Source organism: Macrotis lagotis, chromosome 2, assembly GCF_037893015.1.
Source record: "Macrotis lagotis isolate mMagLag1 chromosome 2, bilby.v1.9.chrom.fasta, whole genome shotgun sequence".
NCBI lineage: Eukaryota > Metazoa > Chordata > Mammalia > Peramelemorphia > Peramelidae > Macrotis > Macrotis lagotis.
Window position 1 is genome coordinate 10,335,719 of NC_133659.1, and position 288,358 is coordinate 10,624,076.

The 288,358-nt window shown below is 43.7% G+C and overlaps 2 protein-coding genes, 1 long non-coding RNA gene, 1 other non-coding gene and 1 pseudogene across 4 annotated transcripts; 3 read left to right on the plus strand and 2 right to left on the minus strand.

Moving 5' to 3' along the window:
• Positions 1 to 25,105: 25,105 nt before the first annotated feature.
• Positions 25,106 to 38,803, minus strand: LOC141510920 (uncharacterized). The gene is made up of 3 exons (XR_012475191.1): positions 38,094 to 38,803; positions 34,527 to 35,083; positions 25,106 to 25,600 (listed from the first exon to the last, which is right to left on the minus strand). It is a non-coding gene; the product is annotated as an uncharacterized LOC141510920 (long non-coding RNA).
• A 1,752-nt stretch (positions 38,804 to 40,555) lies between these two features.
• WLS (Wnt ligand secretion mediator) lies at positions 40,556 to 173,058 on the plus strand. Its single transcript, XM_074221212.1, is given in 13 exon segments — positions 40,556 to 40,597; positions 40,599 to 40,653; positions 95,863 to 96,135; positions 125,314 to 125,438; positions 135,217 to 135,378; positions 136,125 to 136,261; positions 137,879 to 138,047; positions 139,747 to 139,844; positions 140,878 to 140,941; positions 147,199 to 147,342; positions 150,054 to 150,137; positions 160,820 to 160,973; positions 169,689 to 173,058. Coding segments are annotated over 13 exon segments (1,602 nt in total). The 5' UTR covers positions 40,556 to 40,570; the 3' UTR covers positions 169,799 to 173,058.
• On the minus strand, positions 142,466 to 143,694 carry LOC141512348 (kelch domain-containing protein 3 pseudogene; annotated as a pseudogene).
• Positions 173,059 to 256,227: 83,169 nt separating the features above from the next.
• DIRAS3 (DIRAS family GTPase 3) lies at positions 256,228 to 256,824 on the plus strand. The gene has a single exon (XM_074220308.1). The coding sequence runs from the start codon at positions 256,228 to 256,230 to the stop codon at positions 256,822 to 256,824; it is 597 nt and encodes a 198-aa protein (XP_074076409.1).
• A 20,932-nt stretch (positions 256,825 to 277,756) lies between these two features.
• On the plus strand, positions 277,757 to 277,864 carry LOC141515700 (U6 spliceosomal RNA). The gene has a single exon (XR_012476456.1). It is a non-coding gene; the product is annotated as a U6 spliceosomal RNA (small nuclear RNA).
• Positions 277,865 to 288,358: the final 10,494 nt, after the last annotated feature.

Here is a 288,358-nt window from a genome sequence, read left to right on the forward strand (position 1 = left end):
GAAAAGTGAGCCCCTTTCTTTTTCTAGAGTTGTAATTTGGACATAGGATCCAAAAAGGAGTAGAAAGAGTTTGTCTTATCCAGGACATTTCAGATGCATTCCTTGTAAATTGACTGGGAAGTCATTTTCAAATAGGAAGCTTCATCATAATAATTACAGGTTTCTCCCTAATGAATACTTTACTTCACCAAATAGCACACAGTCCAGGGCCAAGACTGAACAGTGTTTCCCAGGATCTCGGATCTGGTTCACAAGGGCCTGCCAGAAGCTATTAGAAGAGCCAGTACCTTTAATTAGGTTTATCTATTAGTAGCAGTAATCATCATCCTGGCTCCTAGGAGAAACTGTAGAAGGAGGAAGCATAAAGGATGTGCTCAAAGAAATGTGCAACTATGAAAGATAATCAATGAGAAGGATTCTGGATGCCCCAAAATCCAAGATATCTAAAGGACGGCCCTCAGCAGGTTGGGTGGACTTCTTAGGGAAGATCAATGGGAGAAAATGGACAGCAATGAGCCAGTTTCATGACTAGTACCCGGGGGGGAGGGGCATATTCATAATATGCAAAGTATAATATAAATTCAATAAGAATCAATTATTCATCAAAGTATCAGGAAAAATGAGACTAATGCTCTGTTTCTTAAGGAAGGTCCCATTTGATATCACAAGTACATCCTTAAGGATAAATGTGATGAAAAAGACCTGAGAGGTCATTGAGTCCAGACTCCTGCATGTCATAGATGAGAAAATAGAAATCAAGTCGTTTACATAGCTGTACTTAGATTGTATCTGAGGTTAGATCTGAATCCATGTCTTGCTGACTCTAAGCTCAGAGCATTTCAGGCCAGGAAAAAAAGCTATTAAATTGTAAACCAGCTCTATGGAGTGGCTGATAGTGAGGAATCTCCCTTTAGGGTTTGATAGAAAAGTTATTATTTTTAGAGAAAATTACATATAAGAACTCTTTATTAACTTAAAGGGATAAGATTGTTAGATTTATTCTGCTTGGGTCCAGAGGGCAGGACTAGGAGCAAAGGGTGGAAATTACAGGGAACCAACTCTTGGCTCAGAGTAAGGAAAAACTTCCTAACAATTAGAGCTGAAACAGGCTTCCTGGAGAAGGGGGGTGGGGGCAGGGCAGGCCCATGAGCTTGTCTTGTTTCTACCATCACAGAAGACAGAGGCTTCAAAGACCATTTCTCAGATCTCCTGTAGGAGGGCTTCATGCTTCAGGGAGAGGTGGTCCCATGACCTCTGAGTCCCTTCCAGCTCTGAGGTTCCAGAATTCCATTAAGGCCAGAGGCAAGATGGCTAAGCTGCCTATACTTCCATTAAATGGCTGCTAGTTTAAACTTGTAAAGATGTTTGCATATAGTTGATATAATCCATTTTCCACTGTGCTCTCTATTCATACATATGAACTAAGTTCAATGTGGAGGTGGTTTGGAAAATCATTATAATTTATCTCCGCCAGCTCAAGCCCCCACCCAATTTCCCGGTACCTTCTAAAGGTCATCGAAATTCAAGCTGAACCCTTACCAATAGCCAAGGTAGGAGGCCATACATTGAAACAGTGAAATCATTCATTAGAACAGAAAGACAAAGCTACAAGAAAACACATTTCAGAATCCATTCCCAAGTGAGTCCACAATTAGACTTGATTCATAGCCCATTCAATGAAGAGTAGGGAGGGACCTCGGAGGTTGGTTTGTCCAGCCCCTCTGTTTGATGTATCTGGAAACTGAGGTGAAGTGAGTTGTCTCCAGGCATACAAGTAGTAATCATAGAGGTGACTCAGGCTCTGCGCCTCCTAAACTTCTTTCCACAGTGAGAGGTTTTCTTCCTACCAGAATCCGAAAATTACCTCTCTGAGCCTCATGCTGCTAAAACGGACAAAAATCTCTCTGAATCACATGGGATTACAGATCTCAACTGGAAAGGACCAGCTAGTCCAACACCCACATTTTACCATCAGGAAATCCAGGTCTGTACAGGTCAAGTGACTTGTCTAAGGTCATACCAGTAGAAGAGTTGAAATTGAAATTCATTAAACCAAAATGAGATGGGCATCACATGGAACCAGAAGACCCGAGTTTGAATCAGACACAATATATACAAACCTGGACAAATCATTTAATCTCTGCCTCAGCTTCTTCAACTAAAAAATGATGATAATAAAAGCACCTACCTCCCAGGGCTGTTGTGAGGCTGAATGGAGCTGATATTTATAAAGTACAAATCCAATGCCCCGTATCTCTTAGTTCTGGATATTTTCTCTGGCTGCCCCCTATGCCATTCTCCCTCCTCCATTGTGCCTATTGACCTTGCTGGCTTCCTTGACATTCCAGCTAAAATCTCCCCTTCTTCAGGAAACCTGCAGTCCCTCTTAATGCCTGCTTATCCTCACCAGAGCTGATTTGTCCATGTTTGCTTGCATGCTGTCTTCCCCCATTGGTCTGTAAGCTCCTTGAGGGCAGGGACTATTTTTGTGTGTGTCTTTTTGTCTCCCTGGTCCTTAACCCGCCACACAGCAAGTTCTTAATACATGTTACTGATTGATTGATTGTGCGAGAAATGCAAGCCTTCTTGGAAGACCCCAACATCTACCAATATCATCCTGCTTTTGCTTGTCCTTATCCTCCAGAAATGTCCTTCTATGTCCTGGGGGGAAGCTGCCTTTGTGGGTATGGGTCCTCTTTCCTCTGATCCCCCTGTGCCTTATCCTCCCATTCTTCCCTGAGTTCCTGGCCATCCAGTCATGTGAGATCTTCTCTTAATTAGACCGTCCATATATTTGACATAGATGCAATTCTATGAGCCATATCTGTCTCTATCTGAACTCACTAGATTACACAACTGAGATGTGACCTCTTATTAGAGATTATTTCACCCAAACTCTTAGTTTTGAAAGTGAAAAGTGAGGGCATGGACTGAAAGGATTTGTTTAAGGTTACGAGGGATTTGGGGGAGACAGGGAGCTTTAGAAAATAAAGTGACTTTAGGCCTAATAAAGGGGACAACTTCTGAATAAATAGGAATGTTAAAAAGTGAGATGGGCTGCATCCAAAAGAGAGGGGCTCCCCAACATGAAAGGTCCTCAAGGACAATCTATGCTGTGCTGGAGATCGCTTTAGGTATGTCTGGGGCTAAATGGTGACTGTGTCCCCTTTCAACTCTGAGATTCTGTGATTTTCAATAATGATGATGACTATGATGGAGGTAGTAATAATGATGATGATGATGATGATGATGATGATGATGACAATTTACAAAGCTTATTATATTTATTATCCCATTTGATTCTCACAATAGCCCTGTGAGGGAGGTAGTACAACTATTATTATCCTCATTTTACAGATAAGGTAACTGAGGCCCAGAGAAGTTAAATGAGTTATCACAGGAGCATCTTATGTTGAATTTGGAAGGGAACTAAAAAGCAAAATAGCCCAGCCATAGCTAAACACAAGTATCCTCACCCGTGTGCTTAGTCTTTCCTCGAAGAGCTGAGTGGGAGCCCCATGTCTTTTAACTCAGCTTTTCTTTCTTATTTCTTTAGTTGGTTTTTTTTTTTTTTTTGCAAGGCAATGGGGTTAAGTGGCTTTCCCAAGGCCACACAGCTAGGTAATTATTAACTGTCTGAGGCTGGATTTGAACTCAGGTACTCCTGACTCCAGGACCAGTGACTCTATCCGCTGGGCCACCTAGCCACCCCTTAACTCAGCTTTTCTTTTTGTCAAATTGTTCTAATTGTTAGGACCCCTAAGGGCAGCCTCTGGGAAACTTCTGCCAATAGACTTCTGTCCTCATCAGCAGGATAGACCATCAGACCCTTGAGGACAACTCTGGTGCCACCCCTGATGATTTTCTTCTCCCACCTTCAGCTCATGCCACCCACCTTTATCTGACTTTCCATAAAGCACCCTTGCCTACCCTGGCTGATCTTTGGATAGTCTCCACTTTGCCAGTAGACTTGCTAACAACTGATGCCAGACCTGAACAGGAGAATCTAAATATCAACTGAGCAGGGCTGAGAACAGAGCTATGACCTCCCTGAGGCTACAGAACCCTCTCCTCCCTAATTCTCAATCTTTTCTCAATGCAGCAGATGATGATCTCATCATTTTCTTTTCCAAGGTTGTACAGCCAGTATATATCAAGATTAAAAAATGAATCCATGTGCAATAAGTTCAAATTCAGTGAGTTTTTTCTTTCCTCTTTCTCTTTTCCTTCTCTTGTTCTCTTTCTCCTTGTCTCTCACCTTTTCCTCTCCTTTTTCTTTCTCTTTCCTCTCTCCCCTTTCTTTCTCCTACTTTTCTCTCTCTGCTTGTTTCTCTTCTCTTCCTCTCTCCTCTCCTTTTTCTCTTTCTCTATTCTCTCTCTGTCTTTCCTCTCTCCTTTTTGTCTCTCTGTCTCTTCTCTCTTTATCTTTCTTTATGTCTAACTTTCTCTTTGTCTCCTTTTCTCTGTCCTCTCTTTCTCCCTTCTCTCTTTCTCTTTCCTTAAAAATAAAAAAGGTTTTTTAACTGGAATACAAACAATGACAAGGAGCGGCCACCCTGGGTGGGTCCTGCAAATAGTTTCCATTTCTGGGTTCCCATTTCCATTCTCCATTTGCTCGTGACCTCTTTATTCTTTTAAAATGTAAGGCCAGAAGAAAACTGCCTATTCCACTGGTCTACACAGAGCAATGTGCATTTATTCCTTCTCCTCCTAAGATTGTGAAGAGGCAAAGACATTTTTATAAACCTGTTAAGAGGGACACACTCTATGACTTTGCTATAAGAGTCATCTCCACTGGAGAGGGCTCACTTTGTTGACTCTAAAAACATTTCAGGGCATGTGGTGTATGTGCGTGTGTGTGTGTGTGTGTGTGTGTGTGTGTGTGTGTGTGTTGAGCTTGTGTGTATGTGTCCGTGCATGTGTGAAAACTTAAGGGAAAGGATTAGCTAATGGAACGAAGATTTCCCAACCTCTCCAAATAAAAGAACCACCCATTTCCTGGCAGATACTGTCCCCATCCTTTGCACGAGACAGAGTCAGGAGAGATGTGTAGTATGAACAAAAGCTTCAACTTTGGAGGCAGAGGACCTGGGCTGGAATCCTGAACCACTTAGCAACTGTGTGTCTTTGATCATCACTACTACTACTACTGATACCGCCAATACTACTATCATCACCACTACTACTGCTAATCCTATTATTACTACCACCATTATTACTACTACTACCACTACTCCTACCACCACCACAACCACTACTACTACTACTGCTATACTCTCACTACAACTGCAACTTCTGCCCTCACTCCACCGTTGTTACCACGGCTCTTCCTCCTACCGATATTACTACTGCTAAATACAGCTGGTATTTATAGAGTAGCTGAAGGTTTGTCAAGCATTTTACAAGTATTTTATCGTATTTGATCCTCACAGTGCAAGGAGGTGCTATTATTATTATTATTATTATTATTTTGCAATTGAGGAAACTAAGACTGAGGGGACTTGCCCAGGGTCTGTCCACTGAGCCATTTAGCTGCTTATTAAGAGAGAATGTTTGGGGGCAGCTAGGTGGTGCAGTGAATAGAGCACCGGCCTTGGAGTCAGGAGGACCCTGGGTTCAAATCCCACCTCAGACACTTAATAATGACCTCGCTGTGTGGCCTTGGACAAGCCACTTACCCCCATTGCCTTGAAAAAAAAATCTATAAAAGAAAAAGAGAGAATGTTGCATACATGGTGGGTTTGGGGGGTGTTTTTAACTTGACATTTTAAATTTATTTACAATGAAGTGTATAGTCTGGCTTGGAAATTGTAGCTCTTGAAATTAAAAGGTCCACAGATGTCACCTAGTCTAACCATTTCATTTAACAGATGAGGAAACTGAGACCCAAGGCAGTCAAATGATTTGCCCAGATTTATGTAGGCAGTAAATCATCGAGGGGGGGGGGGTCAAGAATGGAACCTAGGACCTCAGGCTTAAGATCCCATGGTCTTTGGACTGTGTCTGTCTGCCTTAGTTGCTAGTTTGCCATTATATTTCTACAATACATTATTAAAACTATGCAAATTTCAGACACTTATAGTTAGGTTAAATGAATGAGGGATGACACCTATATTTTTTCATTCTTACAAACTGGCAGATTTCTCTCAGATTCTTGATATTTGAGGGGGTTTGGAGAAGATGATCAGAAAGCTGGATTCTGCAAAGCCAAAAAAAGGACAAATGTAGAAATTCCTCTGAAATGACTTTATTTTTGTCACTAATATTAAAATGTTATTAATCTTGGGGCTCCTTGAAAAAATATCTTTGTTTGCAAGATGCCTTGAGTCTACATCAGGATCCTTTTTGGAAATTGTATTAAATTTATGACCAAACAAGGGATTGAGAACATTATGAAATATAACATGGACAATTTTGATTACATTAAGTTTGCACAAATAAAACCAATGCTATCAAGATTAGAAGGAAAATAGAAAGTTATGAAAGTTCTGATAAAAAACTCATTTCTCAAATATATAAGGAGCTGAGTTCAATTGATAAGAATACAAGACATTCTGCAATTGGTAAGTAGTCAAAGGCTATGAACAGGCAGTTTTCAGGTGACAAAATTAAAACTATGTATAGTCATATAAAAAAAAGCTCCAAATCATTATTGATTAAAGAAATGCAAATTAAAATGACTCAGAGGTACAACCGCACATTTATCAGATTGACCAACAGAAAAAGGAAAATGATGAATGTTGGAGTAGCTCTGGGAAATTGAAACACTAATGCACTGATGGTGGAGTTGTGAACTGATCCAAACATTCTGGATAACATTTTGGAACTATGCCCAAAGGGCTATAAAACTGTGCCTACTCTTTAATCCAACAATACCACTACTAGACCTGTATCCCAAAGAGGTCATAAAATGGGAGAACAAATATGTACAAAAATATTTCTAATAGCTCTTTTTGTGGGGCCAAAAAAAATTAGAAAATGAGGGATTGCCCATCCATTGGGGAATGACTAAACAAGTTATAGTAAATAAATGTAATGGAATGCTATTTTGCTATAAGAAATGATGAACAGGCAGAGTTCATAAAAATCTTGAAAAACTTGCATGCACTGATGCCATGTGGAGCGAGAAGAATCAGAAGAACATTGTAAACAGTAATAGCAACATTATGATGATCAACTATGGTAGACGTAACTCTTCTCAGCAATAGAATGATCCAAGCCAATTCCAAAAGGCTCATGATGGAAAATGCTTACCCACGTCTTGAGAAAGAACTATAGAATCTGAATGTATATCAAGGGATATTGGTTTCACTTTGTTTTTCTTTCTCATGGTTTTTCTTTTGGTTCTGATTCTTCTTTCAAGTAAGGCAGAAGTGGAAATATGTTTAATGTGATAGTACAAATGTAACCTATATCAGGCTATTTATTGGCTGGGGAAGGGGGAGGTAAGGGAGGGAGGAAGAAAAACTAGGAACTCAAAATTTTAATAAAAATGAATGTTGAACATTATCATTACATGTCATTATTAATTAGGATAAATTAAATAAAAATTTTAAATTAAAAAAGAAAAAGAAATTGGATTAAAGCTGCCCACATGATATCATAACCCAAGATTAGACTTTACCATCTTCTGGGAGAACTCAAGTACTCTTTTCATTGAATTTTCAATAATGCCCACAGTTCAGTGACCTAAAAGAGGCCTGGGCTCACATCACACTTCAAAAATAGAACTAAAAGAGAAATTGAAGATTAATTTGTCAAAATTGGTGGGATTCCTCAAATTCTTGATAAGAAAAATATTATTAAATATAACTGTGTATATGATCACTAAGATCTGAGAACAGGTAGAATACAATTTCAAGTCAGTAGGGACCTTAGAAGCCATCATGTCCAACCCTATCATTTTATAAAAAAGAAAACTGAGACCCCAGTAAAATTAAGAAATGTGTACCTGATCAATCAACTGCTAAACATGTATTAAGAATAATTTATGTTGGGGCAGCCAGGTGGTGCAGTGGATAGAGCACTGGTCCTGGAGTCAGGAGGACATGAGTTCAAATCCAGCCTCAGACACTTAATAATGGCCTGACTGTGTGACCTTGGGCAAGTCACTTAACACCATTGCCTTAAAAAAAATTTTTTAAAGAACAAATTATGTTTCAAGGACTGATTTAAGTGTTGGTAATACATAGACAAAAAAGAAGCAGCATTTCTAGACTCTGAAGCTTACATTCTAGCTGAAGAAACAACATATATATTCATATATGTACCATTTCCTGTATACTTCCTTTTCTCTCCTGGTTCCCTTCCTATCTGTCTCATCACTCCTCATTGTTGGCTTTTCACCCATAGCATGCCTGCTAATAGTGGGGGATCCTCAAGGCTCTATCCGAGGCCCTTTTCTTTTTAGGGACCACATCATCTGCCATGGCTTTTGATTATATCATGTCCGTACAGATGCTCCCAGATCTCCATATCCAATCACAGTCTTTCTCTTGACCTTTAGTACTGCCACACCAATTGCCTAATGGACTTTTCAAACTGGATATCTGAGAGATACTCATTATCTTTCCCCTTAACCCCATGTCCTACAAAATTCACTATTTCTTTGGAAGGCAGATATCACCAAGCTCCCTATCTGCAACCTCAGCATTAGACTTCATCTCCTTATTCTCCTTCATGCTATGTATTGGTTCAACTGTCAACCAGGCATTTTGGTCTCCCTAATATCCATCCCCTTTGACCCTTTCTCACTATGTATGCAACCATCATATTAGTGCAAGCTTCATCACTCCTGATTTAAATTGCACTATCCTCCTCTTTGCTCTCCATCCAACAAGTCTCTCTCCATCTCATTCTTCCACCCAGTGCCCAAAGTTACTTTCCTTAAGTGTATTTCTAACTATGTCATTAACCTACTCAATAAACTTTGTCGTTACTGTTATTCAATTATTCCATTGTGTCTGACTCTGTCAGTTCTTGGCAAAGGCATTAGGGTGGTTTGCCGTTTTTCTTCCAGCCCCATTGTGTTCCCATTTTATAGATGAGGAACTGAGGTATACAGGGGTTAAGTAATTTTCCCAGGGTCACAAAGCTAATGAGTGTCTGAGATCATATTTAACTTAGATCTCCCTGATCGCAAGATCAGTACTCTATCCTTTGTCCCATCTAGCTGCTCTACCAATAAACTCTAACCTCAGAAACATCTCAGCTGTGTGACCTTGGGCAAGTCACTTAACCTCTGATTGCCCTAATCCACTGGAGAAGGAAATGGCAAACCATTTCATTATCCTTGCCAAGAAAACCCCCTAGACAGTTAGGATCCATGGGGTCAAGAAGATTCGGACATGATTAAACACCGCCACCTCCTAGGACAGTTGTGCTGCGAAATGAGATCATAGTTGTAAATTGCTCTGCACATCTGTAAGACCATTACAAATGTGATCCAAACATACATATTAACAGGGATGTGTGGGAATTGTTTCCTATTGGTCCTGAATAGGTGACTGTCAGATTTTTAGTCTGAGCATTTGCTCCTTGGAAATCAACAAAAAATACAACTCTAGGCTTGATTTCTTGTTTTGGTGATTTTTTTTAAAACTCAGTAAAGTAATGGAGAACATATTAGTCAAACAGACTAAACTTAAAAGCATGTCGTCCATGCCTTTTTAGGGGAAGCCAGTTGTTAAACACTTATCAGTGCACACATATTCATCTATCTCTTTATCTTCTTATAAATTTGGGCATTTCACCTCAATTTTTTCAACTGGAAAGTGAGATAGTTGACATGGCCACCCTACAAGTTCCCTTCCAAATCTAGTTTTATGAGCTGCAAAATTGGTCCATAAATATATGACAGTCCAACCACTTTATTTGGTAGTTGAAGAAACCAAAACATAGGATGAATGAAGTGATTGGTTGAGTTCCCCCCAAGTCATAAGCTGAGGCCTTGGCCTCAATAGTCCCTAAGACACCTTCTAGTTCTCTATGTTGTTAGGGATTTTATTTTTAATTTAATTTTTTTCAGTTAATACAATCCCACTTTCATGTCTTTGGTGGAACATAAAAACATTGTAATCGATATACATGGTCAAGAAAAATAAATTCCAGGGGTGGCTGGGTGGCGCAGTGGATAGAGCACTGGCCCTGGAGTCAGGAGTATCTGAGTTCAAATCCGGCCTCAGACACTTCATAATGACCTAGCTCTGTGGCCTTGGGCAAGCCACTTAACCCCATTTGCCTTGCAAAAACCTAAAAAAAAAATTCCCACATTGGCCACATAAAAAATAAAAAGCTATCAAGGTGTCCCATGGCAGTGCATCTCACTGGACCGATGTATGTGTTCTCTGACAATGTTGCCTTCATTCACATTATGACAATCATTATTTATAGTAGGCTCATAAGCTGGGAGGTGAAAGAGACTTCAAAGATTCTCTCTAGACCATTTTTCATATGAGAAGACTGAGAATCATAAAGGTTAGATGATTTTCCCAAGGTCACAATGGTAGCAAGCAGAGTTGGCAGTTCAACATGGATTGGTCCCATCACTCCAGAGTGTCCATATTCTTCTACATACTTCTACATATTTTATACTTGTATTTATGGCCCAATGGTATTCTATTCTGTTTCTGCACCAAATTTTGTTCTCTCATTCCCAGTCATCAGATACTGAGGGTACTTTTAGCTTGCTATGATACCAATACTGGTGTCCATGGTGCTTCTTGGCCACTAAAGGTTTAATGTGCATCTCCTACCAAGGTATCTCCTTTTCCACTGGTACTTCTTAAAGAAAACTCCTTTCAGAAAAATAGAAACACCAAGGCCAGGCATTTCAGACACACACACACACACACACACACACACACACACACACACACACAACACACACACACAGCAGTCTATGTAGACTGAAGCCTCCCATCACCACACAGCTGCCAACCTCCTCCCACCCCACCCCCTAATCTCACTGCAAAGAGCAAAAAAAAAAAATTTATAGGTTTGCAAGTGTGTTAATTAACATCCACATTCATCATTCACTGAATAAAACATGTGAGCATGTATCACACACCAGCAAAGCAGTGGCTTTGCCTCCAATATTATCCTCTAAAAAGAAACAGAATCCGTGGCCCTGATGTAAGCTGATATCTAAGACAGGCGGGTAATTAGGGACTTGGCAAGTTTGCTTTTTCATTGCTTACCCAAGAAATGTATTTCTAAGGCATTTTTCAAAAATGGGGCCCAGGGAGGGTGTTTAAAGCTACACATTGCCCAATGAGCAGGCCTGTCTTCTCTATACTTATCCCTAATCCTGCCAGCCTGGGCTGTAATTAAAAGAGAGGATTATTACAAAGGCCCGGTTCGGACTTGCTTCGAGGAGCAGTTGGAAGGTTGAGGCCTTTTGGGGGAATGAGAGACTCAGAGCTGAGCTTTGTGATTGGAGGGCTTGTTGCTAAATACAGCCAAGAGGGACTGGGGCAAATAAAACCCCAATTTTCCAACTTCTAGGAAGAAGAAATGGTGAGAACCAGACAATCACAGCTTGCCATTAAAATACAGACAAGGAAGGAGAAATAGTTTGACGTCGTACAGAGGTACAGAATGTGTGGGTGGCACATAACACTCCTCAGTGAAACCGAACTAGATTAAAATTTCACTGGAAAAAAACTTGACAAATAAAATAAAATGAGTATCATATTTATTATTGAATGTATTAATAGCAATTAATCAAGAATATGTTGATAAATTATCTAACAGAATGAATGTTTAACATTTATTAGCAAAATTATTGCTAATTAGTGGTATTAAAATGTTAAAATAAATATTTGACATCAATAATATTACGTTTTAAAATAAAGTTGATATGCATCCTTCAGGGACCCCTCAGTACAGATTAGTGGCCACATTCATATTTCCTGGTATAGCCAATAGTGTTTTGAATTTGGAGCTGGAAAGACCAAGATTCAAATTCTCCTTCTGACACATGTTATCTATATGAACCTGAGGGAGTCACTCTATAGACTTCAAAATTCTCATCTGTAAAATGAGAGGGTTGGACTCCATGGACTCCTAGTTTCTTTCAGCTGATGTCCATGTAAGGTTGTGATTCATAGTCTTATTGTCTCTTACCTCCAAGAAATTTGCCAGTGCCTTAAGAGGAGTATATCTTTGTAATCCAGAATCTCAAAGATGGGGGCACACTCAGGGAGAGATTCGCTCTCTAATGGCTCCATACTCTTTGTAAGCTGAAACCCCTTCTACAGCATTCTGACCCAACGACTTGAAGATTGGGGTGGAGTGGGGTGGAAGAAGCCCTCTCTCTTGAGGCCACACGCTGCACATTGGGGAGAGCTCCGTTTTGGTATGAATACTTTTTGTACATCAAGTCCCTATTACTTCTTTCTAATTTTCATCCATTCACCCTAGTTGTATCCCTAAGGGTCAGGAAGAGCATATCTAATTCTGCTTCCCCAGGACATTCCTTCAGATCCTTAAAGCCAGAAACCTCTTTCCTTCCATCCTCCCCAAGCCTTTTTTTCCAGTCTAGATGTTCTCAATTCCTTCCATCAGTCCTCATCTGGCACGATCTCCAGTCTCTTGTTCATCCCTGCTGGCACCTTCTGATTGGGTTCAATTTATCATTGTCTTTCATAAAATGCCATGCTCATTTGTGACCAAGTCAAGGAATCGTCTTTTTAAAAAGTTAAGATTTTTGATGAACTAAAAGCTTTACTGATACAACTGCAACTTGCTAATAAAATCATGTCCAAAGCCAAAGGTTCTTCCTCTTTGGGGACAGACTTCTTGGATGGGTGGGCAGTGCGACTCATTCAGAATCATGTTTGGAAATAGATAAAATGAAATTCATAGGCTTACAAAGGGAAACAATTCTTTCAAAACAACAACCAAAATATTAATTACAAGAACCACAAAAACATGGACCCTATTTTCAGAAGCCCTGCTCTAGAAGGATTGTTTTTCTATAAACACTTAGATTAAAAGGGACAGGAACTGAAGCTGTGTTTTCCTTGAAATCAAGAACTCTTAGGTCAGGAAACTCCCTTTGCTAATGCAGATGAATCTCTGCAACTTAAAATGTTTTTAAAAATATTATTTCTTCAAATGAATATCTGCCTTTTCTCTCTTTCCAGTGAAGGAGAAAGAAAAACAAGACTCCTCTTCCAAGGAGTTTTCAAGCAAAATCAGTTCCCACATTGGCCCTGCCCAAAACATTATGTCTCTGAGGTCCTTTCCTCTCTTATCGGGAAGTGGACAGCATGTTTCATCATAATGAATCTTCTTGATATGCATGGCCACAGTGGTGTTCTCATCCTCTAGCTGGACAGGGATGACAGTGATTAATGCATCAACACTAGCTAATGGGGGAATGTTTACTCCATGGTCCAGCTGAATAAACTCAAGGAAGTTTGGGAGAAAGCCATTATTTCCATACCGATATGCATAACTCCTACTATTCTGATTGTACCATTCTCTCCTTGGGAAAAGACTCCCCACATCTGGTTTCCTCCTATGCCAATTTCTGGCTGCCATGAATCAATTTACAGGGGCCTCCAAGTATTCAGGACTTCCTTATTGTGAGGCTAATTAATAGAAGCTCTCTTGGAGACAGAAGTTCTCCAACTTCATCCATTGGGCACTGGCACAAAGTGAGAAAAGAACTGAATTGTTAAGAAGAGGGACCTGGGTTTGGATCACATCTCTACTATTGCTTCCTTGAATGTCCTGGAGGGGACTCCTAGACATTGATTTGGAAGGGGCACCAGGGGCAATCCAACCCACCCAATTTTCAGATGAAGAATAGTAACTAAGGGAAGGTAAATGAGCTGCCTAGGGTGACCCAGCTGCTAGGTGTCTGGAATGGGATTTGAACTCCAAGGTTCTCTTGCTGTCTCCACCAGGCCTTGCTGCGGCCCCTCCTCTCTGCTTCTCAGTTTTCCTCCTCTACAAAACAAAGAGGTCATGGAATCTTGCCCACGGTCAGCATTCATTCAATCATCCAGGTTAAACATTCAGTTTGTTGGACTGAAGAGCATTCATGAAGAGATAGGAAAGCTAGGAAGCTGAAAAACTCCTCAGTGGCAAAGACAGGATTTGAACTCAGGTCTTCCTGACTCCAGGTCCAGTAATCTAAGCATTACTTTCCCTTAAACTCTTAAGCCTGGAAGTCAACACTGAAAATCCCCAGACAGAATTAGGACTAGGCTCTGGAATTCTGGTCTCTTGGGTTGGGGCTATCTTCATTCTACAATGGAACACTTGGTGAGTCAGCCTGGCATCTTCCTTGTCATCTTTGTATCTCTACTTCCCCCATGGAAAAATGGGGCTAATTATAACTGTCCAAGACCTCCCATATTGTGGTGAAGGTTAGTGAGATAAAGAGGGAGGAAATAAAGAATGGGGCCACTCTAGAAGGAGCGATTATGACCAGACCAATAACAGGCATATCACAGAGGAGAGTTTCCGAGGGTCCTCAGAATCATAAGGAGAGCCTTCCTTCTTCCCCCTGCATGTTTTCTTATCTTAAATGGTCTCAGACCTCTAACATAGACCTCCAAATCACTCAGCTGGAGGCATAAGACCAGTTGAACCACTCACTTATCCCATATCACCATTTGGGAGGGGTAGTGTTACATTCTTCTTAACTCCCTTCCTTTATATAAGTACCATTATGAAGGTCTAATCTTTTTAGAAGAAAGGTGAGTATGAGGGGAGACAGTGTGGTCCAGTGGAAAGAGTTCTGGATTAGGAATCAGACCTTGGGCAACTCACTAAATTTCCTGAGTCTCAGTTTTCTCATCTGAAAAGTGAAAAGGTTGGACTGAATGGTCTATAATGTTCTTTCGGGTTCAAACTCTGTGAGCTAACCTTCTGAGAAAAAATAATATTTTCAGAACTGAAAATATCATTATGATTCACTGATTTAGTTGCTTGGAAAATTCAGATTTTCATATTACCAATCAATGGGAAGGAAAAACATTGATTAATCACTTGCTATTTGCACAGATACTATGTGCTGAGGAATAATAATGTGAGCATTTATTTTTCAGTTTAAAATTTGCAGAAGACATTGCGTGAGTGCTATATGATCTCATTTGATCCTCACCATAATCCCTGGAGATAGGATTATTATCCCCATTTTATACAAGAGAAAATAAGAGGCGGAAAGAAGTGGTTCACACAGCAAGTGTCTCAGGCCAGATTTGATTTTAGGATTTCATAAGTCCAAGTCTAGCTCTCTGGCCATCTTGACCCAGAGCCAGCTAAGCATGGGGAGAAGACTCAAGATTTCAAGGCTATAATGAACCCCCAAATGAGGAAATTTCTAAATTTTCTGAGCACTGTGGACAGGTTCACTTCCCTTGGCAGTGTCCTTTCCAGGGAGGCCCACATGGACAGTGAGGTTGGTACAATGCCAGGGTTAGCTCAAAATTTGGGAGGCTCAGAAAGAAAGTGTAGGAGAAAAGAGATATGAGACTGACTACCAAACTGAAGGTCTACGAGACATTGTGTTGACCTCATGACTGTATGCCTGGGAAACCCGGATAGTCTATCAGCCCCACGCCAGGAACTGAATTGCTTCCATTTGAATTGTCTTATGAAGATTCTGCAGGTCCTCTGGCAGGAGAAGATCCCAGGCACAGAGGCCCTTTCTCGAGTTAAACTGCCTGGCATTCCAACATTTCTCTCTCTCTCTCTCTCGCTCTCTTTTTGCAAGGCAATGGGGTTAAATGGCTTGCCCGAGATCACACAGTTAGGTAATTATTAAGTGTCTGAGGTCAGATTTGAACTCAGGTACTCCTGCCTCCAGGGTTGGTGCTCTATCCACTACACCACCTAGCTGCCCCCCATTCCAATATTTCTTCAGAGAGCCCTAATCTGATGAGTTGTCCTCATTGTTAAAAAGCCAAATATACAACTTGCTAGAAAGACTATTTTATGGAGAAGTTCCACACAGCAAGAGCTCACAAGGGGTCAGAAGAAGAGATACTGAGACCCTCTGAAGGTGTCACTGAAGAATTTTAGAACTGATTGTACAGCATGGGAGACCCTGGCACAGGACCACCCAGCATGGGATGCTCTCATCAGTGAGGGGGCTGCCCTCTATGAGGAAGGCAGAAAGGAAGCAGCCCCACCCAGGTATTTACACGGACTATATGGGTATGGTAGAGCATTCCAAGCTGGTCTTGCTGTGATCAGGCACAGTCAGATCCACTGAAACTTGTCTTTAATATAATAGCAGCTAGATGATACAGTGCATAGAACACTGACCCTGAATTCCAATCTGATCAGACACCTGACACTTACTAGCTGGGTGATCCTGGGCAAGTGACTTAGTCCTGCTTACCCCATATCCAGGGCCATCTCCAGTTGTCCTGATTTTACATGGCCATTGAACCCAGATGACTCTGGAGGAGAAAGTAAGGCTAGTGGCTTAGCGCAGCCCTCCTTCACTCAAATCCAATGCATGCGCATGTCCTGGCATCACCTCCTGATGTCATAGTCTGCTTCAAGAATGAAGGACAACTCTAACATAGTACTGTCGGCCATTTTGGTCTTCTCTGATACCAAAGGACAAGAACTAACCAAGCCACCAGAACTCAATGTTGGCCCATGGGGAAGACACGATAGCTTCCTTTCCATAGATTCTACCCTACGAGTTAGACTGCTATTCGATATAAGGAGAAGAGACAGTATTAAGAATTGTGTTTTACTTAGTTCCTCCATAGATCAACAATGGGAACAAAGGATCATTACCCTCAGCTTCTACTTTGTGGTTCTAATTTGCTATTGTCCCATCATTTCACAGAGGGAAGGATGCAGAGATTAGCAAGAGTTGAGGAAGGCTTTCAATGAAAGAAGGGTCATTAGGTGAAATTTAAAGGAAACCAGAGAGGTCATTAGGTAGAGCTGAGGAGGGAATGCATTCCAGTCATGGAAACAGTCAAAGAAAATGCTAGAGACAGAATGTTTGTGGAACAGCCAGGAGGCCAGTGTCACTTGATCAAAGAGTACATTTTAGGAAGAAAGGTATAAGAAGACTGGAGAAGGAATTAGGTTGCCAAATAGAGCATTGTGTATTTGGCAGTAAGGAGTCACATGAGTTGACTGAATAAGGGCTTTAGGAAAATTACTTTAGGTGCCAAGTGGAAGATACAGTAAGGAGAGACCTGAGGCAGGCAGAACCACCCATGGGTCTTTGCAATAGTCTCTGGACAGTATTAGAGAAGAAGGGATCTATTAGAGAAATGTTTTAAAAGTGAAAGAAGTCCTCTGAAGTACCACCTCACACCTCTCAGACTGGCCAATATGACCAGAAAGGACAATGATCATTGTTGGAAGAACATTGTCCACCCTAACAGCAACATGGGGGTGATGATCAACCTTGATGGACTTGTTCATCATCAGTGCAACAATCAGGGACAGTTTAGGGCTATCTGCAATGCAGAATACCATCTGTATCCAAAGAAAGAACTGTGGAGTTTGAACAAAGACCAAGGACTATTACCTCTAATTTAGGAAAAAAAACTGATATCTTATTGTCTGATCTTGCTATCTCTTATACTTTATGTTTCTTCCTTAAGGATATGGTTTCTCTCTCATCACATTCAATTCGGATCAATTTATAGCATGGAAACAATGTAAAAGACTAACAGACTGCCTTCTCTGGGGGGGTGGGGGAGAAGTAAGATTAGGGGATAAATTGTAAAACTCAAAATAAATAAAATCTTTAAGAGAGGGGGAAAAAGTGAAAGAAGTAGGCACTGGCACCAATTTGTATGGGTGGGATGGAGAGGTAAGAATGACATTTGGGTAGGGAGCCTGAAAACCTGGGAGAATGACAGTGCCTTCTACAGTAATAGCAAAGATAGGAGGGGGGTGGGATTTGGGGGTGGGGGAGAGATGAGTTTTATTATGGTCATAGTGAGTCTACTGGACATCCAATTTGAGATGTCAAATTGGGGGTCAGAGATGGAAGATTGGAAGTCAGTGGACAGGGGTGGCTAGGTGGCACAGTGGATAGAGCACCAGCCCTGGAGTCAGGAGAACCTGAGTTCAAATCCAACCTCAGACACTTCATAATTACCTAGCTATGTGGCCTTGGGAAAGCCACTAAACCCCATTTGCCTTGCAAAAAAAAAAAAAAAAAAAGGAAGTCAGTGGACAGTTTTAAAAGTCTTTAATATAGAGATAGTAATTAAATTCAAGGAAGCAGATGAGATCACCTGGTACTATAAGAGGAAGAAGAGAACAGGAGACAGACCCCTGAGGGACACCTCCAGTCTGAATGAAGATCCAAAAAAGGAGACAGAGAAGGAGTCAGAGAGGTAGGAGGAGAATTTAGATGCCCCTAAAACCTAAAGAGACTGAATAATTAAAGAGGAGAGAGTTATCAACAGAATTGGATAATGCAGAAAGGTGGAGGAAAATGAGGATTAAGAAAGATTTTAGGATGGGGCAACCAAGATCATTGGTAACTTCAGAAGTTTGCTTGGAATGATAAGTTTGGGAAAATATACAGTGTAAATGGACAGTAATATCAGATGTTATACCACCATGAGTCGGGGACCATTGCAGAAGGTAAGATTTGAACTTAGTCTTAAAGGAAGCCAGGGAACATAGTGGTTGGGGTGAGAAGGGGGTCACTCTAATCAGGAAGAGTAGCTGATGCAAACACATGGACTTGGGAGATAGGAGTGTTTCAAATCTAGAATATGAGGGAAGGATAAAGTGTAAGAATGGAAAGCTAGGAGGTGAACAGATATAAAAAGCTTTAAAAACCAAAATGAGGATTTTAAATTGATCCAAGAGTTAATGGGCTTGGAGTTAGTCTGATATCTGTCCCTTTAATTCTAAGAGCTTCACAACTTGGGTAGTGGTGGGAAGAAACAACTGATCAAAGGTCTCCTGCTCTCTGGAGCACTTCCGTGGTGATGCAGCGGGTAGAGCTATGGGCATGGAGTCAGGGAGACTCAACCTCATGAATTCAAATCTAGTCTCAGACACTTCAAGCTGTATAATCCTGAACAAGTACCTTCACCCTATTTGCCTCAGTTTCCTGATTTGTAAAATGAGCCACAGAAAGAAATGGCAAACCACTCCAGTTTTCTTCACAAGAAAACCCCAAATGGGATCAGCAGGAGTCAGACATGACTCAACCTCAATAAATTCCTGATTAAGGCTAACCCTTCTCCCTTGCAGAATCAAAGAAAATCATAGAATCCTAGAGATGAAGGGGTCTCTAAAGCTCAGCTAATCCAAAGCCCTCATTTTACAGCGGAGGAAACCAAGACTCAGGAAGGTTTACAGAATCTCAGAGACCTCTTGCCAAACAGAACCTGAAGAGGAATTCCTGCTTGGCATCTTCAATAAGTGATCTCCAGCCTTCACTGGAAGTCTTCCTGGATGGGAGAATTTCATTATCTCCAAAAGAAGTTAGGCGGTGTCCTGCAGAGCTTGTCGGCTTTGGAATCAGAATGAGCTGAGTTTAAATTCAGCCCCAAACCGGGTGTGTGAGTCTCAGAAAAACTATTTAGCCTCTAAGTGTCTGTTTTCTCATCTGCAAAATGGAGATAATACCGACCTCCCAGGGGTGCTTTGAGGATCAAATGATAACATATTTTTAAATGTTTAGTAAATCATAAAGTGTTATAAAATAATAATTACTGTTGTTATCATTCCAGCTCATTCTCCATTCAGGAGCCCTGGTTGTTAGGGAATTTTTCCTTGCATCAAACCTAGATGGGCTGTGATTTATGTTACATAACTTGCCTACCTTCACCCGGTGACTTGGCAGTAGTTACAACCAGAACCCAGGTTTTTTGGCTCTCAGACCAGTGCTTCATGAGTCCTCTGACAACAAAGCACCTTCATAATTAGGTTGGTCAAGTTAAAGTATAATTCTATGAATTCTAGAAAACACTACTGGCTAAGTTAGCACAGCTCACCCTCCACAGATTTTTGCTTGCTGCCCTATATTAAGAAGTAGGCTTTAAAACTGCTGGGAGCCCACTCTCGTGGCTAATAGATAATCTCCTGCACAGTTAGACAAATTGATTTTCACATCAACTGAATCTTCAAAGGCTGGGGAGTTGGAAAGTAATCCAGTGGGGGAGTACCATGCAGACTGCCTCCTGACTGGAAGCCCAGGGGCCACAGCAAGGCCATTAAGGTATCTGGGTTAGGACCTGGACCAGTTGCCCACATCAGGGCTGCAGTGGGAGTTCCAGGTATGCACACACTGGGCCATCCAGTTCAATATCTGGAATGTGATTTTGTCTGTGTGGGAACAACTTCCACTAATGAACAGTTTCTATAAGAAGAAAGGGGGGGCACAGAGATTTTTTTGGCATAGGAAACTCCCACATGAGGAAACTAACTCCATCAATTCAGGTCTGCAATTTGTTGGTATTTGTCTTAGGAAGTTGCTGGATCACTGAGATGGTGAGTGAGCTGCCTGAGGTCACACAGTATGTGCCAGAGGTGGGGACTTGAACTCAGGTCTTCTTGGTTCTTAGACTAGCTTGCTATCTCCTGTGTTCCACTGCCTGCCCCTCACAGATGATTGATGATGATCAGGATGATGATGATGTTGACTGACTAGACTACTGAGTTTGGAAATCACTTTGCACACATGACCATGTCTGGGTCTACAAAAAAGCCTGTGAGGAAGGCATTATTATCCTCATTTTACAGAAGAAGGAACTAGGAGTCAACTGGGTGAACTGACTTGGCCCTGGACACACAGGTGGCAAGTATTCAAGGCAGATTTGAATTCAGGTCTTTGTGATTCTAGATCCAGTGCCATGCCTCCTTAAATGGATGTGAGGAGCTGCTGTCTCTAAAAAGAGATCACCAAAAAGGGCCAGGTTGTTGAGAAGCCTCTGGGGATGCCCCCACTGTTCCTTTGACTTCACACATTAATTACATCCCAGGACCCATAGAGGCTTCCTTGCTCAATAAAACCTACCAGAGATTTTGCTCAGTGGTCTGGTCCTCAAGAACCCAGGGATACCTCCACTCCAAAGGAAACATTAGACAAAAAAGCTAGTGGAATGTTTGATGATTCAAAAATGACAATAGATATGAAAGTGTACTGCTTTTCTTTTATATCATTTTAATATCATAAATATTATATTGTCGACTGTTACAATAATGTTTATGCTAATGGTGTTATTCGATGCCCTTTTAGTTATAATTGAATGCTTTTTCCTCCCAGAACTTTTCTTTTCTGCCATGTGGCCACACATAAGATGAAATCACCAGGTCTGAACAAACTTGCAAAAGTGGGAACAAAACCATTGTTGGTGATTGGGGAAGAAATCCATCGGAAATGTGCTTCAGGTCTGGAGAAGGTCAACCGGTGTCTCCACTTTGCAGATGAGGAAAATGGAAGGCTATTGAAAGTGTAGACTGCTAAGTTTGTCTTTGATTCCTCACAAAGTTCTGGAACAGATTATTAAATGGGTGGTTTGTGTTAAAAGGTCAGTGCTGAACAAGAGTCAACAGGGCTTCAAATGGAATAAGTCACATCGGACTAATGTTATTACCTTTTGTGACAGAGTTACTAGACTTGATAGATGAGGATATTGCTATAGACTTATTCTTCCAGCAAGGCAAAGTTTATCATAAAGTTGTTAGGGGCCAAACAGAAATATATGTATGTTTGTCTGTGTGTGTGTGTGTGTGTGTGTGTGTGTGTGTGTCTATGTGATTTGTCTCTGATTTCAACTCAGTACCAAATTTGGACATTAAAACCCTCCCTGGTTTGATTCTTGCTGCTCCTCACACTCACACATAAATTCAAACCAAAAATACAAACAGAAATCTGAAAATAAGATCCAATGCCTTCCATTAGGCAGAGCCATGAAAGGAAAGAAGGGTTTTAATGGCAAAATTTGCTACTGAGTTGAAATCACAGACAAATCACTTTAAAAAAAAACAAATTGAAAAAGCATTTGAGGGTCAGTTAGGTGGCGTAGTGGATAAAGCACCAGCCCTGGAGTCAGGAGGACCTGGGTTCAAATCTGGTCTCAGACACTTAATAATTAGCTAGCTGTGTGGCCTTGGGCAAGCCACTTAACTCCATTTGCCTTGCAAACAAAAGAAACCTAAAAAGAAAAGAAGCAATTGAATGACTTCTGTACAAAAGGCCCTGCAGAGTATAGACAAGTAAGTATGGCCAGTGGTAAAATATGACTTGCTATTTTATAGTGTGTATGGCAGAGACCAATACACAGAGAAGCAAAACAAAACCTGGGATGCTCCTTAAGGAAGGGAACAAGAATTTATTGAGCACCTACTGTGTATCAGACAGAACAATTAGGTGGTGCAGTGGAGAGAGGACTGGGCTTGGAGTTAGGAAGACTCATCTTCCGAAGTTCAAATCTAACCTCAGGTACTTCCTAGTGTGTGACTCTTAGTTTGCCTCAGTTTCCTCATCTGTAAAATGATCTAAAGAAGTAAAAGGCAAACCACTTGCACTCTAGTCTCTTTGCCAAGAAAACCCCAGACATCAAGAAAACAAAGAATTGGACACAACTAAAACAACTGAAAAAAACATGTTTCAAGTACTGTGACAAAATCTTAACAAATGTTAGCTAATCTTCATATGTGCACACTTTTCTCAGCACAGCCATGGGAGCAAGGTTTTATTATTTTCTCTATGGTTTGAGGAAAACTGAGGAAACTGAGGCAGAGCATAGTTAAATGATTTCACCAAAGTTAGATAGCTATTAATTATCAGAGGCTGGATTTGTACTCATGCCTTCCTGACATGAGGGTTTTTTTTGGCCTACTGAGATACCTAGCTGGCCTCGACTGTTATCACCATTAATTGATTTTATGGTTTTGTGTCTTTCAATGAAAAATACCTTTTAAAAAAAAAGAAGTCTACCTGCTTATTGAGCCAAATCAATCAAATTAACATTACAATTAATTACTAATAAGCAATTATTGGGGGCAGCTAAGTGATGCTGTGGATGGAGCACTGGCCCTGGAGTCAGGAGGATCCAAGTTCAAATCTGTCCTAAGACACTTAATGATTACCTAGCTGTGTGAGCATGGGCAAGTCGCTTAACACCATTGCCTTGCAACCCCCCCCCATAATAAAAAAAAAATCTAATAAGCAATTATTAGTTCATGTCCGGTCTATTTTCCGGTATATACATAGGGATTTTTTAAAATAATGAATTATAGTCAATCACATTGCTCTCAAGATCATAAAGGATATGTCTGGTATTGCTAAAAAATAAAATTAAATTAGCCTTAAATTATTGTTTACTTCATCTTGATCTAACTCTTTTACAATTGAAAATGCATAAAATATATGACTATAATGTGCATGTATATAACTTATGAATAATATATTGGTGAACATGATCAAAAATGTTTCACTTTGAGGGGCATGAGATCAAACAATTTTTGAGATTCCTGACTTAGATGACACATTCATCCAGTTCTGGTAGAGACCCAAAGCAAGGAGGGCTAGCTAGAGAAGATACTGAATGACAGAATTGGGATTCACAAAAGATCTCCAAAGTCTCAGATGATTGGATGGATCTAATGAGATGTAACTCAACAAGGATAAATATAAAGTCCTTTGCTTGGGTTAAAAATAAATCAAGAGCACACGGCACATTTAGTAAAAGGCAGGGGCGGTTGGATGACAATCAAAGTGAAAACCCAGAAAGCAAAGCTAGAGTTTGGAGGGACTATAGAGTCAAAAGGCATCAACACTATAATATAACATTCCCCCAAATGAATTTGATTTGGGGGGGGGGGGACTGCATGAATAGAAACCAGCAATATAATAAGGCAAGACTGTGGGCAGGGAAAATGGAGCTGAGGAGGAATGGATTGTATGTGCAGTATGCTTTCTTGGAGAAGGGTGAGACAGATTTTTTTCACAGGTTTTTGCAAGGGAATGGGGTTAAATGACTTGCCCAAGGCCACATGGCTAGGAAATTATTGTGTCTGAGGCTGGATTTGAACTCAGGACCTCCTGACTCCAGGGCTATTTTTTTCTATTCACTGTGCCACCTAGTTGCCCCAGTCCCATCCAGATGTAATGATGTCAAAGAGAGAAATCTGGAGGGAGAGGTCAGACTGCATGCATTTGGTGAACTGTGAATGAGGAGAATGAATGAAGTGGGGAAGTGATCTCTTATGGAGCATGCTGCCTTAGAGAGGGTCATTCTGGGCAGAACCTCATTTGCCCCTTGTGGCTTAATACCCCTGATAGAAATCTAACATCAAGATAGAGAAAATGCTTTGGGCTGGTCAGATTAGATATGAGGCTTTGTGTCCATTTTTACCTAGAGACTCTACAGAAAAAGCCAACCAGGATGACTAAAGGGCTCATGTTCATACCATCATATCAGGACTGATTCAAAGAGTAGTGGGACCAGGTAGGTGGTGCCATGGGTAGAGCACCTACCCTGAAGTCAGGAGGACCTGAGATCAAATCTGGCCTCAGACACTTAATACTTACTTAGCTGTGTGACCTTGAGCAATTTACTTAATCCCATCGCCTTACAAATATTTAAAAAAAAATCTTTAACTGGGAAAGGAGACTTCCCTGGATCAAGTGAGTTGGGCAGGTAGTTGAACAATCTGTATTTACTATAAACCTACTCCATTCTCAGAATGATACTGAGTATTTCTGTTAAGTATTTGAAGGAATTATATGGAAGTAGTTTTGCTCTTTACTAGTGGTTGCAAAGGGGTCAGTTTAGGATGGATGTCCAGAAAAACTTCTAACATTTAGAGTGGAAGGATCAGCCTGAAGAGGTGATGGATTCTCCCACACCAAAATTTTTTTATTAATATTTTGTTTTCCAATTATATACCATAATAGTTTCTATCCATCGTTTTTGGTAAGGTTTTTGAATTTTACAGTTTCCTCCCCACCCTCCCTTCCCTCCCCTCATCCCCCCCACAAAAGGCAGTCTGATCATCTTTACATTATTTCCATGCTATGCTTTGATAGAAATTGAATGTGTTGGGAGAGAAATCATCTCCTTAAGGAGAAAATAAAATATTAGAGATAGCAAAAATGTTGTAGTACATAAGACACTTTTACAAAATGGAAGGTAATAGACTTTGGTCTTTGTTTCAACTCCATAGTTCTTTCTCTGGGTACAGATGGGATTCTCCATCACGGGTGCTCTAAAATTGTCCCTGATTTTTGCATCGATGGAGTGAGCAAGTCCCTTCAGGTTGATCATCACCCTCATGTTGCTGTTAGGGTGGACAATGTTCTTCTTTCACCAGAAATCTTAAAACAAAGCCTGTATAGGAACAGAGCTATGGATTTAGAGCTGGCAGAGACCTGGGAAGTCATCTAACATAGCTTTGTCTTTTTACGGAGGAAACTGAAGCCCACATAGATGAAAAGATTTGTCTAGAATCGCACAGGCAGGGGAAAGAGTTAGAACGACCACTTGCCAGGTATTCTGAAGAGGGGATTCTGGTGGAGGCAAAGATTGGGTCTGATAGGTTCTATGTTCTAGTCTACAATTCTGTGAGGGTCTATGAGTTCACAGTTTTGATGCCTCTTGTGGTACTTCAGCCTCCAGAACAGCTGCAATAAAAAAGAGAAAACATTTTGATGTCTTGTTTTTACCCCTTGTGAGGGGTGTGTTGTATGTTTCCAATATAAACTGTGTGAGTCCACACAGTTCTGTGGGATGTGGTTTGGAAGGACATATGAATAGATATCTCTAGCGTTTCTTTTGCCCTGCATTTTCCAAGAGATATTTTGACTTCTACAAGGGGAGGAAGAGGGAATGATCACTGAAGACTGGCCACTTTGCTTTTCTCAGAGAAGGGGCACTAAGGCTAGAATTTTAGTTATCTATTCCACTCCTAAATCTTATTAGATGAGTGAGAAGATTAAAACTTTTAGGTTCAAGCAGAGCTTTTCTGAGAGTTAACCTCTTGTCGGAGTGCCCCGAGCCATATAATCCACTAAATGGAGTTAAAGCAAAGGTTATACGGAACAAATAGCAAATAAACCCATTTACTCAAGTTGATCATAATGCGCACGGAAATCAAAGTTACAGAAAGGGACTAAAACAGACAACACACAGAGTGAGTAAGCTCTCAATGAACATCTCAATTGGAGCAAGAGAGTCCTAGCTCGCACCTAAAGGGATTCCTCCAAAATTTCCTGTTGTAATAAGCTGGCCGTAGGGACATGTCTGAAGTTCTGACTTGTTTTGTCACAGACCTCCCCCTGTATGGAATGTTTTCTCTCTTGAGCTTGGAAACAGAAGACGTAATGTATCTCTTCTCTCAACCACATTATCATCCCATACAGGCCCAGAGCATTGTTAATTAATCTTCACCGAAGAGGAAAGTCTTATCAAAGAGACTTTAAGATCTGGTACACATCACCTCCATTTCCACAAGGGCCTCTTCCTTCCCCTAGCCAGAAGGCCATTCCTTCTGGGACAGACTAAAATAGGAAGAAAGACTTTTATAAAAAGTGGTTCGGCCAAGTTAACCTATCAAACAAGAATGAAACTCTTGCTAACTCAGTTCCCCACTGGTAACAAAGTCTCTGAAATGCATACTCAGGGTAAATTGGTCTGTAACAATTTTGGAGACTTTCAAAGCATCATTAAGCTTTCCTCAGATATTTCCAGGCTTCAGAGGCTTCAAAAAGATCACAATGAAGTTAAGAAAGTGAAACATGCTTGCCCTGAGGGAGGCAGACACTCAATAAAAACATCCTGTCCAGGGATCACAAGAGGGAGTTCTCCTCTAAACAAGGTCTTTCCCTTACTGGAATCAGTAACCCATTGAGTTCAGAGCCTTCCTCTCTCACCCACGGCCACTTACTGCACCCAGGTAACTAAACTAGAAGCCAAGGGGAGGACAGCTAGATGGTCTTGTTTAGGGCTTTTCCAGTTTAAAATCTGATAACCCTATGACCATGACTTTGTCTATGACCCTATAAATATCGACCATGTTGCTTAAAAAATCTGATTTGGCAATCAACTGAGAGATCAAAGAGCTCTGAACAGACTCTGTCCCCTGAAAGACTCTTTTTTAAAAAATGAGGTATAGGATTTTGTCTTTGGAAGAAGTCTCACCATGAAGCCCTTCTCCGCATATAGACAGTTCTGTGCCGACTTTGCAGTTTTGGAGAGTTACCTAAGACACTGAGGGAATCCGTAACTTGCCCAGGATCACACAGAACCAGAAAGGGTCTTGGAGACGCTTCATTTTATAGATGAGGAAACTGAGATATGAAAAAGTTAATGACTTGACCTGGATCATATAGTCATTAAGTCCTGAGTGGGCAGCTAGGTGGTAGAGTGGACAGAGCACTGCTCTTGGACTCATGAATTTGGGAGCTCCAACAGGCTCAAATTCTTGACACTTACTGGCTGTGTGACCTTGGGCAAGTCACTTAATCCTGATGGCCTCGCTTCCAGGGCCATCTCCAGTTGTCCTGATTCACATCTGGCCACTGGACCCAGATGACTCTGGAGGAGAAAGTGAGGCTGGGGACTTAACACAGCACCCCCTCACTCAACTCAGTTCATGTGCTTGTCGTGGCTTCACCTCCCCTGATGTCACGATCTTCTTTGAGAACAAAGGACAAACAACATCATCTGAATTAAGTTTTGAATCCAGGACTTCCTGACACTGAAGCTAATTATTTATTCATTATAGCCCCCAGCTCTTCCCTGAATGCCTTTAAATAACTTATCCAATAAAGACCACTCTGGAAACCTTCCAGAATCCCAGGCATTCCAGCTAGATCCTCCACACTCAGAGGCCCTCTGTAGGGAAGAGCCATGTGTTCCTGAGAAGATGGAGGAGTGTCATCTGAGGAGGAGGGAGGTGCAGATGGAGAAAGCAGGCTGGAGCATGGAGCAGATGAGAAGGCTGACAACCATCCAGACAAGGACAATGAGACATGATGGCCCACAAAGGTTCCTGAAGAGCTGCCAGAAGTCAACAGAAAAGATGGGCATGGCAGGGAGAGGATTGGCAACACAGAAAAGATTGGGTTTTTTCCCCCTTCACTGCTACAGCTGGATCTGATCTCTTAACTTCAAAGAGAGCTCTCTAGATGCAACATAAAAGAGAGATTATGGGGTAGGAAGGACCAAACTGTAGAAATGCTATTGGCAGATTCCCCACTTCCCTCCCATTTGTCATTTTCTTTTATCTTATTTCAGGGAGGAGGGTCCTTAGTGTATGCAGGTGAAAGCTATTTGCTAGAAACTATAAACAAGGGTCCTGATTTTTGGTAGAGCCAAAGAATAATCTCTAAGAAAGACAAATCAGGATCTTTGACAGAAAATTTCTAATTTCTACCCATTTTCTGGGCCTCGGTTTCCATATCAGAAAGAATAGCAAAATTTATGCTATGGAACATCTATGGGAATGGACCTACAGGAAGCAAACAAACAGGAGTATCTGACTATATTCTGTAGCATAGGGTCCAAACATGGGAAACAACAAAGCATATTCCATGTCTTCTAAGTCCCTTGAAGCTCTAAATCTATGAACTTTTGATATTTTCTCTAACAATGTGATTTTTCTTAGGATGGAGATGAAGGCATTATTGGTTAGCTGCTATTGTGGAACCTGATTTTCAGGGAATGAAACTGATGAACAAAAATTCTTCCTCTAAAAAAATTCTAAATTTTTTAAGAAAGATTTTGAGTTTCACAATTTTTCCCCCAATCTTACTTTCCACCCCCCACCCCCACAGAAGGCAGTCTGTCAGTCTTTACATTGATCCAAATTGAATGTGATGAGAGAGAAATCATATCCTTAAGGAAGAAACATAAAGTATAAGAGATAGCAGGATCAGACAATAAGATATCAGTTTTTTTAAATTTAAGGTAAATAGTCTTTGGTCTTTATTTGAACTTCACAGTTCTTTCTCTGGATATAGATGGTATTCTCCATCGCAGACAGCCCAAAATTGTCCCTGGTTGTTGCACTGATGGAATGAGCAAGTCCATCAAGGTTGCTCATCACCCCCATGTTGCTGTTAGGGTGGACAATGTTCTTCTGGTTCTGCTCATCTTGCTCACCATCAGTTCATGCAAATCCTTCCAGGTTTCCCTGAATTCCCGTCCCTCCTGATTTCTAGTAGAATAATAGTGTTCCATGACATACATATACCACAGTTTGTTAAGTCATTCCCCAACTGAAGGACATTCACTTAATTTCTAATTCTTTGCCACCACAAACAGGGCTGCTATGAACATTTTTGTACAGGTGATGTTTTTGCCCTTTTTCATCATCTCTTCAGGGTTTAGACCCAATAGTGGTATTGCTGGATCAAAGGAGGGATGCACATTTTTGTTGCCCTTTGGGCATCATTCCAAATTGCTCTCCAGAAAGGTTGGATGAGTTCACAGTTCTGCCAACAATGCCTTAGTGTCCAGATTTTTGATTAAGTCATGTTTTTACTCTTAAAAAAATTCTAAATTAGCAGTCTTAAAGCCTTTGTTTAAATCCTCCCCACCTTAACTATGAAGGACCCAATTAGACATAGCTCTTCTTGTTTCTAAGACAAATAGAATTTTCTATGATTTCTATGATCTTGTCCCAACAAGGATAATGGAAGAAACATTTCATGAATGTTAGAAAGATTATCAGGGAAGTAGTGTTTTGGAATCTGTGTGTGTAAAGTAAAAGGTGAAATGGGAGCTGGAATGGTATTGGTGTTTACAAGAGATATTAAAACAAGTCTTCAGCATCAGAAACTCCTAAGCTGAAAAGGTGTCCTAAATTGAGGATGTTTCTTAGACTTATATCCATTAAAAAACCATAGTTTATGGACCTCCATTAATATTTTTGTCCTTCATTTTCAAAGACCATGACAACAGGGAGGTGAGGCCTTGACAAGCACATGAATTGGATTTGAGTGGAAGGGGGAGGCTGTGCTAAGTCCCCAGCCTCACTTTCTCTTCCAGAACTATCTGGGTCCAGAGACCAGATATGAATCAGGATGACTGGAGATGACCCTGCATGTGAGGCAAATCAGGTGAAGTGATTCACCCAAGGACACACATAGTGTCAAGTGTCTGAGTCTGGAATAGAACTCTAGTCCTGACTCTGAGAACAGTGCTCTATCCACTTCACCACCTAGCTGCCTTAGAGTCTCAAGGATCTGGATGACTCTGGAGGAGAAAGTGGAGTTGGTGAATCAGCACAGCAACCCCTCACTCAAATTCAGTTCATGTGCTTGTTTGGGGATCGGCGTCCCTGATGTCATGGTCATCTTCAAGAACAAAGAACAAATATCATCAAAGTAGTCTGAGAAGAAAATGACAACTCATTCCAAAGTCTTTTACAAGAAAATGCTAGGGGCGGCTAGGTGGCGCAGTGGACAGAGCACCGGCCTTAGAGTCAGGAGGACCTGGGTTCAAATCCAGTCTCAGACACTTAATAATTCCCTAGCCGTATGGCCTTGGGCAAGCCACTTTACCCAGTTGCCTTGAAAAATCTAAAAAAAAATGCTAGAGGAGATTATGAAGAGTTGAACACAATTTGCATCTCCTTCTGCTAAACTGTCTTTGCTTCAAGTCTTTATTTGACCCAAGATCAGAAAAGCCCTGTAACCTTCCTTGTAGCTGCCATTTAATACCTTAAGGTAATTTCCTGCTCTCCAAATTCATTGAATGGGATTCTGGCAAAGAAATGCTCATAGGACCTATGTGAGGCATGAAGTACATTTGCTTTCCTCAGCACTCCCCCATCCCCAAAATCCTCTAAGTTGAGTGCACAAATAATAAAAGTGAAGCGGGGAGAAAACTGAAAAAAAAAACCTCAGGGAATATGGGAAGGTGATTATCCTTTACTCTCCTTATTTTGATTATACCTCCTTTCCTTGATTTATATACGTCTGTTCATAGACCTCCCAGGCTTTGGACCACTCTTCATAAGAGGCAAACACAGAAGAACTACTGTCCATGAAGTTTTACACAGAGACAACAGAAATGATGATTTCTTTTTGTTTACAAGGCAGTGGGGTTAAGTGACTTGTCAAGGTAACATAACTAGGCAATTATTATGTGTCTGAGATCAGATATGAACTCAGGTCCTCCTGACTCCAGGGCCAGTGCTCTATCCACTGCACCACCTAGCTGCTTGAAGCAACAGAAATGAGAGGGTAACATGGTAGGAAAAAAGGGTGGTATCATCTCAGCCAATATTCTGAAAGCTATGTCCAGAAAGAGGGCGGCAATTGTGATTCTATCCTCTGCCTTTGGAGGAACACACTTCTGGGCCATAAAGTTGAGGGAGGCTGTTGAGAAGCTGAAGAGCATCCGAAGGAACATCACTGCACTAGAGATGGGACTGGAGAGCGTGCTATGTAAGAAGCAGTCGAAGGAACTAGGGATTATTCATATTAAGAAGGCTCAGATTGGACATGACAGTTGTCCTGAAGAAGCAAAAGGAGTAAAAATGTTCCACTAGTTCCCACAGGGTAGAAGTAGGATTCATGGCAGAAAACTTCCAAGAGGAAGATTTATGTGGGACAGTAAGATGGCACCATAATGAACAGGTTTGTCCTGGATCAAATCTGACGTACAACACTTACTAACTGGGTGACCCTGCACAAGTCACTTCTTCCTGTTGTCACAGTGTCTTCATCTGTACAATGAACAGGGGATGGAAATGGCAAACCACTCCAGTATCTTTGCCAAGAAAACCCCACAGAGGTTCATTGAGTCAGCTATGACTGAAAATGACTGAACAACAACTAAAAAGGCTTAGATAAGGAAAAGCATCATAATTACTAGACTTCTTCAACAGTGGAAGTGGGAGGCAGGAAGTCCTCTTTTGCTCAGAGCTCTTCAAGTAAAGGCTGATATTGCTTGCTAAGGATTTTGAGAAGAGAATCCTTCTCTGATACAGATTAAACTAAATGTCCCCAAGGTTGCTTCCAACTGAGATTTTGGAAAGAAGGGCACAAGTGGGTTTGTTTTTACTGTGGATATGATTTATATCTGGTCTTTTGAAGAAAGAAATTAGAGGGGCTTTGAAATGAGGGAATCAGAATGTTGAAAAGGGAAGGAAACTTCTCGATCAATCAGTTAATATTTTTAAAGCAGCTAATATGCGCCAGATCCTGTGCTAAGATTTGGGGAATAGAAATAAAACATGCCTGCCCTCAAGGAGTTTATGATCTAGTGGAGAAGGTAAGATGCAAATAAATATGTACAAAGCAATATCAGAGAGAATTAACATATGGAGCACATGAGAGAAAAGTGAGATGAAACACACTTGTATGTCTCCCTGGGGCAAGTTCATGAGTTATAAACCCAACAAGTATGGGATACCATCAACCAGAACAAAAAGTGTTCACAGAACCCAGGTTACTCCAAGGGTAACAGCAATATTAAGAAAAATAACTCCAAAACATCTTTGGAACTCAGTCAATAAACCAAATTGATAGTAGAACACTTTCACAATCTGAAACCCTTCTACCAGTCTCCCAGATATAGAAGTGATGCACAAAAATTTAAGAATGATACTTCTAACAGATGCTGCTATACCAAATATTTGTAATCCCCAAACTTCAAGGAATAAAAACTTTCAAAACATAGAGATGGAGCAGAAAAATCAAAATCATATGGGAATGAGATGATATACATATAATTCCCATCATCCTATAAATTACTGGAGTTATGTGCCAAGGATGCTTGCAGGAAACCCACAGGGGATGAGCTTATATCTTAATACTTTAACTACAAAAAAGAAATTATTTCATCTACCTGGGCACTAGTCCAAAGAACATTAACTATAACTGAATAACAAAAGCATTGAAACCTCTTCCTAGGGCTATGTCTATCTGAACATTGTTGAACAAAATAAGGAGAACGTGATTTTACTAATAACAATAAAACCATATTTCAATTAATATCACCATAATGATTTTTCATAATCACCAAACTATGTGAAATGAAAAGCCTTCCAAATACATGGACTTAATAGAAAATTCCAATCATGTATAATAACCAGGATGAGGCAGAGTTCATCTCTAGGCTCTTGGAGTTGTCCCAAAGATATGCTCAGTGAGTCAACAGAACTTATATCCCAATATTTTTATTCAGTTATGGAAAAGCAGCCATTTCTGTTTTTCTATGCATGCTGACCTTGAAAACATAAAAGAATAATATCATTATTGACTTGTTGATGGAATGAAAGCTCATAGTGAGTAGATTTCATTTCACTTTTTTTTGTCTTTGCATCACCAGAACTTTGCATAGTATCTGGCAGGTAGTAACAGTTCAGTAAATGTTTGCTGATTGGTAATTTCAGGACCATTTCTATCTGAATTTCACCAAAAACATGAGAAAAATGAAACAAACTACAAGAAGAATAATGATATTAACATAAACTCATAAGGTATTTCAAAGATTGCAAAGTAGCCAAATATGGTGGAACTCCCTACTACAAGGAAGGTTGAGGATGGGATCAATTGAGCTGAGTTCTGAGCAGATGTAAGGCTAAAACCAATTAGTAACAAAATGGTAGCCTTGGAAGTGAGGGCTACCATGTTGGAGGATTGATCTAACCCAGGTTGGAAAAATGCAACTGGCCAGTGTTCCTTCCCTGATCAAGTATAGAATCTGATTCTAAGTGGTTCCTGTACTTCAAGCTTAACACAGAAAACCTCAACTTCAAAAAGTCTCATGAAATATTTTATAAACACTCTCTTATTTTATCCACAATGATCCTGTTGGGTAGTTATAACTGGCATTATTACCATTTCATAGATGGGAAAACTGGGGTTAAAAAGTCTAAGTGACCTGCTTTAGTTATACATCAAGTGTTAGAGGTGGGGTGTGAACCAAGGTCTCTCTCTAATATAAAAGCTGAAGCACGATCTACTCCACTATTTACAAATTAATAACCATTTATGAAGACTACAAGAACTGTGATTAGTTTTATGTGGTTATTCTGTGAGAGAATATTTTATGTTTAGAACAGGCAGAGCTTTAGGCAGTGGGCATAGTAAGTAGAGCATTAGAATTGCAGCCAGGAAATCAGGGGTTTGAATTCTCAGACTCTCACTTTAGTGGGACCCTGAGTAAGACATTTCATTTCTCTAAGATCATTTTTACACCCATAAAAATGGAGACAATCATTCTAATCTCCCCTCCCAGAGTGAGTGGGAAGAGCCAGTGAGGCACTTGATATAAAGGGCTTTGCCAGGATTGAAGGAATATCTATATACATTCATACCTACACACATATGCTTATATATACATGGAATTTTTGTCTTTTTGTGGTGCCGGGAGAAGAATGGAAGATTTAAGGTCTAAGGAACTGGCACCATGTCTCAGCTCTGCCATTTACTGCTCATAGAACTATGGGAAAATTATCTAACGATCATGTGCAACACGGAGGGGGGGGGGGATTCGATTCTATGGTCTCATGTGTGCTGTGCACAAACATGAATGCACACAAACAACAGCAGAAGGTAGATTCAGATCCCAGCTCCCTGCTCCCATACTTACTATCTGGATGACCATGGATATGAGCTCTCTTTCCAGTGGTGATAAGGCTGGTGGGATTAGCTGTCTCCTTCACAGGATGTATTTCTCAAAATCTTACCACGCTATGGGAGCTCAGATTGTTCTTGGTGCTGCTGACCATTTTACCATCCAGGTACATCTCTGGCAATAGGAGTTTTTCCATCCACTTAGTTCAGACAGACAGACAGACAGGTGATTTGTAGGACTATTGATTCCGATTTGGTGAACAGGCAGAGTTCTAGGACCCAGTGCAATTATTACGAGGAGTCATTGGTGGGCCAGTACACAAGAACTCGGAACCCAGTGTCCCGGGACTAGGGTTCAATTTCCAGTCCTCTTATTTATAACCCATGTGGAACTCCCTTCCACTCCTTTGGTGTGTGTTCTGTAAAATGATGACTCCGGGGTCCTTCTGACTCCAGGATTCTTAATTACAATCCAACAGTCTATTCATTGACATACTTAGCAGACTTCACAATCCCAGAAGCTGGAGTTGAATGGCTTAAATCTGACTGCTAAAGAAGACGAGAAACCTACAACTGCAGTCAGAAAAAACTGGGTTCAAATCCTGCTGCTGACATTTTAATCAAGTATTGGCTTTAATTATCTGCTTTATGCTAGGCACTGAGATAAGCCCTGGGCTTACTACTTTCCTTACTATTGTTTTCTTTAATACTACTATCACTACGACTACCGCTACTGCCACTACTGCTTCTGCTCCTGCTACTACTACTACTGCTGCTGCTACTACTACTACTACTGCTGCTGCTACTACTACTACTACTGCTACTACTACTGCTGCTGCTACTACTACTACTACTGCTACTACTACTGCTACTGCTACTGCTGCTGCTACCATTTTAACACAGCTAAATGAAAGAACAGGTAAAGTGTTTGTCATATCAGGTCTCAAACTCTTCCCAGCTGCATGATCCTAGTCAAGTCACTTAACGTCTCTTTGTTTCAATTTCCTTCTCTGGAAAATATGAATAATGATAGCACTTGCCTCTCTGGGCTGTTGTGAGGATCAAATGAGATAAAACTGGTAAAACCTGACACAGAGCCTGGTCTGTAACAGGAGCCATACGAATGCTAACCATTAATGTAATTAGTCGCTACGTTTTACCTATTTCATGATCCACATCCAAAGACCAAAGCTCCCTCAAGGAGCTGACATTCTGAAGAGAGATCAAGCAGACCTAAAGGGCACACACATCTCTGTGCCCATACCCATAGCTATATAGAAGGCATATTTGTAAATGTTATGGTAGATCGAATATGTTTTAATATTTTAATTCAAATAACTTACAATTAAAATTTGAACATGAAATGACATGTAAAATACATTTTAAAATGAAACTAGAAAATATAACATTTTAAATATTTACATATGCATGTATTATAGTACTAGGTAACTGTGGCGAAGGCTTCTGCAGATGTCATTTGATTTGAACCTTGAAGGACCAGAGGAAGGGTTCTGAGGGGGTGGAGTTGAGGCCCCAGAGCATTCTAGGTATGAGGGACAGCCAGAACAAAGGAATGCAGACAGAATCCCAGCTATGCCGCATGGCTGGAGAGGTAAGGAAGGGGTCAGGTGGTGGAAAGGGGAAGGGGCAGGGGAAGGGGAAGGGAAAGGAAGGGAAAGACACTACTAATCTAGTAAGAGTTGATCTTTGGACAATTTTCCAACAGCCTGGCATACATAGCAGAAATAATGAATAGAGTCTGCAAGTCCTGGGTTCAAGTCCAGCTTTAGCTACTTACCTCAGGGGCAAGTGAAGTTACTCTCCCTTTCTGGTCCTCGGGCAGTTCATCTCTAAAATGATGAGGCTGACCTAAATGCTCTCCATGGTTCATTAGAGAAGACCATTTTGTAAGGGTGGATACGGCTCTCCCCATCCACACCCCCCCTTGCCCCCGTCTCACGACCATGAAGAATGACCCCTTTATTGGACAGCTGGAAAAACGAATTCTGCAAATACAAAGTTGTCCAAAGTGATGTAGCTGGTTTGGGGATAGTCAGCCATGCCTCAGCAGCAGAGAGGGGCAGGCGATGGGTGGTGGAGGTTGATGCAAATCTGAATCAAATATTTATGAAGAAACTAATATAACCAGAGAAAGATCCTATGTTTCTCGCCATGACCAGAAGTTGGTGAGGACCCCTTCCCTTCTTGCAGAGTTAAAGCAGAAGGTCAATAGGAGGGCAGTTTTACAACCCAAACCTGTCTGCCTGGATTTGCAAAATCACTGGGTCTTAAAACAAAACTCTAACTCAAAGGCATCATTATTATTCAAAATTCCTTGAATGCCAACAGCTTGCTGGGGCTTCTCTAAGAAACACCGAATTCGGAGTCCGACAGCTGCTGAGCAGAGAAAGAGGGAACTTGTCCTCTTTGTGTCTATGAATGCCAGGAAGGTGGGAGGGAGGCAACCTGGCTGGCCCGGTAGAAAGAGGGAGCTAGAAGACCTAGGTTCAAACCCCAGCTCTCCCAGGTGACCTCGGGCAATCTACTTGGGTCTCAGTTTCCCCATCTGTAAAATGGGGGAGGGAAGAATTAGATTGCTTTTTGAAGCTGCTTCTAGCTCTAGATTTATCACCACCATCTCCAACAGAATGGCATGAAATAGGCCTCTGGGGTCCTCATTACCAAGCTGAAACCAACAGTTAGTCATGAGTAAAGGAGTAATAAATGTAATTCCAATACACTTTCCTGGTGAAATCTGAGAGGCTGCCCACTGTGGTAGAGTGAGTCCTGGACTGGTATTCAACTCCCCCCCACCCCAACTTGCCAAGATAAGTCAAAGGATCTATAGAATTGGAAAGGGTCCCAGAAGCAAACGAGTCTGACCCCTGCCTTTTACAGATGAAGAAACTGAGGAAGAGCGGCCCAACACCTAGGTGAATTCAGAATGCATTTTCCTAGGATGAGGAGGAAGTTGAAGAGGGAGTGAATCCAGATGAAAAGAGGGTGACCTGATCCTTCTACCAGCTAGCAAAACTTTGAAGTGTCTACAGTACCGGGTGAACTTCAGGACACAGAGACCCCAAAACTTTTAAGGCCTTTTCTATCCTCTAGAAATTTACAGTCTACCATGCTTTCCTCGCCAGCAGGTTTTGCTGCAACCACTATGTTGACATTCCAGAATATTGTTTAACTCTAGTTTGTAAATAATTTCCTGGAGGGCTGGAGGTGGAAAGGAAGTGATGACCAGAACATTCCCTTGTCACCCAGAGACTGTCTGGGGGCTAGATGGGTGACCCTTCCAATGCAATACCTCTGGCTTGGAAGGAACCCTGCAGATTGAAGGGAAATTCCAGCTTTGTCCATTACTGCTGGTGTGACTTGTCAAGCTATTTCACCATTCTGTGCCTCAGTTTCCCCACTTTTCAAATAAGAGAATGAAAAACCATCCAAGGTCGATGGAGCTCAGAGTCTAGAAATCAGTGACTATCACTACAGTGCTGGACAAAAGACTACAAATACAAAGGGGAATTAAAAGCAGTCAGTGCCCCCAGGGGTTTGCATGTTCTCAGCCTAGACAACATACCTAACTGTCTGCAAAATACTTTGGTCCTGGGCTAAGGCCAGGTCTGGGGGAGATCCATTCTGAAGGTTTTCTCGGGGTGTCAGGCGGAGTTTGGTTTGGAGGTAGGTGAGGATGGCAGAAGTCTTTAGCTTTGGGAGCTCCTACTGGCTTGAGGAACTGGAGCTGCGGAGAAAGGAGGAGAAAAAGGTCCCCAAATCCAAAGGTTTGAGTGGACAGTGGCCCCTTCAGCCCCCAAAGGGCAAGACGGGGTGATCGGAGGGGACACCCCCACAAGGGGCAATGCTGAACGGCTCTGATCTGAAATAAGGAGATGAGAGTGCAGGGACAGAGGATGGAGAGAGGAGCCGAGGGAGAGGAAGACAGGCGTGGGGGAGGGGGAGAGAGGCAAGAAAGGACAAGACTGAGGGAGGACAGGATTGGAGAAGTGGGGGGGGGGGAGAGGAAAGAGGAAGAAAGGGGGGGAAAGGATGCACCCCAGTCATGAGGCTTGGGGGGATAGTGGTGGCGCCTTGAGTGCTCCCCAAAGGGGAAGGCAGGAGGGAACAGCAGCACCCAAGGGACCATGCTGGACGAGTGACTTGGTCTGGTATGGGGAGAGAAGAGAGGAGTGAGAGCTGAGGATGGAGAGAGGAGCTGCAAGGAGAGGAAGACAGAGGTGGGGAAGGAGAGGCCAGAAAGGACAAAATGGGGGGAAGGGAAGGGGGGAGGAGGGGGAAGAGGAAAGGAAGAAAGGGAGCCAGGGAAGATAAGGAGGGAAAGACAGAAGGAGAAGGAAGGGGGGGGGAGATCAAAGAGAGGGGAGGTCGATGAGCGAGAGAGAAGGAAAGAGAGTCCCTGAGAAAGCGGAGAGGGTGGAAAGGAGGAAAGTGAGATGAGGGGGCAATGGAGACTAGGAGACGGAGAACAGGGAAGAAAGGGCCAAGGGAGACACAGGGAGACACAGGGAGACATAGGGAGACACTCCCTGGAGGAGAAAAAAGGAGACAGTGAGTGAGAAGGAAAGAGACTGGGAGAAAAGAGGAAGAGAGAAGGGGAGAGAGAGAGAGAGAGAGAGAGAGAGAGAGAGAGAGAGAGAGAGAGGGAGAGAGAGAGAGAGAGAGAGAGAGGTGTAGAGGAAAGGGAAGAGAGGAGAGGAGAGAGAGGTAGAGGAAAGGGAAGAGAGGAGAGAAAGAGGGAGAGAGAGAGAGAGGGAGGGAGGGAGGGAGAGAGAGAGAGAGAGAGAGAGAGAGAGAGAGAGAGAGAGAGAGAGAGAGAGAGAGAGAGAGAGGTGTAGAGGAAAGGGAAGAGAGGAGAGAGAGAGAGGTAGAGGAAAGGGAAGAGAGGAGAGAAAGAGGGGGAGAGAGAGAGAGAGAGAGAGAGAGAGAGAGAGAGAGAGAGAGAGAGAGGTGTAGAGGAAAGGGAAGAGAGGAGAGAGAGGTAGAGGAAAGGGAAGAGAGGAGAGAAAGAGGGAGAGAGAGAGAGGGAGAGAGAGAGAGGTGTAGAGGAAAGGGAAGAGAGGAGAGAGAGAGGGAGAGAGAGAGAGAGAGAGGTGTAGAGGAAAGGGAAGAGAGGAGAGAGAGAGGTAGAGGAAAGGGAACAGAGGAGAGAAAGAGGGAGAGAGAGGGAGAGAGAGAGAGAGAGAGAGAGAGAGAGAGAGAGAGAGAGAGAGAGAGAGAGAGAGACAGAGGTGTAGAGGAAAGGGAAGAGAGGAGAGAGAGAGGTAGAGGAAAGGGAAGAGAGGAGAGAAAGAGGGAGAGAGAGAGAGAGAGGTGTAGAGGAAAGGGAAGAGAGGAGGAGAGAGAGAGGGAGAGAGAGAGGGAGAGAGAGAGAGAGAGAGAGAGAGAGAGAGAGAGAGAGAGAGGTGTAGAGGAAAGGGAAGAGAGGAGGAGAGAGAGAGAGAGAGAGAGAGAGAGAGAGAGAGAGAGAGAGAGAGAGAGAGAAAGAGAGAGAGAGAGGGAGAGAGAGAGGTGTAGAGGAAAGGGAAGAGAGAGAGGAGAGAGAGAGAGAGAGAGAGAGAGAGAGAGAGAGAGAGGAGAGAGAGAGAGAACTGAGAGGAGAGAAGAGAGGTGTGGGAGGAAAGGGAAGAAAAGAGGGAGGAGAGAGGTGGGGGAGGGAGTCATGTGATCCCCGCCTGCTCCTTTAAAGCGTCCCCCAGCCCGTGGCGGAGGCAGGCAGCGCGCACAATCGGGGCTCTGGGCGCAGGGGAGCCCGCCCTGGAGCCGGCTGGGCCGGGGAGTCTGCGGCCGCCCGCCCCGCCCGACTCGGGGGAGCCCGCGCCTGCCTCAGTGGGCCGAAGTTTGGCGGCGGCCGCGGAGCCCGGCAGGGGCCCGAGGCGTCCGGAGCGGCGGCCCGAGCGGGCAGGGGGCGGCCCCGCAGCCCCCCACTCCGGCCCCCGGCCGAGCCCTCGAGCCGCGGCGGCGGCGCGGCGGCGGCGGCGGCGGCGGCCGAGGCGAGGCCGCGGCGGGGCGGCGCGATGGCCGGGGGCGATCATCGAGAACATGAGCACCAGGAAGCTGTGCATCGTCGGGGGGGATCCTGCTGCTGTTCCAAGTGCTCGCCTTCCTGGTGGGGGGCTTGATCGGTGAGTGGGAGGCGGGCGGCCCGCGGCCGGGGGGGGGGGGCGGCCGCGGCGCCTCTTGTTTGGCGGCTGGTTACAGTATCAGTGGCTGGCCTCTATGATCTAATTAGGCTGCCCATTGTGGCTCAGAAAGGCCGGCGCGGTGGGGCTCCGCGGGGCACGCTGCAGGCTAGCGGCGCAGAGAAAGGCCGGGGGAAGAAAAGTTTTGGCCTAGTTTCAGGGTCTACTTGAAAGGCAGGCGGGGGGGGGGCGCCCGCGGCTCGCCTGCCCACCCCGGCTTCTCGGGGCTGCGCCCCCCGCCCGGGCCTGCAGATCGGAGGCGGCCGGGGGCCTCCGCGATCGCGGGTGGGGGGGGGGGCGCGGGACGTGTCCGAGAGGGGGTCCCCGGCCCCCCCCCCCCCCTGCCTTCTAGGGAGTCCTCGCCGCTGGCGATCCGGCCCCGAGCGAGCCCCCCCCCCGCCCCCGGCCCGGGTTTGCGTTCTGAACCGGCCGCGGCCGGCCGCGAGTCCGGCGCTTCCCCCGGCCCCCCGGCGCGGCCCGCGAGTCCGGCTTCCTTCCGGGTGCCCGGCTGGGCCCGGGCCTGGCCGCCCCCTCCCCCACCGCGGCCCCAGGGCACCCCCGGCCCGGGCCCTCCCCAAAGTTGGCAGCGGCCGGGCGCCGCTTCCCGCTAGTTTGCTCCGAGTCGGGCCAGCTGCGGGGCTCCCTCTGGGGGAGAGGGGACGGACGGGGGGAAACTCTGGGTCCCCGGGGGGGCAGCTCCCCGCCCGCCGGCGCCTCCCACTCCCCTCCTGGTGCACGCGTGGAAACCGAGGCCGAGAGCGCGGGCGAGGCGCGCCCCGCGGCTGCTCAGCGGCAGGGCTGGGATTCGAACCCAGGGGCCTGGGACCGGAGCGGCCGGGGGCGGCTCGGGCAGGGGCTGCTGCGCCGCGGCGCCGCCTTTGGGGGGAGGCGAACGAGGAGTCCGGCGCGTCCCTGCCAAGCGCCGCGACCTCGGAGCAAATGGTGGGGAACAAAGGAGGGGGGGGTGGGGGGGCCCCGAGGCCGCCTCCCGGCGCCCTCCCGGCCCGCCCCTCGGAGGCCCGCGGCCCCGAGCCTGCCCCGGTGCCAGTGCCGAGCCTCCGGCCTCCCTTGCTGAGCATTGCTCCGAGGTGCCAGCCGAGCGCCCTCAAAGTCGCGCACACCTCGGGAGCTGGCAGTCAGGCTGCCCTCGGATCCCCGGCCGGCCGGGGGTGGGGGGGAGCGGATCCTGCGGAGTTGGGGTGTCTGTGTGTGTGTGTGTGTGTGTGTGTGTGCTTGTGTGTGTCTGCCGGGGGGGGGGGGAAAGCTGATCTCCCTGCCTCAAGGAGCCCATCATCAACTGTTGCAGGTTTGGGGAGGAGTGGGGGGAGGGGGAGGGGCCGGAACAGGGTGAGCATTGCCCCCCCCCCAGGGTGATGAAGGTCAGAGCTAGACACCGAGGAGAGAGAGGAGAGAGAGAGAGAGAGACGAGAGGAGAGAGAGAGGAGAGAGAGAGAGAGAGAGAGAGAGAGAGAAGAAGAAGAAGAAGAAGAAGAAGAAGAAGAAGAAGAAGAAGAAGAAGAAGAAGAAGAAGAAGAAGAAGAAGAAGAAGAAGAAGAAGAAGAAGAAGAAGAAGAAGAAGAAGAAGAAGAAGAAGAAGAAGAAGAAGAAGAAGAAGAAGAAGAAGAAGAAGAAGAAGAAGAAGAAGAAGAAGAAGAAGAAGAGAGAAGGTTGTATTTGCAAAGCGGTCTCATTCTCCCAGAGCAGAATGCCTCGCCTTTCCCAGGCTGATTGTCCACGGGTGACAGTCCCCGGCCTCTAGACTGTACTCTACAGTACCTAACATACATGTCTCTGTGTGTGTGTCATGTGCATCTCTGGCCCTCTTAAGGCTTCCCGTGCACTTTCAATACCTTATCTCACTCTATCCTCATGTATTCCTGGAAGGTTGATGCAATTCTTACACCTCCTTTACCGAGGAAAGAAACTGAGGCAGAGATGTTAAGTGACTTCCCTGGAGTCATGCAGCTAGGAAGGCTGTGAGACTTCGAACTCAAGTCCAAGAGGTGAATTCCAGCCCAATTCCGGTTCCTTGTCCCGAGTAGTATTCATGGGGGCGAAGGGTTTCCTTTTCCAGTGGCCACAAGGAGAGGCTGGCCTTCCTCCTCAGGCAGGAAAGTGTCCAGGCCCCAGACTCAGTTCTCCCAAATGTGAGCTAGAAATGGGTCCTTGGGGATTCTGTAGCTCAAGCCTTCCAGCTGCACTGTCCAGAAGGCTCTCCCCCAAGACAGAGCCCAGGGGCTTCCTCTTAGACTTGCCCAATGTTTTTCCTCCTTCCCTTTAACCTCCTTCTCCCCCTCATTAGCAGTCTTGAAAGAGGCAAAATGCCAGAATGCACAGAAAGCTGGCATCAAAACCAGGAAGACCTCTGCCTGGGACCCTGGGTAATTCCCTTCACCTCTCAGTGTCCTTAGGCTATTGGGAGGAATAAAAATGGCAGAGAAAGTAGTGCTCTGCCTTGGGGAATGGTATCCTCTTTCCTTGGGAGTTCCCCAAGTCGGGGAAATCCTAAACCCAGATCTTTTCTGTTCACGGGGAAGAGAAGACCCATGTGGTAGAGGTTAGAGAGGTGGCCTGCGATCACTCTTATCTGATATGTCCTAGGGGACTGGCCCTGGGCCAGTGCTCTGGGCAGTACATTCTGGAGCAGCTATCTGCACTGCTGGAGGGCCTTTCCTCCTGCCTAGACTTCCCCACGCTAAGGAAATCCAGTCTTGTCCCTCCCCCTCCGGAAATTCTTCAATGGATTTGATAATGGCTTTCTCTGCTATTCTCTCCTGCATTCAATGGTAAGCTTTCTGAGGGCAGGGACTGTTTCATTCTTTTGTGGATTCTAGGTGAAAGAAGTCGCAGATTTGTAAGCAAAGGTCCTGGTTTGGGAACTCCCTTAGTGTCTCTGGGCCTCAGTTTCCTTTTGTGTGAAGTGAGGGAGTCAGGCTACACGGCTTCTCCGATCTCTTGCAGCTGGGATTTGCTTGGGTAGGAAGTAGCAGATTCCAGCTGAGGTGTGCTAAAACCTCAGGTGGCCTGGCTTCTTGGGCATGGATCAGAACGTGCCAGCTCCCCCCAGGGAGCCCTGTCCCTAGGCTGCCCCAAAGTTCCACAGTGCCCCAGCCCTACCCATCTGTCCCTGCGACCCTCCAGAATGCAGTGCCACCTTGGGCTGTGCCATCAAGGCTTTCCAGTTTCCTTGGAGCCTTAGGGAGGTGTGGATGGACCCCTCTCTACCTTGGCATCCAGGAGCAACCCCATTCATTGCCTAAAGCCCAACCTAATCTGTGCTTCTGAGGTGTAAGAATTTATAAGGAAGATGGGGAGCAAAGCAAAAGTTAGTCACCAGATTTGTCCCTCCTGGGGGCATCAGTTCCCCCTCTGTGATCTCAGATTCCCTTTGAAGTCAGTAGGAATCCTGAATGCATGCGAGGGGGAGAGGCACACAGCGGCGTGGGGGTGGGGGTATTTACACTGGAGTGGAGGGGGATGATAACCACGCCCACCTACAGAGGGGGGGGGACACACCTTACCTGCCTGCCTTATGTATGACCTGGCCCTTGGGTCTCTGCTCTCTGGAAAGCAGGAGAGGCAGGACTTGAATCAGGAGGATCTGTGTCAGTTGCAATCCTGCCTCTAACTATAGCTGTGGGATTGGGCTCAAGTCTCCTTGCTTCTCTGACTCAGTTGCCTTATCCGGAATAATAGGTAGGATGCCTACCGATTTCACCATCAGAAGTAAAATACTTTCCAGTCTCTCATTGTCAGTTTTTAAATGAAGTAGAAATGGAAAGACAAAGCAGCTGAGATTATATGGGAAAGACAAGGAAAATGCAATCAGGAGGCATAGTCCCCAGGTTCAATCTTTACCGCTACTTGGGGGAAGTCATCTTTCTGAGTCTCATTCTTCATACAGAAGAGTGAAGAGATAGCAACAGATCTCGAAGGTTCTTTCCTGTTCTCAGTGTCCATAATTCTAACTTCTGGTCCCTCACTACAATAAGTAATTACTTGTGCATTTCGGTGACTTGTTGCTTTGTATTAGATCTAAAACAGTCCCTTTCTGTTTTTAGTGGGTGTCTCTTAGTTTGAATTGAACGTTTTTAAAATACATTTATGGTTCCCTTATCTGTCTTAAAAAATTGAATCATCTCCCTTTGACTTTCTGGATATGAGTCTTATTTTCTCAGTAGTTGTAACTGATTTTGATTTATGGATTTCTTAGCTTATAGGGACCTCGTAGGAAAGCTCCCAATTCAGTTCAATTTGATAAACATTTATTAAGCGCCTACTGTGTGGAAGGCCAAGCTTCAGGGATATGAAAGAGTCAAAAGACAGTCCCTGTCCTCAAGGAACTAAACAGTTCAAGGGGGGACACAACTTGCCAGCAAATAAATTGAAAAACAAGCTATATACTGGACAAATGGGAAGTAATTAAGAGTCAGAATCATCAGGCCTCCAAGGTACTTCCAGTACAGCTTCATGGAGGTTCTCTGCCTTTCCAACTTGGTTTAATTTGTTACTTTCCCTCATTAGAATGGAAAGTTCTCAAGGGCAGGGACTGTTTTCTTGGACCGTAAATGCCCAGGACCTCCCATAATAGACATTTAATAATTGCTTGTTGGTCCTTAGCGATTCCCACAGTAAAAACTACTTTTCCATTCAGTGGGCAAATGAGGGGATTGACTAGGTGGTTTTCCAAGGTCCCTTCTCATTTAAAATCATAAGGATTCTGTGACCCCTGTGTTTTACACAGATTTGACTTTCTTCAAAGGGTTTCACTTCCATTAGTCGACCAGATCCTAAAATCAATCAGGTGAAGTAGGTTGGCAAGCTGTCACCCTCATTGTAGAGTCGAGGTCCAGAGGAATGAAGGTCACACAGAGCTCCAAGTGGCAGAAAACTAATGTTGGGACTGTGGATCCCTCCTCAGTGTAGTCTTATTTCCATGGTGCCTCACACCCATGAAAATGACCCAGAGAAGTCATGCCAAATGCAGAAAAGTTACTTAGAAAAAAGGGAAATCTGATTTCAGTTTCTTCTGGTCCAACAAACCAAACCTGAAAAGCCAAGAGTTGTCAGACAGAACAGCACCCAACTTTGGCTGTTAAAAGGTTTTAAGAAACGGAGAAATTCCGGGAATAGTGGTTGAACTCATCCAGGCAACCAACGTCCATTTCATAGGCACATGCTAAATTGGAGTTATTTGAAAGCTGTTTCCTAGTGGTTTTATTCTCTACAACTTTGAGACACCTGGTGTATGATTATTTGAGGAGAAATTCTGACTAACCAGGAAAATCAGGGCTTCCTGTTGGAGGTGACTTATGAACAGTGCTCAAGGCTGCCAGGAGATTCTTGGGTCTGTAACCGTCTTCTGGGGAAAACCAAGACGTTGGGAAAGTACCTCCAATCCCTCACTTTCTTCTCTTCTCCCTTCAAAGGAAAACAAGACCTGCCCTGATGCTTTTTTTAAAATTCATTCTGTGAACATTTTACAAGACCAGTCATTAGCTATGAAACCTGCTCTCTGCCATATTTTCATTAATCTAGGGGGAGACTTGAACTTTTTTTAAAAATCAGGTTGCAAAATGCTGTGCTTAGTTTATTTCTCCCAGTGGTGAGGTGGAAATAACCGGGATTTGAAGAGAGAAGGTCTGGGTTCAAATCACAGCTCCTGGTGTGTGATAATAGTTATCATTTCCTTTTCTAATCCTGAATTTCCCCTTCTGTATAATGAGGGGGTTGGACTACATCAGGGCTTTTTTGTCTAGGGACAAGAGGTTCCTAAAGGCTTTTACATGGATTTTAGGAGATCTGTGAGCTTGGGTGGGGGAAAAAATACCTCTATTTCCCCTTACCCCTATTTAAATTGGACACTTTTTTTTTCTGAGTGTAAGCAGTGACCTTTCTATTTGGGGTAGGCATCCCTAGGCTTTACCAGGCTGGCAAAGGGCTCTGTGAATCAGAAGGACGTGCAGAACTAAAGAAGCATTCATGTCTCTTACTGATAGGTCAATCCTATGAACCCTACTTAGAGTCATTCATGAGCTTTGTTTCTTTGGGCAATGTCACTGAATTTGCTCATCTATAAAATGGGAATAATTTTTTCCCTGGTTACCCTTAGGGGGATAGTGGTAAAGATCAAATAAGAGCCTGTATGTGAAAAATGCTTTGTACCGTGCTATTAAAAGATAGCTATTTAATTAATGCAGTTTGCAGCTGGGGAAGAGAAAGAGTTAAAAGGGGAAAAGTCTAGGGCTGTCCCTGAGAAACTTCACCTGATCCCAAGGTCACCCAGTCAAAGAATTCTTTTTAAGAAACTTCTGGGCTCCAGTATCTTCTGTTTGGGAAAAAAGTGAGGAAATGTCACCACTAGTTTTTTAGAAATTATAGAATTATTGACCTTTGGAGTTTAAAGAGAGGGGTCTAGTCTAAATTCTAAATTAAAAAAAGTCTTGGAGATTCTTACTTTGATAACACCTTAGCCATATTCCATTTCCTATTCTTCTTCATTCCATTGGTCCCCCTAGGAACATAGATTTGAAAGTAGAGGGAAGGAAGGAAAAAACCCAAACATTTATTAAGTGTCAACTATGTACTAGACACTCACACAACAAGCCTCAGAAGTGGATACTATTGTCCCCATTTTACAAGTGAGACAGCTGAGGCAGACAGTGGTGACGTGACTAACTCAAGGTCATATAACTAGTAAGTGTCTGGGGCTGAATCTGAAGTCAGGTCTTTCTGACTCCAAGGACCTCTTGATTTCTAGGTGATTCCAACATGCCTCTCCACAGGCAACTGACCATTCATTCAGTATTCCACACTTTATGTCTTCTACCTGCCATCAGGTGGCTGGACAGCTGGGCCTGGAGTCAGGAAAACTCATCTTCTGCATTCAAATCTGACCTCAGACACTTACTAGCTATATGACCCTGGGCAAGTCACTTCATCCTCTTTGCCTCCGTTTCCTCCTCTGTAAAATGAGCTGGAGAAGAAAATGGGAAATGGGCCTGGAAGTAAGTGCAGGAAAGGGTTAATAATTTGTCAAAGGTCACATAGACAAAGTTGAGTTTGAAAGTCAATCCTTTGCCTACAGTAAATGAAGAATCTGAGTTCAATCCCATCTCTATCATTTACTGCCAGTAATTTAAGGAAAATCACTTCGTCCTCATCTGTAAAAGGTGAGAACCAGACTAAAATGACCTCCGAAGGGCCCCTCTTGATTCTCATTCCTTATTCCTGTGACTTCTCTGGGCCTCAGTTTCTTCACCTGGCCCTTCAAAGGGGTCAGCTAGATGCCCCAAAGTCCCTTATAGTTTGAAATCCCTGCTTCTATTACCCTTCCTGTTCATTTTCCTATAAAATCAAGGAATTAGAATAAATGAGTCCTAACTCTACATCCAGGTTATGGATGGAGCTTTTCTGCCCAGGACGGACGGGCTCTGCAGGGTAAGAGGCACCAAGATCTGCTCTCTGCTGACTCTCCTGAGTGTGAATTGTTTTGGAGCAGAGTTGTCTGTCCAGTGTCCTGGAGAAGGATCCCTGTTTGGCGGATCATGCTCCCCAAGAAAGGACAAGTTTTACAACAGCTTTTAAAGAGCTCTCTTATAGCTGGCAGTTTTCAGTGTATGTGGACTCCTAGAAGAGACCCCCTATTTATGGGAAACCCCCAGATGTGAGCCATTTCCAAATTGTCCAGGTTTGCCTTGGATCACAGGGGAGCTGTCTATGAAGAAGTAGAAAGTGCTGGAAAAACCTGATCACCTCTTTCTGGTATTGGCCTTCTCCTGGACTGAATCTGGTCTGTCAGTCCAAAACAGAAGTTTCATGGACAGGATCCTCCCCCTTGGTAAAATCTTGCGTATTGCCTCCGTTTGACAGATGAAGAAACTGAGACCCAGAAAGTGAAAAAAAAATGGCCCAGATGACCCAGATAGAGGTATTGAGCCCGATGATGAACTCAAACTTGCTGACACCATTTTCAGTGTCTTCTCTCCATCACACCCACCTGTCTGTCAGGCTGACAATAGGGGAGCTATCAGTTCTCCTTTGCTACCTTGTTGGTATATACCTACCTGCCAGTATAATCAATCCTGACTTCAGATGGGATTGATACCCTTGGACTGTCCCCTCTATATTTTTGGGAGAGTGAATTTTTGTTTTAGGGTTTTTTTGCAAGGCAAATGGGGTTAAGTGGCTTGTCCAAGGCCACACAGCCAGGTAATTAAGTGTCTGAGGCCACATTTGAACTCAGGTCCTCCTGACTCCAGGGCCGGCGCTCTATCCACTGTGCCACCTAGCCGCTCCTGGGAGAGTGAATTTCAACTGTATGGAATCTAAAGAGGAAAAAGATCTTAGCAGATATCCTGTGCATGCTCTCCTTAGCAATCTGGTATTAATGTCTTATTCCTGAGTTCTTGGAAATCCTGGGGGATTCCTCAAAACCATCAATTAATTTGTTTTCTTTTGAAACTGGGCTGGGGGGGGGGAGTAACTCTTGGTTCCTCTGTTTTTGAGAACCTATAAAGGAAGGAGAATTCCTTGGCTCCCTCAAATCTTGTCGTTTTTCTTCTGTGCAGTATTTTGTTTTTTTAAATTGGATGGGAAGGTCTTGCTCTGAAACCTGTTAATCTTGGAAAGTTTCCTGGGATTTGAACCCATCATGCTAGACTGTCTCCCTTGAGAAATCCTGAAGATGGTTTTGAAAGCAGCTTTAAAACCCCTTCAGTTCTTATGAGAAAGGAAAACACAATCTTTCTTTAATCGAGTTTGGATTTTCTTAGTAAAAACATTAAGGCTGATAGCATTGAGTTGGACAGGAAGCCAATATTCTATGGGTCCATAATGATTTCTATGCTGGACTTTGGGGAGGATTGGTCACCTTTCCATTTGGGGTTTAGATTTTTGATTTTTAAAGGAAGCTCTCTGGATATTTCTTTTGTTCCCATTAGAGGCAAAGACTGTTTCCCAGAAATGAATGGAGGGTACATTTGACTTTGAAGTTTTCAAAAGTCTGTCTGAAAGGGAGTTCTGGAGCCAAGCTAACCCTCCCCTTCTCTGCTGCCCAGAGAGTCAGCCCAAGGCCAGGGTTCTCCATGAACTGCTTCTGCAGATCTCCCAGGGGGTGGTAATCATCATCATAATGAGAAGCATCATCATCTTAGTTGACTTTTATATTAGCCTTTAATGTTTGGAAAATGTTTTACACATGTCATCACCTTGGATCCTCAGGACCAAGCTATGAATTATATGTCTTCATTTCCCCCATTTTATAGGTGGGGAAACTTAGGGAGGTTCTCCAAGCCAGAGGACAGCTGAGGACAGACTGGAAGCCAGGCCTTGGCAGCCCCAGGGCAGGCCCTCTGTTCCTTGTGCTATGCTGCCTCACCTAGACACATTAAGCCTAGCTTTGGTTTCCTCAGATCCTAGTGTGTGAGACAGGAAAAGAATCTTAGAGACCTAATGAGACCCAAATGACTGGGGATTAGAGAAAGGGTCTCACAGACCTGTCTAACCTCCTTATTTTATAGATGAGGAAAATAGTGGCTAATCAATCAGTCAGCATTCATTAGGTGTCTACTGTAATGCTAAGCACTGACCTTACAAGAACTGGAAAAAGACCTTCCCTGCCCAATCTAATGGGGAGATGACCTACCTACAAGTGGTATACAAGATAAATAGGAAATAATGACCAGAGAAAAGGCCCTGGAATGAACAGAGATTAGGGAAGGCTTCCTGGAGCAGGGGAATTTGTGTTGGGAAGCCACTAATTTAGTTTAGTAGGAACCATCTATGTGTTTGAGTCCATGTGGGTGTGTATCCATATGGAAATGCAATAGGCACACTTAAATTGTACAGAAGGTGATTTGGGAAGGAGAATTCTATCAGCTGTGTGTTTGGGTAGGGCTCCGTGATGGACGTGATGTGATGATGGAGATGAACTGTGAGGGAGGCTGGAGATTGCAGAAGGAGAGGTGAAGAGGCACCACTCTCCTGGGGGATAGCCAAGACAAGGCGGAACTTGGAGCAAGGTGGTGACTGAGTTGTGGGAGGAGAGAAAGAATGTGCAAGAAGACTGGACAGATAGAAAAGCGCTATCTCACTGTGGGCAAGACAGAACCAGGAGCCCTGGTGAGAAGGGGCAAAAAAGCTGGATGTCTGGAACACTTCCCAGAGTAGAGTGGGGCAGTTGCCCCTCCCTGCCAGGAGTGGTAGGTAATAACGAGGCTCCTTACGTGGCCCCACATATCTCTTCTACTCTAAAATTCTGTGACTTGAAATCAGGGGCTAAATATTGTAAAATGAGATTTTCCATTCTTCCCCTCTGAGATGACCTCAATAGCTGTTTGTATCCCCCATTAGAATGTGACCTCCTTAGGCGCAGGGGTTGTTTCTGCCTAAGAGCTGGGCACAGTATTAATTAAATATATAGTAAACACCCACTAAATGCTTGGCCACTGAGACTGACTGACTTTATGGCACAAGTTCTGCTCCCTCCTCCCCTCAGTTACCCCAGTGGACGTCATAATCATTCCAACCCAGTTACCTTCCTAGACGGAAAATGTCTAATTGCCCTCCTCACCTGCCAGGAATAAGGGGGACGAGGGGAGGGAGCGGCAACCGTGGGAGGGTCAGGCTAAACACAAGTGACATTGAACTTGGGAGCATGAAGAGCCAGTGGAGGGCACAGGTGGGCACGCTGCCCACTCCCCTCCTGGCCTGTCAGAGAAAAGAATGGGGAGAACGCCAAACCCAAACAACTTGTTCTCTCCTGTAACACGTTTTTTAAAAAATCAACCAAAGGGGCGGCTAGGTGGTGCAGTGGATAGAGCACCGGCCCTGGAGTCAGGAGGACCTGAGTTCAAATATGGCCTCAGACACTTCATGATTACTTAGCTGTGTGGTCTTGGGCAAGTCACTTAACCCTATTTGCTTTGCAAAAAAAAACTAAAGAAAAATCAACCAAATCATATATGCCTTTTCTGGTATATGACAGTGTACCAACACGGGATACAGGGACACAGTTACACAGTCACTGGCTTTCTTTAGAAAGAACAATAGAAGTTGGGTTGTTGTCTTTGGGAGGCAGGGCTAACCCAGGGGACAGAAAGACAGATTTGAAGCCAAGGGATCTGAGTTTGAATCCTGTTCTTCACTTTCCTCATCTCTGAAACCAGGGAAGCTGGCCTAGATTTGATGATCTCTGAGGCCCCATCTCAGGATCTAGAGATTCCCCGTACAGACATTTTCCAGTTTAATTAATAGTCACATTACTGCCATCACTGACATCATGGGTTCCAGCGAACCTAAAGGTTCTACTCCTGTCACTCTCTCTTAGCCTGGACTACTTATGATGATGATGATGTTTGTCCTTTGTTCTCAAAGACGACCATGACATTAAGAAGGTGTTTCCATGATAAGCAAGTGAATTGAGTGAGTCGGGGGCTGGGCTTAGTCATCAGCCTCACTTTCTCCCCTGGATCTACCTGGGTCCAATGACCAGAACTGAATCAGGACAAATGGCCCTGGAAGTGAAGCAGTCTGGGTTAAGTGCCTTGCCCAAGGTCACACAGCTAGTAAACCAGATTTAAACTCGAGTCCTCCTGACACTAGGGTTGGTGCTCTAGCCACTGCACCACCTAGCTCCCCTTGTAATCGTAGCCAACATGGCCATAGTTCTCTGGGGTTTGCCAAGTCCTTTGTTTTAGAAAGGTTCTCTCATTTGAGCCTTGCATTAACCCTGGAGGCGGGGCCATTATTATCTCCATTTCCAGATAAAGAACTGTTTTCTATTACCTGCCATATTGAAGATTATTAGTAATTGAGACTGAGGCAGAGGGAGGCACCGTGACCTGTCCAGGGTCACACAGCTAGTAAGGCAGGATCGAGACTTTGGACCAGACTCTACCCAGCTTCTGAGTGTCCCCAGCTTTCCTAAATCCCCGTTTGCTCATTGCTTCCTGGAGCCGCTCTTGCTCCTGTGGCCACGCACCCCACTTTATCTGACAGCTCCCCAGCGGGGAGGACTCACTTTGCTCCAGATCTCTTGTACTACAAAGAATGACCTTCATGGCTTTCAGTGACAGCTGACATGGAGGTAGGAGAACAGAACACACTTGTCTGAAACGAGTGTGACAGAGCTCTTTGGGCCCGGCCTCCCCGAGCCGGAGCCGATGCCGCCTTTATCCTTAGCCGACCTGCTCTGGGCCGCCATTTCCCAATGGGATCCAGCCAGGGGGTGAAGAGAGGCTTTTCAGTGCCCGGATCCAGGCCCTGCTCCCCAGGAAGGCAGCTCTCCTTTGGGCCGGCCCCGGAAGGCCAGTCCTGTGTCCTCTGTAGGGGAGGGGAGAGCTCATTGCAAGTCTGGATTCTTTGCATTCCTAGCTGCTGGAATGGGCAGGCCTCTGGCAAAGCTGCTTGGCTTGATTGACCCAGAGCTGGGAGGACCTGGAAGGAGACCTCAACGGGCAAACAAGCCCAGGAAGGGAAGACGTGACCTTTCCAAGGCTTCACAGCTGGGGGAGTGGGGGGAGAATTTCGATTCTTGGTCCAAGTGGGACATCCCCCTCGAATTTATCAGAGTCTAGAAGGCAGCATAGAGGGCATGATTGGGTCACCCCCATCACTGGGCAGGCCAGAGCCACAACATGGGCTAGTCAAGGGACAGTGGTCTTGGGTTCAAATTCCATCTCAGGTGCATACCAGCTCTGTGACCCCCTCCCCACCTCAGCAAGTCCCTCTGTGCCTCAGTTTCCTCATTTATAAAATGAGGGAGCTTAGACTGATGACTTCTAAGATTTCTTCCCAGCTTTAAATGTTTGATCTTCAGAGGGAGGAAAAGGGAACGAGCCTTCTTAAGTGTCTATCATGTGCTAAGCCCTTGACAAATATCTCTTTTGATCCTAGGAAAGCTCAGAAACATATTGGTGAGAGTAGGATGGGGCAGAGAATAGGACAAGCCAAGCTGAAAGAGTCAGTGTGTTCTGAGTCTGCGCCCACATTCTCACCCCCTGGCACACCCACGCCAAGTTGTTCCATGTTTCCCACCTGGCAGCCCCCACTTACAGATTATTGTCATCTTGAAAAGTTCATCCTGCACTCTGGCAGAGAATGTCAATAGGGTTCCTCTTCTGCAGGAAAGGATTCCTGCCACCCTCAGCCTTGGCAGAAGCCCTGAGAGCTCATGGGAGAAAATTCCCAAACACGAAAAGATTGGGTCCGTTTAGTTCAAGGCCCCCTTTTGCGAATGGTGGCTCCCCAGGGGACAGGGCCAGGAACCCCAGGCTCCCAGCAGACTCCTCTGCTCAGAGTCCTAGGCTGGTCAAAGGTAATCATGCCACTAACCGTCTTTTGATGGGAGAGTTAATGTGAAAGAACTCTATCTAGGTCATGGAAAAGGGGAGCTTGATGCATTGTTCAACTGGAAATCACATATACCTTTCTCCTCTGCCCCCCTCTCCCCAAAAGGCTCACAGGGAGCCGAGAGAGACTCGGAGGAGGTCACTAGCCCTCTCGCCCATGTTTGACTGGCTTGGGCCCAAATTTAGGTGGATCTGACTGCTTATGGCCCTTGAAGTTTGGATGCTTTCTTTTCTTTCTCCTCTCTAAACATCTCCTGGTGAGGAGCCCTACCACTGCAGACAGCCACAATTTACAGACGTTCCGAGATGTTCTGAGCCTTGTTTATGGTCACATTACTAGAATGTGGTAGAGGAGAGACGTAAACCCAGGACCTTGCTGTGCCAAAATGCTAACTTTGGGAAAAATCCAAACTTTTCAGATAGACTTCCAGAGCTCCAGAATTCTTGTAAAGATCTGGGGAATTAAAGAAACAACAAACCATGTTCATCAGGGCGAGCCCGTTCAGTGAGGTGAGATCCTGATTAGCGTGAATGATAAATGAATCCAGAATATTGCTCTTCAGACTTATGATCATGGAGAACAAAGGCTCTGTTCTAACCCCATGGAAATAGACAGTGACCTCACATGTCTGAGCATTCATCATTTGGACAATCTGGACCTACCAAACTGTCCTGGTTTACAGTGAAAGGTCACTCCCGTGGAGCGGTCACAAGTTGTCTGTGAGACTTCAGCTCCCTGGGCCTCAGTTTCTTCATCTGTAAAAAAGAGGACAGGTGGCAGAAATATTAGCTAAGGTAACTCTGACTCTGACATTCTGTGACGTGTAGATTCTTTCACTTGAACTTCAGAAAAATCTTGTAAGGGGACAATAACCAAGGACACCACTTCTTAAGGTTGACAAAGGATTATTTCTCCCCTGAAGGCCATGAGACAAATAGGAGACAGTTCATATCTTTGCTTCACCTGTGAGGAAGGAGTCTTCAAGGAGCCAGGAATCCTGCCCAAGGAAATACATAGCTAAATAGTTGTGGGGGAGCTTGGGATCAAACCTCCAGCTTCTGATCCCTAGACACAGGCTTTTTCCTCTTCTCACATTGCACACGGGAGCCAGCCGTTTCCAAGTTACCCCATAAAGCTCTCTGTGCCTCCATCTCCATCTTGACCTCCTTCATCTAGCGCTCTCGCCAGAAGGCAAAGTAAACACATAGCTCTGTGTGTGTGTGTATGTGTGTGTGTGTGTACATGTGTGTGTGTGCATACATTTTTTAAAGTTTGGGCCAGTCCAGGGATTTCTTTGGGGTGGGGCATGTCCTCTGATGATACAAGTGGGCCCCTGCTTCACAGTGAAGAATTGTCCAAGAGGTGCCAAGGTAGAGTAGTGATAAGATTAATAATAGTTGACATAATACTTTTGGGGGGCAGACTAAGAAGAGGAAGATGATTTGCATAGGGGAAAGTCTGAGTCAGGAAACCTGAGTGTAAATCAGCGCTCTGTCACTGAATTCCTATGTGACTGGGGCAAGTCATTTGACTTCCCTCTACCTCAGTTTCCCGATTTACAGAAACAGAGGCACAGAAGGATTAGATGACCTAAGATCCCTTCCAACTTGATATCCTCTCATCCTAAGAGGTATTTATGCATTTGATCCTCTCAACAGCTTCCATTTGAGGAGGGACCTAGGCCTTCCTTTATCTTCCACCTGGCTTTTCCTCTGGACCTTTTCCCTGTTCCACATCACCCTGAAACTTCCCTCAGGGGTCAGGGTATTTTTATCCTGAATTCTCCTCTAGCCCTTATCTTATTCTGGTGAAACCCACTCCCCATACTTCTATTTTTTTTTTTTTTTAGGTTTTTTGCAAGGCAAACGGGGTTAAGTGGCTTGCCCAAGGCCACACAGCTAGGTCATTATTAAGTGTCTGAGACCGGATCATACTTCTATTTTGAGGAAGGGTTCAGGTTCCCCCAGTCACATCTGAATATTTGGATCTTGACACCAATTCTCTCCCAGCTCAGCCCCCACCTCTCTTCCTTTTTTGATTTCTTTTGGTGCAGTCTCTTCCCTTTGAGGATTGGGTCTCTTTCCTTCTGCTTGGATTTATGTTCCTAAAGCTTAGCATATAGTATATCTGTTTCAGAGTGGGTGTTTAATGAACACTTTGACTTATTTGACAAATGAGGAAACCGAGACTCAGTTTCCAGATCATTTGATGAGAGACATGAAACAAAGCTAACCACAGACATACTTTGGGGCCCCTGAGGAAATCCCCTTCTTTCAAAGGCTAAAACAAAAGACCTGGTGCATTCCAAAGAGAAAAGAAAAAACAGACACCTACCGACAGTGGACTCTGAGCTGAGTCTGAAGAAAGAGAGCTCTAGAAGCAGAGGAATCCTGCCCTTGATGCTTAGCATCTGTGTGACCTTGGGGAAATCATCTCCCCGGGCCTCAGTTTCCTTCTCAGTAAAATGGGAGTTACTGTTTTCATTGCCAACAATGATCCTATGAGGAAATGGGAGTATTATTAAACTCCCTTATAAATGAAAAGACTTCTGAAGTTGTGACTTGCCTGGGATCTTGGTGCATCTTTGGGTAAAAGACCCAATGACCCCGGAAGTTTTCAAAGACACATGGCTACAGCCCGAGAGGTGGCCCAGACTGGGCCATCACAGAGCTCCGGAGACCCGCAGCCCTGGCAGAGGGGAGAGTCATCTGGAGGGGAGATGGCAGGGCAGGGCCGCAGGCTTGGAGCGGATCACGGCATGTGGCTGCCATCTTGCCTCGTAGCATGCAGGGACTGTAGAACAAAATCATCCACGTCCTAGACAGGCTTGACGTTCCTCCAGCTCTATCAACTCTTCTAGAGCTTTTTAAAAGCTAATAATAGCTCTAATTCCCCCCCTTTTGTGTGCTTAATTCCGCTGGGAGTTTTGTAAAGGGATACACCTAGCCAATCTCTGGTGGGGTGACATCATTATACTCGGCCGGGCTATTCGGGTGTGGGTTGCAAAATACAGCCTGGAATAAGAAACAGGATTCCTTCCTGGCTCTGAGGGTGTGGTGCCTTCCCTTCCTCATGCTTGGGGGAATATTGCAATTTCAAATGAATCTCTCTCTCTCTCTCTCTCTCTCTCTCTCTCTCTCCCCCCCCTCTCTCCTCTTCTCTTTTTCCCCTTGCTCTTTTCTTTCTTTCTTTCTTTCTTTCTTTCTTTCTTTCTTTCTTTCTTTCTTTCTTTCTTTCTTTCTTTCTTTCTTTCTTTCCTCCCTCCCTCTTTCTTTCTTTCTCTCTCTCTCTCTCTCTCTCTCTTTCCTTCCTTCCTTCCTTCCTTCCTTCCTTCCTTCCTTCCTTCCTTCCTTCCTTCCTTCCTTCCTTCCTTCCTTCCTTCCTCCCTCCCTCTTTCTTTCTCTCCTTTCCTTCCTCCCTTCCATCCTTCTGACTTTCTCCCTCTCTTTTCTCTCCTCCCTTTTTCTCTCCCCACATCTCCCAAATTCCTTGAAATGATTGCAACCTAAAGCAGCTGCTGTATTTTCAGGGAACAAGATGCAGGAGGATTCCTTAGTCCAGATTGGTTCCACCGAGAAAGGAAGCATAGCGGGATTGTGGGATGGGGGGAGCTAGGACCATTTTTGTTGTCATTGTTGTTGTTTGAAGACTCCTGATTTCTGAAGCTCCCCAGTTTTTCCCCAGGCTGGCTGGCCTCAGCGGGCCCAGGAATGCCTCAGAAGAGAAAAGTTCACGTCCTCACATTCCAACCTTGCCAGAGTCTGCTCAGCTAGTCGTGGCATGTGGGAAATAAGTCCTGGGTTTGCATGCCTGGGCGGAGGAAGGGGTGTGGGGGCCCTTGACTAGGCCATGTCTGGTTCTCGTGTGCACAAAGCTTGGGTGTTGCTTGTGGTTGCTCTCACATCTCCCCCTAGACTGGGGGCTTCTTGAGAGAAGGAAGGTCTTTGCCTTTCTTTGTATCCCCAGTCCTTCCTGTCACATTGAAAACCATCTGTGGCTGCTTCCAAAGAAGAGCCTCTTGAGCTGGGAGTTGGGGAAGTCAGGAAGCCCAACAGTGTTGGGATAGGGCTTGGGGTGCACTCTTATGGCTGGAAGATCTGTGCACCCTGAAAAATCATGTGTCCTCTGTGAATCTCTGAATTCTTACTGTTGAAGGAAAAAACTGGCCTCTTGATCTCCAAGGATTCTGGCCTCTATAAACCCCTGTAGTTAGTGTGTCATCCTCAGAAAGGGATCTCATCCCATTGACTCCAATCCTGCTGACCCTTGGATGAGCTGGTGGAAGCGGATGTCTACTATTGCAGGCTTAGTCCTCTCACCTTTCCTTCCTTGGGGAGTATTGGGTAGAAAACTGGCCCAAGAGAGTGTCAGAACCCTAGAGGGATCCCAAACAAAGACTGAGGTCCCACCACGTTAGCAGTTTGGGATAAAGCTCTGGCCATTCTGCCTTTGTTACATCTTGGCAAATAGTCTATTTAGATCACTTTGTGGAGGTGAGCTTCCACACCAGGAACATAGTTCTTGATACCAAAGGGCAGCCTGTTATGGTGGGAAGACCCCCTGACTCTGACTGTGTGACCTTGGACACCTGCTTGGGTAAAGAGTCCCATGTGAGTGAACACCTGAACACAAACTTGGCTTGGGAGCCCCTAGACTGGAGGCTCCTTTCTTGTATCCCCAGTCCTTGCTACTGGACCTAAGCCTCTCCCAGCATTTAATTTATGTTTATTGATCAACTTCCATTGACTCCATGCCTCTCCCTCCTTTTTTTACATTATGAAGTAGGATATAGGCCGCCTGAGGACAAAGGCAGTTTCATTTTTTTGTCTTCATGTCCCAGATGAGGAAACAGAGGCAGAGTGACAGCCCATCCCCCTACTCTGACACATTCTCTGTTCCAGTCTGTACTCCCTGTTGGGACATTTCCTGTCTCCACTCCTTGGTTCAGGCTGTACCCTCCTTCTGTCCCCTTCTCAATTTTCACTTTGGGGGCTTCCTCCTATAAGATGAGTCTTTTTCAGAGCAGACCAATCAAAAAAGTAAGAAACTGATAAGGATATCTTCTTTAAAACTAATCTGCCTCCTCCCAAAACACGTTCTGTTTGTTATGTCTTATGTCCATATGGTTTGTTCTAACAGGATAGATGCTTTCTTGGGGCAACAGCAGAGGAGCTCCCGAGCCATCTAGTTCAACCCTCAAATTTTACAAATGAGGAAACAGAGGCCAAGGAAGTTAAGTCACTTGTCCAAGCTCACACTGGGCATCCTTGATGGAATTCAAACTCAACTCTAATGACTCTAGAGCAAATAGTTTTTCTCCTGTAACATACTGACTCCTAAAAGACTATTTTGCGTGTCTTGTATCTGAGATTGAGCAGTCCTTAGTATTTGTTGATTAAAATGAATATTAAAAGTACTGATATCTAAAAGGATTCTCCCCCTCAAAAAAAGAACCGTGCTCATGTGACAATATATTTGCACATACTAGACATGATAATAAGATGAAACTGCTTATTTCAAACTAAAATAATCATATCTGCTTTAGTTGTATTTAAAATGCATTTGCACAGATAGGAAAAATGTTAGTCAAATTATAAAAACAAAATCTCAAAATTCTTGTCTCAGCTGCTGCAATCATAACTCTTAGTTGTGAATCTGAGTGACTTTAGGCAGGTCATTTCCTCTCAGACACACCAGCTCTTCTCCCTCTCTCCCTGCCCTTTCTCTGGCAGGAGGGGACTTTGAACTTTGCTTACCTCACTGGATTATTGCATCAATTAATAAAATCCTTCTGAGCATATGCTTGGAGCTCTTAGAAAACTGGCACTTTGTAAATCAATATGGTGGGATTTCAGGGCTAAAGATAAAATTCCTGGCCTGCAATGAATTTACTGACTCGAAGAGATTGAATTTTTAACCAATGGCTCGGGGTGATTTTTTTTTTCTCCCCTTAACAAAATCAAGATGGATATGATTTGGTACTTTAGCTGGTCTGGCTAATCAAAATGCTCTGTTCCACTTGGATGTTGCCTTTTAGTTCTTTTAGAGGCTAATTGAAGATTGAGGGACATGAGAAGTATGTGGGCAGCATCTCCCTGCTTCTTACCTCTCCCCTGGTCAGTCAGCTCCTCTAAGGAGATACTCCTCCCTGACTGGTGTGGTAATAACAGAACCTTGCCTTCTCATCCAGTGGAATTCTTTCTTATTAGCAGCAACCCATCAACCTTTCACCAAGGATCTAACCCATTTGGAGGAGGTAACATCCTGTGATCAACCTTTCGACATTTCATGGCCAACACCAAGGCCATTTAACTGCCAGGTCATACTAACTGGCCACCCGCCCCACATTGTTGACCCACTATATTATTATGAGTTCTCTTTCATACCTGTAGAGCCTCACTGGTATTGTAGCTCAGACCCATCATCTTTGGGTCATTCTTGGCATCATAGATTCAGAACTAGAAACAGGTGTGGCCTGGAGTCAGCTGTCAAAATATTTTGGAAATCCCTTATTTTCCAAACTTTCCAGAGGTGAGGCCCACAAGTAGTCTGTGGCCTGAGGTTGGCAGAACAATAATTCTTTACCCTCTAGAATAATCTCACCCTCTGGCAAAGTGTATCCCACCAATATTCACTGAGGGATTTAACTCCCCTTGTTTCCTAGGGCTGTCCATCAAATGTTCACAATCTCTGGTCCTGACAGTTCCCATCACAGAACTTTAGTTCTATGCCCCACAGGCTAACCAGACCCCACAAGGCTTGAAACAATGACTGTTTCCATGGGACCCAAGAACACCTGTTATTGTCTTAAACAAAACTAAGCATGCCAACTATCTCAAGATCTAAGAATGATTGTGTTTTTGGGCAACCACTTTTATGTATATACTGCAGCTTTAAGCCCCCCTCCTTCTTAGGAAGGGAGGTGGGTTTCTGGACACAAGTCTTATTTTTCTCATTCCAAAATGAATTAAATGTTTGTTTGTGTCCTGAGTCTCCTGTTGCTAGCCTGTTCTGTTTTGGCTCCAGCCAGCCCCAGGTTAGAAGTGGTTCCAGTCCAGTTGAAGTTAATTGGTATCAGAAGTAGGATTAAGTGATTGTTAAATTTTCAGTATAAATATTTACACATTAGTAATCCATAAAGGCTACTAATCAGGACTTGATTTATTGTTCTATTACTTGTCTAGACTAGAGAACATGATGAAGAAAATGTAAATAGTGCCCATTAAACTTAATGGTGACCTGCTTAGAATTTTTTCCCCCCAGAGAGCTGGTTGTTAAATATTTACAAGTATGCCACTAGCTGGAATGAACTTTTGAGGTCATCAGATTCAACTCCCTCTTTGTAGACATGAGGGAACCAAGCCTCAGAGAGATGAAGTAAATTATCATATTCAGGTACAAATGTGAACCTTTGGCTCTCTAGCAAGCACTTTCTTCTTTTTTATTTTTAGTTTTTTTTGCAAGGCAAATGGGGTTAAGTGACTTGCCCAAGGCCACACAGCTAGGTAATTATGAAGTGTCTGAGGCTGGATGTGAACCCAGGTACTCCTGACTCCAGGGCCAGTGTTCTCTATCCACTGTGCCACCTAGCTGCCCCCTAGCAAGCACTTTCCACTATATAATATTGCCATGGCCTTTGCTGTCCCCTCCTGCTTGGAAGGCCACCATTGGTAGCCATATACTTTTATTAGAAGAATTTTGGTTTTGCCAAAGTTCTAGCAAAGTGACCAGAATGGAAGCCAGCTGGGTCTATAACTTAGAGGTCAATGGATTGGGGGCAGCTAGGTGGCGCAGTGGATAGAGCACCAACCCTGGAGTCAGGAGGACCTGAGTTCAAATGCAGACTCAGACACTTAATAATTATCTTAAAAAGAAGAAGTCAATGGATGGAATACACTTTCTGCTAGAGGAAAGCTGTGCGTTATAGAGGGAGGAGTAGGATGTGTGGTCATAGAGATTGGATTCCAGTCCTGTCTCTGGCATTCAACTGCAAGCATGAGAAAGTCTCTTAACATCTCCTCAGTTTCTCCATGTACCTCCTGCCCATGAGTTAGATCCTTGGTGAACGGTTGATGGGTTGCTGCTAAGAAGAAGGAATCCCACTGGATGAGAAGGCAAGGTTCTGTTATTACCCATACCAGTCATTATAAGGAGAATCTCCTTAGAGGAGGAATTTACCAACCAGGGGAGATCTAAGAAGCAGGGAGATGCTGCCCACACACTTCTCATGTCCTTCAAGCTTCAATTAGCCCCTAAAATACTGAACTAAATGGCCTCTGAGCTGCTTTCCAGGTGTAAATCACATGATTTCCTCTTTGTGATCTTGGGCAAGTGACTTGACTTTCCTCTCCCCCCCCCCCCCCCCCCAGTTCCTTCATCTCCAGAATGATGGGGTTGAAACAGAAAGCTTCTGAAGTTCCTTCTGACTCACAGTCTTTGCTCTGATGAATCTCACTGTGCATCTCAAAGCCATCATATCTTAGCCAATATTATTGTGAGTTACTGTGCCTTACTGTAAGCCATCCTCCCCACCCAACTCTCCACCATGTCCAAGCACAGATCTGATCATGTTGCCCCTCCCTTCTTCACCCCACCCCCTTGCCACCCTTTATTGTCTTCCTATCATTTCCAGGATCAAATTGAAAACCAGTTTGGTCTTCAAAGCTCCCCCTTCCAAACTTTTCCCCTCTCCTCAGCTATGTACTCTAATTATGTATGTGACACTGACCTTCTGGCTGTTTCTCCACTATTCCATACCCAACTCTGGACATTCCTCTGGCTGTCTGGAGCTCTCTCTAACTCCTGACTTAACCCTGTTTTTTTTTTTTCCCCAAGTCCTTTTTACAAGAAGTCTTTCCGACCCCCCCCCCCCCCAATACTAGTACCTTTCCTCTGCTGATAAACTCCCATTTACCCTGGAAGACATAGTTGTTCACCTACAGTCTCCCCTATTAGATTGGGAGCTCCTTGAGGGCAGGGCCTGGTCCTTAATAAATGTTTATTAACTGATAAAAGATATCTATGACCTTTAGACCAGTCTTCCCAAGCTGTTCCTCTAGTTTCAGGGGTTCTCAGCGTGGGGACTGGGAATTTTTTGTTTTAAAAAATATCTTGATAATTGCAGCCTAAAAATAGGTGGTTTCTTTGATAATCCCATTTTCTTTTGTCCATTTAAAAACGATATTGTGGAAAAAGGATCCGTGAGCTTCTCCTGACTGCCAAAAGAGGTCAAGTCAAACCCCCCACTCCACCCCAAAGATTAAAGACCCTGGAACTAGCCAGTGAGGAATATTCAGCCAGGCCCAGCTTGGTGGGACCTGTCAGAACCTGTGGTTTTCTTGACAGGCTAGGAGAACCATCTTCATGCTATGGTGAGAAATGAAGAGTTTCTAAATTTGTATTCAGGGCAGTTTTGGAAATTTCTGATCATATATAATTTTACAGAATGCTTTACATTTGCAATAAGGAAGACCTGGGTTCAAATTCTGCCACTTACTGGTTATATGACATCAGATAAATCACCTAAGCTCTCGGGAGCTTGTTTCCTAATTTGTATAATAAAGGAAATATAGCCTCAAGTCAATTAGAAATTCTGATTATTCTCATCCAGCTCCCTGTTGGCCTCTACTTGAGCTCACAACTGTTTTCACTTTCTTAGCACCCTGACTCTTTAGACCTTTGTCTGACTCCCCATTTCCTCCCCCACCCCACCCCATAATGAGGCTTCTCTCTCTTAGGTTGCCTAATGACTAGATAGAAAGATCTTCTCCTGGTCCTCGACCTCTCTGCCTCAATGGGCATCAGTGGTCACTTTCTGTCTCTTGACCTTCAGTCTTCTCTTGGGTCTTCTTGGTCTGGTTCTCAGTATTTTGCTGCTTCTTTGTTCTCTTCCTATCACCCTTATCCCCTCAAGCCTGGATTATCACAGTAGCTGCTGGGGGGAAGGGGGGGATCGATCACCTCTATCTTGTATCTCTTCCTCCAGTCCAGCTTCCACTCAGCCACCAAAGGGATTTTCTGGATGCACAGTTTTCTGATCAAGTCACTTTCCTATTCACTAACTCCATTGGGTCCCTTTCATCTCAGCCCCTCCTCACCCAGCCCCCTGCCCTTTCCAGGCTTCTTATACCCTCCTCCTCACACCACACACTCTCTGATCTAGTAGCCCCTCCAAACCAAACCAAACCAAAACAAGACCCTCCAACCTGTAGCTCAGGGGATTTCCTCTGATCCTCTCATGCCGGAAAGGCTCTGCTCCTCTGCTCCAACCACTGACTTCCCTGGCTTCCTTTCAGTTTCAAATAAAAATTCCTCCTAAAATCCCACAGGAAGCCTTATCCCACACATCTGTGCCTTCCCTCTGTTGGTTATTTCTTACCTCTCCTTATGCTTTCTATATATTTGTTTGCATGTTGAGTCCTCTGATAGAGAGTAAGCTTCTTGAAGGTAGGGACTGTCTTTAATATCTTTTTGCATACTCAGAGCTTCACACAGTGTAGTTAGAAGTAGTCACATAATTGTTTATTGATTCCTATCAAATTTAAAGTAGGGTCTTTTTATCTGGCATTTGCAAACTTTTCAAATTATATATCTAGAGAGATGGATAGACATAGATACAGATAACTATATTTACACACAAATTCCTTTGGAGTCTTATGAATTTTTTCATTATATATTTAAAAACAATTCTGTCTCTCTTACTGACTCTCTCTCTCTCTCTCTTTCCTTCTGCATTCTCCTTTTATTCCCACACTTCAAACTTCCACTCTTCAATGATTTCCAAATCCATGGTACTTTTTAGTTGTACAGGTAGTACCTTGCAGGGCTTTTAATCTCTTGGAAGCCTCAGTTTCCTTTTCTGTTAAATGGGGATTTTAATGACTCTAGCACCCACTTCCCAGCATGGAGATCTGATGCGAGTGTGCTTGCCAAGCACTCTGGCAACATAGAGGCGACAGAAATGTCAGCTGCAGGTAGGATTATGATTACTTGGAAGACACCCTTGCCAGCAATTAGTACCTGCAGCCCAGACCTCTCTTGGCAGCCTTCAAAACTGTAACTCCATAGGTTTATGGAACATATATTGCTAGTGCCTCCAACTCAGCACATTTGGTGGGCCCCCACTGGCTCCTTGTTCTAACTTCTTGTTGGCCTCTCATCCATACAGACTTCCTTCCTGATTTGATCCCTTAGGCTCCCTTCTCTTCTGTAATTATCTTGTATATGCTTATGATCTCTTCTGTTAGAATGTAAGAATCTGGAGGATCAGGCTGATGTGTAGCCCTGGGATTGATGGAGTGACCACCCCCAGATGACTGCCTATGGATGACTCCATCATCATCTTCCTGTTTCTTGGAACCCACAGCCTTTTCATCTCCACCTCTCTGGGAACCCATCTCCTTGGTCCCCCACTATTGCCAGTGCTGTGTCTGGTGATCCCATCCATCCCACTTCCATGAAGTAGGAATGAAAACTCCTCCAGAACAGGCAGATCCTACTTTTACTTTTGTTTGCTTATTTTTAGTGTAGAATGTTCATTCTCTTCAGCAAGCATCAGCTATGTTTAACAAGGTTGGTAAATTGAAATCACTTTCCCTCATTTTCTCCCTTAGTTTTCTCATCCTGTTAAATGACAAAATACCACTGAGGTCCCTTCAGAACTATATCACCTATAAGAAGATGAGTCTGGATAGGTCTGTAGGATCAGGTTTAGAGAAGGAGGGCATTTAGAGGCAGGACATGTCTAATCCCATACCCTCATTTTACAGAGACTGAGGTTTAATGAAGGACTGGGTGAACAGATTATAGGATCACCAATCTAGAGCTGGGCAGAATCTTAGCAGCATCCAGCTTACTCCTTCCCCACTTTTTTCCAAAGAAATGGGGAGTCCATAAAAGTAAAGACTTGTTCAAAGTCACATAGGTAACACATGGTAGATCTGGGATTCCTCAGAAATTTGTTTGGAGGGTCTGTCTCCAGGTGAAAGGGAACTATGGTGGGATTGAAAGGGAGAGTGGATTTTTGTCAACTTTAAATTTATACCAAGAAGGTGCTGGTGTGTTCTCCCATCCTCTCTGGAGGGTGGCAGTCTAGGAAAACACAGGTGAAGTGTCTGCCCAGTTAGACCAGTTCAGATTTCCTTCTGCTGGCTGAGCCAACCTGAAATGTGGGACTGTGGCTCATGGGGGTAGAGGAGATGGTGCCACGAAGGCCAGGAGGATGACGTAGAGCTCTGTTTACTGGTGAGTTTGGGGTGTCGATGGAAAAGGCAGCATTGCCTCAACCTCATTCCCTCAACCCCAGGGGTTCCTTTCCTTCAACTCCAGGAACATATGACAGCTGGGCTATCTAGCAATTGTAGTCAGAGAATTGAAGAAGGTCTGGAAAGCATGGAGAAGGTCACCATCAGGAGTTGTCCAAGGCAGGTTTTGAACCTTGGTCTTTCTGCAAACTTCTCTGCCTTGACTCTGCCTTCTTAATTCTGCCTTTCTCTCTCTCTCTCTGTAAACTTCTCTGACTTGGCTCTGCCATCTTAATTCTGCCTTTCTCTCTCTCTCTCTCTCTCTCTCTCTCTCTCTCTCTCTCTCTCTCTGTAAACTTCTCTATCTTGGCCCTGCCATCTTGATTCTGCAGGATTTGTGGGATTTTTCCTTCAGTCTCCAGCCTCCAGTACAGTGCCTGGCACACAGTAGAAGTTTAATAAGTACATAGTAGAGGAGTTGATTGACTGTTTGATTCTAAGGCTGGCTATCTTCCCACTAGTTCAGGTTGTCTTGTAGCCTCCATTGCCAGTATTTAAAAAAAAAAAACACCACACACACAATCATAAGAAAGGAATGGATCAAGCATTTATTGAGTTCCTAATGTATCCCAGACATTGTGCTGAGTTCTTGGCCCATATTGCCTTTGACCTCCACAACAACCCTGGGAATCCAGTTTTACAGGAACTGAGGTAAATGTGCCCCGGGTAACTGAGTGGTTAAGTGTTGGAGGCAGGATTTGAACTCAGTTCTTCCTGAGACCCAGTGCTCTATCTATTCTGCCACTTAGTTATCTCTAACAAGAAAAATCAGTAGAATATGGAGTAGAGGCTTTGTGAGGGTACATCTGATGAAAATCAGTTTTGTTGGTCATTGTATTCATTGTATCTGAGATATGTCAGACACAGAATTCAGGAATGGGGCTTCTCATGACCGTCTGAGGAATCCCACTCTTAGTAATCCCTGGTATTAGTATCAGGCCTGATGAAGATTGTAGAGAGGGCTTGTCACCTCCCATTCCTAGCAGCTTTGCCCTCTCCATACAGTCCAAGATCACACTGGCACCTCATACCCCACTGACTCATGGCGAGCCTGAAATCCCCAGAGGCCCCTGGATAGTTTTCATAACATCAGCAGACACTTAATAATGATTATGGAATCAGATTGGTCCCTCGGTGACCATTCTGCTCCCTTTTCTGCCTTTCCCTCCTTAGTTGAAAACAAGGCTGGCCTAGAGCCAACTCGAACCAGAACTGGTAGTTAGATGTTCAGTGAGTATTTACATCTCCCAGAACTGAGGGCTTGATTTGTTGTTTTGTCTAAATTGAAGAACATGATGGAGAAAATATTAATAATGCAGAATGGACTTAAAAATGTGCCAGGAACTTTTATTTTTTACAATCTGGTTATTAGACATTTACTGCCACACCTGTGATTCACAACTATTAAGTGTTTCCTCCAAATCACTGAATCTGGAGGCACAAAATATGGGTTCTAGTCCCCAGCTTTGCCCCAGTTTCACTGTGACAGTTTCCTCTTCTCTAAAATGAGAGACTCCGGCTAAAATGGCAGCCTCTCCCTCCCTCGTCTCTGTCCGAGTGCCTTGAAGCTGACTGCCTTCTGGGCCTGGAATGCACCCCTGCCTACCTCCTTTTCTTCCTTTTTGTTAAAGCTTAGCCAAACCAATTTGAATAAATTGGTATTTAGTCCCTTTGAACATGATGTATGTTGGGGTGTGCTTGTTGTCTCCTCTGTGGGGACCTAAGCTCTTTGGTGCTTGTATCCCTAGGCTCCTAATAAATGCTGCTGCATGGGTTGACTGAAGGCAGATACTTAATGCTTAGCCCAGTATCTCTTCGCCTCAGATCATGTGCTCATTCTTGAAATTCATCCAGCTTTTGTTCTTCTTTCCCTCCCTGTCTTCTGCCCAAGGTTTCTGTGCCATGGCTCGCTTAAATAGCAAACTATTCATTTTAGAAATCTCCTTAATTGCCATGAGATTTATAATTTGTCCAGAAAAATGGTGAGAATGAATTGTCAGAATTGGGATAGAAGCCTTCCAAGGTTGTTTATTTAATCAGCAGGCCAAAGTATCTCTGTCCTGACTAATGAAGGAAAGACAGCCAAATCCTTTGGACAAAGAGGCTGGGGTCATTACTAAGCACCTAGTCTGAGCTGAATGACCCAGCCCTGCTTTATAATGAGTTAATAAACCATCAGAAATGGGAGGGGCCTTGGGAATCATCTCAGAAGACTCATTTAATTTTGGAGCTTGAGGTAAGCTAGCAAATGTGTCCCAAAGGCTGTCCAAAGTGAAAAAGGTAAACCCGGGACTATTTTCTGGGGTGGGATGGGACCCTACTATGTACCAGTGGAATCTGTAGAGCCCCCAGGGGTGTTGTGAACCAGTGGATGGAGCAGACCAGTAAGCTCATAAACCTAGTGGGAGAGCCAAGGCTACTTCATTTAACCAACCACTCCAGCTTTCCTGGGAGAGCCTTTGAAAGAAAGAAGGACCTCTGTCCTGATGATAAATTAGCTTGTTTATTTCTCTCCTGCTTATTTCTATCCTGCTGTTGGTTAGTGTAATGAAGTAGAAACCCATTGTGCGTGCTCGTTGGGTGGTGATGGCCTGGGACCAACGGGGGTAATTGAATAGAAAGGCAGAATGCTGTTGGTGCATGGGAGAAGTTAACACCACATGAGGTCACTGGGCTTGAAGCTTCAATCAATGTGGGGACAATGCAGGCCCGCTCTTTCAAAAGGGTTTGTTTATAGTGCGAGAGGAAGGGTCAGTAGTTAATTTGAAATGCTGTAGGTGTGTTTTCCTTCCCCTGAGAAGGTACTGAGCCTGTGTCATAGAGAATTGAAATATCTTCCAGGGAGAAAAGAAATTGGGAGACTGTGAGCTTCAAGAGAATGGGGGTATTGTGGCAGGGACTCCCCAAGGCTTCTAGAAAAAAAATGGAAATGCGCTACTGAAAACATTTGGAAAACTATCTCCACTTCCTTTTCCTCATATCTATCTTGCATGTTGTCTTATATGTATACATACTTACATGTATGTCTATTTTAGATAGGCAAGTATATACTTATGCAAATATATGCATATATACAAACAAATTGAAATCTATTGATTGGGTGATCAGTCTATTGATCTATTGGTTCTTTACTTTTAGTCTATGAGCTTGCTTTTTTTTTTTTTAGGTTTTTGCAAGGCAAATGGGGTTAAGTGACTTGCCCAAGCCACACGGCTAGGTCATTATTAAATGTCTGAGACTGGATTTGAACCCAGGTACTCCTGACTCCAGGGCCGGTGCTCTATTCATTGCACCACCTAGCCACCCCAATGAACTTGCTTTTTAAAAAAATCACTTGATGACTTGATTTGCTATGTAACCCTTTGTATTGCATGTTAGTCAGGACAGGTCAGCAAGTATTGAAAATGTGATGGTAATGATGATGATGATGATGATGTTTGTCCTTTGTTTCCTCAAAGACCATGACATCAGGGAGGTGATGACATGACAAACCTGGGAGTTGGATTTGAGTGAAGGGGGTTGTGCAAAGTCACCAGCCTCATTTTCTCCTCCAGAGCCATCTGGATCCAAATGGCCAGATAGGAATCAGGATGACCAGAGAGGGCCCTGGATGTGAGGCAATCAGGGTGAAGTGACTTGCCCAGGGTCACACAACTAGTGTCAAGTGACAGAGGTTGGATTCAAACTTCAGTCCTTCTGACTCCATGGTCAGTGCTCTATCCACCATAGCACCTAACTACCCTCTGGCCATGTGCTTTGTGCTAGAATTCAGCAGAGGGGCTGATGGGCTTTGGTCATCAGCTGATGAGTCCTGGAGGTCAAGGACTATCTTTGCTGTTTCTCCTTGTCTCATCATTTAGCTGAGTTCTTGGCAGGAAAATAAAGCTTAAACTAAATGTTTGTTGACAGAGCTGAAGGGGTCCTTGGAGACCATCCCATCCAATTCATGAAGAGTAAGGGACTTGCCCAAGATCACACAGAAGTGGGATTCAAACCCCAACCCTTCAGATTGGAGATCTAACCCTCTCTACTGAACCCTGGTCTTTCTCAACCACAATGATTTGATTGTTGATTGCTTTTGTGCCTCCATCCTCCCCTGCCCAAGATGCCATCCCTTATACCCAGGAACAGGCCTCTGGTCACCATCCAAATTCCTAGTTCTTTACCTCAGCCAACAAGACAGGGAGTTGTCATTCCAATTACTTTTATGGGATGACCCAAACTATCCACTTCTGCCATAAAAGAATAAAGGAGGCAACGTAGAAAGTGCACAAGGGTAGAGCCTGGAATTCAAATGAGCAAATGCTAGGTCCAGTCCAAAAACTTGGAGTGACTGTTACTTGAACAAGTCCTGGTAAATGTTTAACAACTGCCTTGGAGTGGGGGTGGAAATGTCCCCTGGACATATTTTTAAGTTTTATCACTGTCACTTTCTTAAATCTAGGTGATAAAAACAATAAACCAATGATTTGAAGTCTTTTATGCTATAAATGCTCACACTAAAAATGTAACTCAACTGAACTGATGACTGGGCCATTACTTTTTTCTCTAAACTCTGGAGATAGTGAAACACCCATCAAGTCACTTCACCTGACCCTCCCCAGTGGTCTCACTCATACAGATGTCATTCCCTTCCTAAGTTCCTAACCCTGTATAGGGCATGCCTGTTCCCTCTAGGAGATGCTGGTTCCTATATTGGCTATTACTCACCTGCTATTTGTTGATGACCATGTAATTACATTATAATTACTAATGAGAGCTTTAAGCAGAGGAGGCCATCCTCTTGGGTTCAGGACAACAGACATCTGACTTTTAGTATCTGCTTCTGGTAGGAATGACATTACGATCATGGATGAGGCAAAAGCTTCCTTCCGTGAACAAAAACATCAGGAGCTAGTCACTTGTGAGGTGCCCTGGGCTTTTCCATATGGATGTCTCACACACACACACACACACACAGACACACAGAGACACACACACACACACACACACACACACACACACACACACACACACACATCAGATGGGGATTTCCCTGGCACTGGTCTCTCTTGAAAGATAAGGGTTCCTCCCCTTGGTTCTGAAGGAGTGCTGGGTGGGAGTTGAGCAAAGTAGAGTTAAGCTTGGAAGAATTTAAAAAAAAATAATAAATTGGGTTAAATAAAAGTTAAGTAGATTTATTAGATGAGAAGTTCCCTGAGGGCAGGGACTGGCTTTTGCCTCTCTGTATTTCCAGCTCCTAGCACAGTGTTAAGTGGAACACAGTAGGTGCTTCACAAATGATTATCCATTGAGTGATTAACTGTCTTGGGAGGTTCTAGATTACCAGACAGAAGAGAGAGTAAGTTGCCCAGGGGCAGGGAAAGTTCCACTCTTGATTTCTCCCTCTCCTGGCTCATACATCTAGAGAAATCATTGATTAAGTGCCAGGTCTTGTGTTATGTCACAAAAATAAACAGAAAGTAAAGCCTAGATCTCTGCTTCATAGGTGCTTGTGGATCCATTGGAAGAAATTCCATGAGAGCTGAATGACTTCTTGTGGACCAAGTCAGACCTTTTAAGTATTTACTGTCTGCCAGATACTCTACAACACTCTGGAAATATAGTAAAATAATTTTCTTAACTAATAATAGTTTGCATTTATTATAGGGCATTACTAATACTGTATTTGATCTTCACAAAAACCCTGAGAGGTGTTATCATTTTCCCTATTTTACAAATGAAGAAATTGAGGCAGACATGGATAAGTGACTTGTCCAGTGACACATAGCTAATAAGTATCTGAGACTGGATTTGAACTCGGGTCTACCCTGATTGCAGGCCTAGTATGCTAACTTGGCTGCTTCAGTTTCCTCTTCTATCAAATGGGGTTAATGCTAGCACGTACCTCCCAGGGTTGTCCTAAGGCTGAAATGAGATCATATTTTTAAACACATTGCAAAACTTAAAACCTTATATAAATCCTAGTCTATTCTTATTCTTCATTAGATGGTCTCTGAGGCCCTTCCTTCTTCTAATGCCACTAATGACAGTCTCTAATTCCCTCATCTCCTTTTATTACTGCAACTTATTAAGTAGCTTCCTAATTAATTCAGAAAATGTCAGAGCTGGAAGAGACTGTGGCTTACTACAGTGCCCCAGAGATATAACAACAACATATTTACAAAGCTCTTACCATGTTCCAGGAATTATTTACAATTATCTCATGTGATCCTGACAGTCACCCTGGGAGGTAGATATTATCATGATTAAATCACTATTTTACAAATGAGGCAACTGAGGTAGATAGAAGTTAAGTGACTTGCCCAGGGTCACATAGCTAGTATGCATCTGAGGTTTTTTAGACCTTCCTGTTTCCACATATTGATGCCCCCTTGCAATTGTCTCTAGATATAAGGTGTGTAGTACGTTCCTTTGAGACAAGGGCCTTTTCCCCCTTTTTTGTCTATATATCTCCAATGATAGTAAATAACAAATACTTAGGAAGTAGAGAAGCTAAGTGAAGTGCTGTCCCCATTTTGTGGTTGAGCCCTTTGCCTCTGAGAGATCAAGCCATCTTGCCCACTTGTGATGCCCAGTGAGTATCAACTTTTGGTTTCATACCAAACCCATATTATGAGTTTCTCCTTGCACCTAAGCCCAACCCTTACTTTGTTATGCATTTACATGAATTTTCAAGGAGGTTTTGGACAAGTCACATTCTGTATATATATATTGAATAGGCACCAGAAAGGTTTGTTTTTATTTGACAAATGTGGAGCACATGGAACATTTCTTTTGGCAAATATAATCCATCTTGAACACAGGTATCTAAATCTATACCTGCTGGTGCTTTCTGGCTGCTGTTGTTTATTTTTTTTTAAAAGATACTGGAGTGGTTTATCATTTCCTTTCTCCAAAAAAGAAAAAAAAATCACTGACCTTCACTGACGTGACCTGAGATATCACTTGGGAAGTTTGTGAACTGTCCCAGGAGGGGCCCTGGCTCCCTGGGAGAACATCAAGTGATTAGAAGAGATCTTTCTTGAAAATCTAGGATTTCCTGACTTGTCCTTGGCTCCTGAATGAGTCTCCTCCCAGCCCTGGAGCTCTGGGGGGGGGGGGGGGAGGGAGTGGATCTGGGGTAAAGACTCACGGCAGTCACAGAGTGGTTGTCTAGGGCAGTGGAGTCAGTTGAAAATGCGAATGTCCTCCCATGACCCTCAGTTTTCTAGGTCAGAAATGGGAAACATGGCTGAGGGTGGGAGTTTGGAAGGAGACTGAAAGGCAAAGTAGGAGACAGAAACAGAGAGAGTTAGGGCCTGACCCATAATAGCTGCTTCTTACGTGTTAATTTGTAGAGTGAGATTGAGGTGCAGCAGAAAGGTCAAGGATAGAGTTGGAAAGAGGCCTTGAAGATCCTCTTGTCTAACCAGCTCATTTTGTAGAGGAAGAAACTGAGACCCAGAAAGAAGTGACTTGCCCAAGGTCTTCTGACTCCAAATATAGTTCTTCCTCTCCCCACCCCATAAATATATTCCTGAAAGTAAGGATCCCCCTAAAGACTGGTGCCTTCCTTCTATGGATTATCTCCAATTTCAATGGTATTTCTCTTTCTTTACATTTGTTTACATGTTATCTTCTCCATTAGATTGGAAGCTCCTTGAGGGCAGGGTCTGGCTTAACTTTTCTTGGTATCCCAGGGTTTAGTGCAGTGCTTGGACACAATAGGTTCTTAATGTTGGTTGATTGCTAAGGAGCTTTAGGTTCTAATCACGGCCCTGCTATCAACTAGCTCAGACCTTGCACAGAAAAGTGCTGAGACTGAGGCATCTCCCTAAACCTCAGTTTCTTCCTCTGTAATAATGGAGGTACACAGAGTGACATAGCAGTGAATTTGGAGTCAGAAGACCAAGGCTCTATTTCCTTCCCATGAACTTCAGACCTGGGTAGGTCGCTTAGCCTGTCAGCCTCAGTTTTCTTGTTTGTAAAATGGGAGAGTCATAATTGGACTTCTTTTACCAGGTTGTTATGAGGATCAAGTGATATAATATCTATATTGTGCTTTGAGATCCTGAAAGCACTCTCTAAATGTCATTACTAATTACTAATCAATAAATATTATTCCTAATGATAATGGATATAGTGTTTTCAGATATACAAAGCACATTTACAAAGATTATCTCTTGAGATCCTCAGCAACAACCCTTTGAGTTAAGAACCAGGCATTATCGTTCCCATTTTACAGATGAATAAACTGAGACTTACAGAGTTAAATGCCGTGCTCATGTATAATATGCCTAGTAAGTAGTAGATGGTATTTGAACCCAGGTCTTCCTGACTCCAGGTCCATTGCTCCATCCACTATACAGCACTACCTATAAAATAAGATTGAACCAGAACATTTCTAGGGTCCTTCTAACTGGAAACCGCTATGAACCAATGAGCAAATAAAGACCAAATATCCCCTGCTTTGCTCAGCACTATGATGAGAGTGAATATATGGAAAATAGACCAGGACTGGACAAATAGAAACTTTTGAGTTAAAGACATGGTTTAAATTGGGTGGAATGGTAGATGAGTGATGTGAAGAGGGTAGAGAACAATGAGATTAGAGAAGGGAGGGAAGAATTGTTATTGTCTGCTTCCTGATGAATGAGTGCAGAACTGAAGATAAGTCATGAAAAGTAGCACTGGAAGGGGGAAGAACCTTCTCATGTGTGGGAGCCAACTAAGTGGGGGCATTAAGGCAGGGGAATCACTTACTAATGTCTATATGCAAGCATATCATGAAAAATAGTGTTGTGCCCAGATGGTCAAACTAGGGTTTTCTCTATTGGGAATATCTCCTGGTCTTTGCTGTCACATTCAGCTATCCCTCTGCACTGGCGCTGGGGTTCAGTAATCTTTTAAAAATGCATAACTGTGCATTCAGTTGTAGACAAGGCTTTGTTCCTAATCTACTTTTTGTCTGTCCTGATTTCAACCCAACTAGTACACTGTGGCTAGATTAATCTTTTTGAAAAAAAACAAACCCAACCCAAAACAAAATACAATAAAACCCCTGTGAACTGGAAGGAACCTCCACGTCATCTGACCCAAGGCATCCCCCATCTTCTCTAGAATGCTCCTGAGATTTCCTGGAAAAAGGGAAATCCATTCTCCTTTGAGTTTGACTTTTCTGACATGTAGCCTAGATTGTCTACCGCTTTCCAGCCCCTTCCAAGCTTTCTAGTTTTCTTAGTCATGGTCCTCCTTTCCACACCCAACAATTCAGCAATGCTTGCCTCCGTGTTGGTGGTCTTCACACCAAGAACTGGTTTTCCTCACTTGTACCTCTTACTTTCTTTCGGCTTTCTTCAAGGCTTTCTCATAATCCAAATTCTGCTAGAGGCCTTTCCTAGTCAAAGCAGCTTCCGGGGCCTTTTCTGGGAATGCTTCCACATATATGGTGTATATACATTGTTATAACTTGAATGTTGTTTCTCTCATTAGACTGTGAGCTTCCTGAGGGCAAGGAGGGATTTTTCTTTCCGTTCCCAATATTTTGCATATAGTAAGTCCTTAGTAAGTGGTTGTTGCATGAATTTTTGGTGCCCAACTGAATAAATTCTACCTGGGGTAGAATACAGTGAGACTCTTGCTTTCCTTCCTACACCTGGTACTAGTCCCTCAATTCAATCCAAGATTACAGTCGTTTTTCTTGCTCATATAACATGCTGTTGGTTCATATTAAGCTTGGAATACAATAAAACCACAGGGTTATTTTCAGACTAAATGATGTCTAGACATGCCTCCCCCAACTTGGGGTTTGTCAGCCGGTCTTTTTGAATTCACCTGAGACTTTGCATTGATCTGATTGTCGTTAGGAAAGTATTTTGTAGATCTTAACATTATATCAATGTGAAAGGCTCTGATGTTGTAGCATGTTCAGTTGGGATTTTCCATCTCCTAAATTGATATGGCAAATGGTCATGCATTGGTGTGTTCCTCTTCAACATTTATCCAAAAAATGCTGTGGCCATCGTGGATCTATGATATGGAGTGCTTTGGGTCAACCGTGGCACCTCCCCCTCCCCCTTTCCCTCCCCCCACCTCTGATTTCAGTTGCTGGCTGCTTTCCTTATTAATCATCCCTCCAGGTCAAAGGCAGTCTAGTTGGTATGCACAGAAATTTTTTTTTCTAATTGGTTCAGCCACAGTTTGGGCATGATCTCTTTTCTTATGGACCAGGGTCCCTGCTTTCAACCTCAAACTGAAAATTTAGGGGTTTAGACAAAACCACTGTTAATGGCCATGTAATTTGTTAGCAGCACTAAGTAACCTGAAATACCTCCAAACATTTAAACAAAGTATGTAGGAAAATGCCTTAGAAGTAGCCCCCTCTTTTTCAAACTGGGAAGGGAAGGACGCTTGGGAATTGCTGAAGAAAAGGATCAAGATTTAATTTCCCAGTGAAAATTTCATCATCACTGACCGACAGGAAAGAAATGAGAGAAAAAAAGCTTTTCTTCTGGGACTTCATTGTTAATGTGGCTTCAAACAGTTCCAGTCTTAGTTTCAGTCATAGCATCTCTGGACAGGAATCCATCTTCTTCTCCTGCTTTGGGGGCGTTTCCTCTTTAGATCTTGCCCCAAGCTCTCAGTCTCCCTGAATAATGTCCTAAAGGATCACTGGAACTTCAAAATAAAGTGAACTCTTTTTAATGCATGTATTATTAGGATTGCTTTCCATCTTGGGAAAGTCACCCTCAATCTTCCCAAGTCTCTGTAACCCAAGACTAGAGTGGGATTTATTAAGTAAGCATACTAAGTACCTTTGCAGAATTCTACAGACAACATTTATTGTCTGACACCTTTGGTGTTGACTCGAAGGCAATGCTAAGTTTGGTCAGTGAGACCTGAATTCAAATCTTGCCTCAGATTCTTACTAGCAGTATGACTTTGGGCAGGACACTTAGTATCTGTAAACTTCAGCTAATTCCCTAGGGTTAATTGCCAAAGTTCCTAGGAACTGAGATCTAAGGTTAGAAGGGCATAGAGAGGCCATTGAATCCAATCCCTTCATTTTACCAAGTAAGAAACAGGCCCAGACAGGTAAAGTGACTTAGCCAAGGTCACACACATCATAAATCTACAGGGAGGACCCCAGGGTACCCTGATGACCATAGATGAGTTGAGATCTGTGATGGTGGAGAGAGTTCTTACCGAGCTGCCAAAGTGGACACATGAGAAGGAAAGAGATGAAGATTCCTTTAATGTAGAAACATAGGCAACATAACTGTCTTCTGTCTTGTGGATTAAGAAGAAAGGCATTTCTAGGGACCTCTGACCTCTAGGGGGCTCTAGGGATTCTGTGTCTCCCTTTTGTGGGCAGATTCATCTAAGGTCAGTGACTCACTCCCTTTTTGCCTTTTTGAACTTACTTCCTTTTTCCGTTATCCTTTGTTGGAATGAAGTCCCACTCTCCCTTTCTGCTTCTACAGCCTAGCGACTAGAAACCCTCCATGCAGGGTCTCAGTAGGCCCTAGTTATTCCAGATAGTGTATAGGAAGGATTAGGTCAGAATCACCCAGAGAAAAAACTCCACCCTAAAACATAAACAAGAAACCCCTGCCAGGATGAATTTCTGACTCACAAAGAACCCCAACAGCTCTTATGTAACTGGAATGTTGGAAGCATCTCCCACCGAGGCTGTTTTAGCCTTCGTCTGTCAAGCCTTGGGGAGCCTGCTTGGCCAAGAGCTCACGGGGTTAGAACTTTCCCAGATGTAGTCAGGCAACAATAATCAACTTTAGCCTGAAGTTGGAGTCACTTGATACTGAGTCTCTCGCCCAAGGTCTGATGGGATTGGGTAGAAGTTTTCTTTCTTCCTTTTTTTTTTTCTCATAAACCTTGCATGGCCTGAAATCAGATGCCCGCTTCCAGGATCCAGCTGCTTTGGCCTTTGGAGAACTCCAATTAGAGGCAGGGGTTCTGAACCTGGAATCCAGAGATTTCAATGGGGGTTGAACTTGGGCAGAAAAAAAAAATATTTTTTGTGCATTTTTTTTTTTACTAACCTGCAATGAGAGAGGAGGCTTTTTTAATTACGAATTTTTTCTTTTGAAAATAATGATTCCAAGAACAGATTCCTGGGTCTCCCCAGACTCCTAGGGAGCCCTCTCATTCCTCCAGTACCCCTGCCCCGTTGCTTGCTGGGGAATTCCTTCCTTTCTCTTTTTTATCTTCCCTAGGTGATCGTTTTTTCCTCTTTTTCCATTGATTCAGTCAATGTGCCGGAAAGTTGTTTCTTGTTGTTGGATGAATGAAAGACCTTTTCAATCCTTTATTATATTATATGGCCAGCGCTGTGCTGACTCCTGGGCTGCAAGGACAAAAGGGCCTGCCGTTTCCTGTCTGCAAGAAGCTTATTTTCTAGTTGTAGCAGGCAGCCCAGATCAGGGAGCAATGGGTGGTAGAAGGATGTCATCGGAGGGGCGGCTAGGTGGCGCAGTGGATAGAGCACTGGCCCTGGAGTCAGGAGTCCCTGGGTTCAAATCCGGCCTCAGACACTTAATAATAATTACCTAGCTGTGTGGCCTTGGGCAAGCCACTTAACCCCATTTGCCTTGCAAAAAAAAAAAAAGAAGTCATCGGGATGATGAGTGAAACCTCAGTAGGACGCCCCCTCTCCAGAAGCAGTGATGGGGTTGATGTCCTGGCTGTTCCTCATGGCTGGCCCATCAAAGTTCAATTTAACAAGCAAAAATTGTGCACCAGCTGCATGCTGCTAGGTGATGGAGTATACCAAGATGAAAATGAAACAGCCCCTGTCCTCAGGGGGCTTAGAGCCTTCTGTACCAAGGCAGAAAAGCCTGATTTGAGTTGCAGACTTGGGGAACTTCCAGAACCCTTCCACAATCATTTTTTAACTGCATAAAATTAAATAAATTCATAGGTTTACAATGGAAAATAAGTATATTGAACTACTTTATGAACATATATATAGATATCTATTTCAGTAAACTATATAAATATGTTATTTACCTATATAGGTTTAATAAATAAACCTTTCTCTCTCTCTCTCTCTCTCTCTCTCTCTCTCTCTCTCTCTCTATATATATATATATATATATATATATATATATCTATTAAAGCTTGGTGCAACAGATAGAGTATTAGCCTTGGAGTCAGGAGAGCCTGAGTTCGAATCCTATCTTAGACACACTTGACACTTAACTAGCTGTGTGACCTTGGGCAGATTCACTTAGCCTCGTTAACTAGCAAAAACCACCACAACAACAGCATGGAGCCCAAATTGAGAACTCCTGGATTAGACTAACTCTAGTAACAAATATGAGGAGGGCAGCTAAGACGGCAAAGAGTCTTTAGTTTATATTGTGTGGGATTCGATGGATGTTTAATTTGTAAAATCAGACTTTTAATGACTTCTAAGATGTCTTCGACTTCAGATTTAAGAACTAGACAAGTGAATTGACCCAGACTCAGGAAGACCTGAGTTCAAATCTAGCCTCAGACACTTAGCTGGGCATTGCAGGGCAAGTCACTTTATCCTGTTTACCTTGGTTTCCTCATCTGTAAAATGAGCTGGAGAAAGAAAAGGCAGCTTACTGTGGCATCTTTATCAAGAAAACCTCAAAGAGAGTCATGGAAGAGTCAGACACAACTGCACAACAACTATTGTGTACCAGGCAACAAGAATCTATTAACTATCTAGTGTGTGTTGGGCAATAAACATTTATGTTCTCATGTACCTGCCAGGCCCTGTGCTAATCACTGGGGATACAAAGAAGGCACACAGCAATCCTTGTCATCAAGAAGCTCACCGTGGATGGGGCTGGCAGGCAAGGTGGCAAGGTCTCTGGACATGGGTGACACATAAAGAGAGTGTGCATCTCATGACTGAAGTCCATCCTGAGCAGCTGGAGAAGCCCAGAAAGGCTGCCCATCTGGAAAGGCCTTGAAACAAGCCAGTAGGCAGAGATGAGGAGGGAGAGCATTCCAGGCCTGGGGACCCAAGCACAGAGGGTAGTAGCAGCTGGTTTCCTCCCATGTCCTACTGTGTAGGGACTCATCAGATGAAAGTTTCCCAAACAGCAGGAGCCTAGCAGCTGAAATCGCAAGCCAGAGAATGCTGGGAGCTGGTTTCTGGTTTTCAGAGTTTGGCAATTATCTCTTGGCAAGAGGGAATTGCTGTCGAGACTTTGACTTAGCCAAGATCCATTTATTCTGAGGCTGTCCTTGTGGAGGGGATTTTTCTCATTCTGGTTTTATCCTATTATAAGCAATGTGGAAGAGGTAGCAGGTGGCTTTCTTTTTTCCCTGAAATGAAATCTCTTTGTTGTAGAGAATCCAAGGAGGTCCTTCGCCAAGATTTGGAATTATTTTCATCATTCAACAAATGTTTATTTAAGTTTTTATTATGTGCAAAGCACTGGGCTAGGTGAGGTGAGGAGAATAAAATGAATTAGGGGCAGTAATTATACATAAGACCTGAGGAAGTAATGAGGGTGGATCATGACTTAAAATAAGCTGGCCCCACTTTCACTATTGCTCCAGCCTCTGTTTCCTCCTTTTTCTTCCAACTCCCTCACTTGGGACTGTGCCTCAGCCCTTCTTTCTACCTCTAGATCTGAGAATAGCAAACAACTACCCCTTCCAGGAAAAGGCTCATGAATCGGTTGTTCAATATTTTTTGCCTTCCTGATCAAAACATCCTTCCCTTGCCAACTTTCTACTATGTATTATGATCTTCTATTTTGATATAAGCTCCTTGAGGGGCAGGAGGCCCTCCCTTTTAGTATTTAAATCCCTAGCCCATAGAAGAATGTTTGGCTCTTGGTAAGTGCCAATAAATATATTTTTTTTCATTTCTTTAAACATTTCTGGACCTGGAAACCTATACAGGTTGCAAATACAGTTACAAATCCAGAAATCTCATGGGAGATCATGAGGTCATTTATTTATGAAAATGGGTGTGTGATGAAAGTCTTTCTCTAATGTATATGCATATCAAGTACTGTAGAAAAGCCGAGAATGCAAATTGAAAAGGAAGACAAAATGGTGGAACGACCCCTATGGAAAGGCAGATGGAAAAGTCCCAAGGTCCAGAATGTTTTCAGTAGTGATCATGAGCTCATCCAGAGGATGAAGAATGTGTGGGACCAGGGAGGAAGGTGGCTTAGGGTTGAGTATTCAAGGTTGGGATGATGGAGGTTTATCCAGAGCATTGGAATAATGTCCATGGAATGTGAAAAAACTGGAGCGAGGTAGTGAGTGATTCCTCTCATGGAAACTTTGTTCAGTGGCAAGATTGAATACCATATAAGAGAAGCATGGACAGGCAGGGGAGAAGACATGGGGGAGGAGAGATATGACGCCTGTCCTCTAGTATTGAGATGGCTGTCTTTTGTTTGAGGGAACAGACATAGCTCTCTCAATCGGTTCCAAGAAGGCAAGAATGAAAGCAGATTTTGGTTCATATAACGAAGGAAATTCCCAATGAAGACTTCAGATCTGCAGCTAGAAAGGGCTTCAGGGGCCATCTAATCTAAGTCTCATTTTACAGAGGGAGAAACTGAGGCACAGGAAAGTTCAGTGATTTGCCCAAGATCATATAAGTTGTCAAGTCAAAGGTGCAATTTGAATCCAGGGCTTCCTAATACAAAACTAGTGTTGTTTCCCTCTGAGTTATCTTGGTTTAGGAGGGAGATAGTGGCCCCCTTTCCAACCTATCCCCTGAAAATTTTTAAGCCAAGGCTAGATTATTTAGATTGAGTTAGACTAGCTGGCCACTGAGATCTTTTTTTTCTACAGATGCTCTGTCTGCTATCTATTCTATTTTGATCTCCACTTTTACAGTGAGTGGCCGTTTCTGGTGGGGTATAAATAGAGTGTATTGTAGACACTTCCATTGATGAAGAAGGTGTTGGGGAGTGGGACCAGTACTGAAGTACCACTGATAGAAGTCATTGAGTTCATTCAGAGAATTGGTTTAGGTACTTCTTGGGGTTCACCCACCAAGACTGCTGTGGGTGTGTTCACAACAGGAGCTGAGGACTTCAGGGAGTTTGCCATCCAATAGCTGATGAGTTCCTCTGGCCTTGCCCAGTTTCTGAGATCATAGGGCAAGGTAATAAAATCTAAGATACCATAATTCACTTTCCATAGGTGGTCTTGGCAGCTTCCCCGGTCATTTGGTTTAAACCGTTTTTGATCCAAGACTTGACATGAAGTCAGAATTTCAATGTGATGAAGACTGGCTTACCCAGTACCAGAGCAACAAGCCAAAGCTTTCCTTTGCTGACTTGAGGTGTTTGGGGGTGGGGGGATTGCGTTGTGTCTTGTTTTTTCATAGATGTAGTCCCCTTTTTACTTTTTAAAAAAAAATCTAAGAGAATAGGAGATAGGTTTACTTGTGGTCACATTTTTAGTGTTAAAAATTGGAATAAATTATTAGATTTTTAGGACTTAGAAAAAAGATCTTATTGATCATCAAATCTGAGTATATTTTTCTAGGTAGGGAAACTGAGATGTAAATAACTTGGGAGTGTTAGCTTTATACTCAGAGCTTCAGAAGATCTGTATTCAAATCTCATGCTGAAACTATTTGTGTGACCTTGGGCAAGTCATAACCCCAAGGGTTTAAGTGTCTTCATCTGTAAAATGAAAGAGATTGGATTAGATGGGTACTCAAGACTCTTCTTACTGCAAGTCTAGGTTTCTCTGAGCCTATTATCTTACACAGGTCACACAGGTCTCTTAGGACAGGCACAAGGGTAGGATAGAAAGAACATTAGCTATGGAGGTAAGAGGACCTGTGTTTAAGTCTTGCTCCAGATATCGACTTGCATGACCTTAACTAAGTCCTCAGTTACCTCCTTAGTAAGATAAGGGATATAAGGCCTCCCCTTCTCTCTCTTCCCTGAGACCCTTTCCGGCTCTAGGCTCCATCCTGTGTCTGAAATGGTAGGTAGGATTTGAACCTGAGCTATCATGCTCCATATCATGTGTTCTTTCTACTGTGATACAATTCTGTTTCTAGCCTATCCTCTTTGCTACTGGTCATTCAATCTAGGAGTCACTTTTTAATAAAATTAATGATGTGTGTTGTATATATTTATATATGTATATATGTATGTATATGTATATATATGTATATGTATATGTATATGTATATATATATATATATATATATATATATATGTATGTATGTATGTATATAAAGCCCAAGTATTAGACTTGGAGCCGGAAAGCCCTGAGTTCTGGTTCTGCCTCTTATACTTGCTAAATGGTATAACTTTGGGAAAATCCCTTAACCCAAGACTCCATTTCCTCCCTTGTAAAATGGGGGTATTAATTAGGATGGCAGCCCCACTCAACCGCTGTTGGGTGAGTTGAGGCTCAAATGAGATCATGTATATAAAGGTCTTCATAAAATCAATACCAAAGAGGTCCCAGGTTATTCCAGGTAGCATGGAGCCATGTTTAGAGAGGCAGGCTTGGAGCCAGGGAGACCCACGTTCAAGTCTTTCCATATATTGACTGAGGACCTTTGGGTGGGTGCCTCAGGCCAACTGTTAAGTTGCTGAAGTTGCAGTTCAGATTGTGACCTATCCTGATAGGAAAGGGAAGGGAAAAGTATTTATTAAACTGGCATTTGCTAAGAGCTTTATAAATACTGTAGTGTTTGAGATGTTGGCCGAGAAGGCAAGGAACTGGACCTAGACCATCAAAGGTCCAGTTTTTATCCCTGCCTGGAGGAGGGTTATTCATAATGATGATGTCATAATAATGAGAAGCAGCTTGGTAGTGTGGAGAGAATTGGCTTCAGCATCAGGAAGAGTCCTGCTTCTGACCCATCCTCCCTGGGTGATCCTGGGCATGTTGCTTCATTTCTCATGTCCTAAGTGATTCTCAGACAGTAAATGGAACTGCTCTGATGAAGGGATTTTTCCTTTGGGTGGTGGTGGGGGGGAAGGAGTCACAATTCTGATAAAACAATTTTAGAAGAGGTCTCTAACTGAGTGTAGGCTAGGAAGAAAAGATGATCTGGCCATGTGGCCAGGGGAAGGGGCAGGTAACAGATGCCTAATGCCATCTTCATCTCAGGAAACATCAAGAAAAGCTTGCCCAGAGAATCAGGGGTATCCCCTTCTCCCCAGGGTGGATGTTGGGGAAGGTTATGGGCAACATGATGAGTAGACATGGATGCACTTCTCTCTAAATCATGAGAGGGAGTAAGATCTCAGATGATGAGCAATCATCTCCATCCAAGAGACCTGATGGGACCTACCACCAAGCATTCGTGGTCCTTGACAAACTTATGTTTTATTATATTTTTACAAAATGGGATGAGAAAAATCAGACCCAGCTTTAAAAACCTTTGTTTAATACAGCATTGCAGAATAGTATGTGAAACTTTGGCTCTGGCTTCAAGAGTGATTGGGCTCCAATACTTCCCTGTTCCCTGGGAGCTAGGCCAGTCTGATACAATAAGCCAAGGAGAGAAGATGCTCCCTCGATGGATGGATGGATGAATAGCTCCCGACAAATGTCGAATGATTCTTCCGTTCTTTGGAGCGATTCATCTTTGGCTGGAGGAGTGGTGACATCACAACCCAAGCGTTTAAAAACATAGGACTTGGTTGAAAGCCAACCTGAGTTTATGCCATTGCTTACTTCCGTTCTTGAAACTTTTGCAGATGAAATTTCACTGGCTTTTCTTCCTGTGGATCCTTAATAATCACAGACAGAAACCATGGCATTAGAAAGGACTTCTCTGTTTTCCTTTCCTCTTTTGATTTCCAGTGGAAGCTTGGGGTTTAGACCCAAGGTCAAAAAGAGAGCTAGATTTCTTGGAGCAAGAAGTTAGTGTAATCAAACACTAGCAATTCCTGGCAAGAATAAGTAAGCTATGTTTTTGTTCCTAGAGTTTGAGATTATTCCATATAGTAGGCAATTCTAATGAGTACTCGGCAAATTACATGTTTCTGTGTCTTGCTAATAATAATGATTAACATTTCTTTATCTCTTTAAATCACTCTCCATGGATTATCTCATTGGATCTTCTCAACAACCTTGGGAGGTGGTTACCATTATTATCTCCATTTTACAGTTGAGGAAACTGAGGCAGCTAGTGTCTGAGGCAAGGTTTTAATTTCTAAAACACCTACTAAGTGCTAGACACAGTATTAAGCATTGGAGATGCAAATAAAGGCAAAAGATGGTTTCCTTAACCCAAGGGAGGTCACTCTTCAATGAGGAGACAACCTGCAAATAATGAAGTTGAAGCAGGTGAAATGAGAAGAATCAACAAGGGGAAGCCCCTGAGATCCAACCCCAGTCTTTTCTATTTATGACCTTTAGGATCTGTGAAAAGTATTAAATTAATGAGTGGAAAAACATACTTCCTTGCTAGGTGTTAGGCACTGTACTAAGGGGTTGTGCTCAGTGAAGCAGATCTTACTTTCAGGGAGCTTACATTCTAATAGTTTATCAGGGAACAAGGAAGAAGCCATTTGACAGGTTCTATCCAAAAGTGTTGGCACTACTGAGGTGATTACTGTGAATGAGCAAATGAATGAAAATTATGAAGATGGTGCAAGTCCTTGTTCTCAAGGAATTCAGAGGGTGGGAATGTCACATATGGGCCCAGAAGCATAGATGGTCTGCAGGTCAATGGCAAGATGACAGGAATGGATGGCAGAATGGAATGTGAAATGTTCACAGGTTAATTTCTGGATCTTCATTTTCTTATCTATAAATTGAAGGGATTGAATAGTCCCTTTTATCACATCTTTTCATAACTTTCCACACCAAAGTGACTCTCCCTGGCCACCATGTCCCCATGTGTATTGTCTAACATGAGAATGTCCTCCTTGGGAACAGAGACCCTTTTTTTTGCTTCTGTAGTTGTATCCTCAGTGCTTGGAAGACAATAATCATTTAATAAAAATGTTTGTTTGATTTTTTTCATTCATTCATTTAACCCAGTACTCTAAACTTATGAGTGGCACGTTTCCTTTGAGCTACTTCCATTCTGCCTTCCTCAGAGGGCAGCCCCCTCACTGAGGAGGGCATGCTATGCTGGGTACTCCTGTGCCAGTGTAAGAAGTCTTTGTAGATTTTTTTGTGTCTTGACCGCACTAGGGGATTCCCCTCCAGGGTTGGGGAAGCAGACAATTTTTAGGGTACCTTTGCTAGCCCCTTTCTCACATCAGAAGGTGAGCAGTATGATCCGTAAAAGGGCTGCTCATTCAGGCAGGGGAGCTGCCAAATCCTACTGTTGCTTTCGGTTGGAAAATAACCTGTGGCCTGGGCCACTTGTGTGTAGGATTGTGATTCCAGTCACATTGTATCCACACCTGCTACTTCTTCGCTTTTCTGTAGCCACAGGACTTTGGGGAATGGTTATAAGTGATGGCTTTTGTTGCATACTTAAATTTGATTTAAGTGGGGAGGAGTTGCCCGAAGTCAGCGGCCTCACTCTCTCTTCCAAAGTGTGGCAAGACAGAGTCAAGACTGGCCCTAGATGCAGTGGATGACCTTGGCATCTTTGATGTCTGCACTCTAAGCATTCCAGAACATCCTCTTCAGATGGCTTCATGACCACTGGAATGAATTGTTCTCCTCTGGCCATTCCATCACATGCTTAGGGTAGACACCCCACATAACTCACCCATGAGCTTAGGACTCCCTCAGTTGCCATCAGTTAGCCCATCTGCCAAAACAGTAACTACCCCAAGCATCTGAAGAATCCCCTCCCCACCCCCACCCCCATTGGAATTGGCAGAGAAGGAAAAATGGTTCCAATTTCCATGAAGGCTGATGAAGTAGGCTCCATGGAAAGCCTAGAGCTTGGTCAGACATAGAAGACACCAAGGTCATTCATGCTGTGCATCCCAGGTAGTCACAAGCCATCTGACTTTTGTGGGCTACTGGACTTAGATGACTCTGGAAGAGAGAGGGAGCTTGACAGCTTTGTGCAGCTCTACCTCACTTCAATACAAGTCATATGCAAGTCAAGACATCACCCTATGATCTCATTGGTCCTCTTCAAAAATGAAGGATGAACAGCAAGTATAAATTACCTTTTAACTAGTCTACCCTCCACATTCCTTTCCCTTGCAGCTGTCAGCTAATCATTCTAGAAAGTTCAGCCCACAACAAAGTTCTTCCATTAATTTTGGGAAAGCCTAGTGTTTGATGATTCAGAGTTCAAATGCAAGGAGGACAGATGGGTTGCATCCTTGGGGTTTTCGGTCCCAGGACTGGGACTATGTCTACTGAACACCTGGGAGAAGTAAAAGATGGTAGCATCAGAACTGCAAGATTTCTCACAAAGAGGAAGGGATGTTTTTCAAGGTCATCCTGATAGGAAGTGACAGAACTAAGCTTCCAACTTGTTTCCTCTAAAAATATCTCACTCTGCTTTCCATTATACAACACTCCTGTCACAAGAATCTTAAGGTGGGAGATGTTACCCTCAAAAATCCAAAAACTTCAAGGGACTTATGAACCTTAGAAAAAGCAAATACTTCAAGAATGGGGATTCTTATCCTGGGCTCCTTGTTTGGGTTTTTTTTTCCTTTTTCAAGGCAAATGGGGTTAAGTGGCTTGCCCAGCACCACACAGGTAATTATTAAGTGTCTGAGGCTAGATTTGAACTCAGGTACTCCTGACTCCAAGGCTGGTGCCTTATCCACTGTACCACCTAGCCACCCCCTTTGATTTTTTTTTTAAATTAGTTGGAGAGCTCCATTTCAGGTTCATTGGATTGCTTTGTTGTTCTCCTTATTTTGTCATGTGGATTTTAAAAACATGGTTCTGAGATGGGATCCAGCTCAATGGTGTCAAACTTAAATAGAAACAGATCACCTATTGACTTAGAAAAACCACGAATTACCATTATCTGCTATATATATTTTTGTTAAATGTTTCCAATTTACATTTTAATTTGATTCTGGATTCACTCCAGTGACACACCTATTGTTCAGAGGATTTACATGACTTCTCAATGGAATTCATAACTACCCAAGGAATCCCTAATTGAGAAGAAATTTCTACTCTATATACTTCCATTCTTTAGTGATTCACCCTCTCATCAATGAGGGTACTTCTTTCACTGGGATAATCAATCCAACAAACATTTATGATGTCCTTGCTATAACCAGTAATGATACAAAGACATAAATGGAGCTTACAGTCTACTGGGAGAAGGAGGGATAGGATATAGCATCTTCACAAAGAAGAAAAGATATAAACAAAATAAGAGTGGATTGCTTGGAGCTGAGGTAACAAAGAGGCAAAGAAATCAGTAAAGAACTCTGGAGGAGATGGTCCTGATGCTGAGGTGTAAAGAGAGTTAGGTGAAAAAACTAAGAAGTGGGGGGGTGGAGAAGTGTTCTAGGCAGAGATAGGACATGGAAGTAAGAGAGGAATGTGGTGCTGTGTGACTGAAGGAAATATCCTCTCCCAAATGCAGGATCTGCTCAAGTCTCAGGATCTCTTCTTCTGGGTGACTTGCTGCTCTGTAGCTACCAGTGTCCTGGTCAAACTCTCCCTAGTTGGCAATACAAAACTGGAAAGAAATGGACATGGCTAATGGGAATGGTCCTAGGTTAAGAGAGTCCCAGTGGGAAGGGACTTCAGAGGGCTTGGAGGTCAGTTCCCTTTATTTTCTAGATGAGGGAGGAAACTTGAGAAGATGGATAATGAAGATGACGTCATTGGAGCAGGTATGCCCTCGCAACCCTTGTCTTCTAGCACAGTAAGGGTGTTTATGGAGTATCTGCTTTCTGTGTGATCTAAAAGGACCAAGACCAGGGGAGTTCAATGGTTCTCCTATTGTTAAAATGAAGAACTAAGCCTAACTGTTCCCTAAGGTACATGTCTGTTGGCGTCCCATGGGAAGAGAAGCCCAACAAGGAAAGCCTTTAGTCAACCTGTTCTCTACCAAAGCAGACTGTTATTATGTAATTAGTACCAGTATGTGTTCTGGGAAGTAGTTCCCTGCAGTGACCTCCTAGGAGGATGAGCCCAGGACAGACAGTCAGGAATCGGTGTCACCTGCAACGAGGAAATGGCAGACCTACTGAGCTGGGGACACCAGGGAGGTTGCCCCACTATTCCTAGACATGCTTCCCTGTCAGAGGCAAGCTGGTTGTGCTCATCACCTAGGCAAACATTCCTAATATTGTTGGCCCAATGTCATTCATCTAGGTCTTAAATACACAAAACTATGACTCCCTAGCAAAAACACATAGAATGAATTCTCAGCACCAGAGACTCAGATTCTGTTGCTTCTCTTACATTTCTGTCCCCAGAGGCTGAGGAGTGTGTGGGAGCACCCTTTCTTCTGTGTTGAGTTTGGATTTTCATCTTTCCTTTTTCAACTTAGCTCCTTTTGTCCCTTGGGGAAGCAGGGCTCCCCTGTCTGACAACCATCAGCATGGTTTCTGTTGGATTCTCCATGGACTTGGTTCCCATTTGCCCTGGATTCTTCCCATTTGGAAACTATGGCAGTTCACTTGCAATCAGAAGGAGGGAACCTCCTATGGGAGGGTGTATAGGGGTTATTTTGGGGGGCTTCTGTATATGTCACCCTTCTCAACAGACAACTACTCCTCTTAACCCACCAAGAAAGAGAGAAATTCTGTCAAAGGGAGCTGGTGTAGAAAAGGAGAAAGAACTGGGCTCCTCCAGGGGACCCCTGATTGACCAAGCAGGAGATGCTTAATTGAATCCCCCAAGCCATTTGGTGAACTGAAAGGATAGAAAGTACAAGAAAGGCAAAAACATCCATTCCTCTTTGTGAGAAGGCCTTCCAGTTTTGAGGCTACCATCTTTCCCTTCTCCCAGGTGTTCAGTAGACATAGTCCCAGTCCTAGGACCAAGAACCCCAAGGATGCGAGAGGGATTGGAACACTAAGACTTTGTCCCTTTGGGACTTTGAACGGGCTCATTCACCACTCAGAACGGAGGTTATATGGTTCAATGGAAAGAGCAATGAATGTAAGGTCAGAGGACTTGGATTCAAATGTCACCTCTAACACTCCTTATGTGCTGGTGGGACTATCCCTTCTTTCTTTGATTCTTCAGTTTCCTCATCTGAAAATTAAAGGACTAGATGGACCCGTAGATTCCTCCCCATTTCTAAATCTATGATTTTATGTATGTGGAGACCCTGGGAGACAAGGAATTTTATAACTTCTAAAGTAAAGGCAGCTGGGGACAAGATAGTGCACAGAACTTGGGGCCTTGTCGCAAAAAGATATCCTCATGAGTTCAAATCTTACCTCAGACACTTACCAGTCATGTGACCCTGGGCAAGTCATTTCATCCTGTTTGCCTCAGTTTCCTCCAGTAAAACAAACTGGAGAAGGAAATGGCAAGCCATTTCAGTGTCTTTGCCAAGAAAACCTCAAATTGAGTCATGAAGCTATGGATGTGATGGAATGCCTGAAAACAGCTACTAAAGCAAAGCAAGTCTACCTTTGGCAAGTTCCTCTTCTTCTCTGGGCCTTTTTCCCCTTTTCTGGAAATAAGAAAGTTGTTTTAAATGATTGATGCAGCCCCTTTCAGCTTTAAATCTTCTAGAATATTTGTAATATTTGATGTATTTTCAAACAAAGGAGAATCATAGTTTTGTGATTGCGAACATCTAAAGCTTCAGCTGAATAGGAATGAGCAATAACAAGACTGAATGATCTCCCTAGCCTCATTTTCATCATCTGTCAATAGGTCTAGATGTCCTCAGCTCCTAATCTACAATCCTCCTTTATGTGAAAATCATCCTTTTCTCTGACTTCAGAAGAACCTCCCAGTTCAAACAAAAGGACCATTTGAGGTTTTGTTTTAAGGAGAAGTTGATTTCCTCATTCTCTCTTCAACATGCCCCACACTCTCCCCTCTACCCCCACTCTGTGTCTTTATTCCTCCCCTTGTACCAGATCTGCTCTTCCCTTTGGCATGGGTTCAGTTAGATTTGTCCCCATGAAGGCCACCTTTGGGTAGGGCCATTGTCTCTAGGAGACTTTGTTCAAATCAAAGATTGTTGAGGAAGAGTGAGCTCCTGGGTCACATTGTGATCATGGATCTAGATTCAGGACTAGGCTGGACCTTAGAAGTCCTAGTGTACATCTCTCAAATGAGAGAATGGAAGCCACCTGCCCAGGGTCAAATATCTGGGAACATTTGAACCAGGACCTCCATAACAATGAGCTTGGTAGTCCATTCAGTTAGCATATCAGTTTATTCACTAGGTTGCTTCTTTCCTCTCCTTCTCCTCCTCATCCCATTGAATTGACAATCTTAGCCATCCTCCTTTTGTGTGTATTTTATTTCTTTTTTTTCAAAGATCTATCTTCTCTGATCCCTCAAAACAAAAGAAACAAAACCCCTAGTATATATGTATAACAAATATGTCAAACATGGGACCCTATGTCAGTCAGATTAAAATATAATTGGGATGGGGCAGCTAGGTGATGCAGTGGATAGAAATCTTGGAATCAGGTAGACCTGAGTTCAAATTCAGTGCCAGACACTTAATAATTACCTATCAGTATGACTTTGGGCAAGTCACTTAACCCCATTGCCTTGACAAAAAAACAAAAACAAAGTAAAATTTAATTAGGAAATATTCAACAAAAGAAATAAAAATACCATAGAATAGATTTTTTAAGTCAACATACAGTCTGCAGGGATCTTTATGTGTGGTTTGGTAACCCAGATTTCTATTTGAGTTTGACACTGTAGATACAAAGTCAAGCACAACAAATGCCTACATTTTGCTGATGTTAGTCAGTTGTTCATTTATGTCTGACTCTACTTGACCCCATTTGGAATTTTCTTGGCACAGATTCTGTATGGGTTCGCCATTTCCTTCTCTAGCTAATTTTACAGCATTGAGACAAACAGAGCTTCAGCCCAGATCACACGACAGTAAATGTCTGAGTTTGGATTTGAACTTTGGCCTTTCTAATTCCTCATCCTATAGAACATCTCAGTATCTTTTTTTTTTTTGCATCTTCCATTTGTCAGTTGGTGTCTTAACTCTATGGGTTGTACCATGTCTGCATTTACTGATAGTAATGTAAGTATAGGCTCAATTGCAGAAGCCTAGAAATGTTTATCTTGAAGTCATTGGATCACATTTACAGTGGAATGGACCCTTAGAGGTCATTGAATCCAAATCTCTCATTTAATGAATGAGGAAATGCACAGGGCAGGATGCAATGTGTGGCCCAGGTTCTTAGACATAGGGTGAGAGTTGGGATTTGCACCCTGGCCTTTGTCTCCAAAGCCTTCTTCCCATTGTGCTACATTCCCATTCTCTTCCCATTGTACTGTATACTGGATCTTTGCTTTCGCATCTGTAAAATGGGAGACTGAGGCTTGCAGGATCATAAACTTGGGTTTTTTTAAATTAATAATTTTATTTTAATATAATTGATCTCCTATAACCCTGATCTCCTATAACCCTATTTGTTTTATTTTATTCACTAAAAATGAGAAATAAAAAAAATATTCTGAGAAAATAGAAATCTGGGTTACCAAACCACACATAAAGATACCTGCAGGCTTCATGTTGACTTAAAAAAAATCTATTCTATGGTATTTTTATTTCTTTTGTTGAATATTTCCTAATTAAATTTTATTTTATTTTATTGTATTTTTGGTTCCAAGAAGCCCTTTGACAGTCTGGTGAAGCCAGAACCAAAATGATGAAGAATATCTAAAGGAGGTGATGATGGATCTTTCTAATTCTAAGATCAAAGATCATCTCATAATAATAGTTTTTTTTTCTTCTAAGGAATGAGATAATAAATGACAGGTTGAAAGGAGGCGGATTTTGTCTCTGGTCTAGTTTTTGAAGCTTAAGACTCATCCCTATTGAGTCAGGTTTCCAAGAATAAGGTAAAAGTCTGCCTTAACAGACCAATGACTTAGGAGAGTGCCCAATGAATCAGAGGGGGTATGTGGGAGAAGGCTGTCCCAAGACAGGAGGTTGTCAGTGGTGATCATTACTGACTGTTGAACTGACTACATAGGATGATCTTATGAAAGACCTTCAAGAAGAATTGAGGAAGGATGAGGTAGAACAGGGGAGGGATCATTTTTAGCCATTTGTGGATTTTGACTTTTTTTCCCTAATAATATAGGGGATCACTGAATGTTAGCACTGGAATGGAACCTTCTAGTCATAGGTCTAGTCAGTACGTTACCTACTGATTTTAGAATGAGGCTCTAGACCTGTTCCCTGCATATTAGCAAGTCATTTGTGGCCGTTTCTGCGTAACAAGAGACTCATTTTTCAAATGGGATGGAGGAGGAGGAGTATAAATAAAAAAAAGGCCAAGGTCATTTTGGAAGAAGTTTTTAGAAATCTGTGTGATTATCTGAGCTATAAATGGGACCTACCCATGACTTGGCTCTTCTTGCTCATTTCCCCAACCACAAGACTCAAGGCCCTCTTTGGATGTTTGTGGCCCAGGTTCTTAGCCCTGGGCTGAGTCAGGATAACTGGAGTCTCCATTGAGTCTCCATTGAGTCAGGTTTCCAAGAATAAGGTATACGTCTGTCTTAACAGGCAAATGACTTAGGAGCAGCCCCAGTGAATCAAAGGGGGTGTGTGGGAGAAGACTGTCCCAGGAAGGGAGGTTGGCAGTGATGACCATCAAGGCATGGTCTAGCTATTGGACTGACTCATAGGATGCTCTTATGAAGGGCCTTCAAGAAGAGTTGAGGAAGGATGACTTAGAATTGGGGGGGGGTCATTTCTAGCCTTTTGTAGACTTTGACTTTTATTCCTAATAATATAGGAGATCATGGAATGTTAGCATCGGAGTGGAACCTTCTAGTCATAGGACCAAAGCCTGTAAGGGATCTTAAGTGCCCATCTAGTCCACATCTCCCTTTTTACAGACTGAGGAAACTGAGGCCAACAGAGATAAAGAGACTTTCCCAAAATGACCCAAGTCATATCTGAGATGGAATTTGAACTGAGGCTTTCTGATCCTGACTCTTCTGATCCTTTTTTCATTTTATGTGTGAGGAAACTAAGTCTCAGAGAAGGGAAATGACTTCCAGGTCTATTTGATAAGCATTTATTAATTGCCTACTGAGTACTAGGTCCCAAGGATACAAAGATATATGTACATGCATGGGGAAAAAAATCAGACCTTACCCTTGAAGACTTTACATTTTTATAACACATCGACAATGCATAGTAATTTAAGAAGGGACAGAACTTGTATCATTAGAGAAATTGACTGTTGCTGCTGTTGCAGTGAGAAAGATCTATTCCTCTCTGGACTTGGCACCCAAGCTCTGTTTTGGAGGTAGAAGGACCTGAATTTGAATCTCTAATATTCCTAGCTGTGTGACCCTGGGTAGATGACTTGCCCTCTCTGAAATGCATGTTTTTCATTTGTAGGATGTGATAGGATAAAAGATGTCTTTCATTTCTAAGTCTGTATTTCTATAATCTGTGAGAAAGTTGCCAGACTGGGTCCATAACCTGCATCTGATATTTATTAGGGAGTCAGAGGTCTTTGCCTATAAGTTCCAGTAGCAGCAGCAGCAGCAGCAGCAGCATTTATATAGCAACCATTTTCCAGTTGAGGAAACTGAAACTGAAAAAGGTTAAGTGACTTGCCCAAGGTCACACAGTTAATAACTCTCTTAAGTCAGGATTGGAATGCACATCTTCCTTACTCCTGGTCACTCTTTACACTTTGAGTCTATTGAATCCATTTCTCTTTTTTTTACAGATGAGGAAACTAAGGCTGAGACAAGTTACCTGACTTGGCCAGGGTCACACAGTTAGTGCTATTTCTGCTTTGTCATTTCTCTAGTGACCATGGGCAAATTCATTTAGGTCTGAACCTCAGTTTCTCAAGAGAGCTAATAAAACCCAGTGCACCTCCCTCACAGGGTAGATATCCAGAAAGCATTAAATGGCAGTCGTATTATCCATGTCGTTAGCAGAGGGGCTGGCCAGCACACCAACAAGTATTGATCTAAGTTGTCCACTGGTGTATTCCAGATCCTGGCTAAGCCCTGAAGCTCACCTACTAATGGGTCCATACCAAACTCTGTCCCTACAAGACGTATTGGGATTGTCTGGAAGGCAAAGTCAGAAGAGAAGATGTGAACAGTGGGTATGGGGCAAGGGGATATTGGAGTTAAGGCTTGAAGGAAGCCAGGAGAGCTGAGAGCTAAAGGGCAGAGGGGAGAATTTTGTAGGTGTGCAGGCCAACTGGGAGGGAGGAGATGGAAGCTGCACACAAGGATTAGGGAATAGGTCCAGATCTTTGAATCCTAGAGGATGATATTACTGGTAGGAAGAAGTGAGGTTGTGAAGGGCTTTGGATTCCAGATGGAGGGTCCTGGAGGTCCTCAGTGGTCACTGATGTTGAGAGTATAGGGAAGTGCATGGTCATCCCTGCACATTAGGAAACCTTGAATCCATTGGTTCTCTTCAACCGAGAAAATGTTTTCCTCCTTTCAGCTCCTGGCCCCACCACAGCCATGTCCTACATGTCAGTGAAATGTGTGGATTCCAAGAAAGTGCATCACAAATCCAAGTGGTTCATGCCTTGGGGCCCCAACCAGTGTGACAAGATCCGGGACTTTGATGAGGCCCCTCCCCGGCAGATTGAAGCCAACGACATTGTCTTTGCTGTCCACGTGCCGCTGCCCAACATGGAGATGAGTCCTTGGTTCCAGTTCATGCTCTTCATCCTCCAGCTGGACATCGCTTTCAAGCTCAACAACCAAATCAGTAAGTTTGGGCCTCCTTCTGCCTGTCCTGTCCCAAGAACCAATGGCAGGGCTGGCCAGGGCAGAAGAGGCGGCCTTCAGAGGTTGGGGGAGACAGACAGAGACAGAGGCAGACAGAGACAAAGAGACAGAGAGAGACAGAGAGAGACAGAGGCAGAGAGACAGAGACAAAGAGAGACAGAGACAGAGAGAGACAGAGAGAGAGAGAGAGAGACAGAGACAGGGAGAGACAGAGAGTGGCAGAGACACAGAGACCTAGAGATAGAGTCAGAGAGAGAGAGAGAGAGAGAGAGAGAGAGAGAGAGAGAGCAAGAGAGAGAGATGGCAAGAGACAGGGTGCAAGGAGGGGAGGGGAAAGGAGAGAGATGAGTAGCGTCAAATGAAAGCTCTAAACATTACCCCATGGGATCCTGGCCCAGTCACTTAGACCACTCTGTGCCTCATTTTTTCCTCACTTGCAAATGAGGGACTAAAATTCTTGCAACCCAGACAGCTTGAATTCAGTGACTTCTTCAGTTTCCTCATAGTGGATCAAGCATCGTGGTAACAGTGGCCTGTGAGTTCTTAAGGCTGGGAATGCTTGGGTTCCAGCCTCCTTTGGGAGGTGAGGCAGGGGACACATGTTTACTCTCTCCAAGCCCCAGGCAGCTGCCCTAAGACTAGACTTTGTACAGGGAAGGCTGACTGCATGGGAGAATGGAGTTTCCTGTGCTAATGAAATCACAAATCTGGTCATCCCCAAACAGCAGATGACCAAAAAGACATTAATGCTTTAATTAGAGTTCCAGACTTGGACAGAAGACCTGATTTCAAATCCTGCCTCAGAACTGAATGTCTCTGGGCAAGTCACTTAACCTTTGTTTGTCTTAATTGTAAAATGAAGAAGTTGGACTCCAGGGCCTCTCAGGTGCTTTCTAGATCTAATTCATGGTCTTCTCTTACTGATCTAGGTTCAAATTCCAACTCTGCCACCAAATACCAGGGCCACTGTGAACAAGGTCACCACATTTCTGTAGGTTTGGAGATTTGGATTAGGTTTTGTTCCTAAGAACCCCTGCCTTTCCCAATAGAGTTGTTTGGTGAAGCTGTTTTAGCATAGTTTCTCTGCTACCATTCTTTTTCTTCTTCTGTTGTTATCATTGCTGACCTGAGCACTCGTAAGACCAGGCAAAGTGGGCGCTATCCAAGTGGAGTCACTCAAATGATCCCAAGAGGTCTCTTGGCTCTAGGTAGTTTCCTTGTTAACCTGCCTAGAGTTACCACCATCAAGGCCTCCCTTTGAGTTTTCAGAAGAATTGGTTTATTTTTTATTTTTTTTAAATTTTAAACTATTTTATGAATTCATTATTTTATTAACATTTGCTTTCTTAAAATTTTGAGATCCAAATTCTCTCCCTCCTTCCTTCCCTTCCTTTCCTCCTCCCTTGTTGAGATGGTGAGCAATTTGATATCATTTTACATGTGCAGTCATGCAAAACATTTCCATATTAGTCCTATTGTGAAAGAAAACACACACACACACACACACACACACACACACACACACACACACACACCACACACACACAGCCATCCCAAGAAAAATAAAGTAAAACAAATGCTTTGATGTGCATTCAGAATCCGTCAGTCCTCTCTCTGGAGGTGGATAGCATTTTTCATCACGTATCCTTTGAAATTGTCTTGGATCACTGTATTGTCGAAAGTAGCTAAATCATTTACAGTTGATCATCGTACAATTCTCCTGTTATTGTCTACGATATCCTCCTGGCTCTAGCATTCCACTTTGCATCAGATCATTTAAGTCTTTCCAGGTTTTCTGAAATCATTCTACTCATCATTCCCTACAGCACAATAATATTCCACCACAATCATGGACCACAACTTATTCAACCTTTCCCAGTTATGGACATTCCCTCAATTTCCACTTTTTTGCCATCATAAAAAAAAATTCCTATAAATATTTTTGTATATTTAGGTCTTTTCTTTAAATTTTTACAATGTCTTTTTGAAATACAGGATTTCTGGTTTAATATGCATAGTTTTATGGCCTTTAGGGCATAGTTCCAAATCACTCTCCAGAATCACTGGATCAGTTCACAACTCCACTAATGGTGCTTCAGTTTCCCTATTTTTTCCATATCCCCTCCAACATTTGTCATTTTTCTTTTCTTTCATGTTAAACAATCTGACAAATGTGAGGTGGAGTTTTTTAATTCATATTTCTCTAATTAATAGAGATTTAGAGAATGTTTTCATATGAGTATAGATAGCTTTGCTTGAAAACTCTTTCCTTTTACTATTATCAATTGAGGAATGGCTTATATTTTTATAAACTTGATCAGTGTTTTATATATTTGAGAAATGAGTTTTTATCATTATTTTCACAGTTATGATTACTAATTCTGTATTTCCCTCCATTCTAATTTATCCTTCTCTCTTACCCTATCCCTTTTCAGTGGCTACTGACTCCCACCTCTCCCAATCTGTCTTCCCTTCTGTCAGCCCCTTTTATTTATTCCTGACTTTTCCTATTTCTCTGTACTCTTTAACTGGGTCTATTATTCTCTCTTCAAGCCATTTCAAATGAAAGTAAGGTTCAGTCATTGCCTGCTACCATCACCCCATCTGCCCCTTCACTGTAAACACTTTTTTGTTTCTCTTTTGCAATTTATCCCATTTTACCTCTTCCTTCTTCCATCTCACAGTTTATTCCTTAATCTTGCTTTATGAAAATATCAGTCAACTCATACCCACATCCTCTCTCAATATATACCTCTACCTTAATAGTGATAAAATTCTTAGGAGTTACAAGTAAAATCTTTCCTTGTAGGAATGCAAACAGTTTAATTTTATCTTATCCCTTATGAAAGTCCTTTCTTGTTTACCTTTTTAGTCTTCTCTTGAGTCTTGCATTTGAAAAATCAAACTTTTGAATTTATTTCTGGTCTTTTCATTAGGAATGTTGAAAGCTTTCAATCTCATTAAATATTCATTTATAATATTAAATATAATTATAATCCGCTTAAAATTTCTGAATTTTCTGGGTAGGTGATTCTTGACTGCAATCCTAGCTCCTTATCCTTCTGGAATATCTTATTCCAAATCTCCTTATCCTTTAATGTGGAAACTACTAAATCTTCTGTGATCCTGACTGTGACTCCATGATATTTGAATTGTTTCCTTCTTTTTTTCTTTTAGTTTTTTTTTTTTGCAAGGCAAATGGGGGTTAAGTGGCTTGCCCAAGGCCACACAGCTAGGTAATTTTTAAGTGTCTGAGACCGGATTTGAACCCAGGTACTCCTGACTCCAAGGCCAGTGCTTTATCCACTATGCCACCTAGCCGCCCCCGAATTGTTTCCTTCTAATTGCTTGCAATATTTTCCCTTTGACCTGGCAGCTCTAAAATTTGACTTTGATATTCCTGGGAGTTTTCATTTGAGATTAAGAGGTAGCCAGTGGATCTTTTTGAGTTCTACTTTGCCCTCTGGTTCTAGGATATCAGGGCAGTTTTCCTTACTAATTTCTTGAAATACAACATCTTAGGCTCTTTTAAGATCCTGGTTTTCAGATAGTCAAATAATTCTTAAATCATCTCATCAATCTATTTTCCAGGTCTGTTGTTTTTTCAGTGAAATATTTCACATTTTTTCCTGTTCCCCCCCCCCCCCCACTCTTCATTTTCTTTTATTGGTTTTTGAGATCTCATTAGCTTTTACAAGCCCAATTATAATAATCAGGAATTATTTTCTTCATTGAGCTTTTGTAACTCCTTTTTCTATATGGTCAGTTCTCTTTTTTTTTTTTTTTTTTTTTAGAATGTTATTTCCTTCAGTATTTTTTGGTCTATCTTTTACCAGAACTGTTGACACTCCTTTCATGATTTTACTGCATCAGTCTCATTTATTTTTCCAGTTTTTGTTTTGCATCTCCTATTTGATTTTTAAAATCCTTTTTTGTACTCTTCTAGGAATTCTTTTTGGGCCTGAAACCCATTTACAATTCAACTTTTCTTTGAGACATTAGATGTAGCTGTTTTGACATTGTCGTCTTCTGAGTTTCTGGTTTGATCTTCCCCATCTGAATACTAACTTTGTCAGGTTTCTTTTTTTGTTGTTTGCTCATTTTTCCATCTATGTGTTGACTTTTAATTTTATGTTAAATTTGTGCTCCGGGGATGGGATGAGGTGGGACACTTTCCCAAGCCTTTTTTTTTTTTTTGTGCTGCTGTTGTACCAATGTAGTATTATATAAGGAGATGTGAGGTCATTGCTCTCTTGACCTGTGCTCTGGTTTCTGAATGACCATAAGCACCCTTTTCTGCCCTGGAGCTATAACCAGGGTCCCTGTCCCTTGAGGTAGCATGTTCTGGTGTGTTAGTGCTCCTCCTTGCCATTGGATCCTGACCCAGCACTATATATAGGTAATGCAACAGGGTACTACACCTGTGCCAACAAAGAGTCCCTTAAAATCTCTTTCTGACCAGTTGTCCCCTATAATCTCCCTTCTCATTTGTGGACTGAGAACTCCAAAGGCCATCACTGCAGATTCATGCACCCCTAAGACCTTCTGCTGGCTTGCCTGGATGTGGTCTGGCTGGATTGTCCTCCCCTTTCACCCCAATGAGTTAGATCATTTTTACTGACATTTTCAGTTATTATTGAGCCTGAAAATTATTTCAGCCTTCTAGGATTCATTTTGTAGTTATTTGGAGAGGAATTTGGAAGAGCTCAATTAAGTTCCTACCTTTACTCTGCCATATTGGCTATAAATATTCAGAAGAATTTGCTAAAAGATCATGTTATTGGGGGAAAGGTAATGTTTGCCCACTGTTTCATTCTCCAGAATGCCATTAACTTATAAGACCCACAAGGAAGGAAGAGATTGTAGAGTCAGGGGACCACAGATTTAAATCTGGAAGGAAACTCAGAAGCACAATGTCCAATCCTAAGAACCTGACAACAAAAGGATAGTTTTCAGAAGATCAAAACACAAACTCAGAAGACAACAATGTCAAAACAGCCACATCCAAAGCTCAAAGAAAATTGGATTGGTAAATGGATTTCAGGCTCAAAAAGAATTCCTAGAAGAACACAAACTGAAGCTGAGACTTGTCGAGGGTCACACAGCTAGTAAATCTCAGAAACTGGATTTGAATTCAGGTCTTCCTGACTTCAGGTCCAGCACTCTCCCCAAGGCACCATTGGGCTGAAATTCAGGAGGCAGTGGTTTGAATTTCTGCCTTGCACTTTGTATATTAAGCTTAATGTGCTTTGTAAATACTAGCTATGATTATCATATTTTCTATTTAGGAGGTTATGTGTCCCCACACTTAAAGTAAAAGTACATGATGCCCATCTATTGACTTTCACAGACTACAACCCTACCATGACTGATAGTCTTAGAAAGGGGTCCAGCAAGATAAAATGACTTGGTCGGGGCATGGGGCACTACAAAGGGTTTATGATAAGATTCTCAGGCAGATCCCCAAGGCCCTTCCATTGGTTATTTTGTTGTCTTTCAAGGCATTCTCTATTGATGCAAAGTGGCATGGCAGTCGGACTCTGATACACAAACCCAGTTAATGCCTGATGCCATCCTATTGTCCAGAAACTGATGAGAGAGGGTTTTCTCCTGCGCAGGAAGGCCAGGCGGGGGGTGCACTGTGTGGGCTGCTGACTTTCATGTGGGCAGGTTGGCGGTTGGGTTTGGGGGAGCTTACCTTCCACAGCTTTGTTTGTAGATGCTCAGGGTGGCTTTGATTTAGGCTGATGCTATCTTTTCCCAGCATTCCTCTCCCCCACTCCACCTTTTTTGCCCAAGACCATAAAAGAATTTTTTATGAAACTCCATGGCTCAGAACTCTATCTCCCAGGGAACCTCAGAGGCAGGAAAACTTGCCTCCCTCCTTAGGGAGACAGAGAACCCTTTCCAGGAGCTGGGGATTTGTTGGGTTTTCTGATTTTACAAGTGATTCTGTGGTTCAGGAACCTTCTCTGTTTGTTTGTTTGTCTTACAATGATACCAAAACAAATTTCATTAGGACAGTAGCTTGGTGGAAAGAACCCTGGCTAAGGAGTCTGCAACCTTCAGTTCCAATCCTACCTCTTTCCCTTACTTTACTCCCTGTTTATACTTGAAGCAATTCACTCAGCTCCTTCCTATCTCAGTTTCCTTACCTGAACACTTTCTACTTCTTATGGCTACTCAGGCGCCAAGGACAACACCAACTGTCAGGGAAAGAAGCTGGAAGGGACAGCAATGGCGCTGCGAGTGTCTTTACTAGTCTAAACAACTGCTCCCACCAGTGTAGGTTGGCACCTTCTCTGCCACTTTGTCTTAGGGCAGGGTTTTCCACCTAGGGAATATGAACTTATTTTAAAAATGTTTTGTTACAATTTTAGTGTAATTGGTTTCCTTTGTAATACTTTGTAATTTATGCATTTAAAAACATAATTTACTACTACTACTACTACTACTACTAATAATAATAATAATAATAGTAGACATTAAAAATATAATCCTGAGAAAAGAGACCCAAGGCTTCACCAGGTCAGCCAAGGGAGTGTGAGGGGGGAGGTGTTCTGTGCTTCTGACCTGGACAGTGGACTGGGATACTTGGGGGATGAGTAGAGGTCATATGGGAGTTGGAGAACTCCCATTCAACAATGCCCAAGTATTTGTTGTGGACCTTCTGTGTTCTAAGTACTGCTGTGCCAGGCCCAAGCCCTACTCCAAAGGAGTTTACATTCTAATGAGGGGAGATAAGAAGTCCACGTGTGGGTCCCTGTCTTTGTCTATAGCTATGTAGATTCATACCTACAGGACCAGATTTATACAAGCTAGTTAGATATAAGATCATTTAGGAGGGAAGGAGAGATGAAGCAGTTGGGGGCCTTAGGAAAAGCTTCCTGTGAGGTATTATAATTTTACAAATATATTTTGCCTCTATTTTACAAATGTGTTTTGCCTCTATTTACCTGTTTTACAAATAGAAAGAAATTGAGGCCCATTGACTTAGCCAGGGTCATACAAATAGTAAGCATCAGAGGCAAGATTTGACTCCAGTGACTGTACAACCGAGATCCACTCTAGGGTTTTTTTGTTTTTTGTTTTTTTGCAAGGCAATGGGATTAAGTGACTTGCCCAAGGCCACACAGCTAGGTCATTATTAAGTGTCTGAGGCTGGATTTGAATTCAGGTCCTCCTGACTCCAGGGCGGGTGCTCTATCCACTGAGCCACCTAGCTGCCCCCAAAATCTACTCTTGAACCCTCTGTCCATCCTTGCCCATTTCCCCATTACCTCCTCTTCGCACAAGTCCTTCTTCCAGTCCCTGGCTTGAGCTAGTAGGAGAGAGTGGACACTAAGGCTCCCAAACTGGACTGCAGATTCCTGCGTGGGCCCGGCCGTGGTTTGGAATCACTTTGACTGAGTTGAGTAAAGGAATCAGTCTGATTGGAGGGCTTCTAAGTCACGCAGTCAGATAGTAAAGATTCTTCACACTTCATCCTAGACATCAGGATTAAAAAAAGAATAATTCCCACCCAAATCAACCAAGGCCTGGAAGGTTTTCTGGGGAGCTGCTCATTGTTTGGGCTGCTCTGGCATTGGTTCTGCCTGCTGCCCTTTTGAAAAAGGAAGGGTGGGAATACCGCCTCTGGCAGGGAGCAGGGAATCATGGGGGGCTGCTGAGCGGTCTGGTAGATCTCTGGAAAGACATAATAAACATAATCCAGATTAAAAAAAAATATTTAGCAGACCTTGGCCTCTTTTCTTTTTTCCTTTTTAGGACAAAAGTTTCCCAAGTCCCCAATTGCCATTCAGGGAAAACTCCTTCCAGCTCCTCCAAAGCCAGGAGGTGGTTTCAGTCTTTCAAAAGGCTGAGGATAATAGATTTACAAGGCTGGGGGGTGTGGGGGTGTGGGGGTGTGGGGAGGATGGGGGCAGTTTCAGCCAAGCAAGGGACTTGCAGATGTTTGGGAACTGAGTCATTGAGCTTCTACTGGAAACCCATTAAAAAAATAGAATCCAGGCCTGGTCCATTGCAAATCTGACTTGTTTGGTCTCCAGACCCTGGCCTGGAAGGAACCTAGACTGAGAGATCAAAGGGAGGGCCTTTCCTGGGAGTCTGCCTGTCTTGTTCTCACTCCTTCAGTGGGCCACTGGCTGGTGACTTAGAGGCTCTGGCAGTGGCATGCATGCATGCATAAATGAATGAACAATGCATGTATGAATGCATGAATAAAAATGCATTTGTTAATCACATATACCTTTCTAATAGCTGTACTAACTGTGAGACACATAAATGCAAGCAAATAAGACTATCATTGGGGGCAGCTAGGTGGCACATGGGGTGGCTTGGCGCAGTGGATAGAGCACTGGCCCTGGAGTCAGGAGTGCCTGAGTTCAAATCCGACTTCAGAGTGTCTGTGTGTGTGGTGTGTGTGTGTGTGTCTGTGTGTGTGTGTGTGTGTGTGTGGTGTGTGTGGTGTGTGTGGTGTGAGTGTGTGTGTGTGTATGTGTGTGTGGTGTGTGTGGTATGTGTGTGTGGAGTGTGTGTGTGTGTGTGTGTGTGTGTGTGTGTGTGTGTGTGTGTGACAGTAGATGGAATGTTAGACTGAGAATCAGGAAGACTCCTCTAAATCTGGTCCCAGACATTTCTTAGCCATGTGCTCCTGGATAATTCACTTCACCCTGTTTGCCTCAGTTTCCCTATCTGTACATTGAGATGGAGAAAGAAATGGCAAACCACTCCAGTATCTTTGCCAGAAAAACTCCTAAAGGGGCTACGAAGAATTGGACATGACTGAATTCACTGCACACCGACATATATATGTCTGTAACTACATGTGAGTGTATCAAGCCCATACTCTAGTGACCAAGACCTGGGATCCATGTTTTCCTGTGTCTAGCCCTCTTAAGTCTGCGCCACAGGCCCCAGGTGCTGGAGATGGGAGGAGGTGGAGACTCATGGAATGCCTCATCTCCTCCAGCTTCATTTCCCTCCCTTACCCCCTCTTCAAAATTCAGTATTTACAAGTCTGTTAGGAGACTGGGGAAATCAGTGTAGCCACTAATTTGAGGAAAGAAAGAGACTAGCAAATGGAGAGCAGATGCTATCTATGAGTTTTTACACAGTGGATGATTAACCCAGACTGGGCCAGGTTGGGGTTGGGATGTTTGCTTGCCCTGATTCCCAGGATTATCTATCTTTGTTTGGGGAGGATCTTTGCTAGGCCTCTGGGACTTTTGAATGAGAATGAACCCTTTGGAAGTTGTTTGTATTGGCTGGAAGTCTGGGAACCTTTTGGTTGTATTTGCTTTGGGATGTAATTATTGATAAGCCGTTTTCATTTCCATAACATCCCTCTAAAAAGCCTTCCCTGATCTGGTCCCCGGTGTCTCAAAAAAAGAAAGCCTTTCTAAGTGAAAGGGACCAACTGGGGCCACATTCAGGAATCTAGCCAAGATTAGCTCTGTGGCTGGTTTAATAATGCTTGGGAACTTCCCCATAAAACGAGGAGCCCCGAGCAGGTCCACAACTCACTCCAGCTCCAGACACTTGTCTGTCTTTCTTTGTCCCTTTCAGCCTTTTTTGAAATTTCATTTTTTAAATCTATTCATTTCACCAGCATTTATTATTCCTTCCTCCCACTGTTTCCCCCCACCCCCCACTGGACAATAAAAAGATAAGTCCTCTTGGGCCTTATAGGAAGGAAGCTGAGTGATAGACCCAAGGTCATCCAGCTAGCTAGTGATAGGCAGCATCAGCCTTCCTGGTTGGCTTGGCCACTTTGAGATTTCAGCCACGATTAGAGACAGCTATAATCTGGTTGGAGCTCTCTGGAGCTCTCTCTCACCACGACTGGAATCTCAAAGGCTGATAGACCCCAGAGGGGGAAGGGACTCTGCAAGTCTTCAAGAAGTAGGACTTCTATATTTTCCAAGTGGGGAAACTGAGGCTAATGATTAAGTGATATGCTCAAGGTAACATGGGACCAGGAACTCTGTGACTTCCAAGAGTTTTTTTTTTTTTTTTTTGTTGCACCAGAGTTCCCCCTTCCCCCTGCTTGTGTTTCCTGGACCTGGGTTCAAATCCTGATTTAGGCAGTTACCCATGGGTTTCTGTCACTGGACTTGGCTTTTTGTCCAATATTTTGTTGAGTGTCTGGATTCAGTGAGATACTGGGGGTTGGTATCTCCATAAGGATGGATTTCAGTATTCAAGTTTCTAGGCATGTTACATTTGTTAGGTGGCTCTCGGGGTGGGGTGGGGATGGGGGGGAATATACCCTGAGATTTTACCCTGATTTCCTGCCTTCTCCCTCCATCCTCCCACATGCCTGCCTTCTATCTTATCTGCTTCTGTCTTGTATATTTAGGATGTGACCCCCACAAGGTCAAGGACCCTCTTTTTGTCTGTCTTTGTAGCCTCACTCAGGAAGCCCTCAGAAATGTGTGTGACCCAACCAATTCATTTGAAGGACCAGGCATGCCCCAGCCCACCTGCTGGGTAGGATTTCAGAGCTGAAAGGTACCTTAACCATCCTTTCTGATCTCATTGGAAAGCAAGGAAACTGAGGCACTCCAGAGAAGACCAATAAGGTCCCAGAGCCCATCAGAGCCAGAGGTGAGAGGAGAAGCCCCACTGCCCTCTCTTTCCTTCCTCCTCAGCTGTGGCTCTTATCTTGACTCCTTCCATGACTGTGTGGCAGCATTAGCCCTAAAGCTCCTGGGACTTCATTAAAACTTAAGTACACACGAGGGCTTACAGACAGGAGGAGGTAGGACAGCCAAGGATTTGAATCAAGGTCAAAGGCTTGCATTAGAATCAGGGAGACTGAGGTTCAAATACTGCCTCAGACACTCACTCAAAGCCTGAAGCTGTATGAGCCTGGATGAATCATTTACTACTTCTGTGACTAAGTTTCATCCTGTGTAAAAAAAGGTGGGGATTGGCTTTGACTTCTGGTTCCCTTCCTGTTCCAAATCTCTGCTCCTCAGAGTTTCTGGAAACTTGAGGAGGGACTCAAGGGGAAGGCTTTGGGGTAGAGAACCCAGTCCCAGGACCTGCAGAAACCAAGACTGAGGGGAAATGGGCTGGAGGCGGGGAGTCTGGAGCAGAGTTCAAATTTGGCCTGATGTTGTGATCTTGGGTGATTGGGTCATGGCCTCATTCAGTTTGGAGGAGAGGCATGGACTAGATGTAGGGTCGACTGCAGGATTTCTCTCTGATACTTGTTATAGTTGGGTCAGTTTTGTCCTCTGCCCCACCCCTTTAACACTAGAGAATAGAGGCATACAATAGGAGCTTAATAAATGTTTGAAGTGGGGAATGAATGTTAGGGGAAAATGTGTAACTATGTTAGCTGGATGCCTATTCACATCAGAGGGACTTCATCAATGTTTGAAGGTATTGATGATGAAGCCAATTCTTTCTTCAAGACCATAAAACCCAAGAGGGACAAAGCCAGAGGGAGGTCCATGTACACCAGGAGGACCATGAGGCAGGAGGGGTCTTTGACCTGACAACTTCAGAGAGGGCTGGGGCCCTGTCCCAAGCATTAAGGGAGAAGAACTCCATTGATCTTACCTTTTTTGGGCCCTTTCTCATGGTTTGGTGGGGCAAGCACAGATTAATCACCGCTCTGAACATATTTAGCTTTGACTACTCAAGGCTGATGCTACAAACTTGGTCTTTGGAGCTTCATTCCTTTGGGAGTAGGAGGAGCTTGGAGGAGAGGCTTGCATCCTAGCATGCCAATTGGCACCTTCTCTCGAACAGAGTCTTGCCATTTGGATGGACTCAAGGCAGCACAACCCCAACACTGACTCTAAAGCCTCTACTGAGCACCAAGTCCGGGGTCAGGAAAACCTGAGATCAAATCCAACCTCAGACACTTATTAGCTGGGTGACTCTGGGTGAGTCATTGAAACTCTGCCTCAGTTTTCTCAACTGTAAAATGGGGAAAACAATAGTATTTACCTCCCAAAGTTGTTGAGAAGATTAAGAGATCATAAATGTAGAAAACTCTTAGCACAATTTACCTGATATATATATATATATATAAATATATATGTATAGATACACACACACACACACACACACACACACACACACTTTATTCCTATTCCCTTCCCTTCTCCTTATTACCTGCAATGATTTTTAAAATTCAGAAGTTTCTCATGATCTAAATGAAGATCTAAAGAAGCAGTAAGAATCATTCCACCGGAATCCAAACCATTCCCTCCCCACCCACTTCCAAGCAGAGCTGTCCTTCCCCCATCCCCCTGAGGCTGAAAAGTCAGGGACCTGAATGTGAGTGATGATGGGAGCCTCTGCAATAAGGGGGATGTCTAATACCAGTCCAAGATAGCTGAAGTGTTTTAAGAGTTCCTCTTACTTTCTGTACTAAGTCTGGACTTTGGATCACAAGACTTTGGGTTCCTCAGATGTATGACTGGGTAAATCATTTAATATCAGGGTCTCAGTTTCTGTAACTGTAAAATTGTGTGTTCTTTAGAATGACTTTCTTAATCATCTAATCTGGAGCTGAGACAGTGGGATTCTTTCCTTGTCTGGTAAGGGGATGGATAAGGCCTTCCCTTCGCTCCTCCTCCTCCTTCCCAGGTGCATCAAATCAAAGTCTTTGCCAGGATCCCCAATCCCCAGCCCCATCTCTAAAGAGGCTGCTACTGCCTCATTTCCTGGTTAGGGTATGTATGAATGCTATTTCCATACCCAGCAGTGTTGGCATAACAAAGACCTGGAGAAATCTGCTTACTTTTGTAGCTGCCTTTGATGTTGGAGTAATCTGGAGGCCTGAATAATGCAAAGAGACCAGTAGCAGTCCTTATCTCGGAATGCATCTGGGTCTTTGTCACCTACACTTTTAAAAGAGAGCCAGGGAGTGGGGAAGGCAGGAGGCACATTCTACCCCCTGCAGATTTCCTCTCCTTTCAACTCCTAAGTAATTTAGAGGATCCCCAAGGTCTTATTTCAAGTTTTAAGCTTTAATAGCTGGCATAACATCTCCAGGTAGAATTTGGAATCAGGAAGAGCTGAGTTCAAATCCTGCCTCAGATACATATTTATGTGAGCCTGGATATTTGCCTTCTCTCAGCCTCCGTTTCCTCATCTCTATAAGGGGAATGATTATAATTGCACAGTGAATAAAAAAATGAAGCCTGGAATCAAGAAGAACTGAGTTCAGATATGGTCTTAGATACATCCTGGCTGTGTGATCCTGGACAAGTCGTTTCATCCTGTTTCCCTCAGTTTCTTCATCTGTAAAATGGGTGAGAGAAGGAAATAGCAAACCTCTCCAGTATCTCTGCCAAGAAAATACCAAATGGAGTCGTGAAGAATGGAGCATGACTGAACAAAAGCCACATATACAACATTTCTAAGGATCCTTTGATTGGTAGGAGATCCCTGGAATAAAACTTGAGGAACGAATGAGGATTTGATTTGATTTAATCCAGCAGAGTTATCAAACACCTACTTTGTGCCAGATGCTGTGATGTGTGAAAATGAAACAGTCGCTGCCTTCAGGGAACTGACAGTTTTCTGGAGTCTAGTTCACTGTAGTCAATGGCATCCAAGGCCATCTCCACTCGTCCTGATTCACAACTGGTCCCTGGACCCAGATGACCCTGGAGGAGAAAGTGGGACAGGCAGAGCTCCCCTCACTCAAATCCAGTTTATGTGCTTGTCATGGCATCACCTCCCTGACATCATGGTCATCTTTGAGAATGAAGGACATAACATTATCGCTTTACTCTAATTATTTCCAGGTGAAAATAAATATAATCCCTATTTTAAGTAAATAAAAAAGATTTTTCTTTTCTTTTTAATTTAGTTTATTTTTTCAGTGGAAAAAATTATTTTTTCTCTCTCTCTCTTGCCTGCCTCCTCTCCACTGGAAAAAAAGAAAAACAAAACCTTTGTAAGAAATAGTGCTTTGCATAGTGCCTGTAATATAGAAGTCAGTTAATACATGTTTGTTGAATTGGATTGGAATAGGTGTGGTCGGGGAAAACTGAAGATGGAGTCGTTGGCAGTTCCTAAAGCATGCCATCTCATTGTGCGGTCTGTGGCATCTCCCCTCAGTCTGGAAGTGGGTAGAACATTTCATCATGAGGTCCCTGCAATTGTAGTTGCTCATTGCTTTGATCTCAGTTCTTGAGTTTGAAAGAAGACTTCTCAAAGGATGCCCACTGAGTCATGCTCCTTTCAGGGATGACGCAGTACCCATGCTCTCTTGTTCCTCTACCCTATCTTTGAGACATTTCCTACCCAGTTAATGATAGCTGGCATTTATCTAGCCCTTTAAAGTTTGCACCGTACTTGTGTCATCTCATTAACTTCTCAAAACAATCCTGGGAAGTAGGTGCTGCTATTATTCTCATAATACAGTTGAGGAAACTAAGGCAGATAGAGGTTAAGTGACTTGCCCAGGGTCATCCAGTTAGCAAGTGTCTGAGGCTAGATTCATGTCTTTCAGGTCTTTTGTTATCTATTCACTGCTTTTAGAAAAAGCTTCACATAGGGAGGTACTGCCATTTTTGAGTCTGAAGAAAGAAAAAAATAAGGGAAATTAGTTAGCAGGAGCCATCAATTTGTAATACATTGGAGGGAGAGAGAGAGAGAGAGAGAGAGAGAGAGAGAGAGAGAGAGAGAGAGAGAGAGAGAGAGAGAGAGATCTAAGAACCTCCCACTGAAGACCTTTGGATGGACATGCCAGGAAGGCAGATTTCAGGTGAATTTTGTCTACCCATCAGAGCCATCTGAAACAGGAATATCCCAATCCTTGGATTGTAGATTTAGAAACAAAAGGGTTGTCTGGGTGAACCCCAACTTTCAGATGAAGATAGTGAAAGTTAGAAAGATGAAATAACTTTTTGACAGTGGCAGTAATGGGGTTCAATTTCTCCAAATTCTGTGCATCACCCACAATTCTCTGGTTTTGAGGAGTGGTGACTTCCTCGGTACAGAAGGGTTTTTTCATCTGTTGAGAAATTGGACTGGATTACCTCTACTGCCCTGCTGAAGGAGGAGGTCCCTTCCACCTTGAAATCTATGATTCCCTCTCATCTCATCTTTCAAAAGAGCTCAAACAAGCTGAGAGACCTCAGCATCCTTAAATTGAATCATGGACCCAGTTGATATGGCCCCCACATCATGTTTTATTTTTTCTATTTTATTTAAGACAATGGAGTTAAGTGACTTGCCCAAGGTCACAGAGCTAGGTCATTATTAAGTGTCTGAGGCCAGATTTGAACTCAAGTCCATCCTAGTTCCAGGGCCAGTGCTCTATTCACTACGCCACCTAGCTGGCCCCACCATGTTTTATTTTAAAGAAAGTAATCGAGTTCTTAAATGAATTGCATTTTATCTTGTTTCATTTTATATTTTTAAATGCTAGCTTCTGTTGCTTCCCAAGTTGTTGGGTGGGCAGAGAGTGGTGGTGTACTGGAAGTGTATTTTTAGTGTGACATTAAAAAAATGTATCACAGACCAGCCCAGGAAGCAGCCACTCTTAGGTGAGGCAGTGTATAAATAGCTCAGCTGAGTTTTTGTCAAATGGTGACTGGCCTTTGCCCTGGCTCTGCTGCCCTCCTCCACCTTGGGGATGGTCTGGCCAGTCTTGGCCTCTAAGAAACTGAGACATAAGAATTGTGTCTCATGGGGATAGAAGCCTCCTGAGGACCTGTTTGGGTTTTAGTTCTGGGACAGAGAAAATACCTCATACATACATACTCATTGGTTGAGTAAATATCAACAGCAGGTTGAATTCCAGAAAGACCCACTGGAACCTGGGTCGACCAGAAAGACCTTTTGGATGGAAGGTTGCTATAGATACTGGTTAGGTCCATCGTCTCCCTCCATAGCTACAGATAACAATGAACTGGCATTTCTATGATGCTATGAGCTTTTCTTGATCATCTCTGGTCCTTATGCCCGAGGGCAGTGATATTACCTATCACATGATTTCCAAAGGTGATCTGGGCTCTTTTGCTCTGAAGTGAAATCCCTTATAGACTCTTCCTCATCACCTTTGCCTCTTAAAGTCCCTGGCTCCTTTTCCAACTCTGCTTAGATGTGATCTGGAGGGGGTCTCATCCAGTCTCCCCAGCTTCTCCTCTGGGGTTAGCTTTCATCTCTGTGTTTTGATATGCCTAATTATTTTCATATTGATTTCCCCTTTGAATAAGCCCCCCGAGGACAGGGACTTTGCCTTTCTTTGAATTAGCAGCACTTAGCCTAGTGTCTAAGGCATAATAAACTCTTCATAAGGCCTTATGGATTGATTGATAGGTCACTGGAAATATGCCACAGGCTACTGGTGCCCGCTTTGGATCTCTCTGTTGCCCTTGGGCTCATTCTGTATCTCTCAGAGACTGTGTTGATCCTACATTTATGGCCATAGAACATGACTGGGCAAATATTTGTGAAAAAGATGGTGCTTTGCTCCATTCTATGAATACCTTCCAACCCTCCTCCCTCCATTTCCTTCTTCCTTCCTTGCTTCTCCTAAATATTTTATTTTATGTATTTAAAACCAGGATTGTGTACAAAAGTCTTTAGCTTCCCCAGACTGCCCAAGGTGACTGTGGACTCTCCATGTCTATACACTATGCCCATGCCAGTCAGCTATTCATGTCTCCATAAAACCTCCTCCAAGTTCCACCAGGGGTCTTTCTGAGGCCTCCTTGGATACCAGTGGGTACAGGGACTGTCCATTTCCCTCTTCTTCCTCAGTCATACATTGGTCTGGTGAGCTGCTGTGACCACCGTATTTCGTATTTATCACTCTATGAGTCTGGGAGAAGAGGGGTGGGGAGGGGGAAGGGTTCCCACCCCACAGCCACCCATCATGGCAGGAAGAATCTCCCAGGGCAGCAGACAAACCATGGGTTGGAGGGGCGAATCCAATAGATGTAGACAGAGAGAACAATTAATAGTAGAAGAAGGCAGTTGGAGGGAGGGTCAGAAAGGAAAGCCGCAGGCTTCACACTGCTTCTCTTTGGGCCAGCACTTGGTGAGCTGTTCTCTGGTTTTGCCAAGGCCATGCCAGAGATGCGGCCTATTCACCCGTCGGCCAGGGCTTCTGAGGCCATGAGGCGGGCACTCTGGTCCCACGCTGTCTGTGGCCTCCCGATCTGTCCTTTGGCCTGGAAGACTGGAGCGGAGCTGAAGCAGAGCCTGCCCTGGGGAGGTCTGATGGCCCACACCTGTGGTGGAGGCTCTTGAGGATGGAGACAGGCAGGTCACTTGGGCAGCTTGGGCCCTGCATCCTTGCCCAGCAAAACAAGGCCAAGGCACAAGCTTAGGAGACAGATTCTCTGTGTGAATCATGCTGGCCCTTCTCCATCAATAACACAGCTGCTGAAGCGGCCTAGTCACTGGGGCGCTGGGGGCAGGCCTCAGAAGGAATGTCGGTGAGCTCTGGGGTGACATTTGCCTCCTGGCAGAGGCCCCCAAAGAGAAGCCAGGTCAGGGACGGGGGGGAGGAGGAGTAGCTGGACACTGGCAACAAATAAACCCTTGTTTCTTTTGAAACCTGAACCTACTGCCCTCCCTGCCAAGGCTGCCTGGGTCCTCACTCTGGGGCTGTTGTGTGTGGTGTGGGGGTGTTGTGTGTGTGTGTGTGTGTGTGTGTGTGTGGGGTGTTTGTGTGTCTGTGTGTGTGTCTGTGTGTCTGTGTGTGTATGTGTGTGTGGAGGGGGGCACTAAAGTCATCTGAAGAACAGGGAGGGGGATTTCAAATTCAAAAGAAAAAGACAACAACTTTTTTTCTGTCTCTGCCCCTTAATGCTAAGTGAGAATTTCTGCAGTGACCCCAATTTTTTCATCCTGAGCTCACCAGGAGTATAATTAGATGAGGTGAGAGGAGGGAGGGAGGGAGGGCTGGCTCATTGAAGCTCCTAGATGCAGAGCTGGAAGTGACCATAGAAGACCATGGAGTCAAACTCCTTTACTTTGAGATGAGGAAACCGAGGCATAGTAAGATGAAAAATATCTGGGACAGGATTCAGACTCATCTTTCTGACTTCAAGTCCCCAGTTTACTATCCACTATACCCAAATGCAATGATTATTTCTAGAATAGACTTTGTCAATCCTGAGTGGAAGGGACCTTCCTCCTCATTTTATAATTGAGGGATGGCTGAGGTCACATAGGTAGTAAGCATCTGAAGGCAGGATTTGAACACAAGGCCTTTGATTTTAGAGCCAGTGTTGTTGGCTGTCATCATTTAATAAATTCTCATCTGTCTGTGCAGCCCAGGCTGGATTGTGTCTAAGCCCAAGCAGGCCCTTCTCCTCCAATTCTCCCCCCCTCCAGCCCAAAGGGCTTTCCCAGAACCCACATGGAGGGATTCAGATCCTTTGACTGGAGGTCTCTTTTGTTCATGAAACTTTTGATTTTGTCTGTGAGCAGCTCTGGGGGTAGAAGTGACTTGTATAAAGCCAGTAACAGCAACCTTCAACAGACAACCACACACCCAGCATGCCTGCATTTGTCACTTTAGGGTTTGTTTGCAAACCTTTATCTCCCACCACCCTTGGGAGATCTGTGCTTTTATTATCCACATGTATAGATGAGGAAACTGAGGCAGGCAGAGATAAAGTGCTTTCTCCTGGATAAATCATCCTTAAAACATTTGGGGTAGGCATTGTTCTAAGCGCCAGTAATACAAAAAGAGGCAAAGGACAGTCCCTGCCCTCTAGGAGCTTCCACTCTAATGGGAGAGACAGCAAAGAAGCTATATAGGGTATAAATATGAACTAAAGAAGAGAAGAAAGACTCAGAAATGAAGAGGGTTTGGCCAAGGCTCCTGGAGGTGGTGAGATGTCCACCTCTGCCTGCCTCAGTTTCCTCATCTATAAAATGCAGATAATAAGAGCATCAACCTCCCAAGGTTGTTGTGAAATAAAGGGAGATAACGAAGAGAGGAAAGGTTCTAGAAGCAAGAGGACTTCTAGAAATGGTGAGATGTTAGTTGGGCCTTGAAAGAAGCCAGGAGACCGAGGGGAGGGAGAACATTCCAGGTGGAGGGGACAGCCAGAGAAAATGCCCAGAACCAAGAGATGGAGGGAGGGGCTTATTCAGATCAAATAGACGAGACAGGATCGGATCTCAGGTCTCTAGGATGTCCGTACCCCCCACCCCACCCCGCCCCTTGCTTTCCTGATTCAGATTCACAACTGCTCTGTCACAGGTGTTCATTGAGGAAGTGAAGTGACCTTCTAGAGCCACAGGATTTCTCACTTGGGTCTCTGTCTCTTGAGCCTGACATCCACAGGACTCCCAGCAGGTACCTTAAAAACCAGGGGGTCTGAGAGATTAGCACCCATTGACTAAGTCGTAAGATCATAGAACTAGAAGTTGAAGGTCCCTAAGGCCCCTCCCCTCCTTTTTTTTAACCCGAGGAAACTGAGGCACAGAAAGGCCTTACCCAGAGGTGAGGGACACAGAGATTCACTTTTGACTCCAATTCTGCCCCCTTTCAATGGTCTTCTCCTGCTCCTGCCCCCAACAGGGCCAGGACCCCCCCCCCCAACTCTGCCATCTCATAGCCCTGCGTTCTCTCCATCCCACCGCCTCCCCTGCTTTGTGGGGTCTGTACTGCTGTAAATGAGCCATGGTTTTCTCTGGGTCCTTGTTTGCGGATGCAGCTGTCAGACTGCGAACGATGCCATCATCTATTTTTAGGGGCTGGGAATGAAAGGAGGTGCTGTAACGGCTTTCATAGAGAGAAGGCACAGGTAGACATGCTCATTGATGAGTCCCGCCAGCTGCTTGGGGAGAAAGCAGAGGGAGACTCCCCTCATTGTTGGGTTCCCTGCCCACCCCCAGCTCCCAAGCTGTTCCTTGTGCCCATTGGGTCATCTAAGGCGGGAGTGGCGAGCCTTTGTTCTGCTAAGGGCCATTTGGAGATTTATAACATTATCTGGTTCTCTTTATCACAAATTTGGTCAAACATTTAATTCATCCCTAAAAAGTTCCTAGATTTATTGAATTTTGAGCCCTGCTTGTGGTTGTCATGGCAGCACCAGACCATGGGCCTGATAGGGCCAGGGGACCTAAGGCAGCACCAGACTTTAGAGCTAGGGGCGCTCTTGGGGTGAATGAGGCCGACTCTTAGTTCCTGGTGGGGGAGGGCTGGCTCATGGGGCTCTGTTCTCCTGGTGGCAGCGGGTCCGAGGCAGAGGGAGCTGAACAGACCAGTTGAGGCTGGGGGCTGCTTCCTGTGTCTTGACCTAGATGACTTCCGTGGTGGATCAGGGAAAACCTTGTTCCAACCATGGTGCCGGCTCCAGAATGAGAGGGCTTGGCTTGGTAGTGCCTTGCTGCTGTCTCCCCCCAGGAGAGGGTAAGGTCCTTGAAAGCAGGGACTGATTTTGCCTTTCTTTTTGTACCCCAAACTTCCCTTATTAAGTGTTTATTGATTTGACTTGATTTCAAACCTCACTTAAGAGGTTGACTTCAGGCTAGAAGGCTTCTGAGATCCCTCCCAACCCCAGGATCCTTCGACCGATTGATGAATTGACCCTCCTAAGCCTCTCCTCCAGTGAGATCCAAACCCTTTGGGGATCGGGAGAAGAGTACAGCCGACGAGGGTGGAGCCTCCAGTTCTTGGGTGCTCCTAGAAAGCCCTGACCACATTAAAACACCCTTTCTCCTCATTGTAAATACGGCAGAGGGTGTTGAAAGAAGACAATTTGAGCTCTCTCTAAACTGTTAGACTGGCTGCAGAAATAATCCTGCTTCTTTCCCACTACCGCTGGTGCCTCCCAGGCCTCAGGGGCATCTTAGGAAAGGCTCTGGAACCAACTGCTCATTAGGGAGGCAGTGAGCACATCCCTGCAGGACCTGACCCGTTCTCTAATGAAATCGCAGGTCAGAGGGTTTTAGACAGGGAGGGCCGTCCGCATTAAGGAGCCCTCTGGCATCCAGATCTCGTGAGAGAAGCTGGGGAGTCTAGACTCTGCCCCTTCCTGAGGTTACCCAAACAAGGGCTGGTGCGTCATGGCAGCCCTCCCATCGAAGCCATCCAGCCTGGAAGGGAGGCTCAGAGACCCAGGGAGCCTGGATGGAGGGCGCCCAGGACGCAGCAGCAGGAGGGCAGGCAGGGGGGTGGTCTGGAGCAAGCGGGGGCAGATAGAGAAAGGTCTTCACTGGCATTGCCCTGGCTGAAGGACTGCTTAAACCCCTCTGGGCCTCTGTTCCCCACATCTACAAGCACAGCCTTGGCCTAGATGTTCTTCCAAAGTCCCTTTTAGCTCTGAATGCTGTGATGCTGGTTCCAGAGATAAAGAGGATCGATCAATAGGCCAGATTAGGGAAGACCAATACACCCAGGAGTAGATGAACATGGGAGCATCTCGTCTGCCTCAGAGCGCTTTAGAAATGTAGTCCAGGCAGTGGTATTCTCGAGATTACTTGCCCCTCTTTATTGGTAGACTTGGTAGATTATAGTCTGAGGGCCTAAGAAGACCCCAGCAAACTTGAACCTGCCATGCCAAAGCCTGGCAGCCAGGGCAGAAAGGCGGATGCTTTTTGTTGTTGCAAGGCAATGGAGTTATGTGACTCCCCCAAGGTCACCCAGGTAGGCAATTATTAAGTCTGAGACTGGATGTGGACTCAGGGCCCCCTGACTCCAGGGCTGGTGCTCTATCCACTGTGCCACCTAGTTGCCCCCTGTCATGTACCTTTTGAAGGACTTTCACTGTTAAGCCAGTTTGGAGGTTTTTCTCTTAAGTTACTTAGACATATCATTTTTATAGCCAGGGACAGATCCTAAAATTGCTTGGGATTTCATAGTCTCTTTCCTGGTGGAAAAAGTTTTCTTCTCTTCCCATTAGGTTGGGAGGATGACCCGTTCCTCTCTTACACTTACTTCCAAAGGGAGAAGGGAGCAAGAAACATCTCTGTGACCAAGAAAAATGGAGTTAAAGTCACCAAGTGGTTTGGACGCAGGCTTAAATTTCATTGGGACGCAAAGATGGAAAGACTCTAGTCTCCATGCCTCCCAGGCCCACTCTGGCAGACTAGATCTGAGCCCTCTGGGCGCTCAGAGCTGAGGGCTGCTCCTGGGAGCTGAGCCACCCCCAGAACCGGATAGAAATAGGGAGCCAAAACCACAGGACCACTGCAGCCACCTCTGGGCTTTGCATCTGAATGAATTTTCCATCCAAGGCATGTGGAAAGCTAACTTGTAGCTAGGAAGCAGCTTGGGAAGCCGGGGGCTTCATTGGAGGGGTCATCGAAGGAATCTGGGCAGACCCACAGGTCCTTGGGCCAACCTTGGGGAGCACAGTGGACCCAAGGGAATCTGGAGAGGTCCCCCGTGGGCTACAGCCTGGCCCAGGGGACTGACCCGCCTCCTGGCAAGTTCCCATTCATGGTGGATGCGTGATCTCCTTCATCTCCCCGGGGAGAGGGCCCTTGCCCACACAGGATCCTGGGAATCATGAAACAGGTGGCTTAGTCATAGTACAGTAATTAAAGCAGAGATGCCAGGCTATGGAAAAGCGAGTGAGTCAAAGGGCCAGGGTTTTTCCTTGATCCTTGGGCTCAAAATGTGGGCCGAGGGAAGAGCAGGGAATGGAACAAGGTGGACACAGTGCGGAGCATGGGGGGGGGCGTGACTAAGACCACAGAGAATCCGAGAGATGGAAGGGATCTCAGCTGTCCCCTTCAGAGCTAGGAATGCACCACCGTTCAGAGTTTAAGGGACGTTCCCAGAACAAATAATAAGCAATTGCGGCAGGAACCTTGAACCCAGGTCTTCCCTGTGTCTCAGGCCAGAACTATTTTCCTTACACCAGTTACTAGACCAATGCTCCAAAAAAAAAGGGAAAGATCTGGGATTTCATAGCACTCCCAGTGTGAACATTCTCTCTGCTGCCTAGCTGGTCTCTGACTTCCTAATTAAGTCACAAAATCATAGATTTGTGGACCTTCTAGTCCCATCTGATTTTATACATGAGGAAGCTGAGGCTCAGGGACTTGACCGGGGTTCCTAGTACGTACAAGAACTGAGGGTGGGCCAAGGTGTGCTTAATTCTAAGTTCTGCACTCTTCTCCACTCACCTCCAAACCTGAGGAGTCTGGGGAAGGAAGAAGGGGAAGTGACCTGGTAGTAATCCACAGTGCAAGTAGGAGGTGAGATTTGAACTCTGTTCCCTGTGATTCCAAGACCAGCCCTTTGTGTGTCTCCTGTGCAGGCTGTGTTCACTCCTGAAGGACAGACTGTGTACAGATGACTTTCCGGGGAGGGCTGAGCTAGAGAGAAGCCAGAGGTGACAGTGGGCATCTCTGTAGGATGGGAAGGAGGGGGAAGAGCCAAAAGGTGTGGGGCACCCACATTGCCAGAGCTCCAGAGCGGGAGCCAGGAGACTTGGCCAGTTGGACCATTGGGATATTTGAGATGGCCAAAGGTGGCATGAGGCATAGAAGCCACTTAATGGCAGAACCAAAGAGCTGAGTAACTGCACCAACTCAAATGTCTGATGTGCCACAGAAAGGCCAGGGAGCTTGGTTTGCACAGGATAGTCCAGGGGAGAAGGTCAGAGCATTAGAGGTGGAGAACATCTAGTCCAAGCCCCCATTTGACAGATGAGGAAGCTGAGGTGAACAAGGTGAGGGGACTTGCGCACAGTCACCCAGCTAGGAAGGGTCTGAGGCTGGATTTGAACTCAGGGTAATGAGTCTTCCAGACTCTAAGCCCTTGCTCTGGCACTATGGCACCACCTGGTGGCCTCGGGCATGAGCTGCAGTGACAAATGAGTTTACTCTCCATGGAGGTAAATGTGCCTTCCTGAGAGGGTCTGGGTGGGGAAGGGTCTGCAGTCAGTCTGTTCAGCTCTTAGGGACCTTAAAGACTGAATGAACAAAATGGTCTGGGAAAGGAGGTGATTTTTGGCTTTCTTGGTAATTAGGTGACTCGGTCATGCTCTGGAACCTCATGCTAAATGAATGGAAGACGGCGGAGAGCCCTCCCATGGTCCAGAATTCCATGGGCTTAGTTGTCTTGTCTCCCCAGCCAGACTGGAAGCATCTAGAGGGCCGGGCCCTTGTATGACATCTAGCACAATGACTTTCCTTTAATGCTCCATGGCAATGCACCCCACAGCTAGCAGGGGTCCTGGGTGGTGAGGATAGTGTGTGGACTTTGGGTCTGATTGGAGGTCCGTTGCCCATGACTTGTATGACCTTGGACCTCCTGCAACATCTCTGGATCGAGTTTCTCATCTGTGGTTCTGCAAGAGAAGCTTAACTCTCCATCCCATCGGCACTCTGTGCCCCTCCCTCCAGTCCTCTCCTCCTACTCTCTGATCCAAGGACACTGGCCTCAAACGGGACCCTCCATCTCCAGCCTCTTGGTACTGGTTGTGCCCCCTTTCTGGAACATGGTGTCTCCCCATCTCCACCTCCTCCTTCCTGGGCTTCCCTTCTCAGTCCAAACCTCTTCTAATCTACCATAAGTCGTTCTGATCCCCTGTCCTAGCACCTTCCTTCAGGTCCTGCTGACCCCTTCCACAGCTTGTTTGTGCACATGTGCCTGTTATTTCCCCATTGGACTGTGAGCTCCTTGAAGGGGGCACTTTTATTTGACCCCTCTTTGTATCTGTAGAACTTCACGATGTCTGGTATACAAAAGGTGTTCGATAATTGCTGAACATTCCTTTTTTCCTGAGACTGCTTTCTTTTTTCTTTTCTTTTTTTTTAACTTTGACTTGTCCTGACTCCCTTCCAGTCCTACCCATATTCCTGACTGGTTGACCTTTGGGCCCCAGCATCCTTGGAAACATCCCACTTTCTCTCAGCACCTGCCCAGGTCCAGGTGACCAGCCCAAGGGCAGGCTGTTGATGCCCCTCGTGGTAGGTGGGTTGCTCCCTCTTTGCTTGGAGAAGCCCCAGCAACATCCCTGACTCCTTTTAGATCCTTCTGGGATACTTCCTTTGGAAGCACTGGGGAGCAAGTTTACCCCAGCCTCTGACTTAGTTTCCCTACAGGTGTTCTCCACTTAGTGACTGATTTTTCTGTGACCTCGAACACCCCAAGGAGAATTGTTGCTTCTGACCTTGGAAAGAGGAAAAGTAGCATCTCAAAGTCTTCGGTTTTGTTTTTCTGTTCATGGGAAGTTCCTTGGGTAGATCACATCACGATGGTGAGGCCCGATGCCCTCCTTGGACAAGACTGTCTCTGTGTTCATCACTCAGCATGATAAAGTTTGGATGTAGAACTGAGACAGGTCAGGGCTGGTGTCCCCTCTCCAATATTTGCCTTCTGTGTGACTATGAACAAATTTTTGCACTTCCGTGCTCCATAAAATGGGATTTGCATGAGCTCCCCCCCCCTTCATTTTCCATATGAGGAGACTGAACACAAAACTCTTTTATCTTCAATAATATTATAAATATTTTATATGTTCATATAATGAATATTAGACTATTTTATATAATTATATATTATAGTCTACATATACCACAATAGGATATATTACTATGACATGGTATTTGCTATATTGAATATGACACCATAGTATCATATAGAATTATACATTTCATATAGTTCTGTATTATAATATATGCCACATTATACTGCATTAACATGCCATGGTACATGCTATAATATATTAGTATATGCTATAGTAGATGCTATATTACATCTTAGAATATTGAATGATGCTATATAACAACTACATTTTTAGAGTTGTATATCATAATATATCACAATATAATATATTCATATAATATATAATAAATGCTAATCTACAGTCTGTCATGATATTAACATATTAAATATCATAATAGGAAATGATAGAAATAGATAAATGTAAGTGCTTCAGATAGTATCTTATCCATGATCTCATGTGCTCTTCCCCACAATCTTAAAGATAAGGACTTTGACAACCCCAATATTATCACCCCTGCCTCTGGAAACTGAGGTAGAAGATGTGAAGTGACTTGTCCAGAGTGACACAGCTGGGAAGCATCTGAGGTCAGATTTTCACTTCCTATTTCCAGACCCCGTGCTCTATCCACTTCACCATCCAGCTGCCCCTGATTATCCCTCCTCCCATTTCCTGAATGAGAAAACTACATGGAGAGATGGTAAATGACTTCCCCGGATCCTAGAGATAGCAAGTGTCTGGGCAGAACTTGAAATCCCAGGCCTTCTGAGTTCAGTTCAGCATTCTAGATGCTCCACTTCTAGCTATCTGAAGCAGGCGTCTTCCTTCACCACAGGTTTCAAATGAGATAATGCGTATAGCGTTAGGGCTGAGGGCTGCACCAGTGACTTCACATATTTAGGGAAGTCTCTTCAGTGTAGGGTCTTCTAGTCACCAAGATCCCTGAGAGGTCAGCATAGGGTCACACCAAAATAACATGAATTGGGTCTCCTTGGTTCTGAGGCCAGTTCTGTGTCCACTTTGATCTGCTGCCTCCAAATGTCTGTTCTTATGACTCTCATCGTGGCCATGAACAGTTTCTGGGCAGAGAAGGGTGCTAGGGATGCAAACATGGAGCTCCTTCCCCTAGAGGCGTTGGACCCATTAGGAGGCTTGAAGCAATATTCCAGGCAAGAAGATATGAAGGCCTGAGGCAAGAGAATGGGACCTTGGGAGCCAGAAGGATGGAATGTAAGCTTTTTTAGATTAAGGACTGTCTCATCTTAGTGTTGGCACCGCCAACATCTAGCAGGGAGTGCCTAGCCCCTTGTAATAATTGCTTATTGATGGGAAGAAGGTGAAGGTTTGAGAGATTTGTGGAAGCAGAGTCAGCAAGACTGGGCTGAGAAAGGGAAAGAAAAGAATGAAGATAGAAACATTTATTATCTGCTGCCGAGAGGCTGAGCTGGGGATACCAAGACTCTGTCCTGCCCACCTAGAGCTTCCGTTCTGTCAGGAAGACTCTGGGGTTAACCACCTGGGTTCCAGATCAGATCTTACCCATCTTTGTCTCCTGCTCAATGTCTCTTGGCAAAAGGCAGTGCAGAAACAGTGGTCCAGCTGACTGGGCCACCTGGCTCTCCCAAGACCTGGAAGAGCTGCTAGGGAAGGACAGCCCCCAATTTGCCCCCCAGCCTTGGTTTTTCAGGGCTGTTCTCCAAGAAGAGCCCATCCAAGTCAGCCCAACCTCTTCTCAACATTCCTTTGGGAAATCTGGTCAGGCTCACATAGGCGGATGGGCCAGTCATCAGCCTGTCTTTGAACTTGGCCAGCAGAGTATAAAACCAACTGAATGGGGAGGGGAAAATTCTCTGAACTGGGGGTTTTCAAGGCATTTTATGGGGGTTATGTAATGAGAGTGAGAGTCCTTTTTAATCTGTTGGGATTTAATGTTTTTTGAAGGACATTCACAGAATCATTTCCCTTAAAATAAATGAGACAAGTTAATGATGGGGGCGGGGTGGAAAGGAGGGGAGGGGAGGGCGCAGCTTGCTTTAGAGAGTGACTTGAGAATGCTACAGAAACCTTTATGGTCAGGGTCTAGTGTAGAGAGAATCAAATGACTACTAGAAGTTGGGGACAACAGGCAGCAAATATGCTTATTAAACGGGTATCATGCGAAGCACTGGAGATGCCAACACATAATACCTGCCCTCAGGGCTCATAGTCTAACAGGAAGATGATATATAAATAACTGAGTCTGAGAAGAGATATCCAGAGTAGATGGACAGTAACTGGGGCGGGGGGGGGGGGGCTGTGGATCAAGTCAGTGACCCAACTTTGTACCTGGTAAAAGGAGACAAAAGATGGCAGCAAAGATTCTGGGGTTGCCCTAGGAAGGCCCTGGGCACTGCCTTCTTTGGGCCAGTATATGGGGTTGCCCTAGGAAGGCCTTGGGCACTGCCTTCTTTGGGCCAGTATAGAATTCCAGGCCCATGGGAGGAAGGAGGTAATCTCCACAAGGATGGGTTTTGTTGATTTGGGGAGAGTGAATTCATCAGTGTGTGGAAGAATTCTAAGAATTCTTTTTTTTAGATTTTTTTTTAGGTTTTTGCAAGGCAATGGGGTTAAGTGACTTGCCCAAGGCCACACAGCTAGGTAATTATTAAGCGTCTGAGGTTGGATTTGAACCCAGGGACTCCTGACTCCAGGGCCGGTGCTCTATCTGCTGTGCCACCTAGCCACCCCAGAATTCTAAGAAATCTAAGCATGGTTATGACCCTTGGGAGTCAGCAAAGTGATTCCCACTTGATCATTCCCTTTGATGAAAGTATCACAGCTCCCTGGGTAACTCTGAGACAAAGCAGAAGCTGAGCTCACTGGTAGAGAAAGACACTTGGGCCAAGAGAATCCCATTCTAGACCAAACTACGTGACATGTATATATATGTGGATATGTTTATGTGTGTCTACACATACATCTGTCTATATATGTCTGTAGAAATAGAAATAGAACGTTTTCCTTGATGTGAGAGTACAAAGACAATTGAATCCAACCACTATTTATTAAAAACTATTTTTCACAAAGCACCAGGGATGCCAAGCAGAAGTAAATCTCTGCCCTTAAGGGGTTTCCCATCTGAGGGAGATGATTTACACAAATACCCAATATTTCTCTATCACTCCAGCTCCAATCTTTTGTTTGAGCCTCACAAGTCTGTGAAGTAGGTCTTATTCCTATTTTACAGGTGAAAAAATTGAGGCTAAGAGCAACTAAATTCCTTGCCTGGCTATTAAGTATAAGATGTAGGATTTTTTGAACCCAGATTTCCCACCTCCCAAGTTCCCTCTTTCTACTCTCTTTTTATCTCTCCCACCCTTCCCCCTTCTGTATCCCCCTCCTCTCCTCTCCTTTTGTCTTCTCCCTTCCTTCCTTTTTCCTTCTGTCTCTAAGCTCCACCAGAATGCCACTCAAATAAGTTACACACCAATAAATGTGAGAATTCTGAAGAGAGTGGAGGTGGGAGAACAAGTGAGAGCCTGTGGCAGAAAGGGCTGATAATGACTGGAGGGTACCAACATTCTATGGATTCCAGGTTCTGTGAAGATCAAGTTTCCTCTGCCTTTATTTGTTCCTTCCATTGGATGCAGGGTCAGATTCCATAACTGCTTGGGTGACTTTTTGTATCTCCCATGCTCCCCACAGTATCTGGTACATAGGCCCTTAATAATACTTATGGAATTCAATGATTCAACTCATTTTTCTTGCAGGAGAGAATGCAGAAGTCTCCCTAGATGTGTCCTTGGGTTATCGTGATGACGCATTCACTGAATGGACAGAAATGACTCATGAGCGGGTGCCCCGGAAGCTCAAGTGCACCTTCACCTCCCCTAAGGTAAGGTCTGGCAGTGGGGGGTGGGTGGGGGTGGGAATCTTTCTCTCAATGCCAGATACAAGGAGTTCTTGTTGGGACCCACAAGTGTGGCTGAGAGAGGCTGATCAGTGGAGCCAGACCGGGTTTCAATCAGCACTCTATTCGGAAACTACCTACTATGTTCTAGTCTATGTGGAAGTGTCAGCTGTTACTGTTCATTTGTTATTCAGTCATGCCCAACTCATCATGACTCTGTATGGAGTTTTCTTGGCAAAGACACTGGAGTGGTTTGTCATATTTTTCATTTTACAGATGAAGAAACTGAAGCAAATGAGATTAATGACAACTAGCGTCTGAAGTCAAATTTGACCTCAAGTCTTCCTAATTCCAGGTTCAGTGCTCTATTCCCTGTACTAGTCTTTATGAGGAAGACCCGAGTTCAAATACTCAGCCACAAAGTATTTATTAATCACCTCACTACATATCGGGTAATTGGGTGTGTAAAATCCATCTCTGCTCCCTGAGATCCCAGTGTGGGGGTTCACAGTGTGGGCCTTCCAAGGTAGATATTGTGATTGGGAGGTCACCTTGGGGGGGGCAGGAGAAGTTAGTCAGGTGGTCTTGAAATGAAGTCTTTCAGGAAGCCAGGGATTCTGAGAGATGACATGGAGGGGTAAGAGCATTCCAGACTGGCCCATGCCCAGTGAAGCAATAGGAGATGTCACCTCATGTGTGAGGATCAGTAAGGAAGCCACGACTTTGTAGGGATGTAGAAAGGAGGGATTTGTGAGAAGATTGAAAAGATGAGAAGGGCTGGACAGTGAAGAGGATTCCCTACCAAAGAAAGGCAGTCTTTGGTCGTAGGGAGCCACAGGAGTTCATAGAGTAGGAGAGGGACTCAGTCAAAATGCTGCTTTTTAGGAAGATCATTTTGGCATCTGAGATGGACCAGTCAGGAGAGACTTGGAATAGTCCAGAATTGGAGTGGTGGAGCTCTGAGCAGGAGGTGGGTGTGAAGAGTTGGGGCCAGAGATGATGGGCTTTAGCCATCAATTGTAGGCATGAGGTATCTCAGATGAAACCAAGGCAAAGAACCTGGGATAGGAGGCTGGTGGCCCCCTGGACAGTCCCAGGAAGATACCAAAGTGGGCACAGCATCTGCCTCACAATTATTGTGAAAGTCACATGAAGTCATTTCAGCAAGAAGTGGGTTTTGTGGATGCCTCCCTAAAGCCCATTGAAAATGTGAGTTTCCATTATCACCCTCAGAACCCCCCATGTGCACCCCAGGAACCCCAAGTGACCTTTGATAGCAGAACCTAGAGCAGACCTAGGCCCCTCAGTCCTCACATTTGGCGTCCTGCCTTCCTAGTCCCCAGAGCCTGGACCAGGCTTGGGAATGATCACCCAGGGATGGGAGTGACCAGGAACAGCCTTGTTTCTGGATCAAAGGGAGGAGGCTCATGACTTCACCTGATCTGCAGAAATGAGGGATAGGCCAGACCCTGCCTCTCTCAGATCTAGGCTTCTGGATCTGAACACAGAGACAGGGAGCCCAAGAAAGTAGAAGGCTCAAGCTTTCATACTTCTGGCCTCACTTATCCACTTCCAAGTCCCAGGCTCATTGGTTGCTCCAGTCCTCCTATTTCTCTCTCTCGCTCTCGCTCTCGCTCTCTTGCTCTCACTCTGTCTCTTTGTCTCTCTTGCTTTCTCTGTCTCTCCGTGTGTGTGTGTGTGTGTGTGTGTGTGTGTGTGTGTGTGTGTGTATCTATGTCTCTGTCTGTCTGTCTCTTTTGCTGTCTCTGTCTCTGGTCCTTCCTCTCTTTGCACCCCAGCTTGCACTGTCCATTCAGTGAGCCAGTTGTTAAATGTTCAATATGAGCACTGCATCTTGGAACTCAACAAACTCTAGAAATCAGAGCTTGAGTTATCATTTTGTTGATGATCTAAACTTTGAGGAGTGAGAGAGCAAACTGGCAGTAGGCAGGTTAAACTGAAGTGTGCCCTGAATCCCTTTTCCCTGGAGAGCTGGTTATTCAACCTTCAGCAGCCCACTCTTCTGCCTCTCTTACTTAGAGTTCTTTCAACAATGGGCTGGACCTACTAAAATACCAGAGGATCTCACTTGAGGACTGAGCCTGGGTGGGTGGTGATGATCACTCAAGAGAATATTGAATGAGCAAGTACACAGAGTTAGGGTTCACTTTCTGCTTGTGCAAGCCATGGAGATCTCCCCAAATGATGTCTCTAAGTTGTGAGTCTGATTCTTATTGGAAATCCCAAGGGCAGAAGACTCCAAAACACCTTCCAACATGAGATTATCTTTGCTCAGATTGCTCGAGCCAACTTGCCCCTTGACCGTGGGGACTTCCTAGTTGTAGGCAGGGTGTTGCAACCACCTGCAGATTTCTCCTCTACCTGACAGGAAGGAGCAAACAACCAGGGACCTCCCAAAGCATCCCAGGGACTTTCTGCAAGGATCCCTGGGGCCACATCATCCCCCCCCCATCAGATGTATTCCAGCTCTGTTTTTTTTTCTTTTGGGGGGCAAGTCAATGGGGTTCAGTGACTTGTACAAGGTCACACAGCTAGGTAATTATTAAATGTTTGAGCTACTGTGCCCCCTAGCTGCCCCTCTGCTTTTTTCTATTCCCTTTGCTGTCACCAAATTTTTGGACCTTTTTACTTTTTCCTGGGACTTTTTCAATAGCTCTTTTCTGACTCATTCACAAACCACCCCAGTCCTCTTACTTCCTGACCAAAAAGCCTTCAGTGACTTCCTATGCCTGAGGCATAAAATTCAGATTCCTGAGATGAGACCTAAAGGACACTGGACATCAAGTCTTTTCTTCCCTTGCTGACTTTATTTCCCCATCATTATGCTGAGCTACACCTGCAGTTCGGTGACATATTGCTTGTAGGGTGGTGTAAAGAACCCCAGTTTTAGAGGAAGACTTGGTTCCCATCCTGGTGGTTCTGCTGTAGGATCTAGGGCAGTGACTTTACCTCTGTGCCTCAGTTTAATCACTTGTAAAATGAGGGATCAAATGGGATGTTCTCTGAAATTCCTCCTACTCCAGGTCCACGAGTGTATGACTTTCAGTTACTAAGCTCATTGAGAAGAGGCTCAAGGTCTCTATGGAGAGGTCCACTTTCTTCTTTTGGAGTCCAAAAGCATGGGAAGAAGCTCTAGTTTCTTCATCTGTAAAATGGGAATAATAAGACCTCTCAGGGCTGGGAGGAGGATTAAATGAGGTCATAATAACACTGCGTTTTTGGGTGCTTTAGACTCGACAGATGGCTGGTCTAAGGCAGAATTTGAACTCAGGTCTTTCTGACTCCCAAGTCAAACCCTGTAACTACTGAACCACAGAGGGGCCTATCTTCTTCTAGTCTTCAGTCCACAGGAATTCATCATCCATAGAGACAGAGAGAGGGAAGGAGATTAGGAAGAGAAAGCTGTGGATCCTGGAGCAGCTGGAAGAGACCTCATTCCCTTCACAGGAGCCTGGACAAGGACTCCTCCCACTTCTGCCTGAAAATAAACCTCCAAGGAAGAGGACTCATGGACTTCTCCTCCTGAGGAGAAGTGCCCATTGTTCAGTTTTCCTGACAGGTCTCTGGTGCCAGTCACTGGGGAACCCTTCCTCTGGACCTACTCCCCCATTTCTCTACACCCCTTTCCATGTGAGAGCTCCTTGGGTAATAGAAGGCAAGTGTCGTCCTACATTAAACAGCACCCTTTACTCCTCTCTAGGCCCTGCAACCTCTTCTCTTCTGGCCAGTTGACTCATGGGCTTCCCCCATTTCCACAGCAGGCATCCCGGGCAGTCAGCCAGACTGGTCCTTCTCTCACTCTGACCTCTTAGGCCCCAAGACCTCATTGTCTCTCTAGCCTGCTGTATAGCCCTCTGGAACTGAGGCTTGGATTCCATTCATTTGAATTCCACAAACATTTTCTCAACAAGAATCTTAATGAATTCACTTTGTTGTTGCATGGTCTCTATTTCCTGCTGTTTGGTTGTGTCCCCGGGAGCATCCCATATAACAAAGAAGAAAACATGGAGGGAGAGGGGGCCAGTTCTACCATCTAAGTCAAAAGACGTCAAGATGGTGACCAGGGGAGGAGCACCTTCTCCTGGTTGGAACCACCCCGGGTGGTTTTCTGCTTGGGCTGCGTCTGTTGCCATCTTGTGTGTTTGCCAGCAAATACTCATCAAAGGGCTCCTGAGCACATGAATCTGAGTTGAGGTTTTCTTTGTCTGTTTGCCATCTCTTGGTCTCTCGCTACCAGGGTAACTCACACCTCCCCTGGGGATGCTGAAAGGTCAGGGGTTTTACCTTGGGTCATCCAATCTGTTTATGTGCCAGAGGCAAGACCTGAACCCAAGTCTTGTTGACAATGAGGGCAACTCTTTCCAGTCACTCTACTATAGTAGTACTTCTTTTTGTGTTTTTGTTTTTGTTTTGTTTTTGTAAGGCAGTGGGGTTAAGTGACTTGCCCAAGGCCACACAGCTAGGCAATTATGACGTGTCTGAGGCCAGATTTGAACTCAGGTCCTCCTGACTCAGGCCAGTGCTCGATCTAATTGCCTCCCTATAGTAATACTTCTCAGGCACTAGGGAGACCAAAACAAAATGGTAGGAGTGGATGCAACCTGGAGAGAATTCACTGAGTCATAGGAACAGAATTTTAGAGCTGGGAGAAAACACTGAGCCTCAACCTTTTCACTTTCTAAGATGAGACACAGAGGTTATATGGTGTTTGAAATTGGTTTGGATGAAAGATACTATAGTTTCCCCATCCCCTTTCTTGTCCTTGCTTTTGGGGGTACAAAGGGTGGTCTGTGTGGACCAGGTGGGCCAGGGAGCCTCAGGAGCCATCACCTTCATGATCTGAAACTGAAAGAGACCCAAGTGACCATGCAGTCCAATTCTCTCACTTAATAGACAAGGAAACCTGAGCAAGGAGAGGTGCAGGAATTTGCTCTTCACCCAGGTGGTCAGGAACAGAGCCAAGGGAAATGGGGGAGAAGAAATGGGAACTTTGGATGAGAGAAGTAGCTGGTTTTTCTGGAGCCTGATTTTTTTGGAGTCTGGCTTTTCTGGAGGCCAGACTCAGGCTTTAGTCAAGGAAGGGAAGAAAATCATTCTCATGAGAACCAAGGAATAGCCAGATAGAGGAGGGGGGGCCTCAATCTGGGCGTTTACAGCAGATCATATGAGTCAACACTTTAATTAGTTAAGCTGAAGGGGCATGTGTTTGGTTTTTTTTAATTATAATTTATAGCTTCAAAAATAGAATAACAATTTGGGCACATGATTTTCAAAAGGTTGTCTCTGTTTCCACAGTGTGTTTGTAGAGGACTGGGGAGGAGGAACACAACTGTTGCCCAAGGCAGCCCCTTAATTATCTGTGGGATCTGGGGCTCCCCTCAGTGAAGCCTTTAGACTGGGAAAGGTGCAAAGAAAATGACTCACTGGATCTGTCCCCCATGATGGCAATTTAAATTTAGTCCTGGATGTCAGAGCTGCAATCAGAGATGACTTCAGAGCTGGGGGCTCCGGTGGAGGGAACCCGCCAAGGAAAGAATCAAAGTCTCTACCACCTGCTGTAGTTTGTCCTAATTAGCTGCTCCATGAGGAGTCTGGGGGAGTGTTCCTTTCCAAATCTGTTAGCAACTCACTTTGGCAAAATCTAGGTTCTGCTTGGAAATCTCCGGTGGATGGTGTGAATTTTCTTGTGTGTTCTCTTGGCCAAGCAGATGGTCAACTCTCTGCCGGAATTCAGGGGGAAAGGATAAGGGGCTGCACCTGTGATTATGGGCTTAGGAAAGTCCCAGGTGAAGGAAATCCCTTTACCAATGTAGGCTACCACATTTTTCTGCAATTTTGGGAATCTGGCAATCTCATTAAAAATATATTTTGATAATGACAATTTAGCATCATTGGTTTCCTTTGAAATCCTGTGTATTTTGTTTATGCCTCCAAAACCATTGTTCTAAAGACTAAAGGTTATTAGTCTTCATTTGAGCCCCCCGCCCCCACCAAGGACTCTAAGCCATACAGAAAAGCAAAAATCCCAGAATGGTTGCCCAAACCTGGTAGTCACAAGGGTGCCTGAACCAGATGAAGATGCAATTGGGATATATTTAACCAAATAAAATTAGAGCAAATCATAGCAAACATTACATTTTGAAGCTAAGTCATTTTGCTGCCTGCATGGATCTCCCTGGATGGATTAGGGGTTCCCATTTTATTGGAGTGAAATCACTGGAGTAGAGGACTGGGAGGTGTGTAAGAAACAGGACTTGAATCCAGGACTCAGTGACTTTTAGGTCAATGTTCTTGATGTTCCTCCAAGAAGATGAATCAACATAGACTCACAGGGCAGAGGCCTTAGTGACCAAGTCCCTCGCCTGTAGTCTTTTCTATTGGACCCTGGAGGCTTTCCACACAGCACTGACTCCTCTCCACTTCAGCCCACCCTCTCCTCTGAGTCTTTATGAAGGTCCTCTCAGTTCTCCTCCCCAACTGATAGTTCCTTCCTAGTCTTCTTTGTTGGCTCCTCCATGATATTGTTCCCAACTGTGTGCTTGCTGTGACTTGTATCTTGATGGCCTTCTCTTCTCCCTCCCTTGTTCTCAGCATCAGCATCAGCATCCAAGAGTTTATAATCATTTCTCTGTGGATTCCAGATCTCTATATTCAGTCCCAGTCTCTTTTTCTGAATTCCAAGTCTAAATCACCAGCTGCCTCACAGATACACAGAGATGTCTCAGCCTCATCATCCAAAGTCATCTTCCAATTACTATGAAGGCACCATTGCTCTATCTCCTCTTTGGGTCATAACCTCACACTCTCTTACCACATCCATCCTCTCTCTCTCACCAGTTCTCACTGTTTCTGTCTTCCCCAAGTCTCCTGTCCAATTTCTTCTTTCCACTGACACAGCCATCCATGCCTTTCAGACCCTCACCACCTCTTGCTGAGATTATTGCCATGCTCGCCTACCTGACCTCCCTGCCTCCAGCCCCCTGCTGTTCTGAAATCAAGGTTGCTCATTGCATTCTTCAGAGTTCTAATGTCTTACTAAGATGCTTGGCTTTGCCAGGTTGTCATTATTGTATAGATATTTCCCTTGCTTCTGCTCACTTCTCTTCGCATCAGTTCATGCAAGTCTTCCCAGATGTCTCTGACCCCATCCCTTTCATTATTGCTTATGGTACTCTTGTATTCCTTCAGATCCTTAATTTATTGAAGTATTCCCCAGTAGATTCCCCACCATCTCCCAGGAAAGCCAGTTCTCCTGACCCAGACTTGAGAACTTTTAGAATGTCTGGGAACCCTTCTTCTGTGGATATGCTCTTCATCCTTGCTTTGCCCACATTTAGATGATCATTTAGCCCTTATCTCATGTAATCACAAAAACTCTATGAAGAAAATGCTATTATCCCTATTTTACAGGCAAGAAAACTAAGGCTGGGAGACTGAGTCCCATACCTAGAATTATACAGCTAGCGTCTGAGTAGGATTTGAACTCAGGTCTTTCTCCTTCCTACCTGTTGCCACCTGCCTCAAAAAAGAAAAGAATCTGTCAGAATTTGAATCTACCATGGAATCAAGGGCAGCTGTCTTTTCCTCCCAGGGAAAATTCCTTGATTAATTCTGATCTGCATAACATGCTCATATAGGAGTGCTAGTACACACACACACACACAACACACACACACACACACACACACACACACACACACACACAAACGATAATTTCCATCTCAGGCAAAGCAAACTTTGTTTTCTGAAAGGAAGCTCTCCCTTGTTCTCTCTTTTCTTCCTGCTCACAACTGCCATCTTGTCCACAGTGTGGTGGTCTAATGTAACTGGCCAGATGAGACTCTAGGGCCCCTCCATGGAATCCCTCAAAACATCTGAGTTCCCAAGCAGAAATTTCACTGGGTGACTTCCTTCCTGTCTGAATGTCCACACCGGCACGTCTCTAAGCCAATCCTCTCATTTGTCCACACACAGCACATTGATATTTCCATCACAAGGAGCTGGGCAGCATCCACGCTTGCAAAGAGAACATTTTGTACTTTCCCATACAGGTCAGAGCCACGACAGTCACTTTGATCAAGCATCATGACCATTTCCAGCAGTAGGTACTGGCTAGAAGATTAAGAGAGATCCACAAATAACCTTCCTAAAGCATATATTTGATGTTACTCTCCTGCTCTATAACCTTTAGCAGCTCCCTGCTATCTCCCAACTAAAATGCACATTCTTCACTCTGGCCTTTATAACCCGGTTGGAGAGGATATACACAGTGCTATCTATATTCACTGGCTCTGACTCAGTCCAAATTTAGGCTCAGTGTAGAGAAAACTTCCTGCCCATTAGAGTTGTTTCGAAATGGAACCACTATTTCAGAGACCCTGGGTTTCCCTTCCTTGGAGGTCTCCAGGCACCGGTTGGATGATGACTTGTTGGATGAGTCAGAATAGGGATTCCTCGGCTTGAGCTTGGTGAAGTCCTTTCGGCACCCAGGTTTTGATATGCTGTGATTCAGTGAGTTGTTATTAAATATCATGGAGTCCAGGGAAAGGCCTGGAGGTTCATCAAGGTTTGGTGGAAGGAACTGGGGAGACTTAGCCAAGTATGTGAAGGCGATCACCTCCAAGTGGGATGAGATGTGGGCTGTTTGAATTAAGAACAGTACAAAGGTGGGGCATGGAGAGAGGGGCAAGAGGGGTAATCAGAGGCAGGATTTCACAGTAACTGGAGCTGCCACCTCAGGAGGTAGGGAGTCTGTCCTCTCTGGGTTGGTCTTCAAGCAGACGTGAGATGACCCATTGTGAGGGTCCAGGTTGAACTAGATGCCCTTAGAGATTCTGTGCCTGCAGGCTGTGTGTGTGTGTGTGTGTGTGTGTGTGTGTGTGTGTGTGTGTGTGTGTGCACGCACGTGCTAACACTCCTATATGAGCATGTTATGCAGATTAGAATTAATCAAGGAATTTTCCCTGGGAGGAAGACACAACTGCACTTGATTCAATGTTGGATTCAAAGTCTGACAGATTCTCCCCCTTTGTTGAGGCAGGTAGGTGGTACAGGTAGGAAGGAGGAAGACCTGAGTTCAAATCCTACTCAGATGCTAGCTGTATAATTCTAAACATGGGACTCAGTCTCTCAGCCTTAGTTTTCTTGCCTGTAAAATGGGGATAATAGACATTTTCCATACTCTTACTTTTCCTTAGAATGTCTGAGGATTTCATTGGACAGCCTTGGTTCCACATTAACCAATAACTGTGGGTTCATCCAGGGCCATTGGGTAGAAGTTTCAGGGATGATTTTCAGCTTAGGATGTTGGGGAGAACTGTCCCACAGTAGAACGAGCTGCCTTAGGAGGTGATGGGTCATCTTGCCTTCGTCCAGAGCATTTCAATCATCAATCACAAGTTGGGTGACCAATAGATGAGGGCACAGATGTAGACTTAGGAGGGTATTTCAGAGGTCATCTCATCTATCCCCTCAATTTTACAGAGAAGGAAGCTGAACCCAGGGTGAGGGGATCATGCAAGATCACGTAGGTGGAAAGTGTTAGAGTTACCATATTGTAGGGGGAACTCTTGGTTAGGTGAGGGCTGAACTGAGTAGCTCCTGGGCTCTCTTCCAGCTCAGGGACTGAGTAAACCTAGGCTGGCTGTGACTTGGGGAGAAGCCTTGATGCTTTAAAGGGGTTTGGAAATGTCTTAGGGGCCTTCTTCCACCACCAAAATCAGCCCTCATACATTTCCTCCAGATTCCAGAACATGAGGGCCGTTACTATGAATGTGACATTCTCCCTTTCATGGAAATTGGGACTGTGGCTCACAAGTATTATCTCTTCAATATACGGCTGCCTGTGAATGAAAAGAAGAAAATCAACGTGGGCATTGGAGAAATCAAGGACATCCGCTTGGTGGTGAGTGAATCAGAGGTCTTGTTGCTGGTAGGCCCTGCCAGTTTCCCACGACATGCCCTGGTATATGTTTCCAGAACACTGGCCAAGTAACTGAACTAGTGTTTCCCACTTGCCTCACTGAACAAAATGGGAATAATAAGAGCTGCCGCTGGCTCCTCAGGGGTGGGGAATGAGGGGGGTGCAGTAGGCAGAGAATGGGGCCTAGCATCAGGAAGACCCGAAGGGGCATTTTTCAGGTAAGACTTTCCTTTCCTGGGACACAAAAAGAAACCCTTGACCTTCTGAGAAACAATTTGCTTCCCAAGTTCAGAGAGGAACAGACCTGCCTTTTTGATGAGAGAAGAGCCCCCCCAAATCATCATCTAGTCTGCTCTCTTAGCCTTGGACAAGTCAATCTCTCTGATCCTCCATCTGCTCAGCTACACAACTGGGGGAGCAGGATCCTAGCTGATTGTGATCAGTGTACCCGAAAAGGAAGTTAAGATTTACTGGACCAGAAACCTGTTTCTCCCACAATTAAATATCAGAAAATCACACTTTGCTTTTCTAGCCTCTGAGTTGATTCTGGCTTTCCTGCTTTCCCCCAGTTTCTATTGCCCTCCATTGCCTTGCATTCATTGTGCATCTTTCCTATAGGTGTATTTTGTGTGAACTCCGTGAAGGTGGGAAGGGTCTCCCTTTTGTCTTTGGAGCCCCTGTGTTTGACACATATTAGGTGCTGCTTGCTTACATGATTTTCTCCCTAGGGAATCCATCAAAATGGAGGCTTCACCAAGGTATGGTTTGCCATGAAAACCTTCCTCACACCCAGCATCTTCATCATCATGGTATGGTACTGGCGACGGATCACCATGATGACACGCCCTCCCGTACTACTGGAGAAGTAAGTCCCGATGTGGAATCCCTCCGGGTGTCAGGATCACCCATAGGCACGGCGGTATCCCTCCATCCCTTAGGCTCCCACCGTGCCCTCTACAAACAGCCTCTGAGGGATTCAACTGGGGCAGTGGGCTACTCCCAGAAGGGAGCCTTCTCCTCTCCCTTGTTCACATGATCACCTGTGGCTGAGGTGAAGGAAGCTGCCCAGAGTTAATCTGGGATGGGGGTGGCCTCCCTTCCTTCCCATTTGAATGTTGTCTTGTCAGGTACTTTGTCTAGGCAATTCCTCTCTGGTATGGGTTGTCTTCTGTGACCTCCTAGGTCCCTTACAGCTCTGGGATTCCGTCATTCTGTAAGAACAGGGACAAGAAAATGAGGGAGATCCAAGAGGGAGAAAGGATCATCAGAAGTCGGTGATCACCTGAGTTGGAAATTGGATAGGCTACGGATGTGGGAATGACCATTCCTCACAGAAAGACTCTAAGTACGGGGATCAGAATTCTCAATCAGATGAATCTTAGGGACTGTTGAGTCCTCATTTTACTGATGAGGAACCAGGTCCACAGAGGTGGTAACTTGGCCAGACTCACATAACTAGTATATATCTGAGGCTGATCTTGATTCCAAATTCGATGTCCACTATACTACACTGTCTCTTAATGTTTAACTGGGGACAGAAAATGACTTGGCTTAAGCCTAGCATGTTTATGCAGTAAGACTGGAAATGATTCAGAGGATCCAGACTGTGGAAGGGCCTTGAATGCCATACTAAGGAATTTGAACTCAGTAGGCACAATGAACAATGCAAGGTGTTTGTTGTTATTTAGCAGAGGAGTGACTGAGATCTGTGCACCTGTAAGAACAAACATCTATTAGACACCTATTGTTTACAGGTCACCGTACTAAGTGCTGAGTAGACAAGCATGGAACAGTGAGATAGTCCTGTTCTTAAGGAATTTATAGCGAAATGAGAAAACTGGGTATATCTACAATAAGCATACCATATCAGGTCAGTCCAGCGAGGGCGAAGGGGTGAGGGAGAGAGGCAAAATATGCTCAGTCTTGAAGAATGAGCTGGGAGGGTCAGGGGAAACTTTATAGAGAAGGGGGCCTCTGAGAAGGGCCTGGATGGGGAGAGCCTGGGGATGCCCAGAGAAGAGATTCATCTTATATGTCTACATTTGATTTTCTGGAGTGGAAAAGCCTTCTAGCATGAGGCCAGTGGTTGACACAGAAATTCCTGCCCAAGCCCTTTAATTCCCACCCCCCACTGCCAGCCCCTGGATAGCACCTGCAGAAAAGGCTGTACTTAGGATCCCCAGCAGATTCTGGGAAGGATGGGGCCCTGGCTCAAGGACCTTCATCACCTTGTCAGTAGTTGGACAGAGTCCAGTGGTGGGGCAACAGAGAGCCAAGACACTGATGTTGGTAATGATGGTGACCAGTGTTTGAATGGACAGGGTTCTCTGTTCCCATCCATGGTCTTATCTGGGCCTGCTCCTGACATTGTGGCTTCATCCATGTCATGAGTGTCCCTCTGGCCTCTAGAAGATCCTGCCTTTCCAAAGCCCTCTTGCTTGGAGAAATGAAAGCATTTCCTCTCTCTTTCTCCTCTCTCTAGAGTCATCTTTGCCCTGGGGATCTCTATGACGTTCATCAACGTCCCTGTGGAGTGGTTTTCTATTGGCTTTGACTGGACCTGGATGTTGCTCTTTGGGGACATCAGACAAGGGATTTTCTATGCAATGCTCCTGTCCTTCTGGATTATCTTCTGTGGTGAGCACATGATGGTAAGAGAGCCAAGCGGAGCAGCTGATGCAGAGGATGTCCTGGTTGGAGGTTGACTTGAACTGGAATTAGCACCTTAATTAGCCCTAAGGACTGCCACATGGAAGCAGAATGTGGCTCACCACCCTGTGGAGCAGTAGGAGGATGCACAAAGCCCCACACTGGGGTCAGAGGAGCCAGAGTCAAAACTGTCGCCCTAGTGGAGTCACGTTGCCATGTATTGATCTGCAAAATGTGGGAGCTGTGGGAGCTGGTTGTCGTTTACCTTGACTTTAAAGTTAGATTGTTTTATTGTTGTTATAGTTATACTAATTTTACACAAAGTAAACTGAGGCAGGTTGAAGTGAAGTGACTTGATATTTACACACCTAGTAAATAGCTGAGGCTATATTTGAACTTGGGTCTTCTTGGATCTATACCAGAGCTAAGCTGCTGTTTCTTTTGATTCCTGAAGCCCCTTTGGGATGGTCTTCATTGACTCCAACTGTTTTGAGACAGTCTGACTAGAAGTCCTAAGCCTTTCCTGGTCTTTTGCCCTTGGAGTCTGGCTAAGTCTTCAAAAAATGGGAAATTGAGGCTCCTGCCCAGTGCTTGGTGTGTTATGCTGATCAGGAGGGTGTACCAAGTCAGCACCAGCATGATGATGATAGCAGTGTGGTCTAATGTCCAGAGATCTGGTCCCAGAGTAAAGAAGGCCCAGCTTCAAATCTGGTCCCTTCCACGTACTGGCTAGTGATCCTGGGAAAGGAACCTTTTGGCCCCCCAAGTAGTCTGAGAGATGCTAACCTGCAGGGAAGGTGCCACCCCTTACCCAGTCATTCCCTCAATGAAATCACTGGTTGGGACAAAAGAAAAAGAATATCTCAGAGGGGTCCTTGACCCCAAGCAGGGGTCAAGGCCTCCTGGAGGATCTATATGGAGGAGTTACACCCTGGTTTCTCTATGTGATGGATGTGTCCCAACTCAGCTATTGCAGAGCTCCATCACCTAGAGACCTGTCTCAGAGGTCCCTTCCAGGCTAAAATCCAAGCAGATGGAGTTGACCCCATGCCTTAGGAAGTGTGAGGTCCCCCTTTTTTCTCTCTCCAATCTCATCCTCTTTTGTTCTCTCTTCTACTTCCTTCCTTTCTTTTTCTTCTGCCTTCACATTTTGCCTTTCCCTTTCCCCCAATCCCTTCTCCTCCTCTGCTCTTCTATTCTCTCTCTCTCTCTCTCTCTCTCTCTCTCTCTCTCTCTCTCTCTCTCTCTCCCCCCCCCCCTCCCTCCCTCCCTCCCTCCTCTTTCCTCTCTGTTTCTCTCTTGGTCTGTCTGACTCTGTCTTTCTCTTCCCCTTCTCTCTTCTTTCTATCTCTCTGTCTCTGTTTTTTCTGTTTCTCTTAATGTCTCTATTTCTCTCTCTATCTCAGTCTCTGTCTTTCTGTCTCAGAGCCCTTCCTTTTTCTATCGCCTGGGTCAGATCTCAAAGCACCAGGGAAGGCAAACTTGGCTAGATTGAAAGAGTATGTGTTTGGTTAAAACGTTACATGGAGTGGCCCAGGTTCTTCCCCTCTGGGCACTGCGCCCACCTTCCTGGACCTAGCCTCCCCCTATGACACCAGGGGACATTCAGAACACCAGCTCCTTCTGTGACAGAATTTGCTGCTGAGCTCCTGGTCCTCTCTGCCCCCTGCCCATCTCACTTCTCCCTCTGGCTCTCACCAGGATCAAAATGAACGGAATCATATTTCTGGCTACTGGAAGCAGGTCGGGCCCATCGCAGTTGGTTCCTTTTGTCTCTTCATATTTGACATGTGTGAGAGGTTAGTAAGTGGCTGTCTATCATTTAGACCTCACCCTAAACTCTACTGTCTGGGGTGGGCAGAGTGGAAAGCTCCCAGACGCTGGGGTCTGAGGAGCTGCATTCAAATCCCACCTTGGGGTGACCATGTACAAGTCACAAGATCCTAGATCCTGGGTCTTAGTAGCCAACAGTCCTCACTTTTTACAGAGAGGAAAACTGAGGCACAGAAAGACACAGTGACTTAGGAACACAGAATGAGGAAGTCACAGATTTGACAGACAAGAAAACTGAGATGCACAGGCACTTAAGTGACTTGTACTGCTTTGTGTAGGAAGTTGGCGGCATGTTGGCACTGAACTCAGATCTGCCTACACCTATTTCTGCATTCATTCTTTCCATTGCATCATGTATGACAGCTCCATCACTTATGAAGCAAGGGGCTTGGACAAGGCAGTTGACTTGGTCCCTTATAGCTCCAATCTCAGACCCTGTGAATCCTTTGTGGTTGCTATTTGTTACCTACTCTGAGCTGGATGCTGTCCTGGGGATTGGGAAGCAACCCCCCCCACTGCCTTCAAGGCACCGCTGTTCTCCTGTGGGTGTTGTCGGGGGCCATCTCCCCAGATAAAGACAATAAATAAGGGTTATTTGTTCTTTGGAGAAGGAGGGGTTTGACTTAATATCAGAGCTTCTTGGAGAGCTCTCCTTCAGCCCATCCTGAGCTTTCCTACATCAGACAGGCCAGACATATGGGTCCACAAGCATGCAGCCAACCCAGTCCTAACCCCAAATGCATTGAGCTTCTGGGGCCTCTCCTCAAAACAACCCCAGTGATATTCATTCTTTGCATTTTGTATATTATTATCTGGTTCTCCTAGGAGGATATAATGTGCATTGAATGAATGTAGGATGGCATATTTGCTTTCTCCTGATTCTCTTAGAGATATTGCCCTTCCTATCTCCACCCCGAGCTTGCCCAAACATGGAGGTATTTTCCCCTTTGATCTCTCAGTAACCTCCTCTTCTCAATTTTGGTTTCTTTTTCTTTGCAGAGGGGTGCAGCTGTCAAACCCTTTCTACAGCATCTGGACCACAGATGTTGGCACCGAGCTGGCCGTATCCTTCCTTGTCTCCCCTGAGATGGTTCACCATCACTTCTGACCCTTCCCCTGTAGGCCAAGGCTGACTTCATTCACCCCAGCCAATTGAAAGGAAGAGATAAAGGAAGGTAATTAGAAAAATGAATGCCAGCTTTGCAGTCAGAACTGGGCAGGCAAATGATGAATTAGTAGTTTTCTCCTGTGCCAGACAAGACCTTGGGATGGTTTCCTTTAGCTCCCAGCTGGCCTGAATGATCTATTAGGCACTGTTCGGCCTCAGCATTCAGCACCACTGGCTCCTCCCTCGTGGGGTGGGGGTGTTGGTGGGGGCCGACTTTGGCTCCTTGTATGACACTTGAGAGTCTCTCTCTGAAACCATTGATGGAAGATGCATCTTGAAGTGACCTTGCAGTGGGCTCCAAGCCAAGCCACCAGTCCCTTTTTAGTCTGAAGAGAAGATAAAATCAAGGTGATTAGTTTAGCTGGAGGGTCCCAGTTTTGGGTGGGTTCCCAGTGAAAGCCATTTTCTATGGAACTTTTAGAATGCTGAATTGGATCATTTTCTCTTCCTCAAGTCCTACAGTGAGAGTTTGTTGAAGAAAAAATAATTGCGAGAAATAGAAGGGGAGCTTTGGTAGCCCTCTTGCATAGGAGGGGAGATGAAGCGCCAGCTCTGATTTTCTTGGTGTGGCCCTGAAAGGGTCAGGGTCAAGGTACCATGGTCAGAAAGGGTCCAAGACTTCCCAGCTTTTCCCCATTTTCTATAGGCAAACTCTGGAATGCTCCTCATTCAACTGCAATTGAGGAATGGCTAACAAAAGAAGTAAAAATATAAGGCAACTTAGATAGTATTTATTTGAGGTTTTCTTAAGTCAAGATGTGACTTCTCCATTTGATTTTCTCTCTCTACCATTCTGGCAAAACAATGTGTCAAAGAATTGTGTGCTTTGGTAGAGATTTTCACTTCCTTTCCCCTGTTATCCTTTATATTTCAGTTCTCTCACACCCTCTTTTTGGGGGGGGGGTTGTACACATTTTTATAAAATCTGCACTGGCTGGTTTCAGGGAACAGTAACAACCTGGAGGGGGTAAGTGGGTCAGGAATGAGGGGAGGAAGGGATCCCTTGATGGACACCCCTGTCCCCCAGGACGGTGAAGACAGGACTTCACTTCAACAGCTCTACTCCTTAGCTCCCAGACACCATTCATGGCTCAGGCAGGATTGAGGAGGTGGGGCTAAGGGTTTCTCCTGAAGGTGGAGGAGGCAGTGAAGCTTTGCCTAGGTACTGATGCTTCCTCAACTTCCCTCCCTCAAACCCCATAAAATATGTGGATGCCCCAAACAAAGGGCACATACTAAGGAACAATCAGTGGGAAAAAAAAGGAGTTGGATGGGAGAGAGCACCAAAGGGAGAGGGCTTGAGCCCTGGGGGACAGGGGATAAGGGGAGGGCCCCAGCATTCCCCCGGCTGCCCCTCCAAAAGTCTACAGCACAGAAAAAATCCCTAGTCCAGCACCTCCAGCTGCAGGGAACAAAGTCCAGGGCCCATGATGGCAGGCTCGCAAATGATGGGAAGGGGTGGTGAGGACAGCAGCAGCGTCAGTAGGGAAGTCGATGAAGGCTTCCCCCTATCCATGGGATGATGCAATAGGGCGGCTGATGTTGCTGTTGGTGGTCATGGCAGTCAGCTCCCACCTGATGTCATGGGGCAAACAGGTCTGGGCCAGGTTATACTGAATCACAGCTAGTTTGCACAAGGTCTTCAGGCTGGGACTAAAGTCTAGAATGTGTAGGTCGGAGTGGTCCATGAGATCAAACTCATCTCCCAGGCCTTCCTCAGGAGAAGGACTGGTACCCCCAAAGAGGACAATCTTGTCTCCCACGATGCAACAGCACTGGCGCCGGCGGGCGCATGGTCCCTTTCCCTTAGGCTCAATCTTCTTCCAAGAGAAGGACACTGGGTTGAACTTCCAGAGATCATGAAAATGCCGATTCAGCCTTGCATTGTAGCCACCAAATATGTATAGCTCCCCATTGTACCCAAAGGCAGAGTGGCTTCTTTGGCCCTCAGGCAATAGTGGGGTAGGGGGACACTCCAACCAAGCCTCAGCCCTCGTGTCAAAGATACATATTCGGTTACAATAGATCTCATTATTGAAGTGAAAGGGTCCAAATCGGTCAGCTCGACCACCAAAAACATACATACGTCACCCAACATTGTAGCTGAATGAAAGTCCCGTCATCGTGCGTGAGTGCCCTTTGCAGAAGTGAGGGTCCATGTCATGCTGCTGGTATCTAGCTTGTGGATATCATTGGAAAAGTAGTCAGCCAGCTGCTCATAACCCCCAAAGACATACATGTTCTTCCCCAGAACGCAGGCTGAATGTCCATCTCTGGCCCCAGGCACTGTGCCAGATACCTTGGGTGTGAACCACTTGTGAGTATTGATATCGAAGCCATAGAGCACATGCAGGCTCCTTCTGTGTCATTGCGTCCACCCCACAGGTAGACCGTGTCATCAATGAGGACGGCTGAATGTCCATAACGCATGTAGGGCACTTCCCCAGCCTGTCCACTGGACCTCATTGAGGGTAGCTTCGTCCACCGCAGAGACACTGCACTGAAGACATGCACATCAATCTGGCGCAATGTCTCGTAATCTTCTCCTGAGCAGTATCCTCCAAATGAATGCACCGGTGCCCCACAGCCACAGCTGCGTGATTCACCCTGCGGGGCCTGCCCTCCAGGTGCACTGTCCACCGTAACATTCCCCTCAGATGCGGCTACCGACACATGCCCGCACAGCTTGGCCAGCCTGCCCTGCTGTCTCTGCTGCCCCGGGCCTTTTCTGGACTCACGATCACCCCTTCCAGGCCAATCTGGTCTCTCCTCCTCTCACACCCTCTTAACAAGTCCCTGAGAACGATGAAATATCACGAAATATCCTGCTCACTTTTCTGATCAGGGGCAGTGGAAGGCCACTCCTTGTCCAAGCTTTAAGGCCATAGGATCAAAGATTTACAGCTAGAAGGGGCCTTTCCAGTCTCTAGCCCAGTCCCTTTATTGAATTCAAGAGGAAACCAAATGCGGAGGGAAGTGACTTGTCTAAGGTCACTTGAAACTTCGGTGCAGTGGAAAAGACCCTGGAGTCAAATCCTGACTCTGCTATTTACCACCCAAATGACATGTGGAAAATTTTTTCCTTTCTTCTGTGCATTATGGCTGATTTATCCTGTCTGTAGCTTGTTCATATATATTTGCTGGCATGTTGTCTCCCCCATTAGATTATAAGCTCCTTGAGGGCAGGGACCATCTTTTGACTCTTTTTTTTGTATCCCCCCCCCCCCAGGCTGGGGACCTAGTAGGAGCTTAATAATTGCTTATTGATTGGTTTCTTTGACCTCTCCATTGCTTTAGTTTCCTCAAAAGTTAGGAAGGAACTAGGGCCTTCTCCAACATTAAATGTTTGATCCTGTCTATGGTCCCCTGTCCCTCGCATGGTAAGGGGAAGAGTCATCATTGCCTTTTGTATTGTAATAGTTCAGAAGAACAGGGTTCTCATCCAACTGTGCCCTTGATGAGTTGAGGAAGAGTATGGAATGGTTCTAAGACTCTCTGAGCCTCGGCTTTCTCATCCATAAAATGCGATGGATTATGTTTTACAACTGTCATTCCCCCCCCCCCCCCCCACTTCCCACCTCCCAGAATACAGTACTCCATCTGTTGGAAGCAATTGAGTTCAGCCCTTTCAGAAGGTAATTTCTTTTGCTTCTGAATGAGTCAAATAAAATTAGTTCCTAATGAAAACCCTGGAATTTTTAATGCCACTGAAGTTCTCAGGAGGTAAAACACATTCCAAGAAATCTGGTTGGATCATGATGCAGGTGGAGGAGTAAGAGAAAAATATAGGTAGAAAAATACTTTGTTACTTTAGAGGCCGGATAGTCATAATAGAATGAGGGGATGGTCTTTAGTTTTTCCATCATCTCCATTCATCCCAGTGTCTCACTCACCCTTTCAGAGAAATGTCATCCCTTAGAACAGAGTTTAAGGAGGGGAGGAGAGAGGGGCTAGGGAGAAATAATTTCATAAAACCACCCAATATATAAAAAAGTCCAACATTATATGCACTCTTGCACTTCCATGGGCCCCACCTCTGCAAAGAAGCAGGGAGAGGCATGAGGAACTTTAAAAATCTTAATGATGAGCTTTAGCAGCAGGACAGAGTTAAAACACAAACAAAAACTCCCAAACCCATTGCATTCAAAGGCAGATAACTTGAGTTCAAACCCCAGACACCTTCCTGCTTGATACCCAAGTTCATCTTCTGTACAAGAGAAAGCTTTGGGCTACATACTCTGAGCTCTTGGCTAATTCCAAGGCCGTGATCTCAAGAACTGAGGCCCACGTGTCCCTTATACTCTCATGGTGGAACACATTAACAGATCGGATTACCTTTCAATTCCTTCATTTGAGGCAGCTAAGTGATTGGAATTAGAGTCGGGGAAACCTGATTTTCAGATTCAGCCTCACACACTTACTACTTTGTGATCCTGGGCAAGTCACTTTACCCCATCTGCCTCAGGTTCAGTATCTGTTGGTAGCTCTCACAGTCTTATGTCCTCAGGCTCCCAGTTGGTTGCCAGCATCTCACACCTCTCTTAAGAACAATATGGGATCATAAATTTGAGCTGAAAAGGGTCTCTGGGGCCATCTAGCTCAACCCCTTGATGGGAGTTGAGAAAACTGAGCCTTAACAGATGAAGTGACTTATTTAGGCCCTATATAGCTGTTGTGTGCCATTGTTTCCTCATCTGTAAAATAAGAATTAAAAAAAATACTCTATCACTCAAGGCTGTTGTAGGGAAAGCTGATAAATCTGAAAAATGCTGTCAAAGCGTCTGTTCCGATCCTCCATCAAGAAGACGATGGGCCCTTTACAATCACTGTTTCCTTACCCAGTTGTTCATTCGCCATCCCTCTTATGTTATGCTCTAGTTTTGTGTTCATATGTTTTGCCAGTAGTCAAGTCTTTTTGGCCTGTAATTACAAATTCCTCCCTTGGTTTTTGATACATCCTTCGATAGTCGGAAATTCAGTAATCAGAAAGCATTTATGCGGCACCTACTATTTGCTCAGGCGCTGTGCCTTCATCCTCTCTCCTGCTCTGTTTCCTCAAGGACTTCCTTATCCAGATCTCCAGTCTCCCTTCTGCATAACCTCTCTCCCACAAACACCTCCGCCCTCAACAGATCATTTGAGGAATAGCTACCCTTCCCTGCAAGATGGGGGCTCTTACCTGAACCCAAGGACAATCTGGGAAGCTAGCCAGAGTGCCTACTTTGCTGTCTTAACCTTGTGATTCCTGAAGCATGGGGGCATGCTGGATAGAATACTCACCTTAGAGTCTATAGGATCTGAGTTCCAATGATGCCACAAGCATTTATTGTCTGCGTGATCTGGAAAATCAGTGAACCTCTCAGAGCTGGACTTTCCTCAACTGAAAAATGGAAATAATAATCATTCCTGAAGTATTTGGTCTTACATCCTCAAAGTGAAATTTGGCTGGCCACAATAAGGACTTTTCAAATTTTAAAACCTTGTGTCGACCCAGTTCATATGATTTTTGTTATTATCTCATTCTTCTCGTTTTGTTTGATGGCATTCAGATAGAACCAGATCTAGGTCAAGTTGTTTCTGCTGCTGCTGCTGCTGCTGCTGCTGACAATAGGCAATAGCAGATAAATAACTTAGCATGGAAGCAGGAAGATCTGAGTTCAAGTCCGACCTTTAATGCACACTCACTATCCAACCCTGGACAAACCATTTAACCTCCCAGGCAACTCTCTTATGATCTGAAGTTACAGAAAGTATGCCAACTTGTACTGGTGGTGGGGGGTTCTTCAAGTGGGGTTTCCTGTACCAATGAAATGACAGCAGTCCTCCTTCTTAGAACCTAGCCTGTATATTTCCCATTTATACTTAGCTGTAGCATATTGCATTCTCCATTAGAATGAGGACTCCTTGAGGGCAGGGAACATCTCTTGTCTTTCTTTGTATCCTAACACAGCACAAAGCCTGGTAAACTGTCTGTCCTAATAATAATAATAATAATAATAATGATGATGATGATGATGATGATGATGATGATCATGATCATGATTGCCACCATCAATCAGTCATTCAACCCCTACTTCCATCCTCCTGGGTGATGCCAAGAAGCCAGCCTCTTTCTTGTCCTGGTTGTCATTTCCTTTACCTGAAGCTATCAGATGGCTTTCATCATCGTTGCTGGGATCTGCCTCTGCCTCTACTTCCTGTTTCTGTGTTTCATGGTCTTCCAAGTGTTCCGGAACATCAGCGGGAAGCAGTCGAGCTTACCCGCCATGAGCAAGGTTCGCCGGCTGCACTATGAGGTAAGCCTTCCTACTCAGGTGGCCCTGGTTAACTTGTACAGACTTCAGAATGGCTTTCCCTTTGGGATCTCTGGTCAAGCTGAGAGACTAATCCTGACTTCAGAAACTGCCGACCCAGTCTGTCTCCACTTGGGAATTTTCTGGGGTTCATATTGCTTGACTTATCTCCATCATCTAAGAGAAATTTCTTGGCTTGGTTTGTTTCTCTGAGATTCAGCTTTTGAGCCCCCCTCACTGACTTTGCAGTCATAGACTGGACCAGGAGAGAGACCTCAGACAAGGGGAATTGACTGAGGTTGATATCCCAGTAGTGGAGGGAACGTTGGGCTTGGAGTTGAGAAGGCCTGAGTTCTAATCTTGTCAAAGATAATTCTTAGAAGTGTGACCTGGGGCATGCCATGTGACCTCTGCCACCCTCAGTTTCTTCATCTACAAAATGGGGGGGGGTAATAATAGCCCCTAACCTCTCAGGGTGATTGAGAGAATTCGATGAGATAATATTTGTATAGCACTTTTCAAGCTTTAGGGCTTCCTATAAATACTAGCTCTTCTTCATTCCCTGAAAATAAGAGCCATCCCTTAAGTAATTCACTGAAGCAAAAGGTTTTCTAATTCTGAGTATCTGTGAGTTGGGAGGAGAGTCTGGGCACAGAAATGGGGAAGGACAGGCTGCCCTGACTCTTCCTGGAGAAGGACCTGGCATCTTTGGAACCTCCTATGAAGGGAGCATGGTACCTTATAGGGTATAATATGCTGGAATCTTCAGGGACTGTGACCCAAATTCCACCACTATCAATTGCTAACTAGCTATGTGACCTTGGGTTGGTCAGTTAGTTAGAGGCTATCTGAGCCTCAGATGCCTCATCTATTGAATGGGTATAAGATGAACAGTAGTGCTTTCCCTGTTAGGGAGCTAGAAGATTATAATATGTGGTAACCAGTCAACCAGTCGTTAAGCAGTTAGGTAATATCCACAACATGCCTTTTCCTGTGGCTAGAAATACATTGAGTAAAACACAAGGAACTGACGTTCTGTTGAACTGAGAGTGGAGAGGGTAACAGATATATGTAAGTTCAGAGTATAAATAATATATAATATTTCCATATATCTATATTTAATTCTCTATAGAATTAAAATATACATTTACAGAACATATTTAAATTATATATAATAAACTTAAATATATAAGATATGTTTGTGTCTCTGTACAGATACATGTATATTTGTAAATGTAAATATATTTATATAGACTATATTCAAATATCTAATATATACTATAATAAATATATGATATATTTAACTTATAAATGATGTATTAATATGCAGAATAAGTATAAAGAGAATATATATGGCCTAGTTAGGTATGAGGTCATTGGGAGAGGGAGAGGGAGAAGTGGTGGTTCAAGGGCTAGTCTTCCATCTGAAGAGAGATGGTGAAAAGAAGGTAAGGTGGGAGTACATGCCAGGCATAGTGACAGGTCAGTACAAAAGTATGGAGATGGTAGATGGCATGCAAAGAGCAGGGAAAGAGAAGGTCAATTTGGCTGAATCACAAAGTGCTGGAGGAGGAATAATAATGTCCATTGATCCTGGAAAGATAGGTTAAGGGCAGGTTGTGAAGAGCTTTTAAAAACCAAATAGAGGAGTTTATTTTATCCCAGAGACATAGAGAGTCACTGAAAATTATGGATTGTTGAATCACATGGTCAGATCTGTGCTTAAAGAAAGTCAATAATTCTCAATCATGATGCTAGCGTGGTTTGTAAAATGGTAAGTAATGGTTGACATTGATGTAATTCTTGAAGGTCTCCAGAAAAAAAAGGTTATTTCATTGGCTAACATTATTTGCCCGATACACTGAGTTTGGTTCTATTTGGGTATTTTTTTTTTTGTTTTAAGTTTTTTATACAAGGCAATGGGGTTAAGTGACTTGCCCAAGGTCACACAGCTAGGTCATTATTAAGTGCCTGAGGCTGGATTTGAACTCAGGTACTCCTGGCTCCCAAGGCCAGTGCTCTCTATCCACTGCACCACCTAGCGGTCCCCGGTCCTAACTCTTTGGATCCCAATGATTCATTGGGAAGAAAACTGAATTTGTTAATTGATCAATCAATAAACATTGATTAAGCACCTACTGTGTACCAGGCAAAGGAATCCAAGTCTTCCTGACTTCATGCCCACAGCTCCCTAATCCTTCAAGCTCATGTCAACAGCTACCGTGACAAGGAGCCATAGGCGTGGTCCATAGGCTCTCTTTTCAGAAGTGAGGAAAATTCCAGTCAGCCCCGGTCTGCTGGCGATCATGTGCATTTCTGTCTGCTCAATGGAGCGGAATCGCATTAGAATGTCAGAGAAGCCCAGGCGTGGTTTCTTGGAGCCCCTGCAGGGAATCATAACCAGCTTAGTGGGGAAATTAGCCATGAGACTTGCTATTAATTTGATTTTCCGGTCTCTGGAATCCCTGTTTCATAGGAGATAAGGGCACAGAAAAAATTGGGTTCTAGGAAATGCCTGCCTTCTATTACTTCACTGAAGAAACTTAGCTGCATGACTTTGGCAGGTCAGACCCTTTGTTTGAAGAGAAGTTTCTGCACATATTGTTTGGGCAAGTTTGGAGGCTCCTCTGATGTTTTCCATAAAAGCAGGATAACCTGCACTTTGGCTACAGCTTTTGGGAGCTGAAAGAGACTTTTGTGCTTCCTCCAAACAGGGCCTGATTTTCCGGTTCAAATTTCTCATGCTCGTCACCTTGGCCTGTGCTGCCATGACGGTCATCTTCTTCATCGTTAGCCAGGTAAGCCTCCACCTGGGACCTCTGTCCTGGTGAGTTTGGTGGGTGTGACGGTGGAAGGAGTTTGTGCCTCAAACCCTACCTCTGCTCCTGAATGACCTGTGACCGCACTGTGTCTTCTGTCAAGGCCTCAATCCTCATCTGGGCAACGAGGGCAGAGGCCCTGATATCTTCTGAGGCCCTCTCTAGGGCTATATCTAGTGCTGTGTCTGATATCCTTTGAGATAAGAGACTCAGGAATATGGAGAAGTCAGAGATCAGCAACTAAACAGGAATGTTGAGTGATATGATGCTGATGATGAGAAGGAATGATAGATTTCCATTTCCATTATTGAAGTTATTGTATATGGTGCTTTCCTGATTCTCCTTCCTTCACTTTGCATCAGTTGAGAGGATCCTTTCCCTTCTTCTTTGCCTGATTTACTTCCAATAATTCAGTAACTGCCCATTTCATCCCAGGCTGCCAACTCTTGTGCCATTGCTCAATGGATGGGCATCTACTTTGTGGTTGATTCTCTGCTACCACAAAAGAAAGGGTGCAGGCAGTCTTTTAATGTATGTGGGGCCTGTGTTCTCAAAAGCAATTGATTTTGATTCTCTCATGTACTTAGGAGCATGGTGGTTATTGATGCAGTGGCCTATCCCCTCCCTGATGATCAATTCTATAAGAGAAAGGACTTTAACTTACCTGAACTTTGTATTCTTTGGGACTCGCCCCTAGTTATGTACAGTCAGTAGACATTTGTTCTTATTTTTTTTTTTGCAAGGCAAATGGGGTTAAGTGGCTTGCCCAAGGCCACACAGCTAGGTAATTGTTAAGTGTCTGAGGCCGGATTTGAACTCAGGGACTCCTGACTCTAGGGCTGGTACTCTATCCACTGTGCCACCTAGCCAACCTCCTCTCATCTTTTAAGAGTCAATTTGTCCATCATCTTCTTCATGACGCTTTACCTGTTCTCCCAAACTACAGGCTCCCTCCATCCAAACCTTTCCCTATATTCAAAGACTTTATGTGTTTTTATTAGCTTAATACTTAATGCTATACATTTTTATATACTTAGTAGTACATTAGAATATTAGATCCCTTAGAGCAGGGATTATTTTATAGGTAGTGCAATGGGCCTGTAGTCAAGGATATTTGAGTTCAAATGGAACCTCAGATAATAACTGTGTACCCCTGGGCAAGTCACTTAACCTCTGACTGCCTCAGCTTTCTCATCTGTAAAATAGGGGGTAATAGCACTTGCTTCCCAGGATTGCAGTAGGGATCAAATGGGGTCATATTTGTAAATGGCTGAGGTGAGGAAATTTTCAAGCCTCTGTAGCTGGGCCCTGGTAGACACTCTGTAAATGTTAGCTATTAGCTCTTCCTAAATCCCCAGGTGCCACATCCACTTTCTGAGGCAGATAGCAGGATCTGGCAGGCACAGATCACATCCCTGAGTCTGGAGAGGTTCCAGATGGGGATTCTGATGCACCATGAAGACATAGGCAGCATCAGTACTGCCCTGTCTCTGTCACTAAAGTTTGTTTATCAAACTTTGGGGGTACCTTGGGACTTTCTCTCATGAGCCAGGGGGCAGGCAAAGGGTCATGCCCTAAATCATGAATGAGTTTTTATGCAGCTAGCTGCGTCAAATATGAGCATGGACACAGTGATCTGAATTTCACCAAATCCCTTACTCCTACATTCCAGAATGTTTCAATCCAGGCCCCAAAGGCTAACTGGACTGCGAGATTTTCACTGCAGGGCCGCTTAAACAGGGCCTACAACTTTTGCTGACTTTGTTCTTTGGATACCATAGTTTGTTTTTTTATGCATTCAGAAACGTAAGTCTGAGGAGTCCATAGACTTCCCAGAATGCTATGACACAGAAGAACATCAAGAAGCCCTAGTCTAGGGGTGGCTAGGTGGCACAGTGGATAAAGCACCGGCCCTGGAGTCAGGAGTACCTGGGTTCAAATCCAGTCTCAGACACTTAATAATGACCTAGCTGTGTGACCTTGGGCAAGTCACTTCACCCCATTTGCCTTGCAAAGTAAAAAAAAACCTTAAAAAAAAGCCCTGGTCTAGAGTCATAGAAGCTCAGAGGTGGAAACCAACTAGACTAACATCTTCATTTTACAGATAGGGAAATTGAGGCCCAGAGAGAAAAAGCATTTTTCCCAAGGTTATCCAGACAGTAGGTGTCTGAGATGGATTTAGACCCAGGTCCAATCTGAAACGCTTTCCAAATCAAGAGAGTAATAATAGTGACTTGGAATGGACCAGGATAAACACCAGCTCTGAGCTCTCTTCCCAAGCCCACCCCTTGAGTTATTTTCTGACAATCCTAGTCTCAGATCATTTGTAGGCTCCTCCAAGGCCAGCTTAATCCACCACCCATCTCATTTCTCTGGAAACAAGACAAGGGAAGATTATGGAGTCTCAGGGCTGTTAGAAAGCATCTCAGGGGCCATTGAGTCAATCTCATATCTCTGTAGTGATCTTAAAATCTGGTCAAATTTTGACCTGAATCCTGCCAAGGCAGCCCAAGATTCCTCTGTAGGTTACTCAAGAGCCCCAGAGGGCAGGAAAAGAATTGGACGGCCTTGGGAAAATAAGGCAATATTTGAACCAGAATGATGGAGAAAAGGTCAGTTTCCACTTGAATAGTTATTTCCGTTGCTTCAGCCAGAAGTCAGTTTTCCCCATGGAGCCCCAACTCCTCATGGGCAGGGATTCCTCTGCTACCAGAGCCAAGTGGCCTTTCTGCTTCTCTTTAAATCAAAGAATTTTTGCTCAGTTTTAACCTTCTAAATGTTTAATTAGTGTGGGCTTTTCAAACAAAAGAGGTCAGCCTTCAAGGGAACTCAGCTCGTAGGTGAAGTTTGGAGAAGATTAATATTACTTCTCCGCAGTGTTTTCTGTCTCACGGCTGTCCCTTGTCTGTCTTTTTATATCTGGTACGAAAATTACCCAGGGTAGATTTTGGCTGAAGGAGGAGAGCGGGAGGCACATTTCAGATTCCATTAGTTCCTTACATTCTTCCTGCTGTTTTTTTAAGGTTTATTTATAGACATCTAAGACATTTTTGGGCATAACGAGATGTCTCCCAGGTAATGTTTTAATAGAGTCATTACAGGATTTTTTTTAATACCGTTTTCGAGTAGTCTCAGTGGTGATCTCAACTAAAAGAAGGACCCGTTGAGTAACTTTTTGAAATGGATCCCAGCCCTAAGGGAAAGGAATGTTTCTAAAAAAACCTCATTGTGTCTCATTGCTTGCTGGGAGAGTTTGCCTGGGTTTTAAGCTGCATGAAATCGAATTCAAGAGGAATCTTCAAGCTAGGTGACCTAGAATGAGGGGCCGAGGGCGGGCTGGAGAATGCGGTGACCTCGAGGCTTTGTAGTTTGGCTTTTAAAGGTCTGCCATTTTAAAAGATTGATAGCATAGCAGCCCCGCTCTTCAGGCAAGAGAGATCAGAGAACATTCAGCATGGACAAGATCACTGACCTTCCTGATGGGCAAGCCCAGCCAGGCTGGCATGATGCTACGGGTCAGATCCCACAGAGGCAGATTCTCAAAGACCTGTGCCAAGCTCCTCTACTCATTTGCTTCATCACACACATGATGTTCCGGCAAGAGACCCATTCTGTAGAAATATTTCATCAGTTTTCTCATCTGTTACTATCCCCGGTAGTAAGAGCCTATTCCTACAAATGAGATAGTGTATTGTTGACTTAAGCTCCTTGAAGGACTAATTCTTTTTAAAATTTTTATTTCTATTCCTAGTGTTAATACATTAAGTTCATGTTTAATGACTGAAAACTTCCTCCTAGACACAGTGCCGGAATTTTTCAAAGTTGTGACCTGGAGGGTGGCTAGGTGGTGCAGTGGATAGAACACGGGCCCTCTAATTCCCTAGCTATGTGACCTTGAGCAAAAGTCACTTAACCCCATTGCCTAGGCAAAAACCAAAAAAAGTTGTTACCTGGGGTAGTAGGAAGGCAGAGCAGGTAAACTGTCCCCAGCCATGAGGCACTTGGACTCATTATGTTTAAAATCATGAGATCTTATAAAAGCTAAAAAGAACCTTGCTGTTTATCTATGATTATTTTCTTCCTCAATTTAAAAATTAAGGAAACTGAATCACATTTTTTCCTTGAAAAAATATACCTTTATCAAAATAACAGGATAAAAGAGTGACCTATTCCCTGTGAGCTAATATAGAAGTACAGTTGGAGGCAAGATTATAAAAGCAACAACCCTTGGGTACATGTTGATAGCTCTATTTTTACTTTCTTCCATTATTTCTCACTGCTTATTCTCATTCTTGTCCTTCACTTTGAGTTCAGAGCTTCTTTGGGAGCTACTGAAGTAGGTTCCAACTTTCCCTACATATGGAGTTATATCTATATTTGTACAGTATGAAGCAATGTCTAAAAGTATCAACTTGAGATACAGATGATGTCAGGGAAGAAGAGCAACATTCAAATAATTCCAGTTTTGAAACATCCAAAAAATGGGGTTGATTTACACGTCTTGGACATAGTGTTTAAAGCTGGGAAGCCCCTCAAAATTCATCTCACCCCACCCCCTTCGGATAAAGAAAGTGAAGAAGTATTAAAAACGTAAAACAAATCACAGCCTCCCATTCCCTACATTAGATCTGTATTGCAAAATTCCCTTTCTCCTTCTCAAAATAGGAGGGGAAATGGTGATTAATGGAAGAGACCCTAAACTTTAGAGTTCCGATCCTGGTTCTCCCATTTCATTGCAGGGTAACCAAGGGAAAGTCATTTGACCTTTCCTTTGTGTGGAAAATGAGGAGGCTGGCCTAGACGATCTCCTTGGTTCATCCCCATCCAGATGAGTCTTTGTACCGAGTGCATACAATATTAATAATGATGATAATAATGATAATAATGATACACATGCAATTACTGAACTTTGATGTTTACAAAGCATTTCCCTTACAGCAAGCCTAAGGATGGATTAGATATTTATTTCCTCATTTTACAGACAAGAAAACTGTGGTTTAGAGGTGAAAAGTGACCTGCTTAAGGTCGTTGGATAAGCAGCAGAGCCAGGAAGCCCTAACCTCCCTGTGTGTGACCTGTGTTCTTGCCACCACACCAGCCTGCCTCTGGCACCTCAGTTCTGTTTACTCAGCATTCACCCATACAAGAAGTCTTCAAAAGGCGCTCCTCAGGCCAGGCACAGTCCCAGGCCCTAAGGAAATTCAAGGAAGTTGCACTGAGGGAAAATAACATAAGTAGGAAATTGCATGTAAAATATATAACCACTTCAGGAAGAAGGACGGGCAGTGGTGACGGGGATGAGCTTTGAGGACTAGAATTCGCATGGCCACTTCCCCAACCCCTCTTGGTCCTGGCGCCTCTCGTCTGTTAATTATTTCCCAGTTATCCTGGATACAACTTGCTGTTGGCCTCCCTCCCTGCCTTGTAGACTGTAAGCTTCTTGTGGGCGGGGACTGATTTTTGCCTTTTTTTATATCCACAATGCTTAGCACAGTGCCTGGCTAAATCCCTAAATAAACGTTTATTCCTCGGCTGATTTCTAAGAGATGGGAGTAAGGAGGGAATGGATTGTAGAAATAGGAAACAGCCGAGCCAAAGGCGCAGCGATGGGAGATGGGTGCCTCATGGGGAGAGGAGGTAACTAGAGCTGGACTGTGCAGGTGGGATTTGTAGCTAATGCTCCAGGTATGAGGGAACCAGCAGAGTTTGTTGAGCCGGGGAATCTGGTCGGAGCTTGCAGTAGGAGATGAAGCAGTTTGCCCCGGGCTACACAGCTGCTATGGAGCAGACCTGGAAATCTGCCAGTCTTCTAAATTCCAAATTCCTAATTCATAGCAACTCTCTCAACCTTTGTTGTCTCATCCCTATAAAATATGGAGATTGGATCCCTTCCAGGGGCTTCAGTTGTAAGATTTTAAAACTGCGTGGAGTTTAAAGTCAACAGAGGGTGAATGACCACTTCTCAGGTATGTGGTAGTGGGTTTTTTATAGACTAAATGGCTGCCAAGGAATATTCCAGGACTTTTAATTGTAGGATTCCGCATCAAGACTTGAGGCGGGTCTTAGAAAAACAGGTAGCATGTGGCAGCCGACAAAGCTGGTGTGTAAAAATGGACAGGGCTTCCAGGAGCGGGGAGTTAACATGCCCTTGCCTAACATCCTCTGCAAGATGGAATTGAGTTCTGGATACCATGACGCCATGATACTATGACTTAAGAAGGGTTTTATGAACTGGTGAGCATTCAAAGGGGCCAACCAGGGTGGAGAAAGGACTAGAGACATGGCATGTGAGTGTTTTTGGTGCAGTTGGGGTTGAATGGCCGAAAAAAGAAGAGCCCCTGGGGAGGACATGATCGCCATACTCGTGTCTAGTGGAGAAAGAGGACTGAGCCAAGAACAATGGTTAGATGGTCGGGGCAATCAATTTGGGTTCATGTTAGGGAAAATGCTGTACTGATAAGCACTGCCCCAAGTGGAAAGTCTTCTTGGAAGCCTTCAGCTGAGACTCAATACCCCATAGTAGGCATTCTGTTCCTGCATGGATGGGACTAACTGGTCTTCTGCTTCTATTAAGCACCTTCTCTGTTGTACTAAGTACTGGGGACTACAGAGACCAAAGTGAAGCCTGCCCTGAGGAAGGGAAGTTTAAAAAACTTAGTATACAGTCAGCACAGATATAGATCCTTCTACATGTGCACAGTGAGTTTGGGGAGGGTAGTCACAAGCATCTGGGAGAATCAGGAAAGCTTCATGGAAAGGGGAGTTACTTGAGCTGAGTCTTTTTCTTTCTTTTTTTTTTTGGCAAGGCAATTAGGGTTAAGTAACTTGCTCAAGATCACACAGCCAGGTTTTTATTGAGTGTCTGAGGCTGGATTTGAACTCAGGTCCTCCTGATTCCAAGGCCGGTGCTCTATCCAGTGGACCCCCTGACTGCCCCCTTGAGCTGAGTCTTATTAAAAAGGAAGAAAGAGATTTTAAAAGATGGAGATGAGAGAGGCATTGGGGAAAGAGAAGGTTTGGCAACAGGTTATGGATAATGGAGTGTCCCAAGCAGCAAGTTGTCCAGATTGGCTGAATCAGGGCACATGGAAGGCAAAAATGGGTAAGGGAACTAGAAGGAAAGAATTCAGCTGACCCAAAAGAATTTAAACAAAGCATCCCCCAAATTTTTGTACAATTTAAAGCTTTAATAGTTTACAAATGCACTGAGACTCATGGTACACTTTGTATCTGATCCTAAAGGTAATAGATTCAGTAAAGTTTGACTGACATGGTCGGAATTTAATGGGTGAAAAGGTCAGTTTCTACCTTGGCAAAACCATTTGGTATTCTGTGGAGACCAAATTGGAGTGGGGAGAATTGCAGGGCAAGAAAACAAGGCAGTGGTTAATGCAATATCCTAGTGAGAGGAGAATGAGAGTCTGGAGTTGGGTATTATTGATGTTGTCTGTGTCAATGGAGAGGTGGAGATGTCACGACAGAGGAATTGGAGAGAGATGACCAGCAAGATTTGGGCGTTGAATTGTCCATGTGAGGTCAGCAAGTGTGAGGAGCCAAGGATGATGTTGGGGGCTCAAAGCTGAATGACTGGAACGGTACATAGGTTCTTTTTTTTTTTTTAGGTTTTTGCAAGGCAAATGGGGTGAAGTGGCTTGCCCAAGGCCACACAGCTAGGTCATTATTAAGTGTCTGAGACCGGATTTGAACACAGGTACTCCTGACTCCAAGGCCTGTGCCTTATCCACTACGCCACCTAGCTGCCTCCACTGCACCACCTAGCCACCCCTACATAGGTTCTTGATAGAAATAGTTTGAAGAAAAATAATGAGTCCTATTTTGAATAGGTTGAGTTTGAGCTGCTTCCAGAACATTAGGTTTAAAATATCCACTAGGCAGTTGATGACATGGGTGTAGAGCTCCCAAAAGACAAGGGCCAGATCTGTCTGTAGTCTGGGAATCATCTGGACAAAGATTATTATTGAATTTATAGAAACCAATGAGGTCACCAAGGGAGAGTATCTAGAGAGAGAAAACCTTGGGATAGTCAGGAGTTAATTGGTGAGATGTGGGTGATGAATAAGCCAAAGGTCTCAAAAGAATCCTTTGATTCTGCCTTTGGAGACATCAGAGAGTAAGGGGTCCCTCAATCCTTCTGATAGCGACTTGTACCTTTCTGTAGCCAGGGTACCTCCTAGAGTGTGGCCACCAGGGTACTCCCAGCTTCTCTACTGAATTCACATCAGAGTAGGTAGCAGGTCATTATTCTTTTTACTGAACCTGGAAATTGTGTTTACCCTTGTTGCTGCATTCCTTGGGATTATTTTCAATCCAACATTTTTTAAAGTAGTTTTGATACAAAAGCCAGAGACAGCTTGGTGAAGGGCATAAAAAGCTGACTCTAGAGTCAGGAAGACCTGGTTCCGATCCTGCTTCTGACATACACCAAGTCATTTAACTCACTCAGTGCCGCCAGGTAACTCTCAAAGACCGACTTAATGATGAGATGCTTTGGTAAAATGGTCTATTAATTTTTAGATACATTTTTGTTGCTATATATGATTTTTTTTACCACTGACATGGCCCCATGTATCCCATCTCCCATCCCATCCTAGAGAATAATCCTTTATAATAAAGAAATCAAGTCAGTCAATATTTATAAGCACTGTGCTTAGCAGTTCCAGGCTAAGGTTGGAAAAACAAAGGCAGAAAACAGTGCCTGCTTCCTTGCAGTTCCTAATCTCATGGGGAGATAACCTACTAACAATTATGCATGAGAGTGAGTGAGAGAGAGAGACAGAGACACAGAAAGAGAGAGAGACAGAGACAGAGAGACAGACAAGAGAGACAGAGAAACTGAGAGAGGAAAACCCAGAAATAATCTCAAAGGGAAGAAACAAGGCTCCAAATTTTTCAATAAAATTAACCAACATTGTCATGTTGGTATGCACTACTCCACCCTCATTGCCCCTCATCTCTGAAAAGGAGAGGAGTGAAGTATATTCTTCTCTTTTTCTTTGGACCAAACTTAATCAATGTAATACCACAGAATCCAGGTTCTCTTTTGTGGTTGATCTTTCCCTTTCCATTGTGATCATCACGCATCTCTTGCCCTTTGCATCAGTTCAGAAAGTCTTCCTGTCTTCTCTGGAGTCATCCTCTTGGCCCTTGTTTACAGTGGCATAGGCCTAACTTGTTGCATATTTTTCTAGGCAGGGTTGCTGGATAGTGGAAGAAGAATCTGGAGGGGGTTTCCTACGAGACCAATGTGCAGGGAATCAAGGAACTATAGATGAAAGCATTCACTATATTCCTAGGTGGTGCAGTGGTCTTGGAGTTAGGAGGATGGGAATTCGAATCCAGCCTCTGACACCTACTAGCTGATCACCTGGTATCCAGGGGCATCTTCAGTTGTCCTGATTCTTATCTGGTCACTGGACCCAGATGGCTCTGGAGGAGAAAGTGAGACTGGTGACTTAGCACAGCCCCCTCACTCAAATCCAAACCATGTGCTTGACATGGCATCGCCTCCCTGAAGTCGTGGTCTTCTTAAAAAATGAAGGACAGGGCATCTAGGTGGCGAAGTGGAAAGAACACCAGTCCTGGAGTCAAGAGTACCTGAGTTCAAATCCAGCCTCAGACACTCAATGATTTCCTAGCTGTGTGGCCTTGGGCAAGTCACTTAACCCCACTTGCCTTGCAAAAAAATTTTTTTTAAAAATGAAGGACAGACATTGTAGTTGCCAGGCAAGATGGATGAGAGCCAGTCCCTGTCCTCAGAGATTTTATGTCCAAGAGTAGAAGGAGATCAGACAGGGAACAAGCCAAAGAACTACAAGTTAAAATATGACAAGACTGATGGTGACTAGTGTGGAAGAGGAATGTGCCCCCCAACAGGGTCACAAATCTGTGTAATTCTCTTAGGAAATGTAAACCATAGTGGTGTCTTAATTCCCATCCAACTGTGAAGGGGAACCTTCATGGAGGAAATGGGCAGGTAGAAATTCAGCACCCAGAAGTGGGAAGGAGGGTTTTCCAAGCAACAGGACAAGACATGAGCAAAGGCCCGGATAGGAAAGCTATAATGGCACCTGGTAGAGTCTGGTAGAAAGGCGAGAGACAAGAAATAGTGTAGAATTTGGAAGACCTGAATTCCAATTCTGCCTCAGATACTTGGATAACTCTGGGTGAGTCACCCTATGGGCCTTGCTTTGCTCACCTATAAGGAAATGGAGTTTGCCAAGCAACAAAAGGTTCTTCAGTGAGAACATGCCATGATTAAAGCAGCGTCATATTGACAATAATAGTCATAATTGGAATCGATGCCACATTCTCAGCAAGAATATCCTCCTTGGGGGAGACGGTCATTTCATTGTTGTTTCTGTCTGCTCAGCTCTTAGCACGAGGCGGCATACCCTTAATAAAAACTTGCATTGTACTGAAGGGCTTCTAGAAGACTTTACATACATTATCTCTGTTGTGCTGCAGTACAGACCTGGAAATTGAAATTCTTTTAGGTATTGTTAGACCTATTTCCTGGATGAGGAAACAGGGATTTAATTATCTTGCTGCTGGTTCCACAGTTTGCAAGATGGCAGCCCCAGGAAATAGCAGTCTTGCTTTTGGTCCATTCTGACCAATTTTGCTTTTCTCTCCCATGACAGGTGACTGAGGGCCACTGGAAATGGGGAGGTGTCACGGTCCAGGTGAACAGTGCCTTTTTCACAGGCATCTATGGCATGTGGAACCTCTACGTCTTTGCATTGATGTTCCTGTATGCACCATCTCACAAAAACTATGGGGAAGACCCATCTAATGGTGAGCTGAGCTCTACTCTGTCCATAGAAGCTCACAATGACAAAGGGTTGGGGTTACAGGATTCCCCTCTATGCTTCCCTATCACAGAAAGTGAGTCTCCTGGTCTCTGATGGTGGCTCACCGGGGGGCTTCTTATGGAGGTCATTGGCCTAATGAATCCTTCTTTGGGTTCATCCAGAGGATACAGAGCCGGGTAATGGGGGAGGTCAAATCCCGCCTAGTCTGGTGACCCTGGGCAAGTCCCTTAACACTCATTCCTCAGTTTCCTCAACTATAAAATTGGAGATTCGAACTAGATGAATTCCAAAGGACCTTTTTTTTGTAAAATTAAATATATGATCCTATAATTCTTCTGACTTTGCTCTTTTTACCAATGTTACCACCTTCCCAGCCCCTCAGACGTAGAATGACTTAATTCTCATAGTCCCATTTATTCTGCCTTTCTCTCTTGAATCTGCTTCCTCCTTTCACTTTCTCCTCCTTGACTTCTGGTCAAGCATTCTCCATCCTGGGTGCTTTCTTGGCTCCAGGTCCTCTCCTCCCCTCCACCTCTCCCCACTTGGAGCACTTACCTCATCCTGTCTTTCTCTGCAGGGTTTAGGTCCAGGCTTCCTGAAGGTAGTGCCATTTTCTATTTTAATTTCTCTATAATGTAATATGTGACCTCATGACTTAGACAGAATAAGCCAGCAATAAATGTGTGTTTTAGATTCAATGGAACTGAATTTATATAGAAAAGATTTATCTAGCTAGATGGCTTTGATATAGATATATGCATCTAGAGATCTGGATAGAAGTATCTTTTGGATTGATAATTAGATCATTCAAATTTTAACTCTATTCAGAGTTCTTTACACCTATTATCTCATTTGATGCTCACATCAATCCCATGAGGTAAGTGTGCTGTTATTATCCCCAATTTACTGTTACGGAAACGGAGGCACAGAGAGGTCCAACAGTTAGTAGATAGAGGATTGGATTCAGGGAAACCTGAGTTCAAATGCCCTCTGCTGAGTGGTGCTTGGGTTACCTTAAGCAAGTCAAAGCCTCCCTGGCCTCAGTTTCCTTGTCTGTCAGATGAAAGGGTTGGACTTTCAGCCACTCAGATGATCCCCACCATCCCCCTTCCAAAATATCAGGATCAGTCAGATCCTGAAACCCTTCCAAGCTCAGCCGGACCTTCTCCACTAGGAAGTTGGCTTTTAAAAAAAAAAAAAAATTTCTCCCCTGACTCAGACAAGCCAGACATGAAATTAGCTGTGCCAGGCAGCCCCAGAACACCACCTCCCAGATACAGCGGCTCGACCTTGGGAGGCTGGGTAGAAAACAAATGGAAGTGAAATGAGATCTATCCCATTTAATAATGAGAAGCTGTGATCATGCCGGCCTCCTTTTCCTGGGTGTGTCTGCCTTCCTCTCCCTCTCTGCCCCCAGCCTCTCCACCCTCCACCCTCCAGCCTCCAGCCTCTGGCTTCTGCACTTTCTCCATTTTGGGTCTTATCGCTCCCTTCCTCCTGCTCACTTTCCTCCTCTCCCACCAGACCATGCAAAGGCAGCCCAGGGATTAGCTGTATTTATGCAAAGCCTTGGAAAGCGCTCTGGCTCAGAGGGGTCATGCAAGGAGATTCATCAGAAACTGGCAGTGGGCACATTGGTCTGGAAATGTTCTGGCCGATGCCCAAGAGTCCCTCCCACCCCTTTTCTTCCTCCTCTTCTCCCCTCCTCCCCCTTTCTTTCCTCTTCACTCTCCCTTCTCCCCTCCTTTTTCTTCCAACCTCCTTCTCTTCCTCCCCTCCTCCTTTTCTTCTCCCTTTTCCTCCCCTTTTCTTCTTCCTCTTCTTCCCCTCTTCCTTTGTTTCTCCCCCTCCTTCTCTCCCTCTCTGCTTCTTTTCTTCTTCTTTTCTCTCTTCCCTTCCTTCTCCTTCCCTTTCTACTCTCTTTTCTTCCTTCTTCCCTCCCTCACTTTCTCTTCCTCCTCTTTCTCTTCCCCCATATTTTCCTTTTGTTTGGTTGGTTTTTTTGCCTTCTTTACTGTTTTTCTTTTACGTTGGCCTGAGTTTTGGGTTGTTTTTGTTTTTTTTCTGAGCCAAGATGAAATTCCTTTCATCCTGATATTGCCTTATGGTTTGCCAGGCGAGGGACAGACACAGTCTCATTGGGTTTTCATAATTCTGCACGTTAGATGCCATTATTATCCCCTTGCTTTACAGACTAGGAAACTGAGGCTCTTACGAGTTAAGTGACTTGTCCAGAGTCCTACAGCCAGTAAGAAACTGTGGTAGGAGTAGACCCCAGCTCTTCTGACCTCCAAATTCCACACTCTCTGACACTAGACTCTCTTGATGAATGTTGCTCCGAATGGGTAATAGTTTCCTATCCAGCGATAGATTTCAGCAGGTCCATGAAGTTGTGGGGTGACATTTTTATTTTCACTAACTCCTTACAGAAAGTTTGCATTTCCTTCAATTATTTAAAAGCACAATTCTGTGAAGGGCTTCCTCTGGAGGCTGGTCCAGCTTCTCTAAAGGATCACTGATAGACCCTCTAAGCCTGTGGGACCCAGACTGTGCTTACCAAAAGCAGAATACTTACTCCAAGGAGACATCTCTGCTATACTTTACCTTTTACATGGTCAAGGAGTCGGTGGCCTTGATGCAGGCCTCAACACATGACTTTTTGTGTGGCCAGAGAGGTCTGGACTTGGAGCATCCAGAGGGCCTGGACCTACCTCTGGCTGATCCCACTGACTGTGGGATCACTTGTCTCTCTGGAACTCATTCACTCCATCTGTACAGTCACTGGTGCACCAGGATGACCTTCAAGGTCCCTTCCAACTCTGCCAGGAAATCTAGGCGATTCAGGGCAAGGAAGCCCTAGATTGGACTGATGTCAGAACAACTAGCGGAAGACTTCAGTTATCTTGGGGAGATTTATTCCTCTTTCCCCAAAGCAAGGCATCCTCATGGAGAAGGGACTCTGGTGGAGGTGGGTCAAACCAACACACACACACACACACACACACACACACACACACACACACACGGGTCCTGCTATTGTTGGAACTAGAGGAAAAGTCACATCAAGTCATGAGCATTCATTAATCACCAAGCACACATGACTGGTTTGTGATGACCCCAAGGTCTTTTCTTACTAACAAAGTAATTCAGAGCCCAAGCCTCCTGACAGTGCAGATCCACACACATATGGGCAGGCAGATTGCGAGCCACAACTAAAAGTTTCAAAACACAGGTTTAGAGCAAAAAAGTTTAGAGATTATTTTTTATCCCCCTTCTTTTATAGATGGGGAAATTGAGATCTAAAGGGGTGAAGAGTCTTGTCCAGGCTCACCGAGGTAAGGGAGCAGAGCAAGATTCTGACTCCTCAATATAGGCCTACATCTGTATCTCCTCTTGGATAAGGGATAATTCTATAAAGAAGGGTTGGAAGTGAGAGCTAAGGATGGACAGGAGAGATGGTCACAGGGCAGTGATGTGGGCTTTACAGCTCTTGCATGTGGAACTTGTGCAAGGTCTGAGTCTCCCTTTCTTCATGTGTAAACTTTAGGAGGAGCCCTGCCAGGAGGGAGAGGGAGAGGGAGAGGGAGAGGGAGAGGGAGAGGGAGAGGGAGAGGGAGAGAGAGAGAGAGAGAGAGAGAGAGGAGAAAGAGACAGAAAAACAGACAGAGAGAGAGACAGAAAGAGATGGAGAGGCAGAGACAGACAGACAGACAGAGGCAGAGGCAGAGGCAGAAAGACATAGAGAGGGAGGGAAAGGAGACAAAAACAGACAGAGAGAAAGACAGAGAAACATAGAGAGGGGAGGGAAAAGAGAGAGAGAGAGAGAGAGAGAGAGAGAGAGAGAGAGAGAGAGAGAGAGAGAGGCAGACAGAGACATAGAGAGAGACATAGAGAGGGAGGGAAAGGAGAAAAACAAAAACAGACAGAGAGACAGAGAGATAGACAGACAGAGAGACAGAAAGACATAGAGAGGGAGGGAAAGGAGACATAAAGACAGAGACAGAGAGAAAGACAGAGAACCATATAGAGAGGGGAGGGAGGGAGAGAGAGAGAGAGAGAGAGAGAGAGAGAGAGAGAGAGAGAGAGAGAGAGAGAGAGGCAGACAGAGAGAGAGGGAGGGAAAGGAGAAAGACAAAAACAGAGAGACAGAGAGATAGAGAGACAGAGAGAGACAGAAAGACATAGGGAGGGAAAGGAGGAGACAGAAAGACAGAGACAGACAGAGACAGAAACATATAGAGAGGAGAGGGGAGGGAAAGGAGGGGGGGCAGGCAGGGAGAGGTGATAGCCTCTTTAATGGGATTCTAGAGGAGATGAGTGGGGGAGACCATCAGGGAAAGGAAGGTCAGCCAACAATCACTTTAGAGTTGCTAGGGGTGGTTGAGGTCATTGAGTCCACTCCTCTTCTTTTTCAGATGAGAAAACTGAACCTTAGATATTCAGGGATGCACTGAAGGTCATGGAGGGAGTTAGTGACTGATCTGCAGTTTGAAACCAAACGTCCTGGAGGGAGGGGGACAGTAGCAAGGTCTCTGAAATCTTTTTTCAAGATAACATCTCTAAGGAAGAGTAGCTCAACGTGATGGAACTCAGTTAGTCCTGTAGTCAGGAAGTCTTCGATTCAAATCTTACCCTGACAGTCTCTAGCCAGAAGATCCGAGAGTCAGATTTACCCCTGAGGAAGGAAACCCTGGCTGCTCTTCAGCTCTCTCCAGGACTGCTCTGACTTGAGAGCGTGGGTTTCCCAACTGAAGATGTCCAGGTGATCACTTCAAGAGTGTCAGAGAGGATTATTCTGCTCCTACATAAATTGAGCCAGATGATCTCTGTTTGAGTTCTCTTCTTTCTCCTAGTTTCTAAGAAAAGTTTTAATTATGTAGACTAGTCTGGTCCAGCAGAGATTAGTTCTCCCCAAACTTAACTTGTTCCATTAGTCTGAGATGATCATTAGAATAGTTAGTACTATCTTTGGCTGTGGAAGAAGGACGATGTCCTGGTCCAAGATGTTGCTTGCTTCACTGTTCTCTGCCCTAAAAACTTAGAGCTTCATCCTGGAGCATCATCATAAACTGAGAGGCAGCTTGGCATGGTAGAGTACTAGCCTGGGATGCAAGAGGACCTGAGTTCAAGTAGTGCCCCTAACACATCCTGGCTATGTGACTTTCAACAAGTCAGTTGTGTTCCTTTGTGCTCACCTCTACTGAGAATGTATTTCTTCATCAGGGAGTTAGTTATTTAAGTTTAAAACTGCTCTAAAACTTTTGGAACATTCTGGATGTCAAAGTTCTAATCTAGAGAATCTAAGTTTATACTGCATTTTTTTCAACAGTGGTATACCATTTTCCAGCATAAGAAAAGACTTAAATAGATCTCATTAGAAATAGTTATTAGAAATAGTAATTAGAAATAGACCCCCATGCCTGGAAATATTCAAGTAATGACTGTCACTCTGTGCCTCAATTTCCCCAGCTGTGGGAATGGAGGAGTTAAGATTGGACTAAATCAACTCTAAAGTTCCTGCTGGTTCTAAATTCTGTGGCATTTCCTAGTTGTGTGATCCTGGGCAAGTCACTTAACCATCTCAGTTTTCGTTTCCTCATCCATGAAATGAACTGGAGAAGAAAATGGCAATGGCAAATCATCCAGTATCTTTGCCAAGAAAACCCCAGAGTCATGAAGAGTCAGATACAACTGAAAAACAACCAAACAACAACCCCCAAATTGCTTACCTCCTAATGGGGGAAGACGATACATAAACTGCAGGATGGGGTAGGCGTGTATGTGATATGCATACTTTATTTATATGTTTTTATTTTCTGTATATACTCCTGGAATCCTTTCTTTGTATCATCAGTTCTTAGCATAGTGGCAGGCTTTTGGCTTGCTCCTTGACTTGCCCCATTGAAGTCCAGTCAGATTAACAAAAACATGTCTCTGGGATAGGTAGGAAATGGGGAGGTGTTTTGCTCAGAGGCAGGAAATTTTAGAAGTCATTCATTATATAGGACTCCATGTATGGGCAAAGTGTTTTAAATAATTCTGTATACTTTCTATAGGAAAATAGAGGGAATCATCTGCCATCATTATCCCCTATCCCATACCCCAACAGGACAATGCCTCCAAGGCCTGGAATTTGGTTGATGCTGGCATTTCCTTTACCAAAACAGGCAACAGTCCCGCCATGCTATGCTAGATTTTCTGAGTTCCTGTGGCTATGGCGATAAGATTGTCCCAACATCTCAGAGTTGCAAGAGACCTCAGTGGCCATCTAGCCAAACTCTTGCTAACATGGGGAAGAGTCAGCTAGAAATATGCCAAACTATGTCTTTGGGGCAACTAACAGAGGAGGAGTGCCCTTCAGCTTTTGCTGCTGTTGAGGGATGATGGCATTAAGTATGATGTTGGCATCTTGAAGTCACTAATCCTACTCACCCAGTCTTTAGCTTTGGTGCCAGGCACCTTGACTTGTGTTCTACCACTGGACTCCGGTGACTCTGGGAGAAAGACTGACAATTTGGCATGACTCTGCCTCACTGAAATCTAATCCATATACAACTCAAGACATCACCCTCATGATGCCATTGGCCTTCAAGATTGAAGAATGACCAACAAATGATCCTATCATTACAGATGCTAGCAATTTTGAAGTTGGTAGTAGATTCAGAATGAGGGGCAGAAAGGAAACAATAGATCCTAATTCTAATCCTAAACTGTGTATTCTTGAATTGTACTTTTTATTTAGGTTTTTGCAAGGCAAATGGGGTTAAGTGGCTTGCCCAAGGCCACACAGCTAAGTAATTAAGTGTCTGAGGCTGGATTTGAGCCCAGGTCCTCCTGACTTCAGGGCCGGTGCTCTATCCACTGCACCACCTAGCCACCCGACCAGTACTTTTAACACACACAAAAAAATGTTTATTGAAAATTTTGGTGCATCAGAAAGTCAGAGAGCTTGTAGTTGTATGATTTGTGATAGCATGGTTTTAGAAGCATCAGTTGGGGAACAGCTGAACAAATTGTGGTACAAACATATAATGGAATATGACTGAATTGTAAGCGATGATGAGTATGATGAACACATGGGCGGCTAGGAAGAACTATATGAACTGGTGCAGAGAGGCGTCACCAGAGCCAAGAAAACAAGACAGTGTAAAAACAAAGCAAACAAAAAGAACAACCCCTCCCCAAAATAAAATCAAAAGTGAATGTTGCAAATTATAAAAAACAAACTTGATCTGAAAGAAAATGAGGAGATATCCCCACGTCACTACTTTGCAGAAGCAGGGAGTCCTCAAGTTTTCTTCACTGCATATCTAGAACATCCCCAAAGTCTAGACTTTGGGGACATTCTGTTTTCAGACTTTTTCATTATTGATCAGGTATGCTGATTTTTCCTCTTTTTAATTTTAAAAATTAAAAAATGAATTAAAAATTCGATTTATTAAATGGGATTGTTTTCCAAGGACATTAGAGGAAATACTAAGAGAAATGGTGATGCTGTTAAATAAATGCATTATAAATATGAAATCATTTTCTTTGGTACAACTCTGTCAACCAATAGAATGATGGGAATAAGATGTACCTCAACTTGTTCACTGATGGTTTTGATTTCTTTCTCTTGGTCTCTATATTTTAAAAGCTTTCCCCCTCCCCCCCATAGCTTGGAGATCATGAGCATTTAATATCTGGATATCTATTAAAACATGTTTAAAAAATTTTAATTTATATGGATCAGAACTATATCTATGCTGTTGTTTAACATGACTTTATCTATGATAATTCTCAAGTTCCAGAAAAAAATATTTTATTAAATTTTCAAGGATATTTTAGAGGCTCTATTTATAATGCAGGGCTATATCCATTTATGGAGAATAGGAAGCTTCTAATGTTTCATTTTGACCTCTAGATTGTCTTTGTAAATATTCAGGAGGTTAAATTTGTTCATTATGAAGTGATGTATTGCCTAGTTTCTACTGTTTCCTTGCAGTAACTCAAAAGAAATATGAGTTGGGCAAATTTAGAGACATCTCTGCTCTAGATGTTCATGCGGACCACTCATGCTTGATTTGGGATAGAATCTTCTGATCTTGGATTGATCTCCTCAGCCACAGTCAGACACTGTGAATCTTGATTCCAAAATAGTGATGTCATTTTGGTCCTCTGAGCCATTTCCTTGTAGAAACCTGTCCAGGCGCCTCAAGGATGACCTCTCTGTAATTTCTGGTAGCACTACCCTTATATTTTCTTGCCATTATAATACCCAAATCTCCATAACTCATTCTTTGTTGACACATGGTTGGTTGAGTGCATATGGATGTCACCCATAGAGCGTCTTTGGTTTGAATCTTAACCACTTCATAGGCTCCATTTGGAGGTAATCCAATATTGGTTGTGTTGGATAAATCCAGTGATGTGTGTATAATGTCAGGCTTAAATATTGCTTAATGAAACGGTGTTCCCAGAGGTCTTTGTGTACTCTTTTAACCTATTGATCTTGTCCTCTGAAAGCATACATTGACCACTTTTTCTTTTTTTAAAAAATGAAGGCATTATTCTTTCTATAGGTGCCTTGGGATGAGGGATATTTCATATATATGTATATATAAAATGAGATTTCCTCTAAGTATTTGAATGACTACGTTGAATAGTTCTTGGGGCGTTTTTCCCTGGCTTCGTTCTAATGCCCAGACTTCTGTTTCAGGTGATCTGGGCATTCATAGTGCAGAAGAACTCCAACTCACAACCACCATAACCCATGTGGATGGACCCACTGAAATCTACAAGTTGACTCGAAAAGAGGCTCAAGAGTAGCGGCTCGGACCCCCAGCTCAGGATAGAGGAGACTATCCCAACATGGGCAGGGAGCACGCTGGAGAGGGACAAAGTTACAAAAGCAGCCTCACGCTTTTCCTCACGCATGGGTCTCTGGGCACGGTGGCATGGACACTTGTAAACTTTCCTTCGTATGGTAGTTGGGGGGGGTGGGGGGGCCAGGAAGGCACGTCATGTATAATGATAAAAGCTCTAGTAGGACACGTGCTGTGGCTGTTGTTGACTCATAACATCTGTAGTGGGTGGTTAGGAAACCTCACGTGTTTGGGGCCATTCTGCCTAGGGAATGGTCTGGGTTAGATGGGAGCTATGCCAAGTGGCTATCTGAACCTTGTTTCTGTTCTAGGTAATAGGATGATGTGAAATCTCCTTGGAACTCCATGCTAGGCTGATTTCATAGGTCTTTTATTCTTAGACCAAGACCATGTCTGTTTTTCTATTTATAGCCTCAGTAGCCAATTCAGTTCATATTTATGTCGTCAATAAATCTGTGTCCCTCATTGGGTATAGCCTAGTGTAATGCAGCGCATTGTGGAGGAAATCTCCTCTCGCCAGAGTGTTGCAGCTTTACAACCAAATCGTGTGTATCCAGCGCTAACCAGTCTTGTATGGTGTAGATATTTTTTATTTTTGCTAAACTACTCAAGTAGAGTTTATGGTATTAAATGACCTGCGGGTCTGAACAAACCGTTGAGCTGCGTTGTTTATTCTTACTTGATTAGGGGCTTTCTCCCCCCAAGTCCATACTTTCAGAATGTTGGTCCTTCCTTCTCAAGGAAGACCATGCCGCCAGGAGGGAGATGCCACGACAAACTCAGGAATCGGATTTGAGGAAGGGGGGGGGGGCTGGGCTAAGTCACCAGCTTCACTTTCTCCTTCAGAGCCATCTGGGTCCAGTGGTCGATATGAATCAGGACGACTGGAGATGGCCCCAGAGTTAGTGGCTTGCCCAAGGTCACACAGCTAGTAAGAATCAGAGAGTTTTAGGCAGGATTTGAACTCCTGCCCTCCTGAATCCAAGGCCAGTGCTCTATCCACTGTGTCACCTATATCATGTAGAATAGTATCATAGACTTACAGATAGAAGGAATTTTAGAGGTCAGAGTTCCAACAGCCTCATTTTACAGCCGAGAAAACTGAAGTTAATAAAGAGCAAGCGACTTGCCTTGTATCTACAAAGTATATGAGGCAGGATTTGAACTCAAGGCTGCTTGTCTCCAAGTCTATCCACTCTAACCACTTTGAGCAGCAAAATGACATAGTAGATAGAATGAGTAGGGCAGAATCAGTGGGACTTGAGTGTGGATTTGGCCTTAGATGCTTACCAACTATGTGAAAAGTCACTTAACCCTGTTTACCTCAGTTTCTTCATCTTTCAAATGAACTGAAGAAGGAAATGACAAACCTCTCCAGCATTTCTCCCCCCCAAAATGCAATCATGAAGAGGTAGACCCAACAGACGACAATTGAACAATATTTCTACTGACTCAGCTGGCCAAAGTCTGCATATATTTATCTGAATTCCTCCTGTTTGTTTTTCACAATGCAGAAATGTATTCTTGTGCCACAATGTATTCAACCATTCTCTAAGCAATGGGCACCCACATTGTTTCTGTTTTTTTGCTTTCACAAAAAAGTACTGCTACAAATAATTTTGGGGAGACAGCCAAGCTACTTTTTAAAGGGCTGAGCGGGCAGATCTGGGAGTCCAGAAGCCCTGTCCAAGGGTTCAAGTCCCACACCAGACACATCCTGGCTATCTGACCATGCTCAAGTGCCCCAGACTATCTCCTTAGGACTGTCTCCCTAGGTTAGGGGTAAACTGTTTTGTTTTTGGTTTTGAATGTTATTTGATTTTTTCAATTCCATGCAAAGATAGTTTTCAACATTCATCTTTCTCTAAGTTTTTGAGCTCCACATTTTTCTACCTTCCTCCATTCCCTTCCCTATCCCATGACAGTGTGTAAACTGATATAGGTTATTATATGCACAATCATGTTCAACACATTTCTGTATTAGTCATGTTGTGAAAGAAGAATTAAAACTAAAGGAGAAAATGTGAGAAAAAAATAAAACAGCAATAATAGCAATAATAATAAATTATTTTTTCCAATTAACAAGCATTTAAATCCACCAAAAAAGAGAGATCTTAAAAAAAAAAGCTCAAACTCTTTAACCCTCACAGCTACAGAAAATCCACAGGCTTGCATTAACAGGGGAATGGCTGTTCCTGTGGCTAGGAATGAAGTCATAGATCTAGTCCTTTGCCTTTCCTTCTTTGTCCCCCTTTATTATGCAGTCATACTCCTCCCCGTGCAATGACCTTCCCTTTCCTCTCTCTATATTTGCTTTTTACCTAGTTACTTGCATGTTGTCTCCTCCATTAGACTGGGAGCTCCCTGAGGGCAAGGGTCATATTTTGCCTTTCTTTATGTCCTCAATAATTAACATGATTCCCCAAAAATAATAAATGTTTAATGTTTTTGAAGATCATGACATCAGGAGGTGAGGCCATGCCATGCACTTGTGAATTGGATTTGAGTGAGAGGAGCTGTGCTAAGTCACCAGCCTTACTTTCTCTTCTGGAACCATCTGGGTTCAATGGCCAGACACGGATCAGGACAACTGAAGGTGGCCCTGGATTCAAAGCAATTAGAGTGAGGTCACAGAGTTAGTGTCTGTGGCTGGATTTGAACTCAGGGTCTCCTGACAGCAGGGTCCGTGCTCTGCCTACGTGCCATTTAAAAAATGTTTGTTGAGTGATTGACCATCCCTGCAGCCAAATCTAGTACCACAAATTCCATAATAGAAATCTCTATTGGAGAGCACCCTTGAGAAATCAAAATGCTAAATGTTCATTTTATTCAGTCATTTTTCAGTCATGTCCAACTCTTAATGGTTCCATTTGGGTTTTCTTGGCAACAATCCTGGAGTGGTGTGCTATTTCCTTCCCCAACTCATTTGAAAGATGAAGAAACTGAGGCAAATGGGGCAAAGTGAGTGGGATTTGAGTTTAGGGAGTTGAGTCTGATTCCAAACCCAAAACCCTACCCAATGTGCCACCTTCTACAGCTATCTGGGTGGCAGCTTGAAGTACCAAATAGAGAGCTGACTTCAAAGGTAGGAAGAGCAGGTTCTTCCTTTGACCCTGTGCAAGTCACTGAATCCTTGGGTTTCCTCAGACTTTTCTCTCAGACCTGGCTTCATAAACTTTGTGCTATTTTCCCATCTGCTGTGAGTCTGATGAAGCATAGGAATCTTCTCAGATTTGTGTTTTTAATGGCAGGAAATTTCATTCACATAATTATAAAGTAAATCTATGCTATTTTTTCCCCCTTCCAAATTCACCGCACCCCACCCCCAAAATCTATTCCTAGACCTCTATGGAACCCAGACCAAGAATCCCTGCTCTAAGACTGTTATAGAACAGTCCCCTACCTGTACTGGTGGAGGAGTGTCCTCACCTGGAGGACTTTACAGTGGTGAAGTCACCCCCCCCCAAGAAAAAAAGCTGTATCTTGGATAAAAACATTTATTCAACTTCAAAGAAATAAACATGTATTTGTCTTTCCCCCCCTTTTGAATAGGGACATTAGAAAAGGTATATTATAAAATAATATTAAATAATTTGCCACCAGAGCAGAGCATAGAGGAGGGCTGGGTGGCCCCTGTCAGTCACTGATTTCTGAGAGATGTGGATATGGCCTTGAATCCTCATGTTGAAGCAAAGAGCTGCCCCATCCAGATGTTGAGCGTATTTCAAAGGGCGCTTCGGTCTTGGCCCAGCAACAAACATCACCACGCTTCTGCAACCCACCTTCCCTCAGTCCTCCTTCTTTCTGAAGTCTGCTAACTGTTCTTTCCGCTGCCTTTGATGTACAATCCAGTGACCAGCTCCCTGGAATCTGCCCCTGGCCTATGTGTGGTCAGCACGTTAGGTCCTGGGGCCCGGGGGGATGAGACCGTTTCATCCGGCCACTAAGCTCAGAGGGGCGGTCAGGGCTGCAGAGGTTAAAAAAGGAAGCAGCTGTGGGAGGGAAGCTTTGGCTTTTTTCTCCTGCCAGTACCCACAGTCCTTTGCCCACTTCTGCCGGATGGATGGCTGAATCCTATTTGCCTTCCTAACTCATAACAGAGCTTAACTACATGTGATAACCCTGTCCCAGGAAGGGTTCTGCAGGGCTGGGAATGTTGTAAGTGTAAATTCCTCCATGTTTCAAAGGAAAGTTTGGGAGGCAAAGGGCTGGTGACTAAGAATCTTATGAGCCCAGCCGTCTCCAACCACAAAGCAAGGCAGTATGGGGCAGTGGATAGGGTGGTGCATTTAAAGTGAGGGTGATCTGAGTTTCAATCCACACTAACTAGATCACCCTGAGTCTCCCTCAGTTTCAGTTTCCCCCTTTATCAAATGAGGGACTTGGAATGACTCCTTAGTCCCTTAAGAGGTCTAATTTTTTGAGCCTATGAATAGGGTCCAGGATAATTTTTTCTTTCAAGAATTAAGAGCAGGGATGAGGGTCTTCCCCCTCCAATTATTAACTATCATAACCTCAGAAGCCAAAAAAAAAAAACCCTAATCATAGGCCCCATGGAAATAAAGTCACTTAATTTAGGTTTGATTTCTTAAGAGCAAAGCTGAAAAGCCAGAGGTAAAAAGAAGCCTGGTCCTTTTCTACTGCTCTTATCAAAGTCCTTTATCTGCCCTACTTTAGGAGGCTAATGTTCAGTTTTGGCCAACCACACCTTAGGAAGGACACGGATAAACCAGAATCCAGCCAGAGGAGGACAACCAGGAAGACAAGCCTGGAGTCCAGGTCACCTGAAGAGCTAGTGGAGGAACTAGGGATGTTTAGATGTTGAAAGAAGAGATTTGGGAAGAAGAATGTCCAGCGAGACTGGAAAGAGAAGAAGGGGGCACCTGGTGAAGAGCTTTAAAAACCAAAGAGAGAAGTTTATACTTTATGCCAGAAGCAAAAAGAAGTCACTAGAGTTCAGGTAGGGTGGCAGGTCAAGGAGACATCGTGAAGGTAAAAACCTCAAGGTCTGGCAAATGATCAGAAACGTGAGATACCAGCGAGGAGAGTCCTCCCAGAAGCTCCAGATCAGAACCAGATCAGCCCATCTCTAGCCCCACACGAGCTCCTGAGGCCGGCGATGGCATGTGGCGGCAGATGGCATGCGCCGGTGGATGGCGTGTGCCAGTTCATCTCTGCAGCCTCTCTCCTAGTTGTCACCTCTGCAGCATCTCTTCTAGATCTCAGCTCTGCACTATATTTTCAAGATGCCCCATTTTCTCCTCTGACGCTGCCCCCCACCCTGGGGCACGTCCTCATAACCTCAGACCTGAGTTATTGCCACAGGTACTGGTGGCTCAGTCCGCTTCAGTGCCTATGCATTTAGTCCATTCTCTCCAATCACTAGTGATTTTCCCTCTTCTCCAAAATAGTCCCAACCACGTCACACTCACACAGAGGCTCAGTAAACTAGATTTTTTTTTTTTATCACCTGCAGGATGAAGAACTCAGGTTTGTTTTTGACTCTAAACTGAATACTACTTGCGCTACACTGAAGCTGGGTTGGATATATGAACAGGGAGAACTGGTCTCAGATTCTGTCTCTTACTACTTTGGGTGCAGCATTTAACTGCAGAATTCCCTTGGTAATTCTCTACTAAAGTCACAGACGCTACCCTTTGTGTTGAAGGAGGGAATGCTCCCACTAGACCTGCCCGCCTCCCCAAAAACCATGCTTCCTTCACTTAGTCCTAGATCCTAGATGCAGAGTAGCAAGAAATTTCACAAGCCATCAAGGCCACAGATCTGGGGTTAATAGGGATTTGAGGCCATGGAATTCAACTATCGCATTTTGCAGTGAGTCAATAAACATTTGTAAAGTGTCTTCTGTGTGTTCAGGTTCTTTGAAAAAGTAATAGAGATGTTGGGGTGGCTAGGTGGTGCAGCAGATAGAGCACCAGCCCTGCAGTCAGGAGTACCTGGGTTGAAATCCGGCCTCAGACACTTAATAATGACCTAGCCGTGTGGCCTTGGGCAAGCCACTTAACCTCATTGTCTTGAAAAAAAATCTAAAACTAAATAATAGAAATACAAAGAAATGCAAAAGAAAAAAATGCAAAAATTAGAGAGTTTAACAGACTTGTCCAAGGGCACACAGTTAGCACATGACTAAGGAAGGATTAAAATGCAGGTACTCTGACATTAAAAGACAGAGCTTTTCCTTTGGATCATTCATTACCAATTCAGCTTAGAAAATGGACACGTTTTCTTTTAAATTCAGTATAAGGAAAATAGCCCTTCATGTGCGAGCTGCAGGCATCCCTAGTCTCAAAGAATAAAGATTATACCATCTAATTACTTCGAGATTCTCGGACACTTTGCCTAGACGTATGTCACAGAGATAATAGAACTGGTAAGGAGGTACCTGGCAAGTACCCCATCTGGCTCCAGCTTGAGGGCATCAGGGCCCAGCTCCCATGGGCCCATCCCAGCTCTACTCACTGCTCATTCTGCCTTATCGTGAGGGATTCTGCCTCCCCCTAGTGGTAGTCCAGAACTCTGCGCTTCCCCGTAGCCTAATCCCTTCCCAGGACAGCCCCACACATAGTCCAACACAGCTCTTCTGTTCTCTCTGGTCTTTTTTTTTTTTTTTCTTTTTAAGATTTAAACACAGGGAATTCCTTTGCATCCCCCAAGACAAATTCTTCACATTTCTGCTTTTGTTCCTCCTGTCACATTCTTATTCCAGGATTCTTTTCAAACCGTGGTAGCCCAATTGGAGTATTCCTGGTTTGGTCTGAGCATTTGGGGGTTGAGTGAGAGTCTTAGTTTCTCTGCTTTGGGTTCTGTGCTTATATCTTGTTAGGAAAAACTGTGCATTCTCTGTCTCTGCCTCACTCTTACTTTTTCTCCTTTTTTTTTCTTTCTCTTCTTTTCTCTTTCTCTTCTTCTTTCTCTATTTTTGTCAAATAATACAGTTGGCCCATACTGAAGCTTAAGCTAAAATGCCAAGTCTCTTTCATGTGATGCAATCTAGACATCTCTCCCTAATAATATACTTTCACAACTGATTCTTTGAACTTTATCGAAGGACTTTTTATTTGTTCTTGTTAAATATTATTTTTCCTCCTATAATTCCCATTCAATGTACAGAATTGACTAGAGATGGCAAAATACACCAAGTATTGGTTATTTAAGTGGTATGTGACCCCTCAAATGATACAGGCCCACCCCTTTCTGCCTTAGTAGGTGATCTTCAAAATATGCCATGGCCAAAGCATGCATATACTCTGCAACCAATATGGTGATAAACGTGTATTCCATGGTCAGTCTTTGAGAATCCACCCTCAAGAAAGAACTCCTATGACTTGTTTTATCAGCCAGGTTTTATCTCATTTTAGTCTCCCTCAGAGGTCATAGATTTAGAGCTAAGAGAAACTTCAAAAACCTAATTCATACCCATTTAACAGATGAAACTGAGACTCATAGACATTGACTTGCTTATGATCACACAGCTAAGAGTTGAAAGGGCAAAATTGCAAGCCATGTCATTGCTGTCTCAGCCAGTCCAGAACTTTTCAGAACTAATAGTCCTCAATATCTTCTTGTGTCAGGGGTCCCCATAGAGGTAATTCTGGTAAAGCCTATGACCTCCTTTCTAATGCTTTAAATATGAATAAAGTATAATACATGGGATTGCAGAAGAAATCAAATGCATTGAAATAATATTTTAGAATATGCATTAGAAGACTTTAAAGGATCCTCTGGCTTTCAATATGTATTCCATTGCAAGAGTTATGTTGGTAAATATTTAGACAAATGGTATGTGAGATGCACTTCTAAGTTTAACCTTCTCACGACTAGAAAATCAGCAAAACAACAAACCAAAGCATAATTTGTACTTTTACCTTCCTGAAGTATGAATGTCCATCCTGAGAACCATTTGGAGTGGATTCTCTTAAATCCTTGCTCCCATGATTCCTTCATTATATTGGTTGCAGGGTATATATGCATTCTTTGAACATGGCATAGTTTGAAGATCACCTACTAAGGCAGAAAGAGGTGGGATTGTATCATTGGAGGGGTCACTCACACCACTAAGTGAATACCTAGATTACCCAAGTGGACATTTTATATGCCATTTCCCCTTTGGGAATCCCTCAGAGTTCTCCTCTCTAATATAGGCAAAGAACACTGGACCTGGAGTCAGGAAAACCTGAGCTGAAAACCAGCATAAGAAACACTTAATAGCTGTGAGATTGTGAATCAGGGCTCAGTTTCCTCTCCTGTAAAATGAGGATAATAATATTACCTACCTTTTAAGGAGGTCTTTTCCCTTATAGATTAGTAGAGACAATATATTTACTGTGTTCTACAATATTTAAGAAGCTATGTAAATTCTAGTGGTTATTATTATTACTTATTATTATCAGAGGGATTAGGTAGAGATTAGTTTGCATGACTATGATTCTATTAGTCCCAGGGATCAGTTTTATCCTAATTACAGATGATATAAAAATCATGTGCTCCTAAGACACAAGAATTAATCAGCAATGGCTTCCGTGCTGCTTGAAATGGAAGGAATCCTCTCTTACTTCATTTTAAGACCCCTTCCTATCCCTCTTTCTTAAATGTCCTTTTTTCCTTCCCTGAACATCTGGAGCATTATCAAGGTCAAGTCATTATTCCTTGGAGACTCTGCTAAGCAGAGAACCCCTCCTCATTGTCCTCTTTCAATTGGACTTTTAGGGGGGTCTCCTCCCTAGCCTCATCCTCCTCTGACACTTGCTGTGAGCATGCTCCCCATCTAGTTTCTGAGAACTGCTTACCAATAACATCCTCCTCTTCTCAAAAAACAACCAATCACAAACATTTATTAATTCTTACTTCAAAACAGGTACTAAATACTGCAGAGATATGGACAAAAGGGAACAGTTCCTACCCCCAAGGAGCTTACATTCCACCCAGAGAAACAAATAAGGCAGGTAAGAATATAAAAAGTGGACACGTGGTAAGTACAAAATGATTTCACTCGTCTGGGAGGATCAGGAGAACCTCGTGTGGAAGGTGGCCCTTGAGCTAAGCTTTGAAGAAAAGTAGGTGGTATCTGAGTTTAAATCCAGCTTCAGACATGGTGACCCTGGGCCAGTCACTTCACCTTGTTTGCTTTGGTTTCTCCATCTATAAAACAGAGAAGAAAATGGCAAAGCTCTTGAGCATCCCTGCCCAGGAAGTTCCCAATGGGACCACAAAGAGGGTTTTCCAGCCAGGGGAATTGGCTGAAGAGTGAGGAGGGAACACCCATCAGACATGGAGTTCAGCCTGCGCAGGGATGATGGGCGAGGGCAACATTACGCAGAGAACAGCCAGGAGAGTGACGTGTCATGCAGGTGGCTTGGCTTTTTGCTTCATCACTTTTTGTCACTAAATAGTGACAGTTCAGTCCTCAAAAGGAGACGTTGGGATGGTGGCGGGCTTCTAAGCTCTTTGCTGCCCTCTGCTGGCAGGAGTGGTCGCTAACAGAGCTGGCGATAGAGTTCAAAGCCCCATTCATTCCCCTGTAGACATTCCAGGTGAGGGCCTGAGAGCTCCTGACCATTGCAGGCAAGTTTCCCCAGGACATTGCTTTGTTATTCTATTGGCTGAGAGTCCAAAGGAGCTCCAAACTTTCTTCATTGATATCGGAGGCAGTGTTCAGTATTTATTATTTTAAGGTTAATGAATTCATTTACATTTATACATCTCTTCATCTAATCTCCACAGTCATCCTGGGGAGTAGGTACTGTAGATATGATCCCAAACGTATACATGAGGAAGCCAAGGCTTAGTGGAAGTGGCTTGTTTGTAGTCGCAGAGAGAACAGAGGTGACGCTCACAACGCTCTTTCCATTACATCATCCTGCACCAAATTTGGAGTTGGGAGACTTGAGTTCCAAGATCTGCCTTCTACTCCCTACTAGCATTGTGATCCTAGATAAGACACACACCCTCCAGACCTCTGCTTCCTCCTCTGTAAAATGAGGGAACTGGACCAGAGGATTAATATTATATTGCACGCTAAGGTTGACAAAACCTCTTCCTTGCAAGCCCACAAGGTGAGCTGATTCGGATCTATAATCTGGAAAGTGACAGTTAGGAGGTGCCCTTGGGGACTAAATTCTAGGACTGAGATCTTCCCTGATTGCAGAACCAGGTCTTGTCTTCTCCCCCCTTTGCCACTCTGCATTGCATCTTTCCTAGCTCCAAGTTCTAGGAACTTCCAATGAACAACCAGTAGCTGATCATCAAAACACCATGCTAGATACTAGGGATGGAGAGATGAATAATGGCAGAGCATTCCTTCTAGAAAGAACCTTCCAATGTGTTGAGAAGGTGAATGGAGATATAAGGTGAAAATGTATGGATGCAAGCATAGGGACATATGTGTACATATCTGTATTGCTATGAGTCTATGTATAGATCATCCATCCATCCATCCATCCATCCATCCATCCATCCATCCATCTGTCAATCTCTATCCATTTGTCCTCCTACCCACCCATCTGTTTATATCTAGATCTATTCTATCCATTCATCTACCTATCCTTTCTCTCTCTCTCTCTCTCTCTCTCTCTCTCTCTCTGTATATATATATGTATCCTTTTACTATCTACTTATTCATCCATCCATCTATTCATCCATTCATTTATCCATCCACCCATCCATCTGTCCATCTGTTTATATCTAGATCTATTGTATCCATTCATCTACCTATCCTTTCTGTCTCTCTCTCTCTCTCTCTATATATATATCTATGTATCCTTTTTCTATCCACCTATTCATTCATCCATCTATTCATCCATTCATTTATCTGTCCATCCACCCATCCATCTGTCCGTCTGTCTATATCTAGTGATCCATTCATTCATCTATCTATCTGTCTGTCTGTCCATGAAAAAAGAACAGGATAAGAACAAGGGCAAGATTTGCCCATCTCATCAGGTTAGTTATTTCAAAGATCCCTGAATTTGGAGTCAGAAGGCCTGGGTTCAGAACCTGTTGGCCATTTATATCATCTGTTTAAGGCTAAATTTTAGAAAAGTTGCTGTCTGCATTGAAAGAGGAATTTTCTTTACCAGAAGCTACTAATGTTCATGAAATCATAGATCTGCATATATATGAGAGAAGGAACAGATAGATTCAATCCTGCCTTTGGCACTGACCATCTTCCTCCCTCATACTAGTCTAGGCACAGTATTCCCATTTTTAAAAGAAGGGAGAGCAATAAGGAACCATCTGAGCTCCTTCCAACTCAAAATCCATTGTAAGTTTAGAGTTCTCCAACCCAACTAGAGCTTAAGCCCCTTGTTTTCATTGGTAATTACAGATTCCCAGATGTTAAACATTTGATGATGATGATGATGATGATGATGATGATGATGATGATGATGATGATGATGTTTGTCTTTCATTCTATGACATCAGGGAAATGATGACTTGCCAAGCATGTGTATTCATTTGAGTGAAGGAGTGCTGTGCTAAGTCAGCAGCCTCACTTTCTCCTCCAGAGTCACCTGGCTTCATCTGAGTCCAATGGACACATATGAATCAGGCCACCTGGAGATGGTTCTGGATGTGAGGTAATCAGGATTAAGTGAATTGCCCAAGGTCACATAGCTAGTAAGGGCCATGCCTTCAGACTTCCTTTAAATTGAAGTTAAACTCCAACCTTCCACAGGAAACCTTTTCTTAAGGCTAGTGTCTCTTCTCTGTAGTTTGGACTTGAGCAGAATTGTTTGCAAATTCTCTCCCTCATATAGACTGTCAGCTCCTTGAGGGCAGGAATTATCTATTGATTTTCTTTGTATTACCAACACTTAATCCAGGCACATAGTAGGGTTTAATATTTATTTGCTAACTGATAAAGGCAAATGTTCCATGAAGGTTTCACTTTTTTTTTTAGTTTTTGCAAGGCAATGGGGTTAAGTGGCTTGCCCAAGGCCACCCAGCTAAGTGTCTGAGCCCGGATTTGAACTCAGGTTCTCCTGACTACAAGACTGGTGCTCTATCCACTGTGCCACCTAGCCACCCCAAGGTTTCACTTTTTTAAGACTCAAATTTGAATAACAGAGCATAGAGAACTGAGAGATTCCAGCAGGATCCAGAGGAAAGAGTTTGCCAAGAAGACTGTTTAGCTCTTGGGCCGCTTCAGGCTCAAGGACCTGACCTTGTCTCTGGATAAGGCAATAACCAACTATGGCATTGTCCCAGGATAAGATTTAGACATTACTAACAGCATGTGGACTTCTTCAGTAGGTTGGAATAACATAGGTTAGGCAGGGAAATAACCAGCAAAGTAATTGGCTAAAATGGGAACCATACCAGACGGTGCCCTGTGATCTCTCCCCACAATGTGTGAAAAAATTGTATGTGAAGGTGCCTTCTGGGCAGTTTTCCCTCACTGCCAGAATGGTCAGTTATGGTTGTTCAAGCCCCGGGCTGGAGAGATTCTAAAGAGTGAGTTGGAAGTGAGTTCAGTGGTGATGGAGTCCAATCTGCATATGATCTACAGGATACCTGAGAGCCCAAATCAGCCTCTGATAGAAAACCTCTAGCTATATATCCCAGCCTTCCCGGCCTCCCCACCCAAGTCTTCAAATCGGTGTCAAACATCCCCAAGTCCATCAAACTAAATCCATATAATGTGAATTTGGACAAATGAGCAAAGTGAATGGATGATTGAGTGAATGAATGAATGAACAAAGGAAGGGAGGGAAAAGGCAAGGAATGAAGTGAAAAAGGGAGAAGAAGGGAGGAAGGAAGGAAGGAAGGAAGGAAGGGAAGGAAGGAAGGAAGGAAGGAAGGAAGGAAGGAAGGAAGGAAGGAAGCATTTGACAGGCCAAGGATGCTGTTATCAGGTACTTTCCTTTCTGAATCTTCAGGAACTGTGATTACAGTCCTGTAGTCTTGGCAGGGTACTTGCAAGATCATTCAGGCTGCCCAGTCAGCTTGTTCATGTCCTTCCAGATCAGGGCTTTTTTTTTTTTTAAATTAGTTAATATTTCCGCTTATGTGGAAAGATAATTTTCAGCAATCATTTTTGTAAACTTTTCTCCTCCCATTCATCTCTCCCACCTCCCCAAGACAGCAAGTGATCTAAGTTATACATGCAAAATCATGTTAAACAAGCTTCTATATCAATCATGCTGTGAAAAGAGAATCAGAACAAAAGGGGGAAACCACAAGATTGAAAAAAGCAGAGACAAATTTTAAAAAGTGAAATTGGGGCAGCTAGGTGACACAGTGGATAGAGCACTGGCCCTGGAGTCAGGAGTACCTGAGTTCAAATCCGACCTCAGACATGCAATAATGACCTAGCTGTGTAGCCTGGGGAAAGCCACTTAACCCCATTTGTCTTGCAAAAACCCCAAAACAAAAAAGTGAAATTATTCCACTCTGATCTGTGTTCAGACTCCATAGACATTCCTTTGGATGTGCATGGCATTTTTCATCACAAGTCCTTTAGAACTGTATTTGATCATTGTATTGGTGAGAGTCTATCATAGTTGATCATCTCATAATATTGCTTTAACCATGTACAATGTTCTCCTGGTTCTGTTCACTTCACTTAGCATCAGTTTATGTGTTTACAGGTTTTTCTGAAAGCTGCCCACTCAACATTTCTTGTAGAAATAATATTAGTAAATGATATTTCATTATATTCATATACCACAACTTGTTCAATCATTCCCCAATTGATGGGCATTTCCTCAGTTTCCAGTTCTTTGCCATCACAAAAAGGGCTGCTGCTAATGTTTTGTTAAATGGGGTCCTTTTTCCTTTTTAGGATATAGACCTAGTAATAGTATTTATTAGATCCAAGGGTCTCCACAGTTTTATTGCTATTTGGGCACCGTTCCAAATTACTCTCCAGAATGGTTGGATCAGTTCACAATACCACCAACAGTGCATTAGTGCCCCAGTGTTCCCACATTCCCTCCATCATTTCACTTTATTGTCATATTAGCCAACCTACCTCTGCTGGCCACCAGGTGGCGATGGACAGTACCAAATCCTTCTTGTTCCATGATAGTCCCATGATACTGGAGAAGGAATAAGGGTTCAGATTGAGAAGGCACCAGTGGTTCTGGGAAGAGACTCTGGGCCTGCAGTCAGAGAACTGGGTTCCACCCAGGTTGGTAGGTATAAGGTGATACTTCAGAGCTGTCTTAATTTATATTTCTCTAATCAATGTGACTCAGGACATTTTTTCATGACTACAGATAGCTTTAATTTCTATATCTGAAAACTGTTCATACTTTTGACCATTTAGCAATCGGGGAATGACTTGCATTCTCATAATTTTGACTCAATTCCTTATATGCTTTAAAAATGAGGCCTTTTTGAGAAACACTGGCTGGGATAATTGCCTCCAATCTTTCTGCTTTCCTTCTTATCTTGGTTGCATTGATTTTATTTATGCAAATTTAATTATAATGCAAATTTTAATTCAATGTATTCAAAATGATCCATTTTGCATTTCATAATGTTCTCTGTCTCTTGTATGGTCATAGATTATTCTCCTCTCCATAGCAGAGTAGAGCTTCTTAACTGTGGTCAAATACCTTTAAAAAAATCTTAAAATTATATTTTAATATTATTGGTTTCCTTTTTAATACTCTGTACATTATGCATTTAAAAACTTCATCTTCAGGAGGGATATATAGACTTTGTTGTTGTTGCTCAGTAGGGTTCATTTAGGGTTTTCTTTGCAAAGATATTGGAACATACAAAGTTACTAGAGAACTCCAGTTCATTGTACAGATAAGGAAACTGAGGTAAACAGAGTAAAGTGACTTGCCCAGGGTCACAGAGTTCATACATGTCTGAGACTGGATTTGAACTGATTCCAGGTCAGACTCTCTATCCATTCACTGCACCAAATTTTCCATGGGGCCAGAGACACAGGAAAGTTTAAAAATGTCTGCTCTAGAATGTAATACATCCTCTAAGGCCATCATGTGTGTGTTTATGTGAGTGTTTATATTGGTGTGTGTGTGGAGAGAGTGTATGAGTGTGTTGTTGTGTGATGTTTGAACAGTACATGGGCATCTATGTGTGTGTGAGCATGTGGGCATGAGTGTATAATGCTTCTGTGTGTGTGTGTGTGTGTGTGTGTGTGTGTGTAGGCAAGTGTGTATGGGGGGTATAGGTGTGTGGGTGTATGGGTGTATGGTATTTGGTGTGTGTCTCTACTGTGTGTAATGTGTATAAGTGTATGGGGAAGTATGCATATGTAGATATGGGTGTGTAGTGTTTGTGTGGTCTGTATAAGTCCGTGTGTGTGTGTGTGTGTGTGTGTGTGTGTGTTTCCCTAATCTCTGAGTCCCCAACAGATCCTGACATTTTGGGATTCTGGGGTCTGGAGTTCAACAGCCTCCCCATCAATACCCCCACCCCATCCCACTCATGTCTTTCCAGTCTCTCAGTTCACAGGGAGCTAAACTAGACCCTAGAGACTGACAGACATAGCCCTACTTCTTCTGGCCACCAGGTGGCGATGGACAGCACCAAATCCTTGCTCCATGATGGTCCCATGATACTGGAGAAGGAATAAGGGAAATCTCTTGACTGAAGGATTGAGATTGAGAAGGCACCAGTGGTTCTGGGAAGAGACTCCTGGCCTGCAGTCAGAGAATTGGGTTCCACCAAGGCCCTGCTAATCTTTTCCTGGGTGATTAGGGACAAAAAATGGCCTCTTACTAAATTTCAGGATCCTTACTGTCAAAAGAAGAGGCATCCAGGAGCATGGGGGCAGTGCCTTGGGAATGCAGGGACCTGAGAGTATGAGATAAGATTATATCCTTGGCTAAGTCACAACTTCTCTAAGCCTCAGTTTCCTCATCTGTAAGCTAAGGGATTGAACTAGCTGGCTTCTGAACATCTGGCTGGAAAAGGATGGTCCTGTGATCTCACTAAGCCAGAGATACAGGAAAGTGGACACTTGACTGACCATGGAGCTAGAGGATCTAGATCCAAGTGTCACCCCTGATGAGCACTGCCTGCTTAACTCAGACATATTGTCGAAGCTCTCTGGGCCTTGGTTGGAGGAGGTTGGATGCGATGACCATGGTGTCTCATCTAGCTTGAAGTCTGGGATACAGGAGCAATAGAGGACTCTAGAATCTCCACAGAGATAAAACCACTGGGCTTCATGTTAAGATTGCAGAACTCCACTGAAACCCACTAACCTGGATTTTGTGAGACCTGATGTCAGTGGTCACCTCTTAGTTCTGTAATCAAGACTGGTTTGTCAAGACTAGGGAAACTCAGAGCCTGAACCAAAGTTGGTCATGTTCTAGAATGGGGCCAGAATCCCCAGCTGACTCAGGTCTAGGCCAGACCTTCTGGTTCAGTAAGGCACTTTCCTAAGGGATTCATCTTTTCTTGGCTTCCAAGCAGAGTTGACTGGGAAATGTTTAATAACCAGTTCTCAGAGCAACAGCAATAACGAATATCCTCAAAATCCCACAAGCCTGCCATTCTTTGAATCTCAATCTGCCCCATTCTCCTTTTCTCCATCACTTTCTTAAGTCTACACTATCAACAAAATAAATCAATCCCCAATTGGTAGCATTTGTATAATGTCCCCATTGAAAATCTGGCCAATGGTTTTCAGTAGGATGGTTCCAGCCCACCCCACCATGATGTGACACAGTTCCCAGTGGAACAGTGTATGGTAATATCAACCTGACACAACCTCACAATATGTTTGGACATCATGGAGTATAGTATTTATGAAATGACTACTTTGTGAACCAAGGATAAATTTAAAATAATGTCTGCCCTCTGGGAACTTACATTCTATCGGGGAAAGCAATGGATAAAGTGGATGATTCTAAATCCACTAAAAATGAAACATGAAAGAAAAGTTCTATCAGGCTAGTCTAGGGAAAAAACCCATGACATTGGATATTGGGATTAGCCAAACCAGCAGAAGTATTAGAGAAAAATGTTGATTAAATTTGACAAAACTGATCACCATGACTTGTGCCCCAAAATAACCAAATTCCTTTAATTCAACCCATATGCATCTATATATCATATATGTATATTGTAAAATAGATATATAATAAATATAAAGTGATTTCACAGGGATAGGGGAGGTGTTAGTATCTGGGGGATCGCGTGGAAGGGGACAGTAGATCTAAGTATGGAAGAAAGTTAGGGATTCCAAGAGATGGAAGGGAGGAAGGTATTTCAGGCTTCAGAAATGGAGATGGGGGATGACCTGAGTCATTTATGAAACCTGCAAGCTAGATGCTCACACTCCAAGGAGGAATCTCACAGAGATCTGTTTTCTTGACCCAGAGGACAGAGCCTGCACCAATGGGTGGAGAAACAGGAGGAACACTTGAGTTGGATGTTAGGAAAATCCTTGAAAGCTGTCCAAAGATGGAGACTCCTCACCCCTAATGGTCTGCCTGCAGAGAGGGGATGATCACTTGCTGGGGAAGATGCAGCACACAGTCTTCATCAGGAATAGATTGGCTTAGATGGCCAATGAGACCCCTTTCAACTCTGAGAGTCTGGGATTCTCTTGGGATCTTGGCTCCCCCGACCTACCTAGAACTTCAGGGTGCTTTAATGGTTAGTATGCTGGACCTGAAAACAAGAAGGTCCCGGGTTTGGATCCTACCCCAGATCCTGGTTACTTGGTATGACCCTGAGCAAGCCATTTAATGCCTCCAGCCTCAGTTTCCTCATCTGCCAACGGGAATAATAATGGATCTTCTCTCTCAGGTTTCTGAGGCTCAGAAGAACTAACATCAATAAAGTGCTTTGGAAACAATAAAGCCCTGTGTAAATGCCAGCTCTTATTATTCTCCCTCTGGTGCGCGGCTTTTGCAAACTTAGAGATTTCAGAAGCCGCGTTGAACGTGTTTCCTTTCTTACTGCCTTCAGCTGACTCACACTTTTACATGTAACTCCCCCACCTAAGGAGACAGGGTGGCTTTTATTGCAGCTGCTGGGTGATTCAGAGTGGGAGCAGCTCAAAGATGTCAGAACCACAAGGAAGGACTTTGATGAACCTTGGGGCCATGAGAATCTCCCCCCACTACTGCCCTGATCCTCAACAGAACCTATTTCTTGAAGCTGTATGCCCCATGCCCAGAACTATATCCAGAACAGCCACCCCACTCTACAAAAAGCTGTTGAATCATAGATCTGGAGTTGGAAAAGACCTCAGAGGTCATTGAGATGGACCACTTCATTTAGAGATGGAGACACCAAGAGTCAGAGAGGCCAGAAAAGACCTCATCTAGCCCAACCCTTTCATTTTACTGATTAGGAAAACGGAAGTCTGGGTCACTTCACCACAAGTGTAAGCCCCACAGCCAGTGAGCATCAGAAGTGAGATTTGTACCCACCTTCTATGACTCAGAATTTAGAGTCATCATGATTGAAATGATTGAGTAATGGCATAAAGGACCAGAGTAATTCAGGCTGTCCAGGTGCTTTTCCCTCTGTACAATAATGAAAAGATGGCATATTGTGATGAAAAGAATGTTGGGCCTCGAGTCCAGAAGCCCTGGATAAAAATCTAACTTTGCTGTGTGACCTCTGGGGCATCTCCATTTCCTTATCGGTATAATGGGCATCATCATATCTACTCCATCTTACTTTTAGGGGTGTTGATGAGGCACAATTGAGATCATCTGGGTAAAGTGGTTTGCTCCCTTTGAACAATCATGGAAATGTCAGTTATCATCCTAAAAAATATTAGACTTCAGTGTATCTGAGCCTGTTTTCAAAAATACCCTCAATGTTTTTGGAGATAAAGACCTAGAATCCCCTGACTCCCCCCCCCCCCCCCCAAGCCAGGAGGAATTGGGAAACATTGCGAACTCCAGGAAGAAGAGAGACTAGGGTGGATGAGGGCTTATCTTATTGAATTATCTTATTTTATTTCATAGTGGTTTAAGTTTTGCCTTACTCTTTCTCTTTCATTATCCTAGGAGGCAGATAGGTCCTAGAGACAGTGGGGTGTAGTGAATAGAAGAGTATTGGAAAACCCGAATTTCAATCACATCAGACCCCCCTGATTAGCTGGGCAACCCTGGGCAAGTCAGTCTTCTCTTCTTGCAAAGTAAGAGAATGGGATTCAGTGGTCTCTGAGCCTCCTTCCACATCTAAATCAATGGCCCTTTGACAAAACACAATGAATCCAATGGGCCCACAGTCCCATAGACTGCTGAGTTCCCTCTTACAAGGGAGCTTCCATTGTGGTCATCCCTTAGCACACATACCTACTCTTGCCCTTGTTCTCCATAAGCCCTCTTCAAGGGGGCCCACTTGAGGGCATGGGGTGGATCTTGATCCAGTTCTCCCAGCATTGTGTGGGTACACGTGAAGGACTCTCCATGTCTCAGCCATCCCTTATTCTTGCTACAGGACTGACCCACCTCCCTTTCCAGTCACTTATATTTTTGATGATATATTTTAGGTCACTATCCCAGGAGTCTCTCTATTTCCTTTTGGGCAACTCAGAATTTTTATTCCTCCAAGATTCTAGTAAGCATTTTATCATGATTTTACACCATACAGCATCTCTGGAAGAGAAGCAATATTGAAAAAAGATCAGTTTTTCTTTTGTTTCCAGAAGAACCTTGGAATCATTGAAAAGGTCACATAATTTCTCAAATGCAAGCTAACCCATTCACTTGCTCCAGTTTAATTCTATTCTCAATTCACCATCTATCAGAAGTATTTATCCAAGATATAGATACTAATCAATGGTATATGCTACTCTATTTTAATATATGTGCTTAGTAGGTGATATGTGTGATGGCAGTCATATAAAAGTGTTAGAAATGTTTGCACACACACACTCTCACTCACTCACTGATACCTGACCAAATGACCCAGAGCAAGTCATTTCTCTTCTCCCTTGTCCACTTTCCTCTTCTGTAAAATGAGGAACAGTTAGAAGACCATGCCAACAGTCAAGCAAAGAGATAGTAGACCAAGTGTTCTAGAAGGTCAGAAGAAAAGAAGAGTTAGAATGGAAAGGAGAACTGTGAAACATTTTAGGTAAGAGTGATGGATTTGAGGTCAAATTCTGCCACCCCTGCTTACTGTCTGGGTGATCCTGGTCCATTATTTCACTTGACTTAGTCATTCTTAAGGAGTTAAGTCCAAATGATGAAGGAAAAGGAAAGATCTCCAAGTCTTCTTTTTTAGGAACTATATTAATTATCCTTATTTAGCAAAAGAATTTATTCCTTTCTTTATTCATTCAATAAATATTCTGCTGTGTGCTCAGTGCTGAAAGAGATTGACAGTATAAATAAGATTCCCTCCTCTCAGCAGCTATGACATGTCTTAAACATCTTATCTTTCCAACAAGGTGGTAAGCCTCTTGTGCAAAGGGAGAGTGAAGTCTTTTGTTTTCTCCTAGCCACTGAGATCAGTGTTTTTACTGAGGTGATTGTATTCAGTTCCTGGGTTTTCCAAAAAAAAGCATAAATCAACTTCCTATATCAACCCAGAAATAATTTTGAAGATAGAATCACAGAACCTCAGCAGTGGAAGGGATCACAGCCCAACTCATGCATTACAGTCCACCCAGTAAATGGGCGTGTAGCCTATGCTTAAAGATGTAAAATCAGAGGAATACAATTGGCTCCCAGGGAAGCAGATTCATCACTGGGATAACAGGAAATGTGAGAAAGATTTTTAACATCAGATTTAATGTTTTCTCTTTTCCGTTCCCTCCTAATTCTCTGGATTCTGACCTCAGGAGTCAAAGGGAATAAACCTAAATCCTTTTCTATATTATAGACTTTAAAATATTTGAAAAAAGTTTTCATATCCCTCTTATAGTTTCTCTCCAAGTTAAAACTTCTTTCTTCTTCCAACTCATCTACAGAAGGCATGAGCTCTTCACTGTGGTTGCTCTCCTCCAAACTCTTTCCAACTTATCACTGTCCTCCCTAAACCATGGCACCCAAAATGATTACCTTACTCCAGAATTGGGCTAATAATTGCTGAGTATAGGAGGTTCATCACTTTGTTTTTCTTGTGAGTTGTGAATTTCTTATCAAAACTGGATTTCCCATACCACAGTGTGGATTGACATTCAGTGAATCCACTGTTTTGTGGATTTTTGTTTGCAATTGACTAAAACCTTAAGATTTGTTCCAGATGAACCACCATCTTGTCATGTCACCATGATGTTCCTTGACTAACTGAACATCCCAATTCTGTCCTTGAAAAATTTACTGTTTGCACCCAAGAAGAAGATTTTACATTTATATCTATTTCATTTCATCTTATATGACTTGGCTCTGGTCTGTTGAACTCTCTTTCAATCCTGCCTCAATCATCCAAAGTGCTAGCTAGTCATCCCCATTTTGTGTTAATTGCAAATGTAAAAAACTGTCTATGCCTTTATCCACCTCATTGATGGAGATGAAAGTCAATGAGATACAGTGAATTTTTTAAAGTTATTTTAGGAAAAGCAGGAAGCTAAAGGATAAAGAAAGGACTTTTGCTTTCATTGGATAGGACAACGACTGGTGAGTGAGAGAGGGAAGAGCTGTTCAATTATGGTTTTATTCCTTTTTCTCTGCCAAGGAGAAAGATGTTTGGAGTAGGAAAAACTGGGAGAAAATGGTGCAAGGAACTTGAAAGAAAAATGAGAAGGAAATCCTAATCAATCAATTCATCAGCAAGTATTTTAAGCACCTACTATGTGCCTTATGACTAAGGAAAACTGCATCCTTTGATATTATAAAGAACCGATAAATGTAATTGCTAAGTCATTATTCATGATCCCTGAAAGGTCCAGGAGAATCAGAGAGAACATGAGGGAGATTCTGCTGAAAAGCAAATGGGCAAATGTCTCAAACTTCAAAAAAAAGGAAGATGGAGTCTGGAAACTATATGACAGTGACCTTGACTTCGATTCCTGGCAACAATGTTCTAGAAAAGAAAGCAGTGGTCCAAAAGAGCCACTATGTCTTTCTCAAGCCTGGGTCATTCCACACTCACCTACTTCCTTTTTTTGGTCACAGTTATTTTTTTTTTAGGTTTTTGCAAGGAAAATGGGGTTAAGTGACTTGCCCAAGGCCACCCAGCTAGGTAATTATTAAGTGTCTGAGGCCGGATTTGAACCCTGGTACTCCTGACTCCAGGGCTGGCGCTTTATACACTACGCCACCTAGCCGCCCCTTGTCACAGTTATTAAACTAGATCAGTGGAATGATCTTTCTCACTGAGAGGTAAACCAATGGAATGAATAGTAGGAATCCTTTGCAATTATAGTAATTGAGTTCTCCTAGGCTTTCCTGCCAGTTTGAAACAAGAGAAGCAAATCACAGAAGAAGAATGGGGAATCCCCAGTCCTAGGGAGCTCTCAGCTGGGGCCAGTAGCTACCTGTTTTGTTGAGATGATGGGAGACAATACAGTGGGAATAATGCTGTAGCTTGCATCAAGGTATATTTCAGTTCAAATCTTACCTTTGATATGTGGAAACTGTGCAGCCACAAGAAAGACATATCATGTCATGGAGCCTCAATGTCCTCATCTGTAAAGTAAGTATGATGATTGTGCCTTTAGAACTTGTCTTTCAGGATTGTTAGGTTCAAATGAGATTAATTGTTTGTTATTTGTTGTAATTAATTGTTAAAACACTATATGAATGTAGGTTATTTTCATTTGAGGGCTTTTTGAAGTGGAAAGGAATTGGAAAGTTGAAAAACCACTGACTTCGGAGCCAGAAGAGCCTTCCAGTGCTTATGTAGGTGATGTAAGTTCTAAAATAGTCTAACCCTACCAAGAGTCAAGTCCCCAGAGCTAGCAATATCACCTGCTTAGAGTTCTAGGGGTTGATTCCCAGAGATCAGGAGTGATTGAATTTCTAATATCATTGACTCCCCAATGTGCCTCCCCTCCTTCAAGGTTTTCAGTTGGAAATCATCTAACCAGCCAATCTTAAGTAACTTTTAGAAAGAACTATTTACTAAGAGGATACAATAAGAATGGTTGGATTTAAAAATGTCCCTTCTTTAAACAATTATGAAACACTTTACTACAAATATGAACAGAATCCAAGGGAAAGTGGGTTCAAGCTTAGAGAGCACACTCATAGTTTCCCCATTCTTGGAATGTTCAAGAATTTCCCCCAAAGCAGAATGAAAGTATCCACTAGTTCTTGGCTCCTGGTGCAAATACTACTAACATCTGCTGGAATGATGGGAGCTGTTGTTGCTTCAAGATTATAGTGTGAGAGCACCAACAGGGAGGTGGAAGGTCCATTTGGACCCTTCAAAGTTTGTAAGGTCCTTCAGTTAAAATGTGTATTAGAAAGGGGAGGGTGGAGAAAGAACTTGGCCAAGATTACATTCAAAGATTCTTCTCCACATCTCTTCTCCTCACACCCTCCCTAAGCAATTTCTCTGAAGGAAGGCATACATACTCTAGTTTCTGGAATTCTCTCATTCCAGTTAACTTAATGCTTTTATTCAGGACCCAAAGGGCAGAACAAAATTCCCCAGCCAACTGGAACAGACTTCTTGCCTGATGTCATCTCACTTTATCAAATGGCTTTCAAAGACTTTTAGAACTTAGTCCAAGAGCCTATGATTGAAATTTATAGATTGGGCATCATTTCAACTACTTTCAATTGAGTGAGGTCAAGTTAATCTCTATGTGTGACTGTCTCTCTGCCTCTCTCCCTCTGTCTCTGTCTCTCTCCCTCTGTCCTTTCCCTCTCTCCATTCCCTCTTGGTCTCTCTCTGTCTCTGTCTCTGTTTCTCTCTCTCCCTGACTCTCTTCCCCTCCCTCTTTTTTCACTCTCTCCTCCCCTCCTTTCCCTCCCTTGTAGAGTCTCACCCACAGGTCTGGGAATTGGTTAAAACATTGATTAATCAATTATTATACTTCCTACTTACACAACATTGGTCGAACCATTTACCCTTCCTGGGCCTCAGCTTCCTCTCCTAATAAAACCAGATTATGGGACTCGATAGACTCTACTGTCCCTTCCAGATCTCACTCTAAGGTGCCATGATCCTCAGTCATCTAGAACAAACTCCCTCCTGTCTCTAGACCAGGAAACTAAGTTCAAAAACCAGAAATGACTTGAACAGGATAACATGGGAAGGAAGTAGCAGAGCTAGGATTAGAAGGAGGAAGGAAGGGGAATAAGCATTTATTAGGTGCCCACTATGTTTTAAACTCTTTACAAATACTTTCCTTCAATCCTTACAACAGCACCAGAGATAGCTACTATTATTATCATCCTCATTTTACAGATGAGGAAATTGAGGCAAATGGAAGCAAAGTGGCCTCCCTAGGATGACACAGCTGGAAAGTGTTTGAGTCCAGATTTGGACTTAAGTCTGCCTGACTCCAAATTCAGCCGTGTCCATTAGGCTGCTTTGCTGTTTCTTAGTCAATTGGAACCCAGGTTCTTAGAAAAGCAGACCAAATGTTATCTAGCTCCATGATGAATCCTTGAATTTTACTCTAGTCTGGAAATTAAATCCAACATCTCTGGAAGCTAACAGTCACTTTTTAGTTTCCCTACATAATATGCTTTGAGGTTTGTAAATACATTTACATCTTTAATTCATTTATCTTCACAACATGTCTATGAGATACTCATTTTAGGTTTCATTTTATAGGTGATTCAACTGAGGCGGAGAGAGGTTCTGTGACAAGAGTTGATAGATTTTAGTACTGAAAGAGCCCAGTGTGGTCATCTAGTGCTCTGTTGACATTTTGCAGATTAGAAAATTGAGATCTGGAAAAATTTTAATCACTTGTGAAAAGTCACATAGATAGAAAATGATGGACCCATGTCTCCTGATTATGTCATTCATTCATTCATGTATTCATTGATTCAACACATTTTTAGAAAGTACCTACTTTGGACAGGTGCTTGACTAGACTCTGAGGAGGAAAGAAAAAAGAACAAAATCTGCCATCAAGGAGGTTCAGGAAGAGCCTCCCATGAGAGGTGCACCTCAGCTGGGCCTGCAAGAGATCAAAAGATTCCCAGAAGCAAAGGTGGGGAAGGCAAGGCCAGGGGCAATGCCAAAGTGCCCAGGTTTTCCTCTAGCTTTGCCTGTGCTGGTCAGTGGCTCCTAAACTTCCTCATTCCATGCCCATTGTCTGCATTTCTCCTACACAATTGTTCCACCAAAGACAAATGGCCTCCATTCTCCTGCAGGGAGAGTCTTAATAGAAAGGTAATGGAGAGAGGTGGGGTGCCCCTCCAGAAAGTCCTGCTGCCTAATTTGGATCAGGGAGGGACAGCTGCCAGGCACTGGGTATGGCTGCCATGGATGGCCAGTGCTATCACTACCAGCCTAGCTTGGGAGGCCTGGCATCGCCTTCCCTCCCTCCACCCTGAGTTTGACTGCACCCACTTCCCACACCCAACTCTCCCAGGCTAAGGTAATGACTCACTCCTTTGTTTCACCTCCTGGAGAATTATTGGTTTGAATGTTTCCTCTCTCCTTCCTGGGTGGCTCTGTTTACCCCAAGGAGGATAAACAGGGCCCTAACGAGTAATTATGAATAATACCTTGGAGTTTCAAAGCAGCTTCCTTAAGAGAAGCTCTGGGCTCTTGGCAGGGACTCCTGATGCTGATCTTCCTGGGGATGGCCAGGAGGGATGGATGCTCAGGAAATGAAGTCCCAGAAGGCCAAGATGTTGGACAGCTACTCAGACACTCAGCCTGGGTTACAGGGGGTCTCAGGGGCTTAACAAGAACCATGTTCAGTTCAGAGGGACAAAGAGCTTCCTAAGGCAACCATCCCTATAACGTGCCTCTGTGGGAGATGATGAGGTCCCTGACACTGGAGATATTCAAATAGGGGCTAGATTACAACATATTATGGATTTTGGAATAATAAAAATGATAATGACTGATATTTTCATGGTGATGACTAAGTCCCATGTACTTTATTAAATGGTTTTAAAGAAATATTATCCCAATGGATCCTCACAACATCCCTGGAAAGTAGGTTCTATCTTTATTATATTATGCAATGATATAATAATAATAATATAAAATAATATTATGTCATAATATAATATTATTATATAATATAGCATTATATTTTGTCATATATAATTATAATATAATCATAGCTACAATTATACATATAATGATATACTACAATTATACTATATATTACATAGTAGCTATAATTATACTATATGCTCTCTATATTTTATGAATAATATATACTATAATTACTATGACATACTATAATCGTGCTGTGAACTATTTATCATACAGAACTGTATTGATTATGTAGCATATATATCGATACTCTATATATTAATAATAATAATTATATGCTATAGTTATTGTATAATTTTATAAGCCTAATAGTGAACACGTAATTAAATATTTTCATATCATTTCTATATTGTAAGAAGGATTCATGTAGCAGATAGAAGTGGAGCAGAGTGCCAGATAATATAATCCCTAAGATTCCTTTCTTCACAGGGAGTTGATGTCCACAGAACCTTTTTTTAAATTTTTTTTTAGCAGTGGGGTTAAAGTGACTTGTCCAAGGTCACACAATTTTTAAGTGTCTGAGGCCATATTTGAACTGAAGTCTGCCTGACTCCAGGGCTGGTGCTTTATGCACTGAGCCATCTAGCTGCCCCTACAGAGCCTTCTTAACCAATTCCCAGAGATTCAGATTTCATCTCCCAAGATCAGAATGAAACAAAGCACACTAGAGTCAACTTTCTGTTAACAAATGTGAAAGCAACAAATGGACTCCCCTACGTCAGTCCCTTAGCCTCCACTCATATGGCAATCACCCTAGCTTAACCCACCATTACTGTTTGTCTTGTCCTTCGTTCTTGATGAAGACCATGACCTGCACAGGGATTGGGTTTAAGTGCTAAGTTACCAGTCTCACTTTCTCCTTGAGAGCCACCTGGTTCAGTGGCCAAATATGATTCAGGATGACTAGACATGGCCCAGGAGTCAAAGCAATCAGGGTGGAATGAATGGATAGATGGATGAATGAAGGAAAAAACATTTATCAGGTGCTTGCTTTGAGTATGGTGATGAAGGCACCTTCCTCCACAAGGTTGGGAGGGAGAATCGTGTTGAAGCCTGGGAAAGTTAAAAGCACAGTAACTAGAGGAATGAGCATTAGCCAGCAGGGACACTCTGTAAAATGGAGAACTCAGGAGGGACCCCCCCCCCCCCACCCGTAGGAGAGGAAACCAGAAGAGAAGTGAGATATTCCAGGGTGAGAAGGTCACACAGAATGATGGATGCTCCAAGATAGGAAGACCACAGGGGGCTATGGATATTCCGAGGTGAGAAGATGACAGGGTATGATGGATATTCCAGGGTGATAAGGCCACAGGGGATGATGGATGTTCAGGATGAGACTGCACAGTGTTGAACTTAAAGGAAAGATTAGTACCCCTGCATCAAGAATACATTTCATCCTCACCTCTACTTGCCTTCTTTCAAAGATCAACCCAATTCCACCTCCTGCATGAGAACTATTTATTTTCCCCACCCCTGTTAGTATGATGTATGAGACTCATCAAAGTCTATGTGAATTATCTAACGAATTGTAATCTGTTTGAGAGCAGGCATGATTTCTTTTTTTGGTTCTTCTACCCTGACTGTCTAGCACAGTTCCTGTGCTTAATAAATGCTTAATGCTTTTGATTTCTATGACTCAAGTACTACAGATTTAGAAAGCATTTGCCACACAAGCCCTCATTTGATCCTCGTGAGGCCTAGTTTACTTCACTGAGTTAAATTCAACATTGATTAAGTGACTTCCAGATACTGGACTCTTTATTAAGCATGGGGGTGATACTGATGCCCATAAAGGCCTTCATTGAGGAAGAGGGTGGGGAGGCAACAGTTAGGCAGAAGAGCAAATGCAAAGTATTTTCAAAGGGGGAGCTGCTAATAACTGGTGGGTGGGATGTCCTTGACTTGTGACTTGAAAGAAGTTTAGTACTTGGATAAGGTAGAAGAGAGGAGAGCAGGAATTCCAGTCAAAAATAAAAAAAAAACCCTTATGGCATGGAGGTGGGAAAGAGAATATTAGGTAGACAAAACAGGAGCAGCTAATGTGACAGGACTAGTGCTTACATGTAGGGACATTGGACAGTTCCTGCCAGAACCTCCATTTTGAGGTAGGATTCAGGACAGTCATCCTTTTTTCTCCCCAACTCTTCTTCTGACTCCATGAACTTTGCCATTATGCCCCATAAATGCCCAATAACCCATGTAATGTATAATAGATGGGAAAACTTTTCTTTTTAGAATTTCTCCTTAAAAATCATATCCCATCTCTGAATACAGATGGCATTTTCTGTCACGGACACCCCAAAATTGTACCTGATTTAAAGACCAAAGACTATTACCTTTAATTTTAAAACATGTTATCTTATTATGTAATTTTGCTATATATCATACTTTATGCTTCTTCCTTTTGGATATGATTTCTCTCTCATCACATTCAACTGAGATCATTGTATACCATGGAAACAATGTAAAGACTAACAGACTGCCTTCTGTGGGGAGTGGGGGAGGAAAGCAAGAGGGGAAAAATTGTAAAATTCAAAATAAATAAAATCTTTCTAAAAAAAATCATATTCCACCACATGGGCAAACTTTACTCATGTTGAATCAAATTTCCCCCAAAACCTTAAGAAATGTATATTTAACCCAATGTCAAAACCATCCCAATGAAGACCCTCCATTTTTAGGTCCCCTTTAATTATTGTCAATCCCTGCTCCTTGAGGGTAGAGACTGCCTTCCCTTTATGTTTCTTTGTATTCCTAGCTCTCAGTATAATTCTATCATAGAGTGAGGGCTTAATAAATACCTCTCAACTTCTCTTAAGTAAAAATGAATTAAGACAGGAAAGGTGCAAATGTCATTCTCTGTTTTATAAGCAAGGAAATTGAATCTTGCAAGGTTGAGTGATTTTTCCTATCGTCAGAAAATTATCAGAAATAAGATTGGAACCCATGTCTTTGCTGACTCCAAATCACAAAATATCAAGCTAGAAGGGACCTCAGAGGCCATCTATAGAATAAATCAATTTGCAACCAAAATGCTAATCCCACAGGTTTATAGATTAAGATATGGAAAAGATCTTAAGTGGTCATCTTTCAATCCTTCATTTTATTCTGAAGCCCAGAATAGAAAGAAAAACAGTTCTAGAGTCAGAGGTCCTGGATTCAAATCTTGTCTTTACCATTTACTACCTAGATCAACTTCAGATAAAACACTTCTTCTGAAATTCCTTATTTATAAAATGAGAGTTGGATTGACAGTGATCTTCCAGCTCTAAATCTACAAACTATAATATATAAATCTAGAATTCTTTGACTTATCCAAAGTCATTCAAGTAATAATTGGAGACAGGATTTGTACTCATTCCAAATCCCTTGTCTTTTTCGTCATCCATACGGCCTCTTCCTATTTCTGAGACACAGTCGGCCAGCCTCCACTTGAGGACTCCCAGAGCCAAGGAACACTTTTCCATTCTGGCATTCTATCCAACTTGTGGACAGTTCTAGGTATTAAGGAACATTTCCTGGCATCAAACTTAACCTACATTGAAATGGTCCCTGATTGTTTCTAGTTCTGATCTCTGGGGACCAAGGAAGTATCCCTTCTCCACATGGATAACCCTACAGATAAGAAAAAAGAATTCTCATTTCTCCCTTGTCTAAGTCTTCTCTTCACCAGCATGAACATGATCATTTCTACCATCAAATTTTCATTTGGAATTATTGAATTCCCTTTGTTCTGTTGGTGTGCCTTTTCTGGATGTGCCACAGTTTATCATTACAAAGAACTCTACCCAATAGCATTGTATTAGCCAGACTAAATTTCTTGATTCTCTGATTGACTTTCTGTTCTTTTTAAATTCAATTTTATATTTTTCTCAGTCTCTCCTCTTCTTTCCCTCCCCCATAAGAAAGTAAGAAAACAAAATTCATTGCAATTAAGTATAGTGAAGCAAAACAAATTCTCACATTAACTTTGTCTAAAAATAGTCTTAATCTTCATTTTAAATCTAAAAACAGACAGCCTGTTTTATTATGAGTTCTGGAATGGTAGTCATTGATCAGAATTCTTAAGTCTTTTAAAGTTGTTTGTCTTGTATTATTGTCACTGTTTAAATTGTTCTCCTGGTTCTGCTCACTTCACTCTGCATCAGTTCATAAGTTTTCTCAGATTCTCCTTTTTATTTCTTACAGTACAATAACATTCTACCATATTTATAATCTATAACTGTTCGTTCATTCCCCAATTGTTGGGCATGTTTGGACCTCAGTTTCCAATTTTTTCTGTCACCATGAAGAGTTACTTCAAATGTTTTTATACATATAGGTCCTTTTCCTCTTTCTTTTTTTCCTTTGGGGTATAGACCTAGTATCAGTATTTCTGGGTGATAGGGTGGTATTCACAGTTTAATAGCTTTCTAGGCATAGTTCCAAACAGCTTTCCATAATAGCTGGACCAGTTAATAGTACATTAACATGCCAGTTTCCCCACAGTGTATCCCTCATTTATCATTTTCTCTTTATGTCGACTTTGAAAATCTGCTAGGTGTGACGTGGTGCTTCAGAATTTTTTTAATTTGCATTTCTCTTATTATTAGTGATTTGGAGCCTTTTTTTCAAATGATAACTGATAGCTTGGATTCCTTCCCTTGAAAATTACCTAGCTCTATCTTTTGATTATTTATCAATCGCTAAATGACTCAACTTTAAGAATTTTGATCGGTTTCTTACATATTGTAGAAATGAGTTCTGCTGCAAAATTTTCTTCCAGTTTCCTGCTCTCCTTTGAGTTTAGCTGCATCAGTTTTGTTTGTATAAAAACTTTTGATTTCATACCATCAAAATGATTGATCTTACTTCCTGTGAACTTCTCTTTCTCTTGTTTAGTTATGAACCATTCATAGTAGGTAATTTCTTTCATGTTCCCCTAGTTTATGATGTCATGCTTTATTTCTATTCATAGACAGATTCAGAACTTGTATTGATATGTGGTCTGAGATGTAACTGGATATTTAATTTTCTGATAGGCTTTTTATGTCATCAACCTATCCTAAGTCCTACCCCAAGTCGGTGGTTCCAGGTGCTAAAGGCTACTAGAAAAGAGTTTAGTATCCACCAATAAAATCACTAGATTACTTATCTTGCCTTTCTTAGTTCCACCATCAATGCCTTTGAACTGACTCATTTTATCTCCCAATCATTCTTTTCTTTTCTTTTCTTTTATTTCAATTTATTTTTATTTTTTCAAGGCAATGGGATTAAGTAACTTGCCCAAGTTACATGGCTAAGTAAGTATTAAGTGTCTGAAGGCTGGATTTGAATTCAAATCCTCCTGTCTCCAGGGCCAGTGCTCTATCCACTGTACTGCCTAATTGGCCCCCAGTCATTATTTCATAAGTACCTCCTTCTGGGGGCGGGGTCTCTGGTCCATGTCCCCCCCCCCCCCCCCCCAACACAATCATTTTCAGGCCAAGGTCTAGCCAGGAGCTGTGGCAACTTGCCTCAGGATTTTACTGGGTAATCTGAAGGGCTGGGCTTTCTAGTGTTGTCACTCATAAACCCCCAAAAATGTACTTAGGATTAACAGTTAACTAATTGACACAATTAGTTTTAATAAAAGAGTATTTCTTTAGATCTGCCTTGTATTATGGATCCCTTTGGCAGCCTGGTGAGGCTAGTGAATCTTTTCTCAGAATAAGTTTTTTAAATACACAAAATACAATCCACTGAATTAGAAAGGAACCAGTTAAATTGGAACACAGTGTCTGACAAAGGGGAAGTACTTCATAACTATTGATTGAGTGAACTAAAGGTATCAAAATATATTGTAAAATTAGTTTATTGACCCCAGATTAAAATACCTGAAGATAATACAGTAAAAAAATAGCACAATAATTTGCTCCCCAATCTGGGGCACCCTCCCCCACAAGTGCACAACTGCATTCTTTCCATGGAAAGAATGGATTTAGAGTAAAATAATAGGGGAATACCCATATAGACACCTCCAGCTCCTAGCTGGAGAGGTCCTTTCTCCCACTCTTTGCTACTTACTCAATATCAGGGATGATTCCCTTTATTGGCTGGGTCCTTGAAGGGTGAGGCAGCTCCATAGACCTTCAGTTTAGTAATCAGTCTAATATCTATTCTCTCCCACCCTTTCTTTTGGAGCCTCTCAAATACTGAACTACCTCTGGCAATGTCAGTAGCAACCTCATTGTCAACAGGTACCTCCTTGGAAAGGGCACTGCCAAGGAAAGTGAATTTGTCCACAGTACTCAAAACTTCTCCATGGCTAATGGAGCACCTGAGTTTTCTTGGTGTTAATTATTAGACCAAAATGAGCACAAGCAACAGAGGATCGATCCATACTTTGTTGTATTTCAACTTCAGAGGCTGCATTAAGGGCACCATCATCTGCAAACAGAAGATTGTGCACCAGCATTCCCTCCACTTTGGTCTTGGCTTGTAGCCTTTTCAAGGTAAAGGATTTGCCATCAGTGCAGTAGCTGACCTTGAGGCTATGTTCAACATCTGTGAAGGTATTTGATAACATGGCTGAAAACATCATGCTAAAAATATGGGAGCAAGGACACATCCTTATTTCACTCCATTGGTGACTCTATTTTCTCCAGGTTTGGGGAACTTTCCTCTCTCCTGGCTGTACTGCTTCCTATATAAATATTCTTTCTCAGTCCTCGTCTCCTTGTCCAAGTTAGAGCCACTAAACATAGTTATCCCACAAGGCTCTGTCTGGCACCTGTTCTCCCTTTATATTACTTCCCTTGGTGACCTTATCAGATCCCATGGATTTAAGGACCATCTCTAAGCTACTGATCCTACTCTAACCTCTCTGCTGCTGCTGAGTCTGATATCTTCAACTGAATTTCAGACAACTCAAACTGGATGTCCAAAAAACATCTTACACTCAAATTGTTCCAAATTGAACTGTTCCCAATCCTGCTGATTCCAGTGCCTTCCCTCTATTATATATTTTCCATTTATCCTGAATTGAACTCAGTATATTTTGTTTGTTTATTGTCTTCCCCTTTGGATTGGAAGCTCCCTGAGGGCAGGGACTGTCTTTTTTGCCTCTTTTTAAATCTAGTACACAGGTTGTCTAGAGGCTTGTTGACGCATTGCAGTGAGGTTATAGGAAAATTCCTGAATACCCAGACTGATTGATTCAAGGGAAATGTATTTGACTTTTGGGACTACATTCACTGTGATGAAAATTTAAATACATTTAATTGATATGGTTAAAAATAAATAAATATGTTCAGTGCCATGTGGAACCTCCAGGTCTGAAGTCAGAAAGACTTGATTTCAAATTCAGCCTTAAGCTTCTTAACTGTGTGACCCTGGGCAAGTCACTTCATCTCTGTCTGCCTTAATTTCCTCAACTGTAAAATGGAAATCACAACATTACCTCTCCTTCAGCATTGTTATGAGGATCCAATGAAATCATTTTTATATACTTAGCATAGTGTCTGTTATATAACAAAAGCTTAATAAATGTTTATTCCCTTCCCTTCCTCTTTAGAGGAGGGACTATCTTTTGCCTTTCTTTGTATCCTCAGTGCTTAGTCCAATGACTGGTACTGATTGACTGACCACTATAACCCTCTGTTTGCCATGACAGAATGTAAACAAACAAAGTGTAAATGCTTTGGAGGGTTAATGCAGGATATTCAAATGTCAAATGCTAATATTTCAACCAATATTATTATTCTCAATGGATTTTTCTGCTAATAAAAATACATCTGATAGCTGGGATTTTCGCTATCACCTCCTGGCTGGGTGTCAAGCGCGCTCCCCCTTCCATGCTACTTCTTTCTTCCTCTATATTTTTCATGAGATAAGGGGGTTGGAGAAGCAGCCGAATGATGGGCACCCAGGAAGGGCTGGGCGATGACCTGTGGTCAGAAGAGCCCCGCCAGCTGTCCAGCAGAGGCGCCAGCTACAGAAGTTGAGGTCAGGGGAGCCAGGGGCAGGCAGAGGGTGATGGCTGCCTCCCACTAGACTCCCCTGCCAACTTGTCTCTAAGTCCTGTCAAGCTCAAGCTGGTAGCCTTGCTCATCTAAAAACAATTACAAGATTTACACATTAAACATCTTCCCCTCCCCTGGTTACCTTAGCGACCATATCTAATGTACAGGATCAGCCAGAAATGACTTTCTATTAAAGGTCTTGCAGAGGGAACTGTGTCAAATTCTCTAGACTGAGAGATTTGGATTTTGGTCTGGGGAATTAGCTATGGGCCTCAGTTCCCATATTTGTAAAATGAGGGGGCTAGATGGCAAAATTTCTCCAGAAAGAAGACACTAAAAAAGATCTAAAATGGCTGTTCTCACAATGACATTTAAAATTTCATTAATGTGCAGACTTAGGGATCTTTCTTGGGGCTTAGAAGTATGTGAAAGGAAGAAGGTGGGATGCTGTCCAAGATAAGATACCCAGGCAGCTAAGATGAGTGTCTGCTGGCATGAAAAAGGAGGATAACCAGGGCCTGAATTCAAATTCTAGTTTGCGATCTAAGGTCAGTCTCTGGGACTCAGTTTCCTCATCCTCTAAAAAGTAGGATTAAGTTATCCACTATTTCTAAATCCTATTTATCAAAGTACAGATGGAAGACTTTGATTCTAATCCTCAGCCACTTTCTCTTGTGACTTTGGAGAAATTACTTTCATTCTCTGAGCTTCAGTTTTCCCAGGTATAAAATTAAGGATATTATCAGTTGGTTGTTGACAAACATTGGTTAAGGGTCTACTATGTGCCAGACACTGTGCTGGAGATACAACAGACAAAGGGCAAAAAAACCCTCGAGGAGTTCCCAATCTGACCAGACAACATGCAAATGCCCATGGAGAAATAAGTTACACATTGAAGAAATTGGAGATGACCAGCAAAGGGCAATAGAATGAATCAGAATTGATGCTAAATGGTCCCTGATTTTTCTTCTGGCTTCAAGTCCAAGTCAAGTCAAAAAGAATTCATTGTGCCTACGTCATAAAGTAGGTACTGTGCTAAGTGTGGGAATATAAAGAAAGACGAAAGACAGTTCCTGCCCTATACGAGCTCACCATCCATTGGTCAAGACAAGATGCAGACAATCAGATACAAAGAGATGGGTGGGAAGAATTGGAGAAAACCAAGCATTTAGGGAAAGGTTCTTGTAGAAGGTGAGATTTTAGCTTGGACATGAAGGAAACTAATAAGTCAGATGAAGAAAATTTCTGACCTGGAAGACAGCTGGTAAAAATCCATGTAGTCAGGAGATGGAGGCTTAAGCAGAAGGAGCTTCAAGGAGGTCACCATCCCTGAGTCATCAAAATGTCAGAAGATTGAGTGCAGAGCATTAGGGTCAACATATAACATGTAGAACATTAAAAAAATCCAAAGAACATGGAAGTCATTTAAAGAGGGAGGAAAGGCTAACTGAGGCTCAAGAACTGAGTGAAACACAGGCAGACATTTCAGCAGCTTTGTGGTACTGGTCGTGTCCTTCAGTGTCATGGATCCCAATCTAACCTTTCCTGTCCCAGATTCACAGATTTTGTCCTTCACGTTTGCCTCCTTGGGTGTTTTCCCAATAGCAGGACCTTCTGAATCTCTTTCATAGTCTTCCTAAGTCTTGTGACAGGGTGATAATGAGCAGGGGGATAAGATGGCAGACTCTATCCAATTTATTTTTTTTAGATTTTTTTTTTCAAGGCAAATGGGGTTAAGTGGCTTGTCCAAGGCCACACAGCTAGGTCATTATTAAGTGTTTGAGGTCAGATTTGAATCCAGGTCCTCCTGACTCCAGGGCCAGTGCTTTATCCACTGCGCCACCTAGCTGCCCCTCTATCCAACTTATACTCTGGAGTAGTCCCTGTGTCCCCTGATTTGGAAGCCTGAATGTAAAGATCATGGATTCATGGTTTCATCATTGGAAAGGACTTCAGAGGGCATCTGGCCACCGTGCACCTTAAAAACAGAGTCCATTTGCAAAGTCTCAGATGTTTTCAGTTTGCAATGATTCTAAAGACCCACAGGGCCCTGAGGGTTCTCGAAGAGGTTTCCCATAAGGTAGAATGTTCTGTCAATCAGTTGACCAGATTTTGCTAATGAAACATTACACTCCAGACACCAATAAATTCTGAAGCTAAAAAAGAAAGCAGTCCCCAACCTAGAGGAGCTAAGTGCCCACCTTCCCCCTTAAAGTACAAAGTTCAGAAATTACAGAGAAATTTTTTATTAAAAGGAAAAAAAAACCAAAGGAAAGAATGAGTAACCTTGAGTGAGTAACCATTAGTTGCAAAGGTCTATGCACCCACCCCCAGAGTCATTTATTTATTTATACACTCATTTGTAATTCAATACTTCAATGGATTCCTGATGTCATTGATGTGGGTCCTCCCCCATCCCACCCCTGCAGATCACAGCTGGCCTTTGTTCTCTTCCCCTGTGGGATTTTTACTCATGACTTCGCATAATTCCTATATAGAGAATTTACACTCTGGAGGTTGTCCCATCATTCTTTTGATATTAGTTATTTAGCACAGCCTCCGAGCTTCCTCTCACTAACCTATTCCAAACTTGGACTAACAGGTTGGGTCCCAGAAGTATGACTTCTACGTCTACCTTCAGAGTCCTAAGAGTAATTCTGAGAGCTTGAGGGTGACTATCGCCATTTCTTCCAAGTCATCATTTAACATTTTCCCTCTAGCATCAAGCAACCAGTTCCCATCTCCCTATTGATGATGTTTGTCCTTCATTCTCAAAGAAGACCATGATAGGTGGTGATAGTATGATATGCCCATGAATTGGATTTGAGTGAGGAGGGGCTGTACTAAGTCACTAGCCTCACTTTCTCCTCTGGAGCCATCTGGGTCCAGTGGTCAGATAGGAGCCAGAATGACTAGAGATAGACCTGGATATGAGGCAATCAGGGTTAAATGATTTGCCCAAGAACACACAGCTAGTAAGTAGCAAGTGTCTGAGGCAAGATTTGAACTCAAGTCCTCCTGACTCCAGACTGATGCACCATCTAGCTGCCTCTAATATCCATTGACAAATGTTTGAATTCCCTTTTGAAGAATGATATTTACAATATCTCTGTTACAAAAATATGGCAAGAATCAAAGTAAAACCTCTCAAGGGGAGAGCCCTCTCTTTTCTACCATCTGGAAAAGAATGGCTTCAAAGGGGTTAATAGAACCATGCACCCTATCAAGCTTTCTCTGGGGGGTTGACCTAGCTGAGAGATGAATTGTTCCTGTGTCTGGAAAACATGTCAGATTGGCTGCTGGGTCCATTCCCTATTGGGTTGAGTCAAGCTGGCTGCTCCTCACCAGACTTGGCTGCTGTGTCTAACACCATTTACTGGACTTTTGGTGACTTTGGTGACAATATTTTGAAACTCACAAAGACGCAACCAAGTCTGTTTCATTTCTGATATTCATACCTAAGATCAGAAAAGGGTAAATACAACAAAGACAAAAGCAACAAGAGATGCTAGGGGTTTATGATCACATGGCAACAGGATCAGAGAGAAGTTCCCAGTTGCCTCCTCCACCCACAGAGTAGCAACAGCTATTACCTTTTTCATCACCAACAGAGAGAGATCAAGTCCTCCTGTTGGAGATGTTTGAATATACCTTCAATAATTGCTCAACATTTCATGAAAAAGACTTTTTATTCCACTGGAAAGCTACCAAATAACAGAACTGCAGGTGGAGAGTGAGGTTCCACCTTCAGACATTTTTGGAGTCATCAAGTCCATAGATTGAATACATGCATTCAATGCTCAGTGAAGATTCCTAGAGCCAACAGGTAAATGACCTCAGATCTTTCCCTGCATCTGCCTTGGTTGTCATCCTATTTGGACAGAAAACTTTGGAATGGTTATTTTCAGCAATCTCTAAAATATGTCAAGGTCTTCTTTTCCTCTCTCTAAAATGTTTGACATGTCTTTTTTTTTTAATTAGTGACTTCTAGAAATATATCCTCCTATACTTGGGGAAATTATATAGACCTAATTATATTTACACACATATACATAATTCATCCAGACATCCATATAAGATGTTATATCATATGTATAGGGTTGTATGTCTGTATATCCCCAAGAAAGGTAGTTAAGCAAAATTATCTGAGTGACCATATATGGGAGCTTAGACTAATCTATCCATCCTCTATCATTTCATCAGGATTTAATATATGCAAACCCCAGGTTCTCTGAGAATGCAAAGATAAAACTAACCTAATCTCTGCCCTTAAGGAACTTCTGCTCTAGCAGGAAAGATGTGGGTAGGTATGGAATGAAATGAGGAATTCGGAGAGGCAGAGGTAAGGAGGAATGGCAGGCTAAGGAGGGAGAACAGCTGGTGCAAAGTCCCAGAGATAGGAGATAGATGCTGCAAGTGTGGAACATCTGGAGTGATGTCCATGGAGAGGGATCAAGTGTAAACAGCCTGAAGGGATAGGAAGAGCTATCCCTACTGCTTAGGATCAAGTGATCCATTGAGAAGTATTTATTAAGCAGCTACAGGAAAGAGACTAGAAGAAGTGCATAAAGCCCAGGAATGAACCCAGCCTTGATGTTAACGGTATGAAGGAGATAATGTGTATCCAGATGTATTCCTGAATGGACTTGCACATACATGCAGTGCAAGGACATGCTTGTCCACATAGAGTGGGTACCTGAACAGCCATGTAGATATGCACATATCTACAACGTCTGGAACATAGTTGTGTTTACATAGATGTACCAACATGTTTATTCACATGCGCATGAACAGGTATGAGAACCTACTTTGCTACACAGTGCATAGGATCATGCTCATATATACAGGCATAAACAGCTGTATCTGCACACATGATAGTACATATTAACATATATGAACATACATTGTGAACCACACTTGTACATGCACATGTCTGGACACACCTGGACACACATGCAAGCATAGAGAAGATGCTTCCTGCAGAAGGTGGGACTTGGCCTGGACACTAAAAGAAATGAGAGGTTCTGAGGCCCAGGGAATATGCAGGCCAGACCTGGGTGACCCCGGGACAGAGTCCTGGAGACAAGAGATGGAACTCCTTGAAGAGTAGAAATCAGGTCTATTGGTAGGGGGAGAGAGAGAGGTGTCCATTAGAGACTGAACTGTGCCCCTGGAGCTCCTGGGGGAGGGTAGGTGACCCACTGAGCCAAGCCCTGCTCGTTCAGATCAGTTTAGGTAGACCAGGATTTCAACTGGAGCTTTTTTAATACAGGAGACAAAGAACTGCAGACAGCAATGGCAGTTGAGTCGTCTTGTGCCCTCCTGGGCCAACAAGCAACCTTGCCCTGCCCCCCCCCTTCCTCTGGGAGGACATATCAAGGCCAGAGGAGCAGCTTGTGTTTGGAAAATAATAAGGTCGATCCTTTGCAACAAGATGCTTTGGAGATTCCTGTGGTTGCTAGCCAGCAGCTCAGGGAAAGACCTTGCCTAGAAACCGAGTTGATGGCAGGATCAAATGAGCTCCGGGCCCAGAGTCTCACGATCTGGACTAATTGCGGGGGAGGCAGTGTTGGGTTGTTCCTCAAAGCCAGGCAGCTTTGGAAACTCACAGAGCTGGAAGCAGCTCTGGGGCTGAGAGGTAAAAACCACAGTTCTCTGGAGGCCCAGAGCCCTGCCACTGCAACAGGAAAACAAGGGCAGCAGGAACCCCTCTAGAACACTGATTGGGAGGGATCAATGAGGATAACAGTTCTATTCCTGGCTCAAAGACTGGCCCCTGGGAGCTTGTAGAATAGGGGAATCTCAAAGGGAGAGCATCTGATTTTCCAAATTAATTTTATTATGATTTTTAGTCTATAAATATATATTTATGATTGATAAATCTCTAGTAGTCAATCAACAAACATTTACAAAGCACCTGCCCTGTGATCCCTCTTACTCTTTGCCCCTACCCATCTGTGCAGATAGACAATAGGAAGTAAAAGAGAAGTGATCCGAAAGAATAGCCAAGGGGAAGTGTCAGGAACAAGGATTCAGAAGGGATGCAATGACTTCCTGGCCTCCAGAAATTTAAATTGAAGAAATCCAGGTCAGAGATAGAATATTTTACCTTGTCAGGGTGTTCCAATCCCCAAATTGGAAGTTTAAGAAAGAATGGGCAAGATCATTACAATAAGTCAGGGCCTAGAGTTAAGTTGCTTGTGTAACTCCTCATCAACCTCCAACTAGATAAAGCATCTACTTTCAGAGAGGTAAAGTTGTAGGGTAGAAGGTCCATCCACTCTGTCAAAGAACCAAAGAGAGCTTATTACTTCCCCTGGCCATTTTCTCAATGGAAAGGAGTCATAACTGCCAAGGTGAATATAGGATTCCCCAAAGCCTGGTTCTTCCTGTGGGTCAGAATTATGATGGCAGCAAGCAGGGTCACATGATAGTTGGAAGGAAGGAAGGGAGGAAGGAAGGAAGGAAGAAAGGAAAAGGGGAAGGGAGGGGAGGAGTTTTATAGTTATCCAAATATTTTTCTTCTTGCAAACAGTGTGCTCTGGAGGAAACCACATTGAACTTCATGTCAGTGTACTTGAATCCTGCCTCTGACCTTTATTAGTTACAGGGTCATGGATGACTAGAAAGAGGATAGTGCCTTCAACAGAAATTAGGAATGAAATTGGAAATTAGGGTAGGCTTTGGAGGAAAATCAATGAAGTTTGCTTGGGAAGAACTGAGCCCTAGATGGTCTATAGGAAACTCAGGAGGTGATGCCTGGGCTGATATAGGATCAGAGTTCAGAAAAGACATGAGAGTTAGATCTTTAGATGTCACGGTCATCTGCAGAGAGAACTCATCAAGTTGATGAGATCACTTAGTGGAGTTTGGAGAATCCATGATGGACAGAGTGAGACATGGATGATGGTCCAGCAAAGGACAATAAAAAGGAGCAACCAGACAGACTGGAGAACAAAAAGAGAGAAAAGTTCAGAAAACACATGGAAATTGTAGCCAAGATAGAGGATGGCTTACAGGTACTCCATGAAGAGACAAATAATATGGGCAGAGTTGGTTTTACAGAGCATCCCAAAGCAATGAGATACATCATTTCATTTGGTCATCTTATACTTCCATGGAGTCAGAATAAATAGTTGCCAAAAGACTACCATGAAAGTAAATGTAGCTTATTAGGAACATCTGTTTCTGAGAATGAAGTGAAGGAATTCTGTAAGGAACTCAGAAACACAGTCCAAATTAATTCAATATACATGTTGATATTTGGCAATGTCAATCAAAGGTGAGAGACTAAACAATAATGTGGAAAATAGATAGAAAAATATGGATCAGAAATAAAAAATTAAAAGCCTTGTGGACTCCTCATCCCATAGAATATTAACCCTTTGAGAGCAGAGATTGCCTCATTTCTTGTATTTGTCTCCTTGGTGATTGCTAGATATTGACTGATTGTTTGGCATGCAGAAAACTTGCTTCTATAGGTGAAAAATATACTTCATGTGCATTGAGTAAAAAGCATAGGGTACTGGTCACGCTAAACACTGAATAACCTCACAAAAAGTCAGATTGCTTCTATGCATTTTAATTGATTAAGTTTTAACAATTCATCACAATTGTTGAAGTCATTACTTAATTAACTCTGTGTACAATCCAACCACTGTCATGTTAAAGTGAAGATTAAGATTGCTACAAAGCTAGGAGAAAAAATACAAATGAAGATATAACATGATGTGTAATTTATTAACTTTGATGTAATCTATGTAAATGAGGTTTTGGTGCCAAAAATGGGATTTGGACATGCAAATGTTGATGTCCTTTATAACAGCTTCATGTAGTAATTTAACATGTACAAATTAATTTCCAGAAGGAGGAGATCAAGGTCAAACACTTGAATGACTTGCCAAATGGAGAGGCACGGTCGCTAGTGGCAAGACCAATCTAAAAGGATATGAAGAAAGATGGCAGAATATTAGGAACCATATCATCTTGTTCAAATGAAACAGTGAAGAGTGAAATCATTTTAAAGAAAACTCAGTGAGAGGCACAAATGAACATCATCCTAGAGTTAAGACAATGAATGGATAAAAGCTGGGAAAGGTCTGCAGAGTTTTATGATAAAACCTTCATCATCAAGAAAAGTGGGCTTAGCTGTGTCTATAGACAAGAAGTTGGATTAGAACAAGGGCAGAGAGAGGAGATAAGTGTTGAAAAAAATAGTCTGAGGATAATGAGGATGCTAAAGGCAGGCCTTATAATCTCCACTTCACACAAAGGTGAATGGGAGAATAAAAAGTCTTATCAATTATTTTCTCTTATAGGTAAGGGTGTGTTCAAATCATTCATATCTGAATAAGGTGAGTGTATGTCCCAAGTCACATGGACAAAGGTGAAAAGTCTATTAAACTATTCTGGAGTGACAATGCACAGGAATCCTCTTTAGATAACAAGGAAACTTGACCACACCCCAAGATGACCCAAGGGCCACCTCTAAAATTAATGTATAAGTGTAGTCATTGATAAGGTTAGAGCAAGCTGAGCATTCAGCTAAACCCCAAACAAGGAATTACTTGGATGGGGGTAGAGAGAAGGACAGACCTTAACCCTAGCTTTGGCTTAGGTGTTTCCTTTGCCCCGTTTCCCCCATACACACTATGACCAGTGTTATACCTTGCTTTCAAGTTTGAAAGGGTCAATAGATTTGGAACTTCCCAACTTCCCATCATGTCCAAGCCATGACCCCAGATCACCTAACAGTGAAGTCTACACAAGGAGCTGAGGACAGATGAACAAAGACTCACAAAGCATGGAGGAATTACTTGAGGACTGTATGCATAAGAGAAAAGTTACCCCTTTATCATAGTTACTCACTGAGTGGCCATTTTCCCCTGAATGATCTATATTTTTGTGGGAGAGTTTGCCTCAGAGGAGGGAGTATGTTTGGTAGCTGTTTTGAATGGATCACTAAGTTAATATCCCTTTCTAAAAGCCTTATAAAACCTGCATGAGGATGGTTGACTAAATCAGGGATGGGGAACTTTTTTTCTGCCTAGGGCCATTTGGATATTTATAACATCATTCGTGGGTTAGATTTGGACAAACATTTAATTAATTCGCCCCCAAAAGCATCTAGATTTCCTGAATTTTGTGTTGTCTCTGGTTGCCTTAGCAACAGTACATCAATTCTGCCGGGGCCAGAGGTGCCCTGCCCCTGGACTAAATGATCCTTCATGAATAATATTTGGGGAAGCATATCAGTGGAGGCTTGAGCATTAAAGAATCATCACCCCTTGGGAATATTCCTAAAACCCAAGGGGAGATAGTCAGGCTTTGGAAAGGGATAATCAGGGGACTACATTGATAAAAATTATTTTTAAAATGATATGAATTATCTAAAGTATTTGGGGAATCTTTAATGTGAGCATTTGATTTGCATAAGTGATATTCTACAATAGGCCCCATATTTGTTATCCTACAATTTGTAATTATTGATTTTTTAACCATAAAATTTCATTTGCTTTGGTCTAGCAAAAGACTACTTTAAACACTCTCTTTCAACAATCTTTCTCCCACACACACACACACACACACACACACACACACACACGTCAAAATTATACAAGATTCTTTGAAAGATACAACAGGGATGACCTTGTTTGACAATGTTCTAATCATTCACACAGCACCACTTACCAGCTGTCACGATGGCCCAGCACTGCCATCACTGCCCCCGCCCACCCGTCCTGTGGGAGCTGGGAGCTGGGATGTCCTGATGGCTCAGAGCTCCCCACATCTAGACCGGTCCCACCCACGGGACCAGGGTTCAGAGGCATCTCTTGCCACGTGTGACTCTTAAACTGTAATTAAATCTAGATCTTCTTGCTCCTAGAAAAGAGGTGTCAATCAGTTATTCTATATCACTACTCCTTATTTCTGTGCCTGCCCTGATCAAAACAGCCTGTTTAGTCACCACTCCCCATATGTGTTAGTAGTCTAGCATCTCTTAGTAGCATGTAAACAACGATGGGAGGATGTGGAGTGTGCGTGTGTGTGTGCGTGTATCTTCCCTAAGCTTACAGGGTCTGGCAAAAACTACATGCTAAGTAAATCATTTCAATTCATTCATTCATTCATTTAGGGTGCAAAACAGGGAGATATATATGTACAGTATATGATACATACACACACACACACATATATATGTATATGGGTGGGTGTATGTGTCTGGAATTTAGGTGTGTGCATATGTGTATTTGTGTAAATTTCAGTGACTATATGTATGTCTATATACAGATACATAGACAGATGGATAGCTAGATAATGAATGGATGGAATGATGGATGGAGGGATGGATAGAGAGATGATAGATGATAGATAGATAGATGGATGGATGGATGGATGGACAAGTGGACAAACAGACAGCTAGATACAGAAAGACAGAGAAAATCTTCACCAAGGTCAAACAGGAGAGCCAATTCAGCATCAGAGTAAAAGAGGAATTCTCTGATAGAGGATGGTGTGTCCCTTTGAGGAAGACATTGTGCTAGTTGCATTAAACCCTGAAATATTGGAGGGCATCTTGGCTGAGATCCATGACCACTTAGAAGAATTTGACTTGATAAAAAAATCAGCAAGGAGCTAAGTGCATGGCTTAAACCCAAGTGAAGACTGAGCTGAAATTTCTGAAGGTGAGATGGCTCTCCTCTGAGCCAGTGAAGGGATAAGCTGTCAGGGCCCGTCTTCAGAGAGGAGAGGGCATTCAAATTGGACTCTGGAAGAAAGGGGGGACTTTGACGAGTAAAGATGGGGAGGAGTAGAATCCAGTCACAGGGATGACATAATCAAAGCCTGGTGCTGAAAGGATGAAATTAGAGAATAGTTCAGTTCATTTTTCTAATTTTTTAAATTTTATTCTGAGCTTAAGAAATACAAGCATTTCCATAAAACAGTGAATAAAAAAAGAGATGCTTGTACATAAAACTGAAAATCTTTTCAAATTTATAATGAAGTTTATATGTAAATGTTTTTCTTTTTTCTTCTCCCCCCTCCCTGCATTAGATATGACTATTATCAGATGCAAAAATATATGTATGTATGTATGTATGTGTATATATATATGTGTGTATATGCACACACACATATAGAAACTATCCTATACCTATTTCTCTGGGTGCATACAGTATTAGAAGGGGAGGGGGAGGGGCATAATCATTTTTCTATAGCACCTATAATGTGGTAAGTGCTTTACAAATATGTCACTTAGTCTACAGATCACCCTAGAAGCTATTATCCCATTTGACAGCTGAGGAAACTGAGGCAAGTGATGGCTAAGTGATAAGCCCTGGAGCACACACTTAGTAAGTGTCTGAGGTCAGATTTGAACTCTGAGCTTCCTGATTCCAGTGTTCTATTCCCTGCACTATTTCTTCTTGTGGTGGTATTATTGTTCCATGGTATCTGCCTCCTGACCTGATTTGGGGTTTTCTTGGCAAAGATACTGAGGTGGTTTGCCATTCCCTTATCTAACTTTACAAAAGATGAAAATGAGGCCAACAGGGGGAAGTGACTTGCCAAGGGTCATACAGCTAGTAAGTGCCTGAGGCTAAACTGGAACTCAGGTTCTCCTGCCTAGGCAGGCCTTGCACTCTAGCCACTAAGGTGCTCCCTGGCTGTTTCAGGACCCCCCAGTTGCCTCTAGAACATAGACTATGTGAGAAAGCTTAGACTAAGATCTGGCTAGATACATAATATGGAGCCAGCTTGTAGAGCGAGGGCTTTGAGTGCCAGTACTATTTAGTTGATTTATGTGTTTGGATCAGGTTTTTGCTTTTGGCAAGGCAATGGGGTTAAGTGACTTGTCCAAGGTCACACAGCTAGGTCATTATTTTGTGCCTGAGGCCGTATTTGAACTCAGATCCCCCTGACTCCAGGGCCAGTGCTCTATCCGGTGCACACCTAGCTGCCCCTGGATCAGTTTTTGACAGAGAAATGAGCCAGTCCTGGCTGGGCCTTAAGGAAATGCTCAGGACAGCAGTAGATTAGAGATGGATTGGGGAGAGGTTGAGACTGAGGCAAAAGAGAGGTCCATCCTCTCCCCTTCAATTTACCTCCTGGAACTGGGGGGCTCACAGCTGACCCAATCTGGGCTCCCTCTTAGCCCCCAGCTGTCTGACTCCATGCTGAAGGGGCTGGAAGGAGGCTGGCCCAGCAGGGAGGTCTGCTCCATGGGATGCTTCAGACAGCTAGCAGTCCTGGGAATCTCATTCCCCAACCAACCACAAATCCCCAGCGCCTGCAATGGGAGGAATTGTGTTTGGTAATAATCAAAGCCGCCTCCTCCTCCTCCTCCCCAGCCCCACCCCCCTCTCCCTCCCTCTCTCCTCCTTTCCCTCCTTTCCCAATTGCTCTCCCTCCTGCTCCTCCTCTCCTCCCCCTCCTTTCTTTCCCTTCCTTTCCTTCTCCTCCCCCTCCTCCTGCCTTTCCTCTCTCTCCTCTCCTCCTCTTCAGCCCCCTCCTTCTCCCTTTCCTCCCCCTCATCTCTCTTCTCCTCCCTCCCCCTCCTCCTCTCCTCCCCCCTCCTCCGCAGTGCGCCTAAAGCTTGGTCGCCTAGGGTGGCATTCCTTGGGGTTCCTATCCTGGGAGATGAGAACAATCTCCCTGTAACATTGTCTAATGAACAGCTGAAGCAGCTGGGGTGGGGGAGAGCAGCCCAGGAAGTCCCCATAGGGCCACAGTACCCCGGGCTGGCCCAGTGGAGGGGCTGCTGTGGACTTGGTTTCCCTTCTAGGGGTTTTACAGGTGATTCTTTTAGCTTTCCCTTTCAATGAAAAAAAAATGATCCTTTTATCCTTGAAAGCCTTGGAATCTGAGCCCCAGGGACCTTTCCTGTCCTTAGAGGTTGTGGACCCTGAGGCCAGGCCCCTGGGCCTCACTGAGACTGCGGAAAAGGGATGTTGGAGTTCGAGATTAGAGAAAAGACACAGCTGGTTTGGATATACTATCTATAGGGATATAAATGAGACAGAGACAGAGAGAGAGAGAGACAGAGAGACAGAGAGAGAGAGAGAGAGATGGAGATGATAATCATTTAGGATGTCTTATGAAACTGAATGGGAAAAACCAGCACACACATATATAAAGATATATAATATAAAAACATGCATGTGTTAGCTAGAATGTATAATATATAAAATATGTATTTGTATAATGTGCAAGATATAATATATTACACAGATAGATAATAGATAGGTAGGCAGATAGACAGGTAGACAGGTAGGTAGGTAGATAGTTGATAGATAGATAATAGATAATAGGTAGCTAGGTAGACAGGTAGATGAGAGAGAGAGAGAGAGAGAGAGAGTAGGTAGATAGGTAGATATAGTTTTTCCTCATTCAGTTTCACAGACATCCTGAAATCTGCCTGACTTCTGGGGAATTCATGGATGAGAGAATAAGAAGTTAGGAACCCAAGAAGGACGTCTATCTACCTACCTATCATCTATCTATCTATCTATCTATCTATCTATCTATCTATCTATCTATCTATCTATCTATCTATCGGCTCAACTCTTGGAGATCTGAGATAAGGCAAACATTGTGGTCCATTTTCCCTTGCCGGCCTCCCCTTCTCCAGGTTGTTTGTAAGGAGAACAGTTAGTCAGCATTAAGGCAGCATGAATACATGAGTTGCTATTATAACTATTGGTGTGGCATTCAAAGCCTCTAGGAGGATAAAAGGGACCTTTCTTTGCCCCCATTTGAAAGGTCTCTCCCATCTGTTCCAGCCTTTCCACAGGAGTCTCCCGCCACCTCCCAATTCTTTGTGTTGAGTTATGCTGTTGTTCTTGGGGTATCTCTGTTCCATTCTCAGCCAGCCTCTCCCACTTGTCTCTCTGGGATCCCTTCCCAGGTTTCCCCACAGTCAGTGCATTCCCTTGCTTGAACTTCTCTTGGTAGGCCTCTCCTTGGGGGTTAGGATGGGTTTGTCTGGTAGAATTCACCAGTCCCTCCATATATTTTGCAAGAATTTTGGTGGCCAGCCCCCAATAGGAAGACACAGCTTCATAGCTCTCCCCTAAAGCACCCTGATTGTGCCCTGAAGTCAGTCATAGAACCTCACAATGGCCCAAATGACTCTAAATAAACATTCTTCCCCTACAATCCATGAACTTGTTTCTAATATATTTTGCTAACTATATTTTAATATTACTAACTTCCTTAGCAAACCTATCCATTTTATTTTATGCACTCATAAATAAATAACGTACATACAAATATACACACAAATAACTTTATTGTGAGACAGGTTTTTCCCAGATTGCCAGAGAGATCTATAACACACACAAAGGCCAAGAGCCCCTGTTTCAGGATAAGGAGGTGCAAAGAAGGTCCTGACTGGCTTTGGTGAAGGGAATGGCCTCACCTGGGAGTTCCCATATCAGGAAAATGCTAGAAATACAATCCCTGTCCTTACAATATTCTAGACTCTTGACTAGACTTTATGAAAATACAACCTAGAATAAACTAGCCCCTGCCCTCATAGAGTTTCCTGTCCTTCAGGAGCGTATAGAGACAAAGACAAAAGAGTTATACATACCCACAGAGAAAGCAAAATACTGGGTGCCCCAAAAGGTTGTGTGAAGTTTGAAGTTTTTAAAGCTCAAGGCAATCTCAAGGGGAAGTGGGGGACACTGGGGGAAAATGCAGAAAGGCTTCATGGAGGTGATCACCCCAAATTGTGAGGAAGCCAAGAATTCTAAAAGACCAGGTAAAGAGAGAGGGCATCATGGGTACTGGGACAGTCTGGTCAAAAGGTCAAAGAAAACAGCCTTCATGATTATTAGTGGAGGTAGAAAGAACACGGAATTCTGAGTGAGGAGGCCTTGAAGTCTGAGTCTAGAGTCCTGGGAGATGGGCTGGGTACATCCCAGATTATGAAGAGCATTGATGCCAGTTGCTTCTTGAAGCAGCAAACACCAGTCTGGCTTGGACTGAAAGCTTAACAAGTCTTGGATAAACTGAATTTTGAAACATTGAGAAGGGTCAGTTATAGGGTGAGGTGTGAGGCTGGACAATACTGATGTTTACAGGAGTGTTTATAGTTTAATAAGCAATGGACTCTGGGTTTTCCTTTATTCTGCAGAGCTGCCCTTCTGGGGGGACTCAGGAAAACATTCTTCTTCCTCCCTTTGGGTTTAACTTTCCCTTATTAGAATGTCAACCTCATGAGGGAAGGGACAGTCTTTGTTGGAGAGCCCACAGTGTTCAGATCAGCTCTGCACTAATCCAATAAGTGATTAATAAAGGTTTTTTCTCTCTCTCTCTCTCTCTCTCTCTCTCTCTCTCTCTCTCTCTCTCTCTCTCTCTGTCTTTTTATTTTTTCTCTCCCCCCTACCCTCCATCTCTCTCTCCTCTCTATCTCTCTTATCTGTCTTTCTCTTTTCTGTTTCTATCAATTCATCTATCAACTTCTATCAATTGTCTAATATCTCTCTATAGCTATCAGCTATCATCTTTTTCAAACTATCAATCAATCATCTCTTACACTTTATATGTGCTCATCCATAGATGCATCTATTAATCCTATTTCTGTTTCATCTATGTATTCATCTGTATCTATCTATCTATCTGGAGCTTTGTATCTTTGTATCTGCATATCTATGTATCTATGTATATCATTGTATCTCTCTATCTCTGTATCTTTGTATCTCTCTTTGTATCTACATATATATCTATGTATCTATGTACCAATGTATGTATAAATGTTTGTATGAATGCATGTATGTATGTATGTATCTATCTCTATCTGTTCCTATATCAGGTATCTATCATCTATCTATCTATCTATCTATCTATCTATCTATCTATCTATCTATCTATCTATCTATCTATCCATCATCTCTATCAGCCTGTCTATAGGTCTGCCTGCCTTTTTGTCTGCTTGTCTGTCTATTTTTCTCTGCCCAGTGTTTCACAGCAAACAAAGAGAAGGCCTGTCCCCCATGTTGCCCAGCTCCAATGCTTGTACTCCATCCATCTCACTGCCTTGTTTTAGGCAGTCTATGTCTGCTTTTCAGTTTGTCCTAGGACTCAAAATCCAGTGTTGCTAGTAGGAATGGCTTCAACCTGAAGCACGTTTCTAGGGAGGTGGGGAGGGACCCTGAAGGTCATTTGGGAGAACCATGAGTGAACAGCCGGCTTCTGAGACATAGAGCTCTGTACCTTAGGGGCAAAGCTCTGAGCCTCAATTTTCTCATCTGTAAAGTGGAGTAAGGGACTGAATCAAGGAAACCAAAGTATCCATGATGGCTATGCCAGTGAGTGATCACCCAAACCATCCAAAGTGAATGTTGCACAATCAGAGGGAACAAACAGGTCTCAAAAGAAGGGATAGAAGTCCTGGCTCCCCCAGCTCATTACAGGAGGTAGGGCCCCGTAAGTGTTCACTACACACACACACACACACACACACACACACACACACACACACATATTCACACTTTGCCAAAGTACTGACCAGTTAAGTTGACAGTTTCCTTTTTTCTGTCTTTAATTATCATCATCATCATTATTATTATTATTTTAATCTGGTCTAACTCTCTGTGAAGAAGGAAGGAAATGGACAAACATATTAAACTCCTACTATGAGCCAGGCCGTGGGTAAAATACTTCCTGAACGCCTCATTTGATTCTCACAACAACCCTATAAGGTGGGGGCTATTATTATGCCCCCTCATTTTAGAGTTGAAGAAACTAATGCATATAGAGGGGAAGTGACTTGGCCAGAGTCACAAAACTAATAAGTATCTGAATCCAGACTTGAACCCAAGTCTTTTGGACTCTAGGCTCTTCATTATGTCACCCAGCTACAGGTGACAGAAGGGATGAGAGAAGAGAGATACTGGGAGGATTTTGGCCATATTAAAAACAATTCAATAAACATTGACACATACACTAACATTATAAAATAAATGTTATCCCCCTCGCCTTTAGAAGCTGCTCTGAGGAAAGCGTTTTGCAAAACTTCCAGCATTTTAGAAATGGGAGCAATTTCACTTGATGGGGCCGCTACAAAGGGAAAATCTGACCATCTGTTCAAGATGGTTGCGCAGTGGATAGACTCATGCGGAAGACGCCTTCCTACTCTGCAAGACATATCCCACTTCTCTTCCTGACCCCAAACTGACTCAGAGGAAAGGAAGCAAGCAACATCAGAACCAGGCAAACAAGGATCACAGTGACAGAAAGGGATTGAGATTAGAATTCAGTGCCATGCAGCCCCCAATTCTGGCTTCAGAGACATGGAGAGCAAGTGTGACTCCTTTCCTCTCTCCAAAGTCCCATGGGTAGGGACTTTTGAAATCACTGAATTCAACCCCATCATTTTACAACTGAGGAAACTAAGGCCCTTGATTCTTCACTATCTCACCCCCCCATAACCAAAGTGTGGCCAAGTCTGGTCAATTCTACCTTTGTAATATCTTTCCAATAGACCTCCTTGTCTCCTCTGCCCCTGCCCTCATCATCTTAGGCATGAGCTATAATTATAATCCTGCAATAACCTGTTGGTGGGTTCAGTCTATTCCCAACTCATTCATCAAATTCAGCTCGCTCAAGCCTAGACCGGGTCAAGAAACTCTATAAGCTTCCTCCTCCCTTTGAAGTCAGATAAAATATTGGGTTTGGCTTCTAAAGCCCTTTCCAGCCTTTCCTTCACGTCTTTCAGTATTCTTTATTTCTCAAACTCTGTGAATGGGAGACATGACCTCCTGGTTCCATCTTCTGACTGACGTTTCTTGCCATGCCTAGAATGGCCTTACTATTTATTCATCTCTGCCAAGTGCCTGCCCTCTGGGATCATTCCAATCTGTCCTGTCTTATTTGTATGTAGTTGTTTACACATTGAGACCTCTATTAGATTGTGAGCTTCTTGAGGGTGGGGACTGCCTTGTCCTTTCTCTCCAAAGCTGAGCACAGTGACTGATACAGAGTAGGCATTTAATAAATGATTATTGATATGATTTGATGTTATTTTGCTTAATAAATTTCTTTGTTCTCAATGGAAATTTGGGGAAGTGATGATGCCATTTCAAAAAAAAGCAATCACATATTCAATTATATGTTTAAAATTAATTATTAATTTTTATTTTTTTGCAAGGCAATGGGGTTAAATGACTTGCCAAAGGTCACACAGCTAAGGAATTATTAAGTGCCTGAGGTTGGATTTGAACTCAGGTCTTCCTGACTCCAGGGTCAGTGCTCTATCCACTGTACCACCTAGCTGCCCCATATTCAATTATATTTTTAAAAGAATCTATCTTCTCATAGAGACTCATTGCACCACAGATCTGGAGCTGGAGACTCAAAAATTGTTAAGCCTAATTTTTTTTCTTTTGTGTATTTTTCACATGTAACTTTATTTTGCTTCTTTTTACTCCTTCCAACATCCCCTTCAATTGGGAAAAAAGCAATAAAACAAACATGCATATTCAAGAAAAGTATATTCCCACATTGGCCGTGTCCAAAATATATGTCTCCTCTTGCATCTCTTTGTCAGGAGGTTTTATCCTTGGTGCTCTGGAATCACAGTTGGTCTTTGAGAGTTATTTGTCTTTATGTTGTCACCATTGTAGAAAATGTGTTCCTGGTTCTGCATGATTCATCTGCATCAGTTCATATAAACACTCTCAAGTTTCTCTAAACCACCCCTTTCCTCATTTCTTATGGCTCAGTAATATTCCATTATACTCAAGTACCATAATTTGCTTAGCCATTCCTCAGTTTCCAGTTTCTTTGCCCCATAAAAAGAACTGCTATAATTGTTTATGTATACAGCTATCCCTTTCTTCTTCTTCCTTCAATCTCTTGAGCGTCAGCAAGTCTTTTGGTTTGCAGATGAAGCATCAAGGCCCAGGGGAGGGAGAAGAATTACCCAAGGTCACATCAGTCATAATCATCAGATGAGCAATTGACTCCAGTCGTGAGTCCAGAGTCTGCCTTTATTTCCCATACTAGAGCATCCATTTGAGTCACCTTCAAAGCTGGCCCAGATCACACCTGCTAAGGTAAATCTGACACCCTTGCCCCTTTTTGAAAGGGAACAGGGAAGCTTCTTGTCTCTGTCTTAACAAGTCTATTTTCCCAGTAGCAGAGCACATTCAGCTCACTCATGAGGGATAGCCCAACTTAAGCACTGAGGTTAAAAATAATACAGGAGAGAAGGGAGAGAGATAATGCATCCCAGCACGATCCGGCAATCTGCAGGGTTCTTTGTAAGAGGCTGGCAAGCTTTCTTCCTACAACTTGTAACGGGCAGACTGCGGCTTCCAACTAGGAATGCTAACTAGAAAGCCGAGGCGGGGGTGAATCTCATTTGGCAGGAGGCCATCCTAATTAAAGCTGGCGAAGGTTAGAGATGGTTCAGCCCCTCTCCCACTGCGGGTGCCCGGAGCCTCGAAGGGCGGGCACAGGGAAGGAGAGGCAATCTGGTGGGGCGGAAAGGACACTCATTGCTTTCAAATCAAGAAGACCCGGGTTTGAAGGTGGGCTCTGTCATTTAATACTATTAATAATAACAATAACAATAATGAAAATGATAATACTTAACATTTATAGTTTATCTCTTACAGGCCAGGCGCTGAGCACTTGATTCTAACAGCAAACCTGGCAGCTAGGAGCTATTATTATTCCCATTTTGCAGATGAGGAAACTGAGGAAACAGAGGTTAAGTGATTTGCCTAAGTTAATATTGAGTATCCAAGAGGGGGACTTGAACTCAGGTCTTCCTAACTCTGGGTTCAGCATTCTGCCTTCCTGATCATTTGACTAGATGACCTTGAGAAAATAATTTCCGGTACAATGAGCATATATTTGCTGATTTGTAAATGAGAAGATTGTTCCAGAGTGGAGAGTCTTAATCTGAAGTTGATGAAGGAATCCAGGATAGATTCTGGGCCATGAACTTGGATGGGGAAAAAATACAGCATTATTTTCATTAATGTTTGGTTAACACTATGAATTTAATCTTATACACTTAAACATATTCTGAGGTGGGTCTATCAGCTTTACAAGACTGTCACAGTGGTTTGGCCACAGAAGGAGCTTATTACCCTTGGCTCAGAGGGTTTTGATGGTTCTATTGAGCCTTAGATGGAGGTTTCTGAGATTCAGTGCTGTCTCTGAAGTCTTTTCTCATCTCTGTCAGCATTCTGGGAGGCAGGACCCCCATGGACCAGTGAAGGATAGCCCTTACCTCTGGGGCTATCAGTTTGCTTACCTTCTCCTTATCACCAAGTTCTGAGTTCAAGGCCCTGACTTCAAACCTTTGCTGATCTTGGACCCACTGGTTTCCTTAGTGTCAGAGATTCATTGCACTTGATCTCTGATACCTCTCCCCTACTTCTCCCATGACTACTGTTTACCTGCTTAGGACATTGACCCATTTTCCTTTATATATTCCTTGTGTGAAACACATTGCAGGGCCCAAGAGCCTTGGTCTAGGGGTGGTTTTTAAAGGATCTCCACTAATGTCCATCTTGAATGTCTTATGGCAGAGAGTAGACTAGCTCCTCTGAAGGATATTCCAGTAGAATGGGGGCTCTGGAACCTGCTCCCACACAGGGCAGGCTTCAGTTATTAGCCTGTATGGACTGTAGGTCATTAGTATGACACAGGGAAGGGAACATTAGACCTGGAGTTTGGAAGATACATTAGAGAGACCTGTGTCCCTAGTCAAGTCAATTAATCTTTATGAGTCTTACTTTTCTCATCTGTTCAATGGGAATGTCAATAATAGTCTCCACCTCTCAGTAGGTACAAATGAGATTTCATGGATAGATAGATAGATAGATAAGAGAGATATATAATTTATAATATAATATAGAAGTATGGATAACACACAATTATAATGCTTTGCAAATCTTAAAGTAGCATTTATTATTACATTATTTATCTGAGCCTTAGTTTTCTCATATGTCAAATGGAGACAATAAAATCTATAGTATCTACCACATAAGACATTTTGAGGATTTAAGTGAAATATAGGGGAGATAAAAGAGTTTTGTAAACCATAAAGCCCAGGCAGCTAAATGGCATGGGGCAGCATGGGATGCAATGGATAGAGTGTCAGTCTTGGAGTCAGGATGACCTGAGTTCAAATCCAGTCTTAGATACTTACTAGACTCTGGGCAAGTCACTTAACCTGTTTAACTCTGTTTTCTCATCTGTAAAATGAGTTGGAAAAGATACTCCAATATCTTTGCCAAGAAAATCCCAAATGAGTTCATAGAGACTTTAACAGGACTAACTGACCAAACAACAGCAATAAATATTTTTATTAGATTGTTTTTCTCGCCATCACATGTCATTCATTAGTCAGTGCCCCAAACTCTTTTTTTTTTACAAAGATCAGCTTCAGTCTTGAGGGTAACTTCTCCTAGCTCAAATCACTCCTTTGTTTATTTTGTTCAAACCTACTTTGCGTCTAAGAAACCTCAAAATAAAGTTTGACTATAGCTCATATCTGATATTTCATATCAGAAATGAGTATAAGAAAGAAGATTCACAGCTATATAAACTTTCAAGATAATACTGTATATGGTGGTATAGGACTTATTTTACCCCACAAAAAAAGGCAGAAAGAAACATATAATGGCATAAATCATTTATTTAATTCTCTTCCCTCTTTGGCACCCCACCAGTTCTCAGCATCCTACAGACATTCACATTCAGAACATCACCCTGGAATTTGGTCTCTCCTTAGAGGAAAACATTCTTGGGTTGCATTTTTTGGTGAGTCCTTTAACAAAGAAGGTGAGTCCTTCATTTTTCATATTCATAAAATGTAATATCATATAAGCCGTGACTCTACCAAAAGGATCGTCTTGGCAATGTTTGATGGGTAAACCCAACATTCTGGGGAGTTGTGCTGCCCAATGGTGAAGCCCATAGAGGGATCCAACCTTAGGATACTATTCTAAAGGATTTTGATTCCTCCCATGTTAGAAAAGAACATGAGGTTGCTAATGGAAAAATCCCCTATTATACAGGGGATCCCCTCTTTCACCCTGGACACCATACTGGCACCCAGCCTTGTCCCTACTATATCTTGAAACACAAATAAGAGGCACTTGAGTGTGGCGGGATTGCAATTATCAGGTACCGTCCATATAAGTCAGGGCACAATTTTCCCTGTTCTTCAGAACTGGAAATTTTCATTTTTGTTTCTTTGAATTATTTGTGGTATTCACATCTCAACCATGAACACCTGTTTACAGCTTTCACAGCCAATTATCACCTCTTCTTAACTAGATGAGCCCATCCCACTTCCTCTCCTGAGTTGGAACAGCTCCATTATATTTTCTCCTCTCCTTCACCTTTTGGATAATATAGGAAGGAAGTTTCCTTGGATTTGCTAAAGAGGCAACCCTCCAACATTGTGGTGAGTTCAACCTTGTTCTAGGGACCCAGTCTGCTGGTGCTACCAAAAGCAAGGCCTTTCTCTTTGGACTGGGAGTTTTGGTTCCCCAATATGCTTCTAAAGAGAGCGGCTCTGAAACATCCCCACATCTGATGGAGATTTCTTTACTCGGATGCCCCAGGTTAAGTATCTCTATCTATCTATAACTCCAGGTTCACCTTCTTACAATAAGAAGCTTCCTGATTATGCAATGAAAGTTGGAGCATCCTTCCCAAACTTGGTTGCTGCCCTACTGACTTTTCCTTTCCCTGATCAAAGAAAATAAAAGAAACATAAACAGATCAAGAATCATAGGGTTTGCATGCAAAGGAACATTAGGGGCATCTGATAGAGTTCTCTCGTTTTATAGATGAGGGAACTGAGACTCAGAGATATGAAGTACTTTGCTCAAAGTTATCCAGGCTAGAAATGAAAAGAGCTTAAACATTTATTTATTTAGTTAGTTTGGTCTGGACCTATGATTTCTTCAGTACAGAAAACAACTAGTGATGAAACTCTTCAGATGAACATTCGTCATGCCTCCCTAATTAGAATGTGAGCTTTTTGAAAGCAGGGATTATTTCGTCTCACTTAGAGTCATTTAGTCATGGGATGTCAGAAGTAAGATTCAAACCCTGGTCTTCCTGCCTCCGTGACTAATCCCTGCCACCATGCTGTCAAGAGCATGGTTCCAAGAAAAGAGTGAATCCAAATTTCATCCTCACTTCTTAATGTCTTTCATGACCTTAACCATTCTGAACCTGTTTTCTCATGTGTAAAATGAGGGGTCTGGACTCAATGACCTCCAAAGTCTCTCTTGCTCTCAATTTATGACCCTAAGTTGCTGTAAATTTCAAATGACATAACACAGATCAAATAATTTGCAAAATATAATCATATGAGTTATTATTAATACCTCAACTCTCTTTTGAATTTAATAACTCATTCCTTCTACAAGCCTATAAAGTTCCTATTTTCAGAGCACCAGGCTAGCTAGACTAGATGACTCCTTTTTGGTCCTTTCCAACATGTCTACTCTCCTCTGCTCTTTCTTCTCACCTTCTCATGACCTGTCCCCCCCCAAAAAACAGAAGAGGGAACTCCGCCCTGTTTGGGACTCACTACACATGATGCATATTGATGCAAAGGTCGCCCAAGGACCTTGTAAATGGTAATCACCCATGGAGATACTACAGATGTTGTGTCATTTTCTCTTTGAGTTATTCTTCTTCTGGCTCATTGACCTTCATTTCATTTCCTAGTGGCTTTTACTCAAACTTCTCTTCCCGTGGATCATCTTCATATAACTCCCAAATGTGTGCCTGGACACATGAGGATGGTTCCTCTTCATTCTGTAAGATCACTTCAGCCCTAGAATGATCCAGTGGTACCCATTCTCAGGGTCCTTCCCTCTAAGTGGGGCTAGGGGACTCTTTCCAAGAACCTCCTTTTAAGAAGCATGTCCAAGTCAGAGTCTACACTGCTCTGGAATTCTCCATCATGCCCTTGGGTAGATATTCTTTTCCTTCCCTCTCTCTTTTCAGCCCCTTCTTATGTACCATCTTCCTCATTAGAATGTAAACTCCCAGAAGGCAGGGACTAGTTGTCTTTTTGTTGATATTTGTATTCAATGGGTTGAACTTGGGTCTGATGCATATATATTTGACTGAGGGACAACCTGTTTCACTATTTGGACAGGGTTCCCTCCAGAATTCACCTCTACAGTCTAAGTAAGTAAAGGGATCAAGGATGTTCTTAGAGGGCTTTCAGGTATGTCATATTTTTATATTTTTATGTATTTTATCTCCTCTGACTCTCACACCAACCATATGAAGAGAGGTTCTAAAACATGTGGCCATCCACCAAAAAAAATCTCCACAATAAACCAGATAATTTATCATTTGGTTTCTGTCTTTAGACTACCTCTCAAGGCAGCTTCTTCCATTCCCAGACAATTCTAAATGAAAGGGCAACTTTCCTGACATCAAGCCTCAATTTACCTGTTTGTTCTATCCTCATCAGCTGGTTCTACTCAACTTCGCAAAGAAAACAGATCAAATCCTCTCCTCCATACATCACCTACAGGTTCCAATATTAAATCCCCTGATGTTCAAAGCCCTTTATCATTTGTCCCATCCTTCCCCTCTGGGTTTTCCATCCCCATCTGCTTCTTTCCAGAGACACTGGTCACCTTGATTCCCTCCCCTGAGCATTTGCTCTGGCCAGCTCCCAGCCTGGAAGGTTCTTCCTCCTCTTCTACACCTCTTGGCCTCCTTTGCCCCCTACAGGAAGCCTTTCCTGATCCTTCCTAATGTTGATGCCTTCCCTCTGTTAATTATCTCCAAATTATCCTGTCTATAGCTTTGCTGCATGGAGCTATTTGCAGGTTCTCTTTTCCTTTAGACGCTGAGCTCCTTGAGAGCAGGGACTTTCTTTTACCTTTCTTTATATTCCCAGAGCTTAATAAATGACTATTGTTTGCCTGGTCCTATGAGGCTAGAAGGCTCCATTCTACCAAACGTTTGGGAATGTGGAGAGGTATCTTTAGGTTTGTTACTTTCTCCTTCAGGAGGGATCATCTACCCACACTTGAAACACAAATAGGCATCATCTGACTGGGACAGAATTGTACAACTTCTCCTTGTCCTTTGGTTGCTAAGTGTCACCTCTTCCTAGCTTGATAAACCCATCTCACTTCTTCTCCTCAGTCTGAACAACTTCATGGGTGCCATCATTCTTGTACCAACATCCCATCTGTTTTGGGCAGTTTGTCCCCCACTCTAATCTCCTCTCCTAATTTTTCTTTACCTTCTACTTTCTTTACCATTTACCTTTTTTATTTCTTACCTGGACTCATCCTGCCCACAGCCTTCTCCTCCTTCAAGAGCTGCCCTCTTCAGGTTCTCCTCCCTAAGTCACAGACAAGATGATGCATACTAAATCTTTAGGATACGAAGGGAAACCATTTTTAAGAATCTGGTTCGTTCTCCTATTAAGTTGAGTTGCTCTTTAGGTTTCCTGGACATCTTACATATTCTGATTTCAGACTAAAACCTAAACTTCCCAGGGCTAAAAGAAGATCCTATTTTTTCACAGATACACATGAAGGACTGATTAAAAAAAAAGATTAGAAAACAGATAATTACTGTCCTCAGTCTTGTTCTCTTAATGTAGAACTTGGGCAGGCATCTTGTTATAAAACAATGTGTTCCTTCAGTTATTCTTCAGTTTTCTCTCAAATTCCACCATCTCTAAGCTATCCTATTAGTCAAAATCCCTTCTGGAGACCTATATGATCTCCTTCTCCATACTGGACTCAGTTCTTTCCTTTTGTGTTTCTTCTTCTACAGGCACCAGAAGTAGAATTCCGGAGATCATAAATAGGGAATCCCATTTCAGAGACTAGGTAACTGTTCATCAAAAAGCATTTAATTCTTCAGTGCTTAATAAATGACAACACTGAGTTAAATTCAAAGAGCTTACATTCCAGTGGCTGAGGACACAGCATAAAGGAGGAGCTGAAGGGTCTGCTTGGGAATGGTACCCAGGTAGTTAGTTATATGATGGCTGAATACTGAGAATGAGGGGGGCTACTCTGAGACCCTTCCCCCAAAAGAAGATTTGGGAAAGAATTCCCCAGTGAAAGAAGGAACTTGTAGGACCTGGGGCTGGGGAAAATTGAGGGATTCTGGTTCAGGTGGCTTGTTGAGTAGAAATGTGAAGATGGTTCCTGATCTGCCCTGTCCAAGGGCAATGATCTCTCCTGACTACCATTCACTGTACTCTAACTGCAGACTAAATAGAATACATCTAATAAGCAGAAAGATTTCAAATTATAAGTCTAGATTATAAATCATTTTAATATTGTGATCTCATCTTTTATCACCTTGGCATTTTCTTCCCAATCCCTCCCCCAAATAAGAATAGTTTGCATTTATACAATGCTTTAAGACTTGGGGAGACATATATTATCTCTTTTGATCCTCATTATTCCCATTTTACAAGTGAAGAAACTGAACATATGGAGATTAAATGACTCCTCCAGGGTGAAATGGATTGTAAGTGACTGAGAAAGGATTTGATCTCCTGCACTCTTGATTAGAAACACAATGATCTCTCCACTGGTTGCCCTGATATTGAAGCAGGGACTTACTATAGATTTAGGGCAATGGAGGGTGCCAGATCAGTAGATTAAGCACAGAAAGATCTATTCTAAACCCCCTCATTTTATAAATGAAGAAACTGAGGACCAGAGAAGGGAAGGGGAAGAGATTTTTGTCTGTAAAATGATGGGGTTGGACTAAAAGACCACCAAAATCTTTTAAATCAATGATGAGATGATGATAACAGCCAGGATGCTCTTGGGCAAGTTATGGAACCTCCCCAGAACTCAGTTTCCTTATTGTAAAAATAGAGGCTCAGATTGTTTGTCCTTAAAGATCCCTTCCAATTTTGTCCCAATGAACCTGTGACTACACCAGTGACCAAGGAGCAGAGATTCCTCAGAATATCACCCAAAGGAAAGGCAGAGTCTAGGGATGACTGGCTGAAAGGGAGGTCTTTGGGATTCCCCAGCCCTTAGCAGCAGCAGGTGGGCAGGGTGCTGGGTGCTGCCAACTGGGGGAGGTGGAAAGTCATGCCTCTCTCCAACTTGGAGCAGTTTCATGGTAACCAGGAGTCTCTCCCTAGCATTAACATCCCCCACTTCCTCCTCCAGAGATTTAGGAAGATTCAGACTTTAGGAAGATCTGGTGATGGAAGGAGCCTCCCCCATTTCTCTGAGGGGTGAGTCACTATTGGATTTCTTTCCTACTTGTGGAGAAAGATCATTTGAGTCAGCCAGGCCCAAGGCCCCATGGAGTTGTTCTATCTTGATATATAAGGTGGTAGAAGTTCCCCAAAGGAATAGATCTCAAAGCCCTAAATATTTAGAGCTGGACCTTCCTACCTTTCTTTGCGGAGGTTAGGAGTTAGGTACAGAACACTGTCCACCTCATCAGACTCAGTTGATGGGTTCATTCTGCTGATTTTTTTTCTTTTTTATTACAAAGGAATGATCGGGAGGAGTTTTATTTGGAAATGATGATGGTATGAAAGCAAAATATGTAAATTTAAAGACTTAGGGTTGGGGAGATATGTCAAGATCAGTTCTAATCATTTTGCAAATGAAAAAGTCAAGACCCAGAGAAATGAAGTGGCCTGTCAGTCAATGGAAAGGCCAGAACTAGAAAAGGCCAGTCTCTATTGGTCTTTGACTTCTTGGTCTTGGATCTTTTCTTTTTGAACTCTGCAGTACACAGAAACCTGGGTCTAGAATTAGGAAGACAAGTTTAAATAAATTCAGATACTAACTGTGTGACTCTGGGCAAGTAATTTAACCTCTGCCTGCCTCAGTTTCCTCATCTGTAAATTGGTGATTAGAACAACAACTACCTCCCAGGGTTATTTTGGAGATCAGAAGAGATAATATTTGTAAAAATGTTTTGTACTTTATATACTAAATGCTAACTATTATGACTATTACTATTTATCCATTAAATCATAGGGAAAAAAGGGATGCTCCTTACAGGTGGATTTTTATATAAACATTCAGAAGCACTCTGCTGTAAATAAATGAAGCATGATTCGTAACTGGAAGCATGCTGTCACTGGAATGATTGATGCCATAGGATGGAAGGCAGAAGGAAATCTTTTTCAAGCATTTGTCTCTTTTGAAGTATGAAGTATGTTTCTTGGTAGCAACACAAGTTATATGTAACTTAGAGACCCCTCAGCTCTCTCTCTCTCCCAATCCCTACTCCATTGAGACATTGGATCCCTCGAGCTAGAAATCCACTCTATCTTTCCCCAGGAGTCTCCTAAGGGATATTCTAATGCCATAAGCTCGAGCCCCCAGCTGCTATATTTCTCCGGTATCAACCAACCAGCTAACAGCTCCTAATTATCTTCTTACTCATGATTAGCACTCAAGATCATTTTGATCAATGAACATCAATCAGTTTTTACATAGGGATTTTTATTGAAAGGATATGGAAAGAAGCACAAACACATGTGCCCCCCACCCCCACCCAAATTAAGACACACTTTCCCCTCTACCACCAAGGTCCCTGGGAAGAATCAACTTAAAAATGTAAAGTGGTACAAAATATTCTCCCTACATGGTTCCCTTATGGGTGCAGGAGAGTTGATGGATAAAGCAATCAATCCTTTGTTTGGAGAATAGAGTGTCTCTGATGCCACTTGAGGTTCAAGGTTGGGCTGGGTCAAGCTTCATTGGTGCCATGTATTGGTTGTTGGTAAACTTTCCTATGGTCTCCAGTTCATGAATCTCAGGTTTTTCTCCAACTCTTTTGAATTTCACAAGATATCATGGCCTAGATTATCCATCTTCTCTACCTGTTTATCCCAGATCAGGAAAGAATGAATCACAAGAACAGAAAAACAGCTGAGGAATGTGTGGTGACTAGGTAGGAAGAGTGGAGTGTTTCTCTCTCTCTCTCTCTCTCTCTCTCTCTCTCTCTCTCTCTCTCTCCCTAATTCAAAGTCCAGTGTCCTATCTACTACTCTATGCTGCTTCATCCAGTATGAAAGACCCTTCTGGACTTGTTTCCTCATCTATAAATGATATCAATGATGTCAAATTCACATAGAAACGGATGGCACCAAATAATATAAAAGAATCCCTGCTAGCTGCATATGGACTTAGAAAACTACATACTAATATTGTCTATGTTTGATTGTATTTTTATCAATTTTATTAATTTCCCAATTGCACTTTAATCTGATTTGGAAGTGTGGGGGCCTAGATGGCCTCTTCAGTCTCTTCCACTTCTAAATCTATAGTCCCATGACCCTGATTCATGCCCCCAAGAAGGCTTTCTCTTATTTGAACCCTCCTCACTCCTCCTCTTGTCCAATGGAAATCCTGACCCAAGATGCTTACCCCAACGCTGCATATTAGAACTCCCTGTAGCTGCTTTGAATGGAGCTCTTCGACTCTGCTTTTTCCCTTTATGCTTTGGCAGTGTGACCACCATGTTTTTTTCACATGACATTTTATTTGTGGAGCATCTTAGGCCCCAGGAGTTGAGATCACAAGAAGTGATGGCCCCTTATACTGGCAAGTCCACAGTGGGAGTCTTGTCTTCAATTCAGGTCTCCACATTTAAAGAAGGAGATTGACAAATTAGCCATTAGGCAGAGAAGGGAACTGGCAGGAGCCAGAGACATGGGAACAAAGGGGGTTTCAAGACTAAAAGAGACACAGTCCCTGTCATCAGACAGTTGGCAGACTGCCAGAGAAAAGGGATCAGACTTGTCCAGTGGGTAGATATGGAGATATTTTGCTACTGAAACTTTTGAACCTCTATAGACACCTCTCTTGGGGAACAACGTACTTAGCCTTTGAACTTCTGGCCCAGAGGCCTTTCTGGTTTGAATAGATGAGTGTGTGAAAGCAGATTCTCCTAGCAACATGGTCCCAGCCAACCTTGATATTTCACCTGAGTCAACTTTTTTCTACTCAATCATCAAGGATTTATTAAGTATCTACTGTGTTGAGGTACCAGTTGGGGAGACAGCTATCCTAACTAACACAATCTTTATTCACAAAGAGCTTTTATTGTAGTGGAGAACACAAGGACAGGCATTTATAGACGTGAGTGTGATGAATAACTGCAAGTTAGTTAAGCACAAGGTAGTTTGGGGGGGAGGGCTGTAATAGTGGAGAGGGTCAGAAAAGGCCAGAGAAGGTAGTACTGGAGATGAATCTTGAGGGAACAGGGGGATCCTGTGATAGAGAGGTGAGGAGAAAATGCATTCCAAGGAGGGGTTACAGCTAGGCAAAGGCAGGGAGGTCGGAAATGGAATATGTAAGGAAGGTCCTGGTGCAGAGCACATAGAGGAGGGGGGGGGTTTGAATTAAGAAAAGAGATTGGGGAAAGGCTGGGAGGGGCTTTAAAAGTTAAACAGGAGTTAGTATTTGATTCCAGAGAGTGCAGGAAGACATTAGGGGAACAACATGATCAGTCTTTCTTGGACATGGAAGAAGCAGGAATAATGGCATTTTTCCCTCATTTAAATAAAAATCAATCATAATTGCTAACATTTACATAGCACCTTCTGTGAGTTAAGAAATACAGTGAGTAATATACAATTATTATCTCCTTGGATCCTCACAACCATCTGTGAAGTTTCTAATTTTAAATTATACAAATGAGGAAACTAAGACTGTTAACAGTTAAATTACTAGCCCAGGGTCATACAGCTAGTAAGTGACTGTTGTTGGATTTGAATTCAGATCTTCCTGACTTTAGGTCCACCACTTAGCTACTCATTTTAAGTAACTGGGAAGCATTTTTGGACTCAACATAATTGTCTTGAAAAAAAATTATTGTTATCTTTTACTATTGCATCATCCCATTTCCAAATATACCCCTCCTCATATCACCTTTCCCTCCTAAGAGATCCATCCCTCAATCCCAGAGAATAAAAAAGAAGGGGAAAAAATTCAACAAAATGAACCAACACACCATAATTTTATATTAGGGGGTAAAATTTACATTATTTTACATAAATAACATTTACATAATTTTGCAACACTCTAATTTTACACAAAAGTGTTTGAGCTTTTAAGAAATTATTTTCTAACAATTAAAGTGGAATAGATTCCTTTGGGAGTTAATGAATTCTCCATTACTAGGGATCAGGTGACCATCTTTCAGGAAAAACATAAATGGTTTATGGGTACTCAGTACCTCCCGCAGTGTCTGATGCACAGTACGTATTTAATAAGTGTAAGCAGAATTGCATTATATTGCATTGGATAGGAGACCGAAGTAAGTGCTTGTAAAGTCCCTTCTAATAATAATAATAATCAGCAATTACATAGAATTTTCAAGTTTGCAAAGCACTTACGTATGCTAATTTATTTGACTCTCCTAATTCTGGGAGGTAGGTGCTATTGTTATCCCCCTTTTATGGATAAGGAAACTGAGGCACAGAGAGGTGATGTGGTAGATACAAAAAGCAGTGGTCTCCAAATGGGTGGGATTAGAGATGGAGACAGGTGTGGGGGGGGCGCTTTCACTCAGAAAGTGAAAGGAAACTCAGGAAACTCACTGTTTCCTGTAGAGAGTCATCAGCTGAGTCTGGGCAAGGCTGGAGTCAGATTCAAGGAAGCTGCAGCTGACTAAAGAGTCTCAGGCTACTGAAACTGGGCATGGTCAGCACTGTCTGAGGTCCCTGGGGGAAAAGTTGCCCTAGGCGATGATCTCAGAAACACCCAATCCAGGTCAAGATCAGTAACAGATACCTGGGAGCTAGGGAAGGGGGACAGGGTAGTCTTGGGAAGCCTTCAAGGAGAGACTGGATGTCCATTGATTGGGATCCCTAAAAGGGGAAGTAGGGGCAGATTGTACTGTGACCCCTGAGGTGACCCCACCTTGGATCGCTGGACTTTCTTGCAGCAACTCATACACCAAACTCCATCTCTGAGTCTTTACATCACCTGTCTGTCCTTAGTAGCTGGAAAGCTCACCCTCTTTGATTCTATTTTTTAGCTTCCTTGGCCATCTACAAAACTCTACTTCAACGCCCTCCATGTAGCCTTTTCTGTGATTATTGCCCTCTCTCCTCTATCCCCTAAGGGAAAGAAATCCATTTTCCCTTGTGTTCTTTGGATAGTATATCTACTTTTATAGGTAGCTTCTACTATCAAAAGAAGGATTTTTTTTTTTTGGTCTTTTATCTCCAATGACTCCTTAATAAATTTTATGGTTTTCATAAAGGAACCAAAAAGCAGGAAAATTTGGTCAGTGTTGTTCAGGTCCCAGTGCCCTCAGAAATAGCTCCTCTACCTAATCCTCAGTATTTCAATGGTTTTAATGAGGGCAAACCTTTTTTCCTCTAATATTGAGATAAAAGAACTATGATTCATGGAGACAACCATGAGAGATGGCAATTCATACTAAAGTGTCAGTGATCAAATTAAGAGTTCTTTTCTGAAAGGTCTAGGTTGATGGAGGAAAAGACACTGGGCCAACTGGAATGTTCTAATTGTTAGAGTTGTCTTTACTACAGGCCTGGTGAAGGCGTAAGGAAGCATTTGAGAAGAGAGAAAGGAAGAGTCAAACCACAAAATCATGCTTTCCTTGACCAATGAAGGAGATCTGGGAGGGAGAATTGGAAGGGTCTTGGATGGCCCTAGAATCTCAGATCTTTACCTTTCCAAGACCCTTAAAGACCACTCATTCAGTCCCTCATTTTACAGATGAGACAACTGAGGCACAGAAAGGTTAACGAACTTGACCAAAGTCACCAGTAATAGTTGTGAGTAGTAGATATGTGGTTCATTCCCAAGGCTTCTGGCCAAAATTCTGGAACTCTTTTGACTGTAATGCATTGGGGACTTGCTGAGGACAGGGACCTCTTGTGTTCTGAACTTTATTGTGCCATTGTCCTCAGTCAAATGAGTTTGATTTTGAATAAACCTTCATATCCAGGTCGTTCCTTGAAGGCAAGGATTGTTTTGTTTGCAGCTTTGAATCCATAGGGCCAGTATAGAACCCACAGTAAGCAGTTAATCTTGCTTTGGGAGGAGTGTAAATTCTTGAAATCAGAATTTATTCTTTCTTATTAAGATTTATGAACTTAATAACCATCAAATCCATCAAATAAATCCCCAAACTTTCCCAACTCACAGCTTTTCAAGAAAGCAGGATCAAATAAATGACCAATAACATGCAATAAGCTCATTACAAAGGAGAAAACCCACTGGCCCTAAAGTTACTGGAATTTAAAATTCTTCTCCTGGTCCTTATTACTTGTATGCCCTTAACATTTCACGTGACTATCTCATTCTTTTCTCTTCATTGTCCTAATTATTGATGGTGCATTTTGTTCAACTAATTGAATGGCAGGATCTATATCAGAGGGTCGTACTCCCCATCAACCTGCCCCCCATGAGGAGGATGGAATTCCAACTACACTGAAATGTAATTGGGGAAAGTTTAGCAAAATAAATAAAAATGCAACACAGATAATGCTAGTTTGTGGCTTTCTGAGTCAATATGAGACCTGTGGGGATCTACTTCTATTTGAATTATAGTCTACATAAAAGGCATTCTTCATCCACTTAGTTTTTCTTAAATGTAACAAACAAGTAAAGAAAACAATTTTTGTTTTTCTTCCTCAATATCTCTCCAAACTGCTGGACAATTTCCTATATTTCCTATATGCCTATTTGTGAAAGTGCCTAGGGTAGGGGCGGCTAGGTGGTGCAGTGGATAAAGCACTGGCCCTGGAGTCAGGAGTACCTAGGTTCAAATCCGGTCTCAGACACTTAACAATTACCTAACTGTGTGACCTTGGGCAAGCCACTTAACCCTATTGCCTTGCAAAAACCTAAAAAAAAAGTACCTAGGGTGTCCCAAAAGTCTTGGTGTAGTTAAAACTTAATATTGCCCTAAGATTTTTGAAACCACTTTTATCTACACACTAGATATACATATGAGCATTTCTTATACCAAATGAGCACAACAAAGTTCAAAGAAGGAGGATGCTAGACACTATAGGAGACTGGCCCAAAAAATATTCTAGATCATTCCATTAATTTATTAAAATCTTCCAACTGTAGCTTTCTTTTTTCTGTTATGAATAGGTATTATGTGAATGGTTTTTGTATAGAGGAATGCTTTTTTTCTTTTTTATGAAGTCTTTGCTGTTGTATTCTAGCAATGGAATCACTAGGTCAAAAGGTCTGATCAATTTGGTGACTCCTGAACTGTTGCATTCACCTCCCAAGTGTTTGCAACGGCCAGTGGTGGATTGATTTTATTTTAAGAACATGAAGGGTGTCTGTGGTGGTCAGGGCTATAGGTTATTTGTGGTCATCCATCATATAGGAAGACTACAGCTCTCTCTGGACCTAGCCCATTAATATCATTGAGTTTCCAAGCTGGCAGGGACTTTAACGGTAGTCAGCTAAGGTGGCATGCTTATCAAATCGAATTTGCTGAAGCTGGGAAAGATGGCTAACTTACTGGATGATAGAATTGGGATCCAAAAAGGTCTTGACAGGCCAGACCAATGGGCTGAATCTAATAAGATAAAAGTTAATAGGGATAAATGTAACATCCTGCACTTAGGTGGGGAAAAAAAATCTTCCATAAAAGGAAAGGATTGGGGAGAGGTAGAAGGCAGGAATTCATGTGACAAAGATTTCAGCGGCCTGCAAGTTCAGTGGGAACTAACAATGGAAACTGGCAGCCCCTAAAGTGGCTGTTTTAGGAGAGGTGAGAGTCTCCATGAATCTCTGCCCTAGTCATTCCATTGCCGTGGTTTAGGAAGGACCTTGAAAAGTTGGATCAGTTCAAAGGAAGTAGTTGGTGGGGGGCACTTGAATCATGAGACAATATACATAGAGTATCAGACTTGGGTTCAAATCCTTCCTCCACACTTTCTAGATATATGATGATAGGTGATTTCTGAATCTCAGTTTTCTGATTTGTAAGATGGAGGCAATACCACCTGGAGTAGTTAGCTACCCAACCAGAAATGTTATGTAAGACTCACTTGAGGTAATGAATGTTAAGAGAGTACTTAGTGGGATGGCTAGGTGGCACAGTGGATAGAGCACTTACCCTGGAATCAGTAGGACCTGAGTTCAAATGTGGCCTCAGACACTTAATAATGACCCAGCTGTGTGACCTTGGGCAAGTCACTTAACCCCATTGCCTTGCAAAAACAAACAAACAAAACGAGAGTACTTGATAAACAACCAAGTGTTAAAGGCTGATGGTTATTTGCATTATCATGACCACCACCTTTATTATCAAACATACTGGATGCATTTATTCTAGAGTTAAGAAGACAGGAGGACAGGATAGCAGTCCTTCAAGTATTTGAATGGTCAATGCGTGGAAAAGGGAACTGATCTAATCTGGCCCTCTGTTATTAGGACCACAAAGGCAAAAGTGAAGAGTCCCTGCCCTCAAGTGGTTTACATTTATTCTCTTGAGTGGAATTGATGTGTATATAGATGAGTAATATAAAACAATGGGGAGTTTGATCAGACCAAGGAAGGAAACTCCATAAAGATTTCTAGGGATTCCAAGAGATGAAGGTGAAGAGTGAAGACGGCCACTTAGGGCAGTAGAGCAGTCCAGAGGGTCCACAGAATCTACCATGGGGAGTAGGCAGTTAAAGCCCTGAAAGGGTAGGTGGGATCCCAACTGGAAAAGGCTTCACATAGCAGGCAGAGGCATATGTATTTTCTATTAGGGCAGGCAATAGGGATGCACCTCTTTGAATTCCATCTTCCTCCTCTAGTCAACAAAGAGGTTGGATTAGATACTTTCTGAAAGCCCAGAACTCTGAAAGGGCCCAAGATTTCTTCCTGGCTTATCCCTGACTCCTTCCTAGCCACAGTTAGGAAAGGGCTCTGTTGTCAACAAAATTAAAGGGACCACAGGAATACAAAATTCTCTTGGAGGTATTGAGGACTAGTATAAGTTAACTAATTATGGCTTTTTAGTAACTGCCAGCTACCAATCTTCCCTTTAATGTAATGAGTTGGAATGTTTCTTTGGAAACTTTCCTAGACTTCCAGGTCAATGCAAGTACTGAGCGTATTCTGTCTCCATTTAGCTGGCTGTGGCATTGACAGATGCCCGCCCACCTCCAGCAAGGGCACCACAGGCAGGATGAGGTGCCGGAAACATCGAAGGAGGCTTATTCTTTTCCTGGAATTTCCATTCTCCGTGAAGAACTGGAAGCCAAGACAGACCTTGAATTAGCCTCTTGAGGAAAATGTAAGGCAGACCCGACTTCATTGATGAAAATACCCCTGGACAATTTGGGAGACGACATCCTGCCTCCACTGCTATGTAGCCAGAATCTTAATTGCTATAATGGGTCCTGAAATAAAAATGCTATTTTTGGCTGAAACAAAAACACACCTGCAAAACTCTGGGACCAGTTCAAACTAAGTAGGGAGCCAAGTTTCAGGGATAAAATTAATTTGCAATTTTTCTTCTCTAAGGTCCAAGTAAAGTAGTATTAAGTAGTATTAGATGGAGCAAAGAGATGAATGAATGTAGTCATTGAGCCCAGATGGAGAGAAGGCCTTTTCTGGGTTCTTTATTTAGTCCTGGCTTGGGACTTCATTTATGTGGGAAGCTCCAAACAGCATCAGAATATCTTCAATTCCCAGTTCAATGGAATGGGTTGAAGGGTCATGGAAATTTGAAGGGCCTTATGTATGGCCATACGACAGCTAGCAAATGCTAGACTGAAATTAGCCCGGTGTCCCCTTGACTCTGAGATCATTTTATTTGCTCTGCAGGCTGCCTCCCTAGGCTAATTATCATCATAAATTTTTTCACTGATGTAGGATCTACAATTAAAAGGTACCTTAGATCACCAGACACAAATTTAGGTAGACAACATAGTAGCAAGAGGGGTAAACCTGGAGTCAGAAGACCTGGGTTCAAATCTACCTCAGACACTTACTAGCTATTTGACCAACTCTAAATGGGAATCATAATGACTCCTATTTCACAGGAGAGTGGAAACCAGACTATTGTCTGGCCCTTGGGTGCTGAATTTCCTAGAAGGGGCCCTTTCCCCTTTAAGTTAGAGCCCTGACTCAGAAAGATTACTGGGAAAGGGGAGGAGAGGGAAGGAGGTATCTCTAGCTACTGATGATAGGGAATGATAGTATAAAGGAGGAACTGGGAGATTGCTTTCCTCCCAAGAATAGGTGGATGGAGAGAAGGCTGTAGAAAAAGAACTAAGCAACATGGAGGAGTGGAGTCTTAGAGTCCTGCTCTTGTAGGAATTTCACTTCAAAAACTAGCTATGTAACCCTGAGCCTTATCTGAGCCTCAGTTTAATCATCTATAAAATGGGGATGATGATAACAGTGTCTACTTCACTGGTTTGTTGTGAGGATCATTTCCATTTTCCAGATGAGGAAACTGAAGCAGACAAAGGTTAAGGAACTTGTCCAAAGTTGCATAGTAAGTTCTGAGGGTGTATTCTATCTATAGTGGAAATCCTTGATTCTAAGTCCATTTCTACCCATGGTGCCACTGTGATGATCATAGAATCTCAGATCTGGAAGAGCTAGACAGAAATCATCTAATCCAGTGTATTCCAGGGAGAGAAGGAAGAAACATCAGGGATGATGGCTGAATTCAGACAAGTGGTACAGTGACTCGGATGCTGGATTGGGAGTCAGGACAACCTCAGTTCAAATCTTACCTCAGACACTTTTTAGTCAGGTGACCTGGGCAAGTCATGTAATACATAAAAACAGCATCTCCCTCACAGGGTTGTTATGAGAATCAACGGAAATAATATATAAAAGAAACTTTTCAAAACTTAAAGTACAAAATAAATGTTTATTGTTGTGATTGTTGTTATTCACATAGCTAGAAAGTCCCCAGAAAGAGCCATTAGACTTGTGTCGCTTGTCCTCGATGGACAGAAGCAAAAGCAATAGAGTTGCAACAAAAGTGCGTAAGAACAAAAACCTATTCACATTTAGACCTGTCTTAACCTAGAACAGGTGAGGGACTTCCAGAACTCCTGGTCTCCATCTCCCTCACTGAAGGTCATCCATTAAAGACTGAATGTCTACCTGTTGGCAATGTCATAGAAAGGATGCCTTTAAGTCTGGGTTGGAGCTGACCCCTGCAGAGCTTTCTTCAAATCTTAACATTCTGTGCTCTTGTGTGGATGGACTGATTCCTTACACCGGCAGCAGGAATACCCACGTTGATGAGATCAAAGATCTATGAAGGATGAAAGTCTTAGTGATCGTGTTCCAGGCTGGGAAATTGACCTGCTGCCTGGTCTTGGGGCCTCTGGGCCACAGCTTCCCCATCTGTAAGATGAGGGGTTTGGATGAGACGTTTTCTGGTCCCTTTCAACTCTGAGACTTCTTTTATAATTCTAAATATATATAGGGCTTGTTACTGTGGCTGCTGTTGTTTGGGGTCACATTTGCCTAGAACTGGTTACACCTCTATCGGAGAAAAGAGATGAATGAGATAGCTGCAGAGCCAAGACACCTTATAGCTTTAACTATATTGATGATTATCATCAGAAATAGATACAAAGATAATTCATAATTTTTGTTCTGCCAGGGTCCCACAGTAGGGAGAAAAGGGAGAGAGGAGGCTCAAGGGGGCCCCCAAATTCAGTTGGGTAGGGTTTTTCAACCTCATACAGTGATTTTCATAGAATCACAGACTTTGAACTGGAAGAGAAATAGAGGGTCTTTGGTTTAACTCCTTTAATGATCAAATCTGAAAAATGAAGACCCAGAGAGAACTGATTCACCCAAAATCATTTGGAGAGGGGGAGAAGCTGAGAATACCATAATCATGGATTAGAGTTGAGAGCACTCAGTAGCATTGACATTTAGGAGCTGGAAGAAGGCTGAAGGCCTTCTTGGGGGTCTTATTTTTATAGGGTTGGGGGAATAGACTAAATCCTATCTGTGCTACTGTAGAGTTATTCATTAACAAATCAAAATCATTTCAAAGTTGTCAGTAAAGCTTCAAAGTCAACATGTCCACATTATTTTAAAAGTATCAGCGCCATTTGGTCTACTGGTTTTCTTGTGTAAGATTGCCGTATCACAGCACTGGTGAAGTATTGTTGAATTCCCATGTCGAAGCAGGTTTCCAGGATGAGAGTTTGGGGTTGATATAAAATATAATTTATAAATGACATTCTTTCCATCCTTGGGAAGGTTTGTAAGGGACTCCCAGATTCCCTTTGCAATCTCCCTTCTTGCTATTTATACTGGCTACTTATAAATTCACCCTGCTCACTGGAAGTAGGAAGCATTGGACAGGGGACCAGAACAAGATGCCATTTCAACACGATCTTGGGATCAGGATTTGAATTTCAGACCTTCTACTGCAAATTTAACCCTTTCCCCTTATACCCAAACTTGGATGGAGATTTGTGAGGGCTTGATCCAGAACTAACCACAGCGTCAGGCAAAAAAATTAATGTTTGGTGAGTGGGAAAGGAGCCTGTATAGGAACATATAAGAAATCTAACAACAGGTCATAGAGATTTCCTTTCCCATCATCCCTTCCTAGCCCATCCCCCAAGGAAAAAAGAAAAACAAAACCCTGTTAAAATATTCATAGTTCAAAACAAAATCCTATCTTGGACATATCCACAAATATATGTCTCCTCCTATACTCTGAGTTCATCTCCTCTCCCTCAGGATTTGGGACCCATTCTAAGTCATGGTGTCTCCAGAATTGGGGGTGATCTTTGCCTTGATCTGATGAGGGTAGCATCCATCATCCCGACTCCTCAGGAACTGTGGTTGGTCATTTTTCAGCAAGCATTTATTGAGCTTTCTACATGCTAGAACCATGCCAAGCATTGTGGGGGAGGGGGCAAAGGCAAAAGCAACCCCTGCCCTCCAGAAGCTTCTAATCCAATGGGAAGTGAGAAAATGGTTTATGCAAGATGCATCCAAGGTAAATGCAAGAGGGTCCAAGTTCTGCCTCTGTATATTGAGTGATGAGCCCTGGGTGTGTTTGTGAGGGGGTTCATTTTAAAGACTACTTATTTTGAGCTCCACCCACATCTGCCTCTTTATCTGATACACTGGCAAATCTGTTGAATGTTTGAATTCCCAAGTTATTCCCAGGTTTGAATTCCTAAGTTATTTTCTACTTTTGTTACTCTGGGAAAGTCAGCTAGCCTTTATTATACCTCAGTTTCTCCATCTGTAAAACAGAGGGAGGTAGGACTCCTTCCCTGTTCCAGATTTAAGATTCCTTCCCTCCCTCCCTCCCTTCCTCCCTTCCTCCCTCCCTTCCTTCCTTCCTTCCTTCCTTCCTTCCTTCCTTCCTTCCTTCCTTCCTTCCTTCCTTCCTTCCTTCCCTCCCTCCCACCTCCACACACAAGAGAGGGCAGAAAATGTCTTGTTGGCTTGGGTTGGTGCATTGTTGGGCACCTGGCCCCTCTGCCTGGGAGGAGAAGAGGGTGAGAGGCAGAACGTTCCTTCCATTTCAGCTCCAGGAATCAGAGCCTGGTGGTGACAGTTCTAATAACTACATCTTAGCTTTCTGCTTTTTATAGCAACAGGCTCTCGAATTGGGTGCAGGGAAACTCCGCACCAGTGGTGGGTAGGTGGCAGGGTTGGGTATTTGCCTAAATCTTATAGGGAGAAAAGAGGGCAGAGGCAGCTCCACTGCCAGGGCAAGGGTGGGGGAGGATAGAAGCCAGGAGCTGTGATCTGGAGGAGGTGCCTGGGCTCTCCTGGGAGATTCTTGTTGGCATTGTGTTTATGTATCTGTCCCAGGGAGCTCCAGGAGTCCTGTTTGCTCGGTGTGGTGCCCGGCCGCCCACGGGGGTTGCGTGGGCACCCCGGCTGGCTGGCTGGCTGTCGGGGGTGGGTTTGTTTTTCTGTGCCAGGGAGAATCCCCACTAGCTGGCTGACTGGCTGTCCCTTTACCACTCTCTCCATGAATGAAACTGTTCTACTGGGTGGAAACCTGAATGGAAAATAGGGAGACTCCGGTCTGCTCTTTTCTGCCAGGAGAGAGTAAAAGAGGAAAGAAGAAGAGAGGAGAGAGAGAAAAATAGAAGAGAGGAGAGGAGACTGAAGAGTAAGCAGCATCCTTTAGCAGCATCCTCCAGCAGCATCCTCCAACAGCATTCTCCAGCAGCATCCTCCAGCAGCATCCTCCAGCAGCATCCTCCAGCAGCATCCTCCAGCAACATCCTTCCAGCAGCATCCTCCAGCAGCAGCCTCAGCTGCTCTTGGTTGACCCTGTGCCCTCCCCCATTCAGGATACTTCAACCAACCCCTCGGACTTCCAGCACTCCCAGGCTACCTGGTGAGAGCCCCCCCAAATAGCTGCAAAAGCTTTTCAAGGCCCTACCTGCCTCAGTTCATCAAGATGTTCTTGCCAGGCTTTCCTGGGCTGAAGGAAAACACAAGATTAGGGATAGGGGGAATGGTCAATTGCTTTGAGAATGTGAATTTGCCCCCAGGAAGTAGTAACTAGGTGTTTGGGGCTTTGTTTCCTGTGGGGTATGGATGCTTCTGAAGGGAGTAAAATCTTTTCTGGGTGTTTTCCCTCTGAAAAGTGATGAGATCTAAGGAGCTAAATGGATTGCTGTTACAGCCCCTATCCAAGAGGTCGGGCTGAGTAATCTCTGAAGCCCCTTGCAGCTCTCCATCCTGAAATGACATGCCATTGGCTGGAGGCAGGGCTGGAGCTCAGTGGTGGGTGAGTGTTGCCTGCTCTCCCCCTTCCCTGCTCAGTTTTGGCTTAGCCTGTGTCTACAGGGTGTCTGTTCTTCTCTTGCCTGCCCCTGTCAAGGATATGTCTGTGTCTGGCCTCAAGAGTGCTTTGAAGACTTGTCTTGGGTGTTCTGGACTGGGCTGGGGGCTGATCCACGAGGTGCTAGGAAACACACCATAGTTAAATACTCTTCCTGCCATCCGCTGCCCCTTCTGACTGAGCCAATAAATATGACCTTTGATACACAGTGGTGGGGGGAGGGTTAGAGGAATGCTCTAAAAGCTACTCATGTTGTCATTTGGGTTGGCTATAAGATTGGGCCAAAGCTCTCAGAGATACAATAATAAATAATTCAGGTTTGTACAGGGTCTTAAATTTTAAGGGAGCATCCTTGCATCCCCCCCTCCCCCATCCCACTAAAAATGTAATATTATTATCCTCACTTAGCACATGAGGAAACTGAGATAAATTGATTTGCATGAGATCACACTGCTACTTTCTGAGGAGAGGAAGGGGGGAAAGGAGCCTTCTTGCCCCATCCAAGTCCAGATCTCTCTTCTAGCCAGTGGATTAGAGACATGAGCTCTGAGTCGGAAGGGACCTCAGTAGCAACCTAGTCTACCCAGTAACCACATGGGAATCTGCTCAATAGAAACTCAGCAACTGATCAACCAGCCTCACTTCAATCAAATTCAGTAAATATGTAGTAAGTTCCTAGCAGGGATGCGAAAAGGCAAAGACATAGTCCCTGCCCTCAAGGAGCTTTCCATCTAAAAACCTTTGAAGCTCTAGGAGAGAGGAAACCTCCAGCTTCCAGGGGCATTGTCTCCATTTGCTCCATCATGAAGGTTTTTTCTGCCATTCTTTGTCTAGCCCTCAAGGGCTAAACAGGTCTGAGCTTCTTCCATGGACTAGCCATTCAAATATTAGAAAACAGTTATTATCAAACAACAAACAGTTACAGAGCTCTAACTATATGCCAAATGTCCTTCTAACCCTGGTCCTCCAGCACTAGGGTAGATAACATATGCCCATCTAAGTCTATGGAGCAGATTTTGGATGAGCCCAGAGATTTCATTGGCACAGGCAACTGATGAGGAGGAACCTCTCTCTACTGTGCACCTAGGCAGCAAAAGTCTTATCTAGTAGCCTCAGACACTGAGAGGCTAAGGGACTAATCCAAGATAATTCAACCAGTTAGTGGTAGAGACAGAGCTTAAATGGGGGGGTGTCTCATAAATGATGATGGTTCCTTGAAAAGATCCCAGGATCTGTGCTCCAGTACTGCCGCTGAGGCCAACTTTGTGACTTCTCGCCATTATATCATCTATGAAACTAGATATTGGGCTGGATAGCATCTGAGCCTCTCTCAATTCCTTGTCTTTGTCCACCATTTGGAGCCTTTCTCTACAAAGCAAAAGGAAAGTCATTTGACAGAGGAGGTTTCAGAAAGGGTTTCACATGAGGGGCTGCTTGAGATACATTTTGGGGAAATCAGGGATTCCAAGAGATAGTTAAGAAAGGGGTGCATTCTAGGAAGGGGGAGCGATACAGCCTTGACAGAAGGATACAGAGAATGTGTATGTGAAGAGTGATCAGTTTGCTTTCAGTGGAGTAGTAATATAATGACATATTATAATAATAGCTAGGATTTCCATAGTGCTTGAAGGCCTCTAGGGTGCTTTACAAATGTGAACTCATTTGATCTTAACCACATTCCCCTGTAGGTGGGCACTATTATTATCACCATTTTTACAGATGAAGAAACTGAGGCAGATAGCGGTTAAGTGATATATCCAGGGTCACATAGCTAGGAAGTATCTAAGTCTGGATTTGAACTTAGTCTTCCTAACTCTAGGTTCAGTACTTTGCCCATTTTATTTTACCACTGCATATTTCCACTGGGCTAGAACCAATGACCATATTTTACAGAATTAAAAGTTCAAATAGTGTGAATTCAAATAAATGCTTCCACTTTGGGGCTTTCATTGTTCTCGCTAAATCAGGACTCAGTTGTATATGACAGGGAGAATTGTGCAATGTGTCTAAAAGGAAGGCAGAAGGCATATTGGGAAAGTCTTTAAATGTCAAATGGAGGCGTTTGTATATGATTCTAGAGGAAATAAAAGTCCCATGACTTTGTGAGCATGGGAGTGACTTGGTCAGACCCAAGTATCATTTTGGCAGCTATGTGGAGAATGGTTTGGAAAGGGGAGCTGCTGGAGGCTGGGAATCGAATTAAAAAGCTACTTCAATGGTCTAAGTGGAAGGGGTAAGAGAGGGCTTTGAAGCCTGGTCAGCAGGACTGAGAATGGAAGGGATCTGGTATCATGAACAAGAGGACAGCTAAAGATGACACTGAGGATGCAAATTTAGGGAATGGGGAGCATGGGGGTATCCTCAGTAGAAACACAGTTGCTCAGAAGACAAAGGAAAAGATAATGAGCTTTGTCCTGGATATGTTGAATTTCAGATCCCCATAGTACATCCAATTGGAACTGTGATGCTCAGGAGACAGCTCTGAACTGGCTATAAAGTCATCAACATTAGGGATAAACATTAAACCTCTGGGAGCTAATGAGAGAGAGAAACAGACAGATGAGAGAGACTATGTGAAGAAAATACCAAAACAAACAATTTTCTAATTCAATAAATATTTATTAAGCACCTATTCTTTGCCTGGCCCTGAGTTATGTGCTTAGGGTGTATATGGGTGTGTACGTGTGTGTGTGTTACATACATACCACAAAAAAGACAAAAATGCAACCTATCCTCAAGAAGATTGCATTTTATCAATGAAATAAGTAAATATGGATTCATGGGGGGGGGGGAGTGTAAGTGAAGCACAAGCCACTGTGTGTCAGACACTGCTAGGAATGAGGAAAACAGACAAAAATCACAGTCCAAAGGAAAATGTAGAGGTATACAAGTGTATATACAGAGAACAGAAGTGAGTATAAAATGGAAGGGGAGTCCAGGAAGCAATAGGTCAGCCTCTCTGGAATGTGGAGTTTAAATTAGAGAATCCTAGGAAATAAGGCTGAAACCAGAAGACCTTAGCTAGCTAGCTAAAAAACGTTTGGATTTTATCCTAGAGACAGTGGGAGCCATTGACGTTTCTTGAGCAGGGAGATGACATGGTCTGACTTGTCGCACTTAAGCAGTCATGGGGAAGATGACTTACCTGCTCATTGAGGTAGGAGGGAGGTCAGGAGAACAATTAGGACACTATGACGATAGTCCAGAAAAGAAACCATAGACTATGCGTATCATCGAAATATTGATAGGTTGATTGATGAGAGCCAGGGCAGTGGTTCTGGGTTTAAAGAGAAAGGGAAGTAAATTTAGGGCGTGCTGCAGTCATCTAGGTGTGGCTCTCTCTTGAGTTAATTGTTATGGGCATATACACCTCAAAATCAGGACTTGACTTAATGTTTTGTTGGCTTAAACTTAAGGTGATGGAGAGAATGTAACTAATGCAGGTTAAACATAACAGTCCAGAGTGCCTTTTTGTTGAGTCAGTTGGTGAACAATTACCAGCTTGAGTTTGGATAAATATGACAACATTTAGGCTAGAGGTGGGGAGGTCTAGCTTGAACAGCCTAAGAGGACCCCAAAGTTACTCATCTCAGTGCATGGACAGATGGCGGCGCTTTCTAGTGAATGGACAGCAAATGTATAGAATGTGAAATGTGAAGTCAAGGGTCATGAATTCCAAGTAGCCCTATGGCCTATCTTCCCCTGTAAAAGAAGGGGGTTGGACTCAATGGTTTCTAAGTTTGTTTTCAACTCTAAGTCTGTGATTCTATATGCTATATTCATACATGAGTATATACAAACTAGAGACAAGTCATTTGGAGGGTTGGGGAGATCCCAGCAGTGGTTGTAGCAGGAAAAACTTCATGAAGCTTGAGCTAAGTCTTGAAGGAGACCAAAGAATCTAAGAGACAGAAGTGAGGAGGGAATGCATTGCTTGGAATGCCATTCTTGGAGAGACAAAGGAAGTCCTGTGTATGAAGAACAGTTCATATGAGGAGGATGCCAAATGGATGAAGGGCATGCACAATTAAGGATGGGACAGTAGGAAGGGTCCAGGTTGGGGAAGACTTTAAAGCATCCAAACAAATGAATCTCTCTTTTAGGGGGTCACTGAATTTAATTGTGGAGGAGAGTGACAGTCAGATCCATCTGCATCATAGGGATCACTTTGGGTGGTATGGCTTGGGGGAGATTTAAGCCAGGGAGGCTACTTAGAAGGCTATTATAATCTGGGTGGCTTTTGTGGCTACAGGTCAAGGGGAGGGGACAATTACTAAAGATTCTGTGGAAATTGTATGATTAAATAACAGTTTGGTTATGAAGAGGAAGGAGAATAAAAGATTGTGAAGCCAGATGATGGAGAGTGGTGCCCTTAACAGCAACAGGACAATTCAAAAGGAAAGACGACCATATAGAGCTAATTCTATTTGAATCTATTGAATGTGAGATGTCTACAGGATATCTGATCTACAATGTTGGGTGGGCAGTTGGTGATGTGAGACTGGGGTTCATAAGAGGAACCTGAGTCCATAGATCTGGGATGAGAAATACATTGAGGAGATATCTGAAAAAGATGATAATGAGACTCATGGGAACTGATGCATTCCCCCAATAAGATAATGTGAGAGAGAAGAGAAGGGACTCTGGCTCTGAGGTATGCTATAGATAATGAAAAGATGATGAACCGATAAAGGAAAGAATAGTCAGATATGGAAGGAGGAATAGAGGGAGGAAGGAGAGGAATGGAGAAAAAGTACAGAGTGGAAGGAGGGAGAAGAGGAGGCAAGATCACAAAAAGTCATAGAGAAGAAAGAGGCCAGGAGTATCAAATACAGTTGAGAAAGCAAGGATGAAGAGGGAGAAAGGACCTTTGGATTGTGTAAGAGATCACTGGGAACTTTGGAAGAGCCCAAGCTGAAATTCAGTTGTGTAATGATGCAAGATAAGTGACTGGTCATGTAAGACAGTCGTACCTTCTGACCCAGCACTGGGCAGACACCCCAAAGAAGCCAAAGACAGAAAGAAACGATGCTTAACGCCAGATCATCCATAGTCCCAACTCTAGGGGGGCAAAGATCTAGGAACAATGACTATTGATTAGGTAAGACCTGGTGGAACCAGTCTAGATCCCGAGAGCTCTGGGAACAGCACCCCTCCTAAGCCCCCAGCCCTGCTTGCAGCCTGTCACCCCAATATAACCCTCCTGGAGAAGAGGGTGGATGTCTCTGTCACCACGAACCTAACTCAACCAGTAGCCTCCAATAAGCAGATAAGCCCAAGAAAATTGGGTACAAAAGCTAGAAGCCCGGGTCCCCTGAGCCTGCTTCAACTCTTGTCCTGCCTCGAATGCCCAAGGAAGCCATGTCCACCAGCAGCCACTCCCTGGGGCAGGCCCTCATCCTCTCACACCCGGACGGCAGCCGCTGAAGGGTCTGCCTGCCTAAGCCTCTCCCCACCGGAGTCCGCCCTCATTCAGCCACCCAAGTGGTCTTCCTAAAGTGAAGAGCCCAGCCCGGAAGCCCGCTTCCTACTCAGTGTATCCCAGGCTCCCTAGGATTCCAAGCAGCGATTAGAGCGCCCGTTGGATGTCAGGCACAAATAGGTGACTTCTGGCACTCCATCCCCCTCCTCTGCCCAGTCTTCCGACCCTCTTACCCCTCCCCCAACAATCCAGCTCCAGGCTCTGGGCATTTGTTTTCCGGCTGTCCACCCCCCCCCCCAGAAGATCTCCCTTCTCATCTTTGACCCAACGAAAATCCCACCTCCTAGGGAAGCCCTGCCTGCCCCCTTTATGCCAGTGTCTCCCTCATTTAGCCTGCCTGCACAGTGAGCTCCCTGAGGGCAGGGGGTACAGGGCAGGGGCTCAACGGAAGTGGGCTGGTCAATGGGGTGCAGGAAAGGACTGCCTGTCCTGAACCCCGGGATTGGGAAAGAGGGGGGGCAGGAAGGAGGTCTCTGGTCCTTGCCCTTTGCCAGGAGAGAAAGGGGGGTTGTGGTTTTGTCCCTAAAAAGAGTGTGTGTGTGTGTGTGTGTGTGTGTGTGTGTGTGTGTGTGGTGTGTGTTTGGAGAGGGAGAGGGGGAGAGAGAGAGAGAGAGAGAGAGAGAGAGAGAGAGAGAGAGAGAGAGATGGATGGATGTGTGAGAGACAGAGACAGAGAGAGAAAGGAGAGATGGAGTGTGTGTGTGTCTGTGTGTCTGTGTGTGTATCTGTGTGTCTGTGTATCTGTGTATATGTGTGTCTGTATGTGTGTGTCTGTGTGTGTCTGTGTGTGTGTGTGTGTGTGTGTGTGTGTGTGTCTGTGTCTGTGTGTGTCTGTGTGTGTGTGTATGTGTGTATGAGAGAGAGGGAGGAGACACGGAGGGGGTCTCGCTCTTTGCCCCACATTGGATGCCTGTGTGTGTCTGTGTGTGTATGTGTGTGTGTGTGTTTGTGTGTGTATGTGTATTTGTCTTTGTGTCTGTGTGTGTGTCTGTGTCTGTGTGTGTCTCTGTGCCTGTGTGTGTCTGTGTGCCTCTATGTCTGTGTGTCTGTGTGTGTGTCTGTGTGTATGTATGTATGTATGTGTGTCTGTGTGTGTGTGTGTGTGTGTGTGTGTATGTATGTGTGTGTGTCTGTGTGTGTCTCTGTGTGTATGTATGTATGTGTGTGTCTGTGTCTGTGTGTGTATGTATGTATGTGTGTCTCTGTGTCTGTGTCTGTGTGTGTCTGTGTGTGTATGTATGTGTGTGTCTGTGTGTCTGTGTGTCTTTGTGTCTGTGTGTCTCTGTGTGTATGTATGTATGTGTGTGTCTCTGTGTGTCTGTGTGTGTGTGTATGTATGTATGTGTGTGTCTCTGTGTCTGTGTGTGTGTCTCTGTGTGTATGTATGTGTGTGTCTCTGTGTCTGTGTGTGTCTGTGTGTGTCTGTGTGTATGTATGTATGTGTGTGTCTGTGTGTGTACGTATGTGTGTGTATGTATGTGTGTATGTATGTGTGTGTCTCTGTGTCTGTGTGTCTGTGTGTGTCTGTGTGTATGTATGTATGTGTGTCTCTGTGTCTGTGTGTGTCTCTGTGTGTGTGTGTGTGTGTCTCTGTGTGTCTCTGTGTGTGTCTGTGTGTGTATGTATGTATGTGTGTGTCTCTGTGTGTCTGTGTGTCTGTGTGTGTCTGTCTGTATGTGTGTCTCTCTGTGTGTCTGTGTGTGTCTGTGTGTGTATGTATGTATGTGCGTGTCTCTGTGTGTCTGTGTGTCTGTGTGTATGTATGTATGTGTGTCTGTGTCTGTGTGTGTATGTGTGTATGTATGTATGTGTGTGTATGTATGTATGTGTGTGTCTCTGTGTCTGTGTCTGTGTGTCTGTGTGTGTATGTATGTATGTGTGTGTCTGTGTGTCGGGGGGGCGGCTCTTGCTCCTCCCCAGGACCGAAGCTCCTGCGAGGGGCTCAGGCGCATGCGCCAGCTCGCTGCCCGGCAGGGCAGGCCACGCATGCGCACTTGCAGCTTAGCCCGGCAGAGCCCTTCCACCGCAAACATTGCCACTAACGGAGGCGCAGGATCCCTCCCGGAGGCCGCGGTGATCTCGCGATATGGGACGTGAAGGCCCGTTGCCGAGCTCGCGGCCCCACTCCCCAAAGAATTATATAATTGTCTGCCGCCAAGCGGGGGAGGGGCGGGCGCGCCGCCCCCCGGCTCCCCGGAAGCCGGAGCCTTCCTATAGGCTGGATTCGGGCGGCCCTAGCAACGGAAGAGGGGGTGGGCGGAACGCGGTAGTCCCCTTCTGCTGATTGGACGGGCCGCCAGCCCTGAAAAGGCGCAACGGGCCCGGATTGGCCAGGTGGCGCGAGGCCCCGTCGGACCGCGCCGTGATTGGCCGGGGCCGGGCGGGGCGTTCGGCCGGGGAGCGGGGTCTGTGCCAGGCTCGCCCCGCGCCCCCGCGCCCCCGCGCCCCCCGCGCCCCCCGTGCCCCCCGCGCCCCCGCGCCCCCCGCGCCCCCTCTCGGCGGCTTCGCCCGGCCATGTCACCATCGCGTTCCCCTCCCCCCGCTGACGGCTCGGTCCCGCCGGCCCCCCTCCCCCCGGGCCCCGGTGCCCCCCGGCCCGGCCAGGCGCGCCCCCTCCTCCCGGGGCTGCTCTGCGGCCGTGTTCTAGAAGCGTCTGTCAGCGCCCCCCCGCCACACCCTGGCGCAGCCCCCCGGGACCCCCGCCCCCCCCCCCCCGCAGAGCCCCCCACTCTCGGGGCTCCGATGGAGCCCGCGCGCCCTCCCTGGGCCCGGCGGGGGCCGCCCGCCCCCCGAGTGCCGGGCAGTGCCCCTCGCCCTCCCCAGCGTGGCTTCCTTCGGGCCCGGGGCGCCCCCCGCTTCCCGCCGGGGCCCTCCCTGGGCTGGCGCCCCCTCGCCCCAGCCGGAGCCCGGCCCCTGGCCAGGAGCGGGCAGCGGCTGGGGGCTCCGCGGAGCTCGGGCACCAGCAGGTGCCCAGCACACGCCGGCGGGCCGCCCTCCCGCCCCGGGCCCCTTCCTCTGCTGGTTCTTCCCGGAAAGTCCACCGGGGCACGGAGATTCCGGCTCGACTGCCCGGGCGCTGCCCCTGGGGACACGCTGCCCCTCTCCTTGAACTCCCTTCTCCGCCGGCATGGCAGTCCTGCGAGGGCAGGGCCCATCGTCCTTTTGGCCTAGACTCCTGTTCCCATTAGTGAGTAGGGGCTTGGTAAGCATCTGTTGACTCGCTTGGCACAATGCTAAGTGCTGGCATTCCAGGTAGGAGCAGGCGCCCTTTCATCCTGACCGGGCCCGTCTTGTCCATTATTTGGTCCTGAAAACAACCCTGGGAGCCAGGTGTTGCTTTGGCCTCCAATGGCACCTGTGCCCAGCAGGCTTTCTGGGGCTCTGTCCCCGGGCCTCCCCTTTTCCCATTGCTCTCCATCTCTCCTGAAAATGTCTCCTAGGAACCTTGTGATTGACATCAGTGGTGTTCAGCCCAAATAGAGACTGGGACCCCTCGCCTTTACATAAAGAGCCTTTTGGCCAGCACATTGCCTCAGGCTCCAAATGGTGGCATTATCTGTGTTGTGCTGGATTTTTATTTCTTTTACTACCTATGTCCCAATTGCATTGGAATTTGATACTGTCTGTACTGTGCAGAGCGGTGGGCCTGCAGGCGGTGTATTTGTTAGCTCTGAAGGATGTCTTGTCTTCTCCAGTCCAATGGAAGCTTCTGGAAGACAGGGACCATGTACTTGACTCCCTTGGCATCCTGGACCTGCCCCCAAGTGTTGCTGCATAAATAAAGGCTTGCTGGCTCTGTGTCCTCCACTTTGACCAGCTCAATGATGCTGCTTTCTAAGGACAGGCTGATACAGGAACCATAGGGATCAAGCTCTTTTCCTGTGTCTGGCAATCTTCATGCTGTGGCAGATCTCAGCTTCAGGGTTTGAGGCATTTGGGATCATGCAAATCCAGAGAGGCAGAGGTGGTGGTTAACCCCCCCCCCCCACCAGAATGCACACTTGTTAAGGGCAGGCATTTTGCATTTTGTATTTATGTGCCCAGTGCTTAGTAGGAGATCTGAGCCGGAGAAGACAGCTAATAAATGCTTGTGGGTTGTCTGAGGCTGCGGGAGGGGGCTGAGACCTTAGAAGTGCGGAGTCCCTTGGTGAAGCTGGGGGGGGGGGCGGCTTGGGAAGAGACGGGCTAAGAGCCTGCTCTGACTCCCAGCTGGGGAAGCAGGGGGAGGGAGAGAGGGCAAAGAAATGGAAACGGGAATTTCTCCTTGTGGATCTGCCATGGGGCCCCTCAGCTGAGTGTGTGGCCGTGGGGATGGAGGCAGGGGGTGATCTCAGGTTGCCTGGAGCCCGGCTAAGCTGCTTATAGGAAATGACCCCCCCCCCCGTTCTACTGGGGAAACTGAGGGTCAGCAAGGGTGGACGTTCTGCCCAAGGTCACACAGCCAGCCCAAGGGCTCAGGTCTGAATCCGGCCCTCTGGCTCCCCCCCCCCCCCCGCTCGTGCCCTCCCTCCCCCCGCCCCCGGGGAGCCGAGGCAGAGCAAGCAGGAGGTGTGGGAGACTGGCAGAGCTGGGGAAGGGGAGGCCGCCCCCCGGCCCGCCCGAGCCCCGAGCTGTGCGTCTGTAGCGTTTGGCATTCTTCGGGGGGGAGGGGGCGCAGAAGGAGCGGCCGGAGGGAGGGGGGCAGCGCGGAGGCCAAGTTTGAGTGAGAAATTGCCTTTCTGTGTTTCTCTCCTCCTCCTCCCTCCCCGTCTCGTCGCTTCCCCCAATGGCCAGGTAAACAGCGAAGCTGAGTGGGCCAGGCTGCCCCCCTCCCCGCCGCGCCCCACCCCCGAGTGGAGATTGCAGCCAGCAGCCTCTGCCTCCCTCCCGGGCTCGCCTGTTCAGCGGGCGGCAGCGGCGCGGCCGGCAGGAGCGGCAGGAGCGGCGGCGGCCGGACCAGCGGGGCCAGCGGGGCCGGCGGGGCCGGCGGCGGCGGGGCCAGCGGGGCCAGCGGGGCCGGCGGCGGCGGCGCCTGTCGGTCCTCCCTCCCTCCCTCCCTCCTTCCCTTCCCTTCCAGCCGCCGACATGCCGGAGCAGAGCAACGACTACCGAGTGGTGGTGTTCGGGGCGGCCGGCGTGGGCAAGAGTTCCCTGGTGCTGCGCTTCGTGCGCGGCACTTTCCGGGAGACCTACGTGCCCACCATCGAGGACACCTACCGCCAAGTCATCTGCTGCGAGAAGAGCGTGTGCACCCTCCAGATCACCGACACAACAGGTAGCCACCAGTTCCCGGCCATGCAGCGCCTCTCCATCTCCAAGGGGCACGCCTTCATCCTCGTCTACTCCGTCACCAGCAAGCAGTCCCTGGAAGACCTGCTGCCCATCTACGAGCAGATCCGCCAGATCAAGGGCGACGTGCAGAAGGTGCCCATCATGCTGGTGGGCAACAAGACCGACGAGGACCAGAGGGAGCTGCAGGCCAGCGAGGGGGAGGCGCTGGCCCACCAGTGGAACTGCTCCTTCATGGAGACCTCGGCCAAGAACAACTCCAACGTGCAGGAGCTCTTCGAGGAGCTGCTCAACCTGGAGAAGAGGAGACCCGTGTGCCTACAGGTGGACGGCAAGAAGGCCAAGCAGCCCACCCGAACCGCGCGCCTGAGAGGCAAGTGCTGTCTTATGTAAGCCGCGGCCGGACCCCCCTTTCGCTTCTCTCTGCATGGTGTGTGTCTTAGAGGCATGGGCTGCTCCCCCCGTCGGAAAGTGGCACCCACAGCATCCCCGATTTTGTCCCTCAAGACTCCCAGCTCGTGCTTCCTGCTCCAAAACGACCAGAAAATCGGGTGGAACACCTGTCCCGGGGGGGGGGGGGAACCACAAATGTGCCCGAGACTCATGACATGTGTACCTGGGGGGGGGGGGGTCACTGACTCCAGTGACGAACCAAAAGCAACGAGAAAACACCACCACACCACGGACCCTGCCGAAGTCTTCTCAACTTCGAAGACGATGTTTGCAAAAAAACCAAAAAGACACCCAAATTGGACTCCCAAAGCCCGGACGTTTCTGGAATAACGTCCTAGCCCCCCCCCCCCCCACACTTGGGCGACCGCCACGGTCCTCTCGTTAGGAGCCACTCCGGATGGTTCGCTCCAGAAAGCCCGACCTGCCCAGGTTGGCAAGCCGGCCTCTCCCAGAACACCATCTCCAGAAGCCACCTTGAATCCACATCTGCTCCTGAGGCTGGACGATCCGAGAAGAGCGCCCGGGCAGCCAGCTCGGGGCTGCTCTACAGGGGGGGAGAGGATTGGCACCCGCTTACCAAAGATGTGCTAGATGTTTCCGAAATAAAAGTTCCAAGTGTCTGTGTGCCCGTGTGTCCGTGTGCCCGTGTGTGTGTCACCCAGCAGCTTCGGAGGCATGTGACAGTGATTTCAGACCTCAGTGTGACTTATTAAAGCTCTCGCATGGAATCAGCCCTGGCCTCTTGTGCTTTTTCTCGACAGCAGCCGGGGCACTTCGGGTGGGGGGGGGCAGGGGAGCCCTCCCCTGGGTCCTGGCTCCCAGCCAAGGGCCACATCTCCCGTCTTGGGAGAGAGAGAGGGAGGGAGGCGGGAGGGAGGAAGCGAACCCCTTTTCCCTCTAGTGATGAGGATCTCAGCAGATCTCTCAGACCCCCTGCAATGCAGGGGTGGCTCAGCTGCCATCTACCCCTCTGGTCCCCGGTCCTCTCTGGAGAGAGCAGAGAGGGAACCAGCAGACCGCTCGGGGAGGGGAAGCTGGGGGACAGCCAGAGGCTTCCCTCCAGAAGCACCCTCCCTTTTGATCCAGAGAAGGAAAGTAAGTCCCAGACAGAGCTGCCCCCCACCCCCCAGAGACAGGCAGATGATGAGTAGCAGAACCCGCTCAGGAGGATGGGGAGCCCAGCTCAGAGCTCCATGGCTACCCATCAATCCCTCTTAAAAATCATTTTAAAAAATGTCTGAGTGAGAGGCTCCACCAACAACTGCAGCAGGAGCAGCAGCAGCAACAGCGGCAATCACCATCATCATCACCATCATCCCCCCATAACTGACATTTATAAAGGAACTGGGGGGGGGGGGCACTGTTTTCTAGAGGTAAATCCTTTGCTGCATCTTGTTGGTTGGCCTCTGGAGCAGGCAGGTGGGAATGGAGCTTGGGACTACCTTAAGGGGGCTACCTTAAGAGAGGCAGCACAGTCTAATGCCTAGAGAACAGACCTCCCTCTGAGACAGGAAGACCTGGATTGAAGTCCCAGCTCTGACACAAACTGGCTACATGACCCTGGGTGAGTCGGGTCACTTCTCAGCTTTTCAACCACTGATAGGCATTGGTGGAGGGAGTGTGCTTCCCGGGAGGCCCCTTAATCAGGGAAATCGTGGCTCTGGTGCCAACAACTAAGTTTTCATTATGGAAGAAGGGGGTGGGTATCTGTCTGCAGGGGGCAAGGGAAGGGGGAGGCTATGTTCCTTTTCATTTGGTGGGCTGATTGGGGAGAAAAAATCAATAAACCCCTTTATGAAATGAATTATCATGCAGTTAATAAATATTTATTAAGTACAGGCACTGTGCTAAGTAATGAGGATACAAAGAAAAGCAAAAGCTAGTCGGGGCTCTCCAGGGGCTGCATGGGGAGAGAGAGAACGTGCAAATAATTATATTTTAACAAAAGATGTATACAGGATAGATTGGAAATCATCAGCAGACGAAGGCTCTAGCATTAAATGCCTTCATTAGCCTTCATTAGCATTAAGGGAGATCAGAAAAGGCTTTCTATATAATGTGGGATTTTAGCTGGGACTAGATGGAAGCCAGAAATGGGGGGGGGAACCAGAGAAAGTGCTGGAGACTGAGAGATGGAATTCTCCTTGGAGACACAGCCAGGAGGGGTGGGGGAGGGAGGGGGAAGAAGGGAGGGAGAAGGGAGAGATGGGAGAGGATAGTGTGAAAGAAGACAGAGAAAGATTGCAAAGATGGGGGGAGAGGGGGGAGGTGATGAAGGGCTTTGGATGCCAAACAGATCATTTATCCTAGAGCAGATGGGAAGCCACTGGACTTTGCTGAATGGGGAAGGGGGTTAGATCTGTGGTCAGATCTGGGCTTTAGGAAAATCACTTTCCTGGTTGAATGGAGGATGGGCCTGGAGTGGGGAGAGACTTGAGGCAGGAAGATCCCTGCCTCCCAGCAGCAGCCATTTCAATAAGCCAGGCAGGGGGAGGTGATCAGGGCCTGTCCCAGAATGGGGGTCAGAGGAAAGAAAGGGGCCTATATGAGCTATGGCAGAGGTGAAGATAACAGATCTTGGCAACAGACTGAATATAGGGGGAAGAAACCATGAACCCAGGAAACACCCCAAAGTACAGAAACCTCAAAGAAGTCATTCCTTTCTGTAGCATTTAAATAAAGGAAAAATTTAGTCCTCAGTCCCTTCTCCCAGATTTCCTCAAGACACCTCTGTTCTAAAGCTTCCTCGTCTCCTCCAATTGGCAAGGAGCTCTAGGTTCCCACAATTATTTATCTCCCCTTTGGCCCCTTCACCTGGTTTTTAATTTTTTTTTGTCCATATTACATCCTCCAGTGAGGATGTAATTTCTCTATTCAGTCTATATCCCAGCTCCTCACACCACATCTTTTTAGCCCCGACTTGTGACAACTTTGAGATGGGAATCTCCTTCTGGGGAAACTCCTTTCACCAGTGGACAACCCATTCGTATCTTCTCAGTGAATCTTAGTGGCCAAGGATTCCTGAGAGACTCAAGGGATTTGTCCAGAATGACCCCCAACGTGAGCATCAGGCTAGACTTGAGCCCAGGGTCTTCTTGATTCAACATGGTTCTCTCACTACTCTATTAAATCACCACTCCGCATATGTGTTTACTTAATGTTTGATGAGTGAATGCAAGACATCACATGGGGATTTTCTTCTCTTGTCTTAGTAGTGTGGAGATTCTTTCCTGAACTGGAAAGGAGGGAAGTGAAAGGAAGAGAAAAAGAGAGAAGAAGTGATGGCTATCTATTATGTGCCAGTCACTAAAGGACTATTTACAAATAAAGTTGCTCTTTGGCACCAGTTGTGCAGCCCAGTTTCCTAGAGAAAAGAATGGTATTCAAATGGATCATGTTTTGACTTTGCTGAGATGGCAGTCTTTATACTCATTGAAATTTGAAAAATACACCATCAACATTTATAGGATAGCTTATCATCATCATCGTTGTTGTTATAAACTGGATTTCCTTATCTTACCTGAACTGGAAATCCACTGATCACTCATGGGCCAATGCCAATATTGACACCAATATTGTTGAAGCCAAACTTTGCAGGCACCCAATGGACTTAAACCCTGCTACAGTCAGAATTTTTGAGCTCAAGTCATCTACCAATCAATAATCTCTCTGGTAGAAAAGATGACAGGACTGTGGTACCTCAAACTTTCACCAAAAAAAAAAATGGTTCACATTCAAAACAATTCCCCTTTTTCCTTTGGAAAATGTGTTAGGCATTTCAACAACTTTGTTGTTGTTGAGTCTGACTCTTTGTGACCCCACTGGAGGTTTTCTTGGCAAAGATACTGAATTGCTTTGTCATTTATTTTCCCAGCTTATTTTATTGATGAGGAAACTGAGGCAAACAGAGCTGGGTAAACTTACCCAAGGTCACAAAATTTGTAAGTGTCTGAGGTCAGATTTGAACTCAGAAAGATGAGTCTTCCTGATTCCACTGCACCACTTAGCAGCCCTGAGCACTTTATCATGTGACTATGGGATATGTTATTTAGATATCATACAGGTACCTGAGAGAAAATACGCTAACCAAAATGGCGAGATGCTTGGATAAATTTATCTCTTATGTGCAAAGCACTGAATATACAAAGGAAATAAAGAACCATCCCTGGCCTGCAAAGAGCTGCATTGAACTTAGCCACAAACAGGAATCATGTGAGTAAAATTGAGGGAGAAAGGTAGGGCCAGGGTGGGGGAAGGCTTTGGAGAGTTGGTAGCACCTGAACTCCCTAGGTGGATGATGAGGATTCTCCCAGATGTTTAGTAGAAGAGATTGAAGGCATAGGAGGGTGGGGGGCAGGAGGAGAAAGGAGGCAGCAATCTGGGGGAAGGAAAAAACAAGAGAAATGGGCTGGGGAGGTGAAGGACCAGGGGATAAAGAGGGCATCTAATTAAAGGGGAGGCCAGACCACTTTGGTGGGAGCACAGAGTACATGAAAGACACTTTTGGAAAAACATTTCTGTTTCAACAAAGCCAGCTTGTTAAGACTACAAATGAGGCTGCCCAGTATGAGATGAGTGGCCAATCTTCACCCTTATAAACATTAGAAAGTGTCACCTATAAATGCCAGCTACTGCTTTTTAAAATAAAAATGATAGCATTTTTATAGCTTTTTTGAGATTGTTCATGATAATTCAGAGTAATTGTAATAAACAAAGCAGTTTATAAAGCATTTTACACATGTTGCCTCATTTGAGTCTCACCAGAAACTTGGCAGGTAGGTAGACTTTATTTTACAGATGGGGAAATTGAGGCAGAGAGCAGCAAAGAGATTTGACTAGAGCCACTAAATGAGGCAGCATTTCCAATGAGGTCTTCTTAATGCTCTTCTGCATCAAACTAATTGCCTATAAAGGAAGAGGCCTATGGATGAGAGATGGGGACCAAAGGAAGGAGGCAATTGATTGTTGAGAATGGCTTTCCTAGGGGTGGCTAGGTGGATGCCCTGGGATCAGGAGGTCCTGAGTTCAAATTTGACCCTAAACACTTAATAATTACCTAGTTGTCTGACCTTGGGCAAGCCACTTAACCCCATTGCCTTGCAAAAAAAAAAACCCCAACTAAAATTTTTTTTAAAAGATTGGCTTTTCCCATGATCTTTCCATGATATCCCAAGGTGGGGAAGGAAGACCTTCTACCAGACCAACCAGCCAGAGTTGGGAACATTCTGTGCCTATCGGGTAAGTAGAAAGCAGACTACATCTAATAAAAAGCCAGCCTTTTGTTACAACCTAATAAAATCGTTATATTTACTGATTGCATTGAGAGAACTTGCCTGCAGCCATTCTTGATCCACCCTGGCTTCCCAAGCCAGGTGAGAAGCAGACGGGCAGCCTCTTGGGGGCCAGAGAGGGGCTGGCTCTTATCTTTGGATGTCCAGCGACATGGCATACCTCGAACACGTGACAGGTCTTGGTTGAATGATGCCTCCCCAAAGATGGAGAAGAGCCCTTATCTCTACATCCAGGAGTTTGCTGGGGAATTGTGGGAAACTGGCAGGATGTGGAGGACAAGCAGTCAGGGAGACCAGGCATCCACCGAGATAGAGGAGGGTGTCTCTGCTGGAACAGCTGAGGGAGGACAGGTAGGAGGGAGTACAACGGGCTTGGAGTCTCAAGACCCAGCTTCGAGGCCTGTAATTTTGTTTCCTGAGGCAAATCATTTTGTCTTTTCATAGCATCATAAATTTAAAACTAGAAAGAATCTTTAAATCCCTTATGTTACAGTTGGGGAAACTGAGACCCAGGGAAGAGAAAGGGAAGAACAGTTCTCTCACATCTACTATGTGGCAGTCATTGTGCTGAGTGATTTTCTTAAAGTAAATGTAACCTAATTTCATCCTTAGAGATGGGGAAACTGAAGCAGAGAGAAGCAAAGCCATTTGGCTAGAGTGACTACCTGGAAGGTAGGTATTATTATTTTACAGATAAGGAAACTGGGGCAGAGAGAGTAAAGTGATTTGCTCAGAGTCACACAAGTAGAGGCCTGCGGTCACATTTGAATCCCGCTCTTCTTGGCTCTAGATAAGGAGCTGCAGAGAGTCCAGAGATATTAAGAGACTTTTGCTAAAGCTATCCTAGGTAATAAGCAGTAAGGCCTTTGAATTTCAAAGCCAGTGATCCCGGATCTCAGTTTTCCCCATCTATAAAATGGGGCCAAAGAAAATGAGAAATATCAAAACTAATGCTGGCTAGAAAATCAGTGGAATAGATTAGGTTCCCAAGACACATTAGTCAATGATCAGTCATCTAATGTTTGACAAAGCCAAAGATCCAAGTTTTGGGGACAGGAACTCACTATCTGACCAAAATTGCTGAAAAAACTGGAAAGGAATATGGCAGCAATAAGGCATAGCCCAAAGTCTCACACCCTGTACCAAGATAAAATCAAAATGGGTACAGGATTTGGCAATAAAGGGTGAAACCTAAGTAAATTAGGAGAACAAAGATCTATCAGATCTATGGAGAAGGAAAGAATTTAGGACCAAATAAGAGATAGCTTTATGAGATGTAACAAAGACAATTTTGATTATATTAAAAAGATTTTTACACAAATGAGCCCTTATCTCTGCATCCAGGGAGTTTGCTGAGGAATTATGGGAAACTGGAAGGATGTGGAAAACACAGTCAAGGAGACCAGTCATCCCCTGAGATATTTTCACTTTGGTTTTTGAACTTCGTAGGGCCTGTTTGGGGGAAAATTCTTTGTAAACTGTGAAGGGTCCAATAATGAGAACTTTGGTTGTATTCATGGCTCATACTAATGGCACTGTAAAGTTTATGAAAAATGAGACAAGGGTGGTTGGATCATGAGTCCCTTTGACAGTCTGGCTGGCCTATGGACCCCCTGCTCAGAATCATGATTGTAAATGCAAAAAATAAAATATATATGATGATAATAAAGAAAACTATTCTCATTGAATTCCAATTGTCAAAAAATATTTTTTTTAACCCACCAACAAACATTAATTGAGCACCTACTTGTGCTTAATTACTGAATTAAATACTGGAAATACAAAAAAAAGAGCAAAAAACCAATCTCTTCTCTAAAACTCGGCAACTGAAAGGGGGAGGAGAGAGAATAACATGAAACAACTCTGTACAATTAAGATATGTTTGTGTACATACTAAAAATATGAAGCATATATATACACACACACATGCATATAGTATATATATATGTATATATATATATACATACACACATGCATATAGTATCTATACACACACACACACATATGCATATAGATGTGATGAGCTGGAGATCTCTGAGGAAGAAAGTCATTAAGATTCAGAAAGAATGAGAGGGGGGACTGTCGCTGAGACTGCTGTGGAGCCAAGACAAAGAAATGAACTCTAGAAACAGATTATGTCATTTGACCCTTGGAACAGAGTCAGTCACTAATCATTTATTAAGTGCCTCCTAGTTGCCAGACCCCGGAGGATACAAAGAGGCCACCAGCAATCCCAGCCCTCGACCAAGAGACCACAAACAAACAGCTGGGTACAAACAAGCTATAGATGGGATAACCAGAAGAAAATAAATAGAGGGGGAGGGACTTTCATGAAGGGGGATTAGAAAAGTCTTCCCATGGAAGGAAGCCAGAGAAGACCAGAGGCAGAGATAAGAAAGGAGAGTATTTTGAGCATGGGGACGGCCAGAGCTGGGGTATTAGGCAGGAATTACAGGTATTACTCCCCATATTACAGATGAGGAAACTGAGACTCAGGGAAATGACTGTGCCCACTTCCACATTCACAAGGTGACAGAGGTGAGATTTCATAGACACGCAGAATCAAGGGCCAATTGAATGCTTCATGTTTGATCATCTGTCACAGAACTTGAGTTAGAATTAATGGGATATTCAGAGGAGAAATGCACCAGAGAGACCACAGAGGAGAAAAGTGCCAGAGAGACCTCAGAGGAGACATGCAGCAGAGAGACCTCAGAGGAGACATGCAGCAGAGAGACCTCAGAGGAGACATGCACCAGAGAGACCTCAGAGGAGACATGCACCAGAGAGACCTCAGAGGAGACATGAAGCAGAGAGACCATAGAGGAGACATGCACCAGAGAGACCTCAGAGGAGACATGCAGCAGAGAGACCTCAGAGGAGACATGCACCAGAGAGACCTCAGAGGAGACATGCAGCAGAGAGACCTCAGAGGAGACATGCACCAGAGAGACCTCAGAGGAGACATGCACCAGAGAGACCCCAGAGGAGAAAAGTGCCAGAGAGACCTCAGAGGAGACATGCACCAGAGAGACCATAGAGGAGACATGCAGCAGAGAGACCATAGAGGAGACATGCACCAGAGAGACCATAGAGGAGACATGCAGCAGAGAGACCTCAGAGGAGACATGCACCAGAGAGACCAGAGAGGAGACATGCAACAGAGAGACCTCAGAGGAGACATGCACCAGAGAGACCAGAGAGGAGAAAAATGCCAGAGAGACCTCAGAGGAGACATGCACCAGAGAGACCACAGAGGAGAAAAGTGCCAGAGAGACCTCAGAGGAGACATGCACCAGAGAGACCATAGAGGAGACATGCACCAGAGAGACCTCAGAGGAGACATGCAGCAGAGAGACCATAGAGGAGACATGCAGCAGAGAGACCTCAGAGGAGACATGCACCAGAGAGACCATAGAGGAGACATGCAGCAGAGAGACCTCAGAGGAGACATGCACTAGAGAGACCTCAGAGGAGACATGCACCAGAGAGACTGCAGAGGAGACATGCACCAGAGAGACCTCAGAGGAGACATACAGCAGAGAGACCATAGAGGAGACATGCAGCAGAGAGACCTCAGAGGAGACATGCAGCAGAGAGACCTCAGAGGAGAAAAGTGCCAGAGAGACCTCAGAGGAGACATGCACTAGAGAGACCATAGAGGAGACATGCAGCAGAGAGACCATAGAGGAGACATGCAGCAGAGAGACCATAGAGGAGACATGCACCAGAGACACCAGAGAGGAGACATGCACCAGAGAGACCATAGAGGAGACATGCACCAGAGAGACCAGAGAGGAGACATGCAGCAGAGAGACCATAGAGGAGACATGCAGCAGAGAGACCTCAGAGGAGACATGCACCAGAGAGACCATAGAGGAGACATGCAGCAGAGAGACCTCAGAGGAGACATGCACCAGAGAGACCTCAGAGGAGACATGCACCAGAGAGACCTCAGAGGAGACATGCACCAGAGAGACCTCAGAGGAGACATACAGCAGAGAGACCATAGAGGAGACATGCAGCAGAGAGACCTCAGAGGAGAAAAGTGCCAGAGAGACCTCAGAGGAGACATGCACCAGAGAGACCATAGAGGAGACATGCACCAGAGAGACCTCAGAGGAGACATGCAGCAGAGAGACCTCAGAGGAGAAAAGTGCCAGAGAGACCTCAGAGGAGACATGCACCAGAGACACCAGAGAGGAGACATGCACCAGAGAGACCATAGAGGAGACATGCACCAGAGAGACCAGAGAGGAGACATGCAGCAGAGAGACCATAGAGGAGACATGCAGCAGAGAGACCTCATAGGAGACATGCAGCAGAGAGACCTCAGAGGAGACATGCACCAGAGAGACCATAGAGGAGACATGCACCAGAGAGACCTCATAGGAGACATGCAGCAGAGAGACCATAGAGGAGACATGCAGCAGAGAGACCTCAGAGGAGACATGCACCAGAGAGACCATAGAGGAGACATGCAGCAGAGAGACCTCATAGGAGACATGCAGCAGAGAGACCTCAGAGGAGACATGCACCAGAGAGACCATAGAGGAGACATGCACCAGAGAGACCTCAGAGGAGACATGCAGCAGAGAGACCATAGAGGAGACATGCAGCAGAGAGACCTCAGAGGAGACATGCACCAGAGAGACCATAGAGGAGACATGCAGCAGAGAGACCTCAGAGGAGACATGCACTAGAGAGACCTCAGAGGAGACATGCACCAGAGAGACTGCAGAGGAGACATGCACCAGAGAGACTGCAGAGGAGACATGCAACAGAGAGGCCACAGAGGAGACATGCACCAGACAGACGCCAGAGAAAAAATGCATCAGAGGAGAAATGCACCGTAAAAATGAGGAGCTTAATAGACATGACCTCTAAGATGCCCCCCAACTTGGAAATTGGGATCCTATGATGTGAGATACGGCCCTCCAAGGTCATCTCCTCCAGTTCTCTTCAACAAGAATGGTCTCTGTGGCATGCTAGAAAAGAAAGTGGTCGTTCAACTTTATTGGGCATGCATATAGGATCATAGCTTTCCCTGTTAGAACAGGGAAGGTCCTGGAGTTCTGTTCTGGAAAGATATGGTGAAGGCACCAGACATGAAGAATGAAAGACTCTGCAATTTAGGGTAGGGCTGCCCTCCACCTTTTTCTGTCTGGAGCCTATTTGTGCACAGCCCTTTGTTATCTCTACTTTGAAGATTTTGATTGGGAGTGTGTTTTTTTGCCTTTTTCTGTATCTCTACAGCATAATTCAGTGTCTTGTACCTAGTAAGTATTCAATAAATGTTTATTGCCTTGAATTGACCACTAGGTCTAAGTCCTATGGAGGAGGGATGAAATTTGCTCTGTTTGGTCCCAGAGGATTGAAAAAAAGAGCAATAGTTAGATGTTGCAAAAGGCAAACTGAGGCTCCTAACTTCTAACTCTCGTACCCCATGGATTCTGGAATTGAAGACATTGTCCAATCTACTCCTCATAATTAACAGATGAGGAAACCGAGTCCTTGGGAAGTTAAATTGCACATGTAATAAAATTAGGACCCAGAGCTTTTCTAATCTCACTTTGCTATATGTCAGAGGACAGCCTCATTAACATTAAAGCCTATTATCTCATTTCAGGATAAAGACTAGGTCTGGAATTTCATTGGTGTAAAGAAATTAGAGATTTACCTCTGGAAATGCAATTGAATATCTTCTCTCTAAGCACTAAGAGATTAAGCGAATGTTCTGGAATCACACAGGTGACATATGACACAGTACATATCAAAGACAGCACTTGAACCCTGGCTTCAAGGCTGGTGCTGCTACCAGATTAAACCACCTTGCCTCTTATTTCAATTCATTTCAATTCAATTCAGCACACACGGATTAAGCTCCTACAGTATGCTAAGAGCTATAATTGTGACATATTTAAAGTTGAATAGCTACAGAGATAAATCAGGTGTGACTCTCTCTCTCTCTCTCTCTCTCTCTCTCTCTCTCTCATAAATCCTTTCATGGATTTAATTATCATCTTGATCTCAGATTTATCTATCCTGCCTCAGCCTCTCTGCTGACCTTCAATTGCCTTTCTGGCATCTTGAGCTGGATGTCCAGTTAGACATCTCAAATGTAATATGTCCAAAACAGAACTCAGGATCTTCCCATGTAATCGCCCTGACCCAATTCCTCCTATTTTTCCTCTTCCTGGAAAGGATACCACCATTCTCCCAGGCTGCCAGACTCACAACCTAGCAGTCATTCTGGATTCCTCACTATCTCTTATCTCTGTTTCCAAAATGGGGCCAAGGCCTGTCAATTTCTCCTCTGAGGTCTTTCTGGTGCATGTCTCCTCTCTGGTGTCTCTGGTGCATGTATCCTCTGTGGTCTCTCTGCTGCATGTCTCCTCTCTGGTGTCTCTGGTGCATGTCTCCTCTATGGTCTCTCTGGTGCATGTCTTCTCTGTGGTCTCTCTGGTGCATGTCTCCTCTATGGTCTCTCTGGTGCATGTCTCCTCTATAGTCTCTCTGGTGCATGTCTCCTCTGAGGTCTCTCTGGTGCATGTCTCCTCTGAGGTCTCTCTGCTGCATGTCTCCTCTATGGTCTCTCTGCTGCATGTCTTCTCTGTGGTCTCTCTGGTGCATGTCTCCTCTCTGGTGTCTCTGGTGCATGTCTCCTCTCTGGTGTCTCTGGTGCATGTCTCCTCTGCAGTCTCTCTGGTGCATGTCTCCTCTGAGGTATCTCTGGTGCATGTCTCCTCTGAGGTCTCTCTGGTATATGTCTCTTCTGCAGTCTCTCTGGTGCACGTCTCCTCTGCAGTGTCTCTGCTGCATGTCTCCTCTGCAGTCTCTGGTGCATGTTTCCTCTGCAGACTCTCTGGTACATGTCTCCTCTGTGGTCTCTCTGTTGCATGTCTCCTCTGTAGTCCCTCTGGTGCATTTCTCCCCTGCAGTCTCTCTGGTGCATGTCTCCCCTGCGGTCTCTCTGCTGCATGTCTCCTCTATGGTCTCTCTGCTGCATGTCTCCTCTGAGGTCTCTCTGGTGCATGTCTCCTCTGAGGTCTCTCTGGCATTTTTCTCCTCTCTTGTCTCTCTGGCATTTTTCTCCTCTCTGGTCTCTCTGGTGCATGTCTCCTCTGAGGTCTCTCTGCTGCATGTCTCCTCTGAGGTCTCTCTGGTGCATGTCTCCTCTGCAGTCTCTCTGGTGCATGTCTCCTCTGAGGTCTCTCTGGTGCATGTCTCCTCTGTGGTCTCTCTGCTGCATGTCTCCTCTGCAGTCTCTCTGGTGCATGTCTCCTCTGAGGTCTCTCTGCTGCATGTCTCCTCTGTGGTCTCTCTGCTGCATGTCTCCTCTGAGGTCTCTCTGGTGCATGTCTCCTCTGCAGTCTCTCTGGTGCACGTCTCCTCTGCAGTGTCTCTGCTGCATGTCTCCTCTGCAATCTCTGGTGCATGTTTCCTCTGCAGACTCTCTGGTACATGTCTCCTCTGTGGTCTCTCTGTTGCATCTCCTCTGAGGTCTCTATGTTGCATGTCTCCTCTGTAGTCCCTCTGGTGCATTTCTCCCCTGCAGTCTCTCTGATGCATGTCTCTCCTGTGGTCTCTCTGGTGCATGTCTCCTCTGCGGTCTCTCTGGTGCATGTCTCCTCTGAGGTCTCTCTGGTGCATGTCTCCTCTGTGGTCTCTCTGCTGCATGTCTCCTCTGAGGTCTCTCTGGTGCATGTCTCCTCTGTGGTCTCTCTGCTGCATGTCTCCTCTGAGGTCTCTCTGGTGCATGTCTCCTCTGCAGTCTCTCTGCTGCATGTCTCCTCTGCAGTGTCTCTGCTGCATGTCTCCTCTGCAATCTCTGGTGCATGTTTCCTCTGCAGACTCTCTGGTACATGTCTCCTCTGTGGTCTCTCTGTTGCATCTCCTCTGAGGTCTCTCTGGTGCATGTCTCCTCTGCGGTCCCTGTGGTGCATTTCTCCTCTGCAGTCTCTCTGGTTCTTGCCTCCTCTTCAATCTCTCTGGTGCATGTCTCCTCTGTGGTCTCTCTGGTGCATGTCACCTCTGTGGTCTCTCCAATGCATGTCACCTCTGCAGTTTCTCTTGTGCATATCTCCTCTACAGCCTCTCCTATGGATTTTGCCTCTGTAATAGCTCTCCTGGATTTCATCTGTGCAACATCTTCTAAATATACTTCCTCTTGGATTCTGTCCCTTATTCCTGGATTATTATAACCTCTGAGGGATGTCTGCCTCAAGCCTCTCCTCACTACAATCCATTTTCATTTTATCCATTATAGTGATTTTCCTAAAGTGCAGTTCTGATCATGTCTTCCCCTTACTCAGTAAACTCCAGTGGTTCCCTGTTGCCTTCCAGCTCAAACACAAAATGCTCTCTTTGACATTCAGATCTTTTCATAGACTAATTTCCTTCCTCCCTTCTGATCCTGGAAAACCTAATTCCCTAACACATACTCTTTGATCCAATGACACTGGCCTCCTATCTATTCCATGAATAAGACATGCCATTCTTTGGCAGTCCCTCATACCTACTCTCCTTCTTCTTCTCCACCTACTGACCTCTCTGGCTTTATTTAAGTCCCAAATAAAATCCCATTTTCTAGAGAGCCTTCCTAAAAATGCTAGGGTCTTTTTCTGTTAATTATTCCCTATTTATCCTACACATAGCTTGCTTTTTATATATTGTTTACATGCTGTCTACCCCATTAGATTGTAAGCTCCTTGAAGGCAAGGACAGCCATTTGCCTCTTTTTGTAACCCTTGCCTGATCCATAGTAGGTGTTTAATAAATATTTATCAATCAACTGTCTCATGCGGCTCCCAATTAAAAAAAAGCACAGCCACAAATTACTGTGGTTATACAATATAGCATGGTATTCATGTCTTTATATTAAATGGAGGAACACAAAAGTCAACTTCCAACATCTGACTGCTGAGCTGGGGACATTCAGCCATGAAAAGAGGTAAGCAGTAGAGAGCACAGAACTAAATGAAGCTTTTATTATGAGCTAATAAAATGCTTGTGTTTTCTGATCCTGCGTGCTCATCGCCTCGAGCTTTTTCTTTGTATTTCTCAGTACTTAGCATAGGGTCTGGCACCCAGAAAGCCCTTCATGAGGACTAGTTGCTGATTGATGATGCCACATGTGTACATAAGAGAGGGACTCATGAAGATGGAGCAAGGAAAAAGCCAGAAGGTGGTGGGAGGGAATCAAGGAAGGCTTTGTGGGAAAAGTGAAATTTGAGGGATGAACTAGATTATCTAGCGGAGGTGGCGAACATTCCAGTCTACTCAGTGGAGGGTGAGGACAGTGTGGTCAGATCAATTTAGGAAGTGAGCAAGGGAGGTAGAAGTATGGTCAAAACCAGGGGATGAAGAAGTGACCTCAGAATCAGGAAGACCTGAGTTCAGGCTTCATTTCTTTATTCTGACTGTGACTTTGGGCAAATCACTTAACTTCTCAGTTCCCTGAACAATTCTCTAGGATTATAATTTTCGAAGAAGAGACTGATCTGTAAGGTAGAGAAAATCTTTTTTCCAGAATTTCTTAGGTCTTGTTTTTTTTTTTCTGTTTGTTTTTTTTTCATGTAAATTTTAGAATTAAGTGCTAGATTTTGATATTTGATCATCTGGTTGTTTGCTCTCTGGTTTCATTGGTGTGTACTCTTTCCTTCCCTAATTCTGAGTATGAGAAGACTGGGTCCAAATCCTAATTCTGGAACCATCTCTACCTTCTCATCTTAGATAATTCTTGCCAAATCTTTCCACATATTCTCATGGATGATGGATGGCACATGGTTCTGGAGGAATGCTCATAGATGGTAAGGTTCCCTGTATGTTTCTGACCACAGATGACATTGTCCTGATTGCCTGAGGAAGATGATGATGTGTGGTTGAATGGATAGCCCAAAGAGCTGTCCCAGGTAGGTACTTTTATTGGACTCATGATTTTCCTTGAAGCATCTTTTTTTTTTAAATCCACAATATTTATCAGTGTTACTGGATAGTTCTTGAAACAAGGAATATTATTCTCCAAAGAATTACAACTGCAGATTATCCAAATAGTAATGGAAGGCTGCTTGTGGTTGTGATATATTTCTGATGTTTTGGGAGAGAGAAGCAGAATTAAGGATATTATCCGAGATAGTTGACAATCAGAAAAGAAATTGGGCCAGGCATGTATTGAGAACAAGGAATAACCAATGCCTAGGGAGAACCTTTGTCTTCCAATGGTATCCATATAATGTCAGGAGAATTGTGCTAGGAAGTTCCACCAGCACACTAGGAACACTCATTGTGGAAGAATCCCAGGAAGACCTGAACAAGTCACATAGGATAGGAAGACAATTGTTACTTAATAAAGAGCCTACTATGTATTAGACAAGCTCACTTGAGCTGGAGGAAGACTTGACATTGAGAATATTACAGATTCATGAGACTATCAAAATATACTCCTCACCCATGTACAAAGAAAGGAGATTTTGGAAGATCATTTCTCAATGGGACTCCACCATCACCTTTTTATTTTTTTTCAATTACATATTTCAACATTTATTTTTGTAAAATTTTCTCCTTGCCTCCTTTCCCTCCCCTTCCCCAATCAAAAAGCAATCTGATATAGGTTATTCAAACACAATCATGTTAAACATTTTCCTATTAGTCATGTTGTGAAAGAAGAATCAGAACAAAAGGGGAAAAGCACAAGAAAGAAAAACAAAAATAGGTTTAAGAAAGTGAAAATAGGATGCTTTGATCTGCATTCAGATTCCATTGTTTTTTCTGTATGTGAACCATACTTTTCATTATAAGTTTCAGAATTGTCTATGATCACTGTATTACAGAGAACTAAATCTATCATAGCTGATTATTCTACAGTATTCTTCTTGTACTATGTATATATTATATTATATACTATGTATATATTATATGCTATGTATATATTTATTCTACAGTATTCTTCTTGTACTATGTACAATAGTAAGGCTTTCTGATTTTGTTCACGTCACTCAGCCTCAATTCATGTAAGTCTTTCCAGGTTTTTTCCTGAAATCTGCTTGTCCATGATTTCTTACAGAACAATAGTTTGCTCAGCCATTCTCTAATTGATGGACATCCCCTCAATTTCCAATTCTTTGCCATTTCAAAAAGAGCTGCTATAAATATTTTTGTACATATAGGTCCTTTTTGCTTTTTTATGATCTCTTTGGGATGCAGAACAAGTAGCGATTATTGCTGGATCAAAGGTTATGCACAACTATATCCCTTTGGGCATAGTTCCAAATTGCTCTCCAAAATGGTTGGTTCAGTTCACAGCTCATCAACAGTGCATTAGTGTCCCAGGTTTCCCACATCCCCTCCAACATTCATCATTTTCCTTTTCTGTCATATTATCTAATCTCATAGATCAGAGCTGGTATCTCTGAGTTGATTAATTTGCATTTGTCTAATAAATAGTGATTTAGGACATTTTTCCATTTAGAGCATATATGACTATAGATAGCTTTAATTTCTTTATCTGAAAACAGCCTGTTCATATCCTTTGACCATTTGTCAATTGGAGAATGACTCAGTTCTCTCTATATTTTAGAAATGAGACCTTTATCAGAAACCCTGGTTCTGAAAATCTTTTCCCATCTTTCTGCTTTCCTATTAATCTTAATGGATTTTTGTTTATGCAAATCCTTTTTGATTTAATGTAATCAAATTAACTATTTTGCATTTCATAATGTTCTCTATCTCTTGCTTGTTCATAAATTTTTCTCTTCATAGATCTGACAGGTAAACTCTTCCCAACTTTTCTAATTGGCTTATGTTATCACCCTTTGTGTCTAAATCATGTACCCATCTTGATTTTATCTTGTCATAGCATATGAGATGTTGGTCTATGTCTAATTTCTGTCAGTTTTTCCAGTAGTTTTCATCAAATAGTGAGTCAAATCCCAAAAGCTGTCTTTGAATTTATCCAACACTGTGTCTTGTGTATGTAACCTACCACCAAATAGTACCAAATAGTTCTGATGATTGCCTCCTTATAATACAACTTTAGATTTGGAACAACTAAGCTACCTTTCTGTGTATTTTTTTCCCATTAATTCCCCTGATATTCTTGACCTCTTGTTTTTCAGATGAATTTTGTTCTTATTTTTTCATTTTTATAAAATCATTTTGGGTAGTTTGATTGTTAGGGCACTGAATAAGTAAATTAATTTGGGAAGAATTGTCATTTTATTGTTATATTAGTTTGACCTACTTATGAGCAAGTGATAATTTTCCAACTATTTAGATCTGCCTTTATTTGGGTGAAAAGTGTTTTATAATTGTGTTCATATAGTTCCTGGGTTTGTCTTGACAGGTAGACTTCCAAATATTTTATACTGTCCACAATTATTTTCAATAGAATTTTACTTTCTGTCTCATGCTGCTAGATTTTGTTGGTATAATATTGATGATGCTAACAGTGGTGTTAACAGACACCCTTGTTTCATCCCTGATCTTATTGGGAATGCTTCTAGCTTATTCCCATTATATATGCTGCTCGATGATGATTTTAGATAGATGCATTTTAAGAAAAATTCCATTTATTCCTGTGTTCTCTAGTGTTTTCATTAGGAACAGGTACTGCATTTTGTTAAAAAAAAAAAAAAGCTTTTTCATCACTTATTGAAATAATCATGATTTCTGTTAATTTTACCATTGATGAAGTCAATTATTCCAATTGTTTTCCTAACATTGAACCAGTCCTGCATTCCTGGTATAAATCCTACCTGGTCATAGTGTATTATTTTGTTGATATATTGCTGTAACCTCTTTGCTAATATTTTATTTAAAAATTTTACATCACTATTCATTAGGGAAATTGGTCTATAATTTTCTTTCTCTGTTTTGGTTCCTCTGCCAAATAATTCTTGTAGGTTTTTCTAAAGTGGGCTGAGCTCCCTTCTGCAGGAGAAAGTGAAAGAAGTCTAAGGAAGCCTCTCCACAAGTCAAGCTATCAGAGCGAAATGAAGGATTCCTAAAGGAAACTGAAATGAGCCTTCAGTAGACAAAAAAGAGGCTAGGAGAAGGGAAGGGTACCTGAGATGGAGCAGTGGTGATAGCCCTTGGGGAGATGATGGACAATTAATCAGAAGAGAAAGGGAAGGAAAAGAAAGAGCTGATTACAATTAGAACTTAAGAACCGATAGCTCTTCTAGAAGAGGTGAAAGTTGGATGTTCCAAGGAGGAAGGTGCTGCTTACCTTTCCAGGAAGACTCTCAGAGTACAGCCATGGAAAATGGCAGGAGAGATAATCCATTAAGCATTAGAGAAGGAATAGAAGACAGTTGGTGCTTCCCTGCTCAGCGGTACTAGGGTAGCTATTTGATCACCTGATGCCAGCAGAGAGATTTGGATCTTCCTGGGGAATACATCAAAGTCACAACAAGGAACCTCCTGAGACTTCTCAAAACAGAGAACAATGACTTACTTGTGGTGATTAACATGGACACCAAGGCAGAAGGAGTCTAAATTGTATAAATAACTGTGAATTTTTCCATAAGAAAAGTCTGTGTTGTGTTTTCCTCACTGTTGCTAATGGAAGGTAGAGGATACAGATGAGGAAAATTCATTTGGAAAGTGAATAACTGGTGAAGGAGATGGTGTCCGAGAACAGAATGCAGGGTGCTGGGCCCATGCTTAAGATATAGGGTTATTGACCCTTTGGACAGAAAGAGAAAACAGATAAGGTTTTTTTTTTTTTTTTTTTGCAAGGCAGTGGGGTTAAGTGACTTGCCCAAGGTCACACAGCTAGGTAATGATTAAGTGTCTGAGGTCAGATTTCAACTCCGGTCCTCCTGACTCCAAGGCTGGTGCTCTATCTACTGTGCCACCTAACTACAGATGAGTTTTAAAAAACAAAAACGGATCACAAACCTGGCCAGGAAGCATAATAGCAGGGATGGAGGACCTTAGCTCTCCATACATCTTTTGGAAGTCTTTGTGTCAAAAGTAAAGAGCTAAGAACATCTCAATTCACCTAAGTGATCATTTTAGTCTTCAAAAGGTAGAGAAGCCTATGGAAGGAATTCTGTCATGAATTTGATTCTTGCCAGATGAGGGAACTGGTGACTAGAGTGGAAATTCTGTGAACTCCCTTGGAGAAGTAACTACTCCATTTTTGATAAAAAGAGGAAATTTGAGCATAATCTTACCTCCATTCTAGGATCTCAAAGGGCTTAGAGGAAAGATAGATTTCCTTTGAGTAAAATGTCATTTGAAAAGTCAATCTCAGATGGAAGGGGGATATCTAAGACAGGGATTATGAATAACAAAAGGAAGTCATTCAATTTAGGAGGAAAAATGGGATTTTTTCTGGAGAGACTGATGTGAATGAGCAGGGAAGTCACTGATCAATATAGAGTTTTTAAAAGAAATGTATAGATGATGAAAGCAAGGCAAGGCAGCAGAAGATAAATGTGGGTGTCTGAGTTCTCTAAAAATGGTATGGAACATGGAAGCTCAGAATGAGCTCATGTTAGCTAAGGAAGCTAAGAACAAAAAATTGAGTTTTTTTGTTTATTTATTTTTAGCTAAAGTCAGACAAAAAGACAGATTGAAGAAATGAAAGGAATTTTACTTGAGGTGGATGGGACAATGTTACCTGACAACAACATGAAGGCAGAACTAACTGCTCGTGTTTTTTTCTTTTTTTCTGCCAATAAGAATGACATTAACATTGGAAATGACAGAACAAAACTCAGCTAACAAAGAGCTGATACCCAAGAAAAGTAAGGAGATGAAAAAGGAGCCCCAGGTTTCCCTTGACGACCTCAGACCTCAAATAGTGTGACCCAGAAGAAATAGTTCCTTCCTTCCCTTAAGAGATGGTGGATGTGATTTGCTAAGCTTCTTTCAGTGATATTAGAAGTTAGGTGAGGGACTAACTAGAGAGAGAAAAGAAAGGCAAATGCCCTGATTTCTAAGAAAGTAAGAAAAGAGAGCCTGGTAACTCTAGGTCAGTGAACTTCTTTTATTGGGAAGATTAATTGAAGAAATGGCTGACAAACATCTAGAAAGGGGAGCTATGAATACAAAGGGTCAGCTTGGCATCATCAACAACAGATTCTGTCAGGGATACATCCTTCCTTCCTTTTTCTTTCTGTCTTTCTTTCTTTCTTTCTTTCTTTCTTTCTTTCTTTCTTTCTTTCTTTCTTTCTCTCTTCCTCTCTTTTCCTTTCCTTTCCTTTCCCTCCTTTCCCTTCCTTTTTCTTTCTTTCTTTCTTTCTTTCTTTCTTTCTTTCTTTCTTTCTTTCTTTTTTTCTTTCTTTCTTTCTTTCTTTTCTTCTGGATTTCTAAATTAGAGGAATGATGTGAATAGTTTTCTTTAGATTTTAATCAAAGTTTATTCAATAGTCACTAAATATTTAATAAACTATGTACCAGACTGTGGGAACACACAGAAAAAAGAAAGACAGTCTCTAACCTCAAGGAGTTTATAATCTAATGGAAGGAAAGGCAACATACACAAATCTAAAAAGTGAGAGGAGAGGGAGTAAGTCCTTAGGTGTAGGGGCATGGTGGAGAAGGCAAAGAAATCCAAAATGAAGATAGCAGTGCTCGCTTCGGCAGCACATATACTAAAATTACACTGATAAAGAGAAGATTAGCATGGCCCCTGTGCAAGGATGACATGCAAAATGAAGGTGCCAAGGCATGGCTGAGGATCCTTTAGATAAACACTCTTAATATTCCTTGTGGAGAAGTTGGAGTGGTGTGGATGATATGAGGGTGTACTCAGATGGATTTTAAAAAGGTGGGCTAGCCAGACTCAAAGAGGAGTAGTTTGTGATATAGATTGAATGTGTCAACGAAACTCCAGGGAGTGGGACTTCTGCTAAGATCTGTGCTGTCTGACCTTTTTAACAATGGTGTGGATTAAGGCACAGATGGCAAGCTCAAACATGTTAACCTGAATCTAACTCGGTAGGGAATGATGTTGTTTTATGTTTGAGTATAAAAAATAAACTTAAATACAAGGTGGAAAGGAAAAGTTAGTAGTTGTTCTGAAAAAGATCTGGGGGTTTTAGTGGACTGCCAGCTCAATGTGTCAGAGGGGTGATACCCAACTGGCATTGTGACCAAGCTTCCTCAGACTTTCTCTGAAGTAAGTTTAAGTGGGGGAGGCCAACTAGGTTAGTGAAGGGGATTGTGTCTGTGTCATATGAGGTAGCTAGCAGTATTGAACCTGCAGAAGAGGAGGCTTAAAGGAACACCAAAATGTTCTTCAAGAATGATCTGGAGGGCAGCTAGGTGGTATAGTAGGAAAAGCACTGGCCTTGGAGTCAGGAGGACCTGAGTTCAAATCTGCCCTCAGACACTTAATAATTACCTAACTGTGTGACCTTGGGCAAGTATCTAATCCCATTGCCTTGCAAAAAGAAAAACCCCAAACCCCAAAAACCCAAACCCCTAACCCCCAAGCCCAAACCAACCTCCAAAAAGAATGCTCTAGAAGGTCAGAATATGGAGGACTGATTAGTTGGTTCCATTTGATTCCAGAAAGCAGAAACAAGAGCAGAATGGAAGTGGCAAAGAGGCTAATTTAGACTTGAGGTCAGTCAACTGGCATTTAGTATTTTTAAACATTATTTTTCTCTAATTAAACATTAATTTTTTAAACAATTGTTTATTTGAAGTTTTGCTTTCCAAATTCTAAGCTTTCCTCCCCTCCCCTCCCCCAGGCAGTAAGCAATTCCATGAGAGGTTATATCATGGGCAATCATATAACAGAAACACCTCCTGTTTGCCAGGCACTCTGTTAAATGATGGAGAGCTGCAAAGAAAGGCAAAAGTTCAGTGGCTGCCCTCAATTTCTTCTCGGTGTACTGAGGGAGTCCTATGGGCAAACAAGTTATATATATTACAGAATCTCAAAGGGAAGGCTTTAAAACTAAGAGGGGGTTGGGAATGGCTTTTTTTCAAGAAGGTAGAAATGTGACTAAGACTTGAAGAAAGCCAGGGAAAGCCTGGAGACCGTGATAAGAATGGAGAGCATCACAGGCAGGGGCACAGCCAGAGAAAATGCCTGGAGTCTGGAAATGTAGCATCATGGTCAAGAAAGAGCATGGAAGCATTGGTCACTGAATCAAAATGAGTATGGCTTTAAAAAAAATCTGGAAAGGGGGGGTGCATTATGATGGTTTTGAATGACAAACAGAACATTTTGCATGTGATCATGGAGGTCAAAAGGAGCCACTGGAGTTTTCTTAATGGTCAGACTTTCCTTTTAGAAAGAATATTTTCCCACCTGAGTAGAGGATGGTTTGGAGTGGGGAAGGGCTTGAGGTAGACAGACGTCCCCAGCAGTTATGGCAGTAATCCTGCCATGAGATGGTGAGAGGACGGAGCCAGAGAAGAGAAGGAGATTGATAGTGGAGAGATTCTCTGAAAGTGGGAACAACAGCAACAACCAGTAATTAGATTTTGAAGGTGAAAGACAATGAAGAGTCAAGGATTACACCAAGTTTGGGAGCCTGTGTGAGCTGGAGGACAGCACTATCTTCCGTGGGAATGGGGAAGGGAAAATGAGGGGAAGGTTTTGGAGGAAAGGTAATAAGTTCTGTGCGTGATATGTTGAAAAGAAGATGTCTCTTGGACATCCAGTTTGATATGTCTAATAAACAGTTCACAATGCAAGCTCAGAGGTCAGTCTTAGAGAAGTAGGTCTGAGAGTCATCCACAAAGAGATGATCATTGGAGGTGTGGCAGTTAATGAGATCACAAAGTGAAGTAGTCTAGAAAGAAGAGAAGACACCAGAGCCTTGGGCAACAATGAATTGGTAGCCAACAAAGGAAGTTGAGAAGAGGTGGTCAGATGGGTTGGAGAAGGCTAAAGAGAGATGGCGTCTTTTGTAAAATATTTTTTCCCAACTTACCTTTTAAGATATTTTTCATTTATTTAAAGAAAGATTTTATTTCTTTTGAATTTTACAATTTTTCCCCTATTCTTGCTTCCTTCCCCCCACTCCCCACAGAAGGCAGTCTGTTAGTCTTTACATTGTTTCCATGGTATATATACATGGATTTAAGTTGAATGTGATGAGAGGGAAATCAAATCCTTAAGGAAGAAACATAAAGTATAAGAGATAGCAAGATCAGCCAATAAGATATCAGGTTTTTTTCCTAAATTAAAAGTAATAGTCTTCAGTCTTGGTTCAAACTCCACAATTCTTTCTCAGGATACAGATGATATTCTCCATCACAGACACCCCAAAATTGTGCCCAATTGTTGCACTGAAGGAATGAGCAGGTCCATCAAGGTTGCTCATCGCCCCCACGTTGCTGTTAGAGTGGGCAATGTTCTTCTGCTTCTGCTCATCTCACTCAGCATCTGTTCATGCAAATCCCTCCAGGCTTCCTTGAATTCCCATCCCTCCTGGTTTCTAGTAGAACAATAGTGTCCCATGACAGACATAGACAACACCTTGCTAAGCCATTCCCCAATTGAAGGATATTCACTTAATTTCCAATTCTTAAGATAATTTTCAACATTCAGTTTTTATGATTTTGAGTTCCAAATTTATCTCCCTCCCTCCTTTCCTTTCCTCCTGCCCCAAAACAACAAGGAATCTAACACAGGTTCTACATCTGATTTCATACTAAATACATTTCCACGTTAGTAATTTGTGAAAGAAATAGAACCAAAGGGGGAAAACCATGAAAAAGTGAAAATAATATGCTTTGATCTGCATTCAGACTCTAAACTGGAGTGAATGGACTCATTTTCCATCATGAGCCTTTTGGAATTGTCTTTGATCACTGTATTGCTGAGAAGAGCTAAGTCCAATCATTTCACTCAGCACCAGCTCATGTAAGTCTTCCCAGGTTTTTCTCAAATCTGCCTGCTCATCATTTCTTTTAAAAGGCATATTTTTCATATACCTCAACTTGTTTCACCATTCCCCAGACTGATTGGCATTCTCTCAATTTCCAATTCTTTGCCACCACAAAAAAGGTACCATAAATATTTTTGTACTTGTAGGTCTTTTCCCTTTTCTATGATCATTTTGGGATACAGATCTAGTAATGCTTTTGCTAGATCAATGGCTATACCCAAATGATTATCTTTTGGGCATAGTTCCAAATTGCTCTTCAGAATGGTTGGATCAGTTCACAATTCCCCCAATTATGCATTTTTCCACATTTTCTCCTACAATCAACATTTTCCTTTTCTATCAAATTAGCCAATCTGATAGGTATCATCAAAGTTATTTTAACTTACATTTTCTAATTAGTAGTGCTTTAGAGCATTTTTATATGACTATAGAGAGCTTTAATCTCTTCTGAGAGATGGTATCTTGAACCTAGAGAGAAGAAAATATCAAGGAGAAGAGAATGATCATATGTAGATATGTAGAGATATACAGAAAAATGAGGATTGAGAAAGATCTTAAATTTGGCAATTAAGAAATCACTGGTAACTTTGGAGAGGACAGGTTCAGCCAAAGGATGGGTTTGGCAGCCAGACTATAGAGTTAAGAAGAGAACGAGAGAAAATGAAGTGGAGATACTGGTTGCAGATGCCTCCTCAAGTTGTTTCACTATACACTGTCTGGTACATAGTAGGCACTTAATAAGTGATTTTATAAAAAGAGGGAGGATAAAGGATAGTGGGTAGGGGGAGCAGACAGATCAAGTGAGGTTTTCTTGTGAAGGAAGATAACAGACCTATTTGCAGTCAGTGGGGATGCTAAAGGAGGCAATCTGCCAAAGAAGACAGGATCTCCTGTGCATATAAAGGAAGGAGTTTGCCTTGGCAAGGAAAAGGAACCCTTCTTGACATGAGACAAGGATGATGGAGAATATTGTGGCAGAAGGCATCTGGGGGGAAAGGAACGGAGGAAGAAGGGAGAAGAGGGAACTCTTAGCCAATGACATTCATTCTCTTTAATGTGAAATATGAAGTGAGGTTTTTCAATTGAAAGACTGGATTGGGGGAGTCATGGGACTCTGGAGAAGGAATGAATAGGCTGGGAAAAACCACTGCTGTGAGTGGGATAGCAAGTCAATTAAGGAGGTAAGAAAGGATTGCTGCAATGAGGGCTGATTATGTAACATTAATTTGTGGTGGACCAAGTCAGCAGTTTCAGATTTTCTCCAGTTTTGTTCAATAGCATGTGGATAGGGGCAAAGGCAGTGAATGGGGAGTACAATCCAAGGACAGTGTTTGTAAGGGCAAAGACCTAAGGGAAGAGGGCAGTATAGTGGTGAACTGGCTTTCCTGGGATCAAGATGGGGAAAGGGTGACAGCCTGGAAGAGACCTGAAGGGTTGAAAGTTTGGAAGTCATAGGAAGGAAGAAGAACAGGTTGAGGGTAGGCAAAGGGAGAGGTGGCATGGCAGCAGAGTTCACAACATGGAAGTGGAATAACTGTAGATAAAGATGAGATCCAGGGTGTGAACATCTCAGGGTGGGGTGAGGTGGAGAGGAGTGCCCTAGGGGGAAGAGCTTACCCAAAGTCATACATCTAATTCAAAGAAGACCTAGGACCAGAACCATCAACTCCTAGCTGCTTATCCACCATTACCATCTTGTCATCTCTCCTGCCTCCTAGCATATGTCCTTATACTGCCATTGCCTTTGGAAAGGGGATGGAAATCTGCTGCCTTGTGGACTGATGACTCACTTTTTCTGTTTGTATTTCCTGGTTCTTAATACAGTGGCTGGCACCTTCTAAAATCCAACTAAATTTTTCATTCATTTCTTCATTCCATTAGTCATTCATAGTCAGTTATTCTCAATTCAGCTTATTTTCATTCAAGTATCCTCTATTTTAGCCATTCCACTTCTCTGTTCCTTCAGTTTCCTCATCTGTGAAATGGGTATGTTAAATGATACCCACTCCATCCATTTGTGGTGAAGATTGTTGTGAGGATAAAACATGGAACCCTTTTGAGAAGTTGAAGGCACCATGTATATTGTGAAGTGTGATTATCATATTTAGTCAAGGTCCTTTTGTTCTATATGCATTCATTAAGCCCCCACTGCATGCAATCCATGGTGGTGTATTCTGGGGATTCACTGGGGGAAACCACCAGTTCCTACTCTCCAGGAGCTTACATTCTCCTGAGAGATAAGTGGAGCAAAGAGAGAGAGCACTCCAGAGGGGAGCCACATTGCTGAGGCTTGAAGGAAGATGCAGATTCTAAAGTGGGGGGGTGAGGATGGAGGGTTGGGAAGAAACCTTTACAAATAACTATTTGGGAGTGAGAGATGGAGCGCCAGGTTCACAAATAAGTAAGAGCTGTATTTAGCTTGCAGATTGAGTGGAAGGAGAGAAATGTGAAATACATCTTGAAAAATCAAGCGGGAGGCAGATTGTGCCAGACTAAGAAGTTTTCATTGAATTGTAAATGCTGTCCACTTCCTCCCTGCCCTGAATCATGGGAGATGAGCTGCCTGCCCAAGCACCCTCCAAATTGATAGAGTAGCCTTGATTATCGCCGAGACCTTCTCCACAGTACTTGAGGTGACAGCAAAGAGAGAGGAGCAAGGCTTGGTCCTTGTTCTGACAGATTTAATTCCACTCCCCCACTTGAGCGGCTAGAAAACAATCTGAGACTCTTCCAGCCTTGTCCCTCTACGCCCTCCCTCTCCTCTTCTCTCCCTTCTCTTCTCTCTCCAATAAAACCACCAGTATTGGACCAGGATGGATGCCTGTATGTACAGGTTAATGCTGGGGCTGGGGGCGGGGGGAGATGATGTTTGTGGCTGGAGCACCACTGACAATGCTTAGGCAACATGGTGAGCATTAGTGTTTGGACCCTCTGAGTTCTGGGGCAAAGACAATGCACTTGGGAGGTAAGGGATGTGGTGGTGGTGTGGGGGCAGGGGGGGGATCTCAGACCTCTAGAAACAAGGTCCTCTGGGGAGATTAGCCCTTGGAGGAGAGGTAGAAACCCCAGGACGCCATCAGTGTAGAAAGAGGGGAGAAACTCCCCAGGGATAACAAGGCTAAGCTCGGTTGTTTCTCACTCAGCAATTTCTAGAGGCAACAAAGGGGGATCAGGAAGACTTGAATTCCAGTCTTGCTTTAGATATTTCCTAGCTGTGTGCCTGTTGGCAAGTCACTGAGCTGTAAAATGTAAAATGTGGATAATACCAGGCAGCGAGGTGGCACAGTGGATAAAGAAGCCACCCTAGAGTCAGGAGGACCTGAGTTCAAATCCAGCCTCAGACAATAATTACCTAGCTGTGTGGCCTTGGGCAAGTCACTTAACCCCATTGCCTTGCAAAAAAATGGAAACAAAACAAAGCAAAAATGTGGATAATACCAGCATCTCCCTAAAAGAGTTGCTTAAAGTAGATTATCACTATTTATTCAATATTTATGAAGTGCCTACTGAGGCACTTCATAGGTTCTTGCTAAGGACTCAGGATACCAAGCTAAGCAAAAGACAGACCTTGCCCTCAAGGAGCTTACAATCAAAACTTTAAAGAGCTATATTAATAGATGCTCCTGATTATTAAAGTGGCTCAGTCCAGTCATCTCACTGTTATCCTGCTTTCTCCATCCAAGAGTACAGCACATAGTAGGCTTTTCATCCAAATTTTTTGCTTCTAAGGATTGAAGAGAATGAGGAAAGCCGGGTCTTTTCCAGTTTTAGAGAAGCGAAGGATTCAGGTAATAGGTATGGAAGTGAGTGCAAAGCAGTGGGAGTGGGAGAGCCCTAGGGCTCAGCTGAGAAAGGAGCCCTGATATTCTTGTGGGGGGTGATGGGAGAGCATCTTTGTCAGAGACGCTGCCTTCTGGGGTCCATTCTGTTGCAATTAAATCCAGAATGTTCTGAGTGGAGCCGGCCAAAAACAACTTTCCAACCACCTTCTCCAGAAACAAGTAGCTTCCCTGCCCAGAGGTATTTCATTAAAGAGTCAAGACTTGCTCTGAATTTACAGAAGTAAGACTATAGCTCTTCAAAGTTTGAAGGGGCTTTGCCTCAATTAGAAGATTGTAAGCTCTTTGAGGGCAGGCTTGGCCTTTTGGCATTCTGAGTTTACACAGAGGAATGGTTTGAATTTAGAGGTAGAGGACCGGAGTGTGAATTCTGACTGCTAATTTCCTGAATTACTTTGGAGAAATCATTCCTTTGGGGGGCTTCTTTCTGATCTGTAAAATGAGGATTTTGTACCAAACAGTCTCTCAGGTTGCTTTTGAACTTATGAAACTCTCTGTAAAATGGGAAAGTGGACCTAGATCTGGAGTTCTTAACCCCTCCATTTCAAAGGGACCATGACTGTGAAAGGGAAAAATTCAGCTTTATTTTTATTATCTTTAATTTCCTGTGTAATGCTGTTTTTATTTTTATTTTATATATTGAAAGATGAGACTCTGAGAAGGGGTCCATAGGTCAACAAAGTGACTGCTAGAGAGGTCTAATGACCCCCAAGATGATGCATCCTTGGTCTTCCATCCAAGTCCAAATTCTTTTATTCCCTATGAGTGGGGGACAGCAAATCTGGGACTCTCTCCCTACAGGGATATTTGTGCCGGGCCACCCAGATGTGGATTAGTTGTCTCTGTCCACTCACAGCTCTCTAAGATTCTACTTTTCACACAAGGTTCTGTCCTACTTTGGAAGAGGGGGTTCCCCAAATCAACTGAATTCCAGATCTATTTCCTCTGAAAATAAGAGGATCATTTGGTGAGCGTAGGAGGAGGTGGGGTGGGGATCCGAAGACATATGGAAAGATCTCTCGAGTGAAAGGGAGTATGGAATGGGTTCTAGGTATGGGGACCAGCCTAGACCTGTCTGCATCCCAAGCCCTGACTACTCTGAGGGTACTCAGAATGTGTGGAGGGACCAAGAACTGAGGAGATCCCGTAGGAAGGGGCTTCAGGGCCAAACATAGGAGTTTACACCTGACTCATGATCCTCCATCACCAGCTCTGTTGGGAGTAATCACTTAATAAATGTCTATTGACTAACTGCTCCCGGAGACAATAGGGAGCCATTGAGTTTATTGAGTAGGGGAATGACACGGTCCAACTGGTGCTTGAGACACAACCGCCTTCGGCAGCTGTGATGGGGAGAGAGTGAAGAGAACTTGGAAGTGGGGAAAACCAGTTAGACCGCAGACAAGAGGTGGCAAGGGCCTGGACAACTTGCAATTATTTAGTTCTTTCAGGCCTGCAAAGGACTTAATAAATATGATCTCATTTTATGCTTCAAAACAATCCTGGGGGCCCGAAAGCTCTTATCTTCCCCACTCTACACATTAGAAACTGAGGCAGACAGACATGAAGAGTCCCATGGCTAGTTTGATCCTTACAACAACCCAGGGATATAGATGCCATGATCTCTCTCTCTCTCTCTCTCTCTCTCTCTCTCTCTCTCTCTCTCTCTCTCTCTCTCTGTGTGTGTGTGTGTGTCTGTCTCTCTCTGTGTGTCTCTCTGTCATTCTCTCTCTCTCTGTCTCTGTCATTCTCTCTCTCTGTCTCTCTGTCTCTCTGTCACTCTGTCTCTCTGTCTCTTTCTATATCTCTGTGTGTGTGTCTCTGTCTCTAGATAAAGATATATTGATATATCTATATATAATGCCAAAGTATAATAACCTTCTCAAACCTATAATTCTGGTAAAAAGACTGATTTCTTTAGAGAGTCACTTTACTACTATGTAAAAAGTCATGCCTCCTGGGCATCTATCTCCCCATCTGTTAACTACAAACTCAGGAGGACAATGATCAGGATGTTGGGAGGCTGGTCCTGCCAGGAAGAGACAGCCAAGAGATCAGATAGCATTGTCCAAGGATGATAGTCTTTGAGGAGCATTTGGACAACTCAATATTGCACCACCTTCTTTGTCACATCTCAAAGGAAGTTAATAATTTCCCTATTCTTCAATTTTGCAAAACTATTTCCCCTATCTCCCAGTTTAGTGTAACCATGACCTTCATAGTCTCTGCCTAGAATTCAGAGGTAAGATCTTAGACAATAAAACTTAAAATGTCTAATCTATATTTTCTGCCAAGTTTGTTTTAACCCTATATTTTTAAGGTTTTTACAGTTTTAGAGTTCTACACACACAGACATATATATATATATATATATATATGAATATCCATTTTATAGATGAAGAAATTGAGACAAACAGAAGCTGAATGACTTTCCCAGGGTTGCACAGCCAATAAATGAGTTTTTGTTTGTTATGATTTATTCTTTTTTAATTTTAGAAAGGTTTTAATTATTTTGAGTTTTAGTTTACAATTTTTCCCTCAATCTTGCTTCCCTCCCCCCTCCCCCCCCAGAAGGCAGTTTGTTAGTCTTTATATCATTCCCATAGTATGCACTGATCTAAATTGAATGTGGTGAGAGAGAAATCATATCCTTAAGGAAGAAACATATAGTATGAGATACAGCAAAATTACATAAGAAGATAACAGGGTTTTTTCCTCAATTAAAGGTAATAGTCCTTGGTCTTTGTTCAAACCCCACAGTTCTTTCTCTGGATACAGATGGCATTCTCCATCCCAGATAGCTCCAAATTGTCCCTGATTGTTGTACTGATGGAATGAGTGAGTCCTTCAAGGTAGAACATCACCCCCATGTTGCTGTCAGGGTGTACAGTGTTTTTCTGGTTCTGCTCATCTCACTCAGCATCAGTTCATGCAAATCCTTCCAGACTTCCTGAATTTCCATCCCTCCTGATTTTTAATAGAACAATAGTGTTCCATCACATACATATACCACCAATAAGTGTTTTGAGGCAGGATATGAACATAGGTCTTTCTGTCTCCTGTCCCAAAATTGCATTTATTGTGTCTCTTAAACCACCTGTAGTGGTAGCTGTGTGATTAGAGAGAATGTGACAGTTATGAAGATACTGGACTTGTAGAAACAATAATATGGAATGACTGTTTGAATAGATGAGATAAGAGAGAATCAAAAATAGAGGCTAATGATGCCAAGCTTGCCAACTTGGAGGACTTGAAGATTCCCCAGATAGCAGTGTCCTCCAGAAAAAAAAAAACCAGAAAAGTCTGGAAAAGGGGACATGGTGAATTTTATTTCTGGATATGTAGAATTCGAGATATGTGGTAGGGTTTCTAAGGGAAATATATATTTGGAAATTAAAAATATGAGACTGCAGCTCAGATGGATGATTAGGGCTGGATGTATAGCTTTGGAAGTCATCTGCAGAAGGAAGAGAATGCCAGT

Excerpts from the sequence above, each read along its gene's own strand:
- DIRAS3 (XM_074220308.1), top strand. The coding sequence starts at position 256,228 with ATGCCGGAGCAGAGCAACGACTACCGAGTGGTGGTGTTCGGGGCGGCC.